Here is a 277,444-nt window from a genome sequence, read left to right as displayed (position 1 = left end):
TGGAATTCCATGAACTAAAAAGTGTATTTAATCAATAAATATGTGAATAATTTTGTATTGTTTTGGTTGTATGTAGAAACTATTCTGAGGTTCTTGGTTTCGTTTACGGAGGATTCTGTATCAACTGATTCTAAACCTTTGTTTAATTGTTGTGAGGGATGTCCTATTTTCGTTGAGGATTTTTTGTAGTTCCTCTCGTCGGACTAGCGTTTGTCGGTGATTATAGTGCAGATATTCCCCATCACATCGTTTCACTCCATCTCAAGATTCATCATCGGGCAATGTTCGAGGCATCCTTCGGGTTCACATTGAAGCACGCCCCGCTAAAGGGACAATCTGTGTAGAATGTGTGCAATTGAACATCCTGTACATAGCCCGACTTGTGCAGGTTGTTCCATGTTTCGGCAATCCTCACTCAGGCTTGGTCGAGTGTTACCTACTCTTTCCGGGAGGAAGTTCATAGCCTGCTGGTAGGTCTTCTTTCAGTGCTGGAAGAACCTCGTTGTAATGGCGTCCCTATACGTTCTATACTTATTTCGACAAAAAAAATGTGTAGATGTTGTGCACTGAGGAGTTCGATACAGATTTCCGGGATGAAAAAGACCTGATCAGAGTTAGCTAAGTTTGGAATTCAATTTCTAAAATCCGTCTACCCATGCATGTAAAACAGACATTAAATCGATGATGATGATGATGATGACGACGACGATGACGGTGGTGGTGGTGATGATGATGATGATGATTATGATGGTAGTGGTGGTGGTGGTGAAAATGATGATGATTAGGTTGGTGGTTGTGGTGGTGGTGACGATGATGATAGGGTAGTGGTGGTTGGGGTGGTCGTGGTCGTGGTGGTGATGATGATTATGATTATGATGATGATAGTGGTGGTAGTGGTCGTCGTCGTGATGATGATAATGGTGATTGTATTGGTGGTGGAGGTGGTGGTGGCGGTCGTTGTGATGATGATGATGATGATGATGATGATATCCGACAATATGACATTCTCTCTCAACCTGAACCAAAACCAACAAAGGTTAAACCTTTTCAAAATGACCTCTTACCTGTTGACTGTAATATTGTTGCTGGCTCTGTGCAGTTCTAGGAGGTCCGCCCTCCTAGGCTTTGTCTTCCCCCTTTGAGAAGAGTTTAGCTTATTGCTAATCGCCTTAGACGCTCCTACGAGGGAATAACAACAGGGCTGCCCAGGAAATTTTTTTTTTTTTTACAGGCCAGATTTACTTCTCGTTGGGGTCACTGGCTCTTCAATCCTACTCTCCGACCCTTGTGCCACATCTTCCTGCCATGGGAGGAAGATAAATAACCTCTCTCTCTCTCTCTCTCTCTCTCTCTCTCTCTCTCTCTCTCTCTCTCTCTTTCACACACACACACACACACACAAAACACTTGACAATAAATCTTCAACGAACTTCCGTTGTTTAAGTCCTCTGAAAAACGATTATCAAGTTGATAATGAAATAAAAGCCCGTTACGAAAAGCAAAAAAAAAAAAAAATCGCAAGATCTCAATCTCTTATCGGTTTCTGATAAGAAGAAAAGCGCCAAGTTGAAGCAGGTGCCCCCACTCGCTTCAAACACTTGCTACGCCTCCCACCTTCAGCCTCTCTAGGGAGGAGCCCCAAACAGGGTTACGTTTCGTTTCTTAGCACCTCTCCACCAACTCCTACATAACCGGGTGCAGTTCGATTACATCGACTTATCTAACAAAAAGAAAAAAAGGAAAAAATCATTATAAAAAAAAAAAATGTTTCACACGAGAAAATTATGGAACGGAAGAAGATCGTGTGTATGTGTGGGAGGTGTCAATATTTAAATATATTAGTCATCTATACTAGCGGGACCTGTGGAAATTCCACGGCGGAATCTTTCATATGGGCATTCTGTAGACGTTCATTATGAATGGAGAACTCACGATATTATTGTATCCCTTTTGTTAAAGCTATTAAAAATTCACCCAAGTAACCTGGTTATTACGGTTTATCTCCAATATCCTTACAGAATTCTGTAACATATCTCTATTGTATGGATGCCCGGTGCGAACGCAAACCCCACGATATTATTATACCATCTTTAGACAGGGCAAATACTACTCTTTGATCCTAGCCAGAAGACCAAGAAGGTAATATTTTAGTTTCACGTATGGTCCAAAAACGACATCAATTTTTTTTAATTATTATTATTATTTTTTTTTTCGTTGCGTCTTTGGTGATCGGGAGATCCTACTTAAAAAAGGAGGATAACAAACTACGAACATGAAATTAGAGTCTCTATATGCTAATAATTTAATGTTCGTAGTTTGCATCATCTTCTAGCCTTCTTTTTAATAAATAGGATCTCCCGATCGAATAATTCATAATCTGGAAACCGTGACACACGGCTGTACGTTAAAGGTACTCCGGTATTAATATATAGATCATAAATATGATGACTTTGTCTGTGTGGGGAGAAAATTGTAGAAAAAGCCCTAAACTAAGATTAAACAACTTTTGTCACGTAAAATCTTTTAATATAGACTAGCAGGGAGACTCGATGTTGCCCGGGATTGAATAATGATCAACAAATGTTTCACAATCCTAGATTTTCATTGTCATCGAAATCAGTGAAATCGGCCATTTTTCAATCAAATTAATTGCCTGCTCTAGTTGGGGACCCATCGCGGTGCACTGGGAGGAGGCTTCACATGCTTCCTTATAGTATCTTAGTCTACAATACATTGTAGTTTGGACTTTTGGCCGAGATCAAAGTGCATCTGTTCCGGCAGATACTGCAAGCAAAGACCATATGTGGGGGCGACCCCACATATAAGACCTTGGTCAATGTAGGGGCAACCCTTCATACCAATTGTCACTATCCAGCTCCCCTACTCCCCGGGGAGTTGGTCCCCATTTCCCCTTCACCCCTCACTTTAAAAATCGGCCTTGTGCCTAATTTGCTCAGTGGGGGAGCAAATAAATACCTCAAAGTGTAGTATCTGTTCTTCGGATGCGGCACTTCCATTTCTCGTTCTCTTTCAGTGGAGGAGAAATCCTTCACGACTGAGACAATTTTTATTTTTGTACCTTTTCTCCGCGTTAAAAAACGACCCTGGTGTCTAACTCCGTCCCGTGGGGAGGCATTGCAGTGTAGATAATCTACTGTTGATTTTATTAAGTTATTTTTTATATATAATGACTTTGATTAAAGTTTAAAATGCAAAATCAGTTGTGTTCTAAACAGAAACATTCATTTCGAACGCGCCCCTGTCATATCAAAGAACCTATTGTTGATGTTTATATGTTGGGCCTTTCAACTTGTATGGGAATAAAACTTCTCGAATTCAATTGTGATATTAAGGTGTTAACTTCGGTTAAAATCGCCTGTTCCTTCTTTGATCAGTTCATTTTGACCATCGATTATCGATTATCGATTATCGATACTTATCGAAGACATTCCGATACAAAACCTGTCTAAGAACACTGCCAGGTACATAAAGTACATTTGTGTGAAATTTCATAAAAATCAGATTATCCATTTCATAGTCCATTGGAAACACATACACGCAGACAAATTTCCTTTTTCTATAATAGTACAAGATCATATTTTGTTTGTCTGTTCAACTTTTTCTCAGAAATTACTGGCCCGATCTGCCTAAAATTTTGTATGGTCTTTTGTTATGATACAGTGCAGCAATCTCAGTATTTTGATATCTGTTTAATGCATTGTTAAGGATTAATAGGAATTAGTTAGAATTTAATGCAAAAATTAGCACAAATTTAAGAATTTGTTTACATTGGACTTGAAGACGACCATATTGTAGTCAGCTGGAAAACAGGGAAATGAAAACAAAATATATTGGACAGAAAGACAAATACCGCACAATAAAAAGATTAGTTGCACGGCAGTCTTACTATAAAATGTTGATAACTACCAAGAGACATATTTTCCTGATCTTTATAATTAGGGCTTGATAGGGATTCATATTTAATGCAAAAATGAGAACAATTTTAACCATATTCAACCATCAATTTGGCATAAAACACTCATTCTAAGTCAACAGTTTATAACTTTTGTCCATTTTTAACTTTTGCTAAAAAGTCGAGCATCTTGTAATTCACAAAATGAGAGATTGACTTAAATCATTTCAAATAAACTAGCCTTGGTGCTCAGCATTGCCTGGGTGTTTGAAGGTGTGTGTTTGCAAAAAAAAAATAAATAAATAAATAAAAATTGTTAGTAGCCAGGCATCAATTTGGCATAAAGCACTTATTCTAAGTCAACAGCTATAACTTTTGCCCGTTTTTAACGACTTTAAACGTCTAGTTTAAATGCATTATTTATCATCTATTCTCTAATCTATCTATAAAAGTGAACGTGTCTGTCTGTCTGTCTGTGTGTCTGTCTGTCTGTGTACATTTCCCTACGCAATAACTCTGTCAATTTTTAGTCTATGGACTCGAAATTTGAAATACCGGGTACTGAGATTTGGGAAAATCGATGTGACGGGTGTCAGCCAGACATTTGGCTGTTAAGGGGTCAAATTTCAACGATTTGACCTTTAAGAACTCTACCAAACTCCTCCAACAATTTTGGGTCTAGACACTTGAAATTTTAGATATAGGTTCCTTGAACCTGGATCTAACTTAATAAAGTGATTTGAGCCCGAAACTATAAATTTTAAGGGGTCATAATAGGGGTCAAAGTTTTAAAAAATTAACCATTTTTTTTTGTTTTTTTGCTTTTTTTGCACAGCATACACCTCCAAACACCCGAGCAACGCCGGGCACCCCTGCTAGTATATCTATAAAAGTGAACGTGTGTGTGTGTGTGTGTGTGTGTGTGTACATTTCCCTATGCAATAACTCTGTCAATTTAAAGTCTACAGACTCGAAATTTGATATACAGGGTACTGAGATTTGGGGAAATCTTTGTGATTGGTTTTCGGCCAGAAATTTGGCTGTTATGGGGTTAAAGTTCAACGATTTGACCGTTGAGAACTCTACCAAACTCCTCCGACAATTTTGGGTTTAAACACTTGAAATTTTAGATATAGGTTCCTTGGACATGGATTTAACTTAATAACTCGATTTGAGCTCAAAGCAATAAATGTTAAGGGGTCATGATAGGGGTCAAATTTTAAAAAATTAACCGTTTTTTTTTTGTTTTGTGTTTTTGCTCAACATATACCTCCAAACACCCGGGCAACGCCGGGCTGAAATGCTAGTTATTACTAAAATAATTTTTTTTAATACCTACGGACACTAGTGTTTCATCTTTTCGGGAATCATCAGTGCAAGGTGACATGATTACTATGGGTCGGGAGATTTGAACCAGCCACAAAGCCATCCCTGACTCTATTAGCGAGGAACAAACTTCATCTATCTATCTATATATCTATAAAAGTGAAAGTGTCTGTTTGTATGTGTGTCTGTGTGTGTACATTTCCATATGCAATAACTCTGTCAATTTTTAGTCTACAGACTCGAAATTTAATATACAGGGTACTGAGATTTGGAAAAATCTTTGTGATCAGTTTTCGGACAGAAATTTGGGTGTTAAGGGGTTAAAGTTCAACAATTTGACCTTTGAGAACTCTACCAAACTCTACCGACAATTTTGGGTCTAAGCACTTGAAATTTTAGATATAGGTTCCTTGGACATGGATCTAACTTAATAACTTGATTTGAGCCCAAAATAATAAATGTTAAGGGGTCATAATAGGGGTCAAAGTTAAAAAAAATGACCTTTTTTTTTGCTCACATACACCTCCAAACCCCCGGGCAACGCCGGGCTGAAATCCTAGTATATCTATAAAAGTGAACGTGTCTGCGTGTGTACATTTCCATACGCAATAACTCTACTCGAAATTTAATATACAGGGTACTGAGATTTGGGAAAATCTATGTGATCGGTTTTCGGACAGAAATTTGGCTGTTAAGGAGTCAAAGTTCAACAATTTGACCTTTGAGAACTCTACCAAACTCCTCCGACAATTTTGGGTCTAAACACTTGAAATTTTAGATATAGGTTCTTTGGACATGGATCTAACTTAATAACTTTATTTGAGCCCAAAATAATAAATGTTAAGGGGTCATAATAGGGGTCAAAGTTTTAAAAAATTGACCGTTTTTTGGGGTTTTTTTTTGCTCAGCATACACCTCCAAACACCCGGGCAACGCCGGGCATCCATGCTAGTATATATATATATATATATATATATATATATATATATATATATATATATCCTGTACCTTACAATCATGGTGTCTCTATCTATCTGTCCAGGGGTGAAATTGTGGATGAAGCCCTAAACTAAGATTAAAGAAATTTTGTCAAATAAAATTTTTAACGAAGAAAATGTTTCTTCTTCTTCTTCTTCTTCTACTATCATCATCATCATCATCATCGGTTTAACGTCCATTCTACACATTCAGACATGTTTTGGGAGGTCATGTTGGTGATATTTTTGACGAATGACCAAATGAAGTAATCCAGTGGGTTCAGGTCAGGGGAAGAGGGGTAGCAATGAGAGAAAAGGGTACTCCTTCTAAAGCCAAACCTGGGTCTCTTTGGGCGTGGGCTGGTGTCGAGTCACCTGATTGCACTCACTCTTCAGCACATCCAGGTACACTTTGGTGTTAACTTTCAAGCCAACTTCGAAGATGTGAGGTGGCATGATGTGGCCATCACTTGAAACCACACCAAAGACCATAACCGTGGCCGGAAACTTTGTTTTCATCACCCTGAGCACGTCCCTGTTATCCAGATTTGCATTTTGATGGTGCTGGCAATGGTCCTGTTGTCATAACTTAGATCGGTAGAGAGCATGAGTTGTACAGCGGCGCATCGCCAATCTCGCCCGTTGAACATTGCTCTTGGGATTCGTATACAACTTAGCTACTTTTATTTTCTCTACCACTCTCCCTCAACCCAGGACTGCACCATAATAAACAAAGTCTCTGACAGTATCCCTCGACACTAGTGCACAAGTACATGTATTTTGTGACTTCATTGTCCACTACAAAAACTGGCATGGATTTTCTACTTACACAGACGCAGCGGGCAGCACAACACATAGCTTCTCTATATCTCACTCCCTATCACAAATGGTTACGTTTCCAACCCGTTTCCCAGACCAGCAAGAACAATACACATCACTTTTACATCTGTTTCTGACCACAATTTCCGATGATTGTATAATGAATGCCCACAGCCCACTTGGGTTGGTTGGTTAGTTGTTTTTGTTTTACGGCATATCAACCCTTTTCATGTTATTTAATGCTGAATCCAAAGATTCAGAAGAAAAATTTTTTAATCTATAATATAAAGCTAAATGTGTGTGTGTGTGTGTGTGTGTGTGTGTGTGTCTGGTCACGAATAGGCTCCTATATGGTTGACTATTTTAAAAAACTGATTACATATAATAATAGATGTATCGGGACACAGGAATGGGTATGTTTGATCTGGCAGAACGGTGGTTCATTAAAATTGTGGGGTCTGCATTCGCGCCTGGTCCACAAAGTATTGAAATAAAAATATTAAAAATTAAAAAAAAACGTTTACAAGTGTTTTTGATATAGATGTACATAAGAATACTTTGATAAGTATATATATATATATATATATATATAAAATGCCAGATTAAAATTATATCATACTGTGGTTTAACGACTGGGGACCGCTTACAAGTGACTGGTAACTGCTTATAAATCGGATATTTCCCATGAAACTTCCTCCTTTAGAGAAAGCCAGTTCAATCTGCCTAGGGTGAATGCCACTTTGATATTGGTATCAGTGATTTAATGTTAATTTCAAAGCAAAAGCAATCTTACATGTGTTTCAGGGCAAAGGGGAGGAAGGAAGGGAGGGTCATATGATAACTTGGATTTGTTCAAGTAAGTTGTTACTTTCATAAATCAGAGTCCATTTTCTGTAAGCTGTTTTTGAACCCAGTCAATGACGAGTACTTTTGCTAGTAAAATATATTTGTTGTTTTCAAGTCGGTTTCTATTTAACCCATAGTTGGGACCCTAACAGGTACTACCACATCGGGTCAGAGTGGACCTGGGAGCAATGGCAATTAAAGGGTGGCTCCACACTCCCCAAAGCCCGCAAGCTGGGGCCTCACCACTGGATATAGTTTAAGGTCATATCCAGGACCACTCACTTGGGAACGCTGATCATGCAGTGATAATGGTCGAAATCGCCCTAAACTCTAGAGCCAAAACTGAAGAGCCATTGCTCAAAACAACGAGATATTATAAAAAGGCTGATTGGGAAGCCATCAGGGATCTCATCAGAGATGCCCCATGGGGAAATATCTTTTTTCTTCCTGTTGAACAGTGCGCAAATGAGACCACTGAATGGTTCAAAACAGCAATTGAAGCACATGTTCCCATGCGGAAATTTTATAGCAAGCCCCACTCTCCCCAATGGTTTACTTCGACTTGCGCAACTGCCATAGCTCAAAGGCATCATGCGTACCACAGATTTAACCGACATAAGTTCAGTTCAAACAGACAGAAGTATATAGAAGCCAGAAGTAACCGTAAGAAAGAAATAGCGATAGCTAAGAGAGAATTTACTGAAACCACTAAAAAATGCATCGAAGCACAAAAATTAGGAACCTGTGACTTCTAGAAAATCTACAACAGTATAGTAAATAATGGGCAATGAACAATCCCCCCACTAACCAACAATCATGAGGTTGTTTACTCAGCAACCAAGAAGGCTAACATGCTTGCCAGTCGGTTTGCCTCCAACTCCACACTGGACCCTGCTAATCACCCCCTCCCTGACTTTCCTTTGTGGACAGACACCACGCCAGATGATCTGAAAACCACCCCTGCTCAGGTGCATGCTATGATAAAAAACCTTGACACTTCAAAAGTATGTGGACCTGATCTCATCCCAGCTGTGCTATTAAAAAAATGCTCAGCCGAAGTAGCTCCCGTTCTCTCCAAACTCTACAACAAATGCCTTAATGAATTTTGCTTTCCTGCCTGCTGGAAAACTGCTTCTGTGGTACCAGTTTTCAAGAATTCTGGTGAAAGAACTGACCCATTAAATTATCGCCTTATTAGCCTCCTCCCACTTTTTGCCAAAATATTTGAGTCCATAATTAACCAAGCTCTAGTCCATCACCTTATAGATGCTAAACTTCTGACCGACCAACAATATCGATTTAGGCAAGCCTGTTCCACAGAAGATGTTCTAACTGTAATCTCTGAACGTATATACCATTAACTGGACAAAGCAGGGGTGGGGTAGAGCAGTAGGCTAGATATATCTAAGGCTTTCACCAGGGTATGGCATGAAGGTCTTCTCAGGAAATCAGATCATACGGTATCACTGGACGAATGCTTAACATAATTAAATCCTTCTTAGATAAGAGGAAAATCCAGGTTGTCCTTGATGGTTGTACATCTAAACAATATGATATAAATGCGAGAGTGCCTCAGGGGTCTATCCTTGGACCTTTATTATTCCTAATATTCATAAATGACCTCCCCGACAAAATTGCCTCTGAGATGGGTATATATGCTGATGACACCACACTCTTTAACAGACACGACAGAAAAACAAATGAATACATATCTAAGGAAATGTCAGAAACAATAGAGGATGATCTCCAATCTGTAGTGGAATGGGGGCAAAAATGGATGGTCACATTCAATGCTGCCAAGACTAAACTTGTTTCCTTCAATAACTACAAGAAACCTTCTCTACCACCTATTGCAATGGCCAATGACTTTTTATCTGAAAGTACATCTTTTAAACTCCTCGGCTTAATGTTCACAGGAAACATGAGTTGGAACAATTACATTGAGAACATTGCCAGGACCACTGCGAAGAAGGTGGGCTCACTCTATCATGCTAGAAAGCTACTAACGCCCAAAAGTATCCTGTACCTCTTTAAGGTCACCATTCGCCTATGTATGGAGTATTGTTGTCATATTTGGGCTGGTGCATCTGCTACTAGTCTCTCACTCCTAGACATGGTCCAAAAGAGAGTCGTCAACCTGATAGGTCCTGAACTGTCATCTAAGCTTCAGCCTCTGTCCCATCGACGAAATGTTGCATCCCTCTACCTGTTCTCCTAGTATTTTAATGGTGAATTCTCTGACGAACTGCAAGCACTTGTGCCCCTATGAAGTAAATACCCTCGACAAACCTGACAAGCAGCTAAATCCCACCCCTTCACAGTAGAGATCCCTAGATGTAAGAGAGCCTTCTACTCCAGTAGTTTCTTCCCCAGAACCGCTAGACTTTGGAATTCCCTTCCGGATCCCTGCTTCCCCAACTGTACTGACATGCAGAAGTTCAAGTGTAACGTGAACTGACATCTTACTGCACAACTCCCTGCATAGTACCCTTATAGCTTATGTCCCTGATAGTAGCCCCCTACACCAACGTGGCAATGTGCCTTGTTTGGAGTGAAAATGTAATAAAAAAAAAAAAAGACTAAAAAAAAAAGAAACCAGGTAACAATTTTATCGTACCCCCCCTGTATATATATATATATATATATATATATATAAAATAAAATAAAAAAATTTTTTTTTTCCTTGTACACATTTTTGTGAATTATTCCATAGATTTCTGCCTTTGGATTATTATGGACCATCTTCCAATTATGGGATTTCCTTGGATTTTACTTGTACAAATGGAAATTCTTTTAACTTTCTTGAAGTTTTACATTTGGATTTTATCGTCACTGGATTTTTTATCTTCCACCAGACTATCCATTCATGTGTAATCACCTTTTTCTTTACCATATTCCCTCTGCTTCACTTTTTTTGTTTTCAACTAAGATCTTTGACTTACTTGTTGTTTCATCAAATACTTCTGCATGCAAAATCCGATCCCACATTTTGCTAATTCCTACCCTCTGATGAGAATGAAAGTATTTCTTCGAAACTCCGCGGATTAAGGACTATCCATTTATCTAGTGTTTCCTTTTCAGATTAAATATGTTTTTAACTCATTTCAAAGTGTTTTTTAACATTTTATTAACTGTTTTCTCATATATATATATATATATATATATATATACACACACACTACATGGAAACTACTAAGTGAATTTAGCTAAAATGTTTTTGGACTTTTGTTATGAAAGGTGCAGCAAACTATGTATTATGGTATCTGTTCAATTTCTAGTTAGGGATTAATAGGGATTAGTCATCTACTCAAGAAATATTCTTGGAAACTACTAGACTGATATTGTGACGTCATATATTAGAGATTAATTGGGATTAATATGAATTAGTATTCAATGCAAAAATGAGAACAAATTTAAGTAATAGTGAATAAAGGGAGACCCTAACTTTCAAACACATCGGAAGTTGGCACCGCATCTCTCACTTGAAGTATGGAAACACAGAATCGATACGATTTTCAATTATATTTTATGTTTATTTTTTTCACGCCCTTCTAATAAAAATATATAAAAATACGTAAACATTTTTATCAATTTTTTCGCGCATATCTTTTACAAATAACTGTTTATTTAAATTTGTTATATATTTTGTCAAACTATTTAGATATTTTAAAAATATATTTATTTACAGAAACATGAAAAAAAAACCCTGTAAAACATGACATATTCACAGTTTAACTATGTTTAATTAAGTTAATGTTATATATATAAACATACATATATATATATACACACACACACACACACACACATATATATATACAGAATAAAGGGACGTAGTGTTTACCTGATATACACAATGGTAAACTTCAAACTAATATAAATAACAGTATTTATATATAAAATATTTAATCCTAACTCTTTTTACTATTAGGTCCCATTTGACTGAGGACAGACTTCTCTTTGGGCTGATCTTCTGACTCAGATAAGGGCAGATTTTATTCTCTTTAACTAGTACAAACGAAAGTAAATGGAGAAAGAACTCTATATACATTATGGCAACCTATTAACAATGAACAGAAGAATCTTTTTTTTTTACACAGGAATCACCACTTAATCAAGGCCCGGAGGCCACTTGAGGATAAGGGTTAATGGGTATACATTAGTAATTATGATTATAACGTAGTAAACATAAGTAGTGGGAATTTTGTAAATTTCATTACTTAGGGGGACGGTCAGAGTAATACGAGCGTTCACGGACTAATCCCCCCACCCCCGCTTAGCCTGAACTGAATTACTTTAAAATTTAATCTTAAATCACTTTTTCTAATTAAGCCGATGATGAAGGTTCTCATACTGGATTTTTCTTTTTATTACTATTAGGTCCCATTTGACTGGGGACAGATTTCTCTTTGGGCTACTGTACTGCCCAGAAAAAAAAAACAATTTTAATTATTTCAGCTCTTTTGAAGGCTTTCCAATCGGATTATATGCATCGTCACGCTGGACTTATTTTGGAATCCATTCTCTCTAAAGAACTATTTTGCATTTCGGATCAACTTGAGAAGAGTTTCATTCAAGCTGAAATATTATGCGCGGTTTGTTTTTATATTAGTTTTTTTACATATCCAATATTTTTTCATTTTTTTTTATTTGGCAATTTATAGCTACAATAAATTGCGGTTCCACTTAATATCTTAACTAGCAAATTCTAGCATTGCTACAAATATAATTTGCTGATTTCTTTATGAATAACAAGAATAGCATTCTTTTAAACTCCACGGAATAAGGACTTTGTAAATCGTTTTCTTTTGCAGTATTCAGTCGAACAATAAATTTTGATTGTAAAGTTCAACTTAGTTTTAATTTTCTTATATATATATATATATATATATATATATATATATATATATTATATATATATACATTAACCATGTTAATCTACTAATATATATAGATATGCGATTAAGAAAAAAAATAATTGATAAAAATATTTACGTATTTTTATATATTTTTATTATAATGGAGTGAAAAAAATAAAGATAAAATATATTTAGGAATTTTATCGATTCTGTGTTTCCATACCTGAATTTAGAGACGCGGGTGTCAACTTCCGGTGTGTTTGAAAGTTAGGGTCTCCCTTTATTCACCATTACCCAAATTCAACCATATTAATCTTTCAATTTATTAGACACTCATTCTGAATCAATGGGCTATAACTTTTGTTGTTTTTAACGGGATAAAAAGTATAGTTTTATATATTAACGTTAAGAAGAGAAAAAATATAAAATGTTATGAGTTTATGCTTGAAGGCTTTGACTTTGATAGATTTAGGACAAAGCTTAGCTTGCCAGCAACACAATAATTCGATTTCAAAGAAACACAATAATTAAAAAAAAAAAAAAAAATTCGGGTGACCTTCTTTCTTGTCTGACATTGTTATGACATGAAACAATCGAACATTGTTTCGAAGCAATTGACACAAATCAAAAAAAAAAAATCATCTCGATTCATCTGCACTTACCCCCCCCCCACCTCGCTCCGAATTGAAACCGTGGTGGACGTCTACGAGATTGCCTCCTATACCTATTTACAATGCCTCCCCACGGGACAGAGTTAGACACCAGGGTCGTTTTTTTAACGTGGAGAAACGGTACAAAAATAAAAATTGTCTCAGTCGTGAAGGATTTCTCCTCCGCTGAAAGAGAACGAGAAATAGAAGTGCCGCATCTGAAGAACAGATACTACACTTTGATCTTGCCTCCTGTAGGGGTGCAGAAGTTTAAGTAGGTATTTATTTGCTTCCCCACGTAAGCAAAATGTGACACAAGGTCGGCTTTATGTGAGGTGAAGGGGGAGGGAGGGGAAGGGGATGGTACATATAGGGTTGCCCCTACATGTACCAATAACCAATTGCCACAAAGTGCAACATCTGCCGGAACAGATGGTATTTACTTGCTCCCCCACCGAGCAAATTAGGCACAAGGCCAATTTTTGAAGTGAGGACTGAAGGGGAAATGGGGAACAACTCCCCGGGGAGTAGGGGAGCTGGATAGTGACAATTGGTATGAAGGGTTACCCCTACATTGACCAAGGTCTTATATGTGGGGTCGCCCCCACATATGGTCTTTGCTTGCAGTATCTGCCGGAACAGATGGTATTTATTTGCTCCCCCACTGAGCAAATTAGGCACAAGGCCGTTTTTAATGTGAGGTAAAAACCAGCTCCCCTAAAAGTAGGCAAAAAGGGGGCACTCTGGTTACCAAAAATAATAATTGTCCCAGTATAGAGGGTTTCCCCTCCACTGACTGGTACAAACCATCTCAAGTGCAGCATCTGCCGGAACAGATGGTATTTATTTGCTCCCCCACCGAGCAAATTAGGCACAAGGCCAATTTTTAATGTGAGGAGTGAAGGGAAGAGGAAGGGAAAAAGGGGACCAGCTCCCGAGAGGTGGGAAATGGGAGCCGGCTAAAGGTCAGGCATGTGGGGCTGCCCCCACATCTGGTCTTTGCTAGTCATAGCTAGTCCTAGCTAGTCATAGCTTGCAGTATCTGCCGGAACAGATGGTATTTATTTGCTCCCCCACTGAGCAAATTAGGCACAAGGCCGTTTTTAATGTGAGGTAAAAACCAGCTCCCCTAAAAGGGGTCACTCTGGTTACCAAAAATAATAATTGTCCCAGTATAGAGGGTTTCCCCTCCATTGACTGGTACAAATTATCTTAAGTGCAGTATCTGCCGGAACAGATGGTGTTTATTTGCTCCCCCACTGAGCAAATTAGGCACAAGGCCGTTTTTAATGTGAGGTAAAAACCAGCTCCCCTAAAAGGGGTCACTCTGGTTACCAAAAATAATAATTGTCCCAGTATAGAGGGTTTCCCCTCCATTGACTGGTACAAATTATCTTAAGTGCAGTATCTGCCGGAACAGATACTACACTTTGCTCCTAGCAAAAGTGCCAGGTAGTAAAATTAAATCTCTTTGCCCCAAACAAAATAATAATAAAAAAAAAGAATAAAACAAAACGACACCTTCTCCTGATTTAAAATGCACCGTATTTATTTTTCAACAAGGTGAATAAACAAAGGTCCGATCGGTGAAAGTTCTTTCAAAGTCATTATGATCAGAATGTTAGATGAAAGTCCTTTGTGGAATCAAGGAGTTTAAAAGGTTAAAGTCCTGTGTGGAAATAAGGAGACTATTTTAAAGTTTGTGGTTTATCTGAAGTTTGCCTTACTTAAAAAGTCCCATGAGGAAGGTAATTCGTGAGGAAAGTACCTATTTACAATACCTCCCCACGGGACAGAGTTAGACACCAGGGTCGTTTTTTAACGTGGAGAAAAGGTACAAAAATAAAAAATTGTCTCAGTCGTGAAGGATTTCTCCTCCACCGAAAGAGAACAAGAAATGGAAGTGCAGCATCTGAAGAACAGATTGTATTTATTTGCTCCCCCACCGAGCAAATTAGGCACAAGGCCAATTTTTAATGTGAGGAGTGAAGGGAGGGGGAAGGGAAAAAGGGGACCAGCTCCCGAGAGGTGGGAAATGGGAGCTGGTTAAAGGTCAGGCATGTGGGGTTGCCCCCACATCTGGTCTTTGCTAGTCATAGCTGGTCTTTGCTAGTCATAGCTTGCAGTATCTGCCAGAACTGATGGTATTTATTTGCTCCCCCACTGAGCAAATTAGGCACAAGGCCGATTTTTAAAGTGAGGAGTGAAGGGGAAATGGGGACCAACTCCCCGGGGAGTAGGGGAGCTGGATAGTGACAATTGGTATGAAGGGTTGCCCCTACATTGACCAAGGTCTTATATGTGGGGTTTCCCCCACATATGGTCTTTGCTTGCAGTATCTGCCAAAACAGATGGTATTTATTTGCTCCCCCACCGAGCAAATTAGGCACAAGGCCGATTTTTAAAGTGAGGAGTGAAGGGGAAATGGGGACCAACTCCCCGGGGAGTAGGGGAGTTGGATAATGACAATTGGTATGAAGGGTTGCCCCTACAATGACCAAGGTCTTATATGTGAGGTTGCCCACACATATGGTCCCTGCTTGCAGCATCTGCCGGATACTACACTTTGATCTTGGCCAAAAGGCCAAAAGGGAAAGTAATTCGTTGTTATTAATTAGAAAATATGCGGAATGGATGCGTGTGTGCATAAGTGTGATTTCTGAGAGCCCGCGTAACGTGTATCATCATGGTGTTGACGGCGTCGGCAGCGACGATGTTATGAAGACGAGAGGCATATTCTCGTGAATGAATGAATGAAATGAATTAATTGAATTAAGATTGCTACTGCTGATATTTTGGCTTTTGGAAAAGCGTTAAAAAGACATTTTCTTATTGGTCGCTTGTGTCACGTGATACTGTCGGCAATTACGTCCGCCAGAAATATGTTCATTTTACTTTTCTGTTTTTTTTTACATGGGGGTCACCACTTATCAAGGCCCGAAGGCCCCTCAGGGATAAGGGTTATTGCGTGTACAGTAATCAATGAGATAGTATTGTAGTAATCATTAGTATTGGGGGTTTTGATAGAGTGTCTTACTTAAGGGGGCGGTTTGTCAGGAGTTTGTTTATGTTGGACTTGAAGACGTCCAAGTTGTAGTCAGGTGGGAAACAGGCAAGCGGCAGAGAGTTCCACTGGCATGCAGTTCTAAGAAAGAAGCTTTGCTCATGGAATCTACGTTTGGATTTAGGCACAGATAAAGAGTGGGGAAAATTATTGACAGTAGTTTCAGCCAGACGGGTGTTTCTCGTGAAAAATTGGCGAGGGGGGACGAGGGATTGGAGCTCAGACGAGCACCTGCCACCTAGTTGTGAGAAAAGTGTGCGGGCGTATTTGAAATTATGTCGTTGCTGAAAAAAACTTATTTTTGTGCAAAATGCGCGGGGAAATTGAAATGAATAAAGGTTCGTTCATTTGCACACGAGCGTGTGTGTGTGTGTGTTTGTGTGTGTGTTTGTGTGTGTGTTTGTGTGTGTGAGTGTGTGTGTGTGTGTGTTTGTGTGTGTGTGTTTGTGTGTGTGAGTGTGAGTGACTGCACACTCCCTCACCTTTAAATTCCCCAATTTAAAAAAAAACAAAACTTTTTCCTGATTAATCTCATCGATTACAGACTTAATTTTCAGATTAAAAAAAAAAAATTTGAAAAAAAAAAAAAAATTTGAAAAAAAAAAATTTTTTATTACTTTCATTGTCAGGGATCAGTTTTCAATTATAATATTCTACTAAACTGAACACCCACTTTGTGACCACCATCGAGAAAGAAAAAAAATGTCGACTCTCTTACATGATCGATGAATATTTCTATCTAAAAAAAGGATTACGAAGGGAACTTTCTCTCTAGATTAACCTGTTTCTGTTCTTTCCATCTCAAGATTTCACCTATAAAATGACGATTTTTACGGTTTTTTTACGGGTTTTCAGATAAGCTGAAAACGAATATCAAGCCACTGTCCTGTTTTAGCGTCGGAAAAAAAATATTTCCGAAAATATTCAATTCAAACAAAAAAATTCCATTCGCAACCCCTTTTTTAAACGGGAATATTCACCGGTCACGTGAGAGATGCTATATTTTTCTCGATAACGGTCACAAAGTGTGTGTTCAATTTAACAGAACGTTATAATTAAAAACTAATTTTTTTTTTTTTTTTAATCTGAAAGTTAAGTTTGTAATCGATGAGAATTGACCGGAAAAAAGTTTTTAAAAGTGAAAGAGGTGGGGGGGGGGGATCTCGTAGACGTCCGTCTAAATCTTTATTGAAATTGTAAGGATAGATTGTTCTCGTTTCGTCAGCCATGACCAGGTAGAAGTCATTATTCATAATTATATTCTTAGTATTGCGTGTACTGAGGATCGAACCTTTGTTAGAAATAAATAAAATTCCTTCAGCATAATTTGCAAATTAAAATAAAATTATAAAATATAAATAAATAAAATAACAATTTGTCGCTTAAAAGCTGTCTTTTGCGCTTGTATTAAATAAGCGGGTTTGTATTACTGTACACATAGATTCGAAAAAGTTGTCAAAAAACAAATATATAACAAATAAATGTTATCAAAGGCAAGATAAGTTACTTTTCTATCAAACTGGATATATTTTTTGTGTTTTTATTCAATGTAACATATTTATTCAGCTCGAAAAACATACAGTGTTTACCGATGTATTGGAACATTCAAGATGGCGTCTTATTCTCTCTTTAACACGGTAAGTGTGGGAAAAGATGTTATAAATAAAAAAAACGGATAAAATACTGTTAAAAACTCGCTCAATATATGTTACCGTGACATAGGTTGACATATATTCGGCGGGTTTTTAATAGTATTTTGTATAGTTTTTTATTTATAACACCTTTTTCCATACTTACGGTGTTAAAGAGGGTGTGAGACGCCATCTTGAATTTTCCAATACATCGGTAAACACTGTATGTTTTTCGCGCTGAATAAATATGTTACATTGAATAAAAACACAAAAAATATATCCAGTTTGATAGAAAAGTAACTTATCTTGCCTTTGATAACATTTATTTGTTATATATTTGTTTTTTGACAACTTTTTCGAATCTATGTGTACAGTAATACAAACCCAAATAAGCAGACGTATTTTTAAAATGACAAAACATCTAAAAAGAAATTTCTTTCGACAAGAAAAGACAAAAAAGAAACTCTTTCTAAAGGAAAGATAGGAAGGACTTTAAACAGGTGTGTTTGAAAATAAAGAACTTACTTTGGAAAACTATCTTTGGAAAGAAAAGAAAAGTGTTGATTTAATCGTACTGTGGATGAAACGCGGAATATTCTGTGTAGCTTAATTGCCATATATATTTTATAACTTACTACCTAGCTCTACCTACATATTGAGCACTGTTGAAGTAAATACTTCAAGTTTACGCATAAATTTATACTTTCGTAAATTAATTTATGTGAGTAAATTAAGTAATCATATATATATACTACTTGCATTCCAGCCTGGCGTTGCCCGGGTGTTTGGATGTGTGTGGTAAGCAAAAAAAAAAAAAAGTGGTAGTAGGAAGGCAGGCTCGAACCCGTACCGTGAAGGACGAAAAGGACGGGGGAAAAAAAAAACCTGACGTCTTTGTCGTTACGACCACTGCCGGAAGTGGCGTAGGTTTTAATTAAGGCTAGACAATAGAAAGGAGAGGATGACTTTCAAAAATATCAACGAAAAAACGAGCCCCCCCCCTGTAGAAAAGTGCCCAGTTAAAGGTGAAGATATTAATGTTTTTAGCAAATTCTTCGATATTTGTCGTCTGAAAGGCCGAACTGTAAAATGATACTGATCTTGGTAAAAATCTGTCGCTTCTGTCGAAAATTTTAGGCATACATGCAAACATACATACATGCATACATTTATATATTGGTAACTAAAAATTTCCGGCCAAAACCAATTAAAAAGCTTGCCCTATCTCTGAATACCCTTTATATAAAATTTCAAATGTTTAGACCAGAAATAATCTGAGATAAAATTTTTTAACTTTGACCCCTATTATGACTCCCTAACATTTATTGTTTTGTGCTCAAATCAAGTTATTAAGTTATATCCATGTCCAAGGAACCTATATCTAAAATTTCAAGTATTTAGACCCAAAATTGTCGGAGGAGTTTGGTAAAGTTCTCAAAGGTCAAATCGTTGAACTTTGACCCCTTAACAGCCAAATTTCTGGCTGAAAACGAATTACCCAGATTTACCCAAATCTCAGTACGCTGTATATCAAATTTCAAGTCTGGAGACTTAAAATTGACAAAGTTATTGCGTAGGGAAATGTACACACACACACACACTTTCACTTTTATATATATACTAGCATGGGTGCCTGGCGTTGCATGGCTGTTTGCATGCTGAGCAACAAAAAAAAACAGCCATCAATTTTTTTAACTTTGACCCCTATTATGACCCCTTAAAATTTATTTTTTTGTGCTCAAATCAAGTTATTAAGTTAGATCCGTGTCCAAGGAACCTATATCTAAAATTTCAAGTGTTTAGACCCAAAATTGTAGGAGGAGTTTGGTAGAGTTCTCAAAGGTCAAATCGTTGAACTTTGACCTCTTAATCGCCAAATTTCTGTCCGAAAACCAATCACACCGATTTTCCCAAATCTCAGTACCCAGTATATCAAATTTCGAATCTGTAGACTAAAATTGACAGAGTTATTGCGTAGGGAAATGTACATACACAGACAGACACACAGATACACAGATAGAGAAATACACAGACACGTTCACTTTTATAGATATACTAGCAGGGGTGCCCGGCGTTGCTCGGGTGTTTGGAGGTGTATGCTGTGCAAAAAAAGCAAAAAAAACAAAAAAATGGTTAATTTTTTAAAACTTTGACCCCTATTATGACCCCTTAAAATTTATTGTTTCGGGCTCAAATCACTTTATTAAGTTAGATCCATGTTCAAGGAACCTATATCTAAAATTTCAAGTGTCTAGACCCAAAATTGTCGGAGGAGTTTGGTAGAGTTCTTAAAGGTCAAATCGTTGAAATTTGACCCCTTAACAGCCAAATTTCTGGCTGACACCCGTCACATCGATTTTCCCAAATCTCAGTACCCGGTATTTCAAATTTCGAGTCTATAGACTAAAAATTGACAGAGTTATTGTGTAGGGAAATGTACACAGACAGACAGGCACACAGACAGACAGACACGTTCACTTTTATAGATAGAGATTATATAAAAGTCACTTTGTGTATGTATGAGTTTCTTTCCTCATAGGTTCCGAAACGGCTGAGCCTATCTTTTGCAAATTTCACACAAACCTAATTTATATTTCTGGCAGTGTTCTTAGATAGGTTTTGTACAGAAATTTATCAGATAAGTATTAAAAAAATCATAAAAATCCTTAAAAATAGCTTTTCTCTCTTATGCGTAAAAAAAAGCATAATTTTTGCAGGGGAATATTTTACGTTACACCAGCGAGGGAGATAATAAAATTTTAGCAAATCATTTCTCTTAAATAAAAAGATTCATTATAATCTGGAGATAGAGTTCAGATATAGTACAGATCGAATGACCCCCCCCCTCCCCCGCCCCCAGTTCAAGCTCAGGTGTACCTCACCATTTTATTTTAATTTTTTTCATCACTCAATCCTGGGCAACGTCGGGTCACCCTGCTAGTTATTGATATTAGTTATCAATCTCCAGGTGAATTTTGTGTTTTGGGAATCTTAAACATCAGATGAAGTTGCTTAGTGTATTTTATGACCGAGCAACGCTGTGTACCCTCGCTAGTCTATATATAAAGCGAAAACGTGTGTGTGTGTGTGTGTGTGTGTGTGTGCAATTTTTTTGTATTTTCTGGTAAAGCTTTTTTCGGGGAGGGGGGGGGGCACTGTTTCTTTGAACTTTTTATATACTCCCTAGATTATAATATCTCCAATTTATGAAAAGAGGTCAGCTCTAGCTTGTCTTTGAGCAACTTTTTCACGCCTGTCTGTTTGGTTTTCGTATAAAAAAAAGTGAAAGTACTGAAAGCGAAGGCAGTTTTCCGGCTTCGTGCAATTAGTTTTGATCACTGCATGGAAAACCCCTCATAACATTTGGACACCTGGGAGCAGGGAACAACCTCGTGGGGATGAAAATAAATACCTCGAGAGATTTAATTTCTTTTCTTCGCCTCCTGACATAATTATCAGGGAGTCAACAGCTTTTGATTGACGTCGCTAAATTTAAATGCTTCTCACTTCCTGTTTTCGCCGTAGTGCAGCGTTAAAATCTCAAGTTCTCCACCTTTGCACACGAGCGTGTGTGTGTGAGTGACTGCACACTCCCTCACCTTTAAATTCCACAATTTTTAAAAAAACTTTTTCCTGATTAATCTCATCGATTACAGACTTAAATTTCAGATTCAAAAAAAAAATTTTGAAAAAAAAAAAAAAAAAATTTTGAAAAAAAAAAAAAAATTTGAAAAAAAAAAAAAAAAAAATTTGAAAAAAAAAAAAAAAATTTGAAAAAAAAAAAAAAAAAAAAAATTTGAAAAAAAAAAAAAAAAAAAAAATTTGAAAAAAAAAAAAAAAAATTTTTTTATTACTTTCATCTCCAAACACCCCAGGCAATGCCAAGCACCCCCGCTAGTCTTCTATTATATAAAAGCGAAAATGTGTGTGTGCAATTTTTTTGTATTTCTGCCAAAGGCTTCTGGAGGGTGGGGGCGCACTAATTCTTACAACTTTTTATATACTCCCTAGATTATAATATCTCCGATTTATAACAAGGTCGTCTCTAGCTTTTATTTCAGCGACTTTTATGTTACCAAATTCGCTGGGATTTCATTTCTCTATGGCATGATGTTTGACTCAGAAAACTACATGTTAACCTGCTTTTTTAAACGTTTAACTTTAACCATTATCACTTCTCATAGTGGGTTCTGAATGTTAACACATGTGTAACGTTACGCATGGGGATAAGCAAATTAGGATTTTTTTTTTTAAACACTCCTAAAATCTGACATAAAATAAGTTTCCTTTTTTTTTTGTTTTTGTTATTTTTAATTCTTATTCACATTGGATTGTAATGTGACCCAAACATCTGTGATGGTCGACAATTACATCAGTAACAGATGAATTAAAGCTGAATTAGAGCTTTATGTTGTGTGAGCAGCCCCGAGCAACACCGGCAGCCTTGCTGGTCCAAATTGTTGGTTGGAGATACAAAATACAACCGTGGAGCAGGTTATCTCAATATTGGATAAGAATCTTTCACTTCGTGATACAAGCACCAAAATTAGCACAAATGACGTTCAGAAGATACATTTTAAGAAACGAACGTTAGCCATCAGAAAAATTCAAGATGGCTGCAAAAGCAAAACTGACAAATTTTAATTTTGGTGCTTATATCATCAAGTGAAAGATTGTTTCAGCAAACTGCCCCACTACAAGAGGAAAAAATAACTTTGAGAACATTAATAATAATATTGTTTTATGATGAGAACAGTTAAATGGTATCGAATAGTATTATTTTCTCTGGTATATATATATATATATATATATATTTAATTTAAATACCAAAGAAAACAAAAATAAACGGGCAGGTGAAATTATTACAATTTTCTTAAGGCCTTATCGTCTGACCCTCTAAGAGGAAACGTCAGAATGATAAATTAAAAACTAAGAAACGAATAAGGAAAGAAGGGAATTTGGTTTCAGTTGGAAGACCAGTGAGAAAAAAAAATATCACTGTTCAGGTGGTTTTAAATCAATAAATATTTCCAACTGATATTTCAAAATCTTTTGTCTACACAGGCTAGGTAGATTTTCAAAAGATTTTGAAACATCAGTTGGAAATATTTATTGATTTAAAACCACCTGAACAGTGAGATTTTTTTTTTTTTTTTTTTCTCACTGGTCTTCCAACTGATACCAAATTCCCTTCTTTCCTCATTCGTTTCTTAGTTTTTAATTTATCATTCTGACGTTTCCTCTTAGAGGGTCAGACGATAAGGCCTTAAGGAAATTTTTATAATTTCACCTGCCCGTTTTTTTTGTTTTTTTTTTTTTGGTATTTAAATTAAATTATGTTTCCTCTGAAATTTCTCCTTCCATTTTGCTGTACCAAGAATTTACTTATATATATATATATATATATATATATATATATATAGTCTGTGTGGGAAATTGGTATGGAAAATTACTTAATATGCAATTCTGGAATATTTTATGTTAAATTTATATAGGAAAGTGTTTTGTCAACTTTTTCTTTTTTAATTTTCATTTCTAGACTGTTTATATGTAATCGCCCACAAAAAGTAGAACTTGACTTTTATTTAAACTACAACAGATATGATAGTAAAAAAAAAATACCCATTATTTTTATAAACAGATGCAAATTCATATTTGAATACTATTTTCTCTTCATTATCTTTAAAGACCATTTTACTGAATTCGCTTACATAACGAAATTAGAACCTCAGTCTGATATTCTACAAAAAATTATAAGAAATAAAAAATTAGATCATTCAACACGATTAATGCAATTGCGTTAACTTTAAGAAAATAAAATTTAGTATTTTATTAACTCAGTTCAAAGTTGTATTCAATATTTTTGCCTGTTTTTGCAATATATGAGTTTATCGCAGATCTGTGTCACTAACTAATCCAAAATGATATCCTCAGAATCTCAACTTCAAAATAAAAATTAATAAACTGAACAATATTTTACACTATAGAAATCCTTAGTGTTATTGTTATTTGGATTATCATTTTGTTTTAATTTTAATCTACTATTTATGTCTGTATAATTATTTTTATGAAAATCGCTCAAGACAAAGCATGAAGCTACTTGACGTAAGGCGCTAAAAACAAAATAGTGCTTCTAGGTCAAAAACTTGCCACCAATAAGTGTTAGATCGAATAGATTCTGACTCAGAAAACGGCAGTTTTTCCCTCTTTGTCAGAAACATCACTCCCAGAATGTGAGCATTAAAGGACAAACTAAAGGAAGTGAGAATTATGCAGCTGCCGAAAGTAAATGCAATATTCACTTTCTAGTCTTCTTACTCTATTTATATCTGTATGTCAAGAATTAAAAAAAATATGCAACAAACCCTTAAATAATTGCTTTTTTTTTTAATCAGTGTAATTCTGAGAAAATATGAGGGGCGTGCAATAAGTAATGCCCCTGACCCACTTCCAGTTGTCTGATCTAGCTGAAATTTCGCATGTTCAATGATTTATATTTCTACGAGTTATGTGGCAAATTACAGCTCTGAACTAATTGTGGTTTCTCTTTTACAGGTGTTTGCACAGAGTCAGGTGCGAAATGGAGCCTGTTGAATGTTGAGCAGTGATCCGGTTTTTGTATTTGAAAGGACGCACACCGCCACAGGAGACTTTTGATGAAATGAAAGAAACTTATGGTGACAATGCCCCATCATATGACCTTGTAAAATGCTGACATCGTGAATTCAAACATGGCCGGAAGTCTGTGGAAGCAGCTCCCAGACCTGGTCCCCCCCCTTTCTGCCATTGATGCGGCATCTGTCCGTCAAGTTGTGGCTACCATTTTGGAAGATCGGCGCATTTAAAAAATATGCAACAAACCTTAAATAGTTGCTTTTTTTTAATCAGTGTAATTCTGAGAAAATACGAGGTAAAGTAAAGGACTAGTTGTTAAAACTGGAAAAGAAAAGGACAAGATATTCTAGCAAAAAATACGACTTAAAATATTGCAGCGTTAAGAATATATAATGTTATTAATTGAATTTAAAAAAAAAAAAAAAAAATTAATGCTGCATGATTTTTCCAGGCTTCCAGTAAATTCACTTATTTAATTTCTCCTCCTCCACTGAGAAAGAACAAAAAATTGAAGTTGAGCCAAGAGTTTAATATTATAGATATCCACAAATATTTCATATATGACTAGGGCTATGACAACAGCATATTCTTTTCATTGTTTTGACTCTCCAGTATATATCCGAAAGTCAATCAGTCGAGAACCACATCACTCTATATAAAAGCATATAAGATATCAACGGATACACACTCGAGAGTCAAAACAATGAAAAGAATATGCTGTTGTTATATCCCTATGTGTGACATTGAAGCCGATGGTATTATATATGACTAGCCTGGGTGCCCGGCGTTGCCCGGGTGTTTAGAGGTGTATGTTGAGCAAAAAAAAAAAAAGTGGTAGTAGGCAGGCTCAAACCCTAACCGCGAAGGAGGAAAAGAATAGGAAAAAAATAAATAAACATAACGTCTTTGCCGTTGCATCCATCGCCAAACCAGAAATGGCGAAGGTTTAAATTAAGGCTAGTCAATAAAAAAGAGGGGATGACTTTCGAAAATATCGGCGAAAAAAGCGACCCCTCCCTGTAGGAAAGTGCTCAGTTGAGGGTGAAGGAATTAATGTTTTCGGCCAATTTTTCGATATTTGTCGTCCGAAGGGTCGAGCTTTAAAAGGATACTGATCTCGTGAAAATCCTTCACCTCTGCCAAACGTTTTAAGCAGACATACAAACATACATACATACATTCAAACAGACAGGTGAGATTTATATTATAGACTAGCGGGGGTACCCGGCGTTACCCGGGTGTTTGGTGGTGTAAAAGAAAAACAGCAGGCAGGCTTGAACCCGTGACGCGAAGGTAGAAAAGAATGTGAAAGGAAACGTGAACTTTTACCGCTACGCTATGAAGCCATAGGAAATGGAAAGTGTTCAAATTTAGCGATGTCAATCAAAAACTTGACTTGCTAAGTGAAGGAGTTCACGCAGGTGCAAAAATGAACGTTGGCTGAAGGCCAGTTCAGCTTTCCGGCATTTCATGTAATTGTTTCCCCACGATGTTCAGGAAACCAAGCTCCCCGGAAAAAGGGGAGAACTCTCAAATGAATAACAATTGTCTGATATGAAGGGTTTTCCCCCACATTGATCAAAGCTAATTGCTGTCAAGACGTCCCGGCACAAAAGGCCGTTGACGGCTTTGCTTCGAGGAGTTTTCTTTTTATAAAAGTCGATGTAAATAAATGTCAACACGACGTCTGTTCGCAAATCGCAGATATTATGATCTAGGAGGTATAAATAGTTCTAAGAAAAAGTAAACCCCTCCCCCAGCCGTTCTTGAACATACAAAAACACGCGCGACCGTTTTTGATAGATAGAAATATGATGTCATAGCAGATACATACAATAAGATTTCAAGTTTATTTTCTAAAAACATTTTATACATAAACTTATTTCTACCCATGCAATAACCGAGAAATGAAAATCCACAAAGTTGATTGGCCAAATAAAGAATTTCATGGAAAAGAACCGCCATGTGTCTATAAAGATAATAAGTGTAGTTTGATGTCAGTGTGGGAACTGTACACACAATTATTCGCAAGGAACTGAAGATGCGGAAGATTTGTACAAATGCACCAGCCCACAACTCAATCCTCGTCACAAACTATTTGACGAAGATGGACATCAAGACAGTTCCTCACCCTCCCTATTGTCCAGACTTTGCTCCCTGTGACTTTTGGTTATTCCCTAAGCTCAAAGAACCTTAAAAGCTGTCGTCATGAGACAATTGAAGAGATGAAAGAAGCTGTGACCAGATAGTGAGTGACACGCTCACACAAGAGGACTTCCACGAGGCCTTCCAGAAGTTGTTGGAACGGTACAACAAGTGCATTGCAGCCGAAGGAGATTACTTTAAAGGGAACTAGAGTTTCATGTGTGTACTATTAATAAAAGCGCTCATACGGAAAAAGTCTGGAAACTTATCGAAGGCACCTTGTATGTTCACAAATATGTCATATATAACGTTGAAACCGATGCCGTTATATATGCTGATGCCAGAGGATTTCAAGCTTTTTTCTGCCGATTCCATATATATATATATATGAAGATCACCTAGAAATGTTCCTAAAATAAAAAAAAAAATTAAAAAAAAGAAAAAAAAGAAAGAAAAGAAAGAAAGAAAAGAAAGAAAGAAAAGAAAAAAAAAAGAAAGAAAAAAAAAAAGAAAGAAAAAAAAAAGAAAGAAAAAAAAAAGAAAGAAAAAAAAAGAAAGAAAAAAAAAAGAAAGAAAAAAAAAAGAAAGAAAAAAAAAAGAAAGAAAAAAAAAAGAAAGAAAAAAAAGAAAGAAAAAAAAGAAAGAAAAAAAAAGAAAGAAAAAAAAGAAAGAAAAAAAAAGAAAGAAAAAAAAGAAAAAAGAAAAGAGAAAAAAGAAAAGAGAAAAAAGAAAAGAAAAAGAAAGAAAAAAAGAAAAAAGAAAAAAAGAAAACCTGTAGAAGAAACAAAATAAAATGAAAACATTTTAAATGAAAACATTTTTAAAAAAGAAATTTCATGCTAAAATTTTTATTTTTATTTTTTAAATAAACGTAAAAGTTTTTATTCCTTTGAAATGCTCTATGGCTGCAATCTCCTGGGTGCTTGTCCAATTTTACCTCGATAATATAAAAAAAAAAAAAAAAATTGTACAAAAATTTTATGTACTTAATAGTGATGGGACGATTCCAACATTTTCCTGATTCTGATACTACAAGGTGATCGCTAGAAAAGCGGGAAATTTGAAGGTCAGCTTAGATCATGATTAAATTACCATTTTTTGTGTAAGTTTTGTAAAAATAAATTGACGCTGCAGTGAAGTGCACGGACAACATTTTGAGTGTCTATGAGTATAATTTAACATTTGTCTTTGAAAAACTTTGTAAAAAATATTCTTTGTAAAAAATATTCTTTGAAAAAATAAACCTGACAAATTTCCCGCTTTTCTAGTGACCAGCCTGTATTACCGATTCCTTACTAAATTCTCAATTCTGATTATTTATAAATCTCTAAATAAATAATTATAAAGTCAATGGTGTGAGTTCATATAGAAACGTTGTTTTAATTTGAATTAAATAAAATATGCCTCGAAGTGCGCTTGCAAGCCAAATCACAACATAATATAAGGAAAATAAATATTTTACTTGTTTGAAAATTTATCACAAATATATTTCAAGCGCACTTGATGCATACTTTATTTTATTCAAATTAAAACGTTTCTATATGAACTCTCATTCTTGACGTTATTCTTGCGTTGCCTACGCACAGTTCAAACATTTTAAAATATAACTGCTAGATACAACGCGTGGCTCCTTACAGACTTCTTTCTCAAACTTTAAAACATGGCAAGGAAGAAGAAAAGGAAAAAAAACAAAAAACAAAAAAAAAAACACACTGAAGATGGAGTATACCTCTGAAATATATTTGTGATAAATTTCAAACAAGTAAAATATTTGTTTATTTTTCTTATATTACGTTGTGATTTGGTTTTCAAGCATACTTGATGCACATTTTATTTTATATAAAATTATTTTTTTCACGATTACCATAAAAAAACACATTGTGCAGATATTGTCTCAAACGTAAAAACACAATGGGTCGATAGATTTTAGTTTTCCTGGTAATTTAAAATCAATAAATATTTATTATTATCAGCAGTGGAAGATTGTTTTAAACAAAATCAGCATTATCTTACTTTGGCATCCCTGTTAGCCCGTGAACATGGCGGTGTACGGGGGAAAAAAAAAATCGTCCCCGGCAATGTTTTAAGGTGAACGTCAATGTTAGTTTTATTTTTAGTAAAAAATGAGGTGTATTTTTTTTTTTTTTTTTTTTTTTTTTAATTACGTTACAAACTTCATCTGAACTTTTTAACAAACTTTTACATAAAAAAAAAAAAAAATAGACTTTGTGGATCTTTTATGATATAATTTTTCTTAAATTTATTCAAACCAAAATACATGCTGAAAAATCTTCCCCAGTTTTTCTTTTGGGAAATGAGATTGTTTTCAATCAGCTTTTTTGGAAATGAAATTTAATTAGAAAAGAAAAAAAAAAAAAAAAACGAGGTGTTCTTGGTTTTGTCTTTGAGATGTTTTCTTTCTCCATTTGTCATTTTGAAATTTTATTCAATAATAAAATAAACCAATTTACAAAAAAAAAAAAAAAAAAAAATTATTTTTCAAAATGAGATTTTTATTACAAGATTTTTTCTAACGTGACTTCTAAAGAAATTATGAAGAGATTAACAAATGCAGGAATACCAGCGATAAAACTGGCAACATAAAATGGTCGGCACGATGTGGCCTAATCTTCAACCAACACACCTGTCCGAAGTGTACTGACCCACGTCAAACTATGAATCTTCAATGTAGAAATGGGAATTGTTTTATTGACAGCTCTTGTTGGTCTTACCCAAAATGCGGAAAAAACAATAAATGTTCCTCTGAAGGTAGCAATTTATGGCTACAAGAATTATTACAAGTTTTGTATTGGTGGTCGTTGGGGGAACCACTAGTGACCTCTGGAAAGGAAACTGGCGTCTCCAAGAAATCTTTCGTCGACTGGTTCAATTACATTTGCAATATATGCACAATGACTATGCTGGAAAATCCAGTACAATACAGGTGGTCCTGAACGAGCAGTCGAAATCAATGAAAGTAAATTCATACACAGGAAATACCACAGAGGAAGTGAGTTCTTGGTATGGTTGACCGAGAAATGAACTTGACAATGATGGTGCCAGTCGAAACAAGATGCTGGAACCCTATTGCCAATAATTAGTACGTTAGACCAGGCACGTGGATTGTGACAGATGGTTGGCGAGCATATAATGCACTACCGAACCATCGATATAACTTTGTTGATCCCGATGACCCTAGTATTCACACACATATAATGTGGAAGGTAGGTGGAGACTCTGTAAAGTTAAATTCGCATCCATAAGAGGGACTAATGATGCAAATTTTAATAGTCATCTACAAGAATGCAAAAAAAAAAAAAAAAATTAAGTGAATTTTTTTTTTCAGAGATCTTCAGTCTAAAACGGATACGTACAATATAACTTTTTTTTCGATATTTTCATTTTTTAATGTCTTGATTAAACTGTGCAAGTACAAAAAAAATCAAATCAAATACTTGTGCAAATTTAGAAAGTCATTCTTAACATGCGGAGGAGGAGATTTTTTTTACTCTTTCCCTACATGAACTGAAGTCGTAGTTATATCCCTTTGGCATTGACTTTAATGAAGACTGAAAATGGCTAAGAGAGAATTCACTTATGAAATTATTTTTTTTATGAACACAAAAATACTGGATAAATTTGCATAATTTTTGGTGTACTGTTTTTTTTTTTTAACCTAACAAGTAAGCACAAAGTTTTTAAACCTAAAATTTTATTCTTTTACTCTTTTCACCTCTAACAAGGCACAGATCCACTTTGTTTTAAACGGTTACTATTTGGGACAAAATTTGCAGAGATACTATGTAGGGAGTTGAGCAGCAAGATGCCTGTTCACATTACACCTGAACTTCTGCATGTCAGTACAGTTAGGAAAGTAAGAATCCAGGAGGATATTTCAAAGTTTGAGGGAAGAAACTATTTGGGTAGAAGGCTTTCTGGCATCTGAGGATCTCTACTGTGTATGGGGTGGGATTTTGCTGCTTGCCGGGTTAATCGCAGGCATTTACATCAAGGAGGTACAAGAGCTTGGAGTTTCTCAAAGCACATTCCATGAAAATATTTGTAAAATAGGCAGAGGGATGCAACATTGTAGTGATGGGACAGAGGTTGGAGTTTGGTTGACAGTGTGGAACCTATTAGGTTGACAACTTTTTTTAACTGTTTAGGAGTGAGAGACTATTAGTGGATGCATCAGTCCATGCAACATTGTAGTGATGGGACAGGGGTTAGAACTTAGTTGATAGTGGGGGGGGGATATTAGAATTAGATTTGAGACTTTTTTTTTGGACCCTAAGAGGGAAAGATGTGGCAACAATATTCCATGCATGAGCAAATGGTAGCTTTGTAGAGGTATAGGATACAGAGTTGTCTCCCTTTATTTCAAAAAACATGGATCAAGATACAAACTTTCGCTTACTGATAAACATTGATCTTTTTATTTTAGTAGTTAAAAAAAAAAAAAATGTTTTCGTTCAGTGACCGGTATGTACGTCATAACATTTTTCTGTTTTTCTTTTTTTAATTAGGTTGAATTCTGGACAATAATCAAATATACTGGATGAAAATGGATAAGGACCATCCACTGAATTAGAGAAGTTCGCATTATACGAGGTTCCCAACTTTTTTGTACAGGCATTTAAAATTGTCGTAGACTTTTGAAAATTCAATATGCAACGCGTTTTTCATCAATCCAAACAAAGATTTTATAAACCATCCTTAATGTAGGATTTCTATTTCCTGTTAATTTCAGTGTTATGTGACCAGTAGTTTATGAGTTTATTGGTTAAATATTTTCACACACACACACACACACACACACACACACAAGGTGCCTTCAATAAGTTTACAGACGTTTTTTTCTACAGGTTTTTAAAAATGTTGTAGATTCTTGAAAATGCAGTATGTTATTGCTATATGAGATTACTGACTAATTATGGTTTCGGGTTTAAACGAACAGCTACAGCAGGAATTGGAATACGCCCTAATATATCTTGATTGTCAAAGCTCGTGAATTTCAAAAATGCAATCTGGACATGAAAACACTTTAGAAGAATGATATGCAATAAAATTCTGTTTTAAACTTGGGAAAAAAATGCCACAGAAACGTATGGAATGCTTCAGACTGCTTTTGGACCATCTTGCATGAATCGAGCATCAATTTTTAAGTGGCATAAGAGATTCAAGGAAGGTATGGAGTCTGTGAAGGGTGATGAGAAGTGTGAGAGGCATAAGGAAGATTATATATATATATATATATATATATATATATATATATATACGTTTTATTTTTTATTACCATATCTTTCTGTTAAGTTACATTATTGTTTAAAAAACGGCCGGGTAGCTGAAACAATAATGTAACTTAACAGAAAGATATGGTAATAAAAAATAAAACGCATATTTACTCTACAACAGTATTGAGCACTTTCTTCAGTTTTTATTAATTACCATTTCTACTAAATATATATATATATATATATATATATATATCAATGCCTCCATTCAGTCTCAAAAGACAAAGGATACCCCCTGTAGGGGCAGCTGCGCGTGTAATTATGAGGAAGGGTTGCGCAATCCCAACCACACTTCTCCTGAATCGACACTGTTTGAGTCCAGTGGCAAGGAGAAGTCTAGGACAACTGGAAACAATGCCGAGATAAGCAGAGAGCACATACAGTACCTGGAAGTCCCAAATGGTCACCCAGTTAGTACTGACCAGGTTCAACATTGCTTAACTTCGGTGGTCCAGTGAGAACCGGTGTGTAAACATGATCATGCCGTACAAAGAATACCAGAGTTAATTTTTCAAATAAAGAATTTCATAAGGATCACTGTGTGTCTACAGAAATAAATGCACAGTTTGATGTCAGTGTGGGAACTGTACACACAATTATTTGCAAGGAACTGAAGATACAGAAGATTTGCATAAAGTTTGTCGCGAGAGTGCTCAGAGAAGATGAAAAAAAAAAAAAAACGTCATGACGAAGATGGGCATTAAGACAGTTCCTCACCCTCCCTATACTCCAGACCTTGCTCCCCGTGACTTTTAGTTATTCCAATAAGCTCAAGGAAAACCTTAGAGGCTGTCATTATGAGACACTTGAGATGAAAGAGGGCTTTCATGAGGCGTTCCAGAAGCTGTTGGGATGTTACAACATGTGCACTGCAGCCGGAGGATATTACTTCAAAGGAGACTAGAGTTTCATGTTTTTTTGTTTTTTTTTTATAATTATTTTCACCCCAAACAAGGCACAGTACCACTTTGAAGTAGGGGGCTATTATCAGGGGCATAATTTGCAAGGACATGTCAGTACAGTTGGAAAAGCAAAATCTTGGAAAGTCTAACAGTTCTGGAGAAGAAACTATTGGAGTAGAAGGCTTTCTTACACGTAGGGATCTCTACTGTGTAAGGGTGGGATTTAGCTGCTTGTTGAGTTTGTCGGGAGGGGGCATTAACATTGAGGGGGGTACAAGTGTCTGCAGTTCGTGAGAGCATTCACCATTAAAATACTTGTAGAACAGGCACAGGGATGCAACATTTCGTCGATGGGACAGAGGCTGAAGCTTAGATGTGTGTACTATCAATAAAAGTGCGAATACAAAAAAAAGTCTGGAAACTTATTGAAGGCACCTTGTATGTTCACAAAAAAAAAAAAAAAAAAAACACTCACTTGTTTTGTTGCTTTTTTTTTTTTTTATTATTTATTGTAATAGAACTGTGCAAAAAAGCAAATTTAACATTTTTTTTTTTTTTTTTTTTTTTACATTTCAGATTTTAATTTCGATGCGCCCAAGCATCATATTCAGAACTTCTGTCCGTCGGTATGTCACACTTAAGTTTGAATTTGGATTTTTTTTTTTTTTTGTCGGTCCATCCGTACAATCTATAACGTTTTTGGTTTGAATTCACATTCTTTCACCGTTAAATGCGAAAATTATTTGGATGCAGCTTAAGAATATCTGTATCCGTTCTCGTTCACGGCAAAATTTTTTTTTTTTTAACATTTTTTTTTTTTCATTCGGAAATGGGAAATGTGCATGCAAAAAAAAAAAAAAAAAAAAAAAAAAAAAAAAAGTGACTGCTCAGATTTGAATTCAAAGATTTAATGTACTTAAAAAAAAAATAAATAAATAAAAATGTGTTTAAAAAAAAAAAAAAAAAAAAAAAAAAAAAAAAAATTTTAAATGTATTTTTTATATATATATTTTTTTCAGGATTCTTTGTTTCTTTTTCACTTTGTTTTTAACATAACGTTGAGAAAAGGTTGCATATAAAGTACAGCCCATTTGATTGACAACTGTTCCGTCCGTCCCCCACCACAACCGGGTCACAACCCACCCCCAGCCCCACCCTTAAGAGAACAAGATTAGTCTGAAACAAATGAGGGAGAGAAAAAAAAAAATTTTTTTAAAGCAAATTTGCAGGAAGATGGAAAACGGGGGGAGAAAAAAAAAAAAAAAAAGAAAAAGGTTGTATTTGTCCCTGAACAAAAAATGATAAGAGACATTTTGTCCAACATGAGATTTTTTTTTCTGCATGAGTGTGTCTTTTTTTTTTTTAAAAAGATTTTTTTTTTTTTTAATTGATACCGACTAACAATGAAGAAAAAAAAAGTACAAATATTTCAACATGAGATTTGAAGTTCAAAAAAACTCATGAAATAAAAACGGTAAATTCTCTCCATTTTTTTTTTTTATCATAGAAACAGATTTTCTGAGAATATTCTTTTTCATTTTTTTTTTTTTTTTTTTCAGAAAAAGAAAAACCAGATGATGCACAGCATTTAAAAATGACAAAATTTTGTCGCCAATGAAGATCCTCCTGTGAATAAGTTCCGTGCGTTTTAGCGTGCAACAAGACTTTAAAAATTACACGTCTTGTGATTCATGCGCACACCACGATCAGTTCAGTCGTCGTCGAAGGGTCATTATTCAAAAAGGAGAATGCAAGAAGAAGGGCTTGGAGGATGAAAAAAAAAAAAAAAAAAAAAAAAAAAAAAAAACAGTAAAATGCAACAAATCTAACAGATTTCATTTTTATCCACAGCCAACAGAAGAACACGCTTACATTGGGAACAGTTCTCACAAATCCTGATCTTGGTCTTGAAATATTAATTTTACAAATCCAGGATTGTCTAAAGGAACCGCACAAAATGGACAGATGGCGTGAAACTCATTGGAAGCGTGCGGAATCAACACTTCAGCCCAATATCTGCAAAAAAGAAAGAATTTAGGTTAAAAAAAAAAAAAAAAAAAATTAAAAAAAAAAAAATTTATTTATTTTTTTTATTTGTTCCAGATGAAATTACTAAACATAAGAAATTACTAAACATAAGAAATTACTAAACATAAGAAATTACTAAACATAAGAAATTACTAAACATAAGAAAAATAACAAAAAAAAAAAAAGTGAAGCATGCATGGTCCTCTGCGAGTGAACTAAGCATAAAAAAAATGACTAAGTTCAGCACCCTCACCCCATTTAGCCCCAAAAGTTCCCAGGGGACGTCAAATCCTGGTGAAGAATGAACAAACGGAGCAGTTTTAAAAGAGCCCCTGGGGTACACTCAAGAATTATTGCAAAGTATAGACAAGCAAAATTATATAGAAATCAGTTAGTTACAACTTTTTAGAAAGTTTTATAAAAATCCAAGGCATCAATTTATTTTTTAAGCACAATGTCAATTTTAGCCATTTTCACCCATAGGGGGCGCAACCAGAGTTTTCCCGGAAAATCCGTTCTGTTACTTTTTTTACTCATATCATGTTTAATGTTTGTGCAAAATTTCAAAAGATTCCAAGCTGTAGTAATTGAGGAAAGTGCAGACAAACGGACAAGGGTGAATTTACAAGTCCCCCCCTCTTTTAGTTGGGGGACCAAAAATAGATTACAACTGCAACAACGGGAGATGCCTCTAGGTAGCAGAAAAACTAAATTGGTATATATGGACACTGAAACTTGCATATATACAAGCAGGGAGACCAGACGTTGTCCGGGATTGTTCCATCCTACCATACTTTTGTTGTCCCTATTGACTTGCCTCCCCACAAGGTCGGTTTTTAATGTGAGAAAAATCCAGCTCCCCATAAAAGGGCACTCTGGACAGGAACAAAAGTAAAAATTGCCTCAATCTAGGAGGATTTCTTCTCCACTGATCAAGGTAAGAAAAGGTGAAGTGTAGTATCAGAACAGATACAACACTTTGATCCTAGCCAAAAGGCCAAGTAGTTTTTACTTTTTTTGGCATTGAAATCAGTGAAATCACTTTTTCTTTTTTTTTTTATCAAAGACTGATTGTCTTCTCTGGTTAAGAACACCCCCCTCCCCCTCCGCAGTGCACCAGGAAGAAGTTTCACATGACTCCCCGCAGTGATACATTGTAGTCTACATTGCACTGTAGAGAATCTACTGTTGATTTTATAAAAATTTTTTTTATATATAATGGCTTGAATTAAAGTTTAAAATGAAAAAGTCAAGTATCATGGTTTAATTGTGCTGTAAACAGAAACATTCATTTCGAACGCGCCCCTGTCTTATAAAAGAATCTACACTTGTTCTACATTTGTTTTATAGGCTGGGTTTTTTGCTTGTTCAGTAATAAAACTTTTCAAACGCACTTGTGATGTTTTTTTTTTAACAAAGGGTTAAACGCATTAAGGCCTGGAGGCTACTCAAGGATAAGGATTAACATGTGTATGTTAATCATTGAGACAGTAAGTAGTGTAGTGATTGTTTGTGGTGGAAATTTGGTGTCATCAGAGTATTTATGAGGACAGTTCAATAAGAACTTGTTTACATTGGACTTGAAGACAACAATATTGTAGTCAGCTGGAAAGCAGACCAGCAGAACAGAGCTCCACAGGTGGGCAGTTCTAAGAAAGAAGCTTCACTCATGGAATCCACATTTAGGTTTACGCACTGAGAGAGAGTGCGGGAAATTATTGATTGTGGTTTTGGTTAGATGAGTGGGTTTTTTTTGTGAAAGATTGGCAAGGGGGAACAATAGATTGAAGCTCAGTCGAGCACTTTCCATGAAAATAGCGATAGAGCAGAGACAGGCTTGCAACATCTCTTCTGTGGGGAAAAAGGTTGCAAAGAAGAAGACGAAAAGGGCATTGCCCACTAGATTACGAAGTCTGTTTTAAACTTTGTAATCTAGTAGGACGTACTTTGTACTCTGTCAAGGCAGGATAGGTTGCTTCAAGCAGCTCCTGCCCAGATGGCAACAGTACTCCATCCTAGGACGTACTTTGCTCTTATACAGGTAGAGAATTGCACCAGCAGACGATCCCACCATTTTTGTAGTGACCTTGGCAACAGATTTTATGCATGTGTTCCATTTCAGATCAGGAGAAGCTTGTCAAAAGATGAAACGCCCTCAAGAATTCAATTCACCCAGCATACAAATACAAAAATATTTTCAAGTCATATCATAACAAAACAAAATAGCAAAACATTTACATACACACGTTATGCGACGGAAGGCCATCAACTCCTCGTATTTCCTCCTATAACAGACATGCTATGCAACATACAAATATTTGTGCGTGAGGTCGCCAAGCTAATCAAGAACCTTGATTCCAATAAAGCAACTGGCCTGATGGCATTCCAATTATAGTGCTGAAAAAGCGTTATATCTGTGCCTAAATTAAAACGCGGATTCCATGAACAAAGCTTCTTTCCTAGAACTGCACGCCTGTGGAACTGTTCCGTCTGCTTGCTTCCCACCGGACTACAACTTGGATGTCTTCAAGTCCAATGTTAACACATTCCTAATGAACCGCCCCCTTAAGTAAACACTTCATCAAATCTCCACACTAACATAATGTACTTGCAATAACCCTTATCCCTGAGTGGTTTCCGGCCTTGATAAGTGGTGATCACTGTGTAAAAAAAAAAAAAAAGAAAGAAGCTTCAACCAGAACTAGCCCCCACACTTACAAAGCTGTTTAAGCCTTGTTTTAAGAAGTGCTTCCCAACACCCTGGAAAACCTCATCAGTATGCCCTGTATTTAAAAATTCAGGTGATAGGTCATCTCCCTCTCAGTACCGACCAATAACAAAACAAAATAGCAAAAAGACATTTCTTCCATTGTAACACATTTTGACGATCTATCAATATTTTACGCATAAAACGATGACAATGCCAACTTCCTTTCCCTTTTTTAAAAAAACAAAGGAGTCACCACTTATCAAGGCCTGGGGGCCACTCAAAGATATGGGTTAATGAGTGTACGGTGGTCAATGGGACAATATTGTAGTAATTGTTAATAGTTGAAATTTGGTAAATTTGATTACTTTAGGGAACGGCTCATCAAGAACTTGTTTACATTGGACTTGAAGAGGACCATATTGTAGTCAGCTGGAAAGCAGGCAAACGGAAGAGAGTTCACTGGCGTGCAGTTCTAAGAAAGAAGCTTTGTTCACGGAATCTACGTTTAGGTTTAGGCGCAGATAAAAAGTGGGGTAAATTATTGATAGAGGTTTCAGTTAGAGGAGTGTTTTTCGTGAAATTTTGGCAAGGGGGAGGACTATAGATTGGAGTTTAGACGAGCACTTGCCATGAAAATAACAATAACGTAGAGACAGGCTCACGACGTCTCTTTTGTGAGAAAGAAGTTGCAGGGAAGAGAAAAGGGCATCCCCTACTAGACTACGAAGTCTATTTTAAACTGTCAAGGCAGGATAAGGTAAATTCTACACACACACACACACACACACACACACACACACACACACACACACACACACACACGAACACACGAACACACACACACACACACACACACACACACACACCAAAAAAGAAAAAAAAAAGAGGTACCTTGAGAAATGCATGTGTACAAATATTGACAAGACGTGTGGAGTAGTTATATTAGCAATTAGAACTAATATATATATATATATATATATATTACATACACGAGCAAACAGTTAATAAAACATGTTAAAAAACACTTTGAAAAAGAGTCAAAGAACATATTTAATCTGAAAAGGAAACACTTAATAATATATATATATTTTTTAAAAACAATATATATATATATACTGCTCCCCATGCGGGGGTACCAAATTGGTTAAAGGGAAAATTATTCCCAACTCGCATTTAGGTAAAAATGCGCTTTCGTAAATAATTGAATTCATTCAAAACGTATCGCAAAAAAAAAAAAAACATTTTATATGTATATGTGTATATATATATATATATATATATAAGATTTTTATATGCGCATGCATTTACATACTTGACTGTATTTTCCGATGCCATGTGTCCGCAGGGGCTGAAACAATACGTCGGAGGGCAAGCATCAACGTAAAAACTGAGTTCAAATCCAATTTCCAATTTAATAAATGGACTTTCCTGAAAAATAAAATAAATTTAATAAAAAGACAACCAACAAAGAAAAAAAAACAACTCAGCCATCAAATATCCACACTAAGCAGAGAATTTTAGCCAGAGATACGGTCAAAACACTCAAGGAAAGGATATATTCCAGAAATCTATATATCTATAAAAGTGAGAATGTGTGTGCGTGTGGACATGTCTTGATCTATAAACTCAACTGATTTTGAATCTACAGTTTTTAAATTTGGTATATAGGGTATTCAGACATGTGGAAAACATTCTAATCAGTTTTCAACTGGAAGCAAGGGCTACTAAGAGGTCGAAATTGAAAAATTGGTACATGGGAGTCATCAGATTTTTATCTGTTAACCGTTTCGCGAATGCGCATGTGTGATTCGTTCAAATGACAAATTCCTTATGGTAAGACTAAGTAGGTTTGAAAACACTTTTTAAAGATTGTGGCATGCTGGTCTAATGGTTATTGTACTTGACCGAGTGTTTTTAGGTTTTGGTTTCGAACTCAGCTCAAGTATTTTTTTTTTTTTTTTTACATACAAGAAGTGAACTGTTTAGACAAAAACAATACTTGCATACACATGTCTCAGCTTCGGTACGAATTAAAATATAATATTTATGCGTTTTTGTCACCAGGCAACGTGGAGCGACCTGCTAGTACAGTAATATTTTGATAAATTTACCCAAATTTAGGTTTTTGGGGGTATTTTGTGAACAACTTCATATTTGAAAATATTTCAGATTTGCATTAAATTTAATGCATAGTCATTAGACACCAATTAAGTAAGATTCCTTGAATATCAATTTTTTTTTATTAAGACCTATTTCTAGATTAAAAATAATATAATAGATTTAAAAAATTTTGAATCTACAGAAAAAAAAACTTTTGGAAGAAGTTAAGATGCAAAAATTTTATTTAGAGAAAAAAAACATTAATTCAAAGAAAAAGAAACTTGATTTTTTTTTTCTTTTAATAATATTTTTGCATCTTAATGTGTTCCAAAAACAGTTTTGTTTATTCCAAATGTTTTTTCAATTTTTAATGAGCTTCAATACCAATTTCCATAATAAAAAGAATTTATTACTAAATTAGTTTTGCAGTTCGCCATCTTGAAAAGTGCCTGGTCGATTCTTGACTCATGGACGATAAAGCAAGGTAAAGGGAGATAATTCGAAGTAGAAGAGTTATTTCCCTTAGATTTTTTTTTTTTTAAGGGTAACCCTAAACCAGGGTTTTCCAAACTTCATGACACCATGGAGCCCTTGAGCAGGGCAAAGTTTTTTCACCAACAAGATAATTTCTAAAATAAATATGAAAAACAATTCAAATTTTTAACATTAACTAATAAAATGTAAAGAACCATTTTTGGATTAAATAAAAAAAATGTTACATTTTTTTTTTTCTTAATTTTCTTTACACCTATAATTATGTATGATAATTTCCTGTATCATCAATTATGTATCATTTCTTTCCAGCACAAAAAAAAAATATCAATAATTAAATGTCTGAAGCCATTTTGATTTTTCCATAGAAAGCTTTTGACCTTTGTTAAGAAAGGGCTTCCAAAACTACTCAATCACACCCACGGAGCCCCAGACCTCCGTGGAACCTACTTTGGGAAACCCTGCTCTAACGTACCGAGAGAAACAAAGGGAGAGAGAGAGAGAGAATTTCAAAGAAAAGGGACACATTCCTTTAGGTGGAAAAAGGAAAAATGAAATATGGGGAAAGAGAGAAAGATGGAGACGGATAAAAAGAAGTTTTAACAGAAATGTGAGCACTTTTTTTGATAACAGCAAAAAATATTTCAAGCAAAACTAATGATATCTAACTAATGATTGCCATGTTGCAGTAAGGAATATATCCAAAAATGACAAAAAAAACGATGAGAAAATTAATTATTAATGAAAACAATTTTTGATAATTGATTTTTATCTAAAAGAAGAAATCAAAAAGTTCATATAACGAGGGAAGTAATTTTCTGAAAACTTTGGAAAACACAATTTTTGATAATTGATTTTTAACTGGAATCCAATAAAACGACTTTGGAATTTCCCTATTCTAACAAAGAAGCGCCAAAATGTGTAACATTTGTCGCAGGCAACAGTGGGTAGCCCTACAAGAAATAAAATATTTTGACGCAACAGGATAGAACGCTACAGCTGTCGCCTTAAAACAACACTAGTGCTTTATTTTAAAACTTATTGAAATAAATCAATTCGAGTAACTTGATTATGTCGTAGAGCTGACATCTATTCAATGTAGCCACCTTCAGCCTCAATCACCACCTAGATATGGGTCCGGAACTGGGAGCAAGCCTTTTCCACAAGTACCGGCGAGAGCTCGGCAAATACTTGGCAGATAACGGTGATCTTAGGCTGGCTTTGGTTTTGTAGGAGGTCATGTTGGTGATGTTCTCAACGTATGAAGTAGTCCAGCAGGTTCAGGTTGGGTGAGGAGGAGCAAGTAGCGAGAGAAGGGTACAAAGTCGTAGCACTCCTTCTGAAGCCAAACTTGGGTCTCTTTGGACTTGTGGGGTAGAGCCACACCCAGGGTCTGAAAGCAGTGACCACCACACTCTTCAGCACATCCAGGTACACTTTCGTGTTGACTTTGAAGACGTGAGGTAGGATGAGGTGTCCCTCACTTGAAACCATACCATGGCCGAAACATTTGTTTTCATCACCCTGGGCATGTCCCTGGTATTTGTGGCAATCCGGTGATGCATTTTAAGGGTGCTGGCAATGGTCCTGTTGTTAGAACTTTGATTGGTAGAGAGAGAGAGAGAGCATGAACTGTACAGCAGCGCATCTCCAATCTCGCTCGTTGAACATTGCGTAACTTTCAGACATGATAGAAGGCTCCTATCGCACTTAGGATTTGGACATAACTGACCAACTAGTAGACGGTCTGCAACAAAAAAAAACAAAAAAAAAAAAAACTGGTTTTCATCAAATGGAAATGGAATCATGTTGTCTTTTCTAAGGCGACAATTTTATTGTTGTATCCTGTAATAAAAAGAATTTGAAGAACGATAAGGTAGAAAATTAATAATGAAGACAGAAAAAAAGGACACCTTTCCCTCAACACCGGTTTGACCTGCACCTTTCGCAGTTTACACACATTGTTTCTGTAAAACAAATATCGCAACAAGGAAATTTTTTTTAAACCAAACTTTGTGTATATATATATATATATATATATATACTAGCAAAAGTGCCCGTCGTTGACTGGGTTCAAAAACAGCCTACAGAAAATGGACTCTGATTTATGAAAGTATGATAGGTTATGAAAAGGAAGGGTTGTAAAGAGATAGCTTCGAATTTGGGGGTATCAAAACCAAAGCAAAATATGATGAAAGTAAAAATAAAATAGATAAACCTCATAATTTATTATACCATACCTGTTCACACTGAAACACTTATCACAATATTCTGTGGATCTATATTAAAAAACCTTGTTAAACTTTGTGACATATTTCCATTCTATGGAGGTCAGGCGCGAACGAACACCTCATAATTTTATTGTACCATATTTCTTCAAACTGAAACATAATTATCAAAGTATACTTACGCAGATCGATATGGAAAGTCTTTATTAAAATTTGTGCCTATTTCCATTCTATGGAGGCCAGGCACGAACGCAGAGCCCACAATTTCATTATACCATCCCTATTTAAGTTAAAACATACTTATCAAAGTATTCTTATGTACATCTATATCAAAAACACTTGTAAACGTTTTTTTTTTTTAATTTTTTATTTCCATACTTTGTGGACCAGGTGCAAACGCAGATCCCACAATTTTAATGAACCACTGTTCTGCCAGATCAAGCATACCCATTCCTGTTTCTCGATACATCTTCTATCATTATATGTAATCAGTTTTTCAAAATAGTCAACCATATAGGAGCCTATTCCTGATCAGAGACACACACGTCTTTATATTATAGATATATATATTTATATTCTTTCAATAATAAGAAAAACAATTACAAAAATATTTTTGTTTTATTACATTTTCACCCCAAACAAGGCACATTGCCACTTTGATGCAGGGGGGCTACTATCAGGGACATAAGCTACAGGGGTACTATGTAAGGAGTTGGGCAGCAAGATGTCGGTTCACGTTACACTTGAACTTCTGCATGTCAGTACAGTTGGGGAAGCAGGGACCCGGAAGGGAATTCCAAAGTCTAGCGGTTCTGGGGAAGAAACTACTGGAGCAGAAGGCTCTCTTACATCTAGGGATCTGTTGTGAAGGGGTGGGATTTAGCTGCTTGTCAGGGGTAGTTATATTATTTATATTATCATAATATTATGTCCTTTTTCGCTTTCTTCACAGTGAAGTCGGTCAGGGTAAATATTCACTACTTTATCCCAATCTATAATATAAGAGTATAAATGTGTGCATTTTTTCGTATGTCCACCAAAGGCTTTTTTTTTTGGGGGGGGGGGGTCACTGTTTCTTACAACTTTTTATATACTCCCTAGATTATAATATCTCCGATTTACGAAACGAGGTTGTCTGTATCTTTTATTTCAGCGACTTTTATGTTACAAAGTTCGCGATTTCGTTTTCTCTACTACTATTGATGGTCGTTTAACCACTTGTTTTTTTTTTTTAAACGTTTAATTTCAACCATTATCACTTCTCTGTCCTCGTAGCATCATGGTAAGTCATCAGGCTATTCACCTGAAGGCTTTGAGTTCGAACCTACCTCCCTACCAAAACTTTTTTTTCTTTTACACCAACGAACACCTGGGCGAGACCAGGCACCCCCGCTAATTATTAATAAAAATAGTTTAAAGAAAAAAAAAAAAAAAAAAAAAAAAAAGAAAATGAAACCAGAGAGTTCTAATAACAAAAGGGAGATAAATATTTTCTAAAATCTGCAAATCTTTGGCCAATTTAGCAAAACTCAATTTTCACTAATCGTCTTCAAAAACTTTTCATTGATAAGTAGCCTGAGTGCCCAGCGTTGCTCGAGTGTGTAGAGTTGTGTGTGAGGGTGTTGGCTAAGCCCCCCCCCCCCCCCCCCTAGACCCGTAACGTACAGGAGGAAAAAGAAAAAAACAAAGAAAGCAAACAGTCTTATCGATGTTCTCACCACAATTATGACGTCACGGGCAGTTGAAATAACTTTTATGCAATGTCGACGCAAGGGTTGAATGACTTGCAAAAATGTTGCCTAAAAAAGTGACCCCTCCTTGTAAAAATCAGCCCAGTTGACGGTGAAAGCATAAATGTTTTTGGCCAAGTTTTGGACATTTGTCGTCAGAGACATTGAGCTTTAAAACGATACTGATTTTGTCATGGTCCAATATGTCCATCGAAAGTTTTTGGCACGCACACACACACACACTGACTTTTATATTATAGACTAGCAGGGATACCTGGCGTTACCTGGGTGTTTGTAGGTGTGTGTTGAAAAAAAAAAAAAAAAAGGCTCGAAATATTATGGGGATGTGTAGTCTCTTCTAAAAATCACATCTTTCAAGAATGAAATGTATTTTCAATTGATATTTATTCAATAGCTAGCAGGGGTGCCTGACGTTGCCCGGGTGTTTGGAGATGTCTATTTAGCACAAAAAAAAAAAAAAAAAAAAAATCTGTTAGTAGGCAGGCAGGTTCGAACCCGTGACACGAAAGCGGAAAAGAAAATGAAAGAAAATCCGAAGTCTTACTGCTACGCTATAACACGACAGGAAGTGAAAAGCATTCAAATTTAGCGATGTCAATCAAAAAGTTGACTTGCAGAAATGGATAGTTAAGTCAAGGAGTTCACGCAGGCGCAGAAATGAACGTCTGGCTTCAGGCCAGTCAAACTTTCAGCTTTCTGCCGTTTTATTTATTTGTTTCCCCACGATGTTGGGGAAAACCAGCTCCCCCCCCAAAAAAAAGGGGGAACCCTAATGAATAGCAATTGTCTGATATGAAGGCTTTCCTCCACATTGATCAAAGGCAATTGTCTTCAAGACGTTACAGCACGAAAGGTCAGGCGTTGTGGCTTCGCTCCGATCAGTTTCACTTTATTTATACGAGAAAGACAAACAACCATTCGAAACCAGAAAAACTTGATCAAAATGAAGATAGAGATGATATCCGTATAAGTTCTCCAAAATAGTAACCTTGTCGAGAAGTCCGGTTGAAAAAGCCTTTCTTGGACATACAAAAATGCGCCCGTTTTGCCTTTTATAGATTAACTAGCGTGGGTGCCTGTTGTTGCCCGGGTGTTTGGAGGTGTAAAAAAAATTTGGTAGGCAGGTAGGCTCAAACCCAAATCCTTGATGTGAAGGCAGAAAAGAAAGCCTGACATCTTACCGTGACGCTAAGAGGGCAGAGAAGTGAGAATGGTTGAAATTAGACGCTTAAAAACGAATGTCTGGCTTTCTAGGTCACACATCACGCCATAGAGAAATGAAATCGCGCAAAGCCAGTTAAGCTTTACGCTTTCTGTGTATTTGTTGGTTTCCCCACGATGTTGGGGAGACTCCCCAACAAAAAGGGGAGTGTCCAAATGAATAGCAATTGTCTTATATGACGTGTTTTCCCTACATCGATCAAAGCTGATTGCTTTCTGGACGTCCCTGGCATAAGTGCCAGGTAGGCGTATTTGCTCCGGATTCAGTTTCGCTTTTTTACACGGAAAAGCCAAACAAACACGCGGAGAGTAAGAAATAGCATGTAAAAGTCGCTCAAATAAAAGATAAACATGACCTCCTTCCGTTAATCGGAGATATTATAATCTAGGGAGTATATAAAAAGTTGTAAAAATTAGTGACCCCCTGCTCCCCCGGGGGCAAAAAAAAAACACATGCACACACACACACACAAAAAAAAAAAAAAAAGCACACGTACACAAACAGTTTCACTTTCATATAAAAGATTAATTTTCTACCTTATCGTTTTTCGTAAATTTTGGATATGTTAATTACTGTGACATTACAATTCAGTAGATACCATTGGTTTCACTTGAAATTCAATTTCAGAATTCTGCTTCAATAAGAAAAAAAATGTTTATTCTCCATCTAAACTTTATCGAAAATTGTTTTTCATTAATAATCATTTTTCTATCTTATTATTTTCCGTAATTTTTGGATATGTTCATTACTGTGACATAACAAGTAGATACCATTGGTTTCACTTGAAATTCAATATTTCGACTAATTCGAATATCGCTAAACTATAAAAGTGAACGTGTCTGTGTGTGTATCTGTGTACATTTCCTTACACAATAAGTCTGTCAATTTAAATCTACAGACTCAAAGTTTGATAGACAGGGTACTGAGATTTGGGAAAATCTTTATGATTGGTTTTGGACCAGAAATTTGGCTGTTAAGGGGTCAAAGTTCAACGAAAGAAACTATCAAACTCCTCCGACAATTTTAGGTCTAAACACTTGAAAAAAAAAAAAAAAAAAAAAAAAAAAAAAACTAAACTAGACTTGTGGAAAAAAAAAACAAAAAACTAAACTAGAATTGTGGAAAAAAAAAACAAAAAACTAAACTAGACTTGTGGAAAAAAAAAAAAAAAACTTGTGGAAGAAGGAAAAAAAAAAAGAGTAAGCCAAAGGGAAATAACTCAAGGCAGAAGAGTTGTTTCCCTTTAATCTTCTTAGGACGCTGTTTACCTATTGAGAGAAAGATAGAAAAAGAGACTTACTTTCAAACAAAGCGGACACGTTCTTTTGTCATCTTCATCATCTTTCTGTCCCCACGTATGTCGCCCGTGCACATGACCACATTTGATATAAACAAAAGGCTGTTTATCAAGACCAGGACTTGCATGAGACTTACTCGGAAGAACCAGGGTCGTCAAACCGACTGGACATTGTGGACGGCAGGCGTTGATGCCTTCAACCAAATTATTGAACTCTTGCTCATTCTAAAACGACAAAAGAAATGCAGACATTAGAAAAAATTTAAAAAAAAAAAAAATCTTACCTCATCAACAAAGAGGATCTCTTTTTTTTTTTTTGAAAATAGCAATGCAACTAAAATTCCAACTTGCTGATAGTGATTATTGATGAAGACAGCGTGGAAGAAAAAACAAAATTGTCTAAAGAAAATACACTACAGATTTATTTTAGAACTTATTGAAAAAATCAATTCAGGTAACTTGATTATGTAGTAGAGTTGGCATCTATTCAATGTAGCCGCCTTCAGCCTCAATCATTGCCTTGATATAGGTTTGGATCTGCGAACATACCTTTTCCACAAACGCAGGTGATCAGGCTGGCTTTGCTGTTGTGGGAGGTCATGTTGGTGATGTTCTCAATGTATGACCAAACAAAGCAGTCCAGCAGGTTCAGATTGAGGGAGGAGGAAGGCAAGTTAGGGAAGGGTACAAAGTTGTAGCACTCCTTCTAAAGCCAAGCCGGAGTCTCTTTGGACTTGTGGGCCTGAGCAGAGTCCTACTGCCATACCCCGGGTCTGCCAGTAGCCACCTGATTGCACCAGAGTATTATCACACTCTTCAGCACATCCAGGTGCACATCCAGGAGTTCCTCTTCATATGCAAACCTCATTTCGTTGGGCACCTGGTACTCCATTTCGCAGTTTGGCTGATTCCTGATATTCTGACCACTTCCATGAGGCGGTCCAAGCCTCTTACTTCTGATCAAATTTGACACTAAAGTCTGGCTGGTTAACCCTCAGCAAAGTGCACACTGGAGCGTTCTCCTAAAACTGTACCGCCCCCGCCTGCATTATGTGAACACCACCTAGGGCTCAGATGGCATCATAGCCTGGCTCTCCAGTGTAAAGTCAGGAAATTCCGTGTACACACCGATTCGCTATGCATATACCGCTGGATATCGGACACACTGACAAGCAAGACCATGGTGCGCACCAAGGCAGCTACTGAGATGCTGATCAGATGGAGGTTGGGGACCGTAAGAAAGCTGGTAACAGAATACAACCTGTCTGTGGATGCTGTACTGGTCACTTCAAATTGCAACTTTGTTGATAGGCTCACTTGGGTGCCACAAAGATGGTATAACGGCATGAAGAAGGAAGCTGAGCCAGTAACATTACTATGTGCTTCCTCTATTGAGGCAGCGGACAAAATCAGGGAGATACACTATAACAGTGGGCATCCCCGAGTGAGACGGACATGTTATTTTTTGCAGTTGACCAATCTGTCGGTGTCTGACCTATTCTCCGCGACCGTGATGGTACAACTGCGAATCCCAATGCTGATGCCGATAGTTCCAGCAACCTTTCTGAGAGCTCCGATAAAGATGAAGTCCAGTCTGATGGTATGACTGCAAACGCTGACGCCGATAGTTCCGATGCCCCTTCTGAAGGGGCCAATGAAGATGAAGAAGTCTATCCAATCCCCTTTCGTAGGAGTGCCCACAACAAACAACTACACCCACAATGCCACATGTGTGATCTTCAGACCAGGGGGGGGGGGGGAAGAGTTGAATGTAATAGTTAAAGAAGCAAGCGCCCACGTGTGTGTGCTTTGTGTGGCTGTACAACTTACCTTCAGGTTGGATTTGATTGAGAGAGAGAGATTAAAGATAGCGGCCGTGGTTTTATAAGGTGTGGTTCCGTGGAACCGCACCGGCCATCGCACATACACAAATGAAATGCAGTCAGCTTTTTTTTTTTTAATAAAAAGCCTGTCAGCAGAGGTGAGAGAGAGAGACCTGCTGGAAGTTGAGAGAGAAAATTGTGAAAAGGAGGAAATACAGTGACAAATTCTATCAGAAGTTTTGTTTCTTCCAACCCCCCCTTCCAATACCATCCCATTTAACTGCAAAACCATTACTGCCTATTGGATAATAATCAATAGATAATTGGCTCTAATAAGAAATCTACATGAATTAAAATATAATAATTATGCGCATTTTATGCCCGAATAATATCAGTTAGCAGTAATACAAAAAATTGTAGAAATAAAATGGATGAAAACGATTCTATAGAAGTCAACAATAATAAATGATTTCTGTAAAAATTTTACAACTGAAAAATTATTATTAGATGAAAAGGTTTGCTAAGTCGGCAAACAACTATCGAATTTTCCTGTTTTGTTGTCTGGCCAAATCAAAGGACAGATAACTGTGTGGATCAATACTTCAAAATGGGTAGCCAAAGTAATTTCCCTTTCAATATAAAAAGTATTCAAAAGTATTATTAGGTGTTCTTGGCCTTCGAGCCAGGATCAAAGTGTAGTTTTTGTTCTTCAGATGCTGCACCACACATTTTTGGTCTCGGTCAATGGAGGAGAGATCCTTTATGACTGATACATTTTCTTATTTTGTTACTGACCAGAGTGACACTTTTTGGGGAGCTGGTTTCACCCCACATTAAAAACCAACTTCATGTCTAACTCTGCCCTCGTGAAGAGGCAAGTGTAAAAAAAAAAAAAAGAAAAAGAAAAAAAAGAAAAAAGAAAAGAAAAAAGAAAAAAAGAAAAAAAAGAAAAAAGAAAAGAAAAAAGAAAAAAAGAAAAGAAAAGAAAAAAGAAAAAAGGAAAAGAAAAAAGAAAAAAGGAAAAGAAAAAAGAAAAAAGGAAAAGAAAAAAGAAAAAAGGAAAAGAAAAAAGAAAAAAAAAAAGGAAAAGAAAAAAGAAAAGAAAAAAAAGAAAAGAAAAAAGAAAAGAAAAAAAAAGAAAAAAGAAAAGAAAAAAAGAAAAAAGAAAAGAAAAAAAGAAAAGAAAAAAGAAAAAAAGAAAAAAAAAGAAAAGAAAAAAAGAAAAAAAAAAGAAAAAAAGAAAAAAAAAAAAGAAAAAAAGAAGAAAAAGAAAAAAAAGAAAAAAAAAGAAAAAAAAGAAAAAAAAAGAAAAAAAAGAAGAAAAGAAGAAAAAAAGAAAAAAAGAAAAAAGAAAAAAAGAAAAGAAAAAAGTATTATTAGGTGTTTGTATTATTTTGATTAATCGGACAATTATTCTCATCTTGGTTGTTATTAGCACAACGTTTCGGTCGCTGTACCCTGCGACCTTCTTCGGGTGTTGAATACGTTTCCTTTTCTCTACTAAGGAAAAAAGGGGTTAACTCTGCATTGCAAGAATTCGAACCCTTGGTTTGGGGGCGTGCTCGTATATCATAAAGAAAGTTCAATCTTCAGGGGGCACTAGGATATTTTTTTGAAGGCTTCTCTATGACTCAATTTTTTGGGATATCTATGCTAGCTGTTAATATTAGTGAAAAAATGTTTTACGAAACAGGATCGATACCCATACATATATAGGAACATGCGTTTTTATTAAGCAAGCCGCACACACACATCCATGCAAAATGACAATAGAAATGAAATTTGATTTCTCAAAGATTATTGGAATCACAAGTGATAATGCTACTACAGGAACATGTTCAGCATCTTCTTCAGCATCTTCTCAAGCAGGCGACCGAAGATCTTGATGATGATGATGATGTCTACATTCGCTGTCGCCTCAACGGCAGTCTGTTCAACCTCAAAAGGCTGCAATCCCACACAAAGACCTTTGAGCAACTGATCCGAGACCTCCTCTTGGCCCACAACGCTTCTCTTGTTGCCCAAAAAAAAAGAAAAAAAAAAAGAAAAAAAAAAGAAAAAGAAAAAAAAAGAAAAAAAGAAAAAAAGAAAAAAAAAAGAAAAAAAGAAAAAAAAAGAAAAAAGAAAAAAAAAGAAAAAAGAAAAAAAAAAAAAAAAAAAGAGAAAAAAAGAAAAAAAAGAAAAAAAAAGAAAAAAAAGAAAAAAAAAGAAAAAAAAGAAAAAAAAAGAAAAAAAAAAAGAGAAAAAAAGAAAAAAAAAAAGAAAAAAAAGAGAAAAAAAAAAAAAAAAAAAAAAAAACAGCCTTGCAGCGTTTCACATCCTGCTTTGCAGAGGTTGCCCAGCTCTTCGGATTTGAGGTCAGCTTAAAAAAGACAGAAGTTTTCCACCCTAACCAACGAGCTCCCCGGGTAGAGTTATAGCAACATGCCTTTTTAATGTAGCATGTATTTAAGCAAACCGCACACACATCCATACATACACCTTATAACCAACGCATTCAGTTGTCGCCCCTGTGTTAACCGCCACCTTCCCTAACAGGTGGTGCTCCTTTTTTCCGCTTCCGTTTTCTGCCTTCTTTCTCTTTCCACTCAAGACATGGAGCTGACAACACGTGTTTGCCTTCAATTCAAACCTCGAATGTGAGTGGCATGCAAATTACGTCCACGCCTCGACAGGGCGTTTATCTTTTCTCGAGATAGGTTTCGTACAAACAAACTCTTACACACGCAACGAACTTCCAACGTATGTTTCGACGAACTCTCACATACATTCACACACGCATACACGCAACGAACGTTTATCGACATGCATGCTAGTTATAAACACACAAACACTCTGTAACGTTCGTAACCTTTCTGTGTAAATAAATATCCCTTGTACATATGTAAATATATGATCTTGTTTCAGCGTGCTTCATTTCGATGTCTTAAATGTACTCATAACACGTGCCATTATTGTTGATTGTTTTCTTTATTACGCTGTCAAAGTAACAGCTTATCGAACACGCAGCCTATTCACATAACCGGTTCATATACGCAGCCTACAAAGAAGGGATCCAGCTATACAACCGGTATACTAACTGCACATTGGGTCCCACGCACATATTTTCGTTTTTAAACAAGCACAATACAAGGGAGACAACTATTACTAAGTGGTTTATCCACTTAACAGTAACAAAAACGTTTTATAAGTGACTAGCGAGGGGTACCCGGCATTGCCTGGGTGTTTGGAGGTGTGTGTGGTTTTGGGTAAATCAAAACTCCGGTGGGTGGTTAAAAAAAAAAAAAAAAAAAAAAAAATGTTTTGGTAGGTAAGTACGAGGATCGAACCCGAACCCGAACCCTTGAGGCAAAGTTGGAAATTAAAGTGTGAAAAAAAAGAGTGCGACGTTAACCATTGGGCCACCGCGAGATGCTAACTGAAACACGTTTGAATTTATTTAATTACTTAAATTAGCAGGTGCACGTTTTAATGACTTAATGAGGTCAACTTTTGACTGCGGGGTATCATTTAGTGCGGGAACGCTTTTTTTTTTGCTTTTTTTTCCAAGATGTTGGGGGGGGTAGGGGGAAACAGCTCCACTTGTCGAAGTTGAATAGCAATTGCCTTCTGATATAAGGAAATAATATTTCCACATTAAGTAAAGCTGATTGCTTTCGGACATTTCTGGCGATTGAGACCGGAAAAATAACGCAAGAATTAGTATCGCATTTATTATAGGAAAAGGCCTAACCCACATGCGGCAAGCGAAAACTGTTGAATATTTATCTTCTCGAAGTCGAGCAAATTAAATAGACAGGCGAGCTCCGTTGTTAACTCTGAGATATTACGATTTACATGTGATATAAAAAGTTTTAAAAAGTTGTTAGGTGACCGACCGCTTCTCTGAAAAAAGCCTTTTATAGACATACAGAAAAAGCGAACACACATACATACATTTTCGCTTTTATATTTATAGATAAAATTGAATTTTCATTTTATTTTGATTATCTGAAGAGAAATGATAGAAGAAAAAAATGATAACGTATAGATCTGAGGAAAATAAAATTTGGACAATATGAATGTTTGTGCAGATTTTTTTAATTTACTGTACAGATTGACTTTATAAGTTTAATTCTTAAAGAAGTAATACAGCATAAAAGATAATTTGAAGAATCATTAAATGATTTTGCAGTTTAATTTCTATTAATTACTTTAAGTTGTTAAAACAAAACTTATTGCAGAGAAAAACAAAATAAAGCTTATTTTCAAGAAAAATGAGAGAACTAATTAACGAGGAAAAAAAGACAAAAAATAAAAATAAAAAACGCTAAGAAAAAAGAAAAGACAAAACTAATTGTTAAAAAGAGTTAAAAAAAAAATTAAAAAAAAAAAAAAAACGCTAAGAAAAAAAGACAAAACTAACCGCTAGGAAAAAGAAAAAGATGACCAAACTAACCGCTAAAAAAAAGAAAAGGACGACAAAACTAACTGCTAAAAAGAAAAAGACAAAAAAAAAAGAAAAAGACAAAAAAAAAGACAAAACTAACTGCTAAGAAAAAACAAAAAAAACTAACTGCTAAGAAAAAACAAAAAAAACTAACTGCTAAGAAAAAACAAAAAAAACTAACTGCTAAGAAAAAACAAAAAAAACTAACTACTAAGAAAAAACAAAAAAAACTAACTGCTAAGAAAAAACAAAAAAACTAACTGCTAAGAAAAAACAAAAAAACTAACTGCTAAGAAAAAACAAAAAAACTAACTGCTAAGAAAAAACAAAAAAAACTAACTGCTAAGAAAAAACAAAAAACTAACTGCTAAGAAAAACAAAAAAAACTAACTGCTAAGAAAAACAAAAAAAACTAACTGCTAAGAAAAACAAAAAAACTAACTGCTAAGAAAAACAAAAAAACTAACTGCTAAGAAAAACAAAAAACTAACTGCTAAGAAAAACAAAAAACTAACTGCTAAGAAAAACAAAACGGCTAAGAAAAACAAACAAAAAAAAACCCCTAAAAGTATTGCTATTTCAAACTTATTTTTTTTATTCTGACACAGCACCGTATGCATACACTTTAATTAGATCAAAAAATTGGAAAAGTTGTTTCTTACTGGTGAAGCATTCAAGCCTGAAGCAGATCGCCACAATAAAGTGACGCCACATAAATCGATAAGTGTCCCATCGTGAAGAACGTTATCAGCGTTCAACATCTGCAAGAAAAAAAAAAAGCGTTAAAAGGATTTCTTTTTATTACAGAATCGTAAAATGCATTTTTCAAATGTTTTTTTACGCAGCCACTTATAATGCACAAGTCATGGACGTTGTACCTGATGACTCTTCAGTGGATCTGCCCTAGAGTTTCTGGCTGTATAAATGCCGCCGCCAACCGAGACCTCATACCAAGTGCCAGGTTTCGAAGCAGGAGTGAATCCATCAGTCGGACTCATGATGAACACACCATTGGTCGTCAAACCATCAATCTCTTCACCAGAATGCCATTTCACAGCTTTCTCCTAAAAAGAAAAAAAACCCTAATTATCTCCCTTGAATATCGTGATAATGGTAAATGTTATTCAACATAAAAAAAAAAAATGTATAAAAATAATTAATTTTTTCCCAGGTCCCTGCTTCCCTGACATGCAAAAGTTTAAATGTAATGTGAACAGACATCTTGCTACTGAACTCACTACAATAGTATCTCCTTATATCCAAGTGGCATTGTACGTTGTTTGGGCTAACAAAACAAAACAAATAAATAAATAAATAAAAATAAAACTGTCCTTATCCAGAATTCTCCCTATATTGGAAGAACAAAAATAAAGTCTTTGTTTTATTGTTACTTCCATGGCAAGTGCTCGTCTGAGCTCCAATCTCTGGTCCCCCTCCGATCTTTCACGATAAACACTCGTCTAGCTGAAACCACTGTCAAAAATTTTCCCCACTCTTTATCTGTACCAAAACCAAAACGTAGATTCCATGAACAAAGCTTCTTTCTTAGAAGTGCACGCCTGTGGAACTCTCTTCCGTTTGCCTGTTTCTCACCTGACTACAACCTGGATGTCTTCAAGTCCAACATAAACAAATTCCTGATGAACCACCCCCTTAACTAAGACAATCCAACAAATCTCCAATACTAATGATTACTACGATACTATCCCATTGATTACTGTACATGCAATAACCCTTATCCCCGAGTGGCTTCCGGGCCTTGATAAGTGGTGACTACCTTGTAAAAAAAAAAAAAAAAATATTGGTGGAAAAGTACCCTCAGCTCTAGTGTATAATCTCTTAATCGAATTGGTCTTTTAAATGATTTTTCTTATGTGTTAGGTTTGGGTCAAATGTCCTTTGGACGATTAAATATGCTTTTTATTTTTCTTATTCTTTTTCCACACAGTCACCATATAATCCACCTCGCCGGATTCATTATGATTTAATTTCTATAAACAGAAAAACAAAAAGAGTGGAAATTGTACCTGATCACTAGGACTATGACAACAGAATATTCTTTTCATTGTTTTGACTCTCGAGTATATATTCCGAAACAGTTAATCGACCGAGAACCACGTCACTCTATATAAAAGCATGTAAGATATCAACGGATACACACTCGAGAGTCAAAACAATGAAAAGAATATGCTGTTGTGCTAGCCCTGCTGATAACTCTTTGGTAGATCTGCCCTTAAAAAAAAAAAAAAAAAAAAAAAAAAAAAAGGGTGGGGGGTAAATATAAATTTTTATTGTTGGTGTGAATGTATTTCGGTTTTTGTCCAGAATTCAAACTAATAAAAAATTTTTTTTTTTTTTAATTTAAAAAAAACTTTGATGCATATATGCATGACAGAGCAAAAATATATTTAAAAAAATCACGTAAATTGATTTACGAGGAAGCAAGGCCAGTGCGTCTCACTCTGCCATCTTTAATAAGTAAAGGGAAACAACTCAATTGAAACTACTAACATAGAAATCAGCCACGCAATGTAACAGCAAAACTTAATCGATTTTGGTCAATTTTTATAACGTGCCCCAGCGTATTATAAACCGTAATTCTTCTGAAAGCCGTTCTTAACATGGAGAGGTTGGGGTGCTTATAATACGCTGAGGGACGTCGTAAAAATTGACCAAAAATTGCTCCGGTACTAAAAAGAAAAAAAATGCAAAAAAGTAAAAAAAATCATCAGTTGATGTTATTTACTTGCCTCACCACCAGGGCAGAGTTAACCACAAGGTCGGTTTTAATGTCAGGAAAATCCAGCTCCCAAAAAGGGGCACTTTGGATAGAAACAAAAATTTTTCAGTTTAGAAGAATTTCTCTTCCACTGACCGAGGACAGAAAAGGTGAGGTTTAGTATCAGAACAGATACTACACTTTGCTCCAAGTCTAAAGGAATATTGGATTGTGTTTAGAAAAAAAGAAAATGCAAGCCATTCGCAGTTCCAGCAACTGAACGCACAAAGGGCTTAAAATCAGTTTAGCATCCTGCTTTAATGTCGTGAGCCAGTTTTTTAGTTAGTCACTTCAACGTTTCTTCCAGCCTGGTGGTGATGCTGGATCGATGAAAGTTGGCCAGGGCGTTCAATGTGATCCAGTCGATGGTGTAGTTGAAGCGAAGGCATCTTTGTCAGACGCCAGAGTAAATGTCAAAGAAACAGAACTCCTAATCATATATGCTACTTTAGTGCTGTGAAGAGAAAGGTAGGCTTTGAGTAAAAAATTTTAAATGATGAACTGCGGAAAAAATAATTTCAAATCTTTAAAATTATTGGTTTTGAATCAGTAAAACATTTGATTCTAAACCAAACTTTGGTATTTTTTTATACCAATTTTGTTGGATTTAATGTTAATATCCTTAGAAAAAAAAAAAAAAAAAATATTGGGTGCTTATAGATAGCCACATACAAGTGAAATATGACAGTTTAAAATAAATTAACATGAAACTTTTTGATATACTTACATATCAAGCAAAAATAAGAAACCACACCAAAAATTACGGAAAATTATCAAGCAAAATTTTAATTAAACATGTTTTTATCATGTATTTCAGAGTTTCCAACGCGAAAAGGAAAACAGGAAAAGTTATTAAATGTATTTGTGCAAATGGAGAATCGCAAAGATACAATAAAATTCATTTATATGTTTAATTCAAATTCACTAAATTTTCAATAATTTTTGGTGTAAATACTTATTTTTGACTGATATACTTTACATACCAATGAGTTTTCCTGTTCGTTTATTTATAACCGCTATATTTTACCTGTGTATATCAAACTACAAACGCGAAATATTTGTTTGGAAATTAGCAATAAACTAAAAAGTTCATAATTGATTTAAACAAAAAACAAAAAAAACAATTAAAGCATCCATGGTCCTCTGTGAGTGCGCAGTGAACAAGGCATAAAAAATGACTAAGTTCAGCATTGCCCCACCCTCGCCCCTATTTAGCCCCAAAAGTTCCCAGGGGACGTCAAATCCTGGTGAAAATGAACAAACGGCACAGTTTTAGGCCTTAGTATATGTAAATTTGAGTTCTGCACCATGCAAAAAAAGAAATAACTAAATCCGTCATTTGCCCCCCCCCCCATTTAGCCCCAAAAGTTTCCCAAGGCCTTAACATATTTAAATTTAAGTTTAGCACCATGCAAAACTCCTAAATAGACATACATAGAAAATTTTGGACAAATATGGTAAAATAGTCCCAAAAATGGAGTGTTTTTATTAGCCCTAAAAGAGACCCTGAGGCACACCCAAAAGTTATCAAAGTATAGACAAACAAAATTATGTAGAAATCAGTTAGTTATAACTTTTCAGAAAGCTTTATCAAAATCCAAGGCATCGATTTTTTTTTTAATAAGCATAAAAATGTCAATTTTAGCCATTTTAACCCGAAATAGGCCCGGGAAGCAACCAGTTTTCTCGGAAAATCCGTTGTTACTTTTTATTTTTTACTCATATCATGTTTAATGTTTGTACAAAATTTTTTTTTTAATTCCAAGGCGTAGTTATTGAGAAAAGTACAGACGAACAGACAAGGGTTAATTTACAGGTCTACTCTCCTTTTGTCAGAGGAGGGGAAAAAAAAAAAAAAAAAAAATGGTGTTTAAGATAGTCAATAAATCGATTTTTTAAATATGTGGTTTTTATCAAAAATAACAGTAAGTTTTTTTTTTGCCGAGTCATTGGCTTGATACATTTATTTTTAGAGGTTCAAAAAGTCATTCATCTCTGAAAGTTTTATCAGGTTATCGTTGCCTTTTAACCAATAGATATCTCATTGGGAGTGTTGCATACATGTAGAGTCAAGATAATGTTCTTTAGGCCAGCAGTGCCATGTAATTAATGTATGGTCACAATAGAAAATAAAAATTTTAGACAGATTTAAAAAAAAAATTTTTTTTTTTATTTATTCGCGCTTCACCTCAAGCAAGGCACATGGCCACTTATTCGTGAGGGATTACTATTTGGAATCATACTTGCAGTGGTATTATTTATGGAGTTGGGCAGCGAGAAATGTTTGTTCACATTACACTTGAATTTCTGCATGTCAGTACAGTCAGGGAAGCAAGGAACCGGTAGGGAATGCCAAAATACAACATTTCAAGGGAAAAAGCTGTTCGAGGAGAAGGTTTCATGGCATTTAGGGATCTCTACAGTATAGGGGTGGGATTTTGCTGCTTGTCAGGTTTGTCACGGGTCTTGTCATCGAAAGGGTACTAGTGTTTGGAGTTCATCAGACCACTTGCCATTGAAGTATGTGTAAAACGGTTATAAGGATGCCACATTTCAGGGATAGGAGAAGGTAGGGAACACAGTTATCTCCCTTTATGTTGAAATTTGCTAAACTAGAGTTATGGTCCTCCCATATCCTTTCAACATGGGCATACCAACAAAGTTTCAACAGTTCTTCTTCCGGGGTCAGATTTAAACTCGCATGACACATCGTATCATTCCCTTACCATTTCTCTCCATACAGCGCATGTCTTTAACCCCTGCTGGCCAGATTTCACTTCCATCTATAATCACACTGCATCTGCTTGTCCAATAGACTTTTCCTTTGGTTGACAGTGATAACTCTCTGCTGGTTAGTAATGTCAAAAGTTCCCTGAACTTACTACATCAACTCTGAACTCTTGTCATCACACTAGCATCTGCTCTTCCTGCGTATTCATTGTGAAACTTAATGGTAGACTTAAAAGAAAATAAGCTAAGCATGTAGGGTCCCCTTCCACAAGTGAAAAATTTACTTTCACCATGACTAATGTTTGTGCAAAAGTGTGGTTATTGAGAAAAGTGCAAACAAATGAATGGATGAACAATTTGGGGGCAATTTTACCCTTAGGCGCAATCAGAGTTATACAGAAAATTCCTTCTGGCAAAAATTTACTTTCACCATGACTAATGTTTGCGCAAAATTTTAAAAAAATCCAAGCTGTGGTTATTGAGAAAAGTGCGAACAAAGAACGGACGAATGGGAGTAAATTACTAGGTCGAAGAAAGATTTAAAAAACTAGATTAAAAAAAAAAAAAGGTACAACAATAAAAATGCTCATACAGTACATGTTACATGATAAGGGCTGTCCCCTTTTCATGTAAGTATAAAAATAGAGAGATTACTTAAAATGAAAATAAAATGAGAGAAAGCAGAAATCGAACCCTGGATATAAGTTTTAAAGAACAATAGGTTTAAATGGAATGTCCAGTAAATTGTTAATTCTGAGGAAATAATTAATAAATAAACTATTCAATTGTTAGAAAGAATGTGGATAATAAAATATGGGTTAAATAAATTAGATATGTAGGCTGAATTCCTTTGTGAAAACAACAAAGAAAAATAGGTTATTGGAAAATCAGAATGTTCGGAAACGTGCAAGTCGCGCATGTTGTCTAACACCCGAAAATATCCTGTACCTCTATAAGGCCACTATTCGCCCATGTATGGAGTATTGCTGTCATATTTGGGCCGGTGCATCGGCTACTAGTCTCTCGCTCCTTGACAGGGTTCAAAAGAGAGTCGCAAATCTGATAGGCCCTAAACTGGCATCTAAGCTTCAGCCTCTGTCCCATCGTCGAAACGTTGCACCCCTCTGCCTGTTCTACAAGTATTATAATGGTGAATGCTCTGAAGAACTGCAAGCACTTGTGCCCCCACGACGTGAACACCCTCGACAGACCCGACAAGCTGCAAATTCCCACCCCCACACTGTAGAGATCCCTAGATGTAAAAGATCTTTCTACTCCAGTAGTTTCTTCCCCAGAACTGCTAGACTTTGGAATTCCATTCCGGGTCACTGCTTCCCCAACTGTACTGACATGCATAAGTTCAAGTGCAACGTGAACCAACATCTCGCTGCCCTAATCCCTACATAGTACCCCAGTAGATGTTTCCCCTGATAGTAGCCCCCTACACCAAAGTGGCAATGTGCCTTGTTTGGGGTGAAAATGTAATAATAAAAAAAAAAAAAAAAAAAAAAAATGTTGATGGCACGTGAATTGTGTCACGTGGCCGGACATGCATGGATTTCTCAATATAGGAAGTGAGAGTTAGTTAGTGAGTGAGAAACTCAGAGGGAGTTTGAGAACGACAGACAATAGTCTGGAGTTTGGAATTCGAACGTCTAGAAGCGAGACAGTCATTTTGAAACTTAATATATGAAGCTTTGAATTCCTGAACGCAAAGCCACCAGCCGGTCAGTGGAAGAATAAATGTTCATCATGTTTTTATAACTGCCATCTCCTGTGTCCATCATTACATGAAAAAGGTATTGTCTATTTATGTGTACAAACTATTTGAAATTCATCATCTAAAAAATATATGTGTTAGAAAGTATATGTGTCTATTTATGTTATACAAACACTCCCGTTCATACGAACTGTCAAAGCATAAATGCCAACCTGTCAATCCATCGGCATAAATGCAAACCTCTCAATTATCAGTCTGTCTATCTAGATAGCGAATCACCTCTCAAAGTTTATTTATATGCAATCTCGCTCATTTATAAACTCTCACGCTCTCTTTATATACACCTGTTAATGTCTCTATATCTCTCATCTCTTCTCACAACGTGATCACACACATGAACTCTCCTAAGACTGTCTCATCTCTCTTAAGACAATTACACTTATCTTTAATAATAATAATAACTATATAACATATGGAGCACAGGTGAAAATCACATTCCAAATAAAAACTTATATATATCAGGCAAAAATAAATATCCTCACCAAAAATTAGGAACAATTATCAAGCCGAATTTTAACATTGTTATTACTTTCAAAATAAACTCAACATTGTATTTAGACAACTTTTTTGGAGGACAAAAAAAAAAATAAAAAATAAAAAAAAAGGTATCTATTTTGTTCATTTCATAGACAAGTCGCCAACACGTATTTTCAACGCAATCTCGCTCTTTCTCATCAGATAATTGTTCTTTTGTTCTTAGTTACAATCAGCTGTGGTATTACAGTAATCCTCTTTGGGACTGACAGGTCGGCAGGCTCACTTTCAAATACGAAAAGACTCACATACGTGTCAACTGTACCTTCCAAATCGCCACACGTCTTTTCCTTTTTTTTTCCTTGCGATCTTGATGCCTATATATGCATATCATTCCGTGACATCACCATCACACCTTAAATACTGACGTGACATTAACATGGCACACGAGTATGTCCTGACTTGGTCATTTAATGGTGGAGGCAGTGACATTACAGAATTTTAATTGAAGATAAAAATTATTTTCTGTATTATAACAATCTACCATTTATTGCGATGCGATGCCTCTGTCTAGTCTCAAGAGACAATGGATACTCCCTGTAGGGATAGCTACGTGTGGTGAAATTGTGAGGCAAGGGTTGCGCAAACCAACACACCTCTCCTGAATCGAATTGAATGGCAAAAAGTGCTAGACGACTGGAAACAATGCCGAGATAAGCAGAGAGCGTATACAAGACCTGGTATTCCCAAACAGTCGCCCATTTTATTACTGACCGAGTTCAATGTTGCTTAACTTAAATTATCTAATGAGAAGCAGTGTGTCAATGTGTATTATCTCATTCATTATTACTTGATTATACCTTTACTGCCAAATTGTACTTTCAAGTCTCCTTTATAGAAAAAAAAAAAAAACACCTGTATAGGAAATATTTCTTACTCTTATGGCTTGTCAGCCTAATTGGACTTTAAAGTACAGGTCTATGCATGGTTCAACATTTTGGTGATTTTTTTCCCTTTATCCTCTCAAGACAAGAACATAAATTCACGATTAAACAAATGAAGTGACGTCAAATCCTGGTGAAAATGAACAAACGGTACAGTTTTAGGCTTTAACATTTAACTTTTAAATTTGAGTTCTGCACCATGCAAAAAAAGAAATGACTAAGTCCACTATAACCCCTATTCATCCCTAATTGTGCATTGAACTGGTACCATAATACTTCACAATTATAACATAATTATGACAAAAGTACATACAAAATTTCAGCAAGATTGGTCTAGTAGTTTCCAAGAAAAAGCGGTTTGGTTGTTTTTGTTTTACGGCATATCAACCTTTTTCAGGTTATTTAATGCCAAATCTAGTTATTTTGAGGAACGAATTTTAATGGGATATATTTGTTTTTTAAGTCGGATTCTATTTAACCCATAGTTGGGACCCTAACAGGTACTACCACTCCGGGTCAGAGTGGACCTGGGAGCAATGGCAATTAAAGGGTGACTCCACACTCCCCAAGGTCCGCAAGCTGGGGCCTCACGGATATAGTTTTAGGTCATATCCAGGACCCAAGAAAAAGTGGAATGGACGGACATACAAAAAGATATACATTAGAGAGTAGTAAATATTTTGACAGGATTTGTGTTTAAAAAATTTGAAAATTTCTTAACATATGTAAATTTGAGTTCTGCACCATGCAAAAAAAAAGAAATTACTAAGTCCATCATCGCCCCCCCCCATTTAGCCACAAAAGTTCCCAAGGCCTTAACATATTTAAATTTGAGTTCAGCACCATGCAAAACTACTAAATAGAAATACACAGAAAAATTTGGACAAATATGGTAAAATAATAAAAAAATGGCGTATTTTTATTAGCTCTAAAAGAGCCCCTGGGGCACACCCAAGACTGGATTTTTCCCGGAAAATCCGTTCTGTTGCTTTTTTTACTCATAATGTATAAGGTTTGTGCAAAATTTAAAAAAATTCCGAGGCGTAGTTATTGAGAAAAATGCGGACAAACGAGCAGATAAAGTTGAATTTACAGGCCCACCATCCTTTTGTCGGGACCAAAAATTTATTTATTCCACAAAAAAATTCTTGCTGTAACGGGTTAAATGACAGACCGACTTATCTCCGACTGCTTTACCATATTTTCTGATAGACAAAATATTAAACAATTTCTTTTCAGTAACTTTTTTGCCGAATATGTAAGTACCTCAAATAGTTTCCCTGTTAATTTAAACTTAAATACTGACGCAACACGTGGGTCATTAATATGCGGAGCCAATAACTAACAAAATTTTAATTAAAGATAAAAATTCGTTTCATATTTTGGCAATTTGTCATTCATTATTACTTGGTTAAACGACAGACCGATTTATCTCCCCTGGTTTTACAGTATTTCTAATAGACTGAATGTAGAACTGATTTTTTTTTTTTAAATTCTACTCAATAACTTAATTTTTAGTGAAGCTACCTATTTTTTTTTGTTTTTTGTGCCTAATAAGAGTTTTTCTGTTAATCTAGAACATAAATCTTGCCTGTCTGTTTAAATGTATGTACATCTGCCTAAAAACTTTTGTCAGAGGTGACGGATTTTCTCGAGATCGGTATCATTTTGAAGCTCGACGTCTTGGACATCAAATATAAAAAAATTGGCCAAAAACATTAATTCGTGAATTATGCAATTCATATTACTTGAAAGACTGACTTATCTCCCCCTGCTTTATGGTATTTCTCATATACAAAATATAAAACCCGATTTAAAAAAATTTTTTTAATTAAAATTCTAATCAATAACTTTTGGTGTAGCTATCTATCCTGTTAATTTATTGGAAACAATTTTTCACCAGTGTCCTATACTGTATAAGCACCACTTAAAAAAAAAAAAAAAAAAAAAAAAGCTTACACCAAGAAATATGTTGCGTGCCCCATCAAAACCGGCAGCAAAAATCCTTGCTGTATAAGGTGGGTTCCTTTCGACTAGGATTCGACAAGCAAATCGGGAAATTGTACTTTGCGTAAATTCACCACTATACCGGCGTTGATTGGCAGGCACAGTGTCCATGACGATGAAATCAATCGGTGATTCGCCAGATCTACCAATCTGTGAGGGAGAAAAAAGAAAAAAAAAGACCATTAAAATAGCACGAGAGATAAATAAAAAACATTAAAAAAATTGTTTTCAACTAGAACGCTGATGTGGGATTACCAATACATATTTAAAGAAAAAAAAAAAAATTACTTCCAGGTCAAAAACTAACCAACAATACAGATAGATTCCAACCTAGAAAACAGCAATTCTTCCCCCTTTATTTCCGTAACATCTTACTTTTGAATCTTTATGAGAGGACATGAAAATAGTGCAAAACTGTTCTGAAGTAATGAGATATATATATATCCTGATCTTATAAATAAAGACTGGCAAATTAAAAAATATATCCATTTTGAATTTGAAAGCAGATGAATCTCACAGGTAAGAAATTCATTTTTATAACATGAATAGAGTAGATAAATTAATTAATAGGAAACTAGATCTAATATTTGTAACATGTCTTTTTTAAAGATTAAGGGAGGTGGTGTTTGATCAACACTGCTAGGGAGACATGATTTAATATACTGTTTTGTTTTTAAATCCCCGAAAGTGTTTCATGGTAAACAACTGATGGTCCCTTAAATTACGTTGGTACGATAGTGAATTCAAGAGAGCAAGTTCATGCAGTAATTGCAGGTTATTAAATAACTTACTGACTAAATAGTTTTCTAACGAATGACAAAAAAATTTTTTTTTGTATAGTCTTAAAGGTTAAAAACTTCCAAGACCATACAAGGAGCGTGCAATAAGTAATGCCCCCGACCCACTTCACATAGCAGTAGAGCAACGAAACTTGGCACAGTCATTAGTCTTTCTTTACATAGGAACCACTCAGAGTTATGCATTTCTCCCATTGTTTGATGCAACTCTGGAGACCATTTTTGTAAAACACCCCAGGTTGGTCCTCCAACCACGACGTGACTTCAGAAATCAAGGCTGCATCATCCAGGAAACGCTTTCCTTTCAAAAACAACTTCATGGCTGGAAAGAGGTGAAAGTCAGAGGGTGCAAGGTTAGGAGAGTAGGGAGGATGGGGAAGGATTTCATAACCACACGCCCGTGCTTCTGATCTGGCGACATGCGAGTTGTGGACCGGAGCGTTGTCCTGCAGGAGGAGGGTGCTTTTGCTGATCTTGCCCCGCCTCTTGATTTTGATAGCTTCCCTTAATTTCCTCAAAAGTGAAGCATAATAGGCTCCTGCAATTGTGGCACCCTTTGTGAGGAAATCTGTCATCACTACTCCGTCTTGGTCCCAGAAGACTGTGAGCATGACCTTGCCAGCAGAGGGCTGCACCCTTATCTACTTTGGAGGTGGTGAGTCCAAGTGCTTCCACTGCATTGACTGGGCTTTGGTCTCTGGATCATAATGATGGACCCCGGTTTCATCCTGTGTAATCAGTCTTTTGAAAAACTTTGACTCGTCTTCTTGGCGCATCTCCAAATTCATCCTCGAGCACTCGACGCGTTCTCGCTTCTGGAATGGTGTGAGCAACCTGGGAATCCATCTGGCAGACACCTTATGCATATGCAAATGGTCATGAATGATAGTTTCCACAGACCCTGTACTAATCTTGAAATCTTGGGCTATTTGGCAAATAGTAATGCGCCGATCTTCCAAAATGGCAGCCTCAACATGACGGACAGATGCCTCATCAATGGCAGGTCTGGGAGCTGTTTCCACAGACTTCCGGTCATTTTTGAATTCACGATGCCAGCGTTTTACAAGGTCATATGATGAGGCATTATCACCATAAGTTTCTTTCATTTCATCAAAAGTCTCTTGTGGTGTACGTCCTTCCAAATACAAAAACCGGATCACTGCTCGACATTCAACAGGCTCCATTTCACACCTGACTCAGTTCAAACACCTGTAAAAAAGAAACCACAATTAGTTCAGAGCTGTAATTTGCCACATAACCCATAGAGATATAAATCATTGCACATGCAAAATTTCAGCTAGATCAGACAACTGGAAGTGGGTCAGGGGCATTACTTATTGCACGCCCCTCGTGTATATATATATATATATGATTAGTTTTTTTTGGAAAAAGAATTCCAGCAGAGTGCTCAATTAAAAGGAAAATCCAAATTGTAAGAGCGTATTTATATTTTTATATTTTGTGCACAGAAAGTTGTTAGTTGAGACAGATCATTGGTACCGTCAGTTTCAAGCCCGATAATAAGGACCGTTTAAGGTATCCTTATCAATATGAATTATTATATGAATATTGGCTGAAGAGAGCTTGATAAGGATACCTTAAACGGGCCTTATTATCGGGCTTGAAACAGACGGTACCAATGATCTGTCTCAACTAACAACTTTCTGTACACAAAATATATATATATATATACACACACACACACACACACACACACACACGTGCGTTTCATTGAATAGCAGGGATAATTTCTGTTCGTTTCTTTTGTGATCTATTTTTTGCATTTCGCAAGCCAATGTTCGAACGTTCTGTTTGAGTGTAAAAAGAAATTTGCCATAGTTGTGAACGTTTTTGACTACCAGGAGTTGTCTTCAGGCGATAAATTAAAAACGTTCGCAACTCTGGCAAATCTCTTTTTACACTCAAACAGAATGTTACAAATATTGGCTCGCCAAATGAAGAAAACTGGATCACAAGAGAAAAAAAAAAAACACAGGAATTATAACTGCTGTTCAACGAAACATGCATGAAAAAAAAATACTGCCCAAATGTACATATATATACTAGCAAAAGTACCCGCCATTGACTGGGTTCAAAAACAGCCAACAGAAAATAGACTCTGATTTATGAAAGTATGATAGGTTATGAAAAGGAAGAGTTGTAATGAGATAGCTTCGAATTTGGGGGTATCAAAACCAAAGCAAAATATGATGAAAGTAAAAATAAAATGAAACACTTATCACAATATTCTGTGGATCTATATTAAAATCCTTGTTAAACTTTGTGACATATTTCCATTCTATGGAGGTCAGGCGCGAACGAACACCCCATAATTTTATTATACCATATTTCTTCAAACTGAAACATAATTATCAAAGTATACTTATGCAGATAGATATGAAAAGTCTTTATTAAAGTCTGTGCCTATTTCCATTCTATGGAGGCCGGGCGCGAACGCAGACCCTACAATTTTATTATACCATCCCTATTTAAGTTAAAACATACTTATCAAAGTATTCTTATGTACATCTTTATAAAAAACACTTGTAAACCTTTTTGTTTTTAATTTTTTTATTTCTATACTTTGTGGACCAGGCGCGAACGCAGACCCCACAATTTTTATGAACCAACATTCTGCCAGATGAAACATACCCATTCCTGTGTCTCGATACATCTTCTATCATTATATGTGATCAGTTGTTTAAAATAGTCAACCATATAGGACTATTCGTGACCAGACACACACACACACAGACATTCAACTTTATATTATAGATATAACAAATAAGGTGTAAACCATTATAACTATGTAAGGAAGCCTTCTACTTTCTTTCCTAGAACTGCTAGACTTTGGAATTCCCTTCCAGGTCCCTGACTACTGACATGCAGAAGTTTATGTCTAATGTAAACAGCCATCTTGCTGAACAACTCCCTACGTAGTACCCCTAACCCCTACAAATTATGCCCCAGATGGTAGCCCCCTACATTCACTCGCAATGTAGAGCCCTGCTAAGTAAGAGATGATGTAATAAAGTTCTATGTAACTTCCTCATCTTATATATATATATATATATATATATATATATATATATATATAAAATTTTAGTCGTTCAATGAATTTAAAAATTTATGACGTGAAATGTTTAAATTTCAAATCAAAAGACTTCTTATTCTATGTAAGACAATGAATACATTTTAAATATTATAACTCCTTATCCTATAGGATTTCGATGTCTACCATCTCTTAAGAGGAGAAAATATTAGCAAATAGTTATAATGGTTTACACCTTATTTGCTAAAGTCAGTGAGACATGGAAAATCACAATCAAAGGTTGTTTAAGTATTTAAATATCATAGAGTAAGGGGAGTTAATGAAAAAGATATAAAAATTCACATCCAAATTGCATGGTAAAATCCGAAGTGAATGTCTTTGATAAAGTGATCCAATCTGTATTTTGAGTAATCCACATCACAATGTAATGGTGTAAACCATTATAACTATTTGCTAATATTTTCTCATCGAAAGAGATGGTAGACATCGAAATCCTATAGGATAAGGCGTTATACTATTTCAAATGCATTCTTTGTCTTACATAGAATAATAAAAATCTTTTGATTTGAAATTCCAACATTTCACATCAAAAATTTATTAAATTCATTGAATGACCAAAATTTGATTTATTTGCTCTATCTTGTATATCGAGCAATTCTTTTTAGGTGGGATAGTACTTATAGAATATTATTGCCAGTAATATCTTGTAAAACTTATAATCACAGGTTTCCATACCAGCTGATTGTTAGATAATTTTATTCTGAACTATATATATATATATAGAGACTGGTGCGTCTGCTACTAGTCTCTCGCGCCTAGACAAGGTTAAAAAAAGAGTCGCCAATCTGATATGCCCTGAACTGGCATCTAAGCTTCAGCCTCTGTCCCATCGACGAAAACATTGCATCCCTCTGCTTGTTCTACAAGTATTTTAATGGTGAATGCTCTGACGAACTGCAGACACTTGTGCCCCCACAACGCAGACACCCTCGACAAAATCTCACCCCCACAGCTAAATCTCACCCCCACAGCTAAATCTCACCCCCACACAGTAGAGATCCCTAGATGTAAAAGATCTTTCTACTCTAGTAGTTTCTTCCCCAGAACCGCTAGACTCTGGAATTCCATTCCAGGATCCTGCTTCCCTAACTGTACTGACATGCAGAAGTTCAAGTGCAACGTGAACTGACATCTTGCTGCCCAAATCCCTACGTAGTGCCCCAGTAGTTGCTGACCCTGATAGTAGCCCCCCTACACCAAAGTGGCAATGTGCTTTGTTTGAGGTGAAAATGTAATAAAAAAAATAAAAAATATACATATATATATATATATATATATATTATGGCAGTAGAGTTTAGTTTCCTAGAAATACATCCAATGAAACATGTGTCTACCAAACAGTGCTCAAGGAGTAAACAGAGCAGGTGTATTCAAGTTATTTATACAAACATTGATGGCTACATATGTGCATACATGTTTCTGTAATCACCCGTATTGGGGAGATTATAACGTTATCCTCGATAACTAATATTTCAAGACAAAAACATTTTATTTCGTTTACAAATTTAGAGTCTCGTCATCTAATATGGGTAGGGTTATGCGTGGGATAGGATAAGTAAGGTCTTTGAACGGTGCATCCCTCCCCGGCTTTTATCTTTCTAAATCTTAACCTCTTACCCTTTATATTATTTTCCTTTTTATCAATCGCATCTTTTGGTTTTACGCTATAAACACTTGAGAATTCAGCCTCTTGTCTCGCCATGGTCGTTGGTCAAAGACTATAGACATATATGTTGGCCACCCAGTGCGGAGTCGGTATCCTCAATCCACACACACACACTTTAGAAGCAAACATACACATATACCTCTACCTAGGAGTGGATATACACCGTTCAGTATATTTTACGCATACACAGAAACACAGACAATAAAAAAAAAAAAATTTAAAAAAAAATTTAAAAAAAAAATTAAAAATAAAAAATTAAAAAAAAAAAAATTAATAAAAAATTAAATAAAAAATAAAAAAAATAAAAAAGTAAAAATAAAAAAAGTAAAAATTAAAAATACAAAATTAAAAATTTAAAACAAAAATTTAAAACAAAAATTTTAAATAAAAATTTTAAATAAAAATAAAAATAAAAATTTAAAATAAAAATAAAAAGTAAAATAAATATAAAATAAAATAAATACAAAAATAAAAAATAAAATAAAAATTAAAATAAAAATAAAAATTTAAAATAAAACAAAATTCCTGAAAGTTACCAACTTTGGCATGTACACATAAATAAATACACGTACAAACACTCACTCTTTGATACGCACGTGTATACATACACATATACAAACATACATACACATAATGCACACAGTTATCAGATATTTATATTCATACTCATACAGGCATTTATATCAACACACGCACCCTCAATACAAACAGCAATATATATACCCGCATATTATATGCTACATCTGTTGTTATACTTATATTAATAAGGCTGTAAAATTGGGAACCTTAAAACCTGTAGATCCCAACCAGATACATGTCTCAATAAAACATATATACACACACCTATACGAACATACACACATAACCAGATCATCCACAGGTGTACACACTTATATCGCCATCCACACGTGTCCCCAAATCCACACAAATATATACAATGCACACACGAGACATATAGATATCCATATATACACTCGTATATATTTACATGCATACTCACATATTCACACTGATACCCACGCACCCACAAAGCATTATATATATATATATATATATTATATATATATATATATATATATATATATATATCAGCAGCAGAGTGAAAAGCATATCTTATTTTTCTTTTATTAATATTATTGGAATTTTTCCTTTTTTCCCTTGTACACATTTTTGTGATTTATTCCATGGATTTCTGCCTTTGGATTATTATGGACCATCTTCTTCCAATTATGGGATTTCCTTGGATTTTACTTGTGCAAACGGAAATTCAATTAACATTCTTGAAGTTATATATTTGGATTTTACCGTCACTGGATTATTTATCTTCCACCAGACTATCCATTCACGTGTAATCACCTTTTTCTTCACCATATTCCCTCTGCTTCACTTTTTTGTTATCAAGTAAGATCTTTGACTTACTTGTTGTTTCATCAAATACTTTTGCATGAAAAATCCGATCCCACATTTTGGTAATTCCTACCCTCTGATGAGAAGGAAAGTATTTCTTTGAAACTCCGCAGATTAAGGACTATCCACTTATCAAGTGTTTCCTTTTCAGATTAAATGTTTTTAACTCTTTTTCAAAGTGTTTTTTAACATGTTTTATTAACTGTTTGCTCGTATATATATATATATATATATATATATATATTTTACACGGTGGTCACCACTTATCAAGGCCCAGAAGCCACTCAGGGATAAGGGTTATTGCAAGTACAGTACATTAGTGTGGAGATTTGATGAAGTGTTTACTTAAGGGGACGGTTCATTAGGAATTTGTTAACGTTGGACTTGAAGACATCCAAGTTGTAGTCAGGTGGGAAGCAGGCAGATGGAACAGAGTTCCACAGGCGTGCAGTTCTAAGAAAGAAGCTTTGTTCATGGAATCCACGTTTTGATTTAGGCACAGATAAAGAGTGGGGGAAATTTTTCACAGTGGATTCAGCTAGACGGGTGTTTTTCGTGAAAGATTGGCTAGGGGGGGGGGGACCAGAGATTGGAGTTCAGACGAGCACCTGCCATGGAAATAACGATAAAACAAGGATAGGCTCGCAATGTCTCTTCTGTGGGAGAGAGGTTGCAGGGTAGAGAAAAGGGCATCCCCCACTAAGCCACGAAGTCTATTTTGTACTCTGTCAAGGCAGGATAGGCTGTTTTTAGCAGCTCCTGCCCAGATATGGCAGCAGTATTCCATCCTTGGAATATATATATATATATGACATTAGTACAGAAGACAAATTCAACAGTTGGATGTTTTTCAAAGCGGTTGTCTTTGAGAAATTTGTAGAGTTAGTTTAAGCAACGGGATTGCGAATGTTGACCTTTCGACCATGTGTGACATTGATGTCCTTTCTCATGAAATAATTGTGCTGAAGTGCTGAAGTGCTGAACTGGCCATGTATTGCTTATGCAAAAAAAAGAATTCAAAAAATGTTGATGTTCAATCAACTTGGCATTGGTTACCGGACAGTAGGCCTGCAATTACTTAGGTACAACAACAAATTAAAAAGCAATCACTTAGCTGCTGAAATAAACCTTGCTGAAGTCTACATTCATCAAAAAAGCTTTATCGACAAGAGGTCTTGTCGAATTCAAGATTGGTTGGTTGTTTTTGTTTTTTGGCATATCAACCCTTTTCGGATTATTTAATGCTGAATCCAAAGATTTTGAAGAAAATTTTTTTTTTAATAGAATATATTTGTTGTTTTCACGTCGGTTTCTATTTAACCCATAGTTAGGACCCAAACAGGTACTACGACTCCGGGTCAGAGTGGACCTGGGAGCAATGGTAATTAAAGGGTGGCTCCACACTCCCCAAAGCCCACAAGCTGGGGCCTCACCACTGGATATAGTTTAAGGTCATATCCAGAACCCCCATTGAGGGACTTTTACCCTTTGCAGGGGGGCAGTCAGCATATTCTAATGCCCCACCGACAGGGTCATCGAGTTCAAGAAGCTGACCATTATAAAAGTTCAATATTTGACCACAAAGAGGCAGTATTTTTACTTATAAAGAAACTCAATTATTGTGAATTTTAAATACCTGTTGACAGGGGTTTGCATCAAGTTGGTATCACTAGTTTTTATTTTCTATCTTGTTAAGACATAGCAGTCATAGCAACAACTACATCCCATTTTTTTTTTTTTTCATTAAATGAAGTAGCAAAACTATCTTACCTGAAACATGTCTGTATCAGGATCTGATTTATATTCCACAACAACAGCTTGGTTTCTGGACATAGTATAGGACACAGAGTGTAAGGCAGAGTCCTGGACAGCCTGTTGAAGAGAGAACGAAGTTTCAGTTTGACATTTCTGAATTTTTTGAGAGGAGGATTGGTTATTTCTATTATTATTCATCGGACTACTGTTCTCATCTTGTGATTTTCACAAAGTCCGAGGAATCCAAATAATATAAAGTTTCAGTTTATTTTCTTAAGCAGTGAACAATGTCATTTACATAAGTACAAAGTATCTAGAATTGAACAATTCAGTAATTGTTTATTTACAGAAACCTGAAAAAAAAAACTAAACAAAAAATAAAAAAATTAAAAAAAAAAAATAAATAAATAAAAAAATGAAAAAAAAAAAATGAATGTGCCACATTTTTTTTTTTTTTTCAGTAATTGGTGAACTGTTTATTTACAGAAACCTGAAAAAAAAACTAAACAAAAAAAAAAAAAAATTAAAAAAAAATAAATAAATAAAAAAATGAATGTGCCACATTTTTTTTTTATTTACAGAAACCTGAAAAAAAAAAAAAAAAAAAAATGAATGTGCCACATTTTTTTTACAGAAACCTGAAAAAAAAAAAAAAAAAAAAAAAAAAAAAAACAATGAATGTGCCACATTTTTTAAAAAATTTTTTTTTTATTTACAGAAACCTAAAAAAAAACTAAACAAAAAAAAAATGAAAAAAAATAAATTAATAAAAAAATGAAAAAAAAAAAAAAAAAAAAAATGAATGTGCCACATTTTTTTTTTTTTTACAGAAACCTGAAAAAAAAAAAAAAAAAAAAAAAAATGAATGTGCCACTTTTTTTTTTTTTTTTTTTTTTACAGTTTTAGCAATTTCAAAAAGGTGAAAGTGCAACAGAAAATAGTTGAACAGTTTTAAAATGTGAATATTTCACATGTTTAAAAAAAACATTAAATTCAAACAAAATAAAGTAATCTAGTAATGATATTGACAGAACATTTATTCTTAAATCGGTGACTATCATAATAGATTTGCACGGATTTAAATAAAATATATTTGAACAAAGTATATTTCAAAAAAAAAAAAAAAAAAAAGTAACTATATTTGAAAAAAAAAAAAAAAAAAAAAAAAACATAAATATGTTAGAAAAACAAATATATTAACAAAAACAAAAAAACAATCTTAATATTTTTCCCAAATATATAAGTAAGCAGTTTTGAATAGCAGAAGTATTGTATGAATTTTGTGCTCCCATACCTCAACTGACAGACGGGAGCACAACCTGCCGGCATGTTTGAAAGTTAGGGTCTGGTTTTATGCACAATTACCAAAATTTGTTTTGTAACAAATATGGACAATTAGTGATCGCCTTTCAAAATAATTACATGTCTTTATCCGTCTTGCATTTTCAGTCTAATAAAATAAAAAAAGGACCCCAAGTAATAATACATTTATCTCTACAAATAAAGCCAAGTACGTCCAAGGATGGAATACTGTTGCCATATCTGGGCAGGAGCTGCTAAAAACAGCCTATCCTGCCTTGACAGAGTACAAAATAGACTTTGTGGCTTAGTAGGGGATGCCCTTTTCTTTCCCCTGCAACCTCTCTCCCACAGAAGAGACGTTGCGAGCCTGTCCTTGTTTTATCGTTACTTCCATGGCAGGTGCTCGTCTGAACTCCAATCTCTGGTCCCCCCTCGCCAATCTTTCACGAAAAACACCCGTCTAGCTGAATCCACTGTGAAAAATTTCCCCCCACTCTATATCTGTGCCTAAATCAAAACGTGGATTCCATGAACAAAGCTTCTTTCTTAGAACTGCACGCCTGTGGAACTCTGTTCCGTCTGCCTGCTTCCCTCCAGACTACAACTTGGATGTCTTCAAGTCCAATGTTAACAAATTCCTAATGAACCGCCCCCTTAATTAAACACTTCATCAAATCTCCACACTAACGTAATGTACTTGCAATAACCCTTATCCCTGAGTGGCTTCCGGGCCTTGATAAGTGGTGATCACTAAAAAAAAAAAAAAAAAAAAAAAAAAAAAAGATGCCTTCAATAAGTTCCAGACTTTTTTTGTACGGGCAAATTTATTGATAGTACACACATGAAACTTTAGTCTTCTTTGAAGTAATCTCCTCCGGCTGCAATGTGCTCGCTGTACCATTCCAACAACTTCTGGAAGGCCTCATAAAAGTCTTCTTGTGTAAGCATGTCAATAACCCTTGTCACTAATGTTTTCCTTGAGTTTAGGAAATAACTAAAAATCACAAGCAAGGTTTTAACTATGGGGGAGAGACGGGGAAACTCTTTCTTGATGCCCATCTTGGTCAAATAGTTTGATCTTCTCTGAGCATCCTTCCACCAAACTTTGCACAAATCTTTTACATTTTCAGTTCCTTGTGAATAATTGTGTGTACAGTTCCCACACTGACATCAAACTATACACTTATTTTCTCCATAGACACATGACGGTCTTTATCCACGAAAACTTTTATTTCGCTGACTTCTGTAATATGAAGCATTCCATACGTTTTTGTGGCATTTTTTTTCAAAGTTTAAAACAGAATTTTATTGCATATCGTTCTCCTAAATTGACCTCACGTCCAGATTGCATTTTTGAAATTCACCAGCTGTGACAATCAGGCTTTAGTAGGGTGTATTCCAATTCCTGCTATTCATTTGAACCTAAAATCATAAAAATTGGTCAGCTATGTATAGCAACAATGCTGAATTTTCAAGAGTCAATGACAATTTTAAATACCCGTAAAAAAAAAAAAAAAAAAAAAGTCTGGAAACTTACTGAAGGCACCTCGTATGTACATGTGTGTGTGTGAAAAAACTACTGGTCACATACATTGAAATTACCAGGAAATAGTAATCATACACCAAAGACAGTTTATAAAATCTTTGTTTGGATGAATGAAGTCGTCCAGCAGAGACAATAAGTGCACAGTATTTTTTTTTTTTTTTCTTTTTTACATGGTAGTCACCACTTATGGCCCGGAAGCCACTCAGGGATAAGGGTCAGTGCGTGTACAGTAATCAATGGGATAGTATCGTAGTAATCATTAGTATTGGAGATCTGATAAAGTGTCTTACTTAAGGAGGCGGTTCATCAGGAATTTGTTTATGTTGGACTTGAAGACATCCAGGTTGTAGTCAGGTGGAAAACAGGCAAACGGAAGAGAGTTCCACAGGCGTGCACTTCTAAGAAAGAAGCTTTGTTCATGGAATCTACGTTTTGGTTTAGGTACAGATAAAGAGTGGGGGAAATTTTTAACAGTGGTTTCAGCTAGACGGGTGTTTTTTGTGAAAGATTGGCGCGAGGAGGAGGGGACCAGAGATTGGAACTCAGACGAGCACTTGCCATGGAAGTAACGATAAAACAAAGACAGGCTCGCAGCAGCTCTTCTGTAGGAGAGAGGTTGCAGGGAAGAGAAAAGGGCATTCATATCAGTGTGGGAACTGTACACACAATTATTCACGAGGAACTGAAGCTGTGGAAGATTTGCGTGAAGTTTGTTTCAAGGATGTTCGGAGAAGATCAGATGTTCATTTCAACTTGTCGACATATTGCTATTTATAAAAGTGGTTTAATTTTATAACTTTCTCATCTATCTCAAATGGTAATTTTTTTTATTTTTTTTTTATTTTTAATTACATTTTCACCCCAAACAAGGCACATTGCCACTTTAGTGTAGGGGGCTACTATCAGGGGCAGCAACTACTGGGGTACTATGTGGGAATTTGGGCAGCAAGATGTTGGTTCACGTTGCACTTGAACTTCTGCATGTCAGTACAGTTAGGGAAGCAAGGACCTGGAATGGAATTCCAAAGTCTAGCGGTTCTGGGGAAGAAACTACTGGAGTAGAAAGATCTTTTACATCTAGGGATCTCTACTGTGTGGGGGTGGGACTTTGCAGCTTATCAGGTCTGTCGAGGGTGTTCACGTCGTGGGGGCACAAGTGCTTGCAGTTCATCAGAGCATTCACCATTAAAATACTTGTAGAACAGGCAGAGGGATGCAACGTTTCGTCGATGGGACAGAGGCTGAAGCTTAGATGCCAGTTTATAAATCCAGATGGAGCGTTAAATGTTTGGGTTTTCATTCTAGTTGATGGCACCCAAGTTATAAATATTTTTTTAAACTTAAAATCACTACTATATATTAGGTACAATATCATATTCAATAGAGAATTGGTTCTGTAATAATACAAAATCTGTATGAATATATTATGCATATTTTATGACTGGCAAAGTCAGGCGCCTCCCGCCCTTGCTAGTACAAAAGTATTTGTACATATACTCCAAGGATGCGTCGACAACAGTGTACTCAACCAGCTCAAGAATATTTCTGTGCACGAACGAAAAACTGTTTAAATGTGCATTTTTTGTTGTTGTTGTTGTTGTTGGTTGGATGTCGTTATAAAGATGTCAGACAAATTTGAAATAATTTGAACATTTTTTAAACTAAAAATTTATTTAAATTTTTTTTTTTTTTTAAATGAGAGAAAAAAAACAAGGGATTTAAAAGAAAAGGGGAGGAGAAAAGAGGAGTATAGTATGGGGGAGGGGATTAAAGCAGAGGGAGGAAAAGCGTACAACTATACAGATAAAATAAAGTGGGGGAGGAAAAGTAGGAAGGATAGAAAGGGAGAAAATGAAAAAGCAGGAAGGGAGAAGGAAAGAGGGGTGGAAAGGGAAACGGGGTGGAAAGGGAAACGGGGTGGAAAGGGAAACGGGGTGGAAAAGTGAAAGGGGGTGGAAAAGTGAAAGGGGGTGGAAAAGTGAAAGGGGGTGGAAAAGTGAAAGGGGGGTAGAAAGGGAGGTAGAAAAGGGAGAATAAAAAGACAAACTAGCTAATAATTTAAAATAATAGCACCCTAATAATACTACTGAAATGCAGAGTTCAAATCCAGTCAGATCTATTGTTGATATCGACGCCCTACCGCGATTGGTAAAAAGCAAGATCTCAACAACAGTTAAAATAAGAATATAAATTGAATCTTTATAAAATATCGTGTTCAACAGATAAATCCAACTTTAAAGTACAGTAGAACCCTGGGATATGGTGGCCCTAGCATACATTTCTTTTTTTCAGGTTATGGCTCTAGAATACAATGTTTTTCTGGCCCCTGGTTATGATATTCGGCTCGCCTTACAGTGTTGTTTATAATGTCATTTGATTATATACATATGTATTATATACTGGACTGTATTTTCTTATGTTTAATGCTGTATCCCGGGGTTCTACTGTAGAGTGCTCTTTGAATACACCCTCTCCCCTTCCTGCTATGGAACTCAAATTGCAATGTCAGAAATCATTGTCGACCCCCCTCCCCATGTCGGAAAAACTTACTTTTGAATTCTGAGGATTCTTAACAACATGTTTTTTGTAAGGCTTCACTCCATTCGCAGCTGCACGCTTTAAAAGAACAAATTTGCTTCGTTTTCGACCTTTTTCATAATTAATCAAGTGTCCATTGTACCTGAAACGCAAAAGAAAAAAAAAACTTGTTTTTAGACAAATAAGAATTTATTCTCGACTAAATTTAATGACTGCAATAAATCGGAGATTCGCATGCAACTTTTCACTTTTTTTCCTAACAGTGGTATGCACAAGCGTTTCAAAATGATAAGATAGAAACACTAGTAGAGCATGAAATCACAGAAATAATTTTATCTTTGATTTTAATGAGATTTAAAACCGGGTTTGTTTTACAATCCATAGAGGTATGAAAAAGTTGTCAAAAAACAAATGTTATCAAAGGCAAGATAAGTTACTGTTATACCTAACTAGATAAGTTTTTAGTGTTTTTTTATTTATGTAAAACTAGCCTGGGTGCCTGGCATTGCCCGGGTGTTTGAAGGTGTGTGTTGAACAAGAAAAAAAAAAAAAAAAAAAAAAAGGAAATAGTGGTAGCAGGCAGGCAGGCTCAATCTGTACCGTGCCGGCGGAAAAGAATGTGGGGGGGGGGGGGAACGTCTTTACCGTTGCGTCCATCGCCAAACCGGAAGTGGCGAAGGATTAAATTGAAAAGGGACGATGACTTTCAAAAATATCGGCGAAAAAAAAAAAAAAAAGCACCCCCCCCTGTAGAAAAGTGCCCAGTTGAGGGTGAAGGAATAAATGTTTTTAGGCAATTTTTTGATATTTGTCATCCGAAGCATCGAGCTTCAAAATGATACCGATCTCGTGAAAATCCGTAGCCTCTGTCGAAAGTTTTAGACAAACATACATTTAAACAGATAGGTGAGATTTACATTATAGACTGGGGGAGGGGGTACCCGGCGTTGCCCAAGTGTTTGGAGGTGTGTGTGGTCGGGCGGGTGTGGGATGTGTTAATGAAAACATAAGAATAAGCGAAGTAAAAAAAAGAAAACAGAAAAACGAACATATAAACTTATCTGAAAAATAAAGGGGGGGGTAATCAAAACATAATAAGCGAAGTAAAAAAAAACACAAAAAAAACTAACGTAAGGCAAACGAACGATATTAAATGTAAAAATCTGAAAAACAAAAAAGAAAACAGAAAAACGAACGTTAAAACTTCTGAAAAATAAACACGTGAAAAATGGCTTAAATAAGCCTGTTTCAATATTAAAATTGAAAAAATCAGTGGGTACCCGGGTGTTTGTGGTCGGTCGGGGGTGGGGGGTCTTAATGAAAACCTAAGAATAAGCAAAGTAAAAAAAAAAATATAAAAAAAACAGAACAACGAACGTTATGTGAAAAATGGCTTAAATAACTGCTTCAATATCAAAATTAAAATAAAAAAAAAAAAAAGAAAAATCTCGCATGACGATTCGAACCCAAAACCTTTAGATAATGACCCAACACTCTAACCAACTGAGCTAACATGACGTACATGAAATTGTGTCAGTTCTTCAAATATTTAAACTAAATCAGGTTATGACGTCGTCTGACGCATGCGTAGAACCGATCTCGTCATGAGAGGACGGCTTTTGTTGACCCCCCCCCCCTGTAGAAAAGTGTTACTTTCAGGGTGAAAAAATTAACGTTTTTGACCAATTTTTCGATATTTGTCAGGCGAAGGATGGGCTTTCATATGAGACCAAGTTTGTTAATTTTTGTTCAGTCTGTCGAAAGTTTTTAGCAGACACACAAACATACATTTTCACTTTTATATATATATAGACTAGAGGGGGAGCCCGGCGTTGCCCGAGTGTTTGTAGGCGCAAAAAAATAAATGAAAAATGAAAAAAAGTGGTAGTAGGCAGGCAGGTTTGAACCTGCGATGCAAAGGCGGAAAAGAAAGTGAAAGAAAACCTGACATCTTACTGCTATGCCATGACGTGATGGGAAGTGTCAACCATCATGCCACAGCGGATAGCGAAACGAATGAGCTGGCCGTAGACCAGTTAAGCTTTCAGCTTTCTGCCGTATTTGTTTCCCCACGATGTTGGGGAAAACCAGTGACAGTGTCCAAATGCATAGCAATTGTTTGATATGAAGGGTTTCCCCCACATTGATCAAAGCTAATAACCTTCAAGAGATCTCGGCCAGCTTCGATCAGTTTCGCTTTTATACGAAAAAGACGAACAAACACTGGAAACTAGGGATTTTTTTTAAAACTCGATCAAATAAAAGAGAGACGACGTCCGTTCGCAAATCGGAGATATCACGACCTAGAAAGTATAAGTTCTCCATATTAAGAAGGCCGAGGAAAAAAGCCATTCGAGGACATACACAAACGCTCATGCCCATTTTGCCTTTTATATAATAGACTAGTGGGGGTACCCAGTGTTGCAGGAGTGTTTGTAGATGTGCGGGGGGGGTAAGCAGAACAAAAAGGAAACTTAACCCTATTTAAATATTAAAAAAAAAAAAAAAAAAAAAATGTTAAACTTAAAAAAAATTATAACAAAACCAAAAAAAAACCCCAGCAATTTTAAAAATGAGGAAAAAAATCTTTTGCAGGTGTAAAAGACAAAAAAAAGGGGGTGTTGGTGGCAGGTAGGCTCAAACTCAGAGCCTTGAGGCCAATAAGCTGATGCGAAACACATGCACCACGATGCCGGAAGCGATGTAAGAACGTTAAATATAGCGATTAAAAAGTAAAGGAGTTCAAATTGAGGTCAAACATCACGCTATTCCGCAGTTTTTAAGTGCGTGTTTAATGAGGTCAAATCTCTTTACTGCAGGATAATTTTTGGGGGTTTGTTTACCCAACACGTTGGGGAAAACCAGCCCCCCCCCCGTTTATTAGGGGAGTGTCCAAATGAAAGCAATTGGGCGATATGACAGTGAAAAACGACACTGTCCATCGCTTTGCCCGGGAACTGCTGATACAATTCAGTTTCGCTTTTTAATACTGAAAAGCAAAACAAACACACAGCGATCGAAAAAAATCTTGAAAATAGCACGTCAAAATCGGGCAAATTGAAGATAGACACGACCTCCGTTCTTAACTCGTAGGTATTAAAAGTTTTAACAAGGAGTGACCAGACTGAGCGCCCCCTTGAAAAAAGCCTTTTGCGGACATACACAAAAAGTGTGCGCGCGCGCGCGCGCGCACACACACACACACACACACACACACACACACACACACACACACACACACACACACATTTCCGCTTTTATATAATAGATGTTTATTTGGTTTGAAACAAGTAATATTGAGCACTATTGAAGATTAAGTAAAAATGGCTATGATGTTTCTTTACATCCTCGAGGTCTCAATAATCACTTCAAAATAAGAAATAAAATGGTGGTAGAAACCCACTCAATAAATGTTACAGTAACATTTAAGGATTATTATTTAAGAATTAATGATAATCTTTATTTGAATTATTCGAACTGTTGTTCTCATCGTCCCCCCCCATCCCCTTTTCTGTAATAAATAAAATTGTAATGTTGGTCTAAAAAAGACAACATGATTTCATTTCCTTTTTTTGTTACAGACCATCTATTAGTTGGCCAGTTGTGTACAAATCTTAAGAGCCTTGTATCATGCTTGAAAGTGACACATTGTTCAATGAGCGAGATCAGAGATGCGCCACTGTACAACTCATGCTCTCTACTGATCCAAGTCATGACAACAGGACCATTGCCAACACCCTCAAAATGAATCACTTGACTACAACTTGGATGTCTTCAAGTCCAACGTTAACAAATTCCTAATGAACCGCCCCCTTAAGTAAACACTTCATCAATCTCCACAATAATGTACTGTACTTGCAATAACCCTTATTCCGGAGTGGCTTCCGGGCCTTGATAAGTGGTGACCACCGTGTAAAAAAACTTAAATAAGAAAAATTGAAAACCTGGAAATGTGAAATAAAAAAATCATTTTTATTTACTTTTTTTTTTTGATGTTATTAAATTCTGAATTTTCTCCAATAACCTGGGCTTTATCAGGGAGATGTCAATCCGATTAAGTATTTTTTTTTTTTTTTTTTTTTTCAAATTTTCTTATTTAAATTCATTAAAAAAAATGTTTTCTAAAATGTGTGACTTTACAGTGCTTAAATTTCACGCTTACACCAAACGACAACACATGGATATAAAACAGCTACTAAGCCTAGATGTATTTTCTCTTCGGGAGGGTTCGATCTCTTATTACATCATTATGAAGAAAAAAAGGAAAAAGAAAAGACTTAACCGGCCTGACATCTTGATAAAGCCAGGCAAAAATTCGGAATTTAATAACAAAAAAGAAAAAGTAAATAAAAATGATTTTTCATTCCACAACATTTTCAAATTTTCTTATTTAAATTCATTAAAAAAAATGTTTTCTAAAATGTGTGACTTTACATTGCTTATTAATAAAACTATTTTTACGATTGAGAAAATACCTGCAAATTTAACGTAACGACGGTAATTGGGGAAAATAACTCTACAGTTAAATATTAACAGATCTATAAAAAAATCGGATTTGGTAATTGTATTGGAATTGAAAAAAATGTAGGAATCGTCCCATCACTAATATTTAATGCAAAATCCGATCATTTTGGAATAACTTTTCATGCTTTAAATTCTTTATATGTTCAAATATTTATTCATGGTGTGTGGTATCATCTTGTAAGAAAAATTGTTTTTGTTATTTGACTTTGTGAAACATGATTAAGTTTAACAAAAAAAAAACAAAGAAACAAGCATAATGTTTTGTGCATTTTTTTAGGACAAGCCGGGATCTTCAGACAGCCTGATATGGTTGGTTGGTTGTTTTTGTTTTACGGCATATCAACCCTTTTTCAGGTTATTTAATGCCGAATCTAGTTATTTTGAGGAACGATTTTAATGGAGTATATTTTTTTAAGTCAGATTCTATTTAACCCATAGTTGGGACCCTAACAGGTACTACGACTCCGGGTCAGAGTGGACCTGGGAGCAATGGTAATTAAAGGGTGGCTCCACACTCCCCAAGGCCCACAAGGTGGGACCTCACCATCGGATATAGTTTTAGGTCATATCCAGGACCGCCTGATATGGTAGTTCACTTGTTTTTGTCAAAAAAAAAAAAAAAAAAAAAAAAAAAATCTGTGCTAATCAAAGATTCAAGACTTCAACCACATTATGCTACAATTAGAACCAGCCGTAAATTTAACGCGTTTTCGTATTTTCTTAAAGAAATTAGAGTAAAAAATAGATTGCAGTCGATACAAGTAAAAATAGATAATTTTTTTAAATATCCATTTTATCATCTTAATTCCCTTGGTCAGGGATCTGACATCTTCTGACAGCCTGTAATCAGTTTCCAAGCTTGGCAGTCTTGAGAATTAATTTCGTTCAAGTTCCACTAAGATCTTTGTTGATGGGTTGCATCAAAATTTTCTTGGGCCGTTAAAATTCTGCTTTTGCTCTTACCAAAGAGTTGCTCCCCTTAACATGGCCCAACCAACATAGCAGATTCATCAGCAGTTCAATCTTTGGCATTAATACTGTTATTATTTTCATTACTGTTATTATTTTCATTACTGTTATTATTTTCATTACTGTTATCGAAATATTAATTTACTTGTCCAATGTCACAAAAATCATCCTCGCAAACATTAATGAGAAACGAATTACCTCCCTTTATACTTGTTCTTGATCAGTTAAAATTAAAGTTATATACTGCACTAGCGAGGGGTACCCGGCGTTGCACGGTTGTTTGGAAGCGTGTGTGGTTTTGGGTAAATAAAAAGAAAACTCGTTGGTTGTTAAAAAAAAACAAAAAAAAAAAAAAAAAACGAAGCCTTGACGCGCAGTTGGAAAATAGTAAAGTGTGAAAAAAAAAACAAAAAAAAAAAACAAAGAAAAACAGGTGCCCGTTTTTGACGAGAACTTTGAGTGCGGGACAGTGTTTTATTTTACGAGAGTCTGTTTTTTTATACGAAAAAGCTTAATGCACATGCGGCGATGGTAAGCGATAGCTATTCAGCAGTTAACATTTTCTGCAGGACAGTTTTTAATGAGGTCAATAAACCGGTTTGTTTGTTTTTAACTAACTTTGGAAAAAAAACAGCTCCCTGTTTATTAGGGGGAGTGTCTTGTCTCGAAATGAAAGCAACCGTTTGATATGACAAAGCCGACATTGACCAAACGTTACATAGCTTTCTAGAGACCACTGGCCGTGGGCCAGTATTTCGAATCGAGTTTCGCTTTTTTATTTTTATACCAAAATTTTTTTTATTCGAAATACTGGCCCACGGCCAGTATTTCGAATCGAGTTTCGCTTTTTTTTTTTTTTTTAATACCGAAAAACGAATGCAACACGTGCAGATCCGAAAATGTCGAATAATTAACGTTTCAAAATCGGGCAAATTAAATAGAGAGGCGACCACCCTTGTTAAGTCATAGATATTATCATTTAGACGTGATATAAAAAGTTTTAAAAATGAGCGACGGCCTCAAGAATCCGCCGGAAAAAAGCCTTTTGAAGACCTACACAAAAAGCGAACACACATACATTTTCACTTAATATATATATATATATATATATATATATATATATATATATATATAGAGAGAGAGAGAGAGAGAGAGAGAGAGATAACCACGTTGACACACCGGTTCCCATCAAATCACTGAAGTTAAGCAACGGTGAGCCTGGCTAATACCAGATGGGTGACTATTTGGGAATTCTAGATGCTGTATGTGCTTTCGCTTTATCTTGGCATTGTTTCTGAACCTCTACTTGCCACTGGTATTCATCGATGTTGAATCAGGAGAGGTGTGGTTGGAGATTGCGCCACTTTTGCCACAAAAATTTCACACACAGGTACCGTTACTGTTAAGACTAAAGGAAGCCTTGTCAGTTAAAATCATTAAAACGATTTCCTTGCCAAGGATTTTCCAAAAAAAAAAAAAAAAAAAAAAAAAAAAAAAAAAATGGCCGTTTGTTTATAGTTTCAAATTGGCTTTGTTTTTTTCATATAATTTTTAAAAAGTAATGTCGAAAGGTAACTTTAATCGTTTGTTTGATTATATATTATTTTTAAAATTAAAAAAAAAACATGTAAAAGTGACATTACATCTATTCCTTTATAATTCATATTAAGAATTATTCAGAAGAAAAAAGTGTTGTTTGCTGAATTTTCATTGAAAAAAAAAAAAAAAAAAAAAAAATGTAATTTTTAAAAAATTAATTCTTTTTAGCTTTGAAAGGTTAAAAGAATTTCTAAAAAAAAAAATGTTTTAAATTTGTTATTTTTTAATTTTATTAATTTTATTTATTGTTTTTAAAATTTTCAACAACCATGGAATTTCCACGGGTTCTGCTAGTTTTTATTATTATTAGTTATTATCTATATATTAATACGATAGCGCCTGTGATTTATTTTCTGTGTTATGCTTACATCCAAGTCATTTAATTGTTATGGACTTGGATTTTTTTGTAATAAATAATTTTACCAAGAATTCTTCATAAGTTTTGTCTTCGGCTTCAATTATAGCTGAAGGAACTCAAGTTATATACATTACATATATATATATATATATATATTTCATAGGTTTTGGTTTCAGTTTCGATTCAAGCTAATGCATCCAAGTCATATGGATATATTTTTTTAATTTTGAAATCGCAACTTCATAATATATAAAAATCGATAGAACATTATCTCTTTAATTATACATACGAAATCTGCAAGAATTAAAATATCATATTTAAGCGTATTTACAACCGGGCTGTGCCAAGCGTTCGTGCTAGCTTAGATAAATACTTTTGTGGAGCTACAATAATATCAGAGCATCTCCATTTTCGCTAAACATCTACAGAATGCCAACATCAATATATTACATATGAATGAGTCCAATTTGGAATTTCCACAGGTCCCGCTAGTTTTTATTATTACTATTATTATTATAATTATTACTGTTATTTTTATTATTATCATTGTCATTTTTTTTATTATTTTTATTATTATCATTGTTATTTTTTTATTATTTTTATTATTATTATCATTGTTATTTTTTTATTATTTTTATTATTATCATTGTTATTTTTTTATTATTTTTATTATTATCATTGTTATTTTTTTATTATTTTCATTCTTGTTATTACTATGATTATTACTGTTATTTTTATTATCGTTATTTTTTTATCATTTTTATTATTATCTTTATTATTTTTATTATTATCATTATCATTCTTGTTATTATTACTATTATCATTATTACTGTAAATTTTATTCAACAAAGCTACAATAATATTAGAGCGTCTCCATTTACTCTGAACATCTACAGAATACCAACATCAATATATTACATATGAATGAGTTCACTGCGGAATTTCCACAGGTCCCGCTAGTTTTTATTATTATCATTATTATCTTTGTTGTTATTATCATTATTATTTACTCACTAGGAGTAGACACAGGCCATCAAAGATTTCTCTTTGAGAACAACTTGCAGTGTTCTCAGGAATCTGAGTGACAAGTCTCCTCAGATTTCCAGTACTCTCCACCTCTTCCGATACCATTTGCAAATTGGTTTGTATTATCGCAACAACCGCTTACCATTGACTTCTTGTTGGTAGAAGCCATTGGTCTTCACTGGAATTTGGGTGGCAATAAGCCTCCAAGATCCCAGTCTTCTCTGCACTCATCCAGTGGAGATCTGGTTAGTGCTTTCTCTTGGACTGTGGGTGACATTTCCAAGTATTGTTAGTCCTACTGCATCATTTTCAACCAGTATCATAATATAGACTCATCCTATTCTTTTTTTACAAGCGATTCACCGCTTATTCAGGCCCAAAGGCCATTCAAGGAAAAGGGTTAAGGAGTAGCAGGCGGTCGGTGATACAACACCTAATGACGGGTAATGATGGAATCTGGTAAAATTTGATAATTGAAGAGGATGGCTCAACAAGAAATTGTTTATACTGAACACTGAAAACCACCATGTTGTAGTCAGTTGGAAAGCAGCCTTGCGGTAACATTTTTATAAGCGGGCAGTTCTAGGAAAAAAAACTTTGCTCATAGAATTTGCTTTTAGTTTTAGGCACATATAGAGAGTAATGGAAATTGTTGACATTGGTTGTAGCTGGACGAGTTCTTGTGAATGTGTTGCAGGAGAGGGGTCATAGCCTGAAGCTCAGTCGAGCACCTGTCATGAAAATAACGAAAAAAAAACAGAGATAAACATGCAAAATCTCTTCTAAGAGAAAGAGGTTGCAAAGAAGAGGAGAGAATATCGTTTACTAGATTTTGGAAGCTGGTTTTGAACCCGGTCAAGGCATGAAAGTGTTCTGAACAGTTCCTGACCGGATGTGGCAATCGTATTCCATCTCCCAATTTTTATTGAGAATTTCTCTTTGTAAAAACATTGCATTATAATGTCTCTAGTTATTTATAAGTTGACTGAAACATACTCATGACTGTACCTAAATGTTTATGTAAAAATAAATAAAAAGTATATATATAAAAAATATGATGATTGCAACGTCTTGTCAGACGAGTGCCACTCCCTCGGACACTTAAAGTCCATGAGCTCAAAAATGACTTCCATCACCACAGGACCATTTTAATAGACAAATGCCTGAGGGAGTATCTATACACAGTTAATGTTACAGAGTCTTAGCTTTGTACGACAGCTAAGTCTCTCTCTTGGTTCAAAATGTTGAGATCCTGCAACAAGCAAGATAGCCAGTAACAAGTTAAACTGCAGACCAGCTTAATGCGTGTACTGGTCTCCTGCTTTATGGCTTTTTAAATCAGAGATTTGCTTCTCCTAGAAAGGTTGCCTTCACCACGCCTTACGGGAGCCCTCTCAACCCCAACACACACACACAAACACACACGGTGCTAGTTGACCGTTGACCCCGAAAAAGGGTTCATTCGCCCTTTGGAAGGTCTTGTTTTTAATCCTTCAGGGAGACTAGCCACCCTCTTCACCAAACAAGTCTGGTGAGGGAACCAGTTTAGTCGCCGGTGACCTGACAGGACCGGGTGCTTGGCAGTGTGTTGAGAAGAAAAAAAAAAAAAAAAAAAAAAAAAAAAGTGATAGAAGGTAGGGAGGCAGGCTCGAACCCGTACCACGGAGGAGGAAAAGAATGTGAAAAAAAAAAAAAAAAACTTTATAACATTTAATAATCAATTCTTAATGCTGCAATATCTTAAGTTATAAATTTATTATATTTTTTACTAGAATATCTTGTCCTTTTTCTTTCCAGTTTTAACAGCTAGTCCTTTACTTTTCCATGTTTAAGCTTAACCACATTACTTTTTATACTCGCATTTTTCTACTGTAATCCATGATTTTTCCAGGCTTCCAATAAATTCACTTGTTCTTTTGTTTGATTTCAGTCTTATCATTTTTGCCGCCTTAAACACATGTAATAGCAATGTACGGCACTCAATAAAATCCCCCCAATTATCTCCCTTTCATTCTTTCTGTTTCACTTGTTACTTCTCTTTTCGCGAGAGCAGTGAATTGATAGCAACAGTAGTTGCTGAAGCGACGTGGTTGCTATGAAAACCAGTCATAAAAACATCGCTCACCTCATGTTTTTTTGGGGTTTTTTTATACAATTTTAAACACCAATAAATTCATCATAACTTTTGTTTTACTGAACGAAAATTAAAAAAAAAATGTTCACAATATAGTTGAGAAGGCGATCTATAAACTGTAATAATTTTGAAATTTGGTCGAAAAATGAGTGAGCGGTGAAGCTTTTAAAGCCGTTCTAAATGACTAAAACTGCCACTTAACCATATATTCAAACACTACCGTATTTTGAATTAATATATATATATATATATATATATATATATTAATTCATGTATAAACTTATGCTGTAAGAATATAGATTTTACGGAGCAATTTTCAGTATTTATTTTTAAAATTCTCAATACGTGAGGAGCTGGGTAGTAAGTTATGAAAATATATTTATGGCAATTAAGCTACACAGAGGCTTCTGCATTTCATACCCGGATCATTCCCCATGGGGATGAAATTTGGAAGCCTCTGTATAGCTTAATTGCAATAGCTATATTCTTATAACTTGCTATATACATATACACACACTAGGTTCGATAATTTGTATAATATAGTGTTGGATTACTGGTTGGGCAATGCTGGATTTTGTGAATAGCAAACGTAAAAAAAGAACCAACCTGGACATTGATTGTTTTGTTTTACGGCATATCAACCCTTTCTGAGTTACTTAATGCCGAATCCAGTTATTTTGAAGAAAGTTTTTATGCTTCAAGTTCTTTACATCTTTGAATATTTATTCATTGTGTTTGGTTTGGTTACTTTGTAAAGAGAAAAAGGGGGAAATAGGAGGAAAAGGTGGGCTGTTGTTTTTGTTTTTGTAGAACATAACCAAGTTTTGCAAAAGGGAATAGAAAATTTAAAAATAAAAACACCAATGTTAGGTTCATTTTATCTCAGGAAACCAATATCTTCAGACAGCCTGTTCTGGTAGCACCAGCCCAGATATTGAACCTGAGGTCTGACGTCATTTGTCGGACTAAAGAACAGTGGAATTTGGTCAATATAAGCACATGCAAAGAAAAACAGATAGTGAGAGAGAGGAGTCAAGCAGACGCGTGTGAGACCACAAATCTGTCAACCCCATCCTTTATCTCTCGCGGCATGCTATTTGCCAGGAGTCGAAATATTAAATAAAGCGTTTTTCATAAACTGAGTGAACCGTTGAATTATTAAAATACATACGAGTTGCCTTCATTAAGTTTTTTTTTTTTACACAGTGGTCACCACTTATCAAGGCCCGGAAGCCACTCAGGGATAAGGGTTATTGCAAGTACATTACGTTAGTGTGGAGATTTGATGAAGTGTTTACTTAAGGGGGCGGTTCATTAGGAATTTGTTAACATTGGACTTGAAGACATCCAAGTTGTAGTCAGGTGGGAAGCAGGCAGACAGAACAGAGTTCCACAGGCGTGCAGTTCTAAGAAAGAAGCTTTGTTCATGGAATCCACGTTTTGATTTAGGCACAGATAAAGAGTGGGGGAAATTTTTCACAGTGGATTCAGCTAGACAGGTGTTTTTCGTGAAAGATTGGCTGGGGGGGGGGCAGAGATTGGAGTTCAGACGAGCACCTGCCATGAAAATAACGATAAAACAAGGATAGGCTCGCAACGTCTCTTCCATACTTTTTTTGTACAGGCATTTAAAATTATCGTAGACTCTTGAAAATTCAGTATGTTATTGCTATACATCTTATGAGATGATTGACCAAATTTTCAAGATTTCAGGTCCAAATGATCAGCTACAGCAAGAATTGGAATACACCCTACTAAAGCATGATTGTCACAGCTGATGAATTTAAAAAATGAAATCTGGACATGAGGACAATTTAGAAGAACGATATACAGTAAAATTCTGCTTTAAACTTGGGAAAGTGCTAGAGAAACATATGGAATACTTCAGACTGCTTTTGGACCATCTTGTATGAATCGAGCATCGGTTTTTGAGTGGCGTAAGAGATTCAAGGAAGGCAGGGAGTCTGAAGGATGATGAGAGGTGTGGAAGAAGTAAGGAAGTCAGAACACCAGAGTTGATTGGCCAAATAAAGAATTTCATGGATAAGGACCGTCGTGTGTCTATAGAGACAATAAGTGCACAGTTTGATGTCAGTGTGGGAACTGTACACAATTATTCATAAGGAACTGAAGATGCAGAAGATTTGCATATAGTTTGTCTCAAGGGTGCTCAAAGATCAGACAGAAGGGCATTGTCATGAGAGCAGGGAGATGATCGAATTGATCAATTCGGATCCTGCAGCTCTGGTGACAGGCAATGAAAGCTGGATCTACTGATACGACCCAAAGATCCTGTCATTATGTAGGGCTCTACGGACAAATTTATCTTTAGTTGACCTGTGACAAACAAATATTTTTGTTTACTAGACAAATAGAAAAGTTACTAGACAAACCCACATGATTTTTAGAATATGACATCTTCGTTCTGTGATGAGTAGGTACATCCAAGATTTTTTTTATTTTTTTTTTTAAATAAATGTAATTCAAAGTATACAAATTTTATGTTGATACTTGAAGCTATAAACATTCTAATTCTAAGAGTATATCATTCTATTAAACTTTTGTTTAGATAAAATAAAATACGCATCAAGTGCGCTTGAAACCAAATCACAACGTAATATTAGGAAAATAAACAAATATTTTACTTGTTTGAAATTTATCACAAATATATTTCAGAGCTACACTCCATCTTCAGTGTCTTGTTTCTTTTTTTTCCTTTTCTTCTTCCTTGCCATTTTGTAAATTTGGAGAAAGAAGTCTGTAAAGAGCTGCGCGTTCTTACTAGCGGTTGTATTTTGAAATGTTTGAACTGTGCGTAGTTCAAACATTTCAAAATACAACTGCCAGATACAACACGCAGCTCTATACCAACAGACTTCTTTCTCCAAATTTACAACATGGCAAGGAAGAAGAAAAGAAAAAAAAACAAAAACAATGAAGATGGAGTATACCTCTGAAATATATTTGTGATAAATTTCAAACAAGTAAAATATTTGTTTATTTTCCTAATATTACGTTTGGATTTGGTTTCAAGCGCATTTGGTGTGTATTTTATTTTATTCAAATTAAAACAACGTTTCTATTGAACTCTCATTCTTGATTTTATTGTTTAAATAATTTAACTTTTTTTTTTTTTTTTAATAAAACGAACAAAGTTGTAAAGATATTTTTCATTCAGCTTTGGAAGATTATCAGTGAAAGAAATGCAATCGCCGAAAGATAAGCATTTCATTATTTATAGTCGCCACTTTGAAAAAAATCACTCACAAATGCGACTGTTTCACTCGCAATGTAAAGCCCAGTTATGAGACAATTGAGATGAAAGAGGCTGTGACGAGGGTCAGTGACACGTTCACACAAGAGGACTTCGATGGAGCCTTCAAAAAGTTGTTGAAATGGCACAAGTACCTTGCAGCCAAAGGAGATTACTTCGAAGGGGACTAGAGTTTCATGAGTGTACTACCAATAAAAGTGCCGATACGAAGAAAGTCTGGAAACTTATTGAAGGCACCTTGTACATCCTAAAAAAGTGCAACTGAAAATATACATTTTTCTACAACTCGCTCATAATGTAGTAGTAGTAGTAGTAGTAGTAGTAGTAGTAGTAGTAGTAGTAGTAGCGAAGGTGTATTTATATGCAATACAATGTTAAAGGATTTTAAAAAAAAAAAAAAAAAAAAAAAAAAGATTTTTTTTTTAAATTTTGGATAATGAAAAGAGAGGGGTAAAGATATGAGTTGGGGTGGGGGTCAGGTTTGATAATTACCCAAGAACGACAAGCTCTCCATAATAATCATCACAATCGGTACTGCTACGTCCAGCCACGGGAGGTGAGGGGTGAGACGAACAGGCATCAGTATAGTGCGGAGGAGGCGGCGGCGGCGGCTTGGACATAGGATGGTGCGGGTGGTGATGAGACAACCGTTTGTCGGATGAGGTTTCTTTGAATGGACTGGAACAGAAGAAACAGGGAACAAATGAATGGACTTGAAGGAATTGCAATTCGGAAGAGGACGACGATGAGGATGGGGAGGAGAAACAGATCCTATGGCAAGCGAAAATGATTTAATCCCACACGTCCCCTCAACACACAAGTTGGAAATAATTTAATAGATACTGAAGCAATGAGTCTTTCCAAGAAGCAGACAGAGAGACAAAACCATTGATTATCAACATTGATTTTTAAAACACTGCTTATATATATATATATATTTTATATATATATATATATCTTGATCTCTCTCTCTCTCTATATATATATATATCTTTATCTCTCTCTCTCTCTATATATATATATATATCTTTATCTCTCTCTCTCTCTATATATATATATATCTTTATCTCTCTCTCTATATATATATATATATCTTTATCTCTCTCTCTATATATATATATATCTTTATCTCTCTCTCTATATATATATATATCTTTATCTCTCTCTCTATATATATATATATCTTTATCTCTCTCTATATATATATATATATCTTTATCTCTCTCTCTATATATATATATCTTTATCTCTCTCTCTCTATATATATATCTTTATCTCTCTCTCTATATATATATATCTTTATCTCTCTCTCTATATATATATCTTTATCTCTCTCTCTATATATATATCTTTATCTCTCTCTCTCTATAAGATATATATATATATATATATATATATATATATATATATATATATATATATATAGCCAGTAGAGTTTAGTTTCCGAGAAGTACTTCCAATGAAACAACATGTGTCTACCAAAGAGTGCTCAATGAGTGAATAGAGCAGGTATATTCAATGTATAAATAAATTTGATATATATATATATAAGCTTAATACTTCACTTGAAAAATTACTCAGTTTGTCTATACCAATTGTAACGGATTAAAAAATGTTACTCATAAAAGATTTTTTTATATTAAAATTTTTTTATACATTTTTTTTTTTTTTAATCCAAGCTCAATGAATACCTTTTTATTATGTTCCAGAGCATATAATAATTCTCCAAATTCCAAAAATCAAGTTTTCTCAGTTGGTCATTTATCGTTTTCAAAAAGTATCCATTACAATATCGTTTCGCATCGCGGCTAACAAGTCTGCAAAATTATGTCTTCGCTATATTTTTTAGTATTTTTAGTCAGTTACTCATTGGAGGTTTACCTTTAAAAATATAGAAAAAAAAAAAAAAAAAAAAAAAAATAGCATTTTTAACAACTTACATGGTTCATGTAACCAACACAATGCCATTTTTGGATGATTGTAATCTCCGTAAAAAAAAAATTAAAAAAAATGACATAGCGTGTCTCTTATCCAGGTGGTTAACTGTGACAGGATAGGAATTCAGAGTCTTGTAAAACTTTCATAGTTGTTGTCTTACCACATTTTAACCAACTAATCCTCCACCCTGCTTTGGGTAGGATTGAAACCGCTATCTTCAGACAATGCTCACCTGGAACCAAAGAGACTTAACGCCTCTATCCACTGCGCCACGAAGGACAATCACAGATGGATTTTATAATCTTATAAATAGGGCTATGACAACAGCATATTCTTTTCATTGTTTTAACTCTCGAGTGTGTATTTTGATATTTTATATGCTTTTATATAGAGTGATGTGGTTCTTGATTGATTAACTGTGTCGGATATATACTCAAGAGTCAAAACAACGAAAAGAATATTCTGTTGTCATAGCCGTACTTATAAATCCAATTTTGTGTTCTTATCTGGTCTTACATTGTCGGGTTCATACCGAATGGTATATATTTTCTTGAGCCAGAGAAGGAGTTGGCTGAAACATGGTGAAACAACATATGAAAATGAGGATAACAGTCCGCAAAGAATTATTACGCCTGAGCTCCAAGGATTAAAAAAAAAAAATTATTTTTAAATAATATACAATATTTACAATTGGTTTTAAATGTCAAAGGGTTAGTAAAAAAAAAAAAAAAAAAAAAAAAGCACAACATTCTTTAAAGATTTTGCAGCGTTGGAAATGCCGCCAAACATGTGCATGTCTTTTGCATGCATCAGAAGCGCAAAGAAGAATTCAGCAAAACAAATTCTTGCAAATTGTCACCAATTCTTAATCCAGAATATGACCCATGGTCGTGTCAGCATCTTCCGGCAGTTAACAATAAACGTTTTCTTTCTCTTAGATGGATGATCTGACAAGATCTACGAGTCCATCTTACCAAGACGGATAATCCTGCACCTAAGTTCCAGGCTATCCTCATCAAGTTTTTGTGAATTATCCCGAAGATTTGGAGATAAGTTGAAATAAATAAGTTAAAAAAAAAAAAAAAAAATGGTAGCGAATTTTTCAAGACAAGCTTTTTAACACGCGTAGAAATATCAAAGAATTTTCAAACGATGCTGGTGCAGAAATTTAAGCCGTTATGTGATGTAGAAGAGGGAGTATCGAAAATGAACATTTCACCTTTATATTAAAAATAGCAAGCCGCCCGGTGTTACCTGGTCATAAAATATGCATAAATATTAGATTTTAATTAATTCGGAATTCTTATTCATTATAAACAGAAATACTGTAGGTATTAAATGTAGCATTGAATTCCTTTAAAAAAAAAAAAAAAAAAAAAAAAAAAACGAAAGACACCGAGACACGTGTATGCAATTATGTATTTTTCTAAATCGTTCACTTCTTGTACGTAAATAAAAAAAGAAAAATACTCAAGCTGAGATCAAAGCCAAAATGTATACATTTGTTCAAATTTTTTGAAAATATCCAAAAGCAAAAACTTTTCAATTTCACAAGGTTGTTGATAGTGCTCAATAAAAAGAGCAGGATTTTATTTTATTTAGTTTAGGTAAACAAAATCACTATTAGTCACAACAATAAATCTACTGTTTTAGTGTGAAAAGTCTTCATCAGGCAACAAAAATAGCCCCTGGTCTTAGTTGAGGAATGAGCTTCAATGAAAAAGATTTTCATTAAAAATCGTGCCCTGACTGAAATCAGAGGTTGTTTTTGTCACCTGATAGATAAAGTCTTTTTAGACTGAAACAGTAGATTTATTGATGTGAATAATGGCAATTTTGTTTATCTAAATTGAATAAACTAATAAAAATTATAATATAGACGAAATGCCTTTGATAAGTTGCCAGACCTTTTTTGTATGGACACTTATAGTACACACATGAAACTCTAGTCCCTTCCAAAGTAATCTCCTCCAGCTGCAATGCACTTGCACCATTCCAACAAATTCTGGAAAGCCCCATGGAAGTCCTCTGGTGTGAGAGTATCACTGACCCTCGTCACAGCCTCTAAGGTTTTCCTTGAGCTTAGAGAATACCCAAAAGTCACAGGGAACAAGCTCTGGAGTATAGGAAGGGTGAGGAACTGTCTTAATGCCCATTTTGGTCAAATAGACCGTGACAAGGACAGAGTATCCTTGGGGCAAACCTTGCGCAAATCTTCCACATCTTAAGTTCCTTATGAATAATTGTGTACAGTTCCCACACTGACATCAAACTGTGCACTTATTTTCTCAAAAGACACATGACGATCCTTATCCATGAAATTCTTTATTTGGCCAATCAACCCTGGTGTTCTTACTTTCTTACTCCTCCCACAACTCTCATCATCCCTCGCAGACCTCCTGCCTTCCTTGAATCTCTTGTAACACTCAACTTATGGAAGATGGTCCAAAAGCAATCTGAAGCATTCCATACATTTCTGTGGCATTTTTTCAAGTTGAAAACAGAATTTTATTGCACATCGTTCTTCTAAAATGTCCTCATGTCCAGATTGAATTTTTGAAAATTCACCAGTTTTGCCAATCAGGCTTTAGTAAGTTGTATTCCAATTCTTGCTGTAGCTGTTCATTTGAACCCGAGATCATAAAAATTGGTCAGTCATCTCATAAGATGTATAGCAATAACATATTGAATTTTCAAGACTCTACAATTTTAAATGACTATACAAAAAAAGAAAGTCTGAATGTGAGAGATTATATACAATAAATTCCACAGCCAAGCAATGTTGCAGCCCACAAGAGCCAGTCAACGAACCAGAAATCCAAAACTCTAGTTTCGCCCTCATTTGGGCTCATCAGTTAGACACATTTGAACAAAGGATTCAAAACCAGAGCCTCTTGAATATGAGGCAAGCACTCTGCCAACTTAATGTGTCTAACTGATGAGCCCAAATGAGGGCGAAACTCGAGTCTTGGACTTTCGGTTCGTTGACTCATAGCTCTTGTGGGCTGCGACGTTGCTTGGCTGTGGAATTTATTTTATATATATATATATATATATATATATATATATAGTCTGATCATGGGCGTTGTAGGTAGATGTATATCCAAATCAATTCACATGTCATAGTTTGCCAAGTTTTAAAAACTCCATTGATCCCATCAACTTGACAAATTGTGTGTGTGTATCAATAATGCTACAAAATTATTTACAAAAATACAAGTCGATTTCGATCAGTAGAAAACAATAAAGAATGAAGCTGAATCAGCTTATAAATAGGCAGGATGTGGATGTGATATAGGCAAGATGTGGATGTGGAAGAGAGATAAGAGGGGGGAGGGTGAAGAAAGAGAGAAAGCAACAAAACCAATAGAGTCTAGCCCAATGTTGAGATACGTCATCCTCCCAGGCTTTGCCTTCTCTTTGAAAAATAGGGGTTAATTTTTTTTTGCTAATCGCCTGTGAGGGCTGTACCAGAGCACATGCCAATGGCGCTGCACAGGCGTGTGTGTGTGGATGCATGATAGAGTGCTCTTTCTTACGGGTGTTAGTTCTTTAAATTCTAGAATGAAACTTTTTTTTTTTTGGTCACAATGGTGTGCCCATTTTCGAGGAGCTGGTTTTTCCTGGCATTGCCTTGTGCGGAGGCAAGTAAATAGCGGCATTAGAAAAAAAAAAAAAAAAAAAAAAAAATGAAAAACCAAGTTGCTTGAGACTTCTGTAAAATATAGCTGTTCAACATGAAATATTAGTTTACACCAAAAATTATGGAAAATTATCGAATAGAATTTTAATAAACATTAATTTATGATTCAGCATCAACGTCTTCCCCCCCATTTTATTTTGAATGACCATGTTTTACTTGAGTTTCGAAAATAAACAAGTGAAGCATCCATGAGTGCACGCACAGTCAACGAGGCATAAAAAAATGAGGGTTTGTATTACTGTACACATAGATTCGAAAAAGTTGTCAAAAAACAAATATAGAACAAATAAATGTTATCAAAGGCAAGATAAGTTACTTTTCTACCTAACTGGATATAATTCACGTGTTTTTATTCAGTGTAACATGTTTATTCAGCTCGAAAAACATGCAATGTTTACCGATGTATTGGAAAATTCAAAATGGCAGCCGACTGTCTCTCGGAGAGGGTACGTTTGGGAAAAGGTATTATAAATAATAAACTAGACAAAATACTGTTAGAAAACAACCGAATACATGTCAACTTATGTCACGGTAACATATATTGAGCGAATTTCTAACAGTATTTTGTCTAGTTTATTATTTATAATACCTTTTCCCAAACGTACCCTCTCCGAGAGACAGTCGGCTGCCATTTTGAATTTTCCAATACATCGGTAAACATTGCATGTTTTTCGAGCTGAATAAACATGTTACACTGAATAAAAACACGTGAATTATATCCAGTTAGGTAGAAAAGTAACTTATCTTGCCTTTGATAACATTTATTTGTTCTATATTTGTTTTTTGACAACTTTTTCGAATCTATGTGTACAGTAATACAAACCCAAAAATGACTGTTCAGCATTTACCCCCTCCCATTAGCTCCAAAAGTCCCCCCGGGGACGTCAAATCCCGGTGAAAATGAACAAACGGTGCAGTTTTACGTCTTAACATATGTAAATTTGAGTTCTGCACCATGCAAATGACTAAGTCCACTATAATCCCTTTCTTCACAAATATGACATAATTATGACAAAAAGTACATACAAAATTTCGGCCAGATTGGCCCAGTAGTTTCCAAGAAAAAGTGGAATTGACAGACATACAAAAAGATATACATTAGAGAGTAGTAAATATTTTGACAGGATTTGTGTTTAAAAAATTTGAACATTTCTTGGTTCTTATTTAGTATTCAACTTAGTTTAAAAAAAAAAAAAAAAAAAAAAAAAAAAAAAAAAAAAGAAAGAAAGAAAATGATGTATGAACCCACCACGAAACGAAGATGTCATATTCCAAAAATTATGTAAAAGGTCAATTAGTTTTTTTAACTAGGAAATTTAAATTTTTGATCCGCCATGTTTTATAAATAAGAGGGAGACAACCCAATTCGAATTATCGAGATCAAAATCAGCCTTGTAATGGATACAAGTTACTATTAGAATCGCTAAAAAAATCTTTTAGAAATGATTTTCCATATAAAAAGGAACTACTTAATTGATGTGACTTTTGGAATATGACATCTTCGTTCCGTGGCGAGTATGTACATCATAAAGAGTTTTCTATATTATTATTATTATTATAAATTAGGTTGGATAAGAAGCAATTTCTTTTTTGGGTCTCCTGTAACAGATGTCTCCCTAATTTTTTACGTTCACTTTTCTCGCTTACGTGCCCCTATTCCAAATTTATCGAGCCGACATTCAGTCCAAAAACGTTTTTTTTTTTTTTTTTATGTTTAACATATTTCAGACTGATATAAATCACTGAACAATAAAAATAATTAAATTCAAAAAAAAAAAAAAAGAAAAAAAAAAGAAAATTTATTTCGAATTATTTAATAAAGTAAAAATGTCTTTTTTTTCTTTTGATTACTACATTTAAAAAGTTTATTCAAGTTGGATTCAGTTTTTACGATATTTTTGTTTATTAAATTATTAAGTATAACTCGAATAACTTTAAATTTCGTAATTACAAAATCGGAGTAAAATCGGAGTAAAAACCAGGGAGACATCTGCTACTAGAGATCCTCCTTTTTGGGAGGTGGGGTGTAATATCTTACCTTCCATGGTGAAAGCCTATTAGCTGAACGGGTTTGCTGTTTAACCGATTCGAGACTCTAAGACAAGAGCAAATTTCAAGGATCATCACACTCTGATAATATGGTGCAACGAAGGAAACAAGAACCGCAGAAACCGCATCAACTTTGGTCGGCGCAGCTCCCCTTTTCCTTTTTTTTGGGGGGGGGGGGCAGTTAAACAATGCAAGAACAAATAGCTGCTACAAACAAATGCAACAGGATCAGTTCAACAAGGGGACACTTTTTTTTTTATGCGAGTATTTAAGAGCTTCAAACTCCTTGTGAAACCCGAGAACCTGTTTCAAAAGGACCCGGTACGAGAATCTCAAACGCTCGTATACGAATCGGCAAGAATCACCAGGTTACGAACAACATCCTAATTGTTTGATGTCTCTACTAAAAAAATAAATAAATAAATAAAAACAACCCAACAATAAGTGAAGATGGTTGGGGGCCCGTCAATAATGATTGATTCATTCGAGACCGGGGGGGGGGGGATCTTATTGTTTTCTAAGCGGCTTATGATAATTTAGTCATCAGATAATGTTTTCATTGAAAACCTTTTTCTCGGTTTTAATTATGCGAACGGTGCAAACTCTTAACAAGGGATGTGGGATAATTGTATTCATTGAGAGTAAAAACAACAAAAAAATATCCAAGCGGATTTGCTGGTGGCTAACGTATTCAGGTTACGCGGCCTTAATTCAATTCCTCATTGTCCTGCGAGATTAGTAGGACGGGGGTGAGGGTTTCCCCTCGGGCAATGCAAAAGGTGATCAAGTGAGATGTCACTGTGAGACATAATAAGGAGTCAAAAAGTAAATGTATTTAAAGAAAAAAAAAAAAAAATTAACATGGCCGATAGGTGCTGACGTCACGTTAAGGCTTAAAAACTGCGAAATGCGGACATGCGAACGAAATGCGTTTTACAAGTATTTTAATCGTATATGCTCCGACGAACTACAAGCCCCTGCACCACCTCGACGTAAATACCCCCCGACAAGCAGCAAAATCCCACCCTATACACAGTAAAGATCCCCAGATGTCAGAAAACTTACTCTAACAGTTTCTTCCTTAGAACTGCTAGACTTCGGAATTCCCTTCCGGGTCCCTGCTTCCCCGACTGTACTGACATGCAGATGTTTAAGTGTAATGTAAACAGACATCTTGCTGCTCAACTCCCTACATAGCATCCCTGCAGCTGTGTCCCAGATAGTAGCCCCCGACATCAAAGTGGCACCGTGCCTTGTTTGGAGTGAAAATGCAATAAAAAAATAAATTTAAAAAAAAAAAAAAAATGCATCAATACATGGAATAAAATACTAACTGAACGAATCTCTTTAAATGTTTAGGTGATAAATTTTAAATTGTACAAAGTATACAACGATTTTTCTTTTTTTTTTTTTTTTTTTTAACCCCTTAAAAACTATTTTAACCGGCTAAAGACCCATAAAACGGTCCATAAAAAAATCCAACGATTTGAGACCTGTAGAGTGTAGCGGCAGCGCCGCTCTGGGACTTAGTTTCGGAAGAGATAGTTTGAAAATATGGAAACAGACATGGTTTTATAAATTAGATTATTATTTATTTATTTTTTACTAAGAATTAATAAAACGCATTTCGTTCTTATATCCGCATTTCGCGATTTTAAGTTTCCATGTGACGTCAGCATCTGCTGACCATGTGACCTATGGAAGCACATATTAGCAATAATGATTTTACGTATTTTTACATACACATATCCGATCGGCACATCTGTTTATAGTGCTAAGAATTCTCTTTGTTCATCGCGTATATCTAATTCAACGTACGGCATAATCACGTTGACATACCGGTTCCCGCTGGATCACCAAAGTTAAGCAACGTTGAACCTAGTCAGTACTAAATGGGTGACCATTTGAGACTTCCAGGTGCTGTATGTGCTCTCCGCTTATCTCAGCATTGTTTCCAGTCGTCCTAGACTTCTCATTGCCACTGGACTCAAACAGTGTCGATTCAGGAGAGGTGTGCTTGGGAATTGCGCAATCTCTGCCACTCAATGACACGCGCAACTGCCCTTACAGGGGGTATCCTTTGTCTTTCGAGACTGAACGGAAGCATCGTCGTCATATCTAATTCAGGTACTTATGCCGAATACAGACAGTGCTGAAATAATAACGCGATTTAGAAAGCCATTCTTAACATTTTGGAACTATACTGTACTTTCACCTAACAATTTAAATAGACAAGAGATAGTATAAATATCACGATAACATATATTGAGTGGATTTCTAACAGCATTTTGTTTTGTTTTTAAGTCATTATTAAAATTTTAAATATTTAGGTGTCAATTAGCGGCCATTTTTCTTGTTTTCACTTAATGCTCGACGCTATTTGTTTTTCGGGCCGAATAAACGTTTTTTGAATAAAACCACTAAAACGTTTTCTAGATAGGTAGAAGAGCAACTTATCTTGTCTTTGATAACAGTTACTTGTTACACATCTGAATTTTTTAACACTTTTTTTTGTACCTCTGTGGATTATAAAACAAACCTAAAAGATCTGGTTATATTTCCAGTGACTTTAGCAACAGATCTGACGTAAGTAAACTATTTCAGGTCTGGGTGAAAGTCAGTCCTGGGAGCTTGTTAATATTTGTTGTCCTATACAGAACCAGTTGAAACACACAATCAGATTGAAGGTAAATTTAATAAAAATACTAGCAGGCTGCCCGACGTTGCCCGGTTGTAAAATACACAAATATTATATTTTAATTAATGCAGAAAACCAGGACTCTACATTGCGAGTGAAGCAGTCACATTTGCGAGTGATTTTTCAAAGTGGCGATTAGAAATAATGAAATGCTTATCTTTTGGCGATTGTATTTCTTTCACAGACATCTTCCAAAGCTCACTACTTAATGAAAAATCTTTTCAACTTTTTTCAGATACTACACTTTGATCTTGGCCAAAAGATCAAGAAAAACATAAAAATCTAAGAACAGCATCTATTAACAACAGACCTTTGATCTTAACCAAAAAGGCCAAGCACAAAAGTGTTACAAACAGACCGACCGACGGAGTGACTTATAGAGTCGCTTGCACGCGACTAAAAAGTCGTTATGCATTTTGTATGTTCATCTAAGTTTATTTTTAATTCTTAATCAGTTCATATGTGCGTCACGTTGGTACAGTAGTTTAAGAGTTTATCGGTTAAATATTTTCACAGACGCATACATACATCTACTATTGTATTGTCATACATCTGCAAAAATATATACCCATGTATTTTTTTTTTTTGTTACATAGGAGTTACCATTTATCAAGGCCCAGAGGCTACTCGAGGATAAGGGTCAATATGCAAGCCTCCTAGACCTTTTCCTCTCAACTTCCCCTTAGCTATGTTCATGTTCCGTTCATTCTCCTCTAGGATCCTCCGACCACTCCGTCGTATCAGTTAAGATAAAAACGAAACGTGTTATATAGGGGTTTCATTTGTGAGAGGATAGTCTTAGAGAGTTTTATTATAAGTGATGCTTTTTCTTAGTGAGAGATGTGTTTAAGAGGAATGTTGAAAGACTCAGAGAGAGATAGATGTGTTGTAAGAGTTCTAGAGAGATTGTTCATGTTATAAGAGATTCCTATATTTTAAAAGTTCATTCCTTAATTGTGTTGAATGGAAGAAGAAGAAAGCTCTTTGAGTGAGGACATATTGTTCAGACAGTTCGGACATGATGTTGAGACGTGTATGTAAAGACATATAACACAAATATATAATACAATTCCACTTTACCTTTTTGTAAGAATCATAAGACACAAGACGAGCTTTACAAAAAACACTTGATGGTTTATTTCGTCACACGGCCGTGTTTCCATCACCAAGAATTCAAAGTCTCACATTTTTTTCTTGAAGTGACGTCTCGCTTCTAGACGTCTGACTCCCTCTGAGTTTTTTCACTGACTGACTAACTCTAACTAAAGTTTTTCTCTATTCCTAGAACTTTCTATTTTCCGTGACGTCATACACATGTTAAAACGTGTGCCTTCTTTCACGTGTTATTGACATACGTATCCAAAACTTTTCCTATTTCTACAAAAGGAATTTTAACCTATATTCAATATGTTAAAAACATTATCTTATAAGCTGCATTCTTTCAATTTAAAATTTCATAACAAACTTGAGAGTTCACATTCTTTCCTTGAAATATTTATCTATATTCTAAACAAATGTTTGTTTTACATTTTTAAATTCTCACACGTAATCTATTTCTAAACCCAGATTACGAGGTTCGAATTTCGCCTATGCTATTTCATTTTCATTTTAAACTAAATTCTCCATTTTTATACTTACATGAAAAGGGGACAGCCCTTACGTACCCCTCCACCGTACTGTATACCGATACTCTATGGCTGACTGGGATAGCTTCCGTACATTCATATCTGATTTACCTCTGCACTCCATGTTTAAAAAGGAAGTGTCCTCTATAGTATCAGATCTGACCGAATGATTAATTGTAGGCATAGACCAATTCATACCATTTAAAAAATTCCAACAAAAACCTAACAGCCAGCCATGGTTCTCCCCAGAATGTGCTGCTGCTATCGCGCACAGAAATCACTTTTTCCATAGCTACCAACGTAATAGATGCACTGAGACTAAAGCTGCTTTCAGGACCGTCAGCAACCACTGTAAAAGAGTAATAAAAAATGCAAGAGAGCTATATGCCCAGTCTGTTAAATCCAAGGTAGCTGATCAGCGGCTTGGTTCCCACCAGTTCTGGCAAATAACAAATAGGATCCTGAACAGAAGTGTGTGTTCTATCCCTACCATTATCAATGGACCAGAGGTCATCTCGTCAGCGTCAGACAAGGCCAAACTATTTGCAAAGAACTTTACAGCTAATTCTACCCTATGCGACGAAAGCCATCAACTCCTCATATTTCCTCCTATAAGACAGAACAAGCTAGGTAACATACAAATATCCGTGCATGAGGTCGCCAAGCTAATCAAGAACCTAGATTCCAGTAAAGCAACTGGCCCTGATGGCATCCCAATTATAGTGTTAAAAAAGCTTCAACCAGAACTTGCTCCCATACTTACGAAACTATTTAAGCGCTGCCTTAAAGAGAAGTGCTTTCCGACTCCCTGGAAAACCTCATCAGTTTGCCTTGTATTTAAGAATTCAGGTGATAAGTCATCTCCCTCTCAGTACAGACAAATAAGTCTCCTGTGTGTTATGAGTAAGTTGCTGGAATCCATATTAAATAGAGAAATAGTCAACCACCTCAGCAGGAACAACCTTCTTAGTGACACACAATATGGTTTCCGCTCTGCAAGATCTACCGCAGATGTGCTGACGGTTATATCTCACAGCATTAGTGAATCTCTTGACAAAGGCTTCCTCTCTAGGGCAAAAGGCCTTCGACAAGGTATGGCATAAGGGTCTACTTCACAAGATTTCCAGCTACGGTATAACTGGAAATGTTTTCTCAATCATTAAATCATTTCTCTTCGATAGGCTCATAAGAGTAGTGGTAGATGGACAAAAATCGGAGGCCTGCAATATAAATACTGGAGTCCCTCAGGGGTCAATCCTGGGCTCAACTCTTTTCCTGATCTACATCAATAACCTCCCTAAGCACATACTTAAACCATTCGTTGACATCTATGCTGATGACACAACCATCTATGGCAACACATCAAAGGCTGCAAATAACAAAGTTCTCTGATTCTCTCTCCTCTGATCTCGAGCGCGTGGTTCAGTGGGGGAAGACGTGGCTGGTTACCTTTAATGCATCCAAAACCAAACTCCTATCCTTACATCATCAACGCTCTGATCCCCATCTGGCATCAATTGCCCGATGTAGCAATAACACTCCATCCTTAAACGTACTTGTCAAAACATGTAGCCTTCTCAAGACGAAAGCCGTTCATTTCAATTGATATCAGATGGGGATCAGAGCATTGATGATGCAAGGATAGAAGTTTGGTTTTAGATGCATTAAAAGTATGGGTTCTAAAGGTAATTCAGGAATTTATTTTAAAAAAGTGCACAGCTAAATATTTAAAAATTTTAGAAGAAACGGAATCAGAGAAAATATTGGAATCTCCATTGAAGGTTAGACTTGCAAACAGAACTCGGAGCCGATCTGAATCAAAACACAAAAAAATCCATCAGGTAGGGATTAGAAAACTCATCCGTCACTGAGAACCTCACCTTAAGTATCCAACTTACCCTCTTTACACATCCTGCCAACGAGTTTATAAGGATTGGAGTTTTTACACTAAACATTGGAATATTAAATAAACGAATAAAAAATAAGGTGCTTATTTTATCATGGTAGATTGTGTTTGTTTTTGTTTTTTTTAACTTAGTATTTGATGAAGTGAGGGGGACAAGCTACAAAGCAGATTTGGCCGAGCCATCATGCAAAACAAAGAAAAGGGGATTGGAAAGGTTTTTAAAATAAAAAAAGTATCTTTAAAATAAATTTTAAATAAAAAAAATAAATAAATAAAAATCAAAAGAGCTTTTTTAAATAAATAAAAATCAAAAGAGCTTTTTTAAATAAATAAAAATCAAAAGAGCTTTTTTAAATAAATAAAAATCAAAAGAGCTTTTTTAAATAAATAAAAATCAAAAGAGCTTTTTTAAATAAATAAAAATCAAAAGAGCTTTTTTAAATAAATAAAAATCAAAAGAGCTTTTTTAAATAAATAAAAATCAAAAGAGCTTTTTTAAATAAATAAAAATCAAAAGAGCTTTTTTAAATAAATAAAAATCAAAAGAGCTTTTTTAAATAAATAAAAATCAAAAGAGCTTTTTTAAATAAATAAAAATCAAAAGAGCTTTTTTAAATAAATAAAAATCAAAAGAGCTTTTTTAAATAAATAAAAATCAAAAGAGCTTTTTTAAATAAATAAAAATCAAAAGAGCTTTTTTAAAAAAAAAAATAAATAAAAAAAATAAAAATATCTTTTTTTAATAAATAAAATGAAAATATCCTTAAAATAAAATATTTTTTATAAAATTAAATAAAAAAAAAATTTTCAAGTTTACATTATTTTTTTTTGGACAAACATAAACTTGGTTTCGATCTTCAATTGTTGTTAATTTATGATGATGCCCCCCCCCTAAATACTGTCAATTATTTTTGTCCGTCCAAAACACCAACGTGCAATAATTGAAAGAAAGTAAGACAAAAATTATACGCATAATTCATTTTTTATTTATATATAACTACTTCTATCAACTTTGATTATTTCGACTACATTTCAGTCAATATGCTCTCCTGCCTTCTTCAGATGCATCATATATATATATATATATATATATATAAAAGCGAAAATGTCTGTGTGTACACGTACACATTTCCCTACCAAATTACTCTGTCAATTTTCAGTCTACAGACTCGAGATTTGACATAAGGGATATTGAGATTTGGAAAAATCTTTTTAATCAGTTTTCGGACAGAAATTTGGCTGTCATGGGGTCAAAGTTCAACGATTTGACCTTTGAAAACTCTACCAAACTCCTCCGCCAATTTTGGGTCTAATCACTTGAAATTTTAAATGTATGTTACTTGGACTTTTTAATTTGAAATATATGTTATGGGGTCAAAGTTTTAAAAAGTTTGACCTCTGCGGTCTACCAAATTACTCAGTCAATTTCTGGTCTTAACATTTGAAACTTTACATAAAGTGTATTCAGACATAGGGCAAGCTTTTTAATCAGTTTGGGTAAAAAATTTGAGCTGCTAAGGGGTCAAAGTTCAAAAGATTTAATCTTTGCGTTCTCTAGAAAACAACTCAGCCAATTTTGTGTCTAAACATTTAAAATTTATACGTAACAGACATGCGGCAAGCATTTTCAGTTTTGGGGCGAAAATTTGGCTTCCAAAAGGTCCAAATTGAAAGAGTTGAACTTTGCAGATTCTACCAAATTTCTCCAACAATTTTGGGTCCAAACACTTGAAATTTTAGATGTAGGTAACTTGGACATGGGTAAAACTTTATTTTTATTTGAGACCAAAATAAATGTTATGGGGTCAAAATTGGGGTCCAAATTATAAAAAATTCACCTCTGCAGTCTACGAAATTATTCAGACAATTTTTAGTCTAAACATTTTTTATATATATATATATATATAATAATTACTATAGTAAAAAAAAATAATCATATATATATATATATATATATATATATATATACATACATACATACAAAAGCGAAAATGTGTGTGTGTGTGTGCACACTTTTTCTGTATGTTCGGCAAAGGCTTTTTTGGGAGGTGCGCTCGATCGGGTCACTCCTTAAAACTTTTTATATACTGTCTAAATCATAATATCTACGAGTTACAAACGGGGGTCGCGTCTATCTTTAATTTGCCCAACTTACGCGCTATTTTCGAAATTTTTTGCAATCGCTGCGTCTTCGTTTCACGTTTCAGTATAAAAAAGCAAAACAGTAGTTTTTTTTTAAATCTCGGAAGGGTGTGTTGGTCACGCGGAATTCACGGTAAGATTTTTAACATGGAAAAAAAATAAAATAAAATTAAAAAAAATAGAAGGAAAGTCATACTGATGTTGAAGTATATCTTCGAAATATATTTATGAATTTCAATATAAATTTCAAACAAAACAAATGTCTGTTTATTTTGTAATAATGCGTTGGTTTGGCTTCAAACGTATCTAATACATATTTTATTTTATTTACAGTATCAATGTTTGGTACATTTTAAGTTAGGAAACCAGTCAGGAAGTGGGGGGAGATAGAAAGAGAAAAGGGAAATGGGAAGAAGGTGGGTTTTTGTTTTTGCAGAACATAATCAAGTTCTTCGTATCTTCGAATATTTATTTGTAGAGTTGGGGGAGATAGAAAGAGAAAGGAAAAATAAGAAAAAGAGGGGGAAAGGTGGGGTGTTGTTATTGTTTTTGGTTTTGCAGAACATAATTAAGTTTTGCAAAAGAACGTAGAAAAACAAAAAGCATCATTGTTAGGTGCATTTCGTCTCAGGAAGCCAATATCTTCAGACAGCCTGATTTGGTAGCACCGGGAAACATTGAGAATAACGTCCAAGACAAGAAGAGTAGTCCAAATAATTAAAAAAATATATATAAAACCACATCTCAAAAACTCCGCAACACAAAAAAATAAAAAATAAAATAAAAATTAGTATTTGAACAATCTTTTAAAAAAAAAAAAAAAAAAAAAAAAAAAAAGAAAAAGAAAAAGAAAAAAAAAAGAAAGAAAAAGAAAAAAAAGAAAAAGAAAAAAAAAGAAAAAAAAAAAAAAATTATTCGAACTACTGTTCTTATCTTGACGGTGGTCTAGAGGTTAACAACACATACTGACGACCCAAGTGTTCCAAGTTCAAATCCAGTTCATTCCACAAAAATCACTTTCACTTAAGATGTTGGCAACCTTCATGTGATCCCTCCCATAATCTCAAATGTCTTTCTAAAACAAATTCTGACTATAAATCTCTAAATATTTAACTATAAAGTTGTTATTCACCCCACCCACCTCAATTACCATAAAAACATGCATTAAATGTGCAGACATTTTCTCAAACGTAAAAAAATAAACTTGTGAGGGAAGTTTAAAATCAATAAATATTGATTATTTTAATCATCACAATCAGTAGTGGAAGATTTTGTTTCAAATAAATTCCAAGAAAAAAAAAAAAAAATTAAAAGAATTGTTTTCGGCATTGGAAAATAGGCACAATTTTTTCCGATTTCGATACCTCCAAAAGTTCCGATTTCTCCGATTCCAATAAATCATCCCAACACTACTAGGTACTCCCGTCAGCATTACCCAGTAGGGATGCTTCAGGCAATTAGCAATAAACTAACGTCTTCTCAAAAAAGAAAGCAAAGCCTGGGAGGATGGACCTCTTAGAACTGCACGGTAACAGCAATATGCCGGTCAAAAAAGAAAAAAAATCGTCTGCACTAAATTAAGATTTTTACCTAGTCATGGCATGCTACCGTTTGGATTAAATAAAGGGTTCCGTTCAAAATTATATACAGTCCCCAAGTTTGACAAGATACACCTGAGTAAGGTTAGACGCCACATTAGCAAAAAGCGTAAAATGAAACTCAAGATGAGAACAGTAATCCAAATAATAAAAATTTTCAATCCTCATCTATAAAAAAATTTGAAAAATAAAAATGGTTATAGTCAGCTAATGTACTTCCTAACTTCTGGCATGGCTGCTACCGGAAGCGGTGACAGGGCAAATCGGTACCTTCACTTATTGTTCTTCAGTATTTCTATTGTAAAGCGATTTATTGAAATAAAATATGAGAAAAAGACATAATTGAAAAGTATACAATAAAAATTAACAAAGTTATACAAATTAAAATAATTTTTATTTGCATTAACAAAATTAAAAATAATTTTAACAATACAAATTAAAATAATCTTTATTTGCATTAACAAAATTAAAAATAATTTTAACAATACAAATTAAAATAATCTTTATTTGCATTAACAAAATTAAAAATAATTTTAACAATACAAATTAAAATAATCTTTATTTGCATTAACAAAATTAAAAATAATTTTAACAATACAAATTAAAATAATCTTTATTTGCACTAACAAAATTAAAAATAATTTTAACAATACAAATTAAAATAATTTTATTTGCACTAGCAAAATTTAAAAAAGAAAGGTTTTATTCTATTTGAAATTTTATAAGAAATATGTTTATGAAATTATAAAACTGTTTTAAATTTTTAAAATAAATGTTTAATTTAAATTTATATAATAAATATGTTTATGAGAGTAAAAATAAAATTATCGAAATCAAAATAAATAATTTATAATCAAAATATAAGTTTTTGTTTTATTTGAAATTTTATAAGAAATGTTTCTAAAATTATCTTTTTTATTTTAAAAACAATTTTTTTTCCAATTTTCAAAATAATTTTTGTTCAAATTTAAATTATTTTTCAATTTTGAAAATAATTTTTAAAATGAAAAATAAAAACTAATTTTTTTTATTCATTTAAAAAAAGTTATTTTTTCATTTATATATAATAAATATGTTTAAAAAAGCATAAAAATAAAATTATCAAAATCAATAGTTTACAGGCATGAGAGAAAAAAAAAGCAAAAGAACTGATTTGCTCTGTTACTACTTCCGGTTGTACTACGCCAGAGATTAGGAATTACGTTAGTTGACTATAACCATAAAAGTTGCAATAAATTATATTGCAAGGGGTTCTTGTGAAAAAAAAAAAAAAAAATTAAAAATATAAGAATTAAAAAAAAAAAAAAAAATTAAAATTATAAGAATTAAAAAAAAAAAAAAAATTAAAATTATAAGAATTAAAAAAAAAAAAAAAATTAAAATTATAAGAATTAAAAAAAAAAAAAAAAATTAAAATTATAAGAATTAAAAAAAAAAAAAAAAAAATTAAAATTATAAGAATTAAAAAAAAAAAAAAAAAAATTTAAATAAGAATTAAAAGAAAAAAAAAAAAAATTAAAATTATAAGAATTAAAAAAAAAAAAAAAAAAATTAAAATTATAAGAATTAAAAAAAAAAAAAAAAAAAAAAAAATTAAAATTATAAGAATTAAAAAAAAAAAAAAAAAAAAAAAAAAAATTGAAAGCCTCCACCCACCTCCAGCCAAGAATATTTGCAGATGCCATTCCCGTATGCACCTAGGTGCAAGTGGTTTATTAAACATGCACATAGTGCTAACCATGCATATGCACCGATAGCATAAATAACGAAAAAGAGGAGATTGCATCCCCCATATCCCCAAAGAAAGCACCATAGTTATTAGGTCTGGGGGGTCTCACCCGAAAACGACAAACGGGAGGGTAGTGTAGTGTGAAAGCAATATTTTTGAAGGGAAACAAAAAATATCAAATGAAACGGGTTTTAATAAGTTAAAGAAAAGATTGGCATCGAAATTCTCATGCGCAAGGCAAAACTTTTTTTCTCTTGGTAATATTACAGTATAGTTAACAGATGAGAAACCAAACAAAAAAAAAAAATATATATATACAACTAACACCTACGAAATGTATTAATATTTGATTTTTTTAACTTGTATACTTTTAACATTTTGAAACTTTCATAAAAGTTTTATTTTTTATTATTAATTATATCTTATAATTTGATTTTTTAATTTTTTTTAATTTAAAAATTAGAATTTTTTGTTTCAACAATCAAGAAACAAAATGGCTACTTAACCATCAGTTGCTAGTTAAACGGCACCTTTTATTTTTTTAAATATTTTTGTACTTCGTTAAAAAATCTGACAATCAGTTTCCACACTTAAGTATGCTGGTTGATAGCCAATTAGATTTTAATACATTTAGTGAAAGTGGTTGTATTTTTTTTTTTTTTTTTAATTTATCGACTGTTAACTATATAGCAAGATTACCGCTTTTTTTTTTTTTTTTTTTTCCATACCTTTCAGATCGATACCCAACTAATCGAACTGGACAATCCAACATGATTGGAACCCTGTTAATGAAGGAAGAAAATAATGCAGGGTTTTTTTTGTGGTGGTGGTGGGGGGTCTTTTGTTAGCCTCAAGTGATGAGACAATTTTGGTTTTGGAATCAAAATTGATAATTTTGTTTAAATTTTTTATAAAAAAACAAAAATTTAGATGGAAAAAAAAAAAACTATATAAAACAAATGATATCTATATAAAAACAATATCTACCTACTAGGAACTTTGTGACAGTGTGTGTGCAAGTTTGCTCCTTATGAACTCCAAAATGGCTAGGCCGATTTTTATGGAATTTACCACAAACATACTTTATGTGTCTGGCAGTGTTCTTAGATATCTTTTGTATTGGAATGTCTTCAATAAGTATTGATAATCAAAAGGCGATTTTGACCAAAGTTAACACCTTATACAGCATAACATCGCAAGTGGATTTGGGAAATTTTATTACCACACAAGTTGAAAAGCCCAACATCTAAAAATCAACAGTAGGTTCTTTGATATGCCTGGGGTGCATTCGAATGAATGTTTCTGTTTAAAGCAGAATTGCACGGTCATTGACTTTTTCATTTTAAATTTAAGCCATTAACACCACACAACCAGTAATGCCAGACATTAAAATCGACAGTAGGTTCTTTGATATGACAGGGGCGTATTTGAAATTAATGTTTCTGTTTGGAGCACAATTTCACAATGATATTTAACGTTTGCAATTTAAATTTTAATTCAAGCTATGATATATAAAAACTAATTTTAGAAAATTAACAGTAAGTTCTCTATAGTGTAATGTAGACTACAATATACTGTGAATTGGTCACTTCCTCCAAGTGCAACACAACAGGTCCCCGAAACGTGAAAATAACATCCAAGACGAGAATGGTAGTTCATATTTATTAATCATTATTTATTTATGTATTTCAAAACTAGCAAAACCAGAAGTCGCAAACATTGAAGTCAATCAAAAAGAAGATGATGCCTTGTAAAACTGTTGGCGGAAAAACAGACTCCTGCTTGTAGAAAATTGGCAAGCTGAGGGTGAAGGAACTAATGTTTTTTGGCCAATTTTATGATATTTGTTGTCCGAATGATCGAGGTTTAAAACGATACCGGTTTTGTCATGTTCCAACACGTCAGTCGAAAGTTTTTGCAAGACATACAAACAAACACACACACACATTTTGCCCTTTATAAATATTAGAAGATAGATGGGCAATGTCACAGATTTCGATGACAAAAATATGGGCATGTTAAACATTTGTTGACCATCATTCAATCCCGGGCAACATCGGGTATCCCTACTAGTTTTAAAATAAATAAACAAATAATGATTAATAAATATGGACTACCGTTCTCATCTTGGATGTAATTCTCACATTTCGGCAGATGTAACCTCCGACCTTCTTCAGGTGTGTCGTGTCGAACTTCGGAATCTTTCCATCAAACTCAGGGGTCTGTACATAATTTCAAACTGAATTCCTTATTTAATCCATCGAGATGGTATGTTCTTGTTCTCTCAGCCATGATTAGGTAAAAATTTGTAAATTGTATTTTACTAGAAGGGTTTGTACTGAGGATTGAACCGTCAATCTCCGGGAAGCTGTAACTTAGGATACGGAATTTATAATCAGTAATGGTTATATTTAAATACGATGGAAAACTAGTCATTTCTACTTGTCATGATGAAAAAGAGTAATCTTTTAGCCACAGAGACTTGCGAACTGTTCAAAATTTTGTACAGATTATAGAGTTTGACAAGTCAAAAAAAAAAAAAAATTGCAAGAACCCGTGTCTCATTGGATATAAGTTTGCAAGTAATAACACTTGTTGCATTGTTGAACATAATTTTCTAGCTTGCACTTTTTAAATGCTTGCTAAAATCATGTATACACCTGACAACTATTGTCGCTATTCTCAAAATCAACGGAAATGAATTTATCAACATACGTTTTATTTACAATTAAGCTTCTTTTGCATCCCCCCCCCATTGACAGAGAGAGAGAGAGACGTTAGTTGTAGAGGTTGGTTGGTGTGTGCTACGATGATGGAGAGATGTCAATCACGCTCAGCACTGTCAATTTGCTCTCGTTTCTCTTCTGTTGTTGATATCAATCGACATTCTGGGAAATTCATAACTTCTGACCTGGAATGTGAACAGTTCTTTGTTTTCATGATAATTACAATTCCAGTCATTTTTATGGGACACAAGAATGTAGATCAAAATCCACGTGGATTCAAATATGCATCACCACATCTCCATATTCAAAACACTGCAACTTCTTAAAAAAAAAAAAAAAAAAAAAAAAAAAAAAAAAATTAAAAGAAAAGTATTGGACATCTGTAGCCATTTTTATATGCACGATGGCATGGAAATCTATTTCTGGCTTTCTTCGACAAATTTAAGTTTTTTTTTTTTTGTTTTGTTTTTTTTTGCAAAATTGTTATTTGCGAGAATTTTACTGAAAATTTTAGTGATGCGATTGATGAACGAGATATACCATCAGGATATTTCAGTAATGGAAAAACATTTTAAAAGGAAAATAGAACTCTATACTGTTGCCAAATTACTGCTGGAATATATAAAAAAAAAAAGAAAGGAAGATGACACTCAACACAAGAGGACAAATCTTGTATAAACTGACCGATAACACTGTAACAATAAAAAAGTACTGAATATCTGGTCATTTTATACAATGGCATAGAAAATCTATTTTTGGCTTTTATTTTTGTTCAATTTTTCTGGGTCATTCCAAAATTGAGGTGTGACATAAGTTTCATACATGTCCAAATGTACTGATCATAACCGTACGTGCATATATATATACACTTGTGCCCGATATTATTCATACCCCCCTTGAAAATTGAGTTTATTAGGTGTAACTTTTGTAAGAATTTATTGTTTACGTCCATATTGATACATATTCTTAATAAACCTCTTCTGATCATTTTCGTCATTTTAAAATCTCGGGATACTTGTAATAAAAGAAATATACAGCTATTTATAAAATCTGCAATGTTCAAAAATAATCATACCCCCTTATTTTTTCAGTATTAATCGAGTTTCTGACTGTTTGTTTTCTGTTTGATTCTTATTTTGAATGCTTTTATACAACCTTTGATTAATTTCATTTCGTTTTTTGCATTTTTCAGAAATTAAAATGATATCAACTGAAAACCAATAAAAGAATAAAAATTATTAGAATGAGGAAGAAAAAAGAGCTTAGTAATGATCTTAGGACTAAAATTGTGAATTCACATAAGGATGGTTTAGGTTACTAGTCAATTTCCAAGAAATTTGAGGTCCCTACAGCAACAGTACAGAGCATCATCAAAAAATTCCAGAGCCACCACACAACAAACAACTTGATTGGTAGAGGAAGGAAAAGGAAACTGTCTGCTAGAGCCACCAGGAATATTGTAAGAAGTGTTAATGCAAATCCAACCACCACTAATAAGGACATTTTAGAAAATCTGGAGTCTTCTGGCATAAAAATATCAAGGCAAACATTGCAAAGGACTCTGCATGAAAATGGTCTGAAAGGAAGAAGACCAAGAAGGACTCCATTGCACACCGGAAAACACCTTGCAGCACGTCTAAAGTTTGCTAGGACCCATGTGAATTCTCCAGAGTCCGTTTTCTCAAGTATTTTGTGGACTGACGAAACAAAAATTGAATTGTTTGGCCATATGGATGCTTCTTACGTTTGAAGGAAGAAAGGACAAGCTTACAACCCAAAGAACACCATACCCACGGTGAAACATGGTGGTGGTAGCCTAATGTTTTGGGGCTCCTTTTCGGCTAGTGGTCCAGATAGTTTGGTCAAGATAGATGGAACCATGAAGAAGGAGCAATATTTGGAGATACTCCAGAAAAACATTAGACAGGATGCGGAGAAGCTCCATTTAGGACCAAACTGGGTCCTTCAACAGGATAATGATCCAAAACATACTGCCAAAATAGTCAAGAAATGGTTTGAGGATAATCAAATTAATGTTTTGGAATGGCCTAGCCAGAGTCCCGACCTGAACCCTATCGAAAACCTCTGGCACATATTGAAAACTGAGGTTAAAAAGCGGAAACCTAGAAATTTGAAGGATTTGGAGAACTACTGCATTGAAGAATGGTAAAAAATCAGTGTTGATGCTTGTAAAAACCTTGTTGATAAATATCCCAAACGGTTACAGGCAGTTATTAAGAATAAAGGGCATGCTATTGACTATTAGTAAGAGAGGTATGAATAATTTTGAACTAGTGCCATTATTGTTTTTCTTTGTATAATGTTTCAAACTTGCATAATTTATTTATTTGTTGAGTTTAAATTAAATGCTTATGCTTGATTTATTGTTTGAAATCCCTTTAATATTGTCTACCTTCTGGTTTGAGCAATATTCTTATAGAAATCTCAAAGATCCGAGGGGTATGAATAATATCGGGCACAAGTGTATATATATATATATATATATATATATTAAATTATCACATCCAATAGAGGGAGGGAATATTTTTTATTATCATCAAAAATATACCCGACTTTCAACAGAAACTGTGAGTGAACGAAACAAGAACTTTTAACCATTTTTGGTCCAGAGACAATTTATTGTGTCTAAAAAAATATATGAAAAAAGTCATGCGTTACCATGCCAGCTACACCTTTTTTTTTTTTTCTTTGCTCAGGCCTTATGTACTGATCATAACCGTACGTGCATATATATATATATATATATACTAAAATGTTTGATTCATGTCCAGGTAACCTACATCTAAAATTTCAAGAGTTTAGACCCAAAATTAGTAGAGTAGTTTGATAGAGTTGCAAAGGTCAACTCTTTTAAACTTTGACCTCTTGGCAGCCAGATTTTCGCGCAAAAACTGATTCAAAAGCTTGCTGCATGTTTGAATACCCTTTATGTAAAATTTCAAATGTTTAGACCCGAAATTGGCTGAATAGTTTGCTAGAGACAGCAGAGGTCAAATTTTCTTTCTTTTAACTTTGACCCCAATTTTGACTCCTTAACATTTGTTTTGGGCTCAAATCAAATTAAAAAATTTGATCCATGTCCAAGTGACCTACATCTAAAGTTTCAAGTGTTTAGACCCAAAATTGGCAGAGGAGTTTGGTAGAGTTTTCAAAGGTCAAATCGTTCAACTTTGACCTCTTGACAGTCAAATTTCTGTCCGAAACCCCGATTAAAAAGATTTTCCCAAATCTCAATATCTTTTATGTCAAATCTCGAATCTGTAGATTGAAAATTGACAGAGTAGTTTGGTAGGGAAATGTACACACACACAATTTCACTTTCATAGACAGAGATAACAAATAATAAAAAATGATTTATATGAAAATCTAGAAAAATATATTACAGTATTCTGGAGGTTGAAAGTTCAATCCTCAGTAAGGACGATATTAACACAATTACGAATTAAGATTTCTACCCAGCCATGGCTGACAGAACAAGAGCAAGCTTTTCCCATGAGTTAACTGAATGGTTGCATTTAAAATAACAGATTGCCAAATTCAACAAGATGCACTTGAAGAAGGTCGGAGGTTATCTCTGCCAAATCATTTTGAGAATAAAACCGAAGATGAGGATAGCAGTACTGAAAACAAATTATAAATGCTCATTTAAAAAATTTCAAAACCAATAGAAAACGGATCCTGGGTTTACTTTCGGCAGCTTCCTAATTCTCACTTTCCTCATTTTGTCCTTTAGTTCTCACATTCCAGGAATGATGTTTCTGACAAAGAGGGAAGAATTACTGTTTTCTGGGTCACAATCTATCCCATCTAACACCTATCGTTGGCAAGTTTTTAACCCTACTAGTACTGTTTAGTTTTTAGCTCTTTACATCAAGTGGCTTCATGCGTTGTCTGGAGTGATTTCATAAAAAAAAAAAATTCTATTTATATATTCTCACGTCTTAACTCTACATTGTCATTGAATTTGCAAAACCAACAAGCATAACTTGCTATTCGTAACATTTGAAATTATCAAGTCTATGATTATACATTCGTCCCTGTTTGCTTGAATCTAGTCTTCGAAGACCGGGCAAATTTATTTATTTATATATATATATATATATATTAAGTAATGTGATCTATAATTTAAAAGTTTTAAAAATTTTTTAAATTTAAAAATCAAAATTTAATTAAATTAAAAATCAGTTTCATAAGAAGGAACAACAACAAAGTCAATTATCTGTACGATCGTTTCGGAAATCCGTGCTTTTTATTTGTGGTATACATGAAGTCACGTAGAACAATTATACATAGTTTTTTTGGTAAGCACGGTCTCCTCATCAGCAAATTTAGGAGGATTTCTATTGAATTGAAAAGACACCAAAAATAAACCTAGCATTAACAGTAAGGCAGATGAATCTTTTGGTTTTTCTTTTTTTGAAATCAGGAACTGTATTTAAAGTAGTCATTTAGATGTTTGCTATAGCTTTTTATTTTATTGAATGATGAATTTTAAAAATATATATATATATCACAGCAAACTTTCACATAAGATATATGGTAAAACTATAATTGAATAATGTTTATTTTTACTTGTAATTATTTGTGTGTGTGTATGTATACATATATTAATGATGGGACAATTCCAATATTTTTCCCGATTCCAATACAATTACCGATTCCGTGCTAAATTACAGATTCCAATTTTTTATAAATCTCTGAATATTCAACTATAAGATTATTATTTACCCCGATTATTGTAAAAACATGTTAAATATGCAGATATTATCCTAAACATCAAAATACACTTGTGGAGGATGATGTATTGATTTTAGCTTTACTGGTATTTTAAAAAATCAATCAATATTTATTTTATCATTATTACCAGCAATGGAAGATTGTTTTTCTTTTTTTTTTTTTTTAAAAAAAAGACAATTAAAAGAATCGTTTTGGCATCGGAAAATAGGCATTAATTTCTGATTCCCGAGTAATTGTCCCAATATATATATATTTTTATATATATATATATATATATATATATATATATATATATGTGTGTGTGTGTATGCACTGTGCATATGGGGGTGGCTTAGAAGCTAAGGAATGAGGGTAAGCTAGTTGATGGCACCTGTCATATACATACACATACATACACACACACATTAGTTTTGCCCTCACTACTATATATTAGGTTCAATAAGCAATAGAGAATTTGCTATAATAATAAGTGCGTAATCTGCAGGAATTAAAATATATTTAATCATAAGCTAATGTGGCCTGCTAATATATTTTTAAAAGGATCAGCACGCAAGTGTCAATCTGTATGTGTTTGGTATAGTGCTAAACTATTGAACTGATCATCATGAATTATGGAATATGTACTCGACAACAGGGTGAATAATGTGACTATATTATTATTTTTATTATTTATATTATTTTTTTTTTTGTAAACTTTACCATATATCTCCCTACTATATATTAAATTCAATAAAATAATCGATAGAGAATTGTCTCTACTAATAAATACATAATTTGCACGAATTAAAATATCATATTTAAGCATATCTTAAGACCGGGCAATGCCGAGATATAAAATGGGTGTCATTTGTTTTTCTAAATAATTAGATGGTTATTCATGGAATTTCAGGTTTTGAATGGAAGCAGGCAACAATGATACTTTAAATAAAAAAAATGGCATGAAAAACGAAACACCCTTTGTCTATACAGCTCAAATTTAATCACAAATTGAACAAGTTGTGAGTGACAATAATTTTGCAAAGTTATGTAATTCAAAATAATTTTGGGTTTCCCTTTGTTCTAAAAGCAAAATTCGAAATATTAAATTTCAAGTAAAACCAATGGCATCTACTTAATTGTCATGTCACAGTAATGAACATATCCAAAAATTATGAAAAATGATAAGGTAGAAAATTATTATTTAAAAGTATTTTTAGTGAAAATTTGGTTGTGCAAAAAAAAAAAAAAAAATGGATAGTTCAAATCTTAATAAAAAGGGAGGTAAATATTTACCTGAAAACTGAAAATCTTTGGCCAATTTAGCAAAACTCAATTTTCGCTAATTGCCTCTAAAAACTATTATCTAGCTGATTACAATATGGTACCCTTCAAGTCTAATGTGAACAATATCCTGTTGAGCCATCGCCTTAAATAATCAAATTATACCTAAATTTCCACCATTAATGATTACTATGTTGCTGTCCTGATAACCACCGTTCACTCATTAACCCTTATCCTTGAATAACTTCAAGCCTTGATAAGTGGTAACTCCCTTATAAAACTAGATACATTATACACCAGAGATGCCTTAAATAAGTTTCCAGTTTTGTTTTTTTTTTTCGTATGGGCACTTTTAGTGATAGTACACACTTGAAGCTCTAGTTCCCTTCGAAGTAATCTCCTCTGGCTGGCAATGCATTTGTTATACCATTTCAACAACTTCTGGAAGGCTCCATAAAAGTCCTCTTGTGTGAGCGTGTCAATGACCCCCGTCACAACCTCTTTCAGCTTCTCAATTGTCTCATAATAACAGCCGCTAAGATTTTCCTTGAGCTTAAGGAATAACCATATCTGGGCAGGAGCTGCTAAAACAGCCTATCCTGCCTTGACAGAGTACAAAATAGACTTCGTGGCTTACCCTGCAACCTCTCTCCCACAGAAGAGACGTTGCGAGCCTATCCTTTTATCGTTATTTCCATGGCAGGTGCTCGTCTGAACCCCCCTTACCAATCTTTCACGAAAAATACCCGTCTAGCTGAATCCACTGCGAAAAATTTCCCCCACTCTATATCTGTGCCTAAATCAAAACGTAGATTCCATGAACAAAGCTTCTTTCTTAGAACTGCACGCCTGTGGAACTGTTCCGTCTGCTTGCTTCCCACCTGACTACAACTTGGATGTCTTCAAGTCCAACGTTAACAAATTCTTAATGAACCGCCCTCTTAAGTAAACACTTCATTAAATCTCCACACTAACGTACTGTACTTGCAATAACCCTTATCCCTGAGTGGCTTCCGGGCCTTGATAAGTCATAACCACCGTGTAAAAAAAAAAAAAAAAAAAGTCACAAGGAGCAAGGTCTGGACTATAAGGAGGGTGAGGAACTGTCTTGATGCCCATCTTTGTCAAATAGTCTGAGACAAACTTTGCGCAAATCTTCTGCATCTTCAGTTCCTTGTGAATAATTGCTTGTACACTTCCCACCCTAACATCAAACTGTGCACTTATTGTCTCTATAGACACACAATGATCCTTATCCATGAAATTCTTTATTTGGCCAATCAACTCTGGTATTCTGACTTCCTTATTCCTCCCACACCTCATCATCCTTCACAGACTCCTTGCCTTCCTTGAATCCCTTATGCCACTCAAAAACTGATGCTCGGTTCATGCAAGATGGTTTAAAAACAGTCTGAAGCATTCCATACGTTTCTCTGACATTTTTTTCCAAGTTTAAAACAGAATTTCATTGCATATCATTCTTCCAAAGCGTCCTCAGGTCCAGATTGCATTTTTGAAATTCACCAGCTGTCACAATCAGGCTTTAGTAGGGTGTATTCCAATTCCTGCCGTAGCTGTTCATTTGAACCTGAAATCATAAAAATTGGGCAGTAATCTTATAAGATGTATAAACATTGAATTTTCATGAGTCTATGACAATTTTAAATGCCCGTACAAAAAAAGTCTGGAAACTTATTAAAGGCACTGTGTGTGTGTGTGTGTGTGTGTGTGTGTGTGTGTGTTGCATGAATGTGGATCATACTACACAACTGCACCTCGTCTATCTGTCGCATCCAAGTCATTTGAAAACAATACTAGATGACCCATGACCTGTTGGGTTAATGTTGATACAATAGCGTCTATATTTAGTGCACTTATTGCCATGATGACAAACCAGACAGATGACAGGTTACCAGTTGATTTACCTACATTGGTATTCAAATTCTACTTTATATCCCACTCCCCCTCCATTTTCTTTCCATCCTCTTCATTCTATTGCGTTTATACACTCCCCCTCATATTCCCATCCGCCTTCTCCCGTTTGTCCCCTCTTTCTTTTCAAAAAACACTAAGGGTGCAAACAGTCAACCTAAATAACCAAAGTATTCAAATTAAATTTTCACACTAGCTCTGCAAAGAGGGCTTCGCAGAAACTCCAAGAGCCTATACCTGGGATGATTTCAGTTTAATCGTCGGAAAGCTTCTTTTTCAGTTCAGGTTGTTGCACCATAAAACCGTTTACCAGAAGTTGTCATCAGCCTACAAAACGACCAAAACGTTCAAGGCAGTGCTTGATGCATTATGGTCACCGATCTTTGGAAAATTACCGCTAACTTAAACAACCGAGGATCCGAAGATACGCGTTTCTAGCATAAAACATCAACCCGAATTTACCGTATATATTTGTGTAAGTTGAACTTCTGGGAGGCGACTTAGGTAATGTTTTTTGGAAATGTTGTTAAAGACCAACTCGGCATTCGATCATAACATAGAAAACGCCATTTTGTTTCTGCCCTCAGTATATACTGGTAATCCTAATAATTAATCGCACTTCTGAACCCTTCTACAGTGTGTTTGCCAGCACACTGCGCGGTTTTTCAGTGGGGGGGGGGGGCTTAATAATAATTGGAATAGCTCTCATAATGTTCACTCTCTAGACGTGGCTATAGGCCCAAGTTCAATATGACATTCGGTGATGATATGTTTTTTTTTTTTAGTATGTTAGGAAATGTAGTGTTTCTGATATGTCATTCTCCTCTAAGTTCAACAAGTTTTAACAATTTAATGACAACTATTTAATAAAACCATTTAATGGCACTTAACACATGCGTTCACATTATTACGGTATATTATGGCTCGCGCAATGTATGCATTTAAATAATTTATGTCACGTACGATAATGAACGTCTAAAAGCAGTCTGGAATCTATAGCATGTCATTGATTAGAATGTCTGATTAGCAACGTTCGCGTTCGTTGCATGTAAGTGTGCAGCGGGTTGGTTCCCTATAAAATTGAATAGACCACGCTTGCGTAAATTCATGTATTATAGCTCGCGGATGCAGAGAAACAATATATGTTTTACTAAAAAAAAAAAAATAAATAAAAAATAAAATAAAAATACCAAAATGGAAATTATCTGTGCAAGAAAAAGCCATGAAGCGGACTATTTGACTTGTCTAGAATATTAAAGAATTAATATTTATAAAATTATCTCAGCCAGATATAAAAGCTCGATAATTCCTACCGTCTGATGAGAAGGAAAGTATTTCTTCGAAACTCCGCGGATTAAGGACTATCCACTTATCTAGTGTTTCCTTTTCAGATTAAATATGTTTTTAACATATTTTATTAACTATTTGCTCATATATATATATATATATATATATATATATATATATGTCTGACGAGACAATTTTGATCCTGGATACGATAGACATCATCACTACCTCTGTTAGGCAGAATCACGGATAAACAATGCTGCCATTCTTTTAAGGAGATAAAAGTGACTACCTTACATTTTTGGAGTTCTGTAGAAGCAATTATTTCATGTGAGGTGAAAAATTTAACGAGAACTGTATATACTTGTGTATAAGTCGATGTTGTGTATAAGTCTAAGTGCATTTTAAAACCTAAAAATTGTCATTTTAGGTATTACCTGTGTTGTGTCCGGAGAAATGAGTTGTCATAATCATGGCATATTTGAATGAAAAGTAAAGCTCATTTTAGGTTATATACTATTTGAGTCGAAACGCAATTTATATTTACAGCATGATATGAAGAACGTATTAGCGAAGCAGTTATCTTGTCCTTTCTCCCGGGAACTCTCTAGTCTTTTTCTTTTCATCTATATAAGGGTCCAAAAATTTGTGGAGTATATATATTAAAAAGTGTCCTCGTGCACACACAATCTCTCACACACACACAATCTCACACACACACACACTTAATACAAAGCAAATATAAAATTAGAAGTTCCTTAAAAAAAAAAAAAAAAAATTAAGCTACATTACATACAATGTTGGTCATCTGAACCTTAAAATTTGTCTGATGTCACTTCCGTTGAATGGCTTTGTAAACAAAGAAGTGCGATTCCTAAAAGCACTCAACGGCTATAACTTCTGCCGGCGCTGTTGGATATGTTGTCACTGATCTGAGGGTTGGTTGGTTGGTTGTTTTTGTTTTACGGCATATCAACCCTTTTCAGGTTATTTTGAAGAAAAATTTTTTTAATAGAATATATTTATTGTTTTCACGTCGGTTTCTATTTAACCCATAGTTGGGATCCTAACAGGTACTACCACTCTGGGCCAGAGTGGACCTGGGAGCAATGGTAATTAAAGGGTGGCTCCACACTCCCCAAAGCTGGGGCCTCACCACTGGATATAATTTAAGGTCATATCCAGGACCCCCATTGAGGGACTTTTACCCTCTGCAGGGGGGCAGTCGGCGTATTCTAATGCCCCACCGACAGGGCAACTGATCTGAGGGAGATAACTGTTTTACTAAGACATTAGCATACAGTAGGCACCCACCTTTTGGCCACTTTAGCTCCCTATTACGTATGTTTTTTTTATTATTAGTTTCTGTGGAAAAAAAAAAAAAAAAAAAAAATTAAATTTGTATTTAAAAAAAAAGAAAAAGAAAATGCTGATATTTGGGCTCAACAATGAATTCTCTGGAAAAGTATGCAAATTGCAGGGTGAAATTTAATATTTATTAAAATAGTCTGAAAGTATTTAATACGATTCTTCAATTAAAAAAAACCTTTTACTGATGTTTTCTCCATTTAATTATCTAGTTTTTCTTTCGTTTTCATTAAAACAGTTTAAAACTTAATTTAGTTATATTTAGAATCATTTTAATTTTTATTTAAAAGAAACAAAAAAGCTGATCTTTGAATTCACGTTAGGGTTTATGTTCCTTGAATAGTACCGCTGGTTGAGTTTGAATCAAATAAATACGTTATTAGATAGATATTTATTTTATTCAAACTCAACCAGCGCTTTTATTCAGGAACACAAACCCCAACGTGAATTCCGCGTGACCAATGCACTTATTGACATTTGAAAAGACTACCGCAGAAACAATAAACGGACTTCTACTGATTCTATGCTCCAGGAACATGTAAAAAAAAACTGAAAATGATGTTTGGCTTCAAAATATATTTATAAATTTCAATATAATTTCAACCAAAATAAATATCTGTTTATTTTGTAATAATGTATTGTTTTGGCTTAAAACGTATCTAATACAGGCTACTAGATCCCACCCCCACACTGTAGAGGTCCCTAGATGTAAAAGATCTTTTTACTCCAATAGTTTCTTCCCCAGAACCGCAAGACTCTGGAATTCCATTCCAGGTCCCTGCTTCCCCAACAGTACTGACGTGCAGAAGTTCAAGTGTAACGTGAACCGACACCTTGCTGCCCAAATCCCTACATAGTACCCCAGTAGTTGTTGCCCCTGATAGTAGCCCCCTACACCAAAGTGGCAATTTGCCTTGTTTGGGGTGAAAATGTAATAAAAAAAAAAAAAAAAAAAAAAAAAAAAAATACATATTTGATCTTTGAATGTTTTTCTATGCAAACACTTTAATTTATCTGTTTTTATTTTTTACTTTATTTTAATTATTTAAATTTTAGATTCCGTAGTCATATATTTTAGTTTAAAAACATTAAGTTCATTTTTTTTCATATGAGAATTTGGGAGGTGCCAACGACTGGGCAAGCTGATTAGAGTCATTTTGTCGTTTTTAAATTGTCATTTACAGAATATACAAAAGACATTAAATCATAAACATTTTTGTTTGAAAAAATTTCCAATTTGCATGAAAAATGTAAAAAAAAAAAAAAAATAGTAAAAGGGATTTGCAGTTTTCTTTTTATTCGCCTTCTCTCTTATTTTAAACGCAAGAAAATTGTTGATTAAGAAAAAAAGCTTTCATGGATTTGTTTTATTTCTTTACGCTTCGTAAAGTGGAATCAAAGACAGTTTCCACGTCGAAGCAAGACAATTTGAATTTTATAATATAACTAGCGTGGGTACCCGGCGTTGCCTGGGTGTGTGTAGGTGGCGTAGTAAGGAACCCCAGGAGGGGGGTAAAAAAAGTGGCAGTAGCGGTGGGGGTGAGAAGGGGGGGGGGGTCAAAACAACAGTAGGCAGTTTGGGTGGAGAGAGGTATTTAAAAAAAAAAAAAAGAAAAACACGTCTTAACTGATGCGTCCATAGCGCAAGTGAAAGTTGAGTGTTGAAATTAAGTATAGTCAATCCAATCGCGCTGACTTGTGAAAATGTCGACAAAAAAAAAAAAAAAAATAAAAAAAAATAAAAAACACAATCTATCCTTGTAAAAACAGGCTATTGAGGGTGAAGGAATTAATGTTTTAGGCCAATTTTTCAATATTTCTCGTCCAAACGATCGAGCTTCAAAACGATACCGATCGTGTGAAGATCGGTTGTGCGTGTCAAAATTTTTTGGCAGACATACACACACATTTTGCCTTATATATAATAAACTAGCGGGGGGTACCCGGCGTTGCCCGAGTGTTTGTAGGTGCGTGTATGGGGGGGGGGGGGGTAGAGGTAAATAATAACCCTGAAACGAGGTTTAAAATATCGGAAAAACCAAAACCAAAAACAGCGGGGGTTGGGGGGACGTTGCCCGAGTGTTTAAAGATGTAAAAGAAAAAAAAAATAGTTTTGGTCGGGAAGCAGGATTGAACCTTGAAGCCTTGATGCGGAGGTGAAACAAACGCCAACCACTTAACCGTCTAGGCCAGGAGTAAGAGGAATTGATTAGAGTGTTAAGTTAAGGCTTATAAAGCGAGTGAAAGCGGTTTGATTGACAGGCGCTAAATGAGGTCATCGCGTTACGAGATGACGTAACAGTATTTTATTTAATGCGGGACAGCTTTTTGGGGTTTGTTTACTTTGTTTCAATGCGGGCAGTTTTCGCTTCCCCAAGATGATGGTGGGTGGGTGGGGGGGGACCGGCTCCCCAAATGAAAGGGGATTACCAATTGTTTGATATAAGGAGTTTAGCCCCGAATTGATCAAAGCTGATTGCTTGTGGACGTTCCCGGCACGATGCCGAGAACAGCTTGTTAGCTTTTGAACTAGTTTCGCTTTTTATATGAAAAAGCCAAATCAACACATGAGAAGCCAAAATAGCAATAATTTTGTAAAAGTCGCTGTAAGTAAATCTAGACGCTACACACGTTCCCAAATCCTAGATATTATTATCTAGGGGGTATATAAACAGTTCTAAGCGATCGTAACCGCCCCCCCCCCCGGGAGCGTCGGCGAAAAAAGCCTTTGCGAGACATACATGAAATGATCACACACATTTTGCCGTTTATATATATATAGACTAGCGAGAGTGGCCAGCATTGCCCGGTGCCATGGTGTTTAGAGATGTGTTGGGGTGGGGGTGTCAAAACAACCCTGTTTAAAAAATGTTGCCCGTGTGTTTGGAGGTGTAAAAGAAAAAAAATTTTGGTAGGAAGGTAGGCTCGAACACGAAGCCTTGACACAAAGATGGAAAAGGGAAAAAAAACTCTGACATCTAACCTGCTCGGCCACGAGGGGAGAGGAAGTGAAAGCCGTCTTAATTTAACGTTTATAAAGTGAAATTGATAGGTGCGAGAATTTAATAAGGTCAAACATCAACTTAAGTTTGGCGCTGCAAGCCAGTGTCTGCGTATTTGTTTCCCCCGCCAAATGAATAGCAATTGTCTGATATGACGGGGGGTTTTTCCCCCCCAGCATTGATCAAACGTTTCGCTTTTTATACTGAAAAGCGAAACGAAGACGGCGATAAAAAAAAAAAAAAAAAATCTCAAAAATAGCGCGTAAAAGTCGGTCAAATTAAAGATAGACGTGATCCCCCGTTCGTAACTCGTAGATATTATGATTTCAACATATAAAAAGTTTTAAGGTGTGGCCCGACCGAGCACGCCCCCGCCCCCAAAGCCTTTGCCGGACATACACAAAAAGTGCACACACACATTTTCGCTTTTATATATAATAGAAGACAGATCCATATACACTTTGTTAAATGACGGTAAAAAAAATGTGCTTGTGCCTCCCACAGCACATCCAGGTTTAAAGTCGTCTTGGACAAATCCTTTAAAATAACAAAGAAAATGCTTCCCCACTGTTCACACTAAATTATAGACTAGTGGCTCATCAGTAATTTAATTTTTCATATATGCCCAGTGTTGCCTGGTTGTAAAATATGGTTAGGGGGGGGGGGGGTATTTTTAAAGATAGCAGAGAGAAAAAAAAAAATGTAAGTGTCGCGTGCTTGAGATGAACTTACAAAAGTTAAGTTCATAAGCGAACACGCTATTGATCGGACATTAATCATCGATTTAGTTTTTTTAAACCAAAATAGCGAATCGACTATTCGCACATGTGCGATGAACAAACAGCATCGAAACCAACATTTTTTTTTACCTGCCCCCCCCACCCCCCAACAAAAAAACAAAACGACATTTCTACGAGAAATAATTGACGATTTTTTCTAATTTTTCGATATTATGTGTCAGTGAGACCGCTCTTTCTAACGATGCCAGGTTCATGCCTGTTCGATGCGGATGGCAAATAAAAAAAAAAAAAAAGAAAAGTAAAAACGGGACTTGGGTACCATCAGCCAGTTTCATGTGCACTAGAGCATCAACTAGAAACTTACCTTTAAAAAGTTAACTTTTAGCGATAGTCAGGTCGGTTTTGAAAGAATATCACATAAATTGTCACCGACAAGTAATTTTATTTTTTTACATTAAAACCTTTATTAGTATTCGTATCATTTTTCACTGGTTGCCATGTTTGTTTTCGAGCACATGTAAAAAATTAAATGTGTACGCAAAAACAAACATGGTAACCAGTGAAAACAATACAAAATTCAGGCCGAAATACCTCTAAAAAAAAAAAAAAAAAAAAAAAAAAAAAATCAGCTTTTTAAAAGGTAAGTCTTTAGTTGGTACTCTAGTGCACATTGACCATTAATTATTGTCTTTAGTTTGATAAACGAAATAGCCTTTATATAAGAAAGGTGTGTGTGTTTTCATTGAGTGGTTCTAATATGGGGGATCGATTTATTGTCTCAGAAACTGTGCATACTAACATACGTAAGTATACCAAAGACATTTTCTGTTAATTTAAAAATTGTAAATGTTGGGTGACAAAACTTGAACATTGGGTATTAAAAATTAAAATTTGTCCGGGTACCACCTTTTAGTATTCGTTGATAAAACTTTTAGATCACCATAAATATTTATGTAAAATAATCGAAAAGGCGAAATTTAAAAAAAAAATTAATTAAAAATATAAAAAAATTAATTACAAATATTAAAAAAAAAAATTAAGGGGGGGGGATAAATTTGTGAAATTTGGCTTAAGAACGTTGAGTGGTTTTAAATTGGGTGATCAATTTACTAGAACATTGCTAAGTGTATCAGAAATTTCGTGAAAATAGTGAATAATTCCACCCCATCTTTCCAAGCTTATAACTCCTCAAAAAATGTAATTCAAGCCCCCCCCCTTTTTTTTTTTAATTAAAAGGAGCAAGGACCAAAGTTTCAGTAAAAAAAAAAAAAAAAAAAAAAAAAAAAAAAAAAAAAAACACCGTGGGGTTTTTTTTTAAAAAGGTTTTAAACTTCGGACTTTACAGGTAAATTTCTAAAAAACCGTTTTTTTTTTTTTTGTTTTTTTTTAAATTTGAATATATTATTTATTGACCTTTTCTCTTCAATTTGTGATATAAGACTTTGGTACATAAATTAATTATTTACTTTTTAATAGAATGGGAGGCGTGAATTATTCGACCCCCTGCCTTTCTAAGCTTATAACTCCTTGAAAAATGTAATTCAAGCCCTAATTTTTTTTTTTCAATTAAAAGGAGCAAGGACCAAGGTTCCATTAAAAAAAAAAAAAAAAAAAGAAAAAACAAATAACGTAGTTTAAAAAAAAAAAGGTTTTAAACTTCAAACTTTACAGGTAAATTTCTAAAAAACACTACGTTTTTTTTTTTGTTTTAAATTTGAATATATGATTTATTGACCTTTTCTCTTCAATTTGTGAGTAAATTAATTTACTTTTCGGTGAATAAATTAATTATTTACTTTTTAATAGAAACTTGAAAATGAGGGGGGGGACGTGAATTAAAAAAAAAAAAAATGTTTGTCTAAAATATTATATTCAGTTTATTGGAAAAAGCATAAAATTTCACATTAACCCTGAAAATATCGTAAAAATAGAACCAATAGAAAAATTTTGATAGATTTTTAAAGTTTAAAAATATTGAGTTCGGAAAATTCATTACTGTTTAAAAAAAAAAAAATATTTCTATTACTTTTAAAACAACTTTAATAGTTTATTTTGGAAGTATAATCAATACAGAAAATAAATAACCCACTTTTAACAGAGAAATTACGAGTTTTTTTTTATATTTTATTCGCAGTTTCGTGTTAGGGGTGTCAAAAATTCCTACAAAAATTCTGATACACCTAGCACCCCACTATACAAATATTTAAATATTGATATTTAAAACTTTTAGTACTCGTGTATTTTTTGTGGTACCGTGCTGACATAACGTTATTTCGAAAGCCATTCTTAATAAACATGGGCAGAGGAGAGTGTTTTCTATCTATTCTGTGCTTCCACCGTACAATTAAAAAAAAAAAAAAAAGATATCGTGAAACTTGAATTTAACCTGAAAAAAACTATTTAAAAATAGCGCCGTACCAAAATTACAATCTTTTTTTTTTTTTAATCTGGTAGATTTAGTGTCCATTCGATACTAATCCGCTGAAAAAATTGAATAAGATAAAAACGGAAATAAGAAATTGGGGGGGGGGGGGCTCGTCCACGTGGACCAAATAATTTGCAAGCAATGATTACAATAAAATGGTTATTAATAATAATAACTTGGCCTTCGGGACGAGATCAAAGTGTAGTATCTGTTCTTCAGATGCTGCACTTCTATTTCTTGTTCTCTTTCGGTGGAGGAGAAATCCTTCACGACTGAGGCAATTTTTATTTTTGTACCTTTTCTCCACGTTAAAAAACGACCCTGGTGTCTAACTCTGTCCCGTGGGGAGGCATAGTAAATAGGTACAATAAAATGGTTATTATATAACATTTGCACCTACCAACAGTTCAGATGACTCGGTGAAAAAAAAGAAAAAATTCTTCTATAAGGATTTGCACAACATTGTTTGCGGTATCGCACTCGAATATCAACACTAAAATCAGTTGAATTTAGAAAACAGATCCTTCATTGTTAGTTTAATAAACAAAATGTCACATTTCACCAGGATCTCCCAGATGAACGTCGTCAAAACAATGAAGCCTAGAAAGTCATCCGGAAACAAAACATTTCACACTTAAAAGCGACGCTTTCGCACAGAGAAGAGAGTCAGTCGGAGAAAATAAAAACATCCATTACAATTATCAGAATTTTTGTAGGAATTTTTGACACCCCTAACACGAAACTGCGAATAAAATATAAAAAAACTCGTAATTTCTCTGTTAAAAGTGGGTTATTTATTTTCTTTATGGATTATACTTCCAAAATAAACTATTACAGATGTTTTAAAAGTAATAGAAATATTTTTTTTTTTTTTTAAAAACAGTAATGAATTTTCCGAACTCAATATTTTTCAATTTTTAAACTTTAAAAATCTATCAAAATTTTTCTATTGATTATATTTTTACGATATTTTCAGGGTCAATGTGAAATTTTATGCTCTTTCCAATAAACCGAATATAATATTTTAGACAAACGTTTTTTTTTTAATTCAGCCCCCCCCAAGTGTCACCCATTTTCAACTTTCTCTTAAAAAAGTAAATAATTAATTTATATTGAATAGTTTTATATATCACAAATTGAAGAGAAAAGGTCAATAAATAATATATTCAAATTTAAAACAAAAAAAATCCCTTTTTTAGAAATTTACCTGTAAAGTCTGAAGTTTAAAACCTTATTTTATAAGAAGAACACTGTTTTTTTTTGTCTTTTTTTTTTTTTTTTTTTTTTATGAAACCTTGGTCCTTGCTCCTTTAATTGAAAAAAAAATTAGGGCTTGAATTACATTTTTCGATGAGTTATAAGCTTGGAAAGACAGGGGGTCGAATAATTCACGCCTCTCATTTTGAAATGTCTATTAAAAAGTAAATAATTAATTTATGTTGAATAGTTTTATATATCACAAATTGAAGAGAAAAGGTCAATAAATAATATATTCAAATTTAAAAAAAAAAAAAATCCCTTTTTTAGAAATTTACCTGTAAAGTCCGAAGTTTAAAACCTTTAAAAAAAAAAAAAAAAAAAACACATTGTTTTTTTTTTTTTTTTTTTTTAAATAAAACCTTGGTCCTTGCTCCTTTAATTGAAAAAAAAAAATTAGGGCTTGAATTACATTTTTCGAGGAGTTATAAGCTTGGAAAGATGGGGTGGAATTATTCACTATTTTCACGAAATTTCTGACACTGCTACCACATAATTGGTTTAATTTTCTTATTTTCGACGGTCACCACTTATCAAGGCCAAGAGCCACTGAAGGATTGGCAGCCAAAAGAGGAGTAAAACAGTAGTATGAAGTAAATTCGGTTATATACTTGGTCAGTTTATGACAAAATATTTCTTGGCATTGGATTTGAAGATTACCGTCATAATAGGCAGTGAGGCAGTGCTGTGGTAATGTGTTCTACAGAAGAGAATACCCTAGCAAAGAAGCTATGTGTATAGAAATTATAAAAAAAAAAAAAAAAAAAGTCTTTCAGTTATGGTAAGAAGAGTTCTTGCTATGAATATCTTACAAGGAACCAAACATAGGAGCTAAGTCGTTTTTTCATGGCAAGTGCTCGACTGAGCTCTAATCTATGGTACCCCCCCCCCGCCAAACTTTCACAAGAAACACCTGTCTAGCAGAAAATACTTAATTTCCCCCACTCTTTATCTGTGCCTAAACCTAAACGTAGATTCCATGAAAAAAGCTTCTTTCTTAGAACTGCACTCGGGCACGCCTATGGAATTTTCTTCCGTTTTCCTGCTTTCCAGCTGACTACAATATGGTAGTCTTCAAGTCTAACGTAAACAAATTTTTTATGAGCCGTTCCATATAAGTTAACAAATTTATACAATATTCATTACTAACGATTACTTTATTGTCCAATTGTCTACTGTACACTATTTCACCCTTATCCTCGAGTGGCCTCTGGGCCTTGATAAGTGGTAATGACCTTGTAAAAAAATTTTTAAAAAATAAAAAAGTCTGGCATTTTCCATGTAAACAATAGAGTAAAGAGATTAGCAACATCTTATTTGTGAGAAAAAGGCTGTCAAAATAAACCATTTGTTATGCAGTTAGTCTACCGGAAAACATCGAAAACTATTAAAATGGTCGATTACTGCGATAAAATTATAATAATCGATTTTTATTTATTTTTTTTTTACATGGGGGTTACCACTTATCAAGGCCCGAAGGCCACTCAGGGATAAGTGTTATTGCATATACAGCAATCAACGAGATAGTATTGTAATAATCATTAGTATTGGGGGTTTTGATAGAGTGTCTTACTTAAGGGGGCGATTTGTCAGGAGTTTGTTTATGTTGGACTTGAAGACGTCCAAGTTGTAGTCAGGTGGGAAACAGGCAAGCGGCAGAAAGTTCCACTGGTGTGCAGTTCTAAGAAAGAAGCTTTGCTCATGGAATCTACGTTTGGATTTAGGCACAGATATAGAGTGGAGAAAATTATTGACAGTAGTTTCAGCCAGACAGGTGTTTATTGCGAAAGATTGGCGAGGGGGGACGAAAGATTAGAGCTCAGACGAGCACCTGCCATGGAAATAATGATAAAACAAAGACAGGCTCGCAGCATCTCTTCTGTGGGAGAGAGGTTGCAGGGAAGAGAAAAGGGCATCCACCACTAAACCACGAAGTCTATTTTGTACTCTGTCAAGGCAGGATAGGCTGTTTTTAGCAGCCCCTGCCCAGATGTGGCAGCAGTACTCCATCCTTGGACGTAGTTGGCTTTTATACAGATAGAGAATTGCATCAGTAGTGAGATATCTTCTGGAGCGGTAGAAGGATTCCACCATTTTTCCAGCGTCCCTGGCAACAGATTTTATTGGTAAAAGTATATTGTTAGATAGAAATATTTTAAAGACGTGAAAAGTTATGTTAAGGTGAAATATTTACATTTAATCGTCAGGAATATTAACTTGATGTTAATTTGACAGATAGAATTTAAGCTAACCATAAAATAAGCAAATATATGTGACAAAAACTCAGCAAGGATCTTTAGGCTACGTGTAGTGATAACGCAACAATAAATATAGATTTTGGTGATGTAGAGTAGTAGTTACGAGGAAGAGCAGTTCGATACGCAACGCTTTAGCAGATGACTGGGGTTTTATGACTGGACGCCCATGAAAGTCAGAAGAGAATAACTTCGAAAGATGTAATCTTATACAAGCGTGTCAACTGTGAAAAAGAACCCAGCAAAAAAATAAATGATTATATCAAAATATAATCTACGTGTGAGCGGTTCCACTTTCAGAATTAAATTCAGAACGCATGGAAGGAAGATTTGAGGTACGTTTTTGCTGGTGCTCCAACCGACAACAATTTCTATAAACTCTTAATTTATATATACACACATCAACACACCATAGAGAATACACTAGACGAATCACATCAGAGCATTAACACTCATAAGTTAAAATAGACTCATTATAGAAACACATCCGTTATATAGACACCCGTATACACACACAAGACAAACATATACACACACACACACACACCTGTTATACAGCTACACTTTATATACACCTCCCAGTATAACCGTTTGATGTTGCTTCAAAACCTTATATTATATGCCCCCATCCTGAACCCCAGTTATCCAATGCATTTACTGATATGCAGAAGTTTAAATGTAATGTAAACCAACATCTTGTTAATCTCCCCTAAACACAGTCCAAATTAGTAGTCCCTTATGTTCAAGTGGCGATGTATCTTGTTTAGTCTAGTCACACTGAAGAGTTCTATTACAGTGAAACAGTCTGTGGATGACATTATACATTGAGTTTCTTAACAGTTGAGCACTGTCTGCAGAAATGAATAAGTCAGTCATTTAGCCTGCGTGTAAAATCGTGTCAGTTTAGTCACTCGATCACTGTAGACTGTTCTTGTGTAACGTTTATGCCTTTACAAAGGCTTTATTTCACTTGAATATCTTGGTGGTTGATGCGTGCCTGTGGTTTGTTTATTGATACTGGAGGCAGAGATGGCTTCTTTGTGGGAGGGGGGGGGGTCAGATCTCACAACCAGCACAAATAATAACTTCATGCACTGATGATTCCAGAAGGATGAAATACCAGCGACTGTAGGTATTACAAATAATTATCCATAATTATATATCGTTTCTGAATTTTTGAGACGAGGATTGGTTATTTGTATTATTATTCGCAAGGACCCGTAGCGCAGTGGTTGAAGTACTTGGAAAAATCAATTGTAAAAGTGATATTCTCCTGAAGGTTGAAGGTTCAATCCTCAGTGCGGACGCCCGAAAAATACAATTGCGAATTACTTAGGACCTCTATCCAGTCATGGCTGATGGAATGAGAGCATGCTACCCCCGTGAAGTAAATAAAGTGTTTCGCTCAAAATTCCGTCCAAACTCCCGAGTTCGACAAGATACACCTGAAGAAGGTCGGAGGTTATATCGACCGAAACATTGTGAAAATCACTCAATATATATGTTCTCCATTATTTCTGCTTAGACAATCACCTCATTTGTTCATATTCCCCTACCCTGTCGTTTCTTCCGTAGGACACTATTCCTGACTGCTCCCCACTTATTTTACCAAACTTAGCTCATTCTGGCCCTGCATATATCCCCTAGCTCTTCATGGGAAAATACCAGTTACTTACCCCATCTATAAGCTCCACAATCCTAAAACCCCGATCTGATAGTAATGTACCTATTTACTACGCCTCCCCACGGGACAGAGTTAGACACCAGGGTCGTTTTTTTAACGTGGAGAAAAGGTACAAAAATAAAAATTGTCTCAGTCGTGAAGGATTTCTCCTACACCGAAAGAGAACAAGAAAACGAAGTGCAGCATCTGAAGAACAGATACTACACTTTGATCTTGACCAAAAGGCCAAGATGCTCTGATAGTAATGTAACCTCCCTCCTTAGATCAATCACACAGATCCATTTTTTACCCCCCCCATGCTATTCCCTCCCTTCAATTTTAGATTTTTAATATCGACCGCCTAATATTTTTTCCTAATGTATCATAAGATAGATGTCACATTCCCATATATGTAACCTAGCCCTCCTCCCTTACTCTGACAAGAAGCATTAGGCTTCGAAATGCCTAGGTATAAAGTGCATCTAGAAAACCTCCTCCTATCAATATCCAGTCTATTTGAATGAATGAATAAATTTTTATACACTTTTTTCATTTTTCTTAAACTTTTTCTTCTAGGGGATGGGACATCCAACCAGATGTCTGACATTTACCCCTATTTTAGTGAGTCCAACCAAGAGATCTTTTCAGGATTCTAGCCATCCCTTTCAGTGCAATCGTTTGTATTTCACTTGCACTTGGTTCACTGGGTATTATACACCAGTATGTATTTTTGTATCATCAATAATTTTCTTAATATATATATATATATGTGTGTGTGTATGTGTGTGTGCACATATCTGGATATAGAAACATGTTAGTGTTTGGTCATGCAGTCCTTCACTCTTCCCCATGATCTAATAAAAGAAAAAAGAAAAAGGCAATTGCAACTTCTCTCACAATTTTTTGGATTTTGTAACTATGCCCATAATTGATAGGTACTTTTTCTTCTGAAGAGTTACCAACTTCGGATATCCGCGTCTGACCTTTCTTGAATGATTCTGACACCGCTGAAGTTTCATAACACCTGTCATTCAAACCCAACCGACATGCTCTTAACCTTCCCAAACCCACAAAACTCCTGCATGAAACGTTTTGACCTTCATCACAAAGTCAGGCACAAGGTTAGAAGCTAGATATAGGGGTTATTAATGTAGAAGCCCCCAGCTCACTTAAAAGGGGCTACGTTATTGTGCTACGTCATATATATATATATATATTAGAAATTACATAGATTCATTGATATTTAAATTAATGATTTTGAGCTACAAAACAGGTGCTGTCAAGAATTGTGCATGTCAACATACTTAAAGGAATAAACTGTAAGATGGTCAACATCTTGAAATTTGGAATACGTGTTTTTTTTTTGGACATCCAAACCTCCACTCCTTCCTCAGTAGAAAAGGCATAACACTTCAAAATGCCTAGGTATTAAGAGCATCTATAAACCCTTCTACCATTAATGTCCTTATCTAAATAATTTGTATACACTAGTATATATTTTGTATTGTCAAAAAATTTTATATATATATATATATTGTAGTTAGGTTTCGTATATGCAAACATGTATAATAGTTTATAATTTGTTGATGTTATTTTCATAAGTATGCATACACAAATTAGAATTAATAAATTTACTAACTATTAAATAAAACATTTTGTTTGGTTGGTTGGTTTTTGTTTTACGGCATATCAACCCTTTTCGGGTTATTTAATGCTGAATCCAGTTATTTTGAAGAAAACGTTTTTAATAGAATATATTTGTTGTTTTCAAGTCGGTTTCTATTTAACTCATAGTTGGGACCCTAACCGGTACTACCACTCCAGGTCAGAGTGGACCTGGGAGCAATGGTAATTAAAGGGTGGCTCCACACTCCCCAAAGCCCGCAAGCTGGGGCCTCACCACTGGATATAGTTTAAGGTCATATCCAGGACCAAAGATTTTGGTAAAAGATTCATAAATTAATGTAGATAGATAGTACGAATAGTTGGATTTAGTGACTTTGTTTGGTAAAATTCAAGATGGCGTAATGGAAACAAAGGTATGTGCAGCTCCTCTTACAATTTTCAGATTTTAATCATGTCAAATCACACTCCATTTCCTTTGACGGATTGATTGTTGCCATTTCTTCTAATTAGTTAAGGGCATAACGAATCCTAGCGGGGATGAAACGCGGAATATTCTGTGTAGCTTAATTGCCATATATATTTTATAACTTACTACCTAGCTCTACCAATGTATAGAGCACTGTTGAAGTAAATACTTAAAGTTTACGCATAAAATTATACTTTTGTATATTAATTCATGAGATTAAATGAAGTAGTCATATATGGGGGAGAGAGAGAAACATTTTTGTACATCCAGACCTCCACTCCTTCCCCAGAAGAGAAGACTCACTAAAGAAAAAGGATATCCTGCTATCCTGATATAAAAACTGCCACCATTTGTATCCGATGTTCTGAATTAATTTGTCGTTTTTGTGTAGATGCTTCCATTGTTCCAATTGGAGAAGGATTGGCTCTGTGGAAGGATACCCCCCCCCCTCTCGCCATCTCCTGTAAAGCATTTTCGGGTTTGTATTACTGTACACATAGATTCGAAAAAGTTGTCAAAAAACAAATATATAACAAATAAATGTTATCAAAGGCAAGATAAGTTACTTTTCTGCCAAACTGGATATATTTTTCGTGTTTTTAGTCAATGTAACAGTAATACAAACCCGCATTTTCAAACAAAGGGATCATTTGAACAGCAAAGAATCCAGGCGAAAAGGTTCATTTACTCTTCCAATGGTCATACTACTCAAGAGCTGCAGCCATATTGTATACACATACACCGCTTTAAAAACTATATCATCTATCTATGAAATTGTGTGTGTGTGAGAGAGAGGACACTTTTCAACCTATATAATCAACAAATTTTTAGTCTACAGACTTGAAATTTGGTATATAGGGTATTCAGACATGTGAAAAACTAATCAGTTTTCATCTGGAAAAAAGTGCTGTTAAAAAGGTCAAAACTGAAAAATTGGTATGTGTAGGGGGCGGGCATTGGATTTTATTTGTCAGCATTATATCAAGATTAAGTAAGTTCAAAAACACTTTTTAAAGATCTTGTCAAGCTGGTCTCATGGGTATCCTACTTGACTTGTTGTCTTTAGGTTTTGGTTTTAATCTCAGCTCGAATAGTTTATTTAAAAAAAATTTTTTTTTTATTTTTTTTACTTACAAGACCTGTTTAGAAAAAACATAATATTCACATGTTTCAGTTTCTGTAAGAATTAAAATATATTATGCATATTTTTTGACCGGGCAACGCCAGGTGGCTTGCTAGTATATATATATATATATATATATATATATATATATATATATATATATGTGCATTCATGAAACAGCTGACAAACATAAAAATCCGATTACCTTCACATAGTAATTTTTCAATTTTTGACTCCTTAGCAGCCCCTTTTTCCGAATGGAAACTGATTAAAAATTTTCTGACATGTCTGAATACTCTATATACTAAATTTCAAGTCTGTAGATTAAAAATTCATTGAGTATATAGGTTGGGAATTGTCCTCACATATTCTCACTTTTATAGATATATGCGTTGGGACGATTAATGGGGGGGGGTCAAAACTTTAAGGTATTAGAATCATTATCGGAAAAATTTGTGCCTATTTTCCAATGCCAAAAACGATTCTTTTAATTGACTGATAGTAATAAAACAATGAAGATCTTAATTGAAATTCTTATTGAGATGAGTTTTATTTTATTCATTTATTGCGGACTATTATCCTCATCTTTTTTATTTGTTGTTTCACGATATTTCGGCCAACTATTCCTTTGGCCTTCGTCAGGTATTTATCGCAACGGGATAAGAACTTCGAATCTCCTAACGACATCCTCAGCAATTACTGCCTTCCATAGTTATTTTCGTCTCATCGCGTTTCAGCCAACTAATCCTCTAGCCGACTTTGGGGAGTATTGAAACCACTATCTTCAGACAATGCTCACCTGGAACCTTAGAGATTCAACATCTATCCACTAAACCACAGCCCCAGTCGCATTAATCACCTGACGAAGGCCAGAAGAATAGTTGGCCGAAACGTGAAACAAAGATGAGGATAATAGTCCACACAAAAAAGATTTATGGATTTTAATCAAGTATCCGTAAAACTGAAATTGATAGATCCCTCACAAGTGTATTGTTACGTTTGAGAAAAATCTATGCACATTTGTGTTTTTATGGTAATCGTGAAAAAATAACTTTATAGTTAAATATTTAGAGATTTATAAAAGAATCAGAAATTTAACACAGAATCTGTAATTGTATCAAAATCGAAAAAAAAAACTATTGGAATCGTCCCATACTTCTGCCAACTTTTTTAGTGGGTTTATATATAATTTGACTACAGGGTGGTCAAAAAGTCAGGTAACATGTTAAAGGTAGAAAAAACAATATGATCCATTATAATCTTATATAGGGATCTTACCCCTCCTGATTTCTGGCTTTGGGGCTATGTAAAGGATAGCGTTTATGGCAAGAAGCCTGATACAATAGCGTCTTTGAAGTTATTTATTGAAGAGGAGATTGCGATGTTACCTGACTTTTTGACCACCCTGTAGATAAGGGAGAATTACATATTACATGGAGGCAGGTGGAGGTGATTTTTTTAGCAGGTGTTAATTCACAATAATACCAAAGAAATCTTGCAATAGATTTATTTTTAAACAGTCATGATATTGGATTTCAATTTCTTGTACATAAAATGCATTACAATTCAACTGATTTCTTTAACTTGTTATATTTACGGTATTGCAACATATTTTTTGCACATTTATTGCAGATTATTTGGAAACCATTAATTTCTGGAGATTTTCAGTGGCATATTCTGATTCCTTGCACAAAAATACATTTATACAGCAAACTTCATTGTTAAAACACAAGATTAAACAAAGATAACATTTTTCCTGAAAAAATAGTTTTAAAAAAAATGTGACAAAGCGCATGTGGTCTTGAAGATCATCATTATCATCATTACCACCACCACAAAAAAAAAAAAAAAAAAAAAAAAAACAATGTGTGAGGCACAAAAAAAAAAAAAAATGTTCAGAACTTCCTTATTTTTGGTTAGATTTTAAAAAATTTGAAAATATTTCATAGATCATTAAATATGTATATTGCAGACTATTTAGAAATCGCTGATTTCTGGAGATTTTTAGTGGCATATTCCGATTCATTGCATAAAAAGTAAACTTAGATGGTAAACTGTATTACTTTTAGCTTCGTTCATGGAATCTACATTTAGGTTTAAGCACAGATAAAAAGTGACAATCTGTATTACTTTATCTTATGTTTTAGATTTTTAAGTCATTGTAACATTTTTATGTGCATTCACTGCATATTATTTGGAAACCATTAATTTCTGGAGATTTTCATTCTGATTTATTGCATAAAAAGTACACTTTTTTTTTTTGACATAGGAGGCACCCCCTTATCAAGGCCCAGAGGCCACTCGAGGATAAGGGGGACAATATCATACTAATCGTTAGTGTAAATTTGGTAAATTGGATTAATTAAGGTGAACGGCTCATCAAGAACTTGTTTACGTTGGACTTGAAAATAACCATATTGAAGTTAGCTGGAAAGCAGGCAAACGGAAGACAGTTCCACAGGTGTGCAGTTCTAGGAAAGAAGCTTTGTTCATGGAATCTACATTTAGGATTAAGCACAGATAAAGAGTGACAAACTGTTACTTTATCTTGTGTTTTAGTCAAGATATAACTGTTTTACTGGAAAAGTAGTTTAAAAAAAAAATGCGACAAAATGCATTGTCTTAAAGAAAAGGAAAAAATATTCAAATGTGTGAGGCACAAAAATGTTCATAACTTCCTTATTTTCGTCAGATTTTTTAAATTTAAAGATTCTTTCTTAGATCATCAAGCTGTTTATATGTCTATCATTATTGATATATTTTAAGCCATTTCAATTTGTTCATGTGTATTGCTACTCTAACATTGGAACGCATCATCTTTATGTGAATAAGCCAAAGCAAAACAAAATGGCGACCAAATTTTAACTGATGTTGTGTTTATGTGTTGACACATTTTAAGCATACTTTCCTCAATTTTACATACATAATACTAAATGGATTTTAAATGGAAATGATTGTTCCTTTAGTAATATATAACATAAACAGCATAAAACCATTTGTAGAGTATACAGATTTTTCTTTTTTTTGCATTCTTCTCTGATCGGGAGGTACCACCAGAGCCTACGCCATTATTGAGATTGCTGGTTCCCAGTTGAATGATATATGGTTCTGTGCAATTGTAGGACGTTCACTCTCCCAGGCTTTGTCTTCTCACTCTTTGAGAAGGGGTTACTTTATTGCTAATCGTTGAGATGCCAGTATTGAGATATTTTAAGCAATTTCAACTTTTTCAGGTGTATTGTACTTTTAGACCTTGCATTTCATGAACAATTTTTCTGGCAACGAGGGAAGAATTGCAGTTTTCTAAGTCGGAATCTATTCCATCTAACCTTTATCATTGGCAAGCTTTTGACCTTTAAGTATTTTTTTTTTTTTTAGCTCCTTACATTAAGTGGCTTCATGTCTTGTCTGGAGCGATTTACATAAAAATACTGTAATTAGATATGGCATGCTACCTAACTGATCCATGGGATTTTGAGGGAGAAGTGGGTATAATACATAAACCAAACTCTTTTCCTCTCTTTCTTCAAAGTGTACTTCGGCTATTTATCAAAAAAGGAAGGGGAGAAGATTCATTTATTTTCCGTGTGAATGAAAAAAAAAAAAAAAATTTTAATATCTTATATATTACTTGCCTAGGCGCCCGGCGTCGCCCAGGTATTTGGAGGTGCATGTTGAGCAACAAAAAAAAAAAAAAAAAAAAAAAAAAAAAAAAAAAAAAAAAAAAAAAAAAAGGTGATAGTAGGCAGGCAGGCAGGCTCGAACCTGTACCGTGAAAGGGGAAAAGAACGTAAAAAAAAAAAAAAAAAAAAAAAAAAAGTTACGTTTTTACTGTTGCGTCCATCGTCCAATGGAAATGGCGAAAGTTTAAATTAAGGCTAGTCAATCGAAAAGAAAAGGACAACTTTAAAATATCTGCGAAAAAAACGACCCTTCCCTGTAGAAAAGTGCCCAGTTAAGGGGTGAAGGAATTAATGTTTTCAGCCAATTTTTCGATATTTGTCGTCCTCTTTTTGTAAAGTGGCAGTTACACTAACCAATATTTGTTACACTGCAACAACATCGACCCGCACGCTGTCTGGTATTGTCACAGGAACAAACCAGGAATGACATAAAAAAAATTCAACTCAGCATTTTTTAGGAGAATACAAAAAACATTCCAGTAATTTCCGACAATGCATTTCACTGCGTTTCAAGTATACCTGTTGAGACGCTCTTTCACGCACTTGTCTTTTTCGTCGTTTGCCTTTCTGCTTTTTCAAGCATCCAGCACATTTTCTCTCTTGTTGCACAAGTCAAACCAAGTCTGATCGCTTCTTTTGCTCAACCTCGTGCGGTTCTTTTTTCTGCCTTTTTTCTCTCCTTCCCGTGATGTCAGAGTGTGCACACTTGCTTAATTTGCATATGTGTTCAGACGGCGGCGGCTGCTGCTGCTAATATCTTCGCTAGTCAGCTAACGTCAGCTGCTGCTGATTTTCTCACATGCATCTATACGCACTATGTTACAATAAAGGTACACCGCTTTGTTCCCTTTTGAAATTAAACCATGCAAATTTTTTTTTTCGTCACAAAAATTCAAGTGTTCCGAAGTTAAAACTAGAATTTATGATTTTTTTTTTTTTTTTTTTTTTTAACAAGTTTATTTATATATAAAAAAAAAAAAAAAAAAAAAAAAAGTATGTAACAATATGCTCCCATTATTTTTGAGTCCTTGCGCTTCGGTCGCTTTAAGACTGGGTAGAAAATACTAGTCAAGAAAGAATCTGTTCTTGATAATCAGCCCTACAGGTGCAGGGCTAGGAACTGGCGCAGTACTTGTCGGACTGAGGTATGCCACCTGGGTATTCTTTAGGAGATCCACCTTCAAGTCTTGTCATCCAGCTTTCGAGTTTATCGCTTGCTGCCTGAGGCAGCCCGACCAAGGAATGCCGAAAGGAATGCTAAGGCAATTTTTGCTAGTCCAGAGTACCCTTCTTCTAGGGGTGCTGACACACACCATCTTCCCATCTTGTGTCACATCTTGTTGTAATGGGCAGCAAGTAAATATCTACCCTCACTCAACTGAGCATTGATTGCTAGTAAATTAGTCTGACACTAGCAGGGAAGGAGGGGGGCAGTTGTAAAATACGCTTAAATATGATATTATAATTTGTCCAGACTTTTTATATATTAGAGTCGTGATTTCTAAAGTGTAAAAAAAAAAAAAAAAAAAGAAAAAAAAAAAATTGGGTGCCATCATATAGAATCGAAACCGAAAGCAAAACTGTAGCATTCAAAGCTGGTGATGTTACCACTTTACCAACGTGACACACATATCAACTGATTAAAAATAAACTTGTACAAAAATCTATATAGATTTTTTTTCAATTTTGAGCCCTTTAACCCCTTAAAGACTCTTTTAACCGGCTAAAAACTCATAAAAAAATCCAATCATCATTTGAGACTCCTAACGCTATTTTTTTTTTTTTTACACGGTGGTCACCACTTATCAAGGCCCGGAAGCCACTCAGGGATAAGGGTTATTGCAAGTACATTACGTTAGTGTGGAGATTTGATGAAGTGTTTACTTAAGGGAGCGGTTCATTAGGAATTTGTTAACGTTGGACTTGAAGACATCCAAGTTGTAGTCAGGTGGGAAGCAGAATTCCACAGGCGTGCAGTTCTAAGAAAGAAGCTTTGTTCATGGAATCCACGTTTTGATTTAGGCACAGATAAAGAGTGGGGGAAATTTTTCACAGTGGATTCAGCTAGACGGGTGTTTTTCGCGAAAGATTGGCGAGAGGGGACCAGAGATTGGAGTTCAGACGAGCACCTGCCATGGAAATAAAGATAAAACAAGGATAGGCTCGCAACGTCTCTGTGGGAGAGAAAAGGGCATCCCCCACTAAGCCACGAAGTCTATTTTGTACTCTGTCAAGGCAGGATAGGCTGTTTTTAGCAGCTCCTGCCTAGATATGGCAGCAGTATTCCATCCTTGGACATACTTGATTTTTATATAGATAGAGAATTGCATCAGTAGCGAGATATCTTCTGGAGCGGTGGAAGGATCCACCATCTTCGACTTTTCGTTTCGGAAGAGATAAAGTTTGAAAATATGTAGACAGACATAGTGCGTTTTATAAATTAGATAATATATCAAAAAATTGTACATTAAAATTAATATACAATTAGCAGAAGGAATTGAGTTAACGTTTCAGATTAAGACAGATACATAATCTTTATTTATTGCGGACTATTATCCTCATCTTTCTGAGATGTTGTTTCATGACATCTAACATAATCTTACACAATCTCCAATTACTAAAAAAAAAAAAAAAAAAAAAAAAATTATTTAAAATAATTTGCATGTTTTTTTTTGTTTTGTTTTTTCAGTGAAGAATTTTAAATTTATAAAAAAAAAAAAAAAATGTCCACCTCATTTGGGAGTTAGCATCTACAAAGAAAGATCAAGGATGAAATTTTTTTTTTTTGTTTTTAAAAGATGATGGTGATAACCTGTCTCACCTGGTGTAGGCCGGTACATCCGCTGGTACATCATAGTAAGAAGCCATGTGTGTTTGCATATTTATATATTCGTCTGTAAATGAGAAACAGGGAGACACATTTCTATCATGAATATCATTTTTATAATATTGTTCTATGATATAACAAAGGGAGAAAAGTAAGGTCATTACGATTATTAGACAATCTGACTAAAAAATCTATTCGTTGTGTCGTTAAAACAATCTTGTTGATGCATATTACGTTGCCTGGGTGTTTGGAGAGGTGTGCTGAGCAAAAAAAAAAAAAAATTTTTTTTAAATATATGCAGGCAGGCTGAACCCGTATCGTGAAGGAGGAAAACAATGGGTGTGTGTGTGGGGGGGGGGGGGGATGTGACATCTTTGCTGTTGCGGCCATCACCAAACCGGAAGTGACAAATGTTTAAATTAAGGCTAGTCAATCGAAAAGAAGGGGATGAATTTCAAAAATATCGGTGAAAAAAGCGACCCCCCCCCTCTGTAGAAGTGCTCAGTTGAAGGTGAAGGAATTAATGTTTATGGCCAATTTTTTTATATTTGTCGTCCGCAGGGTAGAGCCTCAAAACAATACCAACCTCGTGAAAATCTGTCGCCTCTGTTGAAAGTTTTAGGCAGACATACATACAAACAGACAGATGAGATTTATATAATAGACTAGCGGAGATGCCTGACATTGCCCAGGTGTGTGTGTGTGTGTGTGTAGAAAAAAAAAAGTGAAGGAGGATAAAAAAAGTTTTGGCAGGCAGGTAGGCTGGAACCTGAAGCCTTGAGGCGAAGGCAGAAAAGAAAGTGTAAGAAAACGTGATATCTTACCACGACGCTAAGAGGGCAGAGTAACTGAGAACAGTTGAAATTAAACGATTAAAAAGATAAGTGAATGAGTTCACACAGGTGCGTGAATTTAATGAAGTCAAACATCACGCCATAGGGAAATGAAATCACGCACTTAACCTTGACTGCAAGCCAGTTAAGCTTGAAGCTTTCTACGTATTTGTTTGTTTCCCCACGATGTTGGGGAAAACCAGTTCCCTACAAAAAAAAAAAAAAAGGAGTGTCCAAATGAATAGCAATTGGTCTAATATGAAGGGTTTTCCCTGACGTTGATCAAATCTTATTGCTTTTCTGGACGTCCCTGGCAAGAGTGCCAGCAAATCATATTTTCTTCGATTACTTGAAAAACATGAACAAACACGCGAGAAGACAGAATAGCGGGAATTTTATAAAATAAAAGTCGCTTAAATAAAAGATAGACATGACGTCCATTCGCAAATCATAGATATTATAATCTGAGGAGTATATAAAAAGTTCTAAGACATGATAACCCCCCCCCCCCAAAAAAAAGCTTTTGCCAGAGATACAAAAAAGCGCCCACACAAACACACATTTTTGCTTTTATATAAAACCAAGCTTCTATCTTTACATCATTAACGCTCTGATCCCCATCTGACATCAATTGAAATGCATGGCTCTCGTCTTGGGGGAGGCTCCATATTTTGACAAGCTTCTGGGTTTGACCTTTACTCCTGATCTGAAATGGAACACGTACATCAGGTCTGTTGCCAAGGACGCTGGGAAAATGGTGGGATCCTTCTACCGCTCCAGAAGATATCTCACTACTGATGCAATTCTCTATCTGTATAAAAGCCAAGTACGTCCAAGGATGGAGTACTGCTGCCACATCTGGGCAGGAGCTGCTAAAAACAGCCTATCCTGTCTTGACAGAGTACAAAATAGACTTTGTGGTTTAGTGGGGGATGCCCTTTTCCCTCCCCTACAGCCTCTCTACCACAGAAGAGACGTTGCGAGCCTGTCTTTGTTTTATCGTTATTTCCATGGCAAGTGCTCGTCTGAGCTCCAATCCTTCGTCCCCCTTCGCCAATCTTCTACAAGAAACACCAGTCTGGCTGAAACTACTGTCAATCATTTTCCCCACTCTTTATCTGTGCCTAAATCAAAACGTAGATTCCATGAGCAGAGCTTTCTCAGAAGTGCACGACTGTAGAACTCTCTTCCGTTTGCCTGTTTCCCACCTGACTACAACTCGTCTTCAAATCCAGCATAAACAAATTCCTGACAAACCGCCCCCTTAAGTAAGACACTTTATCAAGTCTCCAATACTAATGATTACTACAATACTATCTCATTGATTACTGTACACGCAATAACCCTTATCCCTGAGTGGCCTCCAGGCCTTCATAAGTGGTGACCCCCATGTAAAAAAAAAATAAATAAAAGATTAAGGACCCATACCACAGTAAATAAAATACTTAGTAAAATTCAGTTGTAAAAGTTTCACTCTTCAAGGTTGAAAGTTCAATCCTCGGTGCAGGTGATATTCTAAATACAATTGCAAATTACTCAACACTTTGACCCAGTCATGGTTGACAAAACAAGGGCAAACTACTCACATAAAGTTAAATAAAGGATTCAGTTCAGAATTCTGTGAAGATTCCCGAGTTCAACAAGATACAACACCTAAAGAAGGTTGGAGGTTACCTCGACTGAAACATTGTACAAATAACACTCAAGATGGGAATAATAGTCTGAAGAATCCAGATTTTACAAAATGATTTTTGGTTTCAATTATTTATGTCATTAAGTGTTACTCATTTGTGTATTAGACGACCTGTGACCCGTTGGGTCAGTATTAGGGCTGCAGAGTTGGAGGTTTTTGAAAAGTTTGAGCCGTAAGAATATTAGGAGTCAGAGTTTGAAAGCTTTAAAATAAGTGAAAGAATAAGAATCAAAGTCAGACCTTATACCTTTCAAGTTCAAAACTATGGGCTGTATTTCTCACAGACACAGACACACACACTAGTGGGGGGGGGGGGGGTCTGGCTTTGCCCAGTCGTAAAATATGCTTAAATATATTTTAATTTGTCCAGATTCCAGATATATTATTTAGTGGTGGGACGATTAATCGGAATCGTTAATTGTAAGAATCGTGTATTTTGGGAGGTATCGGAATCGCATCGTTAAAAAATACCTTAATTTTCCGATTCCTTCATTACGATTCTTTTAGTCTGATGTTGAAAAAAAGAAAAAAAATGTCCTGATTTTTCTAACCGTGTCCAGATTCCAGATATATTATTAAAGAGTCGTGATTTCAAAAGTAAAAAAGAAAGCTAGAATCGAAACGAAGCGCAAAACTGTAGCATTCAAAACTGGTGACGATTTTCTTGTTCCAGTTCAAACTAGGCCGAAAAGCTGCAGAGACAGCTCGTGATAATCTCGACTTCAAAAGCCGAGATTATACTGAATCATCTTTCAAGGACTTCATCGCTTCCAGAGTTTTCCCGGAAAATCCATGCTGGCAAAAAATTTACTTTCACCATGACTAATATTTGTGCAAAATTTTTTTTTTTTTTTAAATCCAAGGCGTGGTTATTGAGAAAAATACAAACAAATGAACGGACGGACAAACAAACGAGTGAATTATTAAGTCCAATCCTTCCTTTGTTGAGGGATCAAAAAGAAATATTAAAAAAAAACAGAAAATAGGTTTATCGGCAGCACAAAGGTAAACAAAACGGAATGGGAATATTAGTCAGAGTGTACTGAGAAAGAAAATCAGATATATTTAGAGTTTGTGTGCACGTAGTTTTAGGTGTGCTTATTGAAATGATGTATTGCGATACAGACTTAGCAGTGTGTGTTTTTTTTAACAAAGGAGTCACCACTTATCAAGGCTCGGAGGCCACTCGAGGATAAGGGTTAATGAGTATACATAAGTAGTGGAAATTTTGTAAATTGGATTACTTAGGGGGATGGTTCATCAAGAACTTGTTTACGTTAGACTTGAAGACAATCAGATTGTAGTCAGCTGGAAAGCAGGCAACCGGAAGAACATCAGAGTGGTGATTTCCAGTGATCAGTAAGGCATGGTTATTGAGAAAAGTGCAAACAAACAAATGGGAGTGAATTACTAGGTCCAATCCCTTCTTTATCGGGGGGGGGGGGGCACACACACACACACACACACCCCAATAACTTGTATATAAAATACTTTTAATTCTTCATCTATATGTGTGTGTGAGGCGCTTCTCAACCTATAAACTCAACAAATTTTTGATCTACAGATTTGAAATTTGGTATATAGGGTATTCAGACATGTGGAAAACGTTTTAATCTGTTTTCATCCGAGGAAAAAAAAAAGGAGGGGGTGCTAAAACTTCAGAATTAGAAAAGTTGGTACTTGGGGTACATAGAATTTTTATTAGTTTGCTGCCTCACGAAATGCGCATGCGTGAATCGTTCACATGGCAGTTGACTTATGTTAAGTGGGTTTGAAAGCACTGTATAAAGATAGCGTCAAGCTGGTCTAATGGTTATCGTACTTAACTCTTTAGATTTTGGTTTTAATTTCAGCTAGATTTTTTTTTTTTAACAAGTGAACTGTTTAGAAAATACTTGCAATATATATATATATATATATATATATATATATACTTCATTTACTCACATAAAATTAATATACGAAAGTATAGATTTATGCGTAAACTTTAAGTATTTACTTCGAAAGTGCTCAATACGTAGGTAGAGCTAGTTAGTAATGTATAAAATATATATGGCGATTAAGCTACACTGAATATTCGGCGTTTCATCCACTCTAGGATTCGTCAGGCTTATGCGCGAATTCTGTGGTTGTTTCTCGTTTTATATGTATTTTTTTGCATTTTTTCTGTGTTTTGTTCATGTCGTGTTTATTCGTATTTTACGACCTGGCAACGTCTGGCGGCCCGCTAGTATATATATATATATATATATATATATATATATATATATCATCGAGACTATAATTCCAAGTGTTAACAATACATTATTTTAAATAAAACGATTGGAAAAAGAAAATATATTTTATAATTTTATGTGAGTAAATGAAGTAGTTATATATATATATATATATATATATATATATATATACTTCATTTACTCACATAAAATTAATATACGAAAGTATAGATTTATGTGTAAACTTTAAGTATTTACTTCAAAAGTGCTCAATACGTAGGTAGAGCTAGTTACTAATTTATAAAATATATATGGCCATATATATTTTATAAATTACTAATATATATAATAAAAAATTTTTTGATTCATCCAGCCTTAACAGACGTGTTTTTAAATATTCTCTCCAGTACTTTTATTTTAATGATTTGGAATTCATTCCATTTGCGCTTTTTTCCAAAGAACTCTGCCTTTTGGATTATTTTGGACCATTTGGAATTTACCCATTGGATTGAAATTTTAAATTCGACCGTTTGGGATTTTACCATTTTTGGATTTTTACCCTTCACCGAACTGTCCATTAATGTGAAATCTTTTTATCATTTTTCTTTTGCCTCCTGTTCCCCTTACCTCACCCCTTTTTTTTAACCAAGTAAGATCTGTTACTTGTAGTTTCATTAAATACTTTTATATGCAAAACCCGATCCTGAATTTTGCTAATTCCTGCCCTCTGATGAGAAGGAGAGTATTTCTTCGAAACTCCGCGGATTAAGGACTATCCACTTATCTTGTGTTTCCTTTTTTAAAATTAAATATGTTTTTAACTCTTTTTCAAGATGTCTTTTAACATGTTTTATTAATCATTTGTTCATATATATTTTATATATATATATATATATAGAAAAGCACATTTCTTAGTGTTTTTTACGTTTTTGTTTCACTTTATTTATTTTTAAAGAAACCTTACGGTTAATACGGTATTTCTGTTTATAATAAATGAGAAATCAGCATTTATTACAATATAATATTTATGCATATTTTATGATCGGGCAACGTCAGACGGCCTGCTAGGGAAATAATAAAGGCTTATAGATTAGAATTCACATTCTGTTGACCAACCGAGCAAGGACATATTTATTAAAAACACACACACAATGGTATGTCTGCTTTATTTCCAGTTTCATATAAGGTATCCGTTGTTTCTTTTTCTAACGCGTATGAAATGACATACTTCTTGCTAAACATCATTGTCTTATTTCTTACTAGCAGGGTGCTCGGCATTGCTCGATCATAAAATACACTTAATCATGATTTTTTTTTTTTTTTTTTTTTTTTTTTTTACATGGTGGTCACCACTTATCAAGGCCTAGAAGCTACTCGGGGATAAGGGTTATTGTGTGTACAGTAATCAATGGGATAGTACCGTAGTAATAGTTAGTATTGGAGATTTGATAAAGTGTCATTACTTAAGGGGGCGATTCATCAAGAATTTGTTTGTGTTGGACTTGAAGACATCTAGGTTGAAGTCGGGGAGGGAGGACAGGCACGCGGCAGAGAGTTCCACAGGCGTGCAGTTCTAAGAAAGAAGCTTTGTTCATGGAATCTATGTTTTAATTTAGGCACGGATAAAGAGTGGGGACAATTATTGACAGTGGTTTCAGCTAGTCTAGCGTTTTTCGTGAAAGACTGGTGAGGGGGGACCATAGAATGGAGCTCAGACGAGCACTTGCCATGGAAATAACAATAAAACAGAGACAGGCTTGCAACGTCTCTTCTGTGGGAGAGGGGTTGCAGGGAAGAGAAAAGGGAATCCCCCACTAAGCCACGAAGTCTATGTTGTACTCTGTCAAGGCAGGATAGGCTGTTTTTAGCAGCTCCTGCCCAGATGTGGCAGCAGTACTCCATCCTTGGACGTACTTGGCTTTTATATAGATAGAGAATTGCATCATTAGTGAGATATCTTCTGGAGCGGTAGAAGGATCCCACCATTTTCCCAGCCACGTTGGCCACCGACTTGTGTGTCCAATTTCAGATCAGGAGTAAAGGTCAAACCCAGACGCTTATCAAGACATCGATGCCAGATGGGGATCAGAGCGTTTATGATGTAATGATAGGAGCTTGGTCTTAGATGCATTAAAAGGTAACCAGCCACCCCCTCCCCACTGTACCACGTGCTCAAGATCTGAGGAGAGAGAATCAGAGAGAATATTGTCACTTACGGCCTTTGATGTGTTGCCATAGATAGTCGTGTCATCAGCATAGATGTCAACGAATGATTTTAGTATGTGTTTTGGGGGATCATTGATGTAGATCAGGAAGAGAGTTGGGCCCAGGATGAACCCCTGAGGGACTCCAGCATTAATACTGTGGGCCTCTGATTTCTGCCCATCAACCACTACTCTTATGAGCCTATCAGAGAGAAATGATTTAATGATTGAGAAAACATTTCCAGTTATACCGTAGCTGGAGATCTTGTGAAGTAGGCCTTTATGCCATACCTTATCGAAGGCCTTTGATATGTCAAGAGCAATTGCCCTAGAAATGAAACCTTCGTTGAGAGATTCGCTAATTCTATGAGATATAACCGTTAGCATGTCTGCTGTAGATTTAACAGAACGGAAACCATATTGCATGTCACTAACATTATTTCTGCTGAGGTTGTTGACTACTTCTCTATTTAATATGGATTCCAGCAACTTACTCATGACACACAGGAGACTTATTGGTATGTACTGAGAGGGAGGTGACTTATCACCTGAATTCTTAAATACAGGGTATACTGATGAGGTTTTCCAGGGTGTTGGAAAGCACTTCTCCTTAAGTCAACGCTTAAACAGTTTGGTAAGTATGGGAGCAAGTTCTGGTTGTAGCTTTTTTAACACTATAATTGGAATACCGTCAGGGCCAGTTGCTTTACTGGAATCAAGGTTCTTGATATTTTAATTTATGCACTTTTTTTTGGGGGGGGGGGTCACCACATATCAAGACCCAAAGGCCATTCGGAGATAAGGGTTAATGAATGCAAGATGGTAGTGTAGTAATTGTTAATGATGTAAATTGGGTAGAATTTTATTTAATGAGACGGCGCAACAAGAATTTGTTTATATTGGATTTGAAGGCTATCATGTATTCAACCAGAAATCAGGACAGCGGAACAATGCTCCACAAGCAGGCAGTTCTGGGAAAGAAGCTTTGTTCATGGAATCTGCATTTAAATTTAGGCACAGATAGAGAGTAAGGGAAATCGTTTATAGTGGTTGTAGCTAGTTGAGCGTTTTTTGTGAAAGTTTTGCAAAGGAAATCATAGATTGGAGTTCAGTCGAGCACTTGCCATGAAAATAATAATAGAGTAAAGACAAGCTCACAACATCTCTTCTGCGGGAAAGAGGTGGCATGAAAGAAAAAAAGAGCATCACCTACTAGAATTCGAAGTCGGTTTTGAGCTATCAAGGTTGGATAGGGCTTGTCGAGCAGCTCATGCCTAGATGTGGCAACAGTACTCCATTTTAGAGCGTACCTGGCTCTTATACAGACAGAGGATTGCATCTGTAGTGAGATACCTGCTGGAGCAATAGAGTGATCCAACCATTTTTCCAGCAATCATGGATTTGAAGGCTACCATGCTGTACTCATCTGGGAAGCAGCCATTATTTTTTTTTAATAAAGCAAAATGTTAGCAAAATCAAATTATTTAAACAATAGAAGTTTAATAGAACTTAGGAGTCTGCTGCTGTTGAAAACAGTTTTCTTTACACTCGAGGTATTCAACTTTATTTGACTATCACATTTATGAATACATATATTAACACAACTTATGCAAATCTATAAATATAAAAGCGAAAATGTATGTATGTAAGTGTGTATGTGTGTGTGTGCAAGTGTATGTGTATGTATGTGTGTGTAAGTGTATGTGTGTGTATGTATGTGTATGTAAGTGTATGTAAGTGTATGTGTGTATGTATGTGTGTATGTATGTGTGTATGTATGTGTGTATGTATGTATGTGTGTGTATGTATGTGTATGTGTGTATGTATGTGTGTGTGCGTGTGTATATATGTATGTATGTGTGTATGTGTATGTGTGTATGTATGTGTGTGTATGTATGTGTGTGTATGTATGTGTGTGTATGTATGTGTGTGTATGTATGTGTGTATGTATGTGTGTGTATGTATGTGTGCATGTATGTGTGTGTGCATGTATGTGTGTGTATGTGTGTGTGTGCATGTGTGTGTGTGTGCGTTTGCTTTTTCTGTGTGTCTACAAAAGGCTTTTTTCAGAGAAGCGGTCGCTCGCTTCACAACTTTTTATATCACATATAAATCGTAATATCTCACAGTTAACAACAAAGCTCGCCTGTCTATTTAATTTGCTCGATTTCGGGAAGATAAATATTCAACATTTGTCGCTCGCCGCATGTGGCTTAGTCTTTTTCCTATAGCATCTTGGGGGGGGGGGCGTTCAGCAGTAAATGAAATCCCGCAGTCAAACTTGACCTCATTAACTCATTAAAACGGGCACCTGCTAAATTCAAGTAATTAAATAAATTCAAACGTATTTCCATTAGCATCTCGCGGTAGGGCAATGATTAACGTTGCACTTTTTTTTTTTTCTACACTTTAATTTACAACTTTGCCTCAATGGTTCGGGTTCGATCCTCTTACTTACTTTCACACACACCTCCAAACACCCGGGCAACGCCGGGTACCCCTTGCTAGTGTTATATAAAACGTTCTACACATGAAAACTGCACAGTAATAACCTGTCAATAGTGTTACACTATGATGAAAGCGCATTGTAATGCGCTTCATTTATCGCTATGAATCAATACTAGTTATAGTTCTGCAAATGTACTTGCAATAACCCTTATCCCTGAGTGGCTTCCGGGCCTTGATAAGTGGTGACCACTGTATAAAAAAAAAAAAAAAAAAAATTAGATATGCAATTGACAGTTGCACTATGTAAGAATTTCACTGATTTATCCAATACACACATTGACGTTCTATCTAAGTAGAATAAGTTAGAAGTGATTAAGGTTCAAGCGATGCATAGAAGCTTTTTTAATGAATGCCATAAAAAAAAGTCTGAAAGACTTCGAATGTTTATACCTTCAAGTCTAAACATAAAATTTAGTGCACATTTAGAATTACTTATTTAAAAAAATTAAATAAATAAACAGAAAAATCTTTATGGTATACATACTCATCACTAGGGCTATGACAACAGCATATTATTGCTTTGACTCTCTAGTATATACCCAACACATTTAGACACAGTTAATTAACCGAGAACGACATCACTATATAAAAGCATATTAGATATCAACGGATACACACTAGAGAGCCAAAACAATGTAAAGAATATGCTGTTGTCCTAGCCCTACTCATCACATAATGAAGATGTCATATTCCAAAAATCCTGTGTGCTTGGGTCAGCATCTCTCTTGCACTTGGTTCACCAAGTATATTCCCCAGTTAGATTTTTAAATTCTTTTTCATGAGTCCAATTTCTCCACACATGCGTGTGTGTGTGTGTGTGTGTCGGGCACACCTAACCAACCAAGCATAAAATTGGTGGAATATTTTGCTGGAATATTTCATAATAGATGCCATTGTATTAGTTGACCTTAATGTCAGATCATCGCAGGTCACGAGGAAGTACACAGATATCACAAATGAAACCCAATTCAGAAATAATTATTACATTAAAGAGAAGATTTGATACAAGACGTAGACGGGAGTAAACAAATTAAATATCGCAGCCATTCTTGACGTTAAATTTCACACTATTTTTAATTTTATTTACTAGCATGGGTGCCCGGCGTTGCCCGAGTGTTTTGAGGTGTATGCTGAGCAAAAAAAAAAAAAAAAAAAAGCGGTCATTTTTTAAACTTTGACCCCTATTATGACCCCTTAAAATTTATTGTTTAGAGCTCAAATCAAGTTATTAAGTTAGATCCATGTCCAAGGAACCTACATCTAAAATTTCAAGTGTTTGGACCCAAAATTGTAGGAGGAGTTTGGTAGAGTACTCAAAGGTTAAATCATTGCACTTTGACCCCCTTAATCGCAAAATTTCTGCCCGAAAACCGATCACATCGATTTTCCCAAATTTCAATCCAACCTCCCTGATAATGTTGTCCAAGACTGATATATTTGCCGATGATACAACACTCTTTAACATCCGAGAGGGAAGAACGCAGATATCACAAATGAAACCCAAATTTCGAGTCTGTAGGCTTAAAATTGACAGAGTTATTGTGTAGGGAAATGTACAGACACACAGGCAGACAGACACTTCCACTTTTATAGATTTATAGATTAATTTGTTTATTTCTTTTGTAAAAAAAAAAAAAAAAAGTCAATCAAGGGGAAATAACCTCTACTAAATTTTTTTTCTTCTTTCTTTGCGGTTTTTAATATCTGGACTTTAATACCCATAAAGCCACCATTGTGGTTGACTGAGAAATGAAAACTAAACCTGACCTAAATAGGAAAAGATATTTTCATGTTGTTTACAGAAATGATTTCATGAATATGTTCAATTGGAATCAAAGGTGTGCCACCAAACTAATACTATATCCTTTTTTCTTTTTGGTCCTCCGACAAAAGGAGGGTGAATCTGTAAATTCACGTTCGTCCGTCCGCACTTTTCTCAATAATTACGCCTTGGAATTTTTTGAAATTTTGCACAAACATTAAACATGATATGAGTAAAAAAAAAAGTAACAGAACAGATTCTCCGGGAAAACTTTGGTTGCTACCCTAGGGGTGCCTTTCAGGTTAAAATGGCTAAAATTGACGCCTTTGGTTTTTTTTGTTTTTTTTTTTTTTTTTATAAACCTTTCTGAAAAGTTGTAACTAACTGATTTCTATATAATTTTGTTTGTCTATACTTCGCGATAACTTTTGGGTGTGCCCCAGGGACTCTTTTAGACCATTTTTTTTGGACTATTTTACCATATTTGTCCAAAATTTTATGTGTATGTCTACTTAGCAGTTCTGCATGATGCTGAACTCAAATTTAAATATGTTAAGGCCTGGGGGACTTTGGGGGCTAAAGGGGGGGGGTGAACTTAGTTCTTTTTTTCATGCCTCTTTCACCGTGCACACACAGGGGACCATGCATGCCTGTTTTTTTGTTTGTTTTTTTAAATTTCTTTTTCCATACAAACTAATCAAGATGCGTGAACACCTCTCAAAAGCTAGACGTGGTTTACAGGTCAAAGGTCACCATCGTGTCCTGGATACTAGCTTTTCTCAGATTATAAAAAAAAAAAAAAAAATATATACACGGAAGAGCATAGAATAAATAGATGAAACTAAGAAGATTAAGCGAAAAGGGTTAATCCAAATTAATCTCCTAAAATGTTGGAACCATTTCAATTGAAGATTATCTATTTGAATCAGCAGAAAATGCGAGCAGTTCACATTTACTTATGGGGAAGGATCGGAGTGGGAGCAAAGTGTCCAACGTTGGGAATTAAAAGGACAAAAGAGGAGAATTGGAAATGGGATCAACTGAGTATGAACACCAAGATTCGAATCCATGTTCACTGTAGGCGAGTTGAACAAAGGAAGTTTCCAGGGAATATCAAATTTACAAGCCGTCTTCCAGTCACATGTATACCCTGATTAGAGCGTAAATGTCTATGTCCTACATACAGCACTTGGTATATATATATATATATATATATATATATATATATATATAGAGAGAGAGAGAGAGAGCACGATAAAGGGAACCCACCTTTTGCAGCAGCCTTTGCAATGTCCTCAATGTATTTGTTCCAGTTCATATTGCCCGTGAATATTAAGCCGAGGAGTTTGAAGGAAGAATTTTGAGGTAGGGAGTTATTTGTCATGGATATTGATAGTTAGAGAGGGATTTTGTAATTGTTAAAGGAAAGCAGTTTAGTCTTAGTAGCATTAAATGTTACCATCCATTTGTGGCCCCATTCTACTATGGTCTGGAGGTCATTTTCTAATGATTCTGCTATTGTTTTAGATTTGTGTACATCCGTTCTTCCCTCTCGGATGTTAAAGAGTGTTGTATCATCGGCAAATATATCAGTCTTGGACAACATTATCAGGGAGGTTGTTTATGAATATCCGAAATAATAGTGGTCAGGGATAGACCCTTGAGGCACTCCCCCCATTAATGTTATGCTGCTTGGATGTACATCCAAGAAGCATAGCATTAATTTGTGTTTTTTAATAGCATCATACCACAAGAATAAAAATTTTTTTTTTAAATTGTCTATCCCAATGAAGACCTGATTATGTCGAAAAGTTTGATTTATAAACAAACTAGCGAGGGGTGTTTGGAGCTGTGTGTTGAAACTCCGGGGGGGGGGGGGGGGGGGGGGGTTAAAAAAAAAAAAAGTAAGTATGAGGATCGAACCTGAACCCTTGAGGCAAAGTTGTAAATTAAAGTGTGAAAAAAAAAAAAAAAAAAAAAAAACCATGCGACGTTAACCATTGCCCCACCGCGAGATGCTACCAGAAACACGTTTGAATTTATCTAATTACTTGGATTTGGCAGGTGCCCGTTTTAATAAGTTAATGAGGTCAAGTTTGACTGCGGGATAGTATTTCATTTACTGCGGAACGCTTTCTTTTATTTTTATTTTCCCAAGATGTTATAGGAAAAAGACTAACCCACATGCGGCGAGCGACAAATGTTGAATATTTATCTTCCCGAAATCGAGCAAATTAAATAGACAGGCGAGCTTCGTTGTTAACTGAGATATTACGATTTATATGTGATATAAAAAGTTTTAAAAAGTTGTGAAGCGACCGACCGCTTCTCTGAAAAAAGCCTTTTGTAGACATACAGAAAAAGCGAACACACATACAAACATACATTTTCGCTTTTATATTTATAGATGTTTAATTTTATTTATTGTGGACTATTATTCTCATCTTTATTTAGTTGTTTCACGACGTTTCGGCCAACTATTCTTCTGGCCTTCGTCAGGTGGTAACCGCAACGGATAGGAACTCTGAATCTCCTGACTGCATCCACAGCAATTACTGCCTTCCATAGTTGTTGTCTCATCACGTTTTGGCCAAGTAAGCCTCTGGCCGGCTTTGGGTAGGATTGAAACCGCTATCTTCAGACAATTCTCACCTGGAACCGTAGAGATTCAACGTCTATCCACTGCGCGTGAATGCAGTTAGGAGATTCGGAGTTCCTATCCCGCTGTGGTTACCACCTGACGAAGGTCAGAGGAATAGTTGGCCGAAACATCGTGAAACAACTATTGGAAGATGAGGAGAATAGTCCGCAATAAATAAAATTAATAAATAATATTCATCTCAATGAATTGCAATTAAAAATAAATGTTTGTTTATTTTTAATTTTTAAAAATCTGCACCGAATTTGCTTACTAAACATACATTTTGAATTTGCACTTAACGCATTTATTACGGAGAAAACATTGGTGCACCTGTTGCAATCAACTACTCTCAGTCAGTCATATGCTGATTGGCTGCAAAAATACAAGAACATTCGCAGGAAAAGCTATCACGCAACAACCCTCACAGTTATTCAAAGAAGTACCTACCCCTCAAATAATAGAGTATTAATAAAAATAAAAATAAAACAGAATATTTCCAACTGATATAAAACAAAAATTAACAGAAATTGTTTGACAGCAATAATATTACGCAAACTATTACAGACCTAAACTTTCTCCTCAGAAATTAATCACTTTCAGATTGTATGAACTATCGTCATCAGCTCCTACTCGTATTCGAGCATTGCGTCCTGTCGTCAGGTGGGTGGGTGCCTATGTGATACATGGCTGTACTAGTCCGATTCTATGGCGGAAGAGCTGCGGACAATGCTCACAGGAGAGGGGAGGGAGATGGTTTTTCTCTCGCTCCCTTCTCCTTCCCTCCTCAAAGTAAGCACTGCCACGGTGTACAGTGTTCCTCCACGCCTTCCTGTCCCTGACAGCCTCTTCCCACAAGGAGTGGTCGATGTCAGTTGCTGCCAGAGTGCGCTTCAGCTGGTCTTTGTAGCGCATTTTTGGTGCTCCTCGTGGTCTGGTTCCTTTTGCCAGTTCTCCATACATCATTCTCTTGGGAAGCCTTGAATTTTGCATTCTGTGGACATGGCCTGTCCAGCGGAGGCAGATAATAGTGGCCTCAACATTTGTCATTTTGGCACGTTCCAGTACCTCAGAGTTGGAGGTATGGCTCTGCCAGTGTATTTTCATAATTTGCCTTAATTTTGTTTGTTGGAATCGTTCGAGATGTTTTATTTCACTTCTGTATAGTGTCCACGTTTCACAGGCGTACAGGAGCGTGGAGAGGAAAACTGCCCAGAACACCATAAACCATATCTGACATAAAATGACCCAATGTGGCTTATTTGCCGTAAAAACAAACTGCTCCTGTTCCACACCTTGATTAACAATTCTATTTTAGTTTCCTTTGTGTTCTTTGGTGAACAACTACCGGTACCATTTGTTCTGCTGATAAACTTATTTCTTTCTTTTGTTACTTTCTAACGCTTGTTGGGTGAGGGGGAACATTAATAGTATCACATTAGGCAGATTTCATAGGGGGGGGGAGTAGGGTTTGTATTACTATACACAGATTCGAAAAAGCTGTCAAAAAAACAAAGATATAACAAATAAATGTTATCAAAAGCAAGATAAGTTACTTTTCTACCTTACTGGATAATTTTTTAGTGTTTTTATTTAATTTAACATGTTTATTCAGCTCAAAAAAGTGTTTACCAAAGTATTGGAAAATTTAAAATGGTGCCGTACTCTCTGTTGAACACACTAAGTTTGGGAAAAGAGTTAAAAATAAAAAAACTACACAAAATACTGTTAGAAACTCGCATATTATGTTACTGTGACATGGGCTGATATTCGGTGGGTTTTTAAGAATATTTTGTATAGTTTTTTATTTTTAACTCATTTTCCCAAACTTACCATGTTCAACAGTGAGTCCGGCGCCATTTTAAATTTTCCAATACATCGGTAAGCACTGTTTTTCGAGCTGAATAAACATGTAACATTAAATAAAAACATTAAAAAATTTATCCAGTTAGATAGAAAAGTAACTTATCTGGCCTTCGATAACATTTATTTGTTATATATTTGTTTTTGACAACTTTTCCGAATCTATGTGTACAGTAATACAAACCCGAAAAGTGTTTATAAAGATGAAGTGGGAAGTGAGGATGGATTAAAAAAATCAAGTAGAGAAACTATTTTATGTTCGACTTGAAAAAAATAAAATAAAATTACTACATCAATTTTTAGTAGGGAGTAAAAAGTATAAAAATGAAACAACAATCAACATTCTACAAATATCAGTCGCACTCTGGGTGTGTATGCGACACAATCAACATTCTACAAATATCAGTCGCACTCTGGGTGTGTATGCGACACAATCAACATTCTACAAATATCAGTCGCACTCTGGGTGTGTATGCGACACAATCAACATTCTACAAATATCAGTCGCACTCTGGGTGTGTATGCGACACAATCAACATTCTACAAATATCAGTCGCACTCTGGGTGTGTATGCGACACAATCAACATTCTACAAATATCAGTCGCACTCTGGGTGTGTATGCGACACAATCAACATTCTACAAATATCAGTCGCACTCTGGGTGTGTATGCGACACAATCAACATTCTACAAATATCAGTCGCACTCTGGGTGTGTATGCGACACAATCAACATTCTACAAATATCAGTCGCACTCTGGGTGTGTATGCGACACAATCAACATTCTACAAATATCAGTCGCACTCTGGGTGTGTATGCGACACAATCAACATTCTACAAATATCAGTCGCACTCTGGGTGTGTATGCGACACAATCAACATTCTACAAATATCAGTCGCACTCTGGGTGTGTATGCGACACAATCAACATTCTACAAATATCAGTCGCACTCTGGGTGTGTATGCGACACAATCAACATTCTACAAATATCAGTCGCACTCTGGGTGTGTATGCGACACAATCAACATTCTACAAATATCAGTCGCACTCTGGGTGTGTATGCGACACAATCAACATTCTACAAATATCAGTCGCACTCTGGGTGTGTATGCGACACAATCAACATTCTACAAATATCAGTCGCACTCTGGGTGTGTATGCGACACAATCAACATTCTACAAATATCAGTCGCACTCTGGGTGTGTATGCGACACAATCAACATTCTACAAATATCAGTCGCACTCTGGGTGTGTATGCGACACAATCAACATTCTACAAATATCAGTCGCACTCTGGGTGTGTATGCGACACAATCAACATTCTACAAATATCAGTCGCACTCTGGGTGTGTATGCGACACAATCAACATTCTACAAATATCAGTCGCACTCTGGGTGTGTATGCGACACAATCAACATTCTACAAATATCAGTCGCACTCTGGGTGTGTATGCGACACAATCAACATTCTACAAATATCAGTCGCACTCTGGGTGTGTATGCGACACAATCAACATTCTACAAATATCAGTCGCACTCTGGGTGTGTATGCGACACAATCAACATTCTACAAATATCAGTCGCACTCTGGGTGTGTATGCGACACAATCAACATTCTACAAATATCAGTCGCACTCTGGGTGTGTATGCGACACAATCAACATTCTACAAATATCAGTCGCACTCTGGGTGTGTATGCGACACAATCAACATTCTACAAATATCAGTCGCACTCTGGGTGTGTATGCGACACGATCAACATTCTACAAATATCAGTCGCACTCTGGGTGTGTATGCGACACAATCAACATTCTACAAATATCAGTCGCACTCTGGGTGTGTATGCGACACAATCAACATTCTACAAATATCAGTCGCACTCTGGGTGTGTATGCGACACAATCAACATTCTACAAATATCAGTCGCACTCTGGGTGTGTATGCGACACAATCAACATTCTACAAATATCAGTCGCACTCTGGGTGTGTATGCGACACGATCAACATTCTACAAATATCAGTCGCACTCTGGGTGTGTATGCGACACAATCAACATTCTACAAATATCAGTCGCACTCTGGGTGTGTATGCGACACAATCAACATTCTACAAATATCAGTCGCACTCTGGGTGTGTATGTGACACAATAAACATTCTACAAATATCAGTCGCACTCTGGGTGTGTATGCGACACAATCAACATTCTACAAATATCAGTCGCACTCTGGGTGTGTATGCGACACAATCAACATTCTACAAATATCAGTCGCACTCTGGGTGTGTATGCGACACAATCAACATTCTACAAATATCAGTCGCACTCTGGGTGTGTATGTGACACAATCAACATTCTACAAATGTCAGTCGCACACTGGGTGTGTATGTGACAATAAACATTCTACAAATATCAGTCGCACTCTGGGTGTGCATGTGACACAACAACATTCTACAAATATCAGTCGCACTCTGGGTGTGTATGCGACACAACATTCTACAAATATCAGTCGCACTCTGGGTGTGTATGCGACACAATCAACATTCTACAAATATCAGTCGCACTCTGGGTGTGTATGCGACACAATCAACATTCTACAAATATCAGTCGCACTCTGGGTGTGTATGCGACACAATCAACATTTTACAAATATCAGTCGCACTCTGGGTGTATATGTGACACAATCAACATTCTACAAATGTCAGTCGCACACTGGGTGTGTATGTGACAATAAACATTCTACAAATATCAGTCGCACTCTGGGTGTGTATGTGACAATAAACATTCTACAAATATCAGTCGCACTCTGGGTGTGTATGTGACACAACCACATTCTACAAATGTCAGTCGCACTCTGGGTGTGTATGTGACACAATCAACATTCTACAAATATCAGTCGCACTCTGGGAGTGTATGTGACACAATCAACGTTCTACAAATATCAGTCGCACTCTGGGTGTGTATGTGACACAATCAACATTCTACAAATATCAGTCGCACTCTGGGTGTGTATGTGACAATCAACATTCTACAAATATCAGTCGCACTCTGGGAGTGTATGTGACACAATCAAAATTCTACACGCTAAAGTCCACAATTACAATGCCGTCTGCTGAGGCCATGTTTGCCAGTTGCCGTCAGCTCATCTTTCTGCTGAGAGCTACAACCTACATTCAACTGTCTGTCATCAGCTATTGCAAACTCAAGACACTATGTAAACTGTCGCAAAATTCATTGCCACTCGTAAAAAATGACTGTAAACTAAATATATTGACCTATTGTATTCAGTTTTTGTCGTTGCTGCCACACCTTGATTAACAATACTATTTGAGCTTTCTTTTGTCTATCTTTGTGAACAAATTTCTATACCTTTATTATGCTGATAAACTTGTTTTTTTTTCTCCTTTTTTTTTTAATTTTCTAACACTTGTTGGGGTGGGGGGGACATTAATAGTAGTATATCATTAGACAGAATTTAAAAAAAAAAAAAAAAAAAAAAAAGCATTTATGAAAAATCAGGTGGGGAAACTATTTGATGTTCAACTTGAAAAAATAAAAAATAAAAATGACTACTTCAGCTTTTAGCAGGGAGCTGGGAAGGGTAAAAAGAAAAGAAAAAGCATAAACATATATATATATATATATATATATATGTTGAGTGTTGTATATGTCTGCCCATTTTACTATTATGCAGGTCATTGAACTTTTTCCCATCTCTAAGATTCATCATAGTCATCAGATGCAAGTCAAGTGGGCAGCATTTGCGAATAAATCAGCCGAGCAACGACGAACTCCGAAGAAATAATAACGCAATCAATGGAAGCACATCACAAATTATGAGATATTTTCAGAGAATTTAAAATATACAGATTCGCCTCCTTAAGAAATTTATAAATGGAATAAGAACTTTTATGCAAAGATTCAAAAGACTATATTCTTTTTCTCTCTCTCTCATATATATATATATATATATATATATATATATATAAACTGGAATGCTTACTAGACACTATCCTTGAGTGTCTAACGTCTGTTTGTACAGGTGTTTGTCCAGGCAACCTGGCATGAGGATACTTCTGCTATAAGTAAACCGCGACTAAATATTTAAAGTAACATAGTATCCGTAACTAAATATTTAAAGTAACATAGTATCCGTAACTAAATATTTAAAGTAACATAGTATCCGTAACTAAATATTTAAAGTAACATAGTATCCGTAACTAAATATTTAAAGTAACATAGTATCCGTAACTAAATATTTAAAGTAACATAGTATCCGTAACTAAATATTTAAAGTAACATAGTATCCGTAACTAAATATTTAAAGTAACATAGTATCCGTAACTAAATATTTAAAGTAACATAGTATCAGTAACTAAATATTTAAAGTAACATAGTATCCGTAACTAAATATTTAAAGTAACATAGTATCCGTAACTAAATATTTAAAGTAACATAGTATCCGTAACTAAATATTTAAAGTAACATAGTATCCGTAACTAAATATTTAAAGTAACATAGTATCCGTAACTAAATATTTAAAGTAACATAGTATCCGTAACTAAATATTTAAAGTAACATAGTATCCGTAACTAAATATTTAAAGTAACATAGTATCCGTAACTAAATATTTAAAGTAACATAGTATCCGTAACTAAATATTTAAAGTAACATAGTATCCGTAACTAAATATTTAAAGTAACATAGTATCCGTAACTAAATATTTAAAGTAACATAGTATCCGTAACTAAATATTTAAAGTAACATAGTATCCGTAACTAAATATTTAAAGTAACATAGTTTCCGTAACTAAATATTTAAAGTAACATAGTATCTGTAACTAAATATTTAAAGTAACATAGTATCCGTAACTAAATATTTAAAGTAACATAGTATCCGTAACTAAATATTTAAAGTAACATAGTATCCGTAACTAAATATTTAAAGTAACATAGTATCCGTAACTAAATATTTAAAGTAACATAGTATCCGTAACTAAATATTTAAAGTAACATAGTATCCGTAACTAAATATTTAAAGTAACATAGTATCCGTAACTAAATATTTAAAGTAACATAGTATCCGTAACTAAATATTTAAAGTAACATAGTATCCGTAACTAAATATTTAAAGTAACATAGTATCCGTAACTAAATATTTAAAGTAACATAGTATCCGTAACTAAATATTTAAAGTAACATAGTATCCGTAACTAAATATTTAAAGTAACATAGTATTCGTAACTAAATATTTAAAATAACACAGTATTCGTAACTAAATATTTAAAATAACATAGTATTCGTAACTAAATATTTAAAATAACATAGTATTCGTAACTAAATATTTAAAATAATATAGTATTCGTAACTAAATATTTAAAATAATATAGTATTCGTAACTAAATATGATCTTATGAATATGGCTAACCAACAATGGCTTCCACAAGGAATAGTGCACCTTTTCCAAGTGACGTTACCTCAAATAACAGCAAGAAGCTGGATCCTCTACCAGACCAGATGAATTCCAGTCCTGGAATCCAGCAATACCAAGAGACCACACAAAAGGTATATTATAACATATTTAAATGGTCAATTGGGGAGAAGAAAATTATGTTCTCAACTTCTTTACTCAGTGTCTGAGATATAAATGAGAACTTTACGGAAATATCAGAATATCTATGTATCGAATAAAGAGATTAAGTGTTAGCCCCAAGAAGGGGGCTCCTTGATTGATAAGAACTTCAACTGAAGTAAAATGAATCAAAAGTGAACATATACATACATTATACACCCGCACACATATACATACGTATATATATATGCGTTCATATACGACCAAAGAAAAGCAAAGAATATGCATTCCTATACGACCACAAAGAAAAGCAAGAAATAAACATGCGAGGGTGAATATGTGTGTCTTAGAGGACCTTATTTCTTAATTGGGTGGCGTCCTTCAGTCTTGATAGACGATGGAGAATCACGCCTAATCAGGTTGTCATATTGTGGTAGCAGCTGCTGCTGCTGTGACTGAGCAAACCAATGTGGGAGCGGCAGATTCTGTTGCACTTCCCGCAGGGGTACCCTCCGTCAGATTCTGTCAATGCTGCTGCTGATGCTGCTGCTGATGCTGCCCTCTTGTGCCTGCCTCTCCTCCCATTGTTCATTTCTTCTCTCCTCGCTCAGCCGGACACACTTCTCGACTTTGACCCTCCAGGAGTCACGGTCTGCAGCTGAGGATTCGAGGTCAACAGGGTTGATGTTGGCGAGTTTTAAGCTCCTTTGCACAGATCCTTAAATCTGATGAGTGGTCAACCAGTTGGTCTTCTGCCAGTTGAGAGCTCGCCATACAGGATGTCTTTGGGGATTCGGCCATCCTGCATGCTTCAGCTAGCGCAGACTGTAAGAAATATCTCTCATAGCCTGAAGGGGGCCCGATGTCAGAAATAAGGCAATGAACAGAAACTTGACGATGGCCGTTGTTGACTTTAATAGATCTGTTGCAAAATTAGTCGGGTCGTCTTATTTTGCTGGCACGGGCCGAGTAGTCTTTAATCCCTTGTTGAGATTAATTTGGTACAGTTCATATTTAGACCCTGGGTTGGTTGGTTGGTTGGTTGTTTTACGGCATATCAACCCTTTTTGGGTTATTTAATGCCGAATCCAAAGATTTTGAAGAAAATTTTTTTTTAATAGAATATATTTGTTGTTTTCAAGTCGGTTTCTATTTAACCCATAGTTGGGACCCAAACAGGTACTACCACTCCGGGTCAGAGTGGACCTGGGAGCAATGGTAATTAAAGGGTGGCCCCACACTCCCCAAAGCCCACAAGCTGGGGCCTCACCACTGGATATAGTTCATATCCAGGACCTAGACCCTGGGAGACTTAGATGTTTCTGTCAATCCTGTCGTGAATTACGACTACCAGAGCCATTAGTCCGGTGTCTTCCTTTTTTTCTGCTCGACAGTTCACCCGGGAAAATCGTTCTACTGGTTTATTTAATTTTCCCGCTGAAGAAAAAGGGGGTCAGGCGAGGAGGCCCTAAGTGGCCAATCACTGACCTTGTCTCATTATGGTCAAGACCAATCAGTGGTCCTATATCATCGGGTTATTTCTGACAAGACGTCTCTGGGAGAGGAGGGCAAACATGCTTGAGAGATTTGGTCTGGCAAGAATGTCTTGGATAGGATGGTCACTCCATCCTCGTGTGTATGGTAGGCGATTGAGAAGCATGGGGGTCGCATAATGAAGAGACGAAGCAGACCGATATACGATAAAAAATAAGTGCAGATTTATTTACATCAAAATACAAGATAGAATAAGAGTTTGTTGAAAGGAGAGTATTAGTAACATTGCTTGCGTATTTGATGAGAGTCTGACGGTAGGTCAGCAAAGCTGGTTCGCTGGCCATACCAACCAGAGCACGTTATCGTCACATCTTTACTTGTTGAGAATCCAACAAAAAAAGAGAAAGAAATCTATAAAACAGGAAGTGATGTATCTGCATTGCCCTCTGGTGCCAAGGCATGGAGTTACCAGGGATAAAGAGCGATAATCGAGTTTAGATTAAGAGTACAGATTTGTGTCTGTATCTGTTGGTTGAAAGTTTCAATTTCCACAGGTCTTTGTTCAGAACGCGGTTCTGCCATGCAATGTCTAAGATTCCTTAATTCCATGAAACAATAATATTGAGAGACAAGAGTATTTGTGACAGTAAAATCAAAACCGTTAATATAAAATCAATAACAAAATGTAGTTTATTATTAAGATATAGTCTCCCTCATACCGGATGTGTGGAGGGGGCAGTGCAAGGAACTTTTTTTTTCTTCTAAACCATTCCAATCAGTTTCAACTAAAAAAAAAAAAAAAAAAAAAAAAACAGGGTGCATGTAAAGGGAAAGAGACAGGAAGTCATTCTTTGATGAAATAAAAATCTAACTTTTGTCATCGCATGATAGAGAACTGTCATAAGATGAAAAATGCAGGCAAACCAAGACCGAGAGGAAAAGAGAAAATAAAAAAAAGATAATGCTAGAAAAGAGAAAGAGTTCTTACATTCATGAGAATTAAGTCAAAATCCACTTTTTTGTTTCTGGATTAAAAAAAAAAAAAAAAGAAAAAAAAAAGCAGATGAATCACATCTATGCAATATGAGAACAAAGAACTACGGCCAATGTGATAAGTCGGAAGCACTGATATAGCTTTACATAAGTATTAGGATGAAATTTTTAAACAATCCCCACCTACCGACCCATCAAAGGTCAACTAAATATAAATTTGTCCATAGAAGCCTGGTCCGATTAGCTCACCATTTTCCTCCAAGCGTTGCATGGAGAGAAACAGTAAGAGAATGATATGATGGATGTGTAATGGAAGTCTTAAAGACAGGCTTAGATCTGATGACCACAGAGGAAAATTAAATCTACATGATGTAGGTTGGTTGTTGGTTTTACAGCATATCAATCCTTTTCAGGTTATTTAATGCTGAATCCAGTGATTTTGAAGAAAAAATTTTTTTATATAATATATTTGGGGGTTTTTTTTTCAAGTCGGTTTCTATTTAACCTATAGTTGGGACCCTAACAGGTACTACCACTCCAGGTCAGAGTGGACCTGGGAGAAATGGCAATTAAGGTGTGGCTCCACACATCCAAAGCTCGCAATATGGGGCCCCACCATCGGATATAGTTTAAGGTCATATCCAGGACCCGATAATTGTAGGAAGATGTGTGCAGAATAGGAGACTTTGATGGCATGGCCACGTTTATAGAAAGATTCAGAGTTCCTGGGTCACCAGATGTAGAAGAGTTGAGGTAGCAGGGTCAGTTTATGTGTGTGTGTGTGGGGGGGGGAGAAAACATAGGATGAAGTAATGAATGAACTTGAAAGAATGAGGGATAAATACAGACCTATCCAGAGATTTCTAAAAGCTATCTAAACATACATGTACAACAGACGGTTGTAGGAGCGAATAACTGTTTTACAAACTCAGATTTGATGACTTCAGAGAAATGTTAAATCCGAACAATACAGGGAGATGCATGCAGAACTGGAGACTTTGCTAGTATGGTCACATTGTAAGAATGGATGAGAGCTTTGGAGGGGGGGGGGCTAGTAGATGTAGAACAGTTGAGGTAGCAGGGCTAGTTCATGAGGGTTGGGCAAGAAATACATGGGCCGAAACAATAATAATGGACTTTAAAGAAAGAGGGATAAATGAAAACCTAGATAAGTTTGTTTAGAAATCAATTTCTAAAAATTAAACACACCATCATGTAAAAAGGACGGTTGTAGGAAGAAATAACTGTCTTAAAAATAGACTTAGATCTGATGACCTCAGAGGAATATAAAAGCTGGACAGCATGGGGAGATTCATGCAGAACTGGAGACCCTGAGGGTATAGTCACATTATAAGAATGGATGAGAGCCAGAGATAGGTTAGTTTTGAAATCAACTTCTGAAAGGCATCCAACACGCACAAGCAGGTAAGATGGAAATTAATCTGAATAGAATTGTAAGGTTATGTGGTTGGTTGGTTGTTTTACGGCATATCAACCCTTTTCGGGTTATTTAATGCCGAATCCAAAGATTTTGAAGAAGATTTTTTTTAATAGAATATATGTTGTTTTCACGTCTGTTTCTATTTAACCCATAGTTGGGACCCTAACAGATACTCCACTCCGGGTCAGAGTGGACCTGGGAGCAATGGTAATTAAAGGGTGGCTCCACACTCCCTAAAGCCCACAAGCTGGCGCCTCACCACTGGATATAGTTTAAGGTCATATCCAGGACCCCCATTGAGGGACTTTTACTCTCTGCAGGGGGGCAGTCGGCGTATTCTAATGCCCCACCGACAGGGCCAAGGTTATGTGGCGTTACACTTTACTTTAGTAACTTATAAAAATAAAACTAGAAAGAAATAAAAATTCGGGTCAGCATTTTTTCTTTTTAACAGAAGTTTTTATGTTACATCATCTCAACACCACTTAAAAGGTCTTTCGCTACCACATGTCTATCTAGCCAGGTCCGTGTTTCTCCTTCCTTTGACTGCATGCCACCCATTCTCATCTATACACATCCATTTTCTTTGATGCACACTTTGCTTCTGCCGGCCTCGTGGGGAATTTTTTTCTTCACCCCCCCTCATTCTTCTCTCACACACTTCCTAATTTGCATATGTGCGTTTTTCAACTGCTGCTGCTACTAATATCTTTGCGAGTCAGCTATCCTTTGCTGCTGCTGCTATTTTCACACGCACTCAGATGCACTATTTTATAGAATGGCACACACGCAACCATTTTCTTTGTGCAGGTATGCACCTTTACAAACAGAATAATACCATTGGCATGGGATGCTGATTTATAACAAGAATAGTATCTATATATTAATACCGTTAGTAGTACCTTTAATGTATGTATGCATGTCAGTTTCAAGATTATATGATAATATTGTGTCCGAGATGGGTATATTTGCTGATGATACAACGCCTTATAATAGGCACAAGGGAAGAACGGATGTACACAAATCTAAGACAATGGCAGATAGAAAATTACCTCCAGACCGTAGTGGAATAGGACGTAAATGGATGCAAAGCCACCATTTGCCCATGCATAGAGTACTGTTGGCACATCTGGGCTCATGCATCTACCACTAGTCTCTCCCTTTGCGATAGGGTCCATACAAAGTCTTCAATCTAATATGTCCCACTGTCAACTAAGCTCCAACCCCTGTCCCATCGCCGCAATGTTGCATCTATGCCTGTTTTGCAAGTATTTTAATGGAATGTGCTCTGATGAACATGTTGGACATGCCCCCTCAACGGACATATCCCCAATAAACCCCCTTAGCAACAAAATCACACCCCTTCACCGTTAAGCTACCTAAATGCCAGAAAGCTTTCTACTCTAATAGTTTCTTCCCTCAAACAGCTAGATTTGGAATTCCCTTCCTGCTACCTGCTTTCCTGACTGTACTGATATGCAGAAGTTTAAATGTAATGTAAACCAACATCTTGTTAATCTTTCCTAGGGATGGTCCCAAAGAGTAGCCCCTAACATCCAAGCGGTTATATACCTTGTTAGGAGTGAACATAAGTATAATAAAAATAAAAAAAATAAATAAAAAAAATCATTTGATCGGGAGATCCTATTTATTAAAAAGGAAAATAGATCATAACATACTACGGACATTAGTGTATAGATACGTTAATTTAATGCTTGTAGTATGTTATCATCTATCCTTCTTTTTAATAAATAGTATCTCTTGATCACCAAAGATGTAATGTAAAAGATAAAGACATTATGTTGCTTTTGAGCCGCACGTGAAATTAAAATACCTTCTTGGTCTTCTGGACAGAACAGGTACTACTCAACGGTAATATCTGTTCTGTCTAAAGATAGTATAAGTATATGTACATTGGATATACCAACAACTTGGTTGCAAATTAATTATATAACGACGTGAGGAATGATAGATGAATAAACAGACATTCTCTAGTCGAACATACCTGTCTATTTGTTTGTTTTTCTTTTCTCTACTCTTGTGATTCCGGTCCTTTCCGCATTGCTTTTGGTATTTAAAACTTCCATATATATATATATATATATATATATATATATATATATATATGATGATTGCTGCATCTTTCCAGATGATCACCTTGAGTTAAGCCCTCATTTAAGGGCCTTCAGTCAGTGCTAACCTACCATATATATATATATATCTCTATATATATATAAAAACAGACATTTCTCTGCTCTAACATACCCGTCTATTTGTTTGTTTTTCTTTACTCTTGTGATTCTGGTCCTTTCCGCATTTCTTTTGGCTTTTAAAAAATTCCATATATTCCTTTACCAGCAATGCTTCAAGCTAACTACCATTTGTAGTAGAGATTTAGAAGGCTATCACAAAACGAGGAATGAGATATAGTCGTTGTTGATGATGAGAGAAGACGAAAAGAAGTGGCGAATTACAAGTCAATAAGTACATACATATATGTTTATATATACATATATTAATTCAATTGTATTAGCCATTTAATTCATTTTTTCACTCCATCATCCGGCATGCTTTGAATCGATCTGTCACATCCATCATTTGAAAAGGGGAATTTTTCCCCGAAATATAATGGATATTGTCACAGACATAAGACATTTGTACTCAATACAATTGAATATATAGACATATATCTATGTACTTAGTGTTTTGTAAATCGCCACTTGTTTTCGTCTTCTCATCAACACAGACTATATCTCATTCCTCGCATTGTGATAGCCTTCTAAATCTCTACTACATACCTATCCCACACAATGTTTCAAGCAAACTACATATCAATTCTAACTACCATCTACTTTAATTGTAGGGTTTCTGTTTGTGCCAGGCGTCCACAGAATAGAAATATGTCACAGATGACTATAGGATATTGGTGATATATTCTGACACTACATTAACCAGATTACTTAGATAAATACTTTTAGTTTTAACAAAAGGGCTACAACAATATCGCAGAGCATCCATTCACAGAGCAACATATTACACATGAAAGATGCCGCTGTAGAATTTCCATAGGTCCCGCTAGTTATAATTAATGCTTCGGAATTTATTCCGATTGAATTTATTCAGCCGTAAACAAGTCTTTACCTTTGAAGTCAAACTTGTTTTTTTTTTTTTTCTAAACTCAACCAATTAAATATAGAAAGAACATGGTTGCTCAAAAAAATCAATTTATCATTTTTTATATATATATATATATATACATACATATATATACACACACACACACACACACACACACACACACACTACTTCTAACGTCTATCATTCTGGTTTGGTTGTTTTGTTTACATATCAACACTTTTTTCAGGTCATTTTAGCTTGATGATTCCTTATGGGAATGAAACACCGAAGATTCCATGAGCTTAGTTAACATATTCTCATAACTTACTAATAAATAAGAATAATAAATAGGATCTCGCAATCATATAATTAACTAGCGGGGGTACCCGGCGTTGCCCGAGTGTTTGTTTCCGGGACGGGGGGGGGGGGGTAAAAATGTTATGGTAGGTAAGTAGGAAGGATCAAACCCAGAGTCATGAGTAAAAGTAGGAAAAAAAAAAAAAAAAAAAAAAAAAAAAAAAAAAAAAAAAAACAACATCTGCAACGTTAACAGTTCGGCCACCAAGAAAAGTCCATTCCAGTTGTTTAGGAAAAAAAAAAAAAAAAAACGATTACGGTAGGTCGGCGCGAACGTGAAAATATAATGTGAATTGTCCAGCACGCTAACCACTACGCCACAGAGCACTGCAGCTTAGTTTAGTGATTTTAAATAACTTCACATGAAAGAACTACGAAGCCAAACCGGTGTTCTCTTCTCAACTGTTCCTTGTGAACGATCCCCAAACGGTGTTAAGTGGTGGCAGGGGGAGGAGGAATTTATTAGAGAGAAAATATTTTACCACTTCCATTGATCTTAACCGATTTTGGCCGTGACTTCTCAGCAGAAAAAGTATAGAAATCTAAGATTATCGAGGAATTTGAGAAATAATAAGCCTATAACACACCTCAGATATTGTTCTGCCGTTTGTGCATATTATATTTGCATGAAATATCTTGATTTTTAATCCTATTAAGGTCAAAATCCCACGGGAAAAAATGAGTTCATTTTATTTATGTAGAGATAAATGTTTACTTATGTTCACTCTTAACAAGGTATATCGCCACTTGGATGTGAGAGGATATAGCAGGGTGACCCAATATTGCCCGGGATTGAATGATCAACGAATGTTTCACCCTCCCATATTTTTATTATCATCGAAATCGGTGAAACTATTGCTACACTATCCCTTTGATTACTGTACACACAATAACCCTTATCCCTGAGTGGCCATTGGGCCTTGATAAGTGGTGAACTCCATGTAAAAAAAAAAAAAAAAAAAAAAAATAGCGCATTTTTAAATCAAATCGATTGATTGCTTGCTCTAATTGGGGACCCATCACTTCTAGCGGTGACTAAGTTCACAAAATATTGTAATCCACATTGCACTGTAGAGAACCTATTGATTTTATAAAATTATTTTATATATAATGGCTTGCATTAACGTTTAAAATGCAAAAGTCAAGTATCATGCTTCAATTGTGCTCTAAACAGAAACTTTCATTTTGAACGCACCCGTGTCATATCAAAGAACATACTGTTGATTTTATATGCTTGGCATTAGTGGTGGTGCAGTGATAATAGCTTTAATTTAAGTTTAAGTATCCTTACGTGATTGTGCTTTTAACACAAACATTCTCATTGTTATATTAAAGAGCATACTATTAACTTTATATGTTCGGCCTTTCGCCTTGTGTCGAAAGAAAACTTCTCAAACAAACTTGTGATGTTAGGCTGTGTAAGGTGTTGAATTTGGTCCAAATTGCCCATTTTTGTTTTACGTTCATCGGATTATTGGTACTTATCAAAGACATTCCGACACAAAATTTTTCTTAAAAACATTGCCAGGCACATAAAATACCCTTTGTGTGAAATTTCATAAAAATTGACCCAGCCATTTCATAGTCCATAGCGAACGAACTCAGATACACACACAAAGCTCATCTAATATATAAAAGGCAAAATGTGTGTATGTGTGCTTGTAAGTCTCACAAAAACTTCCGACAGACGCGTCACAATGTGACAAAATCTGTATCATTTTTAAGCTCGGTCTCTCGGACAACAAATATCGAAAAATTGGCCAAAAGGATTAATTCCTTCACCCTCAACTGGGCCGGTTTTTGCAAGGAGGGGGGGGGGGTCGCCTTTTTTTTTTTTTTTTTTTTTTTTTTTCCTCTCTCCAAATCAACATTTTCACAAGTCAGCATCCAGCGTCTCCTTTCAATTGACTACCCTTAATTTCAAAGCTTGCGCTTCCGGTTTCGCGATGGATGCATCAGCTAAGATGTTAGGTTTTTTTTTTTTTTTCACCTTTTCCTCCTTCACGTTACGGGTTCGAACCTGTCTGCCTACTATTTTTTTTTTTTATTTTTTTTTTATTTTTTTTAGTTTTAACACCTCTCCACCTGGGCTGCCTACTGTTGTTTTGATTTACCCCCCCCCCTCCACACCTGGGCAATGCCGGGTACCCCCACTATTTTTATATAATAGTAGAGATCACATCCACCCTCATCCATGAGCGAATTTGTAAATAAAGTAAGCGAGCCCATAGAATGAATGCGGTATTGTGGTGATTAACTACGAAAGCAGCAAATAATTGAACGTGCTCGACGTTATCAGATCGTTGTGTATAGTGATGTATAAAATAGTGGAAGACACACAAAACTACAGATGACCTAAATTTAATGGCCTTGTCTTTAATTGCATTGAAGAAAATCATTTCTATCCTTCCTACGTTTTTTTTTTTTTCGAGTTGGAATTAGAAATTCTCACAAACTTTTGAAACAATAAATTTTTTTAGATGAGGGCTGATTATTTCTATTACTTATATTGATCGAACTATTGTTCTCATTTTTAGTGTTATTTGCGCAACGTTTCGGTTGGTTTGGCCTTCGACCATCCTCAGGCATGCTGGTTGTTGTTTGAAAAAAGAAACAACGACCAGCATGTCTGAGGATGGTCGAAGGCCAAACCAACCGAAACGTTGCGCAAATAACACTAAAAATGAGAATAGTTCGATCTATACAAGTAATATAGGGTGACCCCCCCTCCCAAAAAAAAAACAGAGGACATTCAATTGTTTTTCTGAACGTTTTACAGTCAACAGAGAAAAAAAGGCCAAAGACCCTAGTGTTTTGATGTGATGTTTTGAATATAATAATCTAGTTATGACCAAAGTTTCATTTCATTCGGACAAAACACTAAGAAATGGGGCCTAATTAGAGTTGGGGCCCCGTTTTTTTTTGGGGGGGTCACCCTGTAGAAACAGTAACTTTTTATCAGAAACTAGAAGAATGTTCATCTCCAGATAGAATTAATTCCACATATTTGCACCACTTTTATCTGCCCATATGGAAGATTAACCCATTTAATTCCAAGGGTATCTCAATTTTTATTATGGAGTGGACATTTTGTGGACGAAGTCAATGCAGGAAAACATGTCAAACTTCCCTCTGATGCGTCACATTGGATCTCTGACGATAGCAGGCAAAAATTGAAGTGCACTCCATGCTAGCGCGATCCTAACATTCATATCATGTTTGTTTTCAACAGTTACGAGTACAGTATAGAAGTTTATCGACAACAATTTAAATTTTTTTTTTCAGACCCCTCACGCTGTCCAGCACAGTCGAAAAGGGACAAACAAAAATTAATCCAGGTCGGCATTTTTTCTTTTTAAACAAAAGAATTTATTACCAATACTTTCCCGTTTCGACACGACTTAAAGTCTCTGCCACATGTCCATCTAACCTGGCATGCATTTCTCTTTATTCAGACCGCATGTCGGCTGTAACTAGCCATTTCTCGTTTGACTTTACTCATTCATTTTCTTCACTGTCGATTTTATTTCTCTGCTGAGCACGTGGTGTCCTTTTTTTCTTTTTCCTCAGACACCAGCTTGCACACACTTCCTGATTTGCATATGTGCCTTTTTTTGGCTACTGCTGCTAATATCCTCACAAGCGAGCTATCTTAGCTGCTGCTTCTATTTTCCATTGCGCTCATATGCACTCGGTTACGAAAATACTTATTGGCAAAGTTAAAAGTTGCCAGACATGCAAGCATCCTTGTTATTTAAAAAGAAAATGAGGAAAAGCTATGCCTAGAGATGGAGATGAAAATTTACTAACCATCCTCCTTTTCACAAAAAAAAAAAAAAAAAAAAAAAAAATTACGGTTTCTATATTGAACGAACAAATTCAAAATATTGAACTTCAAGTAAAACAAATCGTATCTTTAATTTTCATGTTGCAAATAGTAACATATCCAAAAATTATGAAAAACAATATGGTCCAAAATTATTAATGAAAATCGGAATAAAATTTGTCCAGCCCTTTGAATTACGTCTGTTAGGTGACGTAAGCAACAGAACTTAATTATCTCCCCTGTCAACTCAGTGTTGCTAGACGAACCTTTTTAAGACCAAATTTCGTGAATTTGGCCTTTTTTGAAGTAGTTTGGCCTTCAAAAAATTCTATTTGGCCTTTTTTTTAAATTTGCTTCAATTTTGGCTTCCCCCCCCCTAATTATTTTACAGAAATATTTAATAGTAATTATTAAAGAAAATGTTATAATTAATCTATTAAGAAGTTTGGTCTTCAATATTGTGTAGGACTTTTTAAATTTTGGCTTTTTCTTCACTATTTTATGAAATAACTATTTGAAAGCAATTATTAGTGAAAATGTTACAACTAAAGCAGTTTGGACTTCACACGTTTTATTGTGTTTCATTTTTTTTTTTTTAATTTATAGATATTTTTTCCCAATGATTTTACATAAGAATATATTTAAGCTGTTGAGGGTAACCGTGCAGAATATGTGATACAACCCTTCATTAAACAAAATCTCCATTTACAGTTTCTTTCAGAAAAGTCAGAGAAAACCAGTATTTATTATCCAAAGCAAAACACATCGACTTTCTCCATTATTCATTGAGGATCAAATATTAATTGACCAATTTGAACTACCATCTTATCAAGGAGTTCAAATTATGTTATTAACTTGTAAAGATATGACGTGAAAGATATTGTTAAAGGAGGTTGAATTTTTTTTTGTTTTAAACTAACAATTGGAAATTAACTATAAATTACATCTATAAAGAGTAATTATTTCAAAGTAAATTTCTAAATAAATATTTGTTTCAAACTTTTCCAAAGACATTGTCTCATCTTGATTTCAATTTCCGTATATTTTAAATGTTCTCATAAAATTTAATTAAAATGGTGTGTACAAAAAATGTCGGTTTATTTGAGTTGCTACAATAAAATTGAAAACAAAAGAGGCCAAAGTTGTTTGGCGAATTGAGGAGGAGGCGAGGGGAAGGGGGTCGATAATCATATCACATTTTGTCTTACAATTTTTAAAGCTTACCCTAAACTAATTTATCAGCTGAATATCGCAGTCACTTTATCGAACTAATCCTATTCCGAATATGTTGTTTTAACAATTTTATATTAAAAAAAATGACATGTAAGATGGAGTGGGACAAATTGCAAACAACCAAAAAATAAAAAATAAAATATGGGGCAAGTTAGTAAAGCCCTCTAAACCTATTCTAAGTGTAACCTGCTCACTATTTTCAGGATTGTAAAACTTGAAGACAGGCAAATCAATCTCGAAGTGAGAGTGGAAACTAGTGGGAGATAAACAAAAAATAGGGATAGAGAAGAGCAACGATTGTGATCTTCAAAATAAAGTAGTTTTGTTTTAATAAAGTACTTCATACTTATAAATTATCCAGTTTGGATATTTAAATGCTGTGAATGTTCTGGACTCATTACTCAACTAGACGTGTGTAGCTGTGTTAGGCATGAGTGTAGCCGTGTTGGGCGTGAGCGCAGCCGTGTTGGGCGTGAGCGCAGCCGTGTTGGGCGTGAGCGCAGCCGTGTTGGGCGTGAGCGCAGCCGTGTTGGGCGTGAGCGCAGCCGTGTTGGGCGTGAGCGCAGCCGTGTTGGGCGTGAGCGCAGCCGTGTTGGGCGTGAGCGTAGCCGTGTTAGGCAAACCCTAAAATAAAAATATAAAGTTTTCTCTTTCACTGAAGGTGAAAAAAAAAATCTGTCATGATAGTTTTGGAGATAAATAAGTTTCTTACATCATATTTTAATCATCACTAGGGCTATGACAACAGCATATTCTTTTCATTGTCATAACTCTAGAGTATATATATCCAACACAGTTAATCAACCGAGAATCACATCACTCTATATAAAAGCATATAAGATATCAATGATACACACCAGAGAGTCAAAACAATTAAAAAATATACTGTTGTCCTAGCCCTAATCATAATGCATCCAGCGGTTTCTACATTACGATTTAATCTGTAAGTTGTTAAATAAATCCATATATTTTTGTAAATGTACAAAATGCACTTAGGTGGTTGTGTATATCAGAGGCATATATATATATATATATATATATATATATATTTTTTGCAATTTATTCAAAATCGTAACACAGCTGAAGATTTATTTCTTTTAAAACAAAGTTGATTTGTATTAATTTGTTGCTAATGTACAAAATGTATTAATTTGTTGCTAATGTACAAAATGTATTAATTTGTTGCTAATGTACAAAATGTATTAATTTGTTGCTAATGTACAAAATGTATTAATTTGTTGCTAATGTACAAAATGTATTAATTTGTTGCTAATGTACAAAATGTATTAATTTGTTGCTAATGTACAAAATATAGAAAAATTGGCCAAAAACGTTAATTTTTTTCCCCCCCGAAATCGACAATTTTCGTGTAGAAAAGGGCCCAGTTGAGGGTGAAGGAATTAATGCTTTTAGCCAATTTTTCAATAATTGTTATCCGAAGGGTAGAGCTACAATACTATACCGATCTCGTGAAAATCCGTCATCCCTGTCAAAAGTTTTAGGCAGACATGCATACAAACATACAGACATTTAAACAGACAAGCGAGATTTATATTATAGATGGTAAAAATTTAGATTGTTTGTTTTTGTTTTATGGCATATCAACTCTTTTCAGGTTATTTAATGCCGAATCCAAAGATTTTGAAGGAAAATCTTTTAATAGAATTTTTTTTTTCAAGTCAGTTTCTATTTAACCCATAGTTGGAACCCTAATAGAATCAGAGTGGACCTGGGAGCAACGGTAATTAAGGGGTGACTCGACACTCCCCAAAGCTCACAAACTGGGTCCTCACAATCGGATATAGTTTAAGGTCATATCAAGGACCAGTAAAAATTTAGAATAGCCAGAAAAGGGGGGGGGATCATTTTACATTTAATATATGCAACTAATCACCTCCCCCGCAACTAAATTTTAAAATAATTGTTTTTTTAATGTTTTTACGCATAATCTATTAAAAAAAAAAAAAAAAAAAAAAAAAACGTAGTAATCATTCTTTTGGAGAAATACTTTTTAATATAGATATAATTGTTTTTTTATTTCACAAAGTTCTAACTTGTTTCCTTTCATGTATTGTACCCAAGAATTCGATAAACTCATAGTGAGATTTCCGTGTTTATTTTTAACTTGTGCCAAAACTAAAAAAGTACAATAAAACATTTCAGAGACCAAACAACAAGTCAAAGTGGTGCCAGCAAAATAAAAAAAAAAAACTTGTTCTAGCATTATAAATCTCATGATATTAACAATGATCTTTCTGAGAGGCTCATATAGAAGTTTAGCAAATAGGCACAGGATGGAACGATAAAATTGTCGCCCTAGAAAAGACAACATGATTCCATTTCCACTGAGGAAAGCAAGTTTTTTTTTTGGGGGGGGGGTTGCATACCATCTACTAGTTGGCCAGTTGTGTACAAATCCCAAGAGCAATAGGAGCCTTCTATCATATCTGAAAGTGACATATGCTCAACGAGCGAGATCGGAAATGCGCCACTATACAACTCATGCTCTTTACCGATCCAAGTTATGACAACAGGACCATTGCCAGCGTCCTTAAAATGCAAATTCAGATGGTTCAACACTTAAAGGCATGCCCAGGATGATGAAAACAGTTTCCAGCAATGGTTATGGTCTTTGGTGTGGTTTCAAGTGAGGACCACATCATGCCACCTCACATCTTTGAAGTCAGCTTAAGAGTCAACAGCAAAGTGTACCTTGATGTGTTGAAGAGTGTGGTGACCCCCTGGTACAATTGGGTGGCCGCTGGCAAACCCTCAGCACTGACCCACATATCCAAAGAAACCCAGGCTTGGCTTCAGAACGAATGTTATGACTTTGTATCCTTCTCTCACTGCCCCCCCACCTGAACCCGCTACTTTGTTTGGTCATATGTTGAGAACATCACCAACATGACCTCCTACAACACCAAATCCAGCCTGATCACTATCATCTGCCAAGTATTCGTCGAGCTCCCACCACGGCTTGTGGACAAGCATGCTCCCAGTTCTGGGCCCATATCGAGATGGTTACTGGGGCTGAAGGCGGCTATATTGAATAGACGTCAGCACTACTACATAATAAAGTTGCTGGAATTTATTTTTTCAGTAAAAATTTTTAAAATAAATCTGTAACGTTGTTTTCTTTAGGGCAACAATTTTATCGTTCGACCCTGTACAAAAAGAAAATTTAACATTTTAAAAAATTTCATAAGGGAGTAGGCAAGTGAACTCTAGAATATTTAAATTTGGGAATGGAATTCCTAATCTGTGATCTTGTGGCCCTTGGTTTTATGCTATAGATAAACAACCTAATAAATACATCACGTTTGTTCCACTTTTTTTTTCTTTTTTTTTTTTTTTTTATTGTAAAAAAAAAAAAAAAAAAAAAAAAAAAATGTTAAAAGAATCGTTTTTAGAATCGGATATAAGGCTATAAATTCCCCCAATTCTGATATCCCAAAAAGTTCCAATTTTTCAGATTTCCGGTTCTGATTAATCATCCAAACAACAGTATGAACAAAAAAAAAAAAAAAAAAAAAATCAGTTATTTTAGAATTTAGAACAAAGGATCCGTTTCACATACAAGTTTAATGGAATACGATCTCTCACTTTTTGGACATCATCTAATCAGTCTAGTTTTTAGATGTAAAGCATTTTTTTTTTGAAAGAGAGACACCTGAACTTAAGGTTAATGATAAAATTAAAAGGAGGGATTTATTATTTATAGGACAGTGGGACCTAATAGATAAAAATGAAAATATACTGCTACTAAACCTTGTCAAGAATCCTTATTCTAATATTAATTAACATGTATTCAATCGAAATATAGACTCTCCTATAAATAAGACACTGGGTACATGTGTTAGAAATCTAAGAGGCGATACATTCAAGATAAAATTTACACATTATGGTAAAGAGCAAAGTAGTTCACAGAAAAGGTTATGTTGCTATTTTGGCAATAAGTTAGTGGAGTATTATTGTAAGACTCATTTATACTAGTTTGTACATCATCGAATAAATAGTATTGTAGCAAGTTTCACAGGAATTTTTAAGAGGGTTTCAACAAATCTCGGAGAGGAAAAAAAAAACAAACAAAAAAACAAAACAACACACACAAAGTGAAACCCGTATATAAGAACCCCAAATATAAGAAAACCGGATATAAGAGCGATTTTCTCTGGTCCCAAATTAGAGCCTGTGTAAATGTGCAATGTAACCCGGATATAAGAGAGTTGCAGGATCAAGACAGGGAGTCTCATCCGGGTTACACTGGTGTGTGAAAACACGGAACTTTTAGATAAAAAATTAATTGATTCTGTCTTAAGGCTTTCATATCCTGAAAAGTGTTTTACATGTAAATCCTCTAATCCATTCCCAGCCCTATGGTAAGGAGTGAAGCAATTTACACAACTCAACAATATTTGTTTAAATTTGACTTGAAGATAATCATATTGTAGTCTCCAGGGAAGTAGTCTCGTGGTAATGTGCTCCAAAGATAAGAAGTTATCTATAATACAAATCTCACCTATCTGTTTAAATCTATGTATGTATGTCTGCCTAAAACTTTCAACAGAGGCAACGGATTTTCACGATATCAGCATCGTTTTGAAGCTCAACCCTTCGGACAACAAATATCGATAAATTGGCCAAAAACATTAATTCCTCCACACTCAACTGAGCATTTTTCTACATGATCGCTTTTTTTTTTGCTCATATTTTCGAAAGTCATCCCCTCTTTTCGATTGACTAGCCTTAATTTAAACATTTGTCACTTCCGGTTTGGCGATGGGCGCAACAGCAAAGACGTCACATTTTTTTTTTCTCCTTCGCGGTATAGGTTCATGCCTGCCTGATTATTACCATTTTTTTTTTTTTTTTTGGCTCAACACACATTTCCAAACACCCAGGCAATGCCAGGCACCCAGGCTAGTTGGAAAGAAACTCTGTTCATGGAAATTACGTTTGGTTAAAAGGTACACAGGGAAAGAAAGGATATTTCTTTACAATTGTATTAAAAAGACGAGTTTCGTATTTATTTAGGAAAAAAAAAAAAAGTTAAATTATAGAAAAATCTTTCATATACGTGCTCGTCATGGAATGAAGAAATCATATTCCAAAAATCATGTAGTTTTTTTTTTTGTTTTTTTTTTAAGATTTTTAGTGATTTTAAATTGTATTCATCACAAGGGTGATTTTGATCTCAACAGTTGGATTCGAGTTGTCTCCCCCTTTTTTATAAAATATGGCAGACTAGCAGATGTATCCGCGTTGCCGGGTTAGTAAGGTAACATTAAATTCCTTAAAAAACGGAAAGAAACTGAGAAGTGCATGCAAGTATTGTTTTCTCTAAACAGTTCACTTCTTGTAAGAAAAAAAAACAAAGGGTGAAGTACGATAACCTTGGTGGTCAGCTTGCCACGTTCTATAAAAAGGGCTTTCAAACTTACTTATTCTTAATACAAGGAATCTGGCATGTGAACAATTCGTGCATGTGTAGTCGTGAAACAGTTGACAGATAAAAATCCAATGACACCCCCCCCTGACATGCACCAATTTTGACCACTAAGCAGCCCTTTTTGCCAGATGAAAACAGATTTAAAAGTTTCCCACGTGTCTGAATACCCAATAATCAAATTTCAAGTCTGTCGATCAAAAATTCGTTGAGTATGTAGGTTGAGAAGTGTCCTCACACAGGCATTTCTCACTTTTATAGATATATAGATAGATTAAAATATAATCCATCACTTTAAGAAAATCAAATTTTATGACAGTTAAAAAAAAAAAAAATTTTGTTTGTTAATACTTGATCAATTTACATGATTTTTGGAATATGACATCCTTGTTCTGTTACGTATGAATACATGCATCAAAGTTCTTAAGATTTTTCTGTCTTTTTTGTTTTGAAAACAGGCTTAAGTCAAAATAAGTACTTCGAGTTCTTGCTAAACATACGCATTCCAAAAATACCCGTTCCATTTCTTTCTCAAACGTAAATAATTATAGACATTTGAAACTTTTTTTTTTTTTTTTTTCGTTTCCCATTTAATTTAAGTCCAACCTTCGGCTAACTTTACTGAAAGTTAGCGTCAACTCTAGTGCAAATGCTGACATGGTTAGTATCGTCAGTGTCGTGCTACGAATTTATCTGATATTCTGGGTGACATCAGAATGGTTTTGTTTTTTGTTTTATTTGCAGTAATTAAATGATGAAAAAAAAAAAAAAAAGGCTAACGAGTTGGTTGCGAAAGCAATTTTTACATTGTTGCCATCTTTAAGGACTGACTGATTTGGTTGCGTTCATTTTAGGTGCGTCCACGTATCTCAATAAAGAGGCACTGTCAATCACACTCAGTTGGAAATAACATCTTCCACTATAATAAAGAGCAATGTGTATATTCGAGTGTGTATCATATATATATATACATACATACACACACAGTCATCCACATACAGTACTGTTTCGCCGTTTCACAGCTCATCAGTGCGGCTAGACAGGCAACTACCTCAAGCCAGGATTGAAACCCGACCGTCTGTACAACAGTCAAGGCTCCTAACCATTACGCTAATGGCGGCTGCTGCGCGAGTCATGAGTTTAACGATAATTTGACATCGTCCGAACTACCTCTGCTCGATTTGTTTACACAAAGAGCGTCGCTTATACGCTAATGGTAATTCGTGTATCACTTCTCAATATGCTCAACTCAAGATAAGGAGCATTATAGACATCCACATAGTCTGTTTCGCTGTTTCACAGCTCATCAGTGCGGCTAGACAGGCAACCATATATATATATATTAATCTTGGAAGCTTTTTTTAATCTTAAAAACTATATTAAAAAAAATTGTCTCATTTAAAGTTTTAGTCTTTAATGGAAAATTTATTTTGTCAGTCATGCAATCTGCAACCGTTATATCAACTTGCTTTTACAAACTCACAATAGTCCCAAGTTTTCAGGGATCATCAGTTGTTTACCATGAAACAGTTTCAGGGATTTAAAAATGAAACAGTATATTAAATCATGGCTAAAGGGGATTAGAACAGAAGTCTAAAGAGCAGAGTGTATTTTAATGTGATAGTAAAATCACTAATTTAATTAAAATACAAGAAAAACAGTGCTCGTTGTAACGCAGATATATAATAAGCTCAATAGGTATATATATCCTAGAGCTATTTTAATATTTAGTAAGATGATAATTTATAATTAAAATTAAAAATCTGTTTCATATTTTGCTTTGGTTTTGATACCCCCAAATTCGAAGCTATCTCTTTACAACCCTTTTCAAAGCCTATCATACTTTCATGAATCAGAGTCCATTTTTTGTTGGCTGTTTTTGAACCCAGTCAACGACGGGTACTTTTGCTAGGATATATATATATATATATATATATATATTAAAGGGGATTAGAACAGAAGTCTACAGAGCAGGGTGTATTTTAATGTGATAGTAAAATCACTAATGTAATTAAAATACAAGAAAAACAGTGGTCGTTGTAATGCAGATATATAAGCTCAATGGGTATATATATATCCTAGAGCTATTTTAATATTTAGTAAGATGATAATTTATAATGGAAATTAAAATTAAAAATCTGTTTCATAAGAAGGAACACAACAAAGCCAATAAATTGTACGATTGTTTCGGAAACGATGTTTTTATTGAGGTAGACGTTAAGTCATGGACAATAATTTTAACATTTTTTTGGAAACAAAAAAGATGAGACTTTGTTTCAAAAAATATATATTAAAATTATTGTCCAAGACTTAAGGTCTATCTCAGTAAAAACATTGTTTCCGAAACGATCGTACAATTTATTGACTTTGTTGTGTTCCTTACGAAACAGATTTTTAATTTTAATTATAAATTATCAATCATCTTACTAATTATATATATATATATATATATATATATATATATATATAGCAATTATGGAGGGAAGACATTTTATTCATGATTAATGGGTATAGATATCCTAGAGCTATTTTAATATTTAGTAAGATGGTCCCCCCCCCCTCGCCAATCTTTCACGAAAAACACCCCTCTAGCTGAATCCACTGTAAAAAATTTCCCCCCACTCTTTATCTGTGCCTAAATCAAAACGCGGATTCCATGAACAAAGCTTCTTTCTTAGAACTGCACGCCTGTGGAGCTCTGTTCCGTCTGCCTGCTTCCCACCGTACTGCAGCTTGGATGTCTTCAAGTCCAACGTTAACAAATTCATAATGAACCGCCCCCTAAAGTAAACACTTCATCAAATCTCCACACTAACGTAATGTACTCGCAATAACCCTTATCCCTGAGTGGCTTCCGGGCCTTGATAAAAAAAAAAGAAAAAAAGTAATTATTTTTTTAAGTCAGCTGACTGGTTTCGCCATCATTCAAAAAGAGCTGTATCAAGGGATTGTTTTTAAGGAGAAAAAAAAATAAACTGAGGACAGACTCCAGCATCATCAGGAAGTAAGTGGTACACCGTTTCCGTTAATGGTGAAAACGTTCGAAGAGATACATATGGAACTTTTACCAACATTTGATTCCCAAATGCTAAGCAAATGTGGGGGGTGGGGGGGGAATAACTGGTGCTTGTTTAGATGTTTACAGATCAATTTAAAAAAAAAATTTTTTTCTCTAAATATGGGTAGAGGGTATCTGTCTTGTAGAATAACAAATATTTAATATTTGAATTGCGTGCATTTGGGTAACATTTTTTTTTTTTCATTTAAACAGACGAAAGAAAATTATGAAAATTAAACGAGTAAAAAATTACTTATAGCGAAAAGTAATTTTTACGGAAAATGGGGGGGGGGGTGCATTAGCTTAGATCTAAACACCTTGAAGATTTTCATATTTTCTCATCTCTTTTTTTTTCCAAAGAACAACCAACATGCCTGAAGATGGTCAAAGGACAATTCGACGAAAACGTTGCACAAATAATACTCAAGATGAGAACAATTGTTTCTTACATTTTGCCTGCTTTCCAGCTGACTACAACATGGTTGTCTTCAAGTCCAACGTAAACAAGTTCTTGACGAGCCGCTCCACTTAAGTTAACAAATTTACCAAATTTCCATTACTAACGATTCCTATATTGTCCAATTGACTACTGTACACTCTTTAACACTTCCTTATCCTCGAGTGGCCTCTGGGCCTTGATAAGTGGTGATGCCTATGTACAAAAAAAAAAAAAAAAAATTACAGATCACTTAACTCTACCTACATGGATTAAAGAAAAGGTTTTGTTTAACATTCAGTACAAATGGTTTTTATACTCATGTTCGTTCATCCCAAACAAGGCATATCACCAATCGAACGTAAAGTGCTACTAATTGGTACCATGCCTAAGAAAGATTAACAAGATGACAATTTACATTATATTTGAACTTCTGTCAGGGAAGCAGGTAGCAGGAGGGGGATTCCAAAGTCTAGCTGCTTGAGGAAAGAAACTATTAGAGTAGAAAGCTTTCTTGCATTTAGCGACCTCAACAGTGAAGGGGTGTGATTTTGTTGCTAAGCGGATTTGTCGGGGATATGTACATCAAGGGGGCACAAGTGCAAGGAGTTCATCAGAGCACATTCGATTGAAATACTTCTAAAACAGGCATGGGGATGCAACATTGCGGCGATGGGAGAAATTCCCCTCTCCTCCCAAGTTCAAGATTCATCTGACAAAGGTCAGAGGTCACACCAGATAGAATAACACTAATGGTTAAAAGAGTTGTTGGTTATTACGATTACCGTTTCAACTTCACTTCCGGTTGCCCTTCTCCATGTTAATTTTTTTTTTTCTTTTTCCCCCTTCTAAATAATGTTATTTAGATTATGTGTACCCATTCTGTACTTTCACCTAACAATTTAAGAAACAAAACATACTGTAAAAATCAATTAAAAACGAAGACGTAACCAGAAGTGACATGGCAACAGAAATCTTAGATATCAGAGTAGTTTGAATAATCCAAGCGACAAAAGTTTATTTTATCTAGTCTAGTATATCTATAAAAGTGAGAACGTGTGTGAGGATACTTCTCAACCTATATACTCAACAAATTTTTTATCTAGACTTGAAATTTGGTATATAGGGTATTCAGTAGTGTTGTGCCGATGAATCGGAATCGGTTAAATCGGTAATTTTCGGGGAATCGGAATCGGCATCGGAAAAATTTGTGTATAATTTCCGATTCCAAAATCGATTCTTTGAATATTTTTCAAAAGTTAATTTTCAATTACACATGTTTACAATTGTACCGATTATAAATATTTATTTCCTTTAAACTATTAGTAAAACTAAACTCTATAGATCTACGTGCTCGTTGTAGAATGAAGTTCTCATAACAAAATCACGTAATTTCATTAAATAGTTTTTGTTTTACGCTCCCTTGAATAATTATCGCAGTTTTTTTAGGAAGATTCCGAATTTCCCAAATCGTTTTTACGGCATAAAATAAAAACTATTTGATGAAATTACGTGATTTTTTTATGAGAACTTCATTCCATAACGAGTACGGAGAATATATATATTTTTTTATTTTTCGTTTTTTAACATAGTGTAAACTGCACAAGCACCCTTTTTTAATACGTGAAGACAGTTTAGAGCTTCATCCTAGATCTAAAAATAATTTGGTTTTTAGTGGGTTTACAAATATCGTCCAAAAGTAGAATTTCAATGAGGGGGGACTTTTAAATGTAAATATAATTTCTTTTTCAATCTGAAAAATTTCTAAATGTTTTCTCTTTATCTATTTTATCCAGACTTTGATAAATTCATTGTGAGATATTCAGTTATATTTTTAACTTTTCCGAAACCCCTAGAAAAATGCGACGGTGTCAGACAATGTGGCTCCAGGAAAATAAAATAAAACTCTATTCGTTTGAAATCTTTTCATATTAAACTCCTTGAGAAATTTGGCAAGTGGGTGTGAAAAAGTATTGTTGTCGAAACCAACGGCATCGAAGGTGTTAATTACCCCATAATACTTTCAACTCAACTTTTGAGTGAGATTGGCGGGCTTCAGCCTCGGCTTCAGACGGCATTGGCGCCGTCGTAGCAATCCTTAAGTATAAACATAAACAATACCGGCAGAATCAAAGAAAACCACAGTGGAAGCATATTTCAAATTAAATCGAAGGCCAAGCGTTTTCACAATTTTGCTCATTCCTTGTTGGTCCCCCTCCCCCCGATTTATCTGAGAGGGACTATAGTTTTCAGTGGCGTTCGTCCGTTCGTTCGTCCGGATGATTCCCGGATAACCGTCCATTACTTTTTTCTGAAATTTTGCCACAAGTTGTACTCCAATACGTAGATGTGCACAACATCGAGTTTTTTTTAAGAAAACTCTCGTTGCTCCCCCAGGGGCTGAAAAGGGGTCAAAAATGCCCAAAATGGCAAAAATGACACTTTTGGCCCCATAACTTTTTTCCCGTCCATTAGATTTTACTGAAACTTGTCCAAAATGTGAAGGCAATTGTTGCAAATGTAAATTCAGTATCGCTGACCCTGGCAAAACTCTGGTTTGCGCCCCCCCCGGGAACTTTTAGGGCTAAAAACCACCCCTTTTTTAGGCTCTTTTTTTCATATTTGTCTAAACACTCATGATTTTAAAATATATATATATATATATATATATATATATATATATATATATATATATATATATATATATATATTCACAAATGAATATAACGTAACATGAGCTGTAGTGTGTTACCATTTTTAAATTATGTGCGCTTATTGGGGATAGGGTGTCTACTTTTTAAGCGATTACACATGGTTTTACAACGTTGCAAACCGAACTTAATTTAGTGGGAAACACTTTAGTTAATATCCATAAAGAATTAGGATGGCCAGAAATGATGATCATTTTACGTTAAATTTATATTCGAAACTGATCTTACACTCTAAATTCTAAATGATCGCTTTTCTTTCCGCCAATTAAAAAAATGTTCTAACACGTAATCTATAAAAGTAATATTTCATTTTGGAATAGGGATTTAGCTGCGAGAGAAAGCACAGAAAGCTCACGCAATCTCACGGTAAAAATGGTTTTCATAATAGTAATATTATTATTTAGAAATTCGTTCGTAACAATGAGATGTGGCTTTGCTAAGTGGCGTTGTTAAATATATTGTTCTTACATCGTTTTCTTATTTTGCCTACCAATCTTCGAATATTTTCCACTATTCATGTAAGTAGCAGGTTATACAGTAAATACGAACTGGTACAATATAGCTTTGTTTTAAAATCAAAATAAATGTTTTGTTGTGTTACAATTTTTAATCAATTACAAGGCAAACATTTGAGGTAAAATATACGCGGACATTAACCAGGGGTTTATGTAATAATTTAAAATTTACGAAAAAACAAACAAAAAAAATCTCTAATTAAATATGTATAAATTTTACAAGAATCGGAATCGGAATCGGGAATCGGATCGGAATCGGAAATTTTGAACGGAATCGGAATCGGGAAAAATTTTGGCATCGTCCCATCACTAGTATTCAGTCATGTGGAAAACTTTAATTGGTTTTCATCTATAAAAAGGACTGCTAAGGGATCAAAATTGATAAATTTGGTACTGAGGTGGGGGGGAGGGGGTCATCAGATTTTTGTCTGTCAACTGTTTCACGGTTGACAATTTCCTTATATTATGAATAAGTAGGTTTGAAAACCCTTTTTAAAACAAGGTGGCAAGTTGGCCTAATGGTTATCATACTTGACTGTTTTTAGGTTTTCGTTTCGATCTCAGCTTGAGTATTTTTTTTTTTTTTTTTTTTTTTTTTTTACTTACAAGAAGTGAACATTTAGAAAGAACATAATACTCGCATGCACGTCTCTTTTTTTTTTTTTTTTTACTTCATTTTTGTTTTTTTAAGCTATTTAACGTTACATTTAATACCTACGGTATTTCTGTTTATAATAAGAAATCTGCACTGATTAAACTAGAACATTGATGTGTATTTTATGACCAGGCAATGCCGGGTGGCCTGCTAGTTAATAAATCTTAGTCATTATGCATATTAATATATAGCAGATTAGCAGAGAGACCTGGCGTTGCCCAGAATCGAATAAGAATCAACGCATGTTTCACACTTCATATATTTCTATAGTCTTCGAAACCTATGAAATTGACCACTGATTGGCAGCTTTAGTCAGGAACCCACCATAGTGCACCGGAAGCTTCATATGCCTCCCTGCGGTGACTTAGTCCATAATACATTGTAGTCTACATTGCACTGTAAAAAAAAAAAAAAAAAAAAAAAAACAGGGCAATTTTATAAAATTATTATATACTGGGTTAGAATTAAGGTTTAAAAATACAAAAGTCAAGTATCATGTTTCAATTGTGCTCTAAATCAAACATTCATTTCGACCACATCTTTGTCTTAGAGAACTTACTGTTGGTTTTATACGATAGGCGCTTTTGTTTGTGCGGCAATAAAACTTAAATGTATTTGTGATGTTAGGCTATATAAAGGTGTTAACTTTGATCAAAATAGGATTGTTCCTTTTTTTGATTATCAATATTTATCGGAGGCATATAAAACTTATCTAAGAACACCCCCAGACACAAAGTACATTTTGTGTGTGAAAAAAAAAAAAGACGAAAAAAAAAAAAGAAACGACCCAGCAGTTTTAGAATTTATAAGGACCTCTTTCTCATACACACACACCCTTTTATATATAAGTTAAGATTCAGCAAAGAGAATAGGAACAAATTCTCTAACAAGACCCCCTCCCCTCATATCTCAGACTTTTGTGCCTTTGTTTGAGAGTATTTCAATAAAATTAAAAAAGCAAGAGCAAATTTTATATTGCTTTTCCTTATTCTTTTTCAATAATCAATATTTGATAATGAAAATAGAAATTCAAAGCCATTTCTACCTGAACGAGTTTTCATTTCATTTTTTTCTTTTTTTTTTTTTTTTTTTTTTAAACAAAATTGTTAGAAAAACAAGGAGGCTGTTCGGCTGCTGCTGATGTGGATTCTTGTGCATTTTTTTTTTTTTTTTTTTTTTTTAATTAAAATAAAAAAAATAAAAAAATTTGGATTTGGATTTCTTTGATATTTAAAACTTTCATTTTAAATCTTGTCAGTCAGATAATTATTTGAATTCATTAAATACAAGAAACTGAGTTTTTTTTTTTTAGATGAAGATTGCTAATCAGTACTATCCCGTTTTTTTTTTTGGGGGGGGAGGATCAAGTAGGGTTTAAGGACCCCACAGAAAAAGCAAAACAGAAGGGATACCTTTAGGTTGATACCGGTTGAGGTTCCATATACATGACATCTGTAAACGGTTACAAATCTGAATAGTTTGGGGTTTTTTTTTCATCACAAGGTCGATTTTTAATATTGGAGAAAGGGGACGGTATTTTCTTGGAGTCCTTGAAACCAATTTTTTTTTTTTTTTTTTTTTTAAACCAACAACAAGACAGTGCCACTTTGATGGACATAAGTTGCAGGGATACTATGAAAGGAGTTGAGCAGCAAGATGCCTGTTCACATGTCAGTATAGTTCGGGAAGAATATATAAGCAATAGGTATTGCCATCGGGTTAAAAAAACAAACTATATATATATATATATATTTTTTTTTTTTTTTTTTTTACACAGTGATCACCACTTATCAAGGCCCGGAAGCCACTCAGGGATAAGGGTTATTGCAAGTACATTACGTTAGTGTGGAGATTTGATGAAGTGTTTACTTAAGGGGGCGGTTCATTAGGAATTTGTTAACGTTGGACTTGAAGACATCCAAGTTGTAGTCAGGTGGGAAGCAGAGTTCCACAGGCGTGCAGTTCTAAGAAAGAAGCTTTGTTCATGGAATCCGCGTTTTGATTTAGGCACAGATATAGAGTGGGGGAAATTTTTTACAGTGGATTCAGCTAGACGGGTGTTTTTCGTGAAAGATTGGCGAGGGGGGACCAGAGATTGGAGTTCAGACGAGCACCTGCCATGGAAATAACGATAAAAAAAAGGATAGGCTTGCAACGTCTCTTCTGTGGGAGAGAGGTTGCAGGGTAGAGAAAAGGGATCCCCCACTAAGCCACAAAGTCTATTTTGTACTCTGTCAAGGCAGGATAGGCTGTTTTTAGCAGCTCCTGCCTAGATATGGCAACAGTATTCCATCCTTGGACGTACTTGGCTTTTATATAGATAGAGAATTGCATCAGTAGGGAGATATCTTCTGGAGCTGTAGAAGGATCCCACCATCTTTCCAGCGACCTTGGCAACAGACTTGATGTAAGTGTTCCATTTCAGATCAGGAGTAAAGGTCAAACCCAGAAGCTTGTCAAAACACAGGGCCTCACCCAGACGAGAGCCATCCATCACAATTGATGCCAGATGGGGATCAGAGCGTTGATGATGTAAGGATAGGAGTTTGGTTTTGGATGCATTAAAAGTAACAAGCCACATCTTCTCCCACTGAACCACGCGCTAGAGATCAGAGGAGAGAGAATCAGAGAGAACTTTGTCATTTACAGCCTTTGAGGTGTTGCCGTAGATGGTCGTGTCATCAGCATAGATGTCAACGAATGATTTAAGTATGTGTTTAGGAAGGTCATTGATGTAGATCAGGAAGAGAGTTGGGCCCAGGATTGACCCCTGAGGGACTCCAGCATTTATATTGCAGGCCTCCGATTTTTGTCCATCTACCATTACTCTTATGAGCCTATCGGAGAGAAATGATTTAATGATTGAGAAAACATTTCCAGTTATACCATAGCTGGAAATCTTGTGAAGTAGACCCTTATGCCATACCTTGTCGAAGGCCTTTGATATGTCAAGAGCAATTGCCCTAGAAAGGAAGCCTTTGTCAAGAGATTCACTAATCCTGCGGTAGATCTTGCATTTATATAGGCAATAGTTATTGCCATCGGTTGGTTGCTTGTTTTTGTTTTATGGCATATCAACCCTTTTAAGGTTATTTAATGCCGAATCCAGTGATTTTGAAGAACAATTTTTTAATGAAGTATATTTAGGGTTTTTTTTAAGTCGTTTATATTTAACCCGTAGTTGGGACCCTAACAGGTACTACCAGTCAGGGTCAGAGTGGACCTGGGAGTAATGGCAATTAAAGGGTGGCTCCACACTCCCCAAAGCCTGCAAGCTGAGGCCTCACCATCAGATATAGTTTAAGGTCATATCCAGGAGCGTATTGCCATTGGGTTAAAAACAAACTATATATATTTATATAGACAATAGGTATTGCCATCGGATTAAAAACGAACTATATTTATATAGACAATAGGTATTGCCATCGGATTAAAAACAAACTATATTTATATAGACAATAGGTATTGCCATCGGATTAAAAACAAACTATATTTATATAAGCAAAAAGTAGTGTGTATAGACATAAGATGGTACCTCAGCCGACAGTTTGAAAAATACTAAATTTCTTAACATCCAACTTTAGCAATTTTATGGAATCATGTTTACGGTTGCTTTCTAGCTCAGACATAATTTTGCTATTTGGTGCATTTTGGAATATGCTGCTACTAAAACATCACAAATTTGAATGTAGTATTTTCTTTTTATTGCTTTTTCACCCCCAAACAAAGCACAGTGTCACTTGGATGTAAGGAGCTACTATTTGGGACAAAATTTGTAGAGATACTGTGTAAGGAGTTGAGCAGCAAGATTTTTATATAAATGTTTCTTGAAAACAAGAACGGAAATTTGGAGCTTGTCCAGAATTCATCCTATTAAAGAAAAACAAAAATATAAAAATAATCTGTGTTATGAACGTAACGTATCTGTGACGGAAAGAAAATACTGTAAACTAAAAAAAAAAAATCATGTAAATCAACCAATTAGTTTAATTTTTATAAAATCATATTTTTAGCAATTAATGAGGATTCATAGATCTTACAACAAAAATGAAGTTTCAATTTTATAGAGTTATCTCCCTTGCTTTTTTTTTTTTTTTTTTAAACTAGTAGGGGCGAGGGGACTTTGCTCGGTCGTAAAATACACTTAAATATATTTTAGTTTTCCCAGATTTCGTATATATCATTACTGCAATCGATATTTCAAAAGTAAAAAAAAGAAGTATTTGGTTGCCATCAGCTAGAATCGAAACTGAAACCAAAACTGCAACATTCAAATCTGGTGACGTTACCACTGTAACAACGTGATACACATATGAACTGATTAAAAGTAAACTAAGATAGATCTACAAAATGTATAACGATTTTGACCCACTTTTGATTCCTTAAAAACTATTTTAACCGGCTAAAGACCCATAAAAGAATGGACCATAAAAAAATCTATCCATTTGAGGCCCTAGCACCTCTCTGTAATTTTTTGTTTCAATAGAGACAGAGTTTGACAATATAGACAGACAGACATAGCGAGTTTTATACATTAGATTTTCAATATGGCATTGCAACACCGTCACTCCTCACCGAGCCATAAAAAATTTAATTTTCTTATTTATTTTATCAATTTGCACAATATTTGGAATGTGATATTTTCATTCTATCACTGTTAGGTAAATTTTTTTTTTTTTTTTTTTAATGTATGGGGAAATTTGGACAAGCAACCAATTTTTTTATTTTTTTAAATGCTTTGTTCCAAATTGTAACGGCAATTAAAAGTTCACGGACTTGCTTTTCAGAAAGAAAGATTATTCGAGACATTTTATCAAATAAATATTACAAGCTAAGTATTTCAAGAATGACACTGGCTAAGTTGTTACCAATGCAGACTGAAAACTGGGTACGTGAAGTTCAAACCTAGTGTGTTCCACACAAACATTTTCGTCAAACTCACACTTGGCCTTGTGTCTAACCTCCAGGAAGGAACTGAGGCAAATAAAATAAGTATTTACTAGTGTAGCCTCGTAGGGGATGTCCTTTTCTCTTCCCTGCAACCTCTTTCTCATAGAAGAGATGTTGCGAGTTTGTCTCTGCTTTATTGTTATTTTCATGGTAAGTGCTCGGCTGAGCTCTAATCTACGCCCCCCCCCTCGCCAGACTTTCACAAGAAACACCAGTCTAGCAGAAAATACTATCAATAATTCCCCCCACTCTTTATCTGTGCCTAAACCTAAATATAGATTCCATGAGCAAAGTTCCTTCCCTAGAACTGCACGCCTATGGAATTATCTTCCATTTTCCTGCTTTCCAGCGGACTACAATATGGTTGTCTTCAAGTCTAATGTAAACAAGTTCTTGATGGACCATACTGATGTTCCATATAAGTTAACAAATTTACCAAATTTCTATTATTAATGATTACTATACATGTCCAATTTCTACTGTACACTCTTTAATCCTTATCCTCGAGTGGCCTCTTGGCCTTGATAAGTGGTGATGCCTATGTAAAAAAAAAAAAAAAAAAAAGGGGACCAAAGGACCTGTAGGAATTTCCACAGGGGACTCATTCATATGTAATATATTGGCATTCTGTAGATGTTCAGTGTAAATGGAGACGCTCTGATATTATTGTACCTATTTACTATGCCTCCCCACCGGACAGAGTTAGACACCAGGGTTGTTTTTTTAACGTGGAGAAAAGGTACAAAAATAAAAATTGTCTCAGTCGTGAAGGATTTCTCCTCCACCGAAAGAGAACAAGAAATGGAAGTGCAGCATCTGAGGAACAGATGGTATTTATTTGCTCCCCCACCGAGCAAATTAGGCACAAGGCCGATTTTTAATGTGAGGAGTGAAGGGAGGGGGAAGGGAAAAAGGGGACCAGCTCCCGAGAGGTGGGAAATGGGAGCTGGTTAAAGGTCAGGCATGTGGGGTTGCCCCCACATCTGGTCTTTGCTAGTCATAGCTTGCAGCATCTGAGGAACAGATGCTACACTTTGACCAAAAGGCCAAGTATATGATCTGATATTAATGTAGCTTTTTTGTTAAAACTACAAAAGTATTTATCTAAGCTAGTAGAGATGCCAGAGATAGCCCGGTCGTAAAGTACACTTAAATATATTTTAATTCTTGCAGATTTCATAAATATTATTATAGAGTTAATGTTCTATTGATTTTTATATATTATAAAGTTGCGATTTCAAAAAAAAAAAAATAATAATATATATATATATATATATATATATATATATATATCAAGAGACAAATCGACACAGCATCCAGTAGCTATCGACTATAATTTACCTAACCACACAATAGACAACATCAGATGCATCCAATTTTATTACACAACACCAGAGACGAAAATATGAAAAAAAAAATTAATTCTAAAACTCAACACGCACACTTCAGGCCTTAACAAAACCTAGGACTACTCAATGACTACAATTTTTATAAACAAGGATTTTCCATAAACATTTTTCTTAGGACTAAAATGCACGGTGAGATGGGGTAAACTTTTTTTTTTTTTTTTTTTTTTTTGCTAACTTATTTCGAAACCTTCACATTTTCCCTAATTTTTTCTTTCTTTATATTCTCATACACATTGGTCTATGTATGTGTATTATGTATGTATTATGTATGCATATATGTATGTATTTATGCGAGTATGTGTATATGTACCTGAAAGTATATGTACACATTAGTATATGTATATATGTATGTATATGTGAATATATGTGTATGCGTGTGCATGTATGTGTGTTTTTCCAAAACACATTTTCTTTACGTGTTAATTTTCTATTTCTCGTACACCTATACCTCTTTTCCCGTCCCTCTCTTCCTCTCTCTCCCTACATTCGCTTATGTATATATGTATAGCTGTCTCTACGTGTAAATATATGCGCAAAAATTTATGTATGTGCATGTGTATTTGTTAGTATATGTATATATATGCATATATTTGTACATGCGAGTATGTTTGTATACGTATGTGTATGTACATATTAATATCTAAATTAATAAAAACTAGTGTTTCGTTTCTGTCTTTAAACGGTTCAATTTGGAAACGATGTTTCCGTTCTTTTTCGAACGAGAAATAGCCGTTGATTTACAAATGAGCATCATAGCGTTTCTCCTCATAACGTCTTATATCCTTTGAATTCTTATTCTCTCAGAATAAATAATATCATTAGAATTCAAAAGATTGGACAGTTAAAGGCGCGTCTCTTCATTTTTATTTACTGTTTAATTTTTAATTTTTTTCGTTTATATGTGTATATGTACTGTGTGCATGTGCGTACTTATATGTGTATATATTTAAAACTGACGTGGCACCTTCTCATTGGCTACACCTCCTCATCCTTTTACCATTCCCCTTTTCCCGTGTATGCTCGTCACTTTCACTACACTGATGAAGACTGAAGGATCGGTCGAAAATTGTGTACCTGTAAAAAAAGTTTTTTTTAATTTTTTTTCATATTATTTTGTATTCCTGCACGTCACCAATTGAAAACGAATAAAGAAAAGTTATAAGCTTTTATACTTTTCGTATTCTTTTTTATACATTTCCATTCACATATATATATATATATAACTTGAGTTCCTTCAGCCATAATCGAAACAAAAAAAAAAAAAATGATTTCAGTGCAAAACCAAAACTTCGGAAGAAGTCTTGGTAAAATTATTTATGACGACAAATAGAAGAATATAACAAACGATCCGGATGTAAGCATGACACGCACTATCGTATTAATATATAGATTAGGGTCGGGATGATCACTCGGAATCCGGAATCCCAAAAAATCAGGACTTTTTAAAGGCATCAAAATTGGTATTGGAAAATTTTTTTTGTCGATTTTTCCAATGCCAAAAACGATTCTTTTAATTTGCTTTTTTATTTGATTTCGATTAAAGCAAAAATCTTCCACTTGTGGTAGTGATGATAAAATAATATTTACTGATTTTAAATGACCAGTAAAACCTGCCCACACGTGTATTTTTACGTTTGAGAAAATATCTGCACATTTAACATGAAATCAGGAAAAATAGCAACTCTATGGTTAAATATTTAGAGATTTATAAAGAATCGGAATCGGTAATTGTATCAGAATCGTCCCATCACTAGTATTTATAGTATTTGGACTATACATGCGACTGGGTACGACTTGGGAATCTCATAACCATGAAACTTCCTTCTTTGGAGGTATTCAGTTCAATCTGCCTAGGGTTTTTTTTGGGGGGTTTTTTTTAACTTGGGAATCACCACTTATCAAGGCCTGAAGGCTACTCAAGGATAAGGGTTAATAAATGTAAGATGGTAGTATAGTAATCATGTCCCACATGCAGGCACTTCTGGAAAAGAAGCTTTGTTCATAGAATCTGTGTTTAGATTCAAGCACAGATAGAGAGTGAAGGAAATCATATGTAGTGGTTGTAGCTAGTCGAGTGTTTTTGTGGAAGTTTGGTTAAGGGGAACCATAGATTGGAGTTCAGTCGAGCACTTGCCATTAAAAAATAATGATAGAGCAAAGACAGGAGAAAGCGGTTGCAGGGAAGAGAAAAAGGCATCACCTATTAGGCTGCAAAGTCATCTTTGAACTATGAAGGAAGGAAGGATAGGGCGTTTCAAGCAGCTCCTGGGTAGATGTGACAGGAGTCAAATATGGCCTAAGATGGAGTACTGTTGTCACATCTGGGTGAAGCCCCAAAAAGCACTCTTACTTGCCTCAACACAATACAAAACACTTCGAAATCTAGTGGGTGATGACCTTTTCGCCTCTACTCTATCTTTCTCACAGAATAGACATTACAAGCATCTGCTATATTGTTACTTTTAAGGTAGGTGCCCGACTGAGCTCTAATCTAGGGTCCCTTCCCGAAAAAACATTTACAACAATATTCGCCTAGATGTAACAACTGCCAATATCTTTCCTCACAGTCACACCCTATTCATACCCAAAACTAAACGAAAATTCCAACAGCAGAGTTCCTGACCTAGAGCCATTCGTCTACGGAACACAATAATGTATCTGCTTCCCGGCTGACTGTAACATGATCATCTTCAAATATAAAGTTAATAAATTCCTATTGAGACGTCCCTTTAGATAATATAACCGTACTCAAATTCACTGTGATTGATCATCTCACCATTTACCTAACACACAGCCCTTATCCTTGAATGGCCTCCAGGGCTTGATATGTGGTGACATTCCAAGTAAAAAAAACCTATTCTTTTGGTCAATGTATCCTCAGGCATGTCTTATCAAATTCAGGAATCTGTAAAAAAAAAAATGTCACTTATTTAATCCACAAGAGGTAGTTTGTTCTCGCTTTGTCAGCCATAATCTAGTAGAAATCTTAAGAAATCCTTATTTATAACCTTAATATCGCCGACCCCAAAAGGTGAACCTTCAATCTCCAAGAGGTCGTCACTTATTAGTGAATATAACCATTGTGCCACAGGCTCTTGCGGACAAAAGGTTTTCGCGGTTTAAAATTCTTGAGTTTACCTTAGCTGTAATCTTGTGCCATACACTCCCCTCCAAAATAGACAAGGACAATAAAAAAAATTATTAGCAGGAGGAATCAATTTCTACTTGAAAATAAATCCATAAATTTATTTCTAAAATGTTGACTTCCACGCTTTTGCTTTTTCATTTTTGAGTATGCATCTATGCACGAAGACGGACAATAATTCTAAACTTAGATCAACATTGAACACTCTTCATGAATATAATTATTAATAAAACAAATTCATTTCATTTTTTTTTGTTTTTTTTTTTTAATTACATTTTCACCCCAAACAAGGCACATTGCCACTTTGATATAGGGGCTACTATCAGGGACATAAGCTACAGGAGTAACTATGTAGGGAGTTGGGCAGCAAGATATCTGTTCACATTACACTTGAACTTCTGCATGCCAGTACAGTTGGGGAAGCAGGAACCCAGAAGGGAGTTCCAAAGTCTAGCAGTTCTGGGGAAGAAACTACTACTGGGGTAGAAAACTATCTTACATCTAGGGATCTCTACTGTTTAGGGGTGGGATTTAGCTGCTAGTCGGGTTTGTCGGGTATTTACGTCGAGTCGGTACGAGTGCTTGCAGTTCGTCAGAACATTTACCATTAAAATACTTGTAGAACAGGCAGTGGGAGGCAACATTTCATTGATGGGACAGAAGCTGAAGCTTAGATGACAGTTCAGGACTTATCAGGTTGGCGACTCTTTTGAATCTTGTCTAGGAGTGAGAGACTAGTAGCAGATGCACCAGCCCAAATGTGACAACAATACTCCATACATGGGCGAATGGTGGCCTTGTAGAGGTGCAAGATACTTTCAGGCATTAGTAGTTTTCTAGCACAGTAGAGAGAGCCTACCTTCAGACGTTCAGCTTTATATTATATATATATATATATATATATATATATGCACACACGGCTATGGCATCAGGATGTGTTAAGAAATAATTAACATGCTTGATCACAAACGTGAGAGCTAGATAAAAATTCTTTATATAAAAACTATGTTACATATTTCAGAGACATACCATGGTTTTATTACAATGGTTCTGCCTTCTAAACATCCAAACAAATCATTAGTGACTCACAAAATGAAAAACAACTCAATGGCAAAAAAAAAACCATGGCACGTATCTGAAATATGCGAGTTTTATTAGATACACACATATATATATATATATATATATATATATATATATATACACACACACACACACACACACACACACACACACACTGTATAAACAAAACCAAGACTTCCAAAAAGGTGTTGATAGCAACAGAAAGTGTATTTCATTTTAAGTTACAATTGTTTCCATACCAGTTTGACAATTTCAAGCATTATGGCGTTTGAAAATTTTCATAACCAGCATTTCTTCAGACTTCTTGAATAAAAACACTCTTGACAATAGAACATTGTTTTAAGAAAATTCCCTTTACAGAAAAGAAGCATGTGAAAAAACAAGAGTGTTTTTATTCCAGAAGTCTGAAGAAATGCTGATTGTGAAAATTTTCAAACACCATAATGCTTGAAATTGTCGAACTGGTATGGAAACAATTGTAACTTAAAATGAAATACACTTTCTGTTGCTATCAACACCTTTTTTGAAGTCTTGGTTTTGCTTACACAGTATATTAATGCTCAATTATGAAATAGGATAATTTTGTAGCTTAATCCTTAAGTCATCTCTTTTTGGCTTAAGGCTCATTGGTATATAAAAATTTACTGAATTACACGAACCCAGTAAGACTCAGTATATTACATACAAGTGTGTGTGTACGTATGTGTGTGTGTGTGCGTGCGCGTGTTCTCAAATAAGCCAAACAGAGCAAATACCACTACACACAAATCTAGGTAGGCAAAAAAGGTATTATCCACCCCTTCTGATCATCTAGAACTGTTCAATATTTTAAGACCCTGTTTAGTTAGAATGAAAAACTAAATGTCTGCTATAAGCATCATACGAGAACCCTTGATAATTGCTCAAAAATCAAAAATATTGATAGAACATTGACTGGTGGGATGTTTCTACCAGTATTTTGTTTAATTTTCGATTGTTGAGCGATTATCAAGAATGCCCGTGGATGGCTTACGGCAGCCCTTTTTATCATTCTAACTGAACACAGCAGACAGTTTTAACCAAATTAACGTTTTAAAATATGTTCAAAAATAACTTATCCAGGTAGGTAGAAGAGTAACTTGCCTTTCGTATCATTTGTCGCATGTTTTTTTTTTTTTTTATGTTAAAATCGGTTAAATAATACTCGAAAATTTCTTGAAATAAAACTACGCCAACACCAGGAATGTTTTTATCACGTGACATCTGCTGATTCATTTGTGTGCAACCACATTAATTTTGATTTGGCATATTTTTTTATTTTTTTACATTTTCACTCCAGTTCGTCAGAGCATTCACCGTTAAAGTACTTGTAAAACAGGCAGAGGGATACAACATTTCGTCGATGGGACAGAGGCTGTAGCTTAGATGACAGTTCAGGACCTATCAGATTGGTGACTCTTTTGAATCCTGTCTAGGAGCGAGAGACGATCGGCACATCAACCTTTTCGACGAAACACAACATACGATTATCTAAACACGAGTTACTATTTTTTACACATATATATATATATATATATATATATATATATATATATATATACACTTATAAAAGGATCCTGTCGGTTCATGCCTTTTTTTTTTGCACAAAATCAGGTGCTTATTCAGATATAGTCGACAGATCGATTTTTTAAAAATATGTTGTTTCAAGCAAAAACAGCAGTACTTACTTGTCATGTCGAAAAAATATCCAAAAATTATGAAAATTCATTCAGTAGAAAATTTATACTTAAAATTTTCATGGAAAATTCCATTTTCACTAGATGTAAACACCTTGAAGATTGCGAATACAGGGGATATATTTATTTCCTTTTTTGACACTTTAATGGCTGACGTTTTGTTTGAGCCGATAGATAGACTTTTTTCTTTTAACTAAAAACGCAAAAGCAGGTTCTATTCTACAAATTTTCGTAATTTTTGGATATATTACTATTTTCGACATGCCAATTAAATATTGTTGTTTTTGTTTAAAACCCCATATTAAATAAAATGATCTGTTGACTATCCTAAGCACCCAAAATTGGCAGTCCTGGATATGACCTTAAACTATATCTGATGGTGAGGCCCCAGCTTGCGGGCCTTGGGAAGTGTGAAGCCACCCTTTAATTGCCATTGCTCCCAGGTCCACTCTGACCCGGAGTGGTAGTACCTGTTAGGGTCCCAACTATGGGTTAAATAGAATCCGACTTAAAAAAAAAAAATAAAATAAAATAAAAAAATACTCCATTAAAAAATCGTTCCACAAAATCACCAGATTCGGCATTAAATAACCTGAAAAGGGTTGATATGCCGTAAAACAAAACCAATCAACCAAAATTGGCCAAATTAGATCCAAATTCCATAGTCTAAGATGGCATGCGTTAGACCAATCACAAGAACTGAACATCTTCCTATGTACAGGACTCCCCATGAGGGCAGAGTTAGACACAAATGCGTTTGTTTTTTTTATGTGAATAAAAATCCAGATCTAAAAACGTATACTCTGGATTGGGACAAAAAAATAATATATCTCAGTCAAGAAGGATTTTTTTAAACGATAAAACAAAGATGACACTTTGGTATTAACACGTAAAAGCAGAACAAACTGTCGGAATTTGTGTTTTTTGTTTTTTTAGATTTTTAATTAGAAAAAAAAAAAAAAATGCTTTTTTATGCAAAAAAAATAAAAGTTTTTTATATTTAAAATCTATGAAATTGATTTTTCATCAATTTCTCCTTCCTTTTAAGTTTCCTATTTTTGCTGTTTTTTATTGGGGGGGGAGGGCGTATATTTTTATGATCTGCCCCAACGTAGTATACACACTCCCAACCTCCCCATGTTAAGAACGGTTTTCGGGGTTGGAGGTGTTTATTCTGAAAGCCCGTTCTGGTATTTTTTTTTTTACATTAGGTCCACCTCCACAATTTTCTTTAAAAATGACGACTTCAGAGGTTTTCGACTATGCTGACTACGAAAATCTCATTTAAATTTTGCAGAGACAAGTCGTTTTCGAGATACAAATCTAACATAAAAGCTATTGTAATTCCTGACAATTTTTTTTTTTTTTTTTTTACACCTGAGAAATTAGCATGTGCATGCATATAAAACAAAATAATTGTGACTTTTTTCCCTTTCTTAAGTAACTTAATGTTAAGAACGGCTTTCAGAATAGACATCCCCAACCTCCCCATGTTAAGAACGGCTTTCAGAATAGACATCCCCAACCTCCCATGTTAAGAACGGCTTTCAGAATAGACATCCCCAACCTCCCCATGTTAAGAACGGCTTTCAGAATAGACATCCCCAACCTCCCCATGTTAAGAACGGCTTTCAGAATAGACAACCCTAACTTCCCATGTTAAGAACGGCTTTCAGAATAGATAACCCTAACTTCCCATGTTAAGAACGGCTTTCAGAATAGACAACCCTAACTTCCCATGTTAAGAACGGCTTTCAGAATAGACAACCCTAACTTCCCATGTTAAGAACGGCTTTCATAATAGACAACCCCAACCTCCCATGTTAAGAACGGCTTTCGGAATAGACAACCCCAACCTCCCATGTTAAGAACGGCTTTCGGAATAGACACCCCCAACCTCCCATGTTAAGAACGGCTTTCGGAATAGACACCCCCAACCTCCCATGTTAAGAACGGCTTTCGGAATAGACACCCTCAACCTCCCATGTTAAGAACGACTTTCGGAATTGTTATATTGAAGTTTTCAGCTTTGAAATGGTTGCCATTAAATTAGTTCTAAATTAGATAAGAATTTAGTTTAATAACTGTATTTGATTAATAAGATATTTTGCAGTATAGACAAGGAAATGAACAAGTGGTAACTACACACAACAAATAACTCTTACAAGTTGTTTGTCTAGCTGGATGAGTTTTGTTATTGTCCGTTTGTTTTTATACACTATTAGTCTCAACTTAGAAAAAAAAAAAAAAAAAAGAAATGGCTTACATGAGACGGTCATCTGAGGAGTTTCGATAATCGCTCAAAAATCTAAAATTAAACAAAATACTCGTAGAAACACACCCAATAAATGTCACCAAACGTGCGAAAATGTCAGGTTCTAACTGTATTTTGTTTAATTTTCAACTTTAGCGTAGTTGAAATAAGAGGTTCAGTTCGAAATTCAGTGTACATACATTCCAAAGTTAGACTAGGATTCCTTTGTTTGAAAAATTCTTCCTGAACACTAAAGAAGACCGAAGGTTACATCGGCCGAAACGATGTGAACAACTAAGACACGAATAATAATTTGAATAATAGTTAAAGAGTTGATAAAAATTCGAAAAAAGTTTGGTGCTTATTCAAAATTATACTTATTTTTTAAAAAAAAGAAATGTACGTACTCGTTACGGAACGAATATATCATATTCCAAAAATCACGTAAATCGATTAAGTAGGGTTTTTTTTTTAACTAAGAAAATCAAAATTTACGATTGTAAGCAATTTTACCAAACTATATTTTGACCTCGATACTACAAATTGAGTTGTCTTCCCCTCCCTTATTTAATCGGATTTCATCATAGCTAACGAAAACACAGCGACTCTTGTTCGTAAAATTTGATTTTCTTGAATATAAAATCTACGTGATAGATGATTTTGGAAATATGACATCTTCGTTTTGTAACTACTACAGACTTTTCTGTATTTTTTTACTTTTAATTGCCGTTGTGAGCGCACGCACCAAAAGTTTAAAATTTGAAGAAATACATTGACGGTAATAAATACTTTAAGAATTAATAATCAAACAGAAATGGTATTATTGTAAATAAGCACCCTCTGTTATCCCCTCCCTCCCCCGCGGCCCCGCACACACGGAAATTTATATATATTTTTAGGCGATTACGTGAGAGAACACACTGAAAAATTAGGCGGAAATAAAAACATTTTTTAAACCAATTATCTTAAAATATAGTGGAGGAGGACTGGAGGGATAAGTTGAGTTGCGCATATAAATTTAACGTAAAATGATCCATTTCCGGACCATTTTAGCATTTTAAGGCAGTTAACCATTTTTGATGGATTTTTAGGGGGAGAAGAGAGAAGAGCTGTGTGTGTGTTTTTTGTTTTATTTTATTTATTTATTTATTTTTTTTTTTTTTACGATTCCGTATATTAGGATCTTGCCACTCAGGATTAGTGATCACTAGGGTTATGACAACAGCATATTCTTTTCATTGTTTTGACTCTCGGGTGTGTATCCGTTGATATCTTCGTATATGCTTTTAGAGTGTGGTTTAACTGTGTCTAACTGTGTTGGATATATACTCGAGAGTCAAAACAATGAAAAGAATATGCTGTTGTCATAGCCCTCCCTAGTGATCACTAATAAATAATTTAGTTAGCTACCCCTAAAGTTAAAATGGCCCAGAAATGGGATTGACTTTGCATACAATGTATATACAAAACTGATCCTTCCTCCTCTCTAAATTCCGAAATAACTGCTTTTTGTTTAGGCGTTCCACCAATCGTAATCGCCTAAAAAAGTAAAATCTTATTTGTTGGGGACGACGATTTGTGGGGGGATGGGCAAGGATGCGGATTTAAAATAACACCATATTTTTTTGGTAAATTTTTACGACGTGCCGCCGCAGTCGCCGCACGCCGCACTGTCCCAGCGTATTATAAACACTCCAACCTCCCCATGTTAAGAACAGCTTTCGGAATAAACACATACACCCTCAACCTCGAAAGCCGTTCTTAACATGGAGAGGTTGGGGGTATTCCGAAAGCCGTTCTTAACTTGGAGTGGTTGGTTGGGGTGTTTATACTACGCTGGGGCACTGGGGCTGGGGCAGGTCGTAGCTGGATGAGTTTTGTTATTGTCCGTTTGTTTTTATACACTATTAGTCTCAACTTAGAAAAAAAAAAAAAAAAAGAAATGGCTTACATGAGACGGTCATCTGAGGAGTTTCGATAATCGCTCAAAAATCTAAAATTAAACAAAATACTCGTAGACACCCAATAAATGTCACCAAACGTGCGAAAATGTCAGGTTCTAACTGTATTTTGTTTAATTTTCAACTTTAGCGTAGTTGAAATAAGAGGTTCAGTTCGAAATTCAGTGTACATACATTCCAAAGTTAGACTAGGATTCCTTTGTTTGAAAAATTCTTCCTGAACACTAAAGAAGACCGAAGGTTACATCGGCCGAAACGATGTGAACAACTAAGATACGAATAATAATTTGAATAATAGTTAAAGAGTTGATAAAAATTCGAAAAAAGTTTGGTGCTTATTCAAAATTATACTTATTTTTTAAAAAAAGAAATGTACGTACTCGTTACAGAACGAATATATCATATTCCAAAAATCACGTAAATCGATTAAGTAGGGTTTTTTTTTTAACTAAGAAAATCAAAATTTACGATTGTAAGCAATTTTACCAAACTATATTGAACATAAGGTTGATTTTGACCTCGATACTACAAATTGAGTTGTCTTCCCCTCCCTTATTTAATCGAATTTCATCATGGCTAACGAAAACACAGCGACTCTTGTTCGTAAAATTTGATTTTCTTGAATATAAAATCTACGTGATAGATGATTTTGGGAATATGACATCTTCGTTTTGTAACTACTACACAGACTTTTCTGTATTTTTTTTTACTTTTAATTGCCGTTGTGAGCGCACGCACCAAAAGTTTAAAATTTGAAGAAATACATTGACGGCATTAAGTACCGAGTAAGAATTAATAATTAAACAGAAATGGTATTATTGTAAATAAGTACCCTCTGTTATCCCCTCCCTCCCCCGCACACACAGAAATTTATATATTTTTTAGGCGATTACGTGAGAGAACACACTGAAAAATTAGGCGGAAATAAAAACATTTTTTAAAGCAATTATCTTAAAATATAGTGGAGGAGGACTGGAGGGATAAGTCAGTTGCGCATATAAATTTAACGTAAAATCATCCATTTCCGGACCATTTTAGCATTTTAAGGCAGTTAACCATTTTTGATGGATTTTTAGGGGGAGAAGAGAGAAGAGCTGTGTGTGTGTTTTGTTTTATTTATTTATTTTTTTTTTTTATGATTCCGTATATTACGATCTTGCCACTCAGGATTAGTGATCACTATGGCTATGACAACAACATATTCTTTTCACTGTTTTGACTCTCGGGTGTGTATCCGTTGATATCTTATATGCTTTTATATAGAGTGTGGTTTAACTGTGTCTGTGTTGGATATATACTCGAGAGTCAAGACAATGAAAAGAATATGCTGTTGTCATAGCCCTAGTGATCACTAATAAATAATTTAGTTAACTACCCCCCCACCCTATAAAGTTAAAATGGCCCAGAAATGGGATTGACTTTGCATACAATGTAAATGTATATACAAAAACTCTGATCCCCCTCTCTAAATTCTGAAGTAACTGCTTTTTGTTTTTCGTTCAGGCGTTCTGCCAATCGTAATCGCCTAAAAAAGTAAAATCTTATTTGTTGGGGACGACGATTTGTGGGGGGATGGGCAAGGATGCGGATTTAAAATAACACCATATTTTTTTGGTAAATTTTTACGACGTGCCGCCGCAGCCGCACTGTCCCAGCGTATTATAAACACTCCAACCTCCCCATGTTAAGAACAGCTTTCGGAATAAACACATACACCCTCAACCTCGAAAGCCGTTCTTAACATGGAGAGGTTGGGGGTATTCCGAAAGCCGTTCTTAACCTGGAGTGGTTGGTTGGGGTGTTTATACTCTGGGGCAGGTCGTAAAAAAAAAAAAAACCTTTTTATTATTATTTAAAATATTACTTGTTGCTGTAAATGAATTTTATAAGAGAAAAACAATTTGAATTAACTGCCCTAAAACGCTAAAGAGACGGATTATGCTTCACGTTAAATTTATATATACGAAACTGATTCCCCACTCTAAATTTCTAATTTTGTTTTTTTAAGGGAGATCCTTTTTCGCAAAATTTTTTGAAGATGTTCATACGTAATCGCCTTAAAAAGTAAAATGTCAATTTGAAGAGAGGGAGGGTATGTCAACTGAAGGTTTTTATCTACAAATTTTTCGAACTTATGTGGGAAAAAAAAAAAGAAAGAAAGAAATCCCACGCTTTTCAGTTAGTTTTTATTGTTCCCTCCATATATATATATATATAATATATATATATATATATATCACGATAAAAAAACTTATTGTTGAATATTCTTGTTAAGAATCTATAGAAATTACTTGTCAAATGTCATTTTTTTTAATATTCATTTATTGATTTAATTTTTTTTTTCTCTTTTAACGTGTTGATAAAAAAGATTTAAAACAAAAAATGAAGACATTTTTTATTTATATTTCTTTTCAAGTCGATCCATCTTTAAAAAAGAAAAAAAGCCAGAAAAAAAAATTGGGGTCATCATTAAAAGACATTTTTTTTTTGCGAACAAAAGAATTGGTTTTAAGTTTTGGTAAATTCGCACAGAAATATTCGAATCACCAGTTGAATTCGTGGATTATCCAGATTTTTTTATTTTTTTATTTAAACTTAATTTTTTTTTTTGTTTAAATCTAAATATTTAAAAAAAAAAAAAAAGGAAAAAAAGACTTCAGGTTTTGTTTTTAACAAAGGAATTTAATGATAACGGATTATGGAATATTATTTCGCTTTTGTTTTCATTATTCAAAAGACACGAGGTTTGGACTTCAATTAAAAAAAAAAAATTATTATTTTAAAAAGGCGGAAAAAATATTTTTAATTTTAGAAAGTTTATTTTCATTTTCTTTAGAAAAATAGAAATTTTCGAAAAAAAAAAAAAAAAAAAAAAAAAAAAAAAAAGATTAAATTTACAAATTCAAGTTTTTATTCCTAATTGAATTAGAAGTGTGATTAAAAAAAAAAAAATAAATAAAATAAAAACGGAGAATTGAAAATGTTTTTATTTTTAAATTTGATTTTTTTTTTTAAATCTACAAGTGTTAATTTACGAAGAAAAAAAAAATGGATTATTTTTATTTATTTACTTCAAAGAAATTTTTTAAATATAAAATCGAGAAATAAAAAAAAAATCAATTCTACATTATCAAAATAAAAACCATTTAAGACACAGAGTATTTGAATTTTAAACTAAAAAGAATTTAATGATTTATTTTTTAAGTTACGTAGAAAATTAGGGTTCATTTTCGGTTTTTATTGAACTTTCGGTTCTTACCTAATTTTTTCTTTATATATATATATATATATATATATATATCGTGAATTCATTTATGGTCGGTTGGATTCAAACAAGATTTAATATTTTTCAAAGATAAACAAAAAGGAAATATTGACGAAAATAATGTTTTTTTTATTTAAAAATAACCTTATTTAGAAAACCATTCTTAACATGAGGAGGAGAGGGTGCTTTGTAACTATTCTGTACTTTCATCTAACAATTTAATAAAAAAAAAATATTCAAGTTTTACGATAGCTTTAACTTGAAATTTTTTAAAAACTAGCACTGTAATCAGTTTGAAAGTAAAAAATAAAAAAAAAAAGGATGAGAGAAAAATTTAATAGATAATAAACTTTAATATTTCTTTATCTGAAAAAAAAAAAAGGGGGGGTATAAATATGCGATTTAAATTTATTTTGTTTAAAGATTGCTAACAAATTATTTTGAAATCGAAGAATAAATATTTATGGAAACAAATTTTTTTTTAATTATAAAACGATGAATAGAAAAATAAAATAGCAACATGTAATATTAAAAAATATATATATATAACTTTGTTTTTTTTTTAAGCAAGAAAAAATGTTTTAATGTGTTAAAAAAATTTTTTTAAATCGTTTTATTGTAAAAAAATATTTTCCCTAATTCTGTTTTTTATTATCTCTTTTTTCTGTGGTGCTTAATATGTAAATATTGGAATTTACAATTATTTCTTTTATTTTGAACATTTCAAAAATATTCTTAAAATAAAATAAAGTTTTTATTATTGAAAATATTTTTTTTCTCTAAAATTGTTATCTTTTTTTATGGTGTTTATCGAAATTATAAATTAACTTTTATTTATTTTTGTTTAACATTTAGAATATTTTTAATTATTTTTTTTAAATACGTGTTATGGTATTTCGAAGTCAAGGATTTCAAGAGAGGAATGGAGATTCGTCTCTTTTAGTGACGGGGTTTTATTTCATTTTTTTTTTATTATTATTATTTATTTATTATCATTTTTTTTTTTTTAATAACCAGCATTTTTAGCCCAAAAAAAATTTTAAACGGTTAAAAAAAAAAAAAAAAAAATCGACATAAACAGATTTGCTTTAAGGATTTCTTTTTTTTTTTTTTAATAATAATTAAAAAAAACACGTTTGAAAGTAAAAAATAAAAAAAAAAAAAGGATGAGAGAAAAAGTCAAAACTGTTTTTTTTTTCTTCTTGGAGACAAACAAACAAAACAAATAAAAAAAATCTGGAATTTTTTGTTATTTTTTTGTTTTGTTTTTTTAATGGAGGGGGGGTTGCTTTAGGTCTTTATATAGAAACTAGATTTCCATGAAATCTTGAGAAATCCACAAAAATCTGACAAACGAAAGCAACTAAAGAACCAGAAGAGTATTATTATTATTATTATTATTATTCGAAGATGCAATGGCAGTAGCAGCAGTTCAAATTTCTCTTTCTTCCTCATCCTCAGAAGAAGAAAGGGTCGCTCTTTTTTTTTTGAAATTCGAAATAAACAAAGTAAATATTTTTCCCCCTTCCGATTGAATCACCCACCTGTCTTTTGAATACGGCATGGCCTCTCCTCCTCTTCTCTCGGCAAACACTGATCATTTCAAGCTGATTGTATTTTCCGACGATCTCCGTTGATGTGATATTATTATGAAAAGTTATTTCGTCGTCGTCGACTATTTATGACCTAACCACTGCAAACCGGAAGTGGCCAGCAAATTGCAGATGGCGCCACTCGTCGTGTTTGCTTGGATTCCGGAAGTGAGCGAAACAAGTAAAGTCAGCAATTACAACACGCAACTTCGTATCAGTGTGTAAATCCGACGGGTTAAAGATCCAATTCTAGTATCCTCGGCCTTCAAAAATCAACAGAGATTAGACCATTCCTGTAATAATCAGATCCCTTTTAATTTTGCGGTGGGAGTTTAGTTCCATGCAGTTCTATGAGGTCCACCCTCCCAGGCTTTGCCTTCTCTCTTTGTTTTATTTTTGTTGTTGTTGTTCACCTCTAACAAAGCATATCGCCACTTGGACGTAAGAGGTTACAAATTGGGACCATGCCTAGGAAAGATAAACAAAATGTTAGTTTACATTACATTTAAACTTCTGCATATTAGTACAGTTAGGGAAGCAAAGCACTGAGTGCTTCCCTGCTTCCCGGAAGCAGGTAGCAGGAAGGGAATTCCAAAGTCTAGCTCTGTTCGAGGAAAGGGGTTAGTTTATAGCTAATCACCTGAGGCGCCCTCACCGAGGAATACCAACGGGCATGTCCGGGCACTTTTTTTTTTCCAGATCAGAGTGCCCCTCCTTGGGGGCGCTGACTTCTCAATCCCACTTTCCAACCCTTGTAGTGGGAGAGAACTAAAATTTTCAAAGTGTAGTATCTGTTCTGATTTGTTCTTAGTCGACGGAGGAGAAACCTTCTGTACTGAGCAGTTTTTATTTTTGCCTGCTTCGAGAGTGCCTCTTTTTGGGGGGCTCGTTTTCCCTCACATTAAAAACGATCTTGTGTCATCTGGGCAGGAACTGCTAAAAACAGCCTACAAACAGAGTACAAAATAGACTTCGTGGCTTAGTGGGGGATGCCCTTTTCTCTACCCTGCAACCTCTCTCCCACAGAAGAGACGTTGCGAGCCAATCCTTGTTTTATCGTTATTTCAATGGCAGGTGCTCGTCTGAACTCCAATCTTTGGTCCCCCCTCGCCAATCTTTCACGAAAAACACCCGTCTAGCTGAATCCACTGTGAAAAATTTCCCCCACTCTTTATCTGTGCCTAAATCAAAACGTTGATTCCATGAACAAAGCTTCTTTCTTAGAACTGCATGCCTGTGGAACTCTGTTCCGTCTGCCTGCTTCCCACCTGACTACAACTTGGATGTCTTCAAGTCCAACGTTAACAAATTCCTAATGAACCGCCCCCTTAAGTAAACACTTCACCAAATCTCCACACTAATGTACTGTACTAGCAATAACCCTTATCCCTGAGTGGCTTCCGGGCCTTGATAAGTGGTGACCACCATGTAAAAAAAAAAAAAATAAATAAATACAAAAATCTTCAACAATCTCTAACAATTGTGTTAGGGAATTTTTAGGTGCTTCTTCATTATTGTAGTGAATTTCGAAAATTCAAAAATTGAATTTCAAGTGAAAACAATGGTATCTACTGAATTGTCATGTCGCTTTTCTCTTCCCTGAAACCTCTTTCTCACAGAAGAGACATTGTGAGCCTGTCTCTGGTTTATCGTTATTTTCAGTGCTCGTCTGAGCTCCAATTTATGGTCCCCCCTCGCCAAACATTCACGAGAAACTTATCTAACTGAAAGCACTATCAATAATTTCCCCCACTCTTTATCTGTGCCAAAACCTAAACGTAGATTCCATGAACAAAGCTTTTTTTCTTAGAATGGTACGCCTGTGGAACTGTCTTCCACTTGTCTGCTTTCCATCTGACTACAATATGGTCGTCTTCAAGTCCAATGTAAACAAGTTCTTGATGAGCCGTCCCCCTTAAGTAATCCAATTTACCAAATTTACACTTCTAGCGGTTACTATGATATTGTCCCTTTGACTAGTGTACACTCTTTAACCCTTATCCTTGAGTGGCCTCTGGGCCTTGATAAGTGGTTATTCCTTTGTTAAAAAAAAAAGGGGTAGAAAATGAATTATTAAAACAGTTTTCGAAGACAATTAGCGAAAGTTTTTCAGTTTTTAGAAAATATTTACCTCCCTTTTGTTATGATTCAAATTGTTTGATTGCTTTATTTTTTGATTTTAAACTCAATTTTCGCTAATTTTTTTTTTTTTTTACATAGGCATCACCACATTATCAAGGCCAAGAGGCCACTCAAGGATAAGGGTTAAAGATTGTACATTAGAAATTGGACAATATAGTAATCATTAGTAATGAAAATTTGGAAAATTTGATAACTTATATGGAACGGCTCATCAAGAACTTATTTACGTTAGACTTGAAGACAACCATATTGTAGTCAGCCGGAAAGCAGGAAAACGGAATACAATTTCACAGGCGTGCAGTTCTAATAAAAAAGCTTTGTTCATGGAATCTACGTTTAGGTTTAGGCACAGATAAAGAGTGGGGGTAATTATTGATAGTGTTTACAGCTAGACGAGTGTTTCTTGTGAAAGTTTGGCGAGGGGGGACCATAGATTGAAGCTCAGTCGAACACTTTCCATGAAAATAACGATACATCAGAGACAAACTCGCAACATCTCTTCTGTGAGATAGAGGTTGCAAGGAAGAGAAAAGGACATCTCCTACGAGGCTACAAAGTCTATTTTGAACACTATCATAATATATCTATCACTATATAATTGTTTCAGAAAACTATTTTCATTAATAATTAATTTTCTACCTCCCAGGCTTTGCCTTCTCTCTTTAAGAAGAGGTTAGTTTATTGCTAATCGCCTAAGGCCCTTACCATTTTCTGATCTGGGTGTCACAGTTCTTGCAGCGGAAAAGAACTAAATACTCTCGAACAATTGTGCCTACAAAAGCAAAATGGCAGAAAATATTTACCTCCCTTTTGTTATGATTCAAATTGTTTGATTGCTTTATTTTTTTTTTTTTTACACAGTGATCACCACTTATCAAGGCCCGGAAGCCACTCAGGGATAAGGGTTATTGAAAGTACATTACGTTAGTGTGGAGATTTGATGAAGTGTTTAATTAAGGGGGCGGTTCATTAGGAATTTGTTAACATTGGACTTGAAGACATCCAAGTTGTAGTCCGGAGGGAAGCAGGCAGACGGAAAAGAGTTCCACAGGCGTGCAGTTCTAAGAAAGAAGCTTTGTTCATGGAATCCGCGTTTTGATTTAGGCACAGATATAGAGTGGGGGAAAATTGTTTCTGAAAACTATTTTCATTAATAATTAATTTTCTACCTCCCAGGCTTTGCCTTCTCTCTTTAAGAAGAGGTTAGTTTATTGCTAATTGCCTAAGACGCCCTTACCGAAGAATGCTGAGGGGGCTGCCCTCCTTGAGGGCGCTGACTTCTCAGTCCCATTTTCTGATCTGGGTGTCACAGTTCTTGCAGTGGAAAAGAACTAAATACTCTCTAACAATTGTGCCTACAAAACCAAAATGGCAGAAACGGATACAGTTGATATGAAATTGAAGTCCCCAAATATGAAACATATAACGAAACATAAAGCCCCTAGCGGCGCTCTGCGACTTTTAGCTTCGGAGAAGATAGAGTTTGAAAAAAATAGAGACAGACAGACAAACCAACAGAGAGACATATCGCCATTAAATCTTCTTCTATACTCCTATCAATTCGTTTTTTCCTTTGTGTATATTGATATTCTTTCTATTTATTTAATTATTTATTTAAGAAGAAAAATCACAAATTTTACAGAATTTTAGGGTTAAAATTATATAAAACAGGCAACTAATTCTTTTTACATGTGGCATGAGGCCAGAAAGGGTGTGGGGAGGAAAATGGGTGTCGGGGGTCGTCCACTTGTCTATTCCCTATCACTAGTTGCAATCACCACAATACCGCATTCACTCTAGGAGTTGGATCTACTTAGAGCCCCAGATGACAATATGTACAAGTTTCTTTTTGTTTTTTTTTTGTTTTGTTTTTTAAATTATATACAATGACTTTTTTTTTTTTTTTTAAATAAAATATATAATAACTTAAAAAGAAAATACAATTTTCTTATATTTGGGTTATGGAATTGAATTCATCTGCAAACGATCTAGCTAATTTGCATATTCTTTTAAACATTTATTTTAATTAATTCCCTATTAGTTTTTTTCGATTTTCTTATGGGATAATCATCTAGAGTTAACTATTACGTGTAATTATATTCATGCAGATATTCTACATGATTTATACTTGCATAATATTTGCGTAAAATCTTTACAGTAAACAAAAAATTGTTTCCATATATATTTATGTATACATATATATTTTTGTTTAATCTATTTGTCTATCTATCTATCTATATATCTATAAAAGTGAAAGTGTCTGTGTGTGTGTGTATGTCTGTGTACATTTTCCTTCGCAATAACTCTGTTAATTTTCAGTCAACAGACTCAACATTTGATATACAGGGTACTGAGATTTGGAAAATCGATGTGATCGGTTTTCGGCCTGAAATTTCGCTGTTAAGGGGTCAAAGTTCAATGATTTGACCTTTGAGAACTCTACAAAACTCCTCCGACAGTTTTGGGTCTACACACTTGAAATTTTACATATAGGTTCCTTGGACATGGATCTAACTTAATAACTTGATTTGAGCCCAAAACAATAAATGTTAAGCTCATAATAAGGGTCAAAGTTAAAAAAAATTGAACGAGATATTATAAAAAGGCTGACTGGGAAGCCATCAAAGATCTTATCAAAGATGCCCCATGGGGAAATATTTTTTCTCTTCCTGCTGAACAGTGCGCAAATGAGACCACTGAATGGTTCAAAACGGCAATTGAAGCATATGTTCCCATGCGGAAATTTTGTAGCAAGCCCCACTCTCCCCAATGGTTTATTTTTACTTGCGCAACTGGCATTGCTCAAAGGCAGCATGCATACCGCAAATTTAACCGACATAAGTCCAGTTCAAACAGACAGAAGTATATAGAAGCTAGAAGTAATGTTAGAAAGAAATAGCGACAGTTAAGAGAGAATTTACTGAAACCACTAAAAAACGCATCGAAGCACAAAAATTAGGAACTCAAGACTTCTGGAAAATCTACAACAGTGTAGTAAATAATGGGCAATCAACAATTCCTCCACTAACCAACAATCACGGGGTTGTTTGCTCAGCAACCGAAAAGGATAACATGCTTGCTAGTCGGTTTGCCTCAAACTCCACACTGGACCTTTCCAACCACACTCTACCTGACTTTCCTTTGCGGACAGACGCCACGCTAGATGATCTGAAAAGCACCCCTGCTCAGGTGCATGCTATCATAAAAAACCTTGACACTTCAAAAGCATGTGGACCCGATCGCATCCCAGCTTTGCTATTAAAATGTGCTCAGCCGAAGTAGCTCCAGTTCTCTCCAAACTCTACAACAAATGCCTTAATGAATCTTGGTTTCCGGGTTGTTGTAAAACTGCTTCTGTGGTACCAGTATTCAAGAATTCTGGCAAAAGAACTGACCCATCAAATTATCGCCCCATTAGCCTCCTCCCACGTTTTGCCAAAATATTTGAGACCATAATTAACCATGCCCTAGTCCATCACCTTACATATGCTAAACTTCTGACCGACCAACAATATGGATTTAGACAAGCCCATTCCACAGCAGACATTCTAACTGTAATCTCTGAATATATATACCAGTTAGTGGACAAAGCGGGGGAGGGCAGAGCAGTAGCCCTAGATATATCTAAGACTTTTGACAGGGTATGGCATGAGGGTCTCCTCAGGAAAATTAGATCATACGATATCACTGGTAGAATACTTAACATAATTAAATCCTTCTTAGATAAGATAAAAATCCAGGTTGTCCTCAACGGTCGTACATCTAAACAATATGATATAAATGCAGGAGTGCCTCAGGGGTCTATCCTTGAACCTCTATTGTTCCTAATATTCATAAATGACCTCCCTGACAAAATTGCCTCTGAGATGGGTATATATGCTGATGACACCACACTCTATGACAGGAAAATTAATGAACACATAACTCAAAAAATGGCAAAAACACTAGAGGATGACCTCCAATTTGTAGTGGAATGGGGACAAAAATGGATGGTCACATTCAATGCTGCCAAGACTAAACTGGTTTCCTTCAATAATTACAAGAAACCTTCTCTACCACTAATAGCAATGGCCAGTGACTCTTTATCTGAGAGTACATCTTTCAAACTCCTCGGCCTAACGTTCACAGGAAACATGAGTTGGAACAATTACATTAAAGCATTGCCAGGGCCGCTGCGAAGAAGGTAGACTCTCTCTACCGTGCTAGAAAACTACTAACACCCGAAAGTATCCTGTACCTCTATAAGGCCACCATTCGCCCATGTATGGAGTATTGCTGTCACATTTGGGCTGGTGCATCTGCTGCTTGTCTCTCGCTCCTAGACAAGGTTCAAAAGAGAGTTGCCAATCTGATAGGCCATGAACTGGCATCTAAGCTTCAGCCTCTATCCCATCGACGAAATGTTGCATCCCTCTGCCTGTTCTACAAGTATTTTAATGGTGAATGCGCTGACGAACTGCAGACACTTGTGCCCCCACGATGTAGACACCCTCGACAAACCCGACAGGCAGCTAAATCCCACCCACACACAGTAGAGATCCCTAGCTGTAAAAGATCTTTCTACTCCAATAGTTTCTTCCCCAGAACCGCTAGACTCTGGAATTCCATTCCAGGACCCTGCTTCCCCAACTGTACTGACATGCAGAAGTTCAAATGTAATGTGAACCGACATCTTGCTGCCCAAATCCCAACATAGTACCCCAGTAGTTGTTGCCCCTGATAGTAGCCCCCTACACCAAAGGGGCAATTTGCCTTGTTTGGGGTGAAAATCTAATAAAAAATAAAAAAAAATTTACCTCTGCGGTCTCTACCAAATTACTCAGACAATTTCTGGTCTAAACATTGGAACCCATGCTAGTATACAATAGAAAGAGAGAGAGAGAGAGAAAGAAATTGAGTGAGATGTTAGGTGAGATAGTTATAGCATAAAGAGAGACACACAATCAGACAGCCAGATTGACACTTATAGTTTATCGTCGCTAATAATGGTTCCCAGAAGCCTGAAAGGGAACAATATGAACTAAGAAAAACAGATTAAATAATAATAATAATTATTATAAATAATGATATTAACAGTGAAAGATGAAAGAGTTTTATTTTTAAATTAAGTTACTTGAAAGGCGTGCATACCAGACAAAAATCATCGGTTATAAATTATAAAAAAGGCGAAATCTGAAATCATTAATCCTCTTTCTCGCTACTTTGCCCAGAAGCACACATCACCTGGGGCTTCAGCTGAACGTGAGTACAACAAGCTAACAATGGCTGTCTTCCAACTACTATTTATTTCCATGTGCTGTACCCACACAAACTTTATTTATCATTCTACAGGACTACTCTCGTCGATACAACTTATACTCACCCACGACAGCACGCAAACACACTGAAGACTTTGCCATTTCTTTCTCCTGTAATTTTTTCATATGTATGTATGTATGTTTACATGTCTGCCCAACACTTTCGACAGATGCGACGGATTTTCTCAAGATCAGTATCGTGTTTAATACGACAAATATCGAAAAATTGGCTAAAAACATTAATATCTTCACCTTAAACTGGGCATTTTTCTACAGGAGGCGGGGGGCGCTTTTTTTGCCGATATTTTTTAAAGTCATTCTCTCCTTTCGATTGTCTAGCCTAAATTTTAAAAAATGTCACTTCTGGTTTGACGGCGGCCGTAACAGCATAGAAGTCAGGTTTGTTTTCCCATTCTTTTCCTTCTTTGCGGTACGGGTTCGAGCCTGTTTTCCTACTACCACTTTTTTTTTTTTGCTCAACGCCGGGCTGAAATACTAGTATATCTATAAAAGTGTCTGTCTGTGTGTCTGCGTACATTTTCCTACCAAATAACTGTCAATTTTTGGTCTACAGACTCGAAATTTGGCATAAGAGAGATTGAGATTTGGGAAAAAATTTTTAATCAGTTTTCGGCCAAAAATTTGGCTGTTAAGGGGTCAAAGTTCTACGATTTGACCTTTGAGAACTCTACCAAACTCCTCTGCTAATTTTGGTCTAAACGCTTGAAATTTTAGATATAGGTTCCTTGGGCAGGGATCTAACTTTATAATTTTATTTGAGCCCAAAACAATAAATGCTAAGAGGTCAAAATTGGGATCAAAATTAAAAAAACTAAATTTGACCTCTGCAGTCTCTACCAACTTTTCTCTCTGGTAGTTAAGGAAGACTATTACATAGAAAGGCATTATCGTACATATTTTTAATATAGGCACGTAAAGTAATGTCTTCCGTTTTCCTGCTTTCCGGCTGACTACAATATGGTTGTCTTCAAGTCTAATATAAATAAGTTCTTGATGAGCCATTCCATAGAAGTTATCAAATTTACCAAATTTTCATTACTAATGATTACTATATTGTCCAATTTCTACTGTACACTCTTTAACCCTTATCCTTGAGTGGCCTCTTGGTCTTGATAATGTGGTGATGCCTATGTAAAAAAAAATAAATAAATAAAAAAATACATAGGGCCTGAGCCGGGCGGAACTGCTAGTAACAAATAAATGACAAAATGTCTATATTCCAAATTTCACAATGTTGATCATCTTACCGTTTATTTCCTTAAGTACATTGACATGCATGATTCTTGACAGCACCTGTTTCGTAGCGCAAAGTCATTCACCTAATTATTATGTCAATTTTGGAGTTTATTTTGCCCTTAACTCATCAGAAGAAAAAGTCGATTTTAAAAGAAAACAAAGGCATATGAGCCTGATTAGAAAATCCGAAAATTGGGAGCGAAGATTGTAAAGTGTCGGCAAGACGACGTATATTTGGAAACACACTCGCGGCCGGGAATGTCTTGTTTAAGTAGCCCACTCTCACCTCTCATGCAAGCGGGCAAGTCTACTTCTATCAGGGTGTGACGCCAAGATCACTCCAGTTTTGTAACTGGGCGCCTTGGGTTTGATTCCACCTCTACAAAGTTGAAATTATCTTCTTTTTCATTTTGTTATGGCATCTTTGAATTTTACATATATATATACTAGCGGGGGTGCCCGGCGTTGCCCAGGTGTTTATAGGTGTAAAAGAAAAAGAAAAGTTTTGGTAGCCAGGTAAGCTCGAACATGAATCCTTGAGGTGAAAGCGAAAATAAAAAGCGTGATAACTTACCTTGACTCTACGAGGGTAGCAGAATGAAAACAGTTGAAATTAAACGATTAAAAACTTAAGTGACACGGGTGCATAAATTTAATAAGGTCAAACATCATACCATAGGGAAATTAAATCCTGCACTTAACTTTGGCTGCGAGCCAGTTTTTTGGGGCTTTTTTTGTTTCACCAAGATGTTGGGGGGGTAACCAGCTCTCCATAAAAAGGAGGAGTGTCCAAATGAATAGCAATTGTCTGATATGACGGTTTTCACCGCATTGATCAAAGCTTATTGCTTTTTGGACGTCCCCGGTAAGGAAAACGAGGCATTGCCTTCGTTCCATCAGTTTCACTTTATTTATATTAAAAAAGCCAAACAAACACGTGACAGAACGGGATAGCACGAATTTTATAAAAGTCGATCAAAATAAATCTAGACATGACGTCCCTTTGCAAATTGTAGATATTAAGATCTAGGGGGTATATAAAAAGTTCTAAGAAATAGTACCCCCCCCCCACAGAGACCTCCCCAAGCCTTTGACGGACATACAAAAATGTGTGCACCACTTTTGCCTTTTATATATATAGATATTCAATAAAAAATTGGCTCAGTAGTAATAAATACGAAATCTGCATGAATTAAAATATATATTAGGTGCATTTTATGACCAACAACATCGGCGCCACCTAACCCTAACCCTAACCTTGTTAGTTTATTCATAAAAACGACACTAGTCCCTTTCTCTTGCTTGTTTTATTTTACTTCAGTCAAAGTTCTTATCACCACTTATCAAGGCCCGGAAGCCACTCAGGGATAAGGGTTATTGCAAGTACATTACGTTAGTGTGGAGATTTGATGAAGTGTTTAATTAAGGGGGCGGTTCATTAGGAATTTGTTAACATTGGACTTGAAGACATCCAAATTCCATCCATATTTCATTACAGTTCTTTTTATGTCTCAAACGTTATGTCCAACTTAATTACTAGTGTTACTATAAGTAACATCACTTATAGAATGTGCACCAATCCAGCCTCTGGTCTCCAGTGCCCATTGATGTCCAGTTACCTGTTCCAGTGCATAACAACGTCCAGCTACGTGTTCCAGTGGCCAGTGATGTCCAGCTACCTATTCCAGTGCTTAACAACATCGAGCTATCTGTTTCAGTGCCCATTAATGTCCAACTATCTGTTCCAGTGCCCATTAATATCCAACTATCTGTTCCAGTGCCCATTAATGTCCAGCTATCTGTTCCAGTGCCCAATGAGGTCCAGCTATCTGTTCCAGCACCTAACAACGTCCAGCTATTTGTTCCAGTGCCCAGTAACGTCCAGCTATTTGTTCCAGTGCCCATTGATGTCCAGCTACCTGTTCCAGTACCTAACAACGTCCAGCTATCTGTTCCAGTGCCCATTAATGTCCAGCTATCTGTTCCAGTGCCCAGTAACCTCCAGCTATCTGTTCCAGTGCCCATTAATGTCCAGCTATCTGTTCCAGTGTCCAGTGACATCCAACTACCTGTTCCAGTGCCCATTGATGTCCAGCTACCAGTTCCACTGCTTAACAACATCCAGTTATCTGTTCTAGTGCCTAGTGATGCCCAACTACCTGTTCCGTGCCTGACAACGTCCAGCTACCTGTTCCGTGCCTGACAACGTCCAGCTACCTGTTCTCAGTGCCTAACAATGTCCAGCTACCTATTTCAGTTCTCATTAATGTCCAGCTACCTGTTACAGTGCCTAACAATGTCCAGCTACCTATTTCAGTTCCCATTAACGTCCAGCTACCTGTTCCAGTGCCTAACAACGTCCAAGTATCTGTTCCAGTACCCAGTGACCTCTTGCTACCAGTTTCCAGCATCAGCTCCCATCTATATGACTCAGATCAACCTGAGGTCTTAAGGATACAAGAATTTCAAGCCTGCAAGATGCCCTTCTCTCTTCAGACGACCCTGATTGACCATCTCTGTTACCATACAATCTCTTTCTCTTGATAAATAAAACACGATACGCATCGTCCATAACCAATCATTCGTATTTGCGATCCTTCTGTACTATCTGTCTTTGCCCCGTGTCTACTTTATTAATTGTACGGTTGATTAGCACATTAATCCGCTTGACCCACTTCAGCAAGTGGTGACCTCCCGACATGATCTTTAGACAAAGGCAAGCGGCCTGCAGATAAGATAAGAAAAAAAGGCAGACATTATCCTTAAATACAGGCAGCAGCTGGCAAAGAAAATAACATTTCGCCTAGACGACCAACCACAACTATCAAACATCTCACCAAACCCAACCTAGAATGAACACCGAGCTCTTAACTTCATACAGGATGTAAAAAGTCAAACTTTGCAAGCATCAACCAACAATAATAGACATCACTTTTCTTTTTTAACAAAGGAGTCACCACTGATCAAGTCCCAGAGGGCACTCGAGGATAAGGGTTAATGATGAACAGTAGTAAATGGGAACATGTTATAGTAATCGTTTGTTGTGGAAATTTGGTAAATTGGATTACTTAAGGAGACGGCTCATCAAGAAGTTGTTTACATTGGACTTGAAGACGATCATATTGTAGTCAGTTGGAAAGCCAGAAACAGAACAGTTTCACAGGCGTGCAGTTCTAAGAAAGAAACTTTGTTCATGGAATCTATGTTTAGGTTTCGGCACTGATTAAGAGTGGAGGAAATTATTGATAGTGGTTTCAGCTAGACGAGTGTTTTTCATGAAAGTCAGGCCAGGGAGGACCACAGATTGGAGCTCAGACGAGCTACCTAACAAGCACCATAAAATTCCCTAATAAACAATAATGGAATAACTCGGGAATTTGGATGGAATTTCGAACGGAAACGTTTTATGTATAATGCGTGTTGCTTATGTTAGTTGCTTTATTTAACCCTTTTTCAACGGCCCATAACTCATCTAGTAGGCATGGGTGTCAGAATATATTGTTCACAGTACATTTATATAATACACAGACATGACATACCTGTCTTATGCTGCTCCTCCTGAGAAGGGTCCTGGATATGACCTTAAACTATATCCAGTGGTGAGGCCCCAGCTTGTGGGCTTTGGGGAGTGTGGAGCCACCCTTTAATTACCATTGCTCCCAGGTCCACTCTGACCCGGAGTGGTAGTACCTGTTAGGGTCCCAACTATGGGTTAAATAGAAAATGATTTGAAAACAACAAATATATTCTATTAAAAATTTTTCTTCAAAATCTTTGGATTCGGCATTAAATAACCGAAAAGGGTTGATATGCTGTAAAACAAAAACAACCAACCAACCAACCTCCTGAGAAGATTTGCCACTGTCTTGAGGGAGCTGGTTATATAACGCTACATGCAAGACAGACACAACACACTGTATGTTTTTATATATATCCTTTATTCACTCCTATGCATTTCCTCACAGCAGAACTGGAGTGAATAACGATGTTTGGCTTGTGATTTCTCTGCATCCGTTTGGAAACCGTCACCTCCTTATAAGGAGCCTGTTTAACCCATCTTGTCTTTTTGGTATCTCAAAACCCAGCTCATTAAAATTAACTCCATTTATTAAAACTGGAAACCCTGACACATCAGATCTGGTCCCTGTTTGCATACTCTCCAGTCCAAACTTGATTGGTCAACTAAGTTTGATACATGTCACAACATGACTCATTGATCCTTTCTGCACCTGCATGCTCGCTTAACTTCTTTAAACTGGAACCCCTGACACGTCAGATACGGTTCCTGTTTGCATACCTTCCAGTGCAACTTGATCGATCACAGAGTTTGATTCATGTCACAGCATGACTCTTTGACCTTTGAATCTGTTGTTTACTTCGCTAGATAGATAAACAATTAGATAGACAGATAGATAGATAGATAGATAGATAGATAGATAGACAATTAGATACAGTTACAGATAGATAGATAGATAAACCAATAACTGAATAAATACATTATACCCGGCGTTGCCCAGCGTTTACCTAACATTTATTTATTCCATCAGCTATGATTGGAAAGGTCCTCAGTAATTCATAATTGTATTTTTTTTGTTGTCCACACTGAGAATTCAACCTTCAACCTTTATGAAAATATTACTTTTACAATTAATTTTTACAAATACTCTAACCACTGCGCCATGGGTCCAAATTCCCGAGTTTGAGAGAAACATTTCTGAGTTCGACAAGATACACCTGAAGAAGGTCAGAGGTTACATTGAGCAAAACGTTATGAAAATCACACTCGAGAACAGTATTCCTAAGAATCCAAATAATACCAATAACCAATCCTCATCTCAAAAATTCAGAAACTATGGAAAAAGTTACACCAGTTCAAGATGAGTTAAAATACAATATGAAAAACTTAACAACTTTTTTTTTTTTTACATAGGCATCACCACATTATCAAGACCAAGAGGCCACTCAAGGATAAGGGTTACAGAGTGTACAGTAGAAATTGGACAATATAGTAATCATTAGTAATGAAAATTTGGTAAATTTGATAACTTATATGGAACGGCTCATCAAGAACTTATTTACGTTAGACTTGAAGACAACCATATTGTAGTCAGCCGGAAAGCAGGAAAACGGAAGACAATTCCACAGGCATGCAGTTCTAAGAAAGAAGCTTTGTTCATGGAATCTACGTTTAGGTTTAGGCGCAGATAAAGAGTGGGGGGAATTATTGATAGTGTTTACAGCTAGACGAGTGTTTCTTGTGAAAGTTTGGCAAGGGGGGACCATAGATTGAAGCTTAACAACTGAAAATTCAATGATTCACTCAAGGCACAGAGGACCTAATCAACTTGAACAACATGCTCCAACGCTAATAGACACATACTTGGCCATGCAGACTCACTTGCAAACCTTGCACAACTAACTTTGACCACCAATCACAACAATTTACTTCACAACACAGATGACACAATCAACAAATGCAGATTAACTTGTGCTAATCTCTTGGGCTCTTCAAACGCACATGCGGATTAAGAACCCAAATAATTGTGCAGACTCACTTGCAAACCTTGCACAACTAACTTTGACCATAGTGTACCACCAATCACAACAATTTACTTCACAACACAGATGACACAATCAACAAGTGCAGATTAACTTGCGCTAATCTCTTGGGCTTTTCAAACGCACATGCGGATTAAGAACCCAAATAATTGTGCAGACTCACTTGCAAACTAACTTTGACCATAGTGTACCACCAATCACAACAATTTACTTCACAACACAGATGACACAATCAACAAGTGCAGATTAACTTGCGCTAATCTCTTGGGCTTTTCAAACGCACATGCGGATTAAGAACCCAAATAATTGTGCAGACTCACTTGCAAACTAACTTTGACCATAGTGTACCACCAATCACAACAATTTACTTCACAACACAGATGACACAATCAACAAGTGCAGATTAACTTGCGCTAATCTCTTGGGCTTTTCAAACGCACATGCGGATTAAGAACCCAAATAATTGTGCAGACTCACTTGCAAACTAACTTTGACCATAGTGTACCACCAATCACAACAATTTACTTCACAACACAGATGACACAATCAACAAGTGCAGATTAACTTGCGCTAATCTCTTGGGCTCTTCAAACGCACATGCGGATTAAGAACCCAAATAATTGTGCAGACTCACTTGCACTCCAGTGTGCATGTATCTTGCACATGCCAGTGCCCACTATTCTTTAGCTACTTGGTTCTAGTACCTACTGACGTCCAGCAGCCCTGTTCATGTACCCACTGTCATCTGGTTGCTTATTCCAGTGCCTACTGACGTCTAGCTGCCTAGTTCCAGAGGTTGATTCCTATCTTACTCAGACTGATCGCAATCTCCAGATCTTTCAAATTTGTCACTTTCATTTAAAATCTTTACCAATATACTTCTAGTCATCCTTTTAAAGCTGGTTGTTCAATTTCTCCCGTTATTTGTCTACTGAACCCCTCCCCCATGAAGTGAGTGAAATTAACGTTCTTTATTTATTGTCATGTCTTTGCACATAGAAATACGTCTTTGATTTCTTCTTATCTTTTCTTTTTTTCTCTTTTATTGCTTTAAGGGACTAATACACGATTCGCAACACCTCCCTTCTCCCTCCCCCATCAAAAAAAAAAAGTCGTGAAAAAATATATTTGTTTATATATAATAATATCATTCTCAAAAACAAAAATAAAATAAAATAAGATTACAAAAGAAAGAAAGAAAGAAAAGAAAGGGCAATAAAATTGAAAAAGAAAGAAAGAAATTTTTTATTTATTTATTTTTTTTTTTGATTTGGAGCTCTAAAAATATTCATTTATTTACTTGATAAAAGACGATCAGTCATCTTCTTTTGTTATTGCTGTTATCTTTTAGCCCCTGTATCTACCTTATAGTTGTACGGTCGATTGGCATACCTCCATACTGCTTCCCGGCCCACTGCAACACGCTCTCCACTGCTGCCTGCCTCCAGAGATTCCCCTCACAGCCTAACATTCCAGTTCCTCCAGCTTTCAATGACTCCAGGTCACTTGTGCAGCTTCCAGCTTACTCCTGCGTCTTTCAGCGACTCCTGTAGTGTCCAGTGACTCTGGCAGCCTCCAACTACCTCTCCTGCGACTCCAGCTTGTTCCTTCAGCCCCTGCGGTTCTAGTTACCTGTTCAGTGTCCAATGACATTCAACTACCTGTTCCAGTGCCTACTGAGGTCTTACTACCCATTACAATGCCCACTGACGATTAACTACCCGTTCCAACACCTGTTGATGTCCGGCTACTAGTTTCCAGCATCAGATCCCTTCTATGATACTCAGATCAACCTGAGGCATGCACATCAGGAACACAAGAATTTTAAGCCCGCGAGACACCTGTTCTGATTCTGATTCACAATCTTCATTATCATAAAATTTAGTGCTTTTCCTTCTTAAATAGAACACGATATTCTATCATCTTTAACCAATCATCTTTGTCTGCCATTAGCTCTTTGCTTTGTGTCTACTTTATTAATTGTACTAGCTTGGGTGCCTGGCATCGTCCAGGTTTTTGGAGGTGTGTGTTGAGCAAAAAAAAGAAAAATTTTTTTAAAGTGATGGTAGGCAGGCAGGCTTGAACCCGTACTGCGAAGGGGGAAAAGAATATGAAAAAAAAAAAAAATGTAACGTCTTTGCTGTTGTACCCATCACCAAACCGGAAGTGACAAAGGTTTAAATTAAGGCTACTCAATTGAAAAGAGGGGATGACGTTCGAAAATATCAGCGAAAAAAGCGACGCCCCCTCCTTATAGCAAAGTTCCCAGTTGAGGGTGAAGGAATTAATGTTTTTAGCCAATTTTTCGATATTTGTCATCCGAAGGGGCGATCTTCAAAGCAATGCCAATTTTGTAAAAATCCATAGCCTCTGTCGAAAGTTTTAGGTAGACATACAAACATACATACATTTAAACAGACAGGTGAGATTTATATTATAGACTAGCAGGGGGTACCTGGCATTGCCCAGGTGTTTGGAGGTGTGTGTTGAGCACACAAAAAAAAAGTGTTAGTAGGTAGGCAGGCTTGAACCCGTGATGCACGTTGCCCAGATGTTTAGAAAAATAAAAAAAAGTGTTAGTAGGCAGGCAGGTTCGAACTCATGATGAACCTGTGACGAAAAGGTGGAAAAAAAGTTAACTTTTACCATTACGCTACAAAGCCATAGGAACTGGAAAGCGCTCAAATTTAGCAATGTCAATCAATATGTTGACTTGCTAAGTGAATACAGAAATGAACGTTGGCTGAAGGCCAGTTCAGCTTTCCGCCGTTTTATTAATTTGTTTCACCAGGATGTTGAGGAAAACCAGTTCCCCCCAAGAAGGAGGAGCTCTCCAAATGAATAGCAATTGTTTGATATGAAGGGTTTTCCCCACATTGGTCAAAGCTAATTGCTTTTCTGGAGGTCCCGGCCGAGAAGCCCGGTAAATGACATTCGCAGCTATTAGTTTTGCTTTTATATGAAAAACACAAACACGCGAGAGGATGGAATTGCGTGAATTTTATAAAAGTCGATCAAAATAAATGTAGAGACGACGTGTTCGCAAATCGTAGATATTATAATCTAGGGAGTATATAAAAAATCGTAGATATTATAATCTAGGGAGTATATAAAAAATCGTAGATATTATAATCTAGGAAGTATATAAAAAGTTCTTCTAAATATTAGCACCTATATTATAATCTAGGGAGTATATAAAAAATCATAGATATTATAATCTAGGGAGTATATAAAAAGTTTTAAAACATAGTAACCCCCCCCCTCCCGAGAACCCAGGTGAAAAAAGCCTTCGCTGAACATACAAAAATGTGTGCGGCCGTTTTGTATTTTATATATATAGATGGTCGATTGGCACCTTCAAACTTTGGACCTGCTGCTGCAATATATATATTGTCAGAAATAACACGGATAAGACAGGATTCCTGATTGATTGATATTATGACTTCCACCAAAAGACAGGGATTGCACCTTTGGCAAGAATTTAACTTTACAGGCAGTTGTTAACAAGACGCTTGGACCGAACAGCAGCTCATTTAATGGGTCGTCTATTTTGAACCTAATGATAGTTTTCTTTTAATCATCTAATCAACAATGTGATTGATGAAGAAATATGAACTCTATGGAGTTGGCGCGAATTATACGCCTTTATAAAATATTATTGTGCCAGTTAATGGAAATTGTTTATTTATGCTTCTTTTCTCAAACTAACATGTCTAAAAATAACATAACTACCTCACCGAAAACGCTAGCTAAATTAGTCCACCTTGATTTAGCAAGACGAAACCAAAATGGATACCCTCTAGCAGGTAAGTCCTATGTTATTTATCTTGGGTTGGTTATTTCTAGCTGTACTAGTTAATTTCTCACAATATGTATGTATGTATGTACATATATATATATTTCTATATGTTTATATATATATATGTATTTATATGTATATTTATATATATATATATATTTATATATATATATATTTATATATATATATTTATATATATATATTTATATATATATATTTATATATATATATATATTTATATATATATATTTATATATATATATTTATATATATATATTTATATATATATATTTATTTATATATATATTTATTTATATATATATATTTATATATATATATTTATATATATATATATTTATATATATATATATTTATATATATATATATTTATATATATATATATTTATATATATATATATATATTTATATATATATTTATATATATATTTATATATATATATTTATATATATATATATTTATATATATATACATTTATATATATATATATATTTATATATATATATATTTATATATATATATATTTATATATATATATATTTATATATATATATTTATATATATATATATATATATATTTATATATATATATATATTAAGTAATGTGATTTATAATTTTTAAATTTAAAAAAAAATTTTTAAATTTAAAAATCAAATTTTAATTAAATTAAAAATCAGTTTCATAAGAAGGAACAACAACAAAGTCAATTATCTGTACGATCGTTTCGGAAATCCGTTCTTTTTATTTGTGGTATACATGAAGTCACGGATTTCCGAAACGATCGTACAGATAATTGACTTTGTTGTTGTTCCTTCTTATGAAACTGATTTTTAATTTAATTAAAATTTGATTTTTAAATTTAAAAAATTTTTTTTTAATTTTTAAATTATAAATCACATTACTTAATATTGAATTAGCTCTAGGACATTTAACTATCGAGCTTATTATATATCTAAATTACAACGAGCATTTCCTGTATTGTAATCAAACTAGTAATTTCACTATTACATTAAAATACACTTAGCTCTTTAGACTATTATTCTAATCTCCTTTAAATTATATATATATATATATATATATATATATATAAATATATATATATATATATATATATATTTATATTTATATATATATATATATATATATATATATATATATATATATATATATATATACAGGATGACCCCCAAAAAAAACAAAAGCTAAATGGAGGCCATCTAGAACATATGCTGTAGAACGGAGAAAAAAAGGCCAAAGACCCTAGTGCTTTGATGTGAGGTTTTGAATATAATAAACTAGTTATGACCAAAGTTTCATTTCATTCGGACAAAACACTAAGAAACGGGGCCTAATTAGAGGTGTGGCCCGTTTTTTTTGGGGGGGGGTCACCCTGTATATATATATATTTATAATTACAATTATATATATATATATATATATATGTATATATATGTATATATACATTTCTGTGGGAATATTCTATATTCACCTATATTTCCTTTTTATATATACCAATCCTCATTTAAGAAGCTCAGTGTAATTACAGAGCATATCATGAATGAACGACAAAAGTCTATATTCCAAATTTCATGACGTTGACCATCTTACAATTTATTCTTTTTAACATTCCGAAACAGACACTGTCAAGAATTGTAAGTGTCAACTGAATTAAAGGAATACATTATAAGATGTTCGACATCATGAAATTTGGAATATAGACTTTTGCCATTGATTCACACACACACACACATACATATATATATATATATATATATATATATATATATATATATATATCCACATTATTAAATAATTTTGGTCTTTCTCCATCAGAGAAGAGAAAAAATACATAAAGAAAATAGAAGACAAGGCTCGGGTTTGTATTACTGTACACATAGATTCGAAAAAGTTGTCAAAAAACAAATATATAACAACTAAATGTTATCAAAGGCAAGATAAGTTACTTTTCTACCTAACTGGATATATTTTTTGTGTTTTTATTCAATGTAACATATTTATTCAGCTCGAAAAACATACATCGGTATTGGATAATTCAAAATGGCGGCCGACTCTCTCTTAAACACGGTAAGTTCAAGAAAAGGTGTTATAAATAATAAACTAAACAAAATACTATTAAAAAAACACCGAATATATGTTAACAACCTATGTCACGGTAATATATATTGAGCGAATTTCTAACAGTATTTTGTCTAGTTTATTATTTATAACACCTTTTCCCGAACTTACCGTGTTTAAGAGAGAGTCGGCCGCCATTTTGAATTTTCCAATACATCGGTAAACACTGTATGGTTTTCGAGCTGAATAAACATGTTACAGTGAATAAAAACACGAAAATTATATCCAGTTTGGTAGAAAAGTAACTTATCTTGCCTTTGATAACATTTATTTGTTATATATTTGTTTTTTGACAACTTTTTCGAATCTATGTGTACAGTAATACAAACCCCAAGGCTCTATCCGGACCAGCATGGATATGCAATCTCACAGAGTGACGATAATCCAATAAAGTCTCGTGGTATCGTGAGATACTGCTGGGGCGCTTTAGCTTGGTGGTAATAATACTTCGAGCCCGAAACCATGCTTGAACCTCGAATCATCAACTGATAAAGGCGTTGTTGGATGAAATGAAAGCAACAGTTATTGTAAAAATCATTTTTATAAGCAATTAACTGGGTATAAAATCATAATTGAAATCTAATTCAATTTCAATGTTTATTGATTTTTTAAATTCGATACGAAACAAATTGCAGATGGCGTCACTGGTGACCAGTGACAGTGTCATATAATCCAACATGACCAGTGTGTCACTGAGTGACACTGGTCATGTTGGATTATATTTATTTGCTGTCCACTCAGCAAAATGTGGCACAAGGCCGGAAAGTGGTAACCCAGCAGGCTCCCCTAAAGGAGGGGCACTCCTGCAATTTTAAAAATTGCCTGAGTAACCCCGTCGGCATTCCCCGGTCGGGGCGCCTCAGGCAGCAAGCAATAAACTTGCCCCACCGGAAAGCCCAGTGGCAAGGCCTGGGAGGGTGGACCTCCTAGGTATTACCCAGGCGGTGTACCTCAGTCCAACAGGTGCTGGGCCGGTCTCCGGCCCCTCACCTGTTGGGCTGAGTGTCAAGTGACGGATCCTTGACTGGTACTATCCATTTGAAATGGTCATGTTGGATTGCATTCAGAAGTGAGATATACGAAACAAGTAAAGCTAGCAATTAAAATAAAATTACTTCGTATCAACGTCTATAATTAAAAAAAAAAATAGTTATACTCAGCGAATTTTTATATATAAAAAAATCAACTAAGTATAAAAAATCTAATTATATTCGAGTGTTTATTGATTATTTAAATTTATACGAAACAATATTTGTAATTGCTGTCTTTACTGTCTTCTCATCTTTGTTGTTGTATCGTCCGTTTTTGTGGAAACCTCAAACTCGGACTTACAAACACATCTTTAGAAGAATGAGTTCTTTATTTAATATCGATATACTTGATAATGAGATGCTTCTCCAACTGGCTACTCTGGCAGCCCTTCAAAACAACGACATTTCGATGTACAAAAATATTGTTTTGGCCAGGATTGGACTCGGGGCGTGGCAGCAACTTAGCAAGAAGGAGCAAGAACTCGAAGCTCTGCGAACTCGGACGATTCTACAAATCGCCGATTTCGTCAAGAAAAACCCGAGGATCAAAGAGAAGGAACTTGCGGCTGCCATCCAAAAGCACCTTGACCAATTTAAGTTAGATGTGGAACCTCTAATTTAAATAAGAAAACAAGTCATGTCGACTCTAGCCTGGTCAGATGTAAATACACGGAAACTTTTTATTTTTATGTTTATTTTTTTTAAAAACATTTGTGTTTGTTGACGAAAATCGAATCTCCAAGTTTGTCTCAATATGGGAACTTCATCTTTTGTTTTATTTTTGTTTTATTTTTTTTATTTTACCTTTCAGAATTGATGCTCTTCAACTGCTGCAATTAAATTTTATTTCAAAGCAAATTAAATAAGTGATCCGATCCGTCCTGACTTTTTATTTTTATACGAACACGGAACTAACTTAAAAAAAAAGTTGAAATACTGTACTTCTTGACAATAACCCCCGACATGCAAAAGGTGTGGTACTTGTATAGTTTAGTCAAGACATTAAAAAAAATGAAAATATCGAAAAAAAAAAAAGGTTATATTTCACGTATCCGTTATGAAACGAAGTTCTCCGAAAAACAAATTCACTTAATTTCATCAAGTAGGTTTTTTTTTTTTTTTTTTTTTTTTTTTTTTTTACAGCGAAAAAACAATTTGTTATGATACCGAGCAAAAGGTTCGATTTTTAGGAAGAAAAGCTAGAATTAAAGATGGGGAGGGAGTGTCGGCACTTTACATTGAGTTATCTCCCCGTGGCATGTTGTTCAGTTTCAGCAAATTTCATAATGGCTGACATCACATCAACGCGCTCTCATAAGAACTTGTTTTTCCGCTGTAAAAAAAAAAACAAAAAAACAAAAAAAAAAACTACTCAATCAAATTAAATTAAATTTTTTTTTTTTTTTCGGAGATCTTCAGTCCAAAACGGATACGTACAATATAACCTTTTTTCGATATTTTCATTTTTTAATGTCTTAACTGTACAGTGTACACTGTACAGGTGCCAAGAGTGTTTATTTAATTTTAGATTTCTATAGAATTTAAACGGATTTTTTTTTTTTTTTTTTTTTAACATAACTCTAATCTAAATTTTAAATTTAGTTCGACAAAAGTCTTTGGTTCGGTTCAAATTCCGTAGAAGCGCCTTTTATTTTGATTTATTCTTTTTCATCTGCTAACTCCAACATGTGAGGAATGGATATCCAGAAGATATTAGTAATTGTCGAGTGTTGATGAAGAATCCAAAGTTAGTGCCGGAAATGATCGAAACAGTTTACGATTTGAAAGCTATAAGGGGGAGGGGGATAAATGAATGAATAAATAAAAATAACGTTTGAAAAGTTGGATTAGATTTCTAAAAGTATTTTTCATTTTCTTTCCACCTCAACACTCACCTTTTAAAATGACGACTTATTTTATGTTTTTTTATTGGGGGGGGGCTGAAAATAAATTTGGCATTTAAATTTGATGCATACAAGTAGGTTTCTGGATATTAAGACCTTTATCATCCAATGTGATCCATCGTTTTCACTGGTGACCATGTTTTTTCCCAATTGAACAAGTACAAATGCGCATGCAGGTTATGACGCACCTCCTCCTCCCCTTGTTAAGAATGGTGAACGAATTGACATGTTGTATTCCTCTTTAGCATACCCGAAAACCTATAAAAAGTCGTAATTTTAAAGGTGAGTCTTGAGGTGGAAAGAAAATAAAAATTTATACTAAAAAAAAAAAAAAATTTGTACTAAAAAAAAAAAAAAAATTTATACTAAAAAAAAAAAAAAAAATTTATACTAAAAAAAAAAAAAAATTTGTACTAAAAAAAAAAAAAAAATTTATACTAAAAAAAAAAAAATTTGTACTAAAAAAAAAAAAAAAAATTTGTAACATAACGGAAAAACCTCTGAAGAAATGGATTCCATATTGTTCATTAAAAAAGTGTTTTTTCCCAACGTCTGAAGAGAGGCTGTTCTTGTGAATATTTTCAAAAGATATAAGGTTTGAAATTGCCCGAATGGTCGCGAAACATTTGTAACGAACAATAAAAATCCACTACTTGTTGCTTTCAATCCAACCTTGGTTGTCTTGATTTTGTCAAAATATATATATTCAATCAAATATTACTAAATGCAATGGAGACACTTTGCTTTATGAAACTTTTTTTTTAATTTTTCAATTTTCCATATAATTTTTTTTATATCAAAATCAAAAATATTAATAAAAGTTCCATAATTGTTACTGTCACAAGCGCTTTTGATTCGTTCACGAATCATCATCAGGTGTTGAAGTAAAGGGGTGAAGGAGCGAAAATGAGAATTAAAAGTGAAAACTAAAATATACAGTAAACGGCGATAAGTTAAAATATATAGAGTCGATGAAAAGTCGATTAAAAATATAGGTCAATTAAAAATTGTAGTATTAAAATCAACAAGTTCGTGGATGCAGTTAACAAAGTCCGTCCAATACGAACTACGCAAGACATTTTAGAATGTTACAGCTTTTCTCGAATGCGATATCATTTATAGTGGGTTGAAGGGTTCTAATATATATGACGCTTCAAGAATTTTTAATTTTTTAATATTATTCTCATGTTGTATAATTTTTATGTTGTCAATGAAGACCTTTCTAAGATTGGAGGGGAGACAGTTATGTTCTTTTATCAAATGTTTATATACAGAACTAGTATTATCTAGATGCATCGTTATTCGCCGGGACAACGTTGTTGTATGACCAATGTATGTATTATTTTCGGAGTTACATTCTCCCATAGAGCATTTGAATTTATACACTACATTGATTTGTTCCAAGTAGAGTTAAACAATAATGATAAAATTTCATTTCTTGATGTCCTTATTGACACGTCCAATAATACTTCTAATACTTCTGTATATAAAAAAAAACTAACGACCATAAACTCCAACCTCCTGAACTTTAAGAGTAAGTACCCACAAAGTTACAAAATAGCTATAATAAAAGATGTATTAAATCGCACTAAAATGATATCATCCACAAGAAAGCATTACTCATTGAAATAAAAAATAAACATTAAACAAGTACTCATCAACAATCATTTTCCTAATTACATTGTTGATCAGCAAATAAAACGAATACTACAATCCCTTGAAAACCCTAATAATAATATTAGCCAACACTGCAATCGAAACTCCATTAATCTGCTACTAGTCTCTCGCTCCTAGACAAGGTTCAAAAAAGAGTCGCCAATCTGATAGGCCCTGAACTGGCATCTAAGCTTCAGCCTCTGTCCCATCGATGAAACGTTGCATCCCTCTGCCTGTTCTACAAGTATTTTAATGGTGAATGCTCTGACGAACTGCAGACATTTGTGCCCCCACGACATAGACACCCTCGACAAACCCAACAGGCAGCTAAATCCCACCCCCACACAGTAGAGATCCCTAGATGTAAAAGATCTTTCTACTCCAGTAGTTTCTTCCCCAGAACCGCTAGACTCTGGAATTCCATTCCAGGTTCCTGCTTCCCTAACTGTACTGGCATGCAGAAGTTCAAGTGCAACGTGAACCAACATCTTGCTGCCCAAATCCCAACATAGTGCCCAGTAGTTGCTGCCCCTGATAGTAGCCCCCTGCACCAAAGTGGCAATGCGCCTTGTTTGAGGTGAAAATGTAATAAAAAAAAATAAAATATATATATATTTTATCAAAATCAAATGACACCTAACTTCAGAATCAAAGAAAACGCAATTAAAAATATCATACGTAGATACTGGACGCCTTTTGACAGTAATTCTAAAATTAAATTTATTATTTACTACAAGAAGTTTAGAACACAAAACCTTGTGGTTAGAAACAACTCCTCACTAGCTATAAAAATGTTGGAACAAACCAATGTAGTGTACAAATTCAAATGCTCTATAGGAGAATGTAACTCCAAAAATAATACACACATTGGGCATACGACGACAACGTTGTCCCGGCGAATAACTATGCATCTAAATAATACTAGTTCTATATATAAACATTTGAACCTGTTGATTTTAATACTCAATTTTTTACATCGACTCTATATATTTTAACTTATCATTACCTGACGCTGTTTACTGTATATTTTAGTTTTCACTTTTAATTCGCATTTTCGCTCCTTCGCACTTTTACTTCAACACCTGAAGATGATTCGTGGACGAACCGGAAGCGCTCGTGACAGCAACAGTTATGAAACTTTTATTAATATTTTTGATTTTGATACAAAAAAAATTATACGGAAAATAAAAAAATTAAGAAAAAGAATCATAAAGCAAAGTGTCTCTGTTGCATTTAATAATATTTGCTTGAATGAAAAAATGCTGCCTAAATATGCCAATTTCAAATATATATATATATATATATATATATATATATATATATATGAAATAAAAATTATTAAAATATATTTTTATAATTTTGGATTTTACTGTCATTGGATAATTTACCTTTCACCAGACTATCCATTCATGTGTAATCACCTTTTTCTTCACCATATTCCTTCTGCTTCACTATTTGTTATCAAGTAAGATCTTTGACTTACTTGCAGTTTCATCAAATACTTTTGTATGCAAAATCCGATCCTACATTTTGCTAATTCCTACCCTCTGATGAGAAGGAAAGTATTTCTTCGAAACTCTGCGGATTAAGGACTTATCAAGTGTTTCCTTTTCAGATTAAATATGTTTTTAACTCTTTTTGAAAGTGTTTTTTAACATGTTTTATTAACTGTTTGCTCTTATATATATATATATATATATATATATATATATATATATAAATCAATATAATTTATTTTAAAGAAAAATGCCACCCTCCCCGTAAAACATTCACGGCAAACACTCGCCCGTCTCCAACCACTTTCAGAATTTTATTTACTTCCTATTTGTGCCTAAAACTAAGCAAAAATTCAGAATGACTCTCATGTGGAACTCAATACTTCATAGCTGCTTCTCAGCTTACTATAACATGGTCATTTTCAAGTCCCACGTAAACATGTTTTTGTTGAGCCGTTTTCTTAAATAATAGGTTTCTACCAAATATTCACCATCACCGATCATCATAGTGTTGTCTCACCGTACACTTATTAATCATTACCCTTGAGTGGCTTTTGGGCCTTGTTGAGCAATAACTATATAGTCAAAAAATAATCTGTGATTTTACCTGGCCATTTTAGACTTGAGTTAAATATATGATAGAAGTTATAATCCTTCAAAGTTTCTTAAGGGTAATGTTTGTTAGTACCCTTAATAAAATAATTAATAACCCTAACCCTAACCCTTAATAAAATAAATAATAACCCTAACCCTAACCCTTAATAAAATAATTAATAACCCTAACCCTTAATAAAATAATTAATAACCCTAACCCTAACCCTTAATAAAATAAATAATAACCCTAACCCTAACCCTTAATAAAATAATTAATAACCCTAACCCTTAATAAAATAATTAATAACCCTAACCCTAACCCTTAATAAAATAAATAATAACCCTAACCCTAACCCTTAATAAAATAATTAATAACCCTAACCTTAATAAAATAATTAATAACCCTAACCCTAACCCTTAATAAAATAAATAATAACCCTAACCCTAACCCTTAATAAAATAATTAATAACCCTAACCCTTAATAAAATAATTAATAACCCTAACCCTAACCCTTAATAAAATAATTAATAACCCTAACCCTTAATAAAATAATTGCGAGTCGAACACGTAACCTGGAATAAATAATAAAACCTCTTATAAAAACACAACAATGAAAGGATTTCTGGGTTTGTTTTACAAGCCACAGAGATTCTAACAGAAATAGTCAAAAATTTAAACATATAACAACTAAATATTATCAAAAACAAGATTAGTTACTCTTCTACCTATCTGGAAAATTTTTTAGTGGTTTTACTCATTCTAAAACGTTTAATCCATTTGAAAAACAGTGTCTAGCGTTTACGTGAGAACAAGAAAAATGGCCACAAACTGGCTCATAAAATTCCAAGATTTGAAAATGACTTAAAACTAAAAAATTATATAAAATTAGAAACCCACCCAATAAATGTCATGGTAACATATTAACTTAAAACTATTTTAACTGGCTAAAGATCCATAAAAGAATAGTCCATAAAAAAATCCAATCATCTGAGGTTCCTAGCGCCACTCTGCGACTTAATTTTAGAAGAGATAGTTTGAAAATATGGAGGCAGACAGACAGACAGACAGACATAGTGAGTTTTATAAATTAGATTTTCAACTTAAATTGAAGTTTCACAAAATCTTTTGTTTATTAAATTGCAAGGCGAGAGTACAGAATAGTTACAAAACACCCTCCCCTCCTCATGTTAGGAATAGCTTTCTAAATAATGTTATTTCAGCACAGTAAAATAAATGCAAAAGTATCGAGAATAGATCTTTATTTGTGACTGCTACAGTTCCATAAATATTGGTTCTGAAGAAAGTAGCCATTTTTGTTCAGTTAAAAATGTTTACCCTCTTCAGATCTGACATTTCTGCAACTTAAAAGATTTATAACTTCTTTGAAATGTTTTTGATGCAACTATTATAGTCTCTTTGAAAAAATGCATTTCAGAGAAAAACATTACGTACTTAGGTGTCATACTGAAATTAGTATAAATTACAAAAATTACGAAAAATGGTCCAGTAGAAAAATAATTATGACTAAAAACATAATTTTTCGAAGTTACAAATTTTTTTCACTGCAAATTAACCATTTATAAGATCGAAAACAGGGGGAGATAATTGTATGCTATCAATTAAGTTGCTTTGTGTAGAATCTAATGATATTATCTTTCAGCTTGGCCATCTTGCTTTTTTTTTCCCCCCTATCTACTGCACACTTTTTTCTGAAAATCAGTTCTAGCACATCTTCTACTGGACCATTTTTCATAATTTTTAGAATTTATACTAACTTATACACTTAAGTACGTGATAATGTTTTTCTCTAAAATGCTTTTGTTCGAAAATACGCAATTGAGTCGGATGACACTAGAGTAAAGTTGCGCCATATTTTTAAATGCAAATAGGTTACAAACAGTGCTTCTTCAGAATAAGATCAAAAGCCGTAAAATTAAATTTCCATCAAAAGCCAACATTATCTACTGAATTATCATGTCACAAGTATTCATATTATTTGGGTTTTTCAGACTACTGTTCTCCACTTTTTTTGGTTGGCGCTTACATCTATTGAAAGTTTGTAAAACTAACAACAAAGATGAGAATCCATATTATTTGAATTCCTCGAACTACTCTTCTCATCTTGTGTCTCATTTTCACAACGTTTCAGTCGATGTAACCTCCAACTGTAACAGGGCGCACGTGAGAGAATCAGCAGCAGCCAAGGGATGGTTGGCTAGCAAAGGTATCAGCAGCAGAGCCGTTAAAGCATGTTTGCAAATTAGCACGTGTGCACGAGCTTGCATCACCAGAAAAGGAGAGAAAAATATATCACGTGATTGAGAGAGAAGCAAAGCGCGCGCTGAGTGAGATGGACGTGTGAAAGTCGAGAGAGAAAGCTTTGGGTGGTGACAACAGATTTAAAAAAAAAAAAAAATCACATGTGTGCGAAGAGACTTTGGAAAAATAATGAAATGTATTGTTTTGGAAGAAACGCGAATAAATTCATTTCATTTGCACTTTAAAAAAAGCAGTCTGATTTGTTTTTTCCTTTGTTTGTTCTTGTGACGTATCCACGTTACACAACTTTCTTCAGGTGCATCGAATTCGGGAATTTGAACCGAAACATTGTGAAAATGACACTCAAGATGAGAACAGTAACTTAAAGAATCCAAATAATACAAATAACCAATCCTCATCTCAAAAATTAAGAAACGTAATGTTGTAACTAGTTAAATATTATTACATTACAGGGCTCTACAGACCAATTTATCTTTAATTGACCTTTGACAACTAAGCATTTTTATTTACTAGCCAAATAGAAAAGTTACTAGCCAAATCCATGTGATTTTTAGAATATGACATCTTTGTTCTTTATTTAATCCTGTTCTCAGTCTGTCAGCTATGACTGGGTTTGACAGAGATTCCCTTTTGTACAATTAAGAATCAACACCTAAAACAACATTTATTGTCGCTGCTACTTCGAACAACATAACTAATAAGGTAAGATATGTATTAGCATATTTCAGCTGATGTAATCTCAGACCTTCTTCAGCTGTATCTTGCCGAACTCGAAAATCTTTTTGTCAAACTCTGAAATCTATATGGAATTCTGAACGTAACTTTTTATGTAATCTTGTTTTCATTCTGTCAGCCATGACTGGGTTTAAGAATCGACACCTAAAACAACATTCATTGTCGCTGCTAATAACTAAGCAACATAACTAGTATTTCAATGGTTTCTGATGGATTTGACACAATTTCCGATAAAAATAAACAATTCAATTTATGTGAAACTTTTTCAATTCATATTATTTGGATTCTTTGGACGACTATTGTCATCTTAGTTGTGATTTTCACAATATTTCAGCTGATGTAATCTTCAACCTATTTCACGTATATCTTATTGAACTTGAAAATTTTTCTGTCAAACTCAGAAATCTATATGGAATTCTGAACGAAACTCTTTCTTTAATCCATGGGGGTAGCATGTTCTCGGTCCAACAGCCATGACTGGGTTTGACAAATATTCTCTGAGTTTGACAGAAAGATTCCCGAATTTAACAAAATGCACCTTAAGAATGTTACATTTCAACTTTTAGAGATTTTTTAAAATATTTTCACCAAAATCAAATTAACGTAAAATAAAATATAAAATGTAATGTGAGTGCAAATTTTGAGATTGATTTTCTTTTTAATTATTTTTGAAAACACTGAGCTAAAGGAGTAGATAGGTTCTGCCTATCTCCCGACTTCTATACTCCTCCTTTGCCTATTAACCAGGAGCAGAGGTACGATCACAGGGTCTCATTAGAGACACCCATTGTCAAACTTCAGAAATCTATATGGAATTCTGAATGAAACTCTGGGAGCATCATGTTCTCAGTCCGTCAGTCATGACTGGGTTTGACAAATATTCTCAGAATTTGACAGAAAGTTTAACAAGATACACCTTAAAAAGGTTAGAGGTTACATCAACTGAAACGTGCAAATAACACTCTAGATGAGAACAGTAGTCTGATTAATGCAAATATGAAAATTCAATCCTCATCTAAAAAAAATTCAGAACCGTGATTTTTTGGATTTTTTTTTTTTCAAATAATGAACTTTGAAACTTGTAAAAAAAAACCCAAAACAATCATCATTTGTTTTAATTGGACAATTTGCAGGAGCTGCTAGAAAGGACTTGTCCTGCCTTGATAGAGTTCAAAATAGACTTCGTAGCCTCGTAGATGTCCTTTTCTCTTCTCTGCAACCTCTATTTCACAGAAGAGATGTTGCGAGTCTGTCTCTGCTTTGTCGTTATTTTCATGGCAAGTGTTCGAGTGAGCTACAATCTATGGTCCCCCCTCGCCAAACTTTTACAAGAAACACTCGTCTAGCTGAAAACGCCATCAATAATTCCCCCACTCTTTATTTGTGCCTAAACCTAAACTTCATGAACAAAGTTTCTTTCTTAGAATTGCACGCCTGTGGAACTGTCTTCCGTTTTATTGCTATTCCAGCAGGCTACAATCTGATTGTCTTCAAGTCCAACGTAAACAAATTTTTGATGAGCCGTTCCACTTAAGTTAACAAATTTACCGAATTTCCATTACTAACGATTACTGTATTGTCCAATTTCTACTGTACACTCTTAACTCTTACCCTCGAGTGGTCTCTGAGCCTTGATAAGTGGTGATTCCTATGTAAAAAAAAATAAATAAATAAAAAATTTAAAAAAAAACATGAAAATAAAAATTTACATTTTAACTTTTAAAGGTTTTGTAAATATGTTCACAAAAATCAAATTAACGTAAAATTAAATATAAAATCTAATGTGAGTGCAAATTTTAAGATTGACTTTTTTTAATTATTTTTGAAAACACTCAACTGAAGGAGTAGATAGGCTCTGCCTATTGCCCAGCTTCCATACTCCTTCTTTGCCTTTTAGCCAGGAAGACAGGGACTCATCAGAGACATCCAGTTCTCAGTCTCTCAGCCATGATTGGGGGTGACAAATGTTTTCCAAGTTTGACAGAAAGATTCCAGAGTTTAACAAGATACACCTTAAGAAGATTAGAGGTTACATCAACTGAAACGTTATGCAAATAATACTCCAGGTGAGAACAGTAGTCTGATTAATTCATATAACACAAATAAATCCTCATCTAAAAAATTCAGAAACATGATTTTTTTTTTCAATAACTTATTTTTTTTAATGGACTTTGAAACTTGTAAAAAAAAAAAACAATCTTTATTTGTTTTAATTGGACAATTTGCATTTTTAAACAAAATAAAAAAATTATATAAAAATAAGAATTTACATTTTAACTTTTAGAGATTTTAAAATAGTTTCACAAAAATCAAATTAACGTACAATCTATATATATAAAAGGCAAAATGTGTGTGACCATTTTGTGTAGTTCTCGCAAAGGCTTTTCTTGCACACGGTCCCGGAGGTGGGGTTACGATCGCTTACAAGTGTTTATATAGGCCCTAGATAATAATATCTAGGATTTGGAAAAGCGTGTCACGTCTAGATTTATTTACGTCGACTTTTACAAAATTATTGCTATTTTGGCTTTTCTCATGTTGATTCGGCTTTTTCGTATAAAAAGTGAAACTAATTCAAAGCTAAGGGAACGTTCTCGGCGTCGCGCCGGGAAACGTCCAGAACCAATCAGCTTTGATCAATGTGGGGACAAAGTCCTCTCATATCAGACAATTGCTAATCAATCTGGAAAATGGGGAGCTGGTTTCCCCCTCCCCTACATCTGTTGGGGAATAAACCAGTCAAACTCTTCCTGATCTACATCAATGACCTCCCTAAACACATACTTAAATCATTTGTTGACATCTATGCTGATGACACGACCATCTACGGCAACACATCAAAGGCTGTAAATGACAAAGTTCTCTCTGATTCTCTCTCCTCTGATCTCGAGCGCGTGGTTCAGTGGAGGAAGATGTGGCTGGTTACCTTTAATACATCCAAAACCAAACTCCTATCCTTACATCATCAACGCTCTGATCCCCATCTGGCATCAATTGTGATGGATGGCTCTCGTCTGGGAGAGGCCACGTGTTTTGACAAGCTTCTGGATTTGACCTTTACTCCTGATCTGAAATAGAACACGTACATCAAGTCTGTTGCCAAGGTCGCTGGAAAGATGGTGGGATCCTTCTACCGCTCCAGAAGATATCTCCCTACTGATGCAATTCTCTATCTATATAAAAGCCAAGTACGTCCAAGGATGGAGTATTGTTGCCATATCTGGGCAGGAGCTGCAAAAAACAGCCTATCCTGCCTTGACAGAGTACAAAATAGACTTCGTGGCTTAGTGGGGGATGCCCTTTTCTCTACCCTGCAACCTCTCTCCCACGGAAGAGACGTTGCGAGCCTATCCTTGTTTTATCGTTATTTCCATGGCAAGTGCTCGTCTGAACTCCAATCGCTGGTCCCCCCTCGCCAATCTTTCACAAAAAACACCCGTCTAGCCGAATCCACTGTGAAAAATTTCCCCCACTCTTTATCTGTGCCTAAATCAAAACGTGGATTCCATGAACAAAGCTTCTTTCTTAGAACTGCACGCCTGTGGAACTCTGTTCCGTCTGCCTGCTTCCCACCGGACTACAACTTGGATGTGTTCAAATCCAATGTTAACAAATTCCTAATGAACCGCCCCCTTAAGTAAACACTTCATCAAATCTCAACACTAACGTAATGTATTTGCAATAACCCTTATCCCTGAGTGGCTTCCGGGCCTTGATAAGTGGTGATCACTGTGTTAAAAAAAAAAAAAAAAAGTTGGGTTTGACCTTAATAATTAGGTCAAATAGAACCAGCAGAGTTAACTTTTATTGCTGCCACCTGTCAATAGTTAAATAAATAAATTCAAACATATCTTTCTTGTATGTCTCTGTGGCCCAGTGGTTAATGGCGTATGTCTTTTTTTCACACTTTAATTTCCAACTTTGCCTCAAGGGTCCGGGTTCGATCCTCATACTCACCTACCAAAAAAGTTTTTTTATTATTTTACCCCCCCCCCTCCAAGTTTGAATTTACCCAAAACCACACACACCTCAAAACATCCGGGCATCGCCGGGTACCCCCCTCCCCCCACTAGTTAAATATAAAACGTAATTTGAGTGCAAATTTTTAGATTGACTTTTAAAATTGTTGTTGAAAACACTCGGCTAAATCATATGCACATCTCCAAAAAAATAAAATTTTATGTTTTAGGTTATTATTTATGAACACGCTGAAAAACTAGGATAAAAAAACAATAATTATTTTAGAATTTAGATTAAGGGATCAGTTTGATGTAAAATGATCACTCACTTTCAATGAAATCTAATGATTCCAGTTAAATATGAAAAATGAAGTTGAACATACTGAGGGTGGGTTGAAGGGAAACTATTAGAACTCTCCTATCTATGGACGACGCTGGACCATTTTTCTGTTATCCGAAACCAGGTACTCGGATTTGACGTGTTATATGGACACTCAAGTCTAGTCAAATCTGCAGTCATCTTCGTTTTTCTGCATTCGTGTTTATGCATCCATGTTTCGCCTTCAATGGATTCAACTTCGTCTGCGTCTAGCAAAGAGATTTTCACTTTTTCTGTCTTGCCAATCGCAGGCAATCTTGTATTGGGGCTGAAAATCTGGTAGGAAGACTTGTAAGTGTTTAACCTCTTGGGAAATGGTAAGCAGTTCATCATCGGTCATGGCACCTCTAAGACAATACAAAGAACCTCGGGGTAGCCACCTATTTCGGAGTAAAGAAAGGATTAAAATTTTTTAAAATAAAAGAAGAAATAAAAGCGAATCATCTAACAGGAGAGGTTGGTTTTCTCTTGGGAGATTGACAGAAAATATTGAGTCACGTTTTTATTAAAATTAAATAAAAATGATAGCGTTAATTAAGTTATTTAAAATATAAATTACACCTGTCTGTTTAAATGTATGTATGTATGTAAGTTTGTATGTCTACCTAAAACTTTCGACTGATGCGACCGATTTTCACAAGATTGATAGCGTTTTGAAGCTCAACCCTTCAGATGACAAATATCGAAAAATTGGTCAAAAACATTAATTCCTTCACCCTCAACTGGGCACTTTTCTACGGGGAGGGGTTGCTTTTTTCGCCGATATTTTTAAAAGTCATCCCCTCTTTTCAATTGACTAGCCTTAATTTAAACCTTTGCCTCTTCCGGTTTGGTGATGGACGCAACAGCAAAGAGGTTACTTTTTTGTTTTTTTTTGCATTCTTTTCCTTCTTCGTAGTACGGGTTTGAGCCTGCCGACCTACTACCATTTGTTTTCTTAACACACACCTCGAAACACCCGGCGGCCCTGTCGGTGGGGCATTAGAATACGCTGACTGCCCCCCTGCAGAGGGTAAAAGTCCCTCAATGGGGGTCCTGGATATGACCTTAAACTATATCCAGTGGTGAGGCCCTAGCTTGTGGGCTTTGGGGAGTGTGGAGCCACCCTTTAATTACCATTGCTCCCAGGTCCACTCTGACCCGGAGTGGTAGTACCTGTTAGGGTCCCAACTATGGGTTAAATAGAAACCGACGTGAAAACAACAAATATATTCTATTAAAAAAATTTTCTTCCGAATCTTTGGATTCGGCATTAAATAACCCAAAAAGGGTTGATATGCCATAAAACAAAAACAACCAAAAACAATATCGAAACACCCGGGCAACCAGGCTAGTTATTATTAAAAAAAAAAAAATAGAATGAGAAAATAACTGAAGGAAAAAAGAGAAAAAGAAAAAAGAGAGAGAAAAATACAAAGTAAATAAGAGAGAAAAGAAAAAAGAACTTGTCTTACACTCGGTCTTGTTTTCAATTCAATTGTTATTCGTTACCAGTTTGTTAACATTACAAGAAAAGATTATTTGTAAGCAACGACGCCATTTCTATGCGAGCCTTAACGTTTTTTCTCCACCCGCCCCCTATTCGTCAGTAAGAAAATTTCAATGAAAACGTCTCCACTCTGGAATTAATTAACCCAAAAGTTTTTTGTCTGATTTTAAGACATGGGGGCTACTGTCTCGCTCAAAAACTTCTTCAAAGAAATATCTAAACTACTCTAGAAGGATTAAAGAAGAAAGAGGAGAGTTCTGCAGAAGCGTTTTGCATATTCAAGTGAAAAATAGAAGACGGGATAGAAGAATTTGAAGGAGTCTCCGTTAGCATAGAAGAATAATTGCCTACAGAGAAACTCTTGTTACGATATTTTTGGAATATAATGGGAGTATGATCCTGCTTTATTGGGAGATTCTATTTATAAACAAGCGGGGGGTAACCGGCGATGCCCGGGTGTCTTGAGGTAAATCAAAACTCGGAGGGGGGGGGTGTTAAATAAACAAAAATTGTTTTGGTAGGTAAGTATGCGAATCGAACCCGTACCCTTGAGTTGGAAATTAATGTGTGAAAAAAAAAACCGGGCGACGTTACCCATTAGGCCACCACGACATACATACAACATACACAGGTTTGAATTTATTTATTGAACTATAAAAACAGGCGTGCGCAATAAAAGTTAACTCTACTGCTTCCATTTGACCTAATTAAGAAGGTCACATAGAAGTCACGCAGTTGTTTACCAAAATTTGACTGTTTTTTCCCCAACAGATGTTGGGGAGAGGGAAACCAGCTCCCAATTGTCCAGATTGAATAGCAATTGTCTGATGTACAACATTGATCAAAGATGATTGCTTCTGGACATTTCCCGGCGCAATGCCGAGAATTTGTTAACTTTGAATTAGTTTCGCTTTTTATACGAAAAAGCCTCATCAACACGCGAGAAGCCAAAATAGCAATAATTTTGTAAAAGTCGACGTAAATAAATCTAGATGCGACGCACTTTCCCAAATCGTACATATTATTATTTAGGACCCATATAAATAGTTGTAAGCGATCGTAACGACCTCGGAACCGTGTGCTCGAAAAGCCTTTTAAAGACATACACGAAATGGTCACACACATTTTGCCTTTTATATATATAGATGATGCTGCTAGGAACTGACGAATCAAATTAATTCACATTCTCCTACCAACCAATCAGAAACCAGAATTGCTCCATAAATATTAAACCTTCCTGTAGCAATTTTGCATATGTTTCTCCGTCTCAACACGTGAAGAATCTTTTGCTCTGTGGATTCCAACTCGAAAACTGTCTACTGCAAACCAGTCACCTCTCAAGACTTGTGTAGAACAATGAACCATCGGAAACTGTTCTGAAACTAAACATGGCTTACACTTCTAGAGGTTATGGGCCCAGCACGCTTCCACTGTGTTCTGAATCTTTAGCTAGCTAAACTTCTTTCCACTTTATCCTGGGCCCTTAAGTCAAGTCAGCTTAAGTCAAACTTCTTTCCATTTCATCCTGCCCCCACCCAAATCAATAGAGATTAGACCATTCCTGGTGCCTAAGTTCTTGCATTGGTAGAGAACTAAATACCTTTCCACTTTGAGTATGGAGTATAACAACAGTTCTGCAGGGGGTTAATCAAATTTGCTGTGAAAATGGTGGGATCCTTCTATCAATCCAGTAGATCTCCAGCTGATGATGCAATTCTCTACCTGTATAAGAGCCAGGTACGTCCAAGGATGGAGTATTGTTACCACATCTGGGCAGGAACTGCTAGAAAGATCTTATCCTGCTTTTACAGAGTCCAAAATAGAATTCGTAGCCTACTGGGGGATGCCCTTTTCTTTTCCCTGCAACCTCTTTCTTACAGAAGAGACGTTGCGAGCCTGTCTCTGCTTTATTTTTATTTTCATAGCAAGTGCTCGTCTGAGCTTCAATCTATGGCCCTCCCTCGCCAAACTTTCATGAGAAACACTCGTCTAGCTGAAACCACTAACAATACCCCCCTTTATCTGTGCCTAAACTTAAACATAGATTCCATTATCAAAGCTTCTTTCTTAGAACTGCACACCTGTGGAACTCTCTTCCATTTGCCTACAATATGGTCATCTTCAAGTCCAATGTAAACAAGTTCTTGATGAGCCATCCCCTTAAGTAATCAAATTTACCAAATTTCCACTACTAACAATTATTACGACATTCTCCTATTGACCACAGTACACATTAACCCTTATCCTTGAGTAGTCTTTGGGCCTTGATAAGTGGTGACTCCTTTGTAAAAAAAAAAAAAAAAAAAAAAAAAGTGAAGACCCAGCAGCCACCTCGATAGAAGGAGAAGTCAACCCCACTCTAAATCGGGAGAACCTGGTTACTCCAAACAATAGTTGATCGCTTTTGTTCAAACCAACAGACTTAAAAAAAAAAAAGGGAGATGGATCCTAAGTTGCAGACATATAAGAACAATTCTCGGACCAAATAAAGAATAGATACCCTGTAGCAGACGACGCCACCTGGCGGTGACAAGCGCACATTTCAACTAGCACCGGTGATTCGACCTTGACGTTGGCACAAGCACATGGCGTCTGTTGTTTGTAAACACGTCAAATAGCAAATATACTCGAATATTTGCCAACAATTTTCTTTTTTTTTTAAATATATTTACAAAACTTTTGAAGCTTTAAAAGGAAAAATATATATTTACAAAACATTTTTTGAAAGTAAGTAACAAAACGAACGTATTTAAATAAATGGGTGTCTTTCTGTTTCGGATTTTTGCGACCAAGATTGATTTTTATGTACTGTGTCGAAAAAATCCGAAACAGAAAGACACCCATTTATTTAAATATCTTTTATTTAAATACGTTCGTTTTGTTACTTACTTAAAAAAAAAAATGTTTTGTAAATATATATTTTTTCTTTTAAATCTTCAAAAGTTTTGTAAATATATTAAAAAAAAAAATTGTTGGCGAATATTCAAGCATGTTTGCTATTTGACGTGTTTACAAACAACCGACGCCATGTGCTTGTGCCAATGTCAAGGTTGAATCATCGGTGTTAGTTGAAATGTGCGCTTGTCACCGCCAGGCGGTGTCGTCTGCTACAGGGTATCTATTCTTTACTTGGTTCCAATTCTCTACAGAGGAAGACTCTGAATCTTTAACATTTCCTAACTTTCGGTGTAATGCTACCGGAAGCGGTGACAAGGCAAATCTGTTCCTTCACATTTATTGTTCTTCAGTATTTCTATTTAGTGAAACAAAATATAAGAAAAGGACATCATTGAAAAATATACAATAAATAATATACAATAAATAGTAAGGAACTCCAAAAAAAAAATGTGGTACTGGGGGGAGGGCGGACAACAATAGGCAGCCTGTGTGGACAGATGTTAAAAAAAAAAAAAAGAATACAATTACAAATTACTTTAATTATTTTACAGGTTATGGCTGACAGAATAAGAGCATACTACACTCGTGGATTAAATAAAGGATTTCATTGAAAATTCTGTGCAGGTGACCAAAGTCGACAAGATGGATATGAAAGGGTGAAAGGTTACGTACACCGAGATGTTGAGAATAACAATAAAAAAGAGAATAGTAGTGCTGGTCTCAAAAATTCTGAAGCACAATCGCCACTTGTCATAAATAGCTGAATTAAAATATTGTAAAACCTTCAGTGATAAATATGTTGGTCTCGTTTTTAAAAAAAACAAAAATCTATTTTTTGGTTTTAATTTTGGGTTAAAGTCAGCTAACGTACTTCCTAACTTCCGGGGAAGCAGTGACAAGGCAAATCAGTTTCTTCACTTTTATTGTTCTTCAGTTTTTCTATTGTGAAGCAATTTATTGAAATAAAATAGAAGAAAAAGACATTATTGAAAAATATACAATAAAAATTAACAAAATTATAAAAAGATAAAAATAACACTATTAGTCTTTGTGTGCACTTTTAATAATAAAAATAAAAAGTTTTCTTTTATTTGAAATTTTGTAAGAAATATGTTTATGAAATTATGGAAATCAAGTTTTTGCTTTTAAATTTTAAGAATAAAAGTTTTTAATAATGGAAGTATGAAAATTGAGTGCAAGTCTATGAATGGGCCACAAGTAATATTTGTTACTATAAGAATCTGAAAAAAATCTTTATAATGTACGTACTTGTCACTGCATGAAAATGTCATATTCCAAAAATTACGTAAATCGATCAAGTAGTTTTTTTTTTTTTTTAAGAAAATCAAATATTATCGGACGTATTATCGAAGTTTCGCCATTCCGCCATTTTGTTTGAGAGATACCGCCACTAACGACACCTAGCGGATATATAGCTCAACATGGGCAGAACATGCAGACCATCGAATATTTTATCAATCAAAAAGGGTTTTCGACATTTACGAAAAAAAAAAAAAAAACTAAAAATAGTCGATGGTCTGCCCTCCACATTCTCTTTATTAAAAGAAATCAATTTATTTATTTATTATCCCTAAAAATCGTAAAATTTGTTTTTCCTTAAAAAAAAAAAAAAAAATTTGTATTTTCTTAAAAAAAACAAAACAAAAAAAAAACTACTTGATTGATAAAATATTCGATGGTCTGCATGTTCTGCCCTTGTTGAGCTATATATCCGCTAGGTGTCGTTAGTGGCGTTATCTCTCAAACAAGATGGCGGAATGGCGAAACTTCGATAATACGTCCGATAATATTTGATTTTCTTAAATAAAAGAAAAACTACTTGATCGATTTACGTAATTTTTGGAATATGACATTTTCATGCAGTGACAAGTACGTACATTATAAAGATTTTTTTTCAGATTCTTATAGTAACAAATTGTGGCCGATTTATAGATTTGCACCGAAAATTGTTACGATCACCTCTCACGTTGGGACTACGTAAAAGCACTCACACAGCAACAAAAAAAAAAAAAAAAAAAAGAAAGAAAGGAAGGTTCTCTGGGTTCAATATATTTCGCCAAACAAAAGCGGAAAAAAAAACCCCGGAAAATATGAAACAGACGAATGAACAGCACATGAAAGTAAGTAACAAAACGCAAATAGAAGTATTAAAGTTGAAATCAATTTTATTACAAAAATAGATTATAGGAGGAGGGGGGAGAAGGTGAGATTAAACAAAGAAAGAAAAAAAATCATGAAGATTGTTGGAGGGGGGGGGGTCTTACGCTAATGTCTAAAAATGCCGAACGGAAAATATTACAAAAATAGATTATGGGAGGAGATTTCGTTTCTTAAATTCACCAGCCAAATATCTTTTGGCAGCACAATTTTTTACCGAGATTAATTTAAATGTTAATTCATATGTTTTTCATGTTTTTGTTTGAGATTATCTCGTTAATATCCTTTGTCCATTGTAAATAAGTTCGCTCAGGTCAGTTTTTCGTTAGTGGAAAAGCGTAGCTTCATTGGAACAAAGTTTCACTGTCCAATCATCATGGACACTTGCCGAGAAGTGTCTTTTTTTTTTTCTTGTGGACAATAAGAGTCACCACTTATCAAGGCCTGAAGGCCACTCGAGGATAAGGGTTATTGAGTGTACAGTAGTCAATAGGATAATATTGTAGTTATCTTCAGTAATGGAAATTTGGTAAATTGGATTACCTAAGGGGACGGTTCATCAAGAATTTGTTTATGTTGGACTTGAAGACTACCAAATTGTCGTCAGCTGGAAAACTATCGATTACTATATTGTCCTTTTGACGACTGTACACTCTTTAACCCTTATCCTTGAGTGGCCTATCGGCCTTGATAAGTGGTGATGCCTATGTAAAAAAAAAACAAAAAAAAACAGGCAAACGGAAGAGAATTCCACATGCGTGCAGTTCTAAGAAAGAAGCCTTGTTCTTGGAATCTATGTTTAGGTTTAGGCACAGATAAAGAGTGGGGGAAATTGACAGTGGTTTCAGAAAGATGTCTTTTTTTCCTTTCTCCCTCCTCTCTCTCTCTCTCTCTTCTCCCTTTTCATCCATATTTTGCTTGCCTCTCTTTTTCTTTCTTTGTCCATTTTCGGCGCTAAGTGTCCTAGGCCCAAGAAGGGTCAGGCAGTGCGTGACCTTATCAAATGCCTAACTCATCCTTAAGGAGTGGGAGCAGATGTTAAGACCTGTTGAGCCTTTTATTTGACTCTCTCATCCCCTCCTCCTCTCTCTCTCTCTCTCTCTCTCTCTCTCTTTCCCTACGCATTTTCTTTCCCTCGTTATAGGTTTGTCGTGGGGCAAGAAAAACTGTGTTCCCTTTTCCACTGTTGCATACAACAAAACAGACATGCGACATTCCAGCATGAGAGAAAGAAGAAGAAAAGAGAGGACGAATAAATCTGCTTAACAACAAACCGAAAGCGAGGCAAGTTGACCTATTTATGCCCCTCTTCTCCAGCATTCCCAGTTTTATTTGTTTTGCTGAACGAAATATACATAAAACTTAATTTTTTATGATTAAAATCTAAATGATTGTCCTTTTGTTTTAGACGGAATGAATTCAAATACAAGTATCCAACTTCTAAACTAAGTTCCATTTGTAAAAATTTCGTCTGGAATTAATGACCTTCATTTATTCATTTCTTGAGCGCGACGTCACTAGTTGGACTCTGTCGCCATGAAGAAAGCACTTCTTGACCAAAAATTTCAATCTGGCTGGGGGGGCTAAGAGTCTCTCGAATTGAGAGATCCAAACACTGCCGAAGGATTTTATGCAGCAGCAGCAGCAGCTCCAGCAGCCACAACAGCAGTAATCCAAAGACCCCTTTTCAGGGCTCGATTCCTACAAAAGACCTTCCCCTTTGTTTACTCTGTTAGCCTTCCTGACTGCAGCGCAGCAGTAATCCAAAGAGCCCTTTTCAGGGCTAGGTTCCTACAAAAGACCTTCCCCTTTGTTTTACTGCCTGTCGCCTCCTGCAACTTCCAGCGATCCTGTAGCCTCAGCTTCCTGCATCTCCTGCCTGCAGCCTTCAGCTTCCTGCATCTCCTGCCTGCAGCCTTCAGCTTCCTGCATCTCTTGCCTGCAGCCTCAGCTTCCTGCGACTTCTGCTTGCAACACCCAGCCTTCTTCTGGTGCAGCTTGGTTCTGCTTCGCAGTCTGCTGCCTCTCTGTTCCAGTCCCGGACGCCATTCCTAGACCGCTCCAGTGTCTAGGTCCCCGGTTCTTGACCGATCCAGACCAGGTTCAAGACTCTAGACCATGCTAACATCTAGTCTCTAGTTCCTGATGTCCCGCCGATCAATCCAGACCAGGACAAGGACTCTAGACCACCCTAACATCTAGGTTCTCATTCCTGATTCCTGATCCAGACTACCCGTACTCTAGACCTGACCAACATCTCCAAACCACTCTAACATCCAGCAGACCAGTTCCGGAGAACAACTCTTGTTCACACCATATCTATTTTCTGACGAATAAAAAGGCGATCTTTCGTCCTTTAAACGAACATCCTGCGTCTGTCAATCTTCTTTGCCTATTCACCGTTTTTCTACCTGTGTCTACCTTCACAAAGTTGTTGAGTCTCCGGACGAACGGCCCTGCAACAGGTTCAACGTCTATCTCTCGACATTCTTTTGCCTCGGTCATAATCAAAATAAAAAAAAGCAAGATATATTTTCCGTCAGCTAAAAAAAGATGAAATTTAAAATGTTTTCGCACCTAATACAATTGTGAATTACTTGGGACCTCTATCCAATCATGGCTGAAGGAACGAGAGCATGCTACCCTTGTGAAGTAAATAAAAAGTTTCGTTCAAAATTCTTGAGTATAACAAGAAACACCTGAAGAAGGTTAGACATTACTACGACCAAAACGTGAAAATGACACTCAAGAGGAGAACAGTAGTCCGAAGAATCCAAATAATATGAATAAACAATATTTATCTAAAAAATTCAGAAACCTAATATTGATTTCTCTGTTCAAAACACTAATTTTTTTAGCTATCCAGAAAAATATCAACTATATCAAAATATTTGTTGATTAAATATATTTTTCATTTCGTGGAATTTCCACGGGTCTTGCTAGTTTTATACTAAGGGAACAAAGAAAGAAAAAGAGCAAGAAAAAGTATTTGGTACTTATTCACTTCCGGTCTAGTTTCTTTCACTTCCGGTCTACTTATCTTTAGTTTGTTGTTGTAAAACGACCATGGCGGTCGGCATGTTGGAGTCGTTGTTAGATAATGATCGACTCTTTCTTGATTATATAACTTACGGGTTTTTCATCTTTTCCGTTTTTACCGTGATTGTCCTCCCATGGATTCCCGCTCCCTACGGACGATATTCGAATTCGAAATGGGGCTGGGCTTTAAACGCCAAACTTTCTTGGTTTCTTCAAGAACTGCCGGCCGTTTGTGTGCCAACTTGTCTCCTCCTTTTCACGGAATGTCCGCGTGTTTCATTTGCGGTTAACAAGATTCTCACCGCTTTGTTCGTCTGCCATTATTTACAAAGGTAGATATATATTTTAACTCATCAATCGTTCTTCTGCAGAATACGAACAACGTTATTTATTTATTCAAAATAATATTTTGAAAATAGAATTTTAAAGTTAAATTCAATTTTTTTGGTATCTTTAGTTGGTTCTTCGGTACTCATGCATCATGCACTTATTGATTCGTGCTGAAATAATAACGTTATTATTTAAAAAAGCCATTCTTAACATGGGGCGGGGGGAGGGTGTTTTGTAACTATTCTATACTTTAATCTTACAATTGAATAAAAAACATATAAAACTTTAATTAAATGTGGAATACGATTTAAAAAAAAATAGCGCGGATCACTCTCTGCATTAACGCCCAAATTTCAATTTTATTTAAAAAAAAAAAAAAAAAAAAAATTACTGAAAATACAAAAAAATCGGTGCTTGTTAAGAAAGGGTCGCCAGATCGATTTTTTTTTTTTTTTTTTTTGAATATGTGCTTATAAGCAAAAACAACAGTTCTTACTTAATTGTTTTGTCGAAAATAGTAATATATCAAAAAATTATGAAAATTCATCAAGTAGGAAATTATTTATAGTTAAAAATAATTTTGGTGCTTGATGCACTTTTGTTGTTCCTATTTACAATGCCTCCCCACGGGACAGAGTTAGACACCAGGGTCGTTTTTTAACGTGGAGAAAAGGAGCAAAAATAAAAATTGTCTCAGTCGTGAAGGATTTCTCCTCCACTGACAGAGAACAAGAAATTGAAGTGCAGCTGTGCAGCACTGCAGCAGCACTGCAGACTGCAGCACCGAGCTATTTTAAAATAGTTTTTCAGGTTAAATTCAATTTTCACTATATCTTTTTTTTTTTTTTTTTTTTAATTATTTTTCTTACATTGTTACGTGGAAGCACAGAATACTTACAAAACACCCTCCCCTCCCCACGTTAAGAATGGCTTTCAAAATAACGTTATTTCAGCACGGTAACAAAAGTGCATAAGTACCGTAATTTTTACGGAAAATTTGGGGAAATTGCATTTTTCCTAGCTGTAAACACCTTGAAGATTGTGAATATAGGGGACATACGTATTTCCCTTTTCGACACTTTTACGATTAAATGTTTTTTTACTAAACACAATCGCAGTTGTTCTATTCGATGAATTTTCGTAATTTTTGGATATACTGCTATTTTCGACATGGCAATTAAGTATTGTTGTTTTTGCATATAGCAACATATTTTTTTAATCGATCTGTCGATTCTTTCTTAATAAGCAGCAAAATTACAATTTTGTCGCATTTTACATTTTTTATTATTACTGCTATAAAATTTGTTGTGCTGTCATCGAACGAAGATGTCATATTCCGAAAATCACGTACAATGATCAAGTAGTTTAATTTTTAACTAAAAAAAAATTTGTACACACACCTTGCAAAAGTAAATGTCTCACTCGACATTATGAAATAAATATATATTAAGAATCCAAGGGAGATAACCTAGCAATAATTCTTACTAGATTTATGCCGACAAATTCGCATCAATCACTTAAAACTGATTTTCTTTATATATAAATAAAATTACTTGATAAATGTATGTGATTTTTAGAATATGAAATCTTCATTTAGTAATGAGTACATGCATCAAGATTTTTCTGTATTTTTTTTGTTTTGTTAAGTGTAGTTCTAGGTGTATCAGAAATTTGGAGGAAATTTTGACACCCCTAACAGAAAACTGCGAATAAAATATTAAAAAAACAAAAAAAACTCGTAATTTCTCTTTTTAAAGTGGGTTGTTTATTTTCTGTATAGAATATACTTCCAAAATAAACTTTTAAAGTTGTTTAAAAAATAATATTTCTATTATTTTTTATTTAAAAAAAAAAAAAAAAAAAGTGTTTACAAAATGCCGGCGTGCCTTCATGCAGCCATTTTTTTTACGTAATAAAATCAATAGAAGTTTACGAGTTAAAATGTTTTCAATTTTTAAACTTTTAAAATCTATCAAAATTTTTCTATTGGTTCAATTTTTACGATATTTTCATGGTCATTGTGAAATTTTATGCTCTTTCTAATAAACCAAATATAACATTTTAGAGAAACGCGTTTTTTTTTCAAATTCATCCCCCCCCCCATTTTGAAATGTTTATTAAAATTTTTATAATTAATTTATATGCCAAAGTTTTATATATCACAAATTGAAGATAAAAGATCAATAAAGAAAATATTCTAATTTAAAACAAACAAAAGAATAGTTTTTTTGGAAATTTACCTGTAAAGTCAAAAGTGTAATACTTTTTTTTTTTTTTTTTTTTTTTTAAACCACTTTGATTATTATTATTTTTATTTTTTTTAAATGAAAGCCCAGGGTTTGTATTACTGTACACATAGATTCGAAAAAGTTGTCAAAAAACAAATATATAACAAATAAATGTTATCAAAGGCAAGATAAGTTACTTTTCTACCAAACTGGATATATTTTTCGTGTTTTACAGTGTTTACCGATGTATTGGAACATTCAAGATGGCGCCCGACTCTCTCTTTAACACGGTAAGTTTGGGATAAGGTGTTATAAATAAAAACCGAATAAAATACTGTTAAAAACTCGCTCAATATATGTTACCGTGACATAGGTTGACATATATTCGTTGGGTTTTAATAGTATTTTATATAGTTTATTATTTATAACACCTTTTCCCAAACTTAACGTGTTAAAGAGGGTGTGAGACGCCATCTTGAATTTTCGAATCGAGCTGAATAAATATGTTACATTGAATAAAAACACGAAAAAATATCCAGTTTGGCAGAAAAGTAATTTATCTTGCCTTTGATAACATTTATTTGTTATATATTTGTTTTTTGACAACTTTTTCGAATCTGTGTGTACAGTAATACAAACCCAAGCAGGTAAAAATATGTTGATTTTCTTTATATTTTTTTTAAAAGAAAACCGCTTTAAAAAAACAAATATTGCATAATTTGCTATTAAACCTGTTATTTTTTTAAAAGTTTGGTCTTTGCTCCTTTAATTAAAAAGAAAATTAGGGTTTGAATTACATTTTTCAAGTAGTTATAAACTTCGAAAGATAGTAAGTTGAATTATTAAAGTTCTGAATCTTCATTTTTAATGGCCACTTTCTGATACACCTAGTGTAGTTCTAAATAAAACGCCTTTATTTCAACACTGTCCGTATTCTACATAAATTCCAAATCAAATGGGGAGGGGTGCGTTCCGTTGTTAAACTACACTTGGACGGACCTGAACGAGAATCACCTCCCCCCTATAATTTTAATCGGTATTCTGCGGTTAGTATTTTTTTTTTTTTTTTACGACCTAGCTCAACGTAGTATAAACATCCCCAACTTACCCATGTAAAGCACGGCGAGTTTGTTTTACTTACTATGCGCGTAGATTCGAAAACGTTGTCAAAAAATAAATATATAACAAATAAATGTTATCAAAAGCAAGATAAGTTACTTTTCTACCTGGATAAGTTTTTAGTGTTTTTATTTAATGTAAAATGTGTAATCGGTTCAAAAGTCACACAGTGTTTACCGATATATTTGAAAAAGGCAGATGGCAGCTAGCTTGCTGTTGAACACGTTAAGTTTGAGAAAATGAGTTCAAACTGAAAAAAATTATACAAAATGCTGTTAGAAACTCACTCAATATATGTCAGCCTATGTCACGGTAACATATATTGAGTGAGTTTCTAACAGTATTTTATATAATTTTTCAGTTTGAACTCATTTTCCCAAACTTAACGATTAACTGATCACACATAAAACACTAAAAAATTATCCAGTTAGGTAGAAAAGTAACTTATCTTACCTTTGATAACATTTGTTTTTTTTGACAACTTTTTCAAATCTGTGTTTAGTAATACAGAACGACTTTCGGAATAAGCACCCCCCCCCCACACCTCGAAAGCTATACTACATAACATACTAAAACTTACTATAAAAATTAGGGCGGGGGGGATTCTCGTTCATGTCCACCTTTGAAATACTAAAATGACTTTTCCGGGGCATTCATCGGCATCAGTTGAAGTGATATCGTAAACAAGTTGTGTTTTCTGAGTATTTGAAGGAAATGTTTCAGTAAAATAGAGTTATTTCCCATGAACCAATGACGACGATTGTAAAAGTACTCCTTCCCCTCCCATGTTGAGAATGGCTTTCGAAATACTAATTTCAACATGACACGTAATTAAGAATAGTGTTTTTTTTTGTTTTTTTTTTGTTTTTTAAATTTAAATTGCATTTTTTCAAAATAGTTTTTTCGAGTTTAATTCAACTTTTATGATATCTGTTTTTATTACATTGTAAGGTTAGCGTATAGAATAGGTACAAAACACGCTCCCTTCCCCATAGTAGAATGGCTTTCTAAATAATAACGTTATTTCAGCACGGATCAATAAGTCCACTCGAACCGCATTTTTTTTTTGTTTGTTTGTTTATAGTCGATTAGAAAATTAAAAAAATAGTTCGGTTCAAATTCTGTAGAAGCACAGAGATTTGAGCAGGGATTTTTTTTACGGCAGATCAGGCAGGCCTATCGATCTAGTTATTTGATAAGTTCTGGAAAGAAAAGCGGCAATCTTTTACAATATCCAACAGAATAAAAAGGAAAAAGTGACGCTAATTTCAGAAGAATTCTCGTGTGTGTGTGTGTGGTGTGTGTGTGTGTGTGTGTGTGTGTGTGTGTGTTTTTTACTACAGTGTAAACCAAATATAAGAAAAACAAATGTAAGGGAGATTTTCTCTGATCCCAAATAAGAGACTGTGTTATTTTACAATGTAATCCGGATATATGTAGGAACCTGTAGCTTTTTTTTTGTTTTTTTTTTTTTTGTTTTTTTTTTGTTTTTTTTTGTTTTTTTTTTGTTTTTTTAATTAACTTTGAGAAATTTTAAGAAAAATAGAGTTATCTCCCATGAACCAATAACAATGATTAGAAAAGCGCCGTTTTTAATTATTCTGTATTTTCGATGTTTATTTGTAAAAATAAATAAATAAAGGAGTGCTGCTGCTTATGTTGGGTGAGTCCAACCATCGAGGGATAAAAGAACCAACATGAGTTAAACATGGCAGATGGTCAAAGGGGTAGGAGGATGATAAGAGGTAGTTTCAAACCTAGAAAAACAGGTTCTTTCATTCGATTTTGTTCCTATTTAGTTTGCCTCCCCACGAGGGCAGAGTCAGACAACCGGGTCGTTTTTTAACGTGGAGAAAAGAAACAAAAATAAAAATTGTCTCAGTCGTAAAGGATTTCTCCTCCCTAACAGAGAACAAGAAATTGAAGTGTAGCAGTAGTAGCACTGTAGCATCTGAAGAACAGATACTACACTTTGAGTTATATATTTTTTTTATTAACTCGGAAAGTTTACAAACAAAACAGTAATAAACAAAAAAATAAGGCTCAAGACCACTCCAAAATTGGGGAGGGGACGTCTATGGTCATTCTTGTCCCTGTACCTTGCTAGTTTATGCTTGATCTTAGCTAAACTTCTCATTCACCACAATACCTCAAGCACACTGGGAGTCATCCTATCGAAGATTCCCAAATCATATCGTGTATGTATGTGTGTGTGTTTTTTATGAGCAATAAAATAAATTTGTAAGTATAAAATTCTATAAAAAATGACACTTTGATCTTGGCCCGAAGGTCAAGAAGTCTTCTCTTAAGGTGTTATTGTGGCAATCAAACCAGGCGATCGACCATTTGAAGTTTGTTCCTGCAAACATTTTGATACTAGTTGTTACCAGACCTTGTTGGGCGGGTCGCTTATAGAGTATTTTATTTTTTTAACCCAGACTGTTGCCTGCTCGCCTTGGAGTATCGCCCTTCACCCTTCAACCACTTTTTAATAAATATAAAAGTTTTTCTTCATTGTTTAATACTAGATATTATTACTAATCTAATATATAAACGTCTATATGTCTGTCTGTCTGTCTCTATATTTTCAAACTCTATCTCCTCCAAAACTAAAAGTCGCAGAGCAGCGCTAGAGGCCCTAAATGATTGGATTTTTTACGGGCCGTTCTTTTATGGGTCTTAAGCCAGTTAAAATAGTTTTTAAGGAGTCAAAATTGAAAAAAAAATCATAAATTTTGTACATTCATCTTGGTTTATTTTTAATTTTTAATCAGTTCATATGTGTCATGTTGGTACAGTGGTAACGTCACCAGCTTTGAATGCAACAGTTTTGATTTCGGTTTCGATTTTAGCTCATGGCGCCCAAATATATATATTTTTTTTTTATTTTTGAAATCACGACTGTATAATAATATATACACAATCCGGACAAATTAAAATATCATATTTAAGCACATCTTGCGCCTGGGCACCCCCCCCCTGCTAGTAATTGATAAAACTTTTATCTTTTTATTGTAACCTAAATAAATTTCGCTGATAATGGAACAAAGAGATGAGAGTTCAAAGGTATGTAACAAAGCAAATGATAAACCAGTGATGCACGTGTGATGTCATAGAAGTAAATGAATATATATATATATATATATATATATATATATATATACTTGTTTATTGTTATATAAACATGGTCACATCCCGCTACTACAAATAGCCACTTGTTTCAATCAAACAACAGATATCATCAGGCAGCGACTTGACTATTCAAAAGTTCAATGAATGGGTTATTCATTGAACTTTTGAATAGTCAAGTCGCTGCCTGATGATATCTGTTGTTTGATTGAAACAAGTGGCTATTTGTAGCAGCGGGATGTGACCATGTTTATATAACAATAAACAAGTATTATCAGCTCTTTTTATTGAGCACTATCTAACAACCTCGTTGAATTCATTAGTCCATTACTTTTGAATAAAAAAACCCGAGTATATATATATATATATATATATATATATATATAATTGTAATTCAATGAATTTCAAAAAACTCTCATTGAAATGAATTTCATATCAAAGAATTTTTATTATTCTAAGCAAGACAAAGAATGCTTTAGAAAATTAATCTCCTTAACCTTTTCGATGTCTACCATCTCATCAGAGGAGAGAAAATATTAGCAAATATTTAGCAAATATCCTCTGATGAGATGGTAGACATGGAAACCCTATAGGTTAAGGAGTTTCATTTTCTAAAGCATTCTTTGTCTTGCTTAGAATAATAAAAATTCTTTGATATGAAATTCATTTCAATGAGTTTTTTGAAATTCATTGAATTACAATTTAATTTATTTGCTCTATCTTGCATATCAAGTTTAGATGGGATAACTTATAGAATATTAATGCCAGTTATATTTTGTAAACCTTACAATCTCACGTTTCCATAACAACTGATTTTTAAATAAAAACTATTCTGAAGTATATATATATATATATATATATATATATATATGAAGGTTAAGATTTTTTTCCTTTGAAGCGCTGGTTGAGTTTGAATAAAATAAAATTATAGGAGGGAAATGTTGTGCATTTCTCTCCTAATAATTATTTAAATAAACACAAGGCCAAACGACATTGCTTTTAACAAAACAACAACAAAGGGTTTATTTAAAAAAAAAAAAAAAAAGGCGAGATTGTATCTCCGACTGGAAAGAAAGAAAGCAAGTATAAGTGTCTGTTTTAAGGTGTCGTCTGCCATCAGACTGCTGTCATCAACAAGTAGCAGTGGGAGGAGTGAATGAGAGAGGTCTGTATAGGTTGCTTGCTGGCGTCCCTCTGTCGATCGCAGCTGAGATCCCAAAGGGCTAAAAATAGTTCTTCAGGGGACAGCTCAAATCAATGCGCCCTGCCAAACGATTGTTCAGTGCGTCCGAATCACTTTGGCACTGGGCATTGATCCACTTATAGTTAACTGCTACAAAATATATACGTTTGAAGCCAAAACAACGCATTTTTACAAACTAAACACATTTATTTCGTTTGAAATTTATATTGAAATTTATATTGAAATTTATATTGAAATTTATATTGAAATTCATATTGAAATTTATATTGAAATTTATATTGAAATTTATATTGAAATTCATATTGAAATTCATATTGAAATTTATATTGAAATTCATATTGAAATTCATATTGAAATTCATATTGAAATTCATATTGAAATTCATATTGAAATTCATATTGAAATTTATATTGAAATTCATATTGAAATTTATATTGAAATTCATATTGAAATTTATATTGAAATTTATATTGAAATTTATATTGAAATTTATATTGAAATTCATATTGAAATTCATATTGAAATTTATATTGAAATTCATATTGAAATTCATATTGAAATTTATATTGAAATTTATATTGAAATTTATATTGAAATTTATATTGAAATTTATATTGAAATTTATATTGAAATTTATATTGAAATTCATATTGAAATTTATATTGAAATTTATATTGAAATTTATATTGAAATTCATATTGAAATTCATATTGAAATTTATATTGAAATTTATATTGAAATTTATATTGAAATTCATATTGAAATTCATATTGAAATTTATATTGAAATTCATATTGAAATTCATATTGAAATTCATATTGAAATTTATATTGAAATTTATATTGAAATTCATATTGAAATTCATAAATATATTTCGAAGTAAAACTTCATCTTCAGTATTTCTTTCTTTTTTATTTTTTTTGCCATGTTGTTGTTGGAGCATAGAATCAGAAAATAGAAGTCCGTTTGTTATTTTTACGGTAGTTTTTTAAATCTAGGAACGATGCATTGGCCACGCGGAATTTACGTTAAGATTTTTGTTCCTTTGAAGCGCTGGTTGAGTTTGAATAAAATGACATCAGGATCGGAAGAGAAAGAAAGAAAGAAAGAGAAAACAAAATGATTTTAAAACATGTGGCATCAAGACTTTTGAACCACATATTAACATGGTAAAGTTTTTTTTTTTTTCAACCACATATCAACATGGTAAAGTTTTTTTTTAACCACATATCAACATGGTAAAGTTTTTTGTTTTTTTTAACCACATATCAACATGGTAAAGTTTTTTGTTTTTTTTAACCACATATCAACATGGTAAAGTTTTTTGTTTTTTTTAACCACATATCAACATGGTAAAGTTTTTTGTTTTTTAACCACATATCAACATGGTAAAGTTTTTTGTTTTTTAACCACATATCAACATGGTAAAGTTTTTTGTTTTTTAACCACATATCAACATGGTAAAGTTTTTTGTTTTTTAACCACATATCAACATGGTAAAGTTGTTTTTTTTTTAACCACATAGCGGCACGACAGGAACTTTTAAACAAGATACAATCCAAACTTTTAACAAGATTTTCAGACAGCCGCATACAATGGAACGACTTAGACACATAACAGCTGGTTACAGCTGCAGACTAAGCAACTAATTAACCATATTGTCACTGGCTTGGAAAATACATGTCAGGTGGCTTGGTGTGTGGTGAAAAAAAAACACTCGTCAAATTTATTTTCTTTGTTTCTATGCAAGGCTTTCGTACATAACATCGGGCGTTAAAACATAACGACCACATTATAAGAAGCATGGTGACTGTTCAAATAATGATTTCTGTGCGCAATGGCAGCTGCACATTCTGGAGGGAACCGTGGCTGGCTGTTAGGTTTTTGCTGGAATTTTTTGGAGGGTATGAAGCGGTTTATACCTACAATTAACCATTCCATCAGATCTGATACTATGGAGGACAAGTTCTTTTTAAACATGGAACACAGAGATAGATCTGATATAAATGTACGGAAACTATCCCAGTCAGCCATAGAGTATCGATATACTGTAAGAGATATGTCGGAGGATTTATCACATTTTGTTTTTATCTTAACTGAGACAACTGAGTGGTCAGAAGATCCTAGTGGGGACAGAATGTAAGATGAACATAGCTCAGGGCAACTTGTGTACTGACCATTAGTGTCGGGCACATGGCTGGGTTCGTGGACAATCTGGGCTAGGTCATAAGCAATGGAGAAATCGTGACAGAACTTCCCCTCATCATCTGTCTTATTTGAGTGGGCTAACCATTCCACATTCTGAACATTGAAGTATCCACAGACGTGAATGTTAGCTGAAGGATGAGGAGATAGAATGTGGTAAATTTTCTCCGATGTGCTCTTAAAGATAATAACTCCACTGTTAAGGGGATGATAGTGCGAAAATAAACGCAATGGTGTGAGCAAGTGCGATCCGAAAGCGCATATAGGGTAATTTAGGATCTTCTCTGGAGATGACCCTATCACATGGTACGTCATTTCTAATGTAGGCACATGTTCTTTGCCTACGTCAATCTTGGGGTCAGATTCGGATGCTAAATTAGAATATCCTTTAATTATGAACTCATTTAGGCAAATAGTCGGTCCAATGCCAGTTTCAGTAAGGAAGAATAGGTCTAGTTTGGTCTCTTGTAATTGGATTTCAACATTCCAGGTAAATTTCATATTGAGGGCCGTATACATACGTGCAAAAAAAAAAAAAAAAAAAAAATAGCAATTCAGTTAGTTAGCATCCTGTTATATCACCTTGGGCGACGCCGAGAAATTGATTCTGCTAGTAATAATTAAAAATCTTCATAAATTAAAATAACATATTTGAACATATGATCGGTTAAGGCTTGGCGGCCTATTAGTCTATATGTTTTTTTATTTGAAGTGTAACCACTTAGCAAGGCCAGAAGGCTTGTTGTTTAAAGTTAGCAGAGGAAAAAAAAAAAAGGAGGGGAGGGAAACAGATCAAACGAACAGAAGTCTTACCGCGTGTGTGTCGGGCGAGGTTGGGCGAAAGAGAGAGAAATCAAGATGGCAGCCATAGTTTTAAAAGTTGTGCTCCGGTAGAAGTCAGGCAAAATCACATGAAATCATGTAGGAGACATGTATAAAAGGAGTTGACAGGTTAGGTCGGGGAGAGGTAAAGAGACGAAGGTTGGTGACAGTGGTGATCTTGAACCCGGCGGTTGTTGGCTTGCAAAGACGAATTCCTTTTTTTTCTTTTTTTTTTTATTTCTTTAATTTTGTTGTCCTAAACCAAAACCACTTCAAGGCTACTCAAGGATAAGGGTTAAGTGTTAAGTAGATGATTAGACAAAATTGGTTATGGCGGAACTTGGGTAGGACTAGATTATCGAAATGGATGACTCGATATAAAAATGACATTATGTATTCTTCTTCCTGTATCGGGGTCCTGGATATGACCTTAAACTATATCCCAGCTTGCGGGCTTTGGGGAGTGTGGAGTTACCCCTTAATTGCCATTGCTCCCAGGTCCTCTCTGATCCGGAGTGGTAGTACCTGTTAGGGTCCCAACTATGGGTTAAATAGAAACTGACTGGAAAAAAATATATACATATTCTATTAAAAACCTTTTCTTCACAATCACTGGATTCGTCATTAAATGACCTAAAAAGAGTTGATATGCCGTAAAACAAAAACAACCAACCAACCAATCCTGTATCGGATCTGTTTTTGCAAACGTCGAGGATCATGACTCCTCAGTCCCCTCTGCATTCAGACCATTTCACTATGGTGTTTGGTCCTGGATGTGACCTTAAACTATATCCGATGGTGATACCCCTGCTTGCAAGCTTTGGGGAGTGTGGAGCCACCCTTTAACTGCCATTGCTCCCAGGTCCACTCTGATCCGGAGTGGTAGTACCTGTTAGGGTTCCAACTATGGGTTAAATAGAAATTGACTTTAAAAAAACAAAACAAATATACTCTATTAAAAAATTGTTCTTCAAAATCACTGGATTCGGCATTAAATAACCTGAAAAGGGTTGATATGCCGTAAAACAAAAACAACCAACCAACCATGGTGTTTCTAGCAGTGTAGTATTTATAATAAGTTGCAATTACTTGCTATACGGAGAGTGCTCATAGAGAGTGGGTATTCTTACTTTTAACAATTGTACCTTTTGATTTTTGTTTTATTAACTTTTTCTACAATTTCTTGTGCATTCTTAATTCACTTAGCATTTCATAAAACAAATTACAATTTCACTAATTTACGAAACTAACACAGGAAATACATATTCTTTGCTACTTACCTAAAGTAACATACATAACTTATATTAAATGCTTCCAGTTCACATGTAAACGAAAATTGCTCCCGATCCATATCCCATCTTTAACAAAATTTAGTCTAGAAGGATTTCTCCCGTACGGAAAGACTCCAGAAGTAATGGTGTGAACTTTTTAACTTTTTCTAATTAACATTTAATCATTCTTTTGTGGTTATGGTGGTGTTATGTCATCACGGAATATAACTGGTTGTTAAATATGGGAATTATAGGAAGACATCGCTTTGGCACCAAATTATTTATTTAAACAGAAAAATAGTAAAACTTTAGAGCAACAGATTATGTGAAATGCTGTGTCAGCCATCTTAAAAAGTCTTTCCCCCCACCCTTCCGATCCAGGGGAGATAACTCTTTGCTTTTCGGTTATTTCCCTTTATAACAGGTGGTATGAGGAATTCTTATCTCTTCTCTATATAAATAAAATGAACTCATTTTTTCCCGTCTGATTTTGACCTTAATAGGATTAAAAATTAAGATATTTCATGCAAATATAATATGCACAAACGGCAGAACAATATCTGAGGTGTGTTATAGGCTTATTATTTCTCAAATTCCTCGATAATCTTAGATTTCTATACTTTTTCTGCTGAGAAGTCACGGCCAAAATCGGTTAAGATTAATGGAAGTGGTAAAATATTTTCTCTCTAATAAATTCCTCCTCCCCCTGCCACCACTTAACACGGTTTGGGGATCGTTCACAAGGAACAGTTGAGAAGAGAACACCGGTTTGGCTTCGTAGTTCTTTCATGTGAAGTTATTTAAAATCACTAAACTAAGCTGCAGTGCTCTGTGGCGTAGTGGTTAGCGTGCTGGACAATTCACATTATATTTTCACGTTCGCGCCGACCTACCGTAGTCGTTTTTTTTTTTTTTTTTTTTTCCTAAACAACTGGAATGGACTTTTCTTGGTGGCCGAACTGTTAACGTTGCAGATGCTTTTTTTTTTTTTTTTTTCACACTTTATTTTCCTACTTTTACTCATGACTCCGAGTTTGATCCTTCCTACTTACCTACCATAACATTTTTTTAAAATCCCCCCCCCCCGTCCCGGAAACAAACACTCGGGCAACGCCGGGTACCCCCGCTAGTTATACAATAAATTTGATGCTGGCATATAATCAGCCCATTTTGTTTTAAACAGTTTTTAATATGCATGAACGTAGTGTTCGATTTTTTTTTTTTTTTACTTTAACTTTTTTTTTTTACATTTTTTTTATATTCTTTATTTATCACCTCCATAAAAGAAAAGCATTACAATTTCACTAATTTACGAAACTAACAGAGGAAACACATTTCCTTTTCTGCTGCTCTTAAATAACATGCAAAACTTATATTAAATGCTTCTAGTTCATATGTACATGCAAACACAAAACAACGTATATCAGGCGTGTTTTTCGTAAACATCGATGATCATGACTCATCAGTCCCCCCTCTGCATTCGAATCATTTTGCCATGATGTTTTTTACAGTATAGTATCTATAATAAGTTGCAATTACTTGCTATAAGGAGTGTGCTAGTCTTGACCATTGTATCTCAATCAGTATCATTTGCTTAGCGAGAGTTGTTGGTGCTACCAGATCAGGCTGTCTGAAGATATTGGCTTCCTGATATGAGGTCCTGGATATGACCCTAAACTATACCCAGTGGTGAGGCCCCAGCTTGCGGGCTTTGGGGAGTGTAGAGCCACCTTTTAATTACCATTGCTCCCAGGTCCACTCTGACCCGGAGTGGTAGTACCTGTTAGGGTTCCAACTATGGGTTAAATAGAAACCGACTTGAAAACAACAAATATATTCTATTAAAAAATTTTTCTTCAAAATTTTTGGATTCGGCATTAAATAACCCGAAAAGGGTTGATATGCCGTGAAACAAAAACAACCAACCAACCCTGAGATGAAATACACCTAACATTTGATGCTTTTTGTTTTTCTACTTCCTTTTGCAAAACTTAATTATGTTCTGCAAAAACAACAACACACCTTTTCCCCCTTTCCCTACTTCCCAATTCCTCTTTCTCTTTCTATCTCCCCCACTTCCTAACTGGTTTCCTAGCTTAAAATGTACCAAACATTACTACTGTAAACCTTTTCCATCTCCAATTGCAAAACTCATTCATGTTCTGCAGGGAAGGGAATAAAAACGATAAAATCCATTATAAACCAAACCAAACCAATGATTGAAAATACAAAAAGTTTGAAGAATGAAAACTTCTACAAAATAACATGAGTACTATTTCCAAAATAACTTGATTCAGCATTAAATAACATGAAAAGGGTTGATATGCCTTAAAACAAAACAACTAAACCAAACCAAGAGCTGACTAATTCAAGCTAATTTAACATACTCTGATCAGGAGCTAAATGGGTATTTTATCTTGCCCAAGGGTCTCTTTTTGGCTGGCATTGTCTTATATAATATTACATCGAAAAAATATTCTGTAAGACTCAATACCAGACGATTAATTAATCTGTATTCCTATTCATCTCAGGATTCTGATACATACACACGCACACATATTTTTTTTTTTTTTTTTTTTTTTTTTTACAAGGTGGTCACCACTTATCAAGGCCTGGAAGCCACTCAGGGATAAGGGTTATTGTAAGTACAATACGCTAGTGTGGATATTTAAAGTGTCTACTTAAGGGGGCGGTTCATCAGGAATTTGTTTACGTTGGACTTGAGGACATCCAAGTTGTAGTCAGGAGGGAAGCAGGCAGACGTAACAGAGTTCCACAGGCGTGCAGTTCTAAGAAAGAAGCTTTGTTCATGGAATCTACGTTTTGATTTAGGCATAGATAAAGAGTGGGGAAAGTTTTTCACAGTGGATTCGGCTAGACGGGTGTTTTTTGTAAAAGATTGGCGAGGGAGGGACCAGAGATTGGAGTTCAGACGAGCACCTGCCATAGAAATAACGATAAAACAAAGATAGGCTCGCAACGTCTCTTCTGTGAGAGAGAGGTTGCAGGGAAGAAAAAAAGGGCATCCTCCACTAAGCCACAAAGTCTATTTTGTACTCTGTCAAGGCAGGATAGGCTGTTTTTAGAAGCTCCTGCTCAGATATGGCAGCAGTATTCCATCCTTATATATATATATGACTTTCTCTACACTGAAGAAGAGGGGAGCAACTTACTAACAATGGAAGTATTTCCATCCCGCCATCCTATACCACGTTCAGTATTCCCAAGTGGTCACTTATCTGGTACTGGCCAGGCTGTTATATATAAAGCTTTGAAACGTCGGTAGATATATTTGTGTTTGTGTGTATACATAACTATATATATTTGTAAAATATATTTTAGTCATCGACATACAGACCTGTTTCGTTGTTTCACAACTCATCAGTGCCGCTAGACTAACACCTCTCCCAAGCCGAGGATCGAACCTAGAACCGTCGTGATGACAGTCGGCAGTTCTACCCCTTGACTACGGAATCGGTGGCCGAAATTAACCTGTCCGAACGATTATTTAAATAAACATCCGTCCGCTACTCGTAGAGGGCTCAAACGTTTGTTTGTAAACAAATCGCGAGCTTCGCATTATTTCAGCTAAATTAAGTAGCGAGTAAGATAATTTACGAGAGTGCTCTACCAAAGAGGGGAGCTATATATATTTGTATATTAATCGTCTAATGGTTATGTTAACGTGTGTATAACATTTAAAAGAACTGTTCACAAGACATATACAGATTTTAAAACATTGAAAGGAACAATACCTTCTCGTCCCATAGGCGATTCTTGGTTCACCTGTTTGGACCATCGGACTTGGAATAAAGATCTTCAACTTCTCCGAAAAAACCCCCAAAAAAACAACACTGAAATCATCGCTGCTTACACTGCTATATTTTTTATTCACGTCTCCAGTTTCGACCCACCTTCCGGTCATCCGGAGAAACCTAACTTCTCTTGTCAGCTCTGAAAACCAGCTCAACTAATTCAATCTCCACGTCTCATTCTTTGTCCTTTTTTCCACGTCTTACAACTTTTTATATACTCCCTAGATTATAATGTCTACAATTTACGAAAGGGAGTCGCCTCTATCTTTTATTTGAGTGACTTTTATTTTATAAAATTCACGCTATTCTGCCTTCTCGCATGTTTGTTTGTGTTTTTTCGTATAAAAAAAGCAAAACCAACAAAAGCGAAGGCAGTTTTCCGGCTTCATGCTGGGGACGTCCAGAAAACAATTAGCTTTGATCACTGTGTAGAAAATCCCTCATATCAGACAATTGCTGTTCATTTGGACACCTGGGAGCTGGGAACGACCTTGTGGTGAAGAAAATAAATACCACGAGAGAAAGCTGAAAACTTAACTGGCCCCAGGCACTTTCATTTCTTCGCCGACCCCTGACCTAATTATCAGTGAGTCAACAGCTTTTGATTGACGCTGTTAAATCGGTAAGATGTCAGGTTTTCCGCCTTCATGTCACAAGTTCAAAGTTGCCTTCCTACTAACAATTTTTTTTTTTTATTTGCTTCTTTTAAGCGAAAATGTGTATGTGTGTCTGCTAAAAACTTTCGACAGACAGAACAAAAATTCACAAACTCGGTATCATATTGAAGCGCCATTCTTTGCTCGAAAAATATCGAAAAATTGGCCAAAAACGTTAATTTTTTCACCCCGAAATCAACAATTTTCGACAAGGGGGGTCAACAAAAACCGTCTTCTCGTGACGACTACCAGTTCTACGCATGCGTTAAATGACGTCATGACCTGATTTACTTTAAATACTTGAAGAACTGACTAAATTTCATGTACGTCGCGTTAGGTCAGTTGATTAGTGCGTTGGTTCATTATCTAAACGTTTTGGGTTCGAATCGTGGTGTGAGATGTCTTCTTTTTTTTTTCGATTTTTTAAATTTAAATATTGAACCAGTGTTATTTAAGCCATTTTTCACGTAACGATCGTTTTTCTGTTTGTTTTTTTTACTTCGCTTATCCACCCCCAACCACACACCCAAAAACACCTGGGTACCCACCGATTTTTTAAATTTTATTATCGAAACAGGCTTATTTAAGACATTTTTCGCGTGTTCGTCTTTCTGTTTTCATCGTTTGTTTGCCTTACGTTAGTTTTTTTGTGTTTTTTTTTGATGTTTTGATTAACCCCTTCCCACCCCACCCCTTAAGTTTTAACATTGTTTCCTTTTTTTACTTCGCTTATAATAAAAAAAATATATAAACTTTGTATGGAGTTCTTCAAATGTTTATATAATTTTATTTATATAAGTTTTGTTTTTATTTAAAAGATATGTAAAAAATTTTTTATTCATCTGGATTTTATTTTTCTAGGACGTTTGTATTTCCTTTTCTAATTCGAGGCGGAAAACCATCTACGTTAATCACGGTTTTTCTTGCCTTCCTCTTCTGCACATTCAACAGTTATCAACAAACTCGTTACCTGCTGAAATATGCTGTTTACCCACCTGACTGGATATTCAGCATTCGATTCATTGGAGGTTTGTATAAACTTTTTTCATGGTTAATTCAATTACGGATTTTGTTTTAGTCAGCTAAGGGAGACCAACAAATGAAGAAATTTAAGATATTCAGTGGAAATTAAAAAATTATATTATACTGGCATGGAGGGGGGTGGGGCGCCCGGCTTTGCCCGGTCGTAAAATATGCTTAAATATGATATGTTAATTTGTCCAGATTTCATGATTTCAAAAGTTAAAAAAAAAAAAAAAAAAGCCGGTGACGTTACCACTGTACCAACGTGACACACACATGAACTAATTAAAATAAACTAACATGAATGTACAAAATGTATTACGATTTTTTTTAAATTTTGACCCATTTTTGACCCCTTAAAAACTATTCTAACCAGATAAAGATCCATAAAAGAACGATCCGTAAAAAAATCCAATCATTTGAAACCCCTCGCGCTGGTCTGTGACTTTTAGTTTCGGGGAGATAGTTTGAAAATGTGGAGACACACAGACAGACAGACATATGTCCTTTTATATATTAGACTTCCCTTAGTCTGTCTGTTTCTCAGAAACTACTGAGATAATTTGGCTGAAATTTTGTATGGACCTTTATTATTGTAAATGTGTAGCGAACTAAGTATTATGGTATCCATTCGATGCACAGAGATTAATAGGAATTAACATTAAGTGCAAAAATCAGCACAAATTTAATCATATTCAGCAATGAATTTCACATAACTCGCTTTAAGTCAACGGGCTATAACTTTTGCCCATTTTTAACCAGTCTACTTTTGTAATATAATGATTTTCTTTTTCAATGGACCATAAGGGAGTAAAAAAACAAAAACAATTAAGAACAATTCAAATTCTTTTTCGACAAACAATAAAAAAAAGTTAAAAAAAAAAACAGTTAAAAACACTTCAAATCATTTTTCAATGAACAATAAAAAATTATCTTTAAAAAAAAGAAGTTTGAAGTGTTCAGTTAATTTGCCATGCATTTTATCACTGGGGTCTTATATGACGAAAAATACAAGTTTCCAATAGAAACAAAATAAAAAAGAAAAAATTATTTATTTTTTAAAAAATATTTTTTATTAATATTAAAACGGGATCGTACATTTCTTTTTATTTCAAACAGTTTTTTTTTTTATCAAGATGTCCGGGCTATCATAGTTGTTTTTTTCATTGGAATTTTATCGAGATGTCCACTTTATCGTATTCGTTTTTTCATTGGAATGCCATAAATTTTGTTCTTTCTTTTTCCACAGGTTGCCTCTTGTTTTTCATCGGAATGGCAATAAATATTCACTCAGATCATATTCTTCGAAATTTGAGAAAACCTGGAGAGAAAGATTACAAGATTCCACAAGGTATATTTTGTCGAATCCGCAAAACGGAAACCAACTTTTAATGAAATTCTTCCACTTCATTACCACTCGAGGGATCCGTGGAAATTCACACCATGTTCTCATAAAATCATTGAAGTTAAGCAATGTTGAGCTTGGTCAGTACTGGATGGGTGGTCATTTGGGTAATCCCAGGCGCTGTATGTAGGACATCGACACCGCCTTGCAAGAAATGTAAAAACCTAACATCGTCGTCTATAATATAGATCTCACCTGTCTGTTTAAATGTATGTATGTATGTATGTATGTATGTATGTATGCCTAAAACTTTCAGCAGAGGCGACAGATTTTCACGAGATCAGTATCGTTTTGAAGCTCGACCCTTCGGACGATAAATATTGAAAAATTGGCTAAAAACATTAATTCCTTCACCCTCAACCGGGCACTTTTTTACAGGGGGGGGGGTCACTTTTTTTGCGTCGCCATTTTTGCAAGTCCTTGTATCGGTTGGGATTGATTTTGCTTAATTTCCATGTTCCGAACTTTCAGTCGCGTCATGGAGTAGGGGTAAGACATAAGGTTTTCTTTCACTTTCTTTTCCGCCTTTGCGTCACGGGTTCATACCTGCCTGCCTCCTACCACTTTTTTCTTTTTGCTCAGCACACACCTCCAAACACCCAGGCAATACCGGGCACCTAGGCTAATCTATAATATAAATCTCACCTGTCTGATTAAGTGTATGTATGTATGTCTCGCAAAAACTTTCGACAGAGGCAAGGCTGGTATCATTTTGAAGCTTGACGCCTTGGATGACAAATATAAAAAAAATTGGCCAAAAACATTAATTTCTTGACCCTAAACTCAGCCATTTTGTACAAGGAGGGGTCGATTTTT

The 277,444-nt window shown here is 34.9% G+C and overlaps 2 protein-coding genes and 1 pseudogene across 16 annotated transcripts in view; 1 reads left to right on the top strand and 2 right to left on the bottom strand.

Moving 5' to 3' along the window:
* Positions 1–34,815: 34,815 nt before the first annotated feature.
* On the bottom strand, positions 34,816–213,725 carry LOC145260689 (protein pellino-like). 10 transcript variants are annotated; one of them, XM_080119078.1, is made up of 12 exons: positions 213,525–213,688; positions 145,623–145,695; positions 111,959–112,012; positions 92,335–92,520; positions 77,971–78,100; positions 72,588–72,689; positions 63,788–63,985; positions 54,000–54,185; positions 53,784–53,882; positions 46,873–47,094; positions 39,092–39,207; positions 34,816–35,057 (listed from the first exon to the last, which is right to left on the bottom strand). In XM_080119078.1, the coding sequence occupies exons 2-12, from the start codon at positions 145,679–145,681 to the stop codon at positions 34,928–34,930; spliced, it is 1,482 nt and encodes a 493-aa protein (XP_079975204.1). In that variant the 5' UTR covers positions 145,682–145,695; positions 213,525–213,688; the 3' UTR covers positions 34,816–34,927. The 10 variants fall into 10 exon arrangements, with proteins under 10 accessions (XP_079975204.1, XP_079975206.1, XP_079975205.1 ...); XM_080119080.1 differs by lacking the exon at positions 111,959–112,012 and having other exon boundaries at positions 213,525–213,725; XM_080119079.1 differs by lacking the exon at positions 145,623–145,695.
* Positions 136,029–136,161, bottom strand: LOC145260883 (U2 spliceosomal RNA; annotated as a pseudogene).
* A 40,229-nt stretch (positions 213,726–253,954) lies between the features above and the next one.
* LOC145260687 (3-oxo-5-alpha-steroid 4-dehydrogenase 1-like) overlaps positions 253,955–277,444 on the top strand; it is a 53,595-nt gene continuing 30,105 nt past the window's right edge. For 3 of the 6 annotated variants that reach the window (XM_080119074.1, XM_080119075.1, XM_080119073.1), the window contains exons 1-3: positions 257,378–257,753; positions 275,062–275,228; positions 276,473–276,574. In XM_080119074.1, the coding sequence (XP_079975200.1) occupies positions 257,449–257,753; positions 275,062–275,228; positions 276,473–276,574 (574 nt within the window). In that variant the 5' untranslated portion in view covers positions 257,378–257,448. Of the gene's footprint in view, positions 254,095–257,377; positions 257,754–266,482; positions 266,601–275,061; positions 275,229–276,472; positions 276,575–277,444 lie in introns of those variants that run through there. The other 3 variants (XM_080119076.1, XM_080119077.1, XM_080119072.1) reach the window with 3 other exon arrangements.

Source organism: Euprymna scolopes, chromosome 36 (genome assembly GCF_053919585.1).
Source record: "Euprymna scolopes isolate OS-2025 chromosome 36, ASM5391958v1, whole genome shotgun sequence".
NCBI classification, from domain to species: Eukaryota; Metazoa; Mollusca; class Cephalopoda; order Sepiida; family Sepiolidae; genus Euprymna; species Euprymna scolopes.
Note: the sequence above shows the minus strand (reverse complement) of the source record. Positions and strands in the feature narration are given on the sequence as shown.

Coding starts and splice junctions, on each gene's coding strand:
- LOC145260689 (XM_080119078.1), bottom strand. CDS start 145,681: ATGCAAACACACATGGCTTCTTACTATGATGTACCAGCGGATGTACCG. Junction 92,521..111,958: donor GTTGGGTATCGATCTGAAAG/GTATGGAAAAAA, acceptor CTTCTGTTCCAG/TCCATTCAAAGAAACCTCAT. Junction 63,986..72,587: donor CTGATACAGACATGTTTCAG/GTAAGATAGTTT, acceptor TCTCCCTCACAG/ATTGGTAGATCTGGCGAATC.